This window comes from Nesoenas mayeri, assembly GCF_963082525.1.
Source record: "Nesoenas mayeri genome assembly, chromosome: 16".
Classification (NCBI taxonomy): domain Eukaryota; kingdom Metazoa; phylum Chordata; class Aves; order Columbiformes; family Columbidae; genus Nesoenas; species Nesoenas mayeri.
In genome coordinates, this window is record NC_137562.1 from 8593898 (window position 1) to 8882255 (window position 288358).

Consider the following 288358-nt stretch of genomic DNA (forward strand, 5'->3'; position numbering starts at 1 on the left):
CAGGTCTGGACGTGGCCCGTTTCCTCCCAACTTTGTGGTTACTTGTCTGAGATGCACAAAAGGAGAGTTTATTTCAAATTTATTTCATGTTATCGGAGAGGCAACAAGAGTAAATCAACAGCCACAAACACAGAGAAGTGGTTATGCTAGCAGCTGTGTTTCCAGGTTGAAGAAAAATACTTTGGGGTTCCGCCTGTATTTTAATTTACACCAGATCTGCACATCTGTGGCTGAGGCTGTATAAATCTTCTTTGCTCCTATATGAAGATTCTCAGGCTGGTTTTTATTCCCAAAGCAAAGCCTCTGTCCCACAAGCAAACTCCTTTCATAGACACAAAGTCGCTCCAGCATTGGCTCCTTCCTTGCTCAGATGTATCAGTCAGGTCAAATCCTTCTTGTGGTTACTGGGGAACATCTTTTTTGTCCAAATTTCCAAAACAAATGTGAGAAGATTGTACAGATCCCATTTCTAGTCTGCTGCTTAAAAATGTCTTGTTTTTTAGGCTGCACACAAGGCTTATAAGATTCATATGTATATATAATATTCAAACTTGTTCATCAATTTAAATCAGATTTGGCAGTGCCTACAGAACCTTTGAATATCTGGAAAATCTAAATATTTTTTTATATATTCTTAAGTATTTGCACTGTTGAAGTGAAAGTGAACATAAATGCAAGTTTAATATTTATCTTAGTTTGTTCATGGATTTTATTTTCAGGATTCTCCATTCTGTGAGGGTAAAATAAATGTAAGTTATTGGTAATAAATATTCACACTTAATTCCTCTCTCCCATCCCTTTTTATGTTCACACTAGCTGCTCTTGCTTGAGCTCTTCCTTTTTTTCCCTGTTTCCTAGCAAACTGTGGTTATAGGTGAAGTATTTTCTAGTTCAAGCCAGTTTCTAGAATTATTCAAGCGTTTAATTTAAAAAGAAGCATGTAATTATAGAAACGTACTTCAGAAAATTTTAATCTCTATACCATGAAGCTGCCTTGGGAATGGATACACCTCACCACAGGCTGAACTGGGACCCCAAAACAAAACCTGTGATCCAAGATGCTTCAGCTTCAGCTCTGTGGTTGTGTTGCTGCAGCCTCAGTGTTGCTTTTGGTCCCATTAAACACATCTACAAAAGAGCATCTCAAGGGAGTGGGTTTAGGTCTGAATAGCAGAAGTTCCTGTGTTTAATTTAAATACTTAACATTTAACATCCTCTCACCCCATACTTAGAAATTATTATAAACATAGGGATTTATATCTTCACTGGACAGAAATGGGGAGAGAAAGCAAAGGCTGCTGTTCTTATGGACCCAAATTCACGAGTGTTGGCCAAACCACATTATGTATGGTATTTTTATATATTATTAATACCATCCATGATTATTTGCCTTATTACACTGCTGGTGCTGAGCTTAATGATGGTAATGGTGGCTCTGAGCAGGAAGAGCAGGTTACCTGCAGTTTTGTTGCAAACTGAGCTGCCTGCTCACTCCTTGTCTTATTCCAAAGCAAGAGCATTTCTTTGCTTATAATCACACAAAATTGACTTCACTCATCTGTGCCAGGGTAGAAATCACACTCCAGAATGGTGGTTGCTCTTGGAGCCACAGGAAAGGTGACTTAAAATCACCGAACACCATTTAAGCCATTTAGGACCAAACATCATCACCAGGGTGTCAGCAAACCCAGGGGCTGAAGCAACGGGACCATTTCAAGGGAGGTTGTGTTTGAGGTGTTTGCTCAAAGCCAAAAACAATCAGGAGGGTTTGCTGCTATTTTATAGGTTGTCAAAAAATCACATAAACACAATCTGTAATAATCAGCTCAAGACAGGAAGATAGACTTACCTTGAGTTAGAGGAAGGGGATGGGTTTTGTCCCTCCTATTTCTCCACTTATTTTGGTTTAGGTGGTAGCATGGGAAGGTTGAAACACATTGGTGGTGTCTGGTAATTAACTCCTGGAATTAGCTGAGGGATGGCAAAAATTAGAAATACCTGATTTCTGGAGCAGGTCTGGGCAGTCAGGGAGCCAGCATGGGGCAGGACCCGGCCACTGATCCCAGATACAATGGAGACAAGCCACTCACTGAGGCTGTCTGCACCCCCTCCCCATGAACTGGTAACATTTCAACCTAATATGCCTTGTAATTAGTTTCATATAATGTATTTCAAGAACCAGAGCTAAACTTGTGACTTCCCAAAGAGAAAATCGAAGATGCTTACCAGGAGTTGCTGTCATTATCGGCACATCTTGGGGCTCTGTCTCTGTGACCAAAAAAGATAACAAGAATGGTGATGATTATTGTCGTCATGAGCAGTTCTTCTCTGGCACATTCTGATGAGGATCAATACCACTGGGACAGAAGGACAAGGTGTTGCAGCAGCTCTGGATCTGCTTCTCCCTTTTCCTCCCGATGATGTGCAATGTAGGAGAAACACTGCACATCACTGTGCATTGATTTTGTACTGTTGTTTATTTCTGCCGTCTAAAATTATAACTTGTGCAAACTAAATGGGGCAGATTTTGCCTCACTGACTCTAGTATTGCTTTTTAATTTTAATTATTGATTTTCATAGGTTCTATTTCTCCTCTGCCAGAGAGGACCATCCCTCCTTGCACTGAGGTCAAGCCGTTATCTTGTCAGTGTAGCTCCAAGAAAGGCAAAGACTGTAAGCCTCTCTCTGCACCATCCCCTTACACAACAGCTGTGTCAAGCTGATCAGTGGCTGCAGAATTGCTGAAGGATTGGCTGAAGAATCAGAGCAAATCCTGGAAATCAAATCATTTAAAGAAATCTTTTTGTTAATTGAACTCTGTTCAGCTGTCCGCCAGTTCATCTCACAGCCCCTTTTGTAGCAGTTATTATCACTTCTGTGTTTACCATGTAGTGAAATATTACTTTCTTTGATTAAATGATCATTGCTGAGCAAGAAGGACTCCATTTAATTTTTCTGACCTGTTTCTCAGCCCTGTCATCAGTCTGGCTTTGCTGCTGTTTAGCAATTCCTTGTATGAATGCACACTTCTACCCAAATCACTTTATGGACTTTTTCCTCCAGTATTCAAGGCTGGGTGGGCAGTTTTTGCTATTTTGCTGTCAAGACTTGTACTGCATTAAAAGAGAACTGATTTTGGTTTCAACATCCCTACATGGGCTTTGTGAGCAAGGAGAAAAAATGCAGCCTGTGTTCTTGCATAGAACTGGGAAAATGCTTTGTGCATACATTGATTTGGTACCTCACTGTAACAGCCACTCAGGATTTCCTTGGTTATAACTGCACCGCTCTGCTATGCTCCCCTTTAAAATATCTCCCAGTATGTATTAGATCTCCTTATTTCTGTGTGCTTGGAGAAATATAGTAATTAATTACAGTTAAAGGAGTATTTTGGGATGAAATACACTCACTAATTTCCTTTCCCCTCCTCCCCAAGTAAGCCTGTGTGTTGTCTTAAACCTGATCCATCCCTGTGACTTTTCAGTGACATGAGACTATGTGAGATGGTAGGTTGGATAAAGCTCCTCGTGAAGATTCTGAGCTAGAAACAAGCTGTTATTTCAAATGCCCTTTTGCACCAGTGAAGGACTCTTTATTTCTAAACAAGAGGTGGATCATCTTCTTTAGAAAGTACTCTGGAAGAACCTGAGAAAAAAAGCTCAAACAGTGTTTTCTTCACACCATCTGCTACAGTATTCCACAAGAAAAACCTTCCCTCCTCTCCCAGCTACAGGTGCGTGCCCTATGAGCAACAGATCAATTCTAGCAAAGATACAAAGATACCATAGGATCGCCCCTTTGCCTTGGTGTTAGGTTTTGAAAAGATATTTGCAGCTTGGACATGACAACAAGCAGCGGGGGAACTCTCTGGAAGCAGAAAGGAGCACACGCTGCAAGAGCAGACATTGTTTGCTGCAAGATGCAAAAGTAATATATTTTTTAACAATGAAACAGTTGGAAATATTTGTGCTTGGAGTCAGGACAGTTTGTTCGTGATTTATGAGAAAGTTTAGAAAGACAGTTATTGTCCAGAGAGTTCCACTTCTCGGTAACATCTTTCCACTAAATCAACCGAAGATTTGTTTCACACAAGCTGGGCTTTTTTTTTGTTTTTACATTTCCTCAACGCCTGCAGTTCCCCAGGCAGCTCAGGTCAGATTTACAAAAAACTCAGGCACCGAATGCAGCTACAATCAAGTCCCAGTATCACACTGAAAAGCACTGAATAAGCTCCCTCTCTAACAGCAGCTGAACTGAATTAACCTCCCTGACCATTTTTTGTGGCTTTTTTTTATTCTTCTTTTCATCTCCTGCCTCCTTTGCCTGTTTCCTCACAACTTAATTAAGAGCAGTCCCAGGACTGCTCTATGTTGCAGCTTGGGGCAGGGGCTCTTACCTACATGTGGAAGGAACTCAGGAGGTTCTTGCGGCCTCTTGGTCCTCCTCCTGTAATAATTTGGAGGAACCTTCTCATCACTTGCAGAGGTTGCAGACCAGCAAAGGTTGCAGACCAGCAGAGGCTGCAGACCAGCATTAGCATCCTCTCCTTGCACAGCAAGAGGGATGCTGGCATGGGCTCCAGCAAATCCAGGCTGCCAGGCTGAGAAAAATGGGAGGATGTGGGCTCTTGAAGGGAAGAATAGCAGGAACGAGCCAGATTGCAGAGTACAAATAATACATATTCACAGCAGGTCACGGTGTGCTTTGGAAGACACGAAATGCCAAATTTTCGAGTCTACTGAAGCGGCACAGAGTGACTCGAAGCCAGTGTAAGGTGTCCCAGGAAAATTTCCACTGGGAGCCTCTCAGGGGTGACCCTCCTGCCCCCTGCAGCTCTGGTCACCCTGATGGAGAGAAAGGGCCTTTCTGGGTGTAAAGGACCAAGGAGTGTCTGAACAAATGTCCTGTTGTTCAGTGACATCTGGCCAAGGAGAAAGCTTTACCAGCCCATGGTATTTCCAGCACTTAATAAAAAGACTCACACTAGGACAAAGCACAAAGCATGCCTGGTGCTCTGCGTGTTTCCTGAAGTCCAAGGCATTTAATAGAGATTTGGGGTCATTTCAAATGTGTAAGAAGGTCACTAGGAGGAGCGTTTGGCTGCCAAGGATTTTTACTGCACCACTTTTTCATTTGCATTTTAAAATTTCCAGGCACACTGGAATTTTGAAAAACAAGATAAACTATCTTGGGGGATGAGAAAATGAGGTTAATCTGTGATTCCTGAGATTTCCTGGAAAATGTTGGTGTGTTATATGAGGGGAAGGGCCGATGCTGAGCTGGGAGCTGAAACGGGAGCATCCCCAGCAGCCAGGGCTGCGCTCCGAGCGGCACCGCTGAGCGGAGCTGTTGGAAACGCCGCTGGAAGAGCAAATACGGCTCTGGAGAGCCAGGGCTGCAAAAGCAGATCAAATCCTTTAGAAACAGCGCAATTTCCCATCTGCATGTGCACTGGGGGTGTCAGCACCGTGCTTGAGGCAGCAGCAGAATCCCAGCTGCAGAAAATGCAAACTCTGCCCTCAGACTCCTCTCTTTTCTTTGTATTTGTTTCTGGAATAAAACAGAGGATTTTTGAAGGGAAACCCTGTGTGCAGTGTGAGAATGAATGCCTATGTATATTATAAGATAAAGTGCATTTATTGCCATGAGGAATGATTGAGGCTTTTCGGGGGATCTGAAACCTACCTTTATCTCTAAAGTAAATCAGTTTATATCGTCTGTGTGTGTCCAGGGACTATCAGGAACGATCAGCCAGTACATCTGTTAACTTTAAAGGAGTTTTGCTAAAGTAAAAGGCTGAATTTGAACATGCAGCACACAGAAGATGAGACCTGTAAAAGGTGTCTGTACCTCTCATTTCCCAGCTGTCTCTGCCCTGAGACTGATCTTTCTGCAGGGTACTTCTCTTATCAATATCATCGTACATATCCTGGTGTGTTCTGATTTTTTGTTTACTTTTTTTTAATCTGCTCAGGGCTGCTCTGGGTATGGTCTGTCCACTTTGCCAACCCACACACCAATGTGCTCATATTGCGGAGTCTCAGCAGGTTTCTCCTCTATGAAAATCAGAGGCAATAAATATCCCACATATCAACTGTTTTGATTTAAAATACTCTCCTGAAATCATTTCAGCCAAAGGCAGTAAATAACATGCAGCCATTGGGAATCTGTTATTGCTCATCCAAACTAGCAATACTTTATTTTGCAATATGTTGCATGTAGGACAGGATGCACTTACCCGCCTGTAAGTAATGATGCAGTCAATATTGTCACCAACAAAGCTGATATATGCTCCTTTTTCTATCACCCCTTTCTCCCTCAGTTCCCTGTTTTTCAAGCACAGCATCCTCAGAAAAGCCCTGTACACCCCAGGATTTTACCTTCCTAACCCACCTTAGATACTCCTAACTTTTAGGAAGAGCTTGTCTATAAAGAATACACCTGGAATTGATTTTAAAGGCTGGAATCAGCCCATCGTTGCCTGACTCGGGAACCTGCTCTAACAGGTACTTGGAGCTGGGTGCTCAGACCTCAATTGCAAAAACGTTGCTGCTGTCCCCTAGCACCCACCTCTGGCAGAGGATTCTCTCTGTTGCTTCCCGTGCCCTTCAGAAAAATCCCACCAGTGAAATCAGACTGTAATAGGATTAATATGAACAATTCCTAGTGGTCCCCAATTGCAACTGGAAAAGCAAAGATGAAAAACATTAGGGTCAATATAAGAGGGAGGGAGGCAACCTGCGGGCCTCGCATCTGGGCACCGCGGGACCCTCAGCTCAAAGTCCAGGCACTTTTAATACATGAGGTCTTTGGGTGACATTTTCCTGCAAGATTTTAAGTAAATGCCTTGCTGTAACATTTGAGATCAGGTGTCTCTTGGTTTCCATGATTCTTTTCCTTTTTAAGCCACAGACACACATATACAAAATATATTAAAACGAGCCCAGCTTAACTAAAAGGTCGGCTGGTTCAGAAACAAACAGTGGGGATTTAGGTTGGAAGCTTTGGCGCACAAGAAGAGAGTGGTGCATCTCCAGCTCTGCTTTTGCTGGAAGGGGAATATGGATTAAAACATTGCAGGGAGCAGAAGTGAAGGCAAGAGGAGTTACTTCAGTCATTAATTTCATTATCCCACACCAGGAAAGGAGTTTCACACATTCCCCTGGCCATGCATGAGCAATGGAGAGGGCAAAGGGGTGCTGGATAGATGTGCTACATGGTGTGGCAGGAATGGGATCAATACCTTCCTTTGGCATGGCTAAATGATGCGAGGACAGAAGGCAGAACCTGCCCGAAATAAAAAAGCTTTCTAAAAAGAGAATGGGAGAGGTTGATGCCTTTCCATCTGGAGAGAGATGAGAGTTTATTTTACTTTCTCCTTTGCAAGAAGTGAGGCACACTTCTGTATGGGGGATGTCAAGGCTGCAGCCCAGAAGATGAGTCCTTTGGTCTAACCCAGAGGAAAAGAACAAGGCAGAGATATCTATCCAGGCTTCATGTATGTCTGAGACAAACTCGCCAAGGAATTCATGGAATATATTAAATTAATTAGCTCATAGAAATATGCTGCTGAGGCCTTTAAAATGAGAGCACCCAGCCCATTCGTTGGGTGGTCAGTTCTCTTCCAACACACTTTTATGGAAGGAGAGATTTGGCTGGTACAAACTGCACCAGTTCGGTAAAAGTGTTGATTGTAAATCAACAAGCCACATTGATTCCAGGTACCTGATAATTCAGTGTGTAATTAGAATTATTTTTTAATCTCTTAATGTATCTCTTGATGTTCCCTGCCAGTAATTGGTGTGGAGGGGAAGTGGAGGAGGCAGCACATGGAACACTCTGACAGTTGCTGGGACAGAGCAGGGAGATGTGACACCCTCCTTGTTTGCAGCTGTGCTTGTGCATCACCTGCATGCAGAAACATGAGGCAACAGAATCCAAACCAGAACATTTATAGAGACAGCTATTGGTACAAATGTGCACATCCACACTGTAAAATCAGACCAGCAGATGGGTATCTTGTCTGTGGGGATAGCAATAGCTTTCCACAAGGCCAAAATGAAGTTACAGGACCAAGAAGGGACAATAACTCTCCATTATAAACAAAGATCGCAAAGGAACTCACTTGCTGCCTCTCTAGGAGATGTTTTTTAGTCCAGGATTAGGTGTTTGAACTTGGACCGTGGGGACATCAGGCACCCAGGAGAAGGTTTGCACCCCAGCTGCAGCTCTGTTTGAGATATCAGTAGGAGAGTACAACCCACCAGTTATTTCATGTTCCACTTTCCTTCTTCAAGATAATTATTCTTGATCCATCCCAAGGACCTGTTCAAAGACCAGGAACAATAGATGAGACCACCTGGGAACACCAACCCCAACAATATCTTCTCAGCTAATAGAAATTTCATAAGACACTTTCAAATGAAAGGAACATTGGTGTTAAGAGATTATTAGTCATTCTTTAAACTAGTGTGGGATGAATGCCGGAAAACATTTTTCTCCAAATTTGTGTGAATAAGTTGACTAAATAAATATAATTTTGGCTAGTCTTCCATGGTGGTCCTATTGGGTGGATTTAAGAGGAGGAACATTTGGGGAGAACATTGAGTCTTGGCAGATGGCTGTGGCAAGTTCACTGTTTGCATATAGAGATGATTTGACTGATTGCAGGATTCCACATCTTCTTGCATCACACAGGTAAGCAGTCTGCAGGACCTCCGTGAACACAGGGCCCACTGGCTGGTGGGAACCAGGTGCCCAATACCTGTTAATGAATGGGACAAATTACAGCTGTCTTTGGATAAATCAGTGATTCCTTAAATGAGATTTTCCTAAATCTCCTCTATGCATTTGTAAAGATTTTATCGTGGAGACAACTGAGTGGACCAAGAACTCGCTGGAGTTTTACAGGGTCACTGGCTGGCTCAGCACCATGGTTAAACCCCACCATGGACCACTGATCCTCAGAGAGTCCTTTCATGTAGGAGATCCCCTTGTCACCCTCAGCATCACCGTGGAACCCCACAGCCCCTGGTCCTGCAACAGGGCAGCTCAGAGAGGACCTCACATTCCCAAACATGTGGATAAAAGTCACTGATGGGGACAAAAACAAAGCAGCTCGCTGCTGTCACTGCTGTGCTGTGGTGCTGAGGGTGCCCCAGGCAGATCAGGGCAGAAGGCGGCATTTTAGGTGTTTTCCCCCTCCATCAAATGCATTTCTCTTAATAGCAGCAGGTGAGTGGGTATTTGGGGGCATATGGGTGTCCAAGGGTGATGGAACATCCTTGGTGCCTCTCCTTTCCCCAGGGGAGAGAGGAAGGTGGGAGCGGTAGTAATGCTCGGACCCCCTCACCAGCCCCCTCAGCCCTCAGCTTAGACCCGTGCCTCTGCCTGACTTTGCAAGGCTTGGAGAAGGGGAGTGGTGGCGGGGTCTCAACGCGGAGGGAGCTCAGCAGCACAGCCCGGACCGCGTTCCCTTCCACCACACACATCCCGGCTCCGGTTTAAGCACCGGAGTGGGGCTGCAAAACCTCATTTCGGCGACGGGGAGAGTAGAAAGGGGGGCCAGGGGAAGGCAGAGCCGGGGCCGGCGTGGGGTGCGAGGTCACCGGCGGTGCGGGGACTCCCAGGGTAGGTGTGCGAGGCGTGTATGTATGTGTGTGTGTATGTGTGTGTGAGTGTGAGTGTGAGTGTGTGTGTGTGCGCGCGTAGGGAGGCTCCTGCCCTGCCGGGGCACATTTGGGCTCCCCGAAGCTGCAGGGAGGAGAGAGCTGGAGCTGCGGGCTGCTCACAGCCGAGGCTGCTCCGCCGGGGAGGGGGGTGGTTCTCTGTGTGTGTGTGTGTCTCACACGCACACGCTCGGCAGCCCGGGAGCCGGAGGCGCCTCCTCCCCGCCGCATTAAAACGAGCCAAGTTTCCCCGCCGCGGGCAGTGGCACGTCGGGTCCGAGCGGTGCTGCGGCCCCGGGGATGCACCTGAACGCTACGGCCCCGGCCGTGCCGGGCGGGCCCCCCCACCTCCACCCCGCCGGCTATGCCAACGCCTCCAACCGCTCCGACCTGCTTCCCAAAGCGCCCGACGAGGAGGACCTGGACGTCAATACCGACATTTACTCCAAAGTGATGGTGACCGTCATCTACTTGGCTCTTTTCTTGGTGGGCACCGTGGGTAACTCCATCACGGCGTACACGCTGGTGCGCAAGAAGTCGCTGCAGAACCTGCAAAGCACCGTGCACTACCACCTGGCCAGCCTCGCCTTCTCCGACCTCCTCATCTTCCTCCTCTGCATGCCCATCGAGCTCTACAACTTCATCTGGGTTCATCACCCCTGGGCTTTCGGGGGGGCCGTCTGCAAGGGCTACTACTTCCTCCGGGACGCCTGCACCTACGCCACGGCGCTCAACATCGCCAGCCTCAGCGTGGAGCGCTACATGGCCATCTGCCACCCCTTCAAAGCCAAGAGCATCATGTCCCGGAGCCGCACCAAGAAGTTCATCAGCTGCATCTGGATCGCCTCCTTCCTCCTCGCCATCCCCATGATCTTCACCATGGGGGAAATCTACGGCAAGGACCAGGATCCCGACTCCCTCATCTGTACCACCATCGTGGACGCCTCCACGCTGAAGACGGTCATCCAGGTGAGGATCCCGGCGGCCGGGGCTCCCGGAGCAACCGGGAGCGGGCAGCCGCCTCCTTCCGCGGGCTCGGATTGTCAAACTTTGCGGAGACGGGCGAGCAGGAGAGGGAGGTTGCGAGGAGGGCAGCGGCTGGGGAAGGGGGCTGTTCCGGGCAGCCCCAACGCGGGGGACCGGCCCGGGGTGCGAGACTTGAGGGGGGTTCTGGGCTCCGCTTGCTGTGCCCCACCGCGCCCCCGCTCCTGCTGGGCTGAGACCCCTCACCGGAGTAAATCCTGCCCAGTCGTTAACGCAGCCCGGGGCCGGTGCGGGCCCCCCGGGACTCCCCCCCGGTGCCCGGACCCGGGGCTGTCCCGGAGCGGGATTCCCATGTGCAGCCATCTCGGGCTGGGGATACTCGGGTCCTCCCCAAATGTGACAGTTCGTGGCCAGAAAAGCCACAAATCTCCACCCTTTCTCTGCATTTTCTGTATCTCATTCCTTCTGCTGGAAAGGGGCCAGCAAGATCAAAGGAAATAAAACCATTTCTCCTCCTCTCTCAGTTACTTTGCTTGGTCCAGAGCCCATTTCCTCTGTGCAGTTCCAGATTCTTATATCGGAAAGTTTGGGGAACAAGGTGCAGTATAGGCATCCAAAAAGAAACGGCATCTTCAAAGCCAGAGGCTGGTATTTTTGCTCTTTTGGGGAAATCATAGCTGGTTTAACTAACAAACCCCTTCTGACTTCCAAAGGCTTTGCTGGTCTCCATACATTGCTTAATCTAACACACCCATGCGTGGAAAGGATTTCAGCATCAACACTTGCTGTGCTCCAGTGCTCTGAGGGTTTAAGGCATTTGTTTACTGGAGCATTAGGCTTGAAAAATGCAAGAGACATGGAAGGAGAGACAGAAAGAGCAAGACACCACCCTCCCTTTGCTGCCAGGTTCACATGCGATAGCTTCTCAGTCTTTTATTTGGAACATGAATTTCAGGTGGGTTTAATCAGCAGCCAATTACAATTTAAAGCTGCATGTGTATTAAAGCCTTTGAGATGTTCCCACAGTTAAACAGAGGGAACTTAAATGGGAGCAAATCAGAATAATTTCTCCCACTAAAAGAGGGTGAGGGTACACGCAGTTTGGTTTAAGCCCAGATACTGTAGATGTTTAGACATGTTTCTCTAAGTTTCCCCGTAGACTGCTCCAGTAAACAAAAATCCACCCCACGCAGAAGCAGTGGATTCCCTCTGTATTTTGTCTCAATGGAGAAATACAGTCCCCACCATCTCAAGAGGCTGATACTGAACTTTCCTCTTGAGATGGTGGGGGCTGTATTTCTCCTGTAGATGCTTTGTAGGCTTTTGTCAGTGGCATCCCAGCGTACTTAACCCAAATTCCATACTCTCTGAGGAGGTGTGAGCCATCCGAGTTGAGAACAATGTGGCTGAAAAACATTATTTCCAGTCATCTTCCTCTTAGGACTAAACTGATGCTCATTGTTGCCATGATAGAGCTAAAACCAGAGAATTATTTCCTAGCCATGTCTTTGGAGATTACCTTTTAAGCAATTCTCAATGTATTTTGTAGTCTTGCTATTATTCAGGCTATACCTTACCCTGATACCCAAGTAAGAAGTAGGAAGGCATGAATACACAGTATGCGAAGTTCACCTGTGGGCTTTTCCTCACGCATTTTATTTTATTTGTGAATTAATTTAAAAGTAAAAAGGGAAGAGGCAGCTGTTGGAGGAAAGAAAGAAAGAAAGAAAAATATAAAAGGCAAAACTGCAGACCCACCACTGTGCTGTTCCTTCTCAGGGGATCTGGCTACAGAAGTAGATTTGCTAGAATAGGAAGGTTGTTCCAGCTTCTCCCCGTTCCTGTGAGTGCAGGGAAGCGGCGCACGATGTGATGCTGGGCCCTGGGCTGGGGAAGGCTCAGGGTGAATAAGCAAAGCAGCTGCAAGTCGGGTTGTAAGTGCATTAGTGAACCACTGCACAGCATGTGAGCGGATGTTCTCACATGGTAAGCTGTGCAGAAGTTTAAAAAAAAGACAAATAATGGAAGATGTGTGAAAGAAAGGGCAGTGGTGATGTGGAGAGTGACACACAAAGGTCAGAAACCTGGAGCCTTGGTCCTTCACTGATTTAGAGCAGGGCTGTGCATCTCTGCATTCATTTTATGTCTTCAAATTAAGTAGAGCAATAATGCACTTGCTCAAGCTGACAAATCACTTGTAATAGATCACACAACATATTTCACTCCTCTTCCTGTTTGGCACACTGTCTAAAGCAAATTGGGATTTTTTTGGAAGCCATTAGTTCTCCAAGAGTTTTTTTTTGTTGACTGACTGAAAGCCAGTCCCAGAACAGAGCAATTGTAACCATTTATAGCCTCAGAGCCCAGTGTGAGCTGTGATTCTGCTGGGATCATGGCAAGAGAACGTTCTCCCCTGGACTCGAACAAGCTTCCCAGGATGAATATTTGAGTGTATTAATTTAATATCTCTGCGTTTGCTTTGAATATTTGTTTTAACAGGCATTTCTGAGTGAAAGCAGACTGTGTGAACAACCAGATTTCCTTATAAGAAGAAAAAGTATCTATTCAAACAGCAGTCAGCATATTCAACTCTTGCTCATGTTACTTAACTTGTACCACTTAAGCTCCACAGCAACCGTAAGAGCTAATTACTGATATTCTTCTAGTAATTACAGATTGCTCAGCACAGAGCACACTGACAAGCAGGAAGAGCAGTAAGTGAGATGTTCTGCAGGTTGTCACCACAATCCGCAATGCTGGGCACTGCCAATCTCACCTTGTGCCATTGGGATGTGAGCTCTGTGTGGCCTCTGGTACTTAGTTCTTTACAAAGTGCTGTTTCCCAGCTTGGTTTATCTCTAACCCTGCAGCTGCTAAATCAGCCTGTGAATCTGGTTTATTATGTATTCTTCATTGCTCAGCTTGCCTGTTACTTCTGTCAGTCAGGGACGTCTGGTTTGAATATTGGCATCAGCATGGGATCTGGTAACAGGAATAATTTTCATGTATAATCCATTACGGCCACATTATTTAGGTCTAGTTAACACTTTAGCTGGCAGACATCCTCTAAAACACACCACAGCCAGTTTCAGAGTTTTTTCCACATAAATTAAGCACCTCGTAAAGCCATCCCCATACAAATAAATTCGTGTTTTCATGCCACTTCAGCTGGAGGAGGTTTTAGAAGTTACTCCTTGTGGCAATAACAGATAAGAGAGTTCTGAGGCGTAATGAGATGTTTCCCTGTTCACTGGTGGGTTGGTACCTGTGGCTTTGGCTACTTCCCAGCCCTGCTGTTGACTCGGGGATCAGCTCCCCCAAAACAAGAGCTGTCTGAGTGTCCCATCCCACCACATGCAGCCCCGCATGCCATCAGCATCGTGCACTCTCAGCCCCATTTTTCAAATTGCTGCTTCCTTTATTACATTCAAGCTTTTTTTTTAAGAATTCTTTAGTGGAACTGGGGAAAGAGGGGAAATTGAAAGAAATACCGACAATGTTGGTGCACCATCATTTCCAGCACATACAGACAGGCAGCTCCTTGACCTAAAATCCCAGGATTTTAACTGAGCTTGGATTGGGAACGTGTGTAAGGGAAGACTGGGTCACGGAGGAGAGAGCAATGTGTTGTCCCACTGGCACTGCATGGTCTACATTTGAGTGGCTCTGCTGCAAAATGTCCCCTAAGTTATGGCAAGTGCCTGGGTAGAGTCTGACACACACTCTTGTTTTATTTGCACAGGCAGCTGGTATGAACCCATTTATTAAAACACATGGCAGTAGGCCCTGTGCCTCCAGAAACTGTCACAGCTCCATCAGCTCTAAGTTGTTCATTTGATAGGGCAGCTTTTAGGGAAGGACATTGGGAACTTCTCTGGACCTCTGGGTTTGGATTTTGAGCTGTTTTGTGGCAGTTCTGCTTTGCACCAGCCCACCCTGGAGTGGCTGCACCTCTCCTACCCCTCTGGATCCCTTGTTTATCATGTTTTATGAAATCTGCTCATAGTTCAGATGATTTGTTGAGTAAATAACTCTTCACATGAAAGAACTGCTTGCCCTAGGAGGTTCTCTACTTTATTTCTTCGTACACTTCTTGCAGAGCTTTCAAAAGAATGTGCCAAAGAGCCTCAGGTCTGAAGGGGATGGGAAGGAAGGACCGGGTGTTGGAACTGGAAGACATGAGATGCGGTCTGGCCTCTCGACATCCATTACCAAAAACTCTACACACTTTTCCAAGGACGTCTATTCAATTTCCATTTGTTTGAGAGTCCCACAAAGTTATTAATTCCATGCACGATGTTGCAAACAGTCCCTTACACTTTCCTCCGGTGAAGAGCACCTCAGCGGGCTGCCCCGATGGCACTCTGTCGGTGCTGTGGAAGGCAGAGCTCTGTCTGACAGCAGATCTGTGGTGCCATGTGAATAAACATGAAAAGCATCTCTCCCTAGTACATGCAAATAGCAACCCATAAAAACAAATGGCTGAATTTTCTGCAGGTTTGCTGGCAAATCATATCTAGGATTAGTCAATGGCTTCAGTTCAGGAATCCTGCATTTATCCTGATTTTGAGTAGAGGAATTGAAGTTGGTTTCTTTTCCTCAGGTCACAGCCAAATTCCTGCTATGGCTTTTAATAGCAGTACTGTTTTAAATCACTTGCTACAGCTCTGTGGTCTGATAATCTCACCCTTTGGGCCTGGCTGATAAAACTATTTTGGCTACACACACAGGATCTCTGCCCACCAGAGAAGCCCATGCCTGGGTACCACTAACCTCTCCTGCAGCACAACAAATTGCCACCTTTGTGACAGGACTGTGTCCCTTCTGGTCACGGTGCTGCCAGACCCTTGGGTAGGCAAGAAAATGAAGATATTGGTGCTTAAATGTGTCTGGATCTGTCTCCACAGCAATGCAGAGAGACCCTCACCCCAGTGAGGATGCCCTTCTGCGGTGATGTGAGCATCTCTAAAAACTGCCTTTTTTCCACATGCTACACAGGGAACGCAGGGCTTTAATTCAGCATATTCACATCAGCCCAGTTTGCCTAATCCCAGCCCGTTTACACTGTAGTCTGTCTTGCAGCTACATCTAAATTAAATAGGCTCTTGTGTTCATTGCTTTACATAACCACTTGGCCTGCTGTGTTTTGTCAGTTCTTACATAATTTCTTCCTTTTTTTTTTTTCTTTCCCCCCTCCCCAGTTGATTTTAATTCACTTGATTTCTTTTACCCTCCCCCTTCCCGAGATGTCAGCTGGAGGGGTAATAAAAGGACCAGGAAATGTGGCTGATCAATTTAGCTCTTAGATTTTCCTCTTAACAGCAGTTTGTACACGCAGAAGAGATGAAGGTAATAGTGGTTCCTCTTTCCATAGACAGAAAAAAAATAATCAGCTGTCTTTAATCTTCTTCCAGATCATTTAAAACAGCTATTTAATTGTCTTCTCCCTGCCTCCCCCTCCTTCCCCTTAAAGGCTTTTCCCATCATCTCTGTGCAGCATCTGCTTGAGACTCACAGATGGCACTTTCTCCTCCTGACGTTTGGAAACGCTTCTGTGTCCTGCCCGAGGCTCCCGGGATGGGCAGCCACCTAAAGAGTGGCAGGACATGCCTTGGAGGACAAGGGACAGAACAACTGCTCTTGTGTGAGCCCCAGCATGGAAAGGGACCTCAGCAAGACATGGCACCACACGCTGCTCCTCTACCTGGTTACTGACACCAAGCACCCACGGTGTCCCCTGCCAAGGCTGGGCTCAATAGCTCCATTCTGCAATTTTGTGTGAGGGCGTGATCACTTGAGAAGGATTTTTTTTTCATCCTTTAAATGAAACTCTCAGGGGAGAGGGCCAGGTAACTCATCGTGCTCCAATAACATCAGCCCCCACATTTTGCTTCCCGTGGATGCCTTTTTTCTATCCAATTTCAAAGCATCTTGGGTGTGGGATTAAAAAGAAAAGCTGATGATAAATCAGTTGAGCTGATGAGTTATTCAGGAAACACGTGCTTGGGGCTGGCTTAGAAAAGATGATGGTGATGGAGTACTAACCCTGTCTGGGTAGCAGAAATTTCTGAGCTACTGGTTCATTCCCAGTATTTTCCTGCATCAGTCACTAAGTTTTCCATGGATGGGAGGGAAATAGCGCTGAGACAATTTTATATCCTTATACCGAAAGCATCTGTGCCTGGAGGCCCATCCTCCTCCTCCTCCCTCCCTGGGGTACAAGGAGCCATCACCGCTGCTCCTGCCAGGCAGAGGATGCTGTGGGATGGGGCTGTATCTCCCTAGGAGCACTATTCTTGTCCTTGGCCTTTGGAGAAGTGTGTTTGGAGGAGCTGGTCACCCACAGGTGGTTTGAGCATGTGGGATTTGCTTCTTGTCTCCCATGGCTTTTTCACTTCAATAGTTCTCAATGCAGAAAGTGCACTGCTGTGCACAACTTCATGGAGGTTCTTTTTCTCTTAGAGGGAGAAAAAATAAAATGAACAAGGTCTTTTTAACTGAACTTTTTTTTTGAGAAAGTTCAATGAGGTGTCTTTGATGCTTTTAAGTTCTCAGGGACTAGAGACAATTGTCAGCTGAAGACAGAATCAGAGATGAGATTTTCCTAATGGAAATGGAAAAAAAAAAGGAAAAAATGTAAACTTTCACAAGGTCTTCAGTATCTGAGAGGGGTTGGAAAAGCATCTTCTTTATGCAAAGTGCTCATGGAAAAGCTGGGAGTACCTCTAAACTATAAAGCCACATGCAGAGCAAAAAGCATATTCAGTACAGTAAATCAGAGAGGCACTGGAGTGACAGCTGAGCCAGGGGACGTGCCCTGGTTTGGTGGCATTGCTCGCAGTCCCTCCCTGCCCACCCGCTCCCTCCGTGATTTATACCCAGCCCATGGATTTACATTTCCCCAGATGCTGAACCCTGTGCAGTAAATCTTCCTTTATAAAACTTCCCAGGTTTCTCTTTGCCAAACAAATTCCTAAATATATAAAAGGGGAACAGGCAGCCTAGACAGGACTGGATGTATTGCCTGATTTCAGCATTTTCCATTCTCTCTGAAAATGCCTTCTGGTACTTTCCTGCCAATTATTACCCCCTCTAGATAATAAAGAATAAATTTAGGGCCACTGCTTTTACAGCCAACTTGCACTCTTGAAGTAAATGATTTACTTTGCTTCAAGAGGTCTGTTCCTCCTCCAGAGGAAAAGAAGAAGTTTAGCAAACACTCCTTAGCACAGGGAGCCCCAAGAGATTCTTGGGATCCTGGGAGATGAGAACCTTCATTTCAGGGACTTGGGGTGGATCTGATTTATCCTTTCCGTGCCTTCTCGCTTGCTGAATGACGCCAGGAGAGATCACACCTCAGTGCAACACTTTGGATGTGCCAAGAAGCCCTGCACTGCCTGTGTTTGGAACTGTCATATGTTAAAATATTAGAAGTGGTCCAGGTGCTGTTTCCTTTGGGGCCAATGAAAACCTACTGTCCCTTTGCCCACCCGCTGCCTCTGCTCTGCTGCTCAAGGCTTTGCACAGTTTCTGGCAGCAGGAGGAGCAATCTCATCCCTGAACCATCTCATTTTCATCCTTTCACCTTGAATAAAGGGGTCTACTGACTTATCAGCTTCACCCAGACCTGTGGAGCAAAGATCTGCTGCGTATCAGCTGTGAAAGCTGTGCTGCAGGATGGCATTTAGCTCAGCAGGCCCCTATATTTGATCAGGACTACAAGCAGCTAATTAATACAGTCATTGCAATACTACATCCTATTAATTGTAACATAATCAAGACCAAGTGCTGAGCCAAATAAATGTGGTCTCAATACTTGGCAGGACTGTCATATTATTTTGTTCCCTTGGAGAACTTGTTTAATAAGTCCATGACCATTTGAGTATTTTCAATACCAAATTAACCAGCTTTTTCTTCCTATTCTATGATTTTTTCTAAACCATCTGATAAAAATGCAACTCACTCAGCCTCTGGGAAAGTTTAGCTGATTGCTCATATCACTCTATTGATTTCTCCTGCAAAGATCTTACATTTTATCCTCACAGGGACAATTTATACATTTTAATATACTTGTTTCATTCAAAAAAAGAAACTCACAGGATTTAATTTCCCTCCCCAAAGCCCATGTTTTGTTTTTTATCACTGTCAGTCATGGGCTTATGATATTGTCATACTTGTTTGTTCCTTAACTCCAGGTATGTGAAGTGTGATGAAGCACTGTAGGAGAGGAAATAAAGGTTCAGTCTAATAAATAGATATTAGACCTCAAGATAAAACAATAGGGTGATGTGAACTCCCCAAACTCTGAACAGACTGCAGTCACAAACCCAAGGGACAAACTCTGACAAAACAAAACTACTGTTATCCAAATAAATGGGATGTTTAAAAGGGGCCAGGGTGGTAATAATAACAAAAGACAAAGAGGCCGTAGGTCCCAGCACCCAGCTGCCCAAGCTCAGCTCCCAACCACAACCTACCCTGTCCGCCTGCTCCCCCTGCTCCTCCCAAATCCCATCAGGTCCTGTCATGGCTTCCCACGATCTTGCCCTGTTTCACCAAGATTTCAGCTGGGTACAATCCCTCAGCAACCAGCTCTTTGAATTCCCACTCTCGAGGGTGGCTCCGAGGAGTATTTCAGGTTACAAACATTGGTTGGGCTTTAGGATGGAGTAGCTGAGCTGAGTCAGACGGAGCTGCTCTGCTCTTTTATAAGAACAGGCATCTGGTTCACAAGTGATACTAATGCCAGGGGTCCTCTAGGAAAAGAGAAAGAAAATGAATCCTGGCAGGAGCTGTTTATTTCAGGAATGAGATGCCAGGTGCATTGCTCCTTGCTAGCTCTGTCTCTTCCAGCAAATGAGGTCTCCCACCCCATCACTCTCTGACTCTCCTGGATTCCTCAAAAATGTGTTAAGAGATGTGATCTGCAGGGAATTGCTGTATCGCAGGGGGACAATGCAGGTCATCAACTTTCATCAATGCTTCTTTTTTCGTCCTTCCTCTCCATTTTATTAACAGAGACATTTCAGAAAAGACTACCACATATACAGGGATGTTACAGTCAGAAATAAAGCTACGTTGTGTCTTCATTACTTTGAAACAAGTGTGTTTGAGAAAAAGAAAATTGCAGGGTGTACTCTAGAGGTTTTCTGTTATCATGTAGTGTTGTGCTCAATTCCATCCCTTAAATATTGCCCAGGCAGAAGTGGCTTTTAAAGGCTCTTAGGGGCTATTCCCCTCATTATAAGGTTACATCTCCTTGCTCTTGCACAAAACAGGTTCAAATGATGCTTCTGTTTCCTGCTTGGAAGGTTGCTGTTTTCTTCCCTGTGAAATAATGGAAAACTTCGTTAAACTCAGCAACTATTTAGGGAAAAAAAGTAATTGACTCAGTTTCAATTAAAACAAACAAAAAAAAAACCCTAAAGCAATAAAAACCCCACTGGCAGCCTATAAAAAGTAGAAGCAAAGAAAAGGGCAGAAACAGGGCAAGAAATGACAGTTTTATATACCTCCTGCTGAGTGGTAATAGAAGAGGCCCTTGTGCCTGCAAAACAAAGCTGGTTTTCTGTTAAAGCAACTATTGACTCAAACTCCACAAGTGCAGCTGTAGCTTTGCACAGAATCTGTACGCCAGCAAACAGACCGATGGCCTCGCATCTGCTCGCCCCGCTCAGCCGTGCCTCTGCCTCCCAGCCAAATTCAGCCCATGCCAGGAGAACCTTCAAATTCAGCCAAAGAAAAAAAAAAAAGGTGCTTTTTCAAGACAAGGAGCTGGTTTAGGTGATTTGCATGACTTTTCCCAGTTTGATGTGGCTGTGATGGGTGGCTTTTGCTGAGGCTGTGTCCAGCAGGGTGCAATCCCTGATTTTCCATGCGGATTTGCACTAACGCCTTTCCTGAGCCACCCTCATGACAATGGAGAGCAGCTTGTTTATAAAGCTGTGCATATCGATCCAGCTGTAGGGATTATTTTGACTTGTGGCCTGTGGGTGCTGTTGAGAAAAAACTGAAGCGCAGCTGAAAATCTTCTGGGCATTAATTTCTTTTCAGCAACGAGCCTCTTTTCTCTCTTGGATGCTGGTCCACACCCCCGTGCCTTATGCTAAAGGCAAATCTTAATAATTAGCAGATTTCCCTCTATTTCTGTCCTACAAATCTCACATACAAGCACGTTTGCAAAACCTGCTTGTGCTATGTTGATCCAGTGCACCGACCGAGCGGAGACTCCTCTCCAGACCCAGCATCCCCATAGAGCAATGCTGCTCTTCTGCCAAGAGCTGACCCGTGTCTGGGTCCTTTCAGGTCAGTGTCTCGGCAGTGAGGAAAGCACTCAGGTGGAGAATGGGTCTTTCTGCCTGGCTGCTTTCACTTATAAACAGACACTGGTCCCAAACACGGGGTTGTTGTCGCAGTGGGGAGAAGCTGGTTTTGTTCCTCGGAGCTGGGTGAGTGTTGTGTCCAGTTCTGGGCTCCTCAGTTTAAGAAGGATACAGAATTACTGGAGGGAGTTCAGCAGAGGGCTACAAAGATGCTGGGGTGTCTGGAGCATCTTTCTTATGGGAGGGAGCTGGGGCTGTTCTGCCTGGAGAAGGTGAGAGGGGATCTTCTTTATGCTTCTAAATATCTCAAGGGTGGGTGTCAAGAGGATGGACCACACACTTTTCAGTAGCACTCAGCGACAGGATGAAGGGTAACAGATGCAGACTGAAGCACAGGAGGTTCCATCTAATCACAAGAAGAAACTTCTTCACTTTGAGGGTGCCAGAGCTCTGAAACAGGCTGCCCAGAACAGGTATGGAGTCTCCTTCTCTGGAGACGTTCAAACCCACCTGGAAATGACTCTGTGCAATCTGCTCTGGTGAACCTGTTTTAGCAGGTGAGTTGGGCTGGGGGATCTCCAGAGGTCCCTTCCAACACCAACTATTCTGTGATTCCCTGAATCAACAGGAGATTCTTGAGAATTGCCCAAGAATTGGGTTGGCAATCAAAGATCTCTTCACTGGTGGTGAAGGGCTGTGCCCAGTGTCCCAGGAGGCTGATGGGGAAAAAATCCTTCATCCTTCCTGGGAATTAACCTGATGAAAATTGTTACCAGCAAACATCAAGGAAGAAGCCATGAAAAATGACTTTGCAGGCTGCGACAGTGGTTGTTTTGATAGGTTTCATACCTTGGTTCTCTATTCCATTGAAGCTTTGCTGGAGATAAGCAATCTCACAGAAAACAAGGCTTTTGTGTCCAGTCACAAAGAATGAATTGTAAAGACTGCTGAGGAAAGCAGAGTTATTATCCAGGGAGACAAGAAATTCAGCTGAACATAAGCATGGCTTTTTCATTTATAATTCTAGCTATGATTTGTCAGAAAACTGGCTCCTGCCAAGCTGATTGGGCTGGAAATGGGGCAAATCGACAACAAAATTTGCACTAGTCACCCCTAAGAAACCAGCTTGTTCCAGGACTTACTTACAAAATGCTCCCAGGTTTGCCTTCTGCTCACAACATAGCATTCAACAAAAATTTCACTTTCTTTAGGAGCATATGGTTAAGGCAGTAACATCAGGATGAGGCGAGGCTGCTGCCCTGCCAGCCTCTCCCAGATGTTGGGCAAAGTTTTGTGTTTAAATTGTTTTAAAGTGAACAAGATAAGTTTGCCTGGAGCACCAGCATCAATCCCATAGCAAAAGCAGACATTAAATAAACAGAGATTTCTCTGTTATTAGCACTGTTTAGATAACTTTGAAATGCTTATTATTCAAAAGAGATGAATTACACAACTATTTTGCCTCTTTTTGGCTCAAGAAGGAATCAGTGAATTTCATTTTTCAGAGCAGAACATTTGTGCTTTTTTACTATGATTCAGGGAACGGTTTTGTACTTTGAAACCGATGCACGGATGACTCATGGTGACACATTTTATGTTGGCAACGGGCCTGGTCTCAGAAACCTCGATGCACCGTGTGGTCTGGGCAGTGCCTCTCCAAAATTCGGGCTTGCAGCTGTGGTGACCCTGGGGGACCAGCTGCAAAGGGATTCAACCCTAGACCACACCAGAGTGTGAGTTAGCATCAGAGCTGACCAGGGCAGACTTTCATGACCTTTTCTAGTTAGAATGCATCCTCATGTTTGTGAAAAGCTTCATGGGTCACTTCCAGATTTTCCTTTCTTTTTTACTTTTCTTCCTACTTTTTTTTTTTCCACCCAGCTTCACACCTGCAATAACTTCATTGCTCAGCCTTGAGCAGTGATGAGGGTGCCCATCTGGGACTTAGGGATCCCCCTGGCTCCCATGTGATTTTCTCTTCATTAGTAGCCTGCAAACGAGACAGTGAAGGGACCACATGAAGGCAAACCCAAAAGTGAGGTGAAGCAATCCTACAGAACAACATAGCCAGGCATTTCCTGGGATGTGCATGAAGGAGCAGAGCCTGCGAGATGCACCAGCTTATTGGAACAGGCTGTCCAGGGATGGAGTCAACATCCCTGGAGGTATTTAAAAGGCATTTAGTTGAGGTTCTTAGGGACATGGTTTAGTGCTAGAGTTAGGTTGTATTTGGGCTTGATGATCCTGCGGGTTTCTTCCAACCAAAATGATTCTATGATTCTATGATCTCGGAGCTGTGGGTACCAACTGCTGCTCTCTCTCTTCTTCTCCGTTCCATGAGCTGCATCTGCAATGTGTCCCAGCTCCTCTTTGCATCCTCGTGGCTCCACTTCAGGCCGTGTTCCTGCAGATTTGCATCGCAGTTTATGTCCTGTAACACTTTGTGGGCATCCTCTGTTTTGGAGCTGTGGTTTGTTTGTTTATTTGTTTGTTTGTTTTTTAATGCAGGCCAGATAACGTGTTAGGAAGGGCGGAAGCACGGGCTGAGTCTGGTCCCCAAATCTGTCCTTGCTGCAGTGAGAGGAAAGTCACTTCGCACCCGAGTTGTCCCTGGTTTCTATCACCATAAGTGAGAAGAGACTTAGTGGTGCAAAAAATGTTTTGGAAACTGTGCTGTTTAACTCTCCCTTTAGTGTGTTATCTATCAAAGTAATTACATGTGGCTCAGGAACCTCCAACTGCTGCAAAGATATCATTCTCCTGTAGCTTTTCTATTTCCATCTGATTAAAATGTTATTGTTTCATTCACGTTAGTTTGCATTTTAAATAAGGAGATAGGGACAGAGTGGCTAATTGGTAGCTTATTCTCTTCATGGGTAAAGATAAGCATTAATCACCCTGTCATACTCGTGTTTTCTCTTTCTTTATGAATCTCAGACATCAAATTGCAAATAAAGGGGAGAAAGAGCCTGGGTCTCGATGACACTTGGTTTGCTTTCTCCATTGGGTCTCAGGGAGGGACGGTGAGATGCCCTTGCTGGCTGCTGGGACAGTCACTGGCTCCATATGAGCTGCATTTTGAGAAACAAGGGAACTTTCACCCCAAAACAAAGCTCTGCTTTGGAATTTCATGAGTTTCCATCTCCTGATGCCTTTAATTTTCACTACACATTTTTCCACTACCAGATACCTGCCTCTTCAGTATGTCAAGACAGCAGAGGGAGGAAAGAGAGACTGGGTGTGTGTACAAACACCTCTATTAGAAACATAATCTGAAATAATCCTCACCATAAACAATGCAGTGTGGCTCAGCAGCCCCTCATATGCCATGATTTGCCCCTAAAACAGCTGTCGTGCAGCAGGCACACATCCACACCGCCCCAGGAGGCTCAGCAGCCTTGGGCTCCATCATCCCTCCCCACTCTCGGGACACGAAGCACATCAGCCGTGGCAGAGATGATCAATGGAGATCACACTAAATGGGAGCAGAGACTCAACACAGCTGGGTTTTGAGGTGGGGAACTAGAATCTGATCATGTAAAGTCTCCCCTGCTCCAGGTGATTCTGTAGCCCTGAAGCACATGTAGGGTATTTTTAGCAAACCTAAGTTTACAGAAGGTCACAGAGAAGTAGAGCATCAGCATCTGGGAGACCTGTCATTCTGCTTCCAGTCTAGCAGGACTAACACATTGACTTATTTATGAGAGCAGTCAGCTCCCTTCTCTCTGTGTGTAACAATCTGCTTTACCTCTCCCAGCACAGAGAAGTAATTTTATTGTCAACAATTCCGTGTCCTTAACAAAACCTTAAAGCAAGTTAAGCAAGATTTGAGGGAAATGGAAATGTTCCCAGATATTTATTTGTTTTTCATTCATTCCAAAATATCTCAGTCTTTCACTGTCTAAACCAACAAACAACAATCCCTGCTCTCACCAAAAGGAGAGGGAGGAAATCATTTTTCAAAACATGAAGACTGCTGGATAAACCCTTGGCCCCAGAAATTCCCAGGGGCTGTGCAAGCCTTTGGGTATTAATGCCATGCTCATTTCTGTTCATTTTCTGCTGGTTTGGATCTAGCTCCATCTTCAAAGTTGGAAGAGGGAGTAGTAGCATCCCCCCGACACCATAAATTCCCAGTTAGCTTTTGTTCCATATCTTCTGAGCTGCACCAACAGCCCTTCCTTGCAGGAGTAAAAGTACCTCGGTGCACAGCAAACTCTAAGCAATTCATTAAAACTTGCAAGGCAACATCCAAATACTTTGCGGCCAGTTGGAGAAGCCTAATCTATTAGCTGGAAAATATCCATGTCAAGAATGACTAATCTCAGCACAGATGATACTTGGAAAATGAAGATATATGATGCTCTCTGCAGAAAAAGAACCATCAAAATGGCAAGAGTTGCTCAACAAGCATGAAGAGCGAGTGTGCAAGCCATGACAGCACTGTTTGGCTTATTTATGTCATTGTGTATTGATGCATTTGGGAGAGGACACAGGGAGAAGTGGCCATGGGCACATTGCAGGCTCCCACCTGCATCCTCCAATCCTGCAGGATTTTCCCTGGAGCTGTGATTGTAGCAGCTCCAAATATCTTATTCCAGGCCTAAAACAAGAGCTGGCGTGGCCAAGAATGAAAAATCTGAAGCAATAGGGAGGGGAAGCTGAAGAAGAAGCTAAGGAGAGAAGAAATGAGGGCTGCCCATGTGCTGCTATTGCAGACTGTGACCCCCAGAACTGGGTGATTGCTGCCCAGTGCTGAGCTCTATCCTGAGCTGATATGGGCACTGTATTTGTTTGATTTCATTGATCAGATTGTGATGGTACATCAAACAATGTTTGCCATGAGTATGAACAGTCAAGAGCTGGTTAATCAGGTTGCGGTAGTTAGGACTGTCAACCATCGAGATGGGCTTGGCTGAAAAGATGGAGGCTCTAAGCTAAAATGCCCTTGTGCTTCATCAATATAATAATTTTCATGAAAAAATGCCAGTTCTTATTAAATAATTGCCTGTCATAATTGTCTCTAAAGCTGCCATTACCAAGGAGTCAGCTGTCACTTGCACAGATGTGCTCCTGGAGATCCTTCTGCCTAATTCTAATGAAAAGGCCCAGCAGGGTGTTTCTACAAGATAGAGAGATAGCCCTGGGGCGCAGAGCAGGGTGATAAGTCTCTGCCCTGCCTTTCCTCAGATGTTGGTGTGGTCTCTCCAGGCTGCAGTGGCAGGAGAAGCTGATCCAATCTACTGTTCTTATTCATTCTTTAGTGCTGGTCACAGGAAAACTGGGGTTGAAGACTGTGGAGATGCATCTGCCTATGGCAAGAGCTGCATTTCTGCATCCAGCGGCTCGTGGGCTGGAGCCGCTATTTCTTCTTCATCCTTTCTTTCCCCTGGAAAAGTTCCTTCTGCACTTGGGAGAACAATGGGTTTTGTGGCTTTGTAGAGAAATAATTCATTTTCAAAGGAAAAAATACATTTGGGTCAAACAAAGAAGAATTAATTAAGAAATTTATCAGGGATGAGAGGAACAGAGCAATTAATTTGGGGTTGACCTACAGCATGTTGTTTGCAAATAAAACATCTAGTTTGAGCTGAAGTGAATCACCTTGCTTCATTTTTGGCTTATACCCCATCTTTTTCTTGTTTCTTCTTTAGCTTAGGACAATTCTGAAATAAAACAGAAGTTCAACATGGTTTTTTATTTAATATTTAGAAATGAGATGTGTTAGTGTTTCCAGAGAGATGACAAATGTTTGTTTGAAATATTGTTTTTTGTCAATACTGTTTATTGAATTTAACAGGAAACCTCAAGTAGCTCTTGATTTCCTTCCAAAAATTCATTTGTCATCAGATTCACCATTCTTTTAAGAAAATTAGCTGTATATAACTGCCGTATACTTAAGCAAGGACAGAATCCTGTTCTTCCAGGCTTGCAACTCCCCATCCTTCTGTGTCAACCTTCACCTGAGTGACTTGAACAAGGGACCACCAGAAGTAAGAGCACAACATGTCACCATCTACATTAGAGGCTTCATTCTGTAGGAGGGGACCTAAACATACACCTTTGCGGTGAGGATGCATATAGCAGCTACACAACATTGACAACACAGGTATAATAAGCTTACAACAGCCTGTAATATATCCTTAAATGGACAAAGCTTTTACATTCTCCAAACAGATCTTTCTCGTTATATCTTTTTTGTACATCTTTCACTGTCTCACTGCAATGAGTCAAAGCATGTCTGATTTGGCTTCATCAAACCCAGAGCCAGGATCCACTTCTTTTAAGCATTTTAATTAATGCATAATAAATAAGGAAACACATACATAAATTTTTCCCTACAAGTTAAACACAATCTTCTTGGCATTCTCTCTTGAGTTATTTTGTTTAAAGTATCTGTCTTCCAGTGTGTCTCTTTTTTTTTTCAGTCTGCTCATGTTCCTTCACTGCGAAAGATCAAATGTTTTTCCCTGTCTGTGCCAGGTATATACCAAGGAGATCCTGGAGGAAGAGTATTTAATAAGGTCTCTAATAGGCTCTAAATATAATAATCCAAATAGCACTCAAATGGCTGGTTCCTCTCTAAGTTTGGTTCAGGCTGTTTATTTTTGTTCTTAGGTTGTGAGACTAATTTTGTCATTAAAGATCAGATAAATCACTTTTTTTCATCTAAACGAGCTCCGCTTTATCAAGAGTTGTGCAGCAGAGCAGAACTTCTCAATGCCTTTTTGAAAACCCAATAGGTCCTGTGAAACGTTTTGACGCACTCCAATTAGGTTTGAACTCTACCTTTAGCATTAAAGCCGATCCTGGTATTGCATTCATGCATTTATTAAAAAAGCCATTTCTTCATGCAAAAGGAGAAAAGATCAGAGACGGTAGTTTCGCAATCGCCCTTCTCAGCTCTCTCCTGTAAGCTGTGAACCTGAGAAAGTGGTCAAAGTTAGCATAACCCTGTAGCTCTGCTTTCCCAAATTAAGCAGTGCAGGAAATAGAAGGTGAAATAAATAAGAACCGTAAGCAATGGAGAAGAGAGGTATTTTCAAGAACAGGCTGGGTACCCTTGGAGGGGAATTGCAGTGTGGTTGGGGTTGGGGATGGAAAGTTCCTATATGAAAAAAAGAAAAAAGATAATATCAAATAGAGCTGGACTTGATGAGAGAGAAATGAAGGTAACCATCAGCAAATCGTGTAAGATTAGGATGGTCAAGGAGGACAATGAGAGAAGGCAGGAGAAACATGTTGTGTTCTGGAGATGGCTGGATGTGGGTGACCCAGCTGCGGTGCCTTGTCTGTGGAAAGAAGCTGTGAGTCTAAAACATCTCCAAAGGAAAACGTTCACTGCAGTGATTAAGTGCTGAACAGCACATCATCCGGGCTGGCCAAGACCTGCCTCTGCTTTGGCGATTGTCCTCTATCATCCACACGTTGATTGTAAACAACAGCCCAGCAGGGAGCTGAGCCTGGAGAACGTTTAATTTCTGTCTTAAACAAAATCAAGTGGTGCCTCCCTGAGCTGGTAATTCAATACAAGCTAAATGGAGGGAATGAGTCACATTGGAGCTTCCCATTCCCACCAGCTTTACCTGCAGTGCTTTACCTTTACCAACCCCATTGAACTGCATCAGCCATGAAGGAAGGAGCATTTGCATCCTTGCTTACGGCTACTTTTGAAACCACTTAAATGATAAGAGGTAATCAGAAGGAAAATGCGCTTCTGCCCTTCTTGCTCTGCCCATGATGCCACCCTTGCTGAGTCTCACTTGCCCGAGACATTAGGACCCATTGCTTCATGGGAGACATCAGAGTGTAAAATAAGAGTTTTTCAGTGTAAAACAAGCCCTCGCTTTGGTTCTTGCACACCCTGCTTTCATATCCCTCCTCCTCTTTCAGCACTTTAGTGTCAGAGAAATAATTGAGGACATGGATTTTTAATTTCTATGACTTGGTTTCAGAGTTAGCAACATAGGGCTGTTAGAAGAGTCACTTCTCCAAGGTGCTGCAAATTCCTTTAAACAACCATGAACATCGGTAGCAGGGCAAATTATCTCCGCATTGGTGAAAAGGTATGCTTTTTCCCTGAAATCTGAATTTTGCTTTATTCATTTATAATATCCATGTACTCACTCTGCCAGACTGGCATTTCGTCTCCCCTGTGGATGTTTTTATTGCTTTTAGTCAAAGCAATATTACACAGGAGTTAGATTGCAGTATGGAAAGTCAGACTTCCCAAGGGTCACTTGAAGGCTTCATTTAAAAATAAATCTTGCTGCAAAACAGAGAAAGTCATTATGAAAATGCTTTTGAAGAAGAGATTTAGATCAGATCTAGTTATTTTCTACCTCCGTTTATTTACCTGAAAAACAGGAATAATAAAAACTTTCTTGTACCCAGGAGGGAATGGACAGTTTTGCTTAATGAATCACTTAATGTCTCTGTCTATAAAATGCTGAATAAATTCAAAGTACTTCCAGCATTTCGGCACTATGTTTGCTATTCTCTCTCCATGCAAATTCATTGCAGTACCTGAATACTGAGCTCTAATGAGAATTCTCTGCACTTAAATGGCTGAAATTAAAATATCGCAATTACCGAAGTATCTTCCATTAGATGGAATTATTTATGAGAATGTGTCACTTAAAAGTCTCTCAGTTTTTACTGAATCAGAAATCAAGACATTTCAGGCTGTTGTCATTTTTTTTTTACCAGAGTGACACAGGAGCATCTCTTCCTACATTGCAATGAGTTATTCGGGAGAACAGAATCCAAGTTTTCTTACGTTATCTTCTCTAACCGCTGTGGTTCAAGTAGAGACTCTCAAAACATTTAAGAGCTGCATCTTCACCAATTTTGATGCTTATCCTTCTCATGCCTGGTTCTTCATGGCAAGTGAATCTGGAAGGACTTCAATTTATCGTTGTGGCATTCAATTCAGTCCTAACGGTTGACCATAGAGAGCATCACTCCACCAAATAATTACATTTTTCAGTATTTTTGGCAGAAGCAGACATGAAATTGGCACTCCAGGTACTTTATACCCCTCCTCACATCTTCATAACTTGGAGGGTTCATTTTCTAAGGCCACACTCAGACCCCAACTGAAAGGTCACCCCTCTGATACTTCAGGGCTCCACTGAGAGAAGTTTCTTTTTAACTGGAAGTGGTAAACAATATTAGAAGTGTGTCTGTCATTCATCATGAGGCATGATTTTGTAGGCATAGGAAACATCTTTTATTAAAATAATGAACTGAACTGAACTGAACTGAACTGACTTGAACTGAACTGACTTGAACTGAACTGAAAAACAAACAAGCAAACACAAGAACTTGGTGGGTTCCTGGGCTAGCAGGTCCTTCTTTGGTCTCAGGCAGGAGCAGACACCTCAGTTATGGACCAGAAAATCAAATTTGAGTGTAACTTGCCTGTTAAGAGGCCAGCAAGTGGGACTCAGTTTGGTCCCTGTGATGCAAAGATGCTGACACAAGAGAAGGACCGTAACACCCCTGGGTGCCTGGCAGCTGGAGAGGTATTAATAATAATATGTCAATATATGTATCCATATATATTACAATACATGTATTAATGATATATGATATTATATTATATGATATGATACATATTAATAATACATGTCAATACACGTATTAATAATACCTATTGTCCTTGGGGTGGGGTGAGCTGGGGACATCCTGGTGTGCCCCCAAAGCAGTATATGTCATGGTCTGTGTCATGTTATCTAAAGCATTGACAGTGGCTCATCTCAGAAGGAGGTTCTTATGCTTAAAATACATTCCTTGGTTTAAGGGTCGGAGAGGGTCGCTGTGGATCTTGGGGGTTTGTCAGCCTTTTGCAAATAGAAATGTTTCTGAGAAGGGAATAGTAATATTGCTGGTTCTCAGTCTCTGCCTTATTGTTGAAGGGAGAAAAAGGACAGGAGAAATTAGTTGCAATTGAAAGGTATCAGATATTAAAAGAATGAAGAAGTCGTCAGTCACTGAAATGAGGAGAATGTTTCATTAGAAAGCTAATTTGCTCTTTATTGAGACTGATATGTGCAGGTCCCTGCCTGGCAGGATCCATCAGCTTTTGGCTGCGAGGCTCTGAGTGGAGCCAGCCCTTTCCTCTATGGATGGGCTGATCCTGCCTTTCTTCCTCCCCCACATCAACCCACCTTCTCAGGAAATCCTGGAGAAAAATAGAGTATCTTTAAAGCAATTTGAGTCAGAAATCAGCCACCAGATAGACAGCAAGGGCAGGGACTGGAGCATCTCACCTCTCCTGCTTCCCACCCGGGGTTTCTGGAGCGGTTGCCTGGGGAGGTGGTTTCACCAACCTTCCCTCATTTCACACAGTAAAGGACATGACACATGCTAAAAGAATAGCAGTGCCATCCAATAACTTCTATGTAAAAGCAGTTTTTTGCATATAGACATGAGGAAAATGATCACAGGATGATTTCACTGTCAGATTTTCTTCAACAGCAGCATCAAACAGAAATGTGATGCATTGGTTCACTGTTGGGGTAGCAAAGCCAGATGTTCCTCATGTTCCAAAGAAACGGTGCTTCATTTCTCTGTGCTTGTTCTCAAAACAGTTTTGAGTAGTGAATTAAAAATTAAAAAAAATAATAAGGGCTCTATTCTTGGCTATGAATATTTATGACAATATTGGACTTGCAAATCTAAGGTAATTTAAATGTCAAAACTGGTGTAAAGTCTCTCCTTTGGAGGATAAGTCAGAGAAAATTAATCTTGATTACAAGTCACAACATTGGGAAATTAGCATCTTAGGGCATTAGCGATAAACACTTCTGTACATACCCTTTTTATGTCATGTATTTTACAAAAATGAGAATCAGTTTTAATAAAAAAAATAGCCCCTTAATTAGCCAGTTAGGTAATTAACAGGGAAATCCTGGTTGCATTCATGACACTGTGATTATTTCATCTTGCTAAATCACCTCCTCTTTTGCCAGGACTCCATAACTGTCTCCATAACTGTTCAGAGAGGAATGTTTTCTACCTGAGACTGAGTCATGTCTGAGACGCCTGCCTTAGTGATAAAAACAGCAATTTTTGCACTGAAAGTCTTGGGCTTAAAATAAGGAACTTATTTTAGTTAACGCATAGAAAAGGCCAGTGTAAGCAAGTGCCAGAAACACCAGCTGCAACGTCTCTGTGTGCACAGGATGATGTTACCAGCAGCTACACTCAGATCCCTGAACAGGACCATGAGTTACTGAGATAAACCTGCAGGGACTGAGCTCCTGATGCTTCAATTGCAGGAGTCAGGGCACTGGAGGCTGGTTTCTGCTCCCAGCTTCTAGGTCAAGGTTTTCAGCCGTTTCCCCACAGACCCTTGCAGTTTTGAGAAAGGTGAATCTGAAAAACAACCCTACTGTTAACAGGCTGCAAATTGCTATACAGGAGTTTGAAATGCCATGGGGAAATAGAGGTTTTTCTAAACCTGCAATCAGAATCTTAATCTAAGGAATAGCAATTTATATCTTTGCAGGCAGTTGCAGCTCTGTGCAGAATCCAAGGGGTTTGTTAACCCAGCACCTCAGGCTTGCCTCATCTGTCAGATTTTAGCCAATCTCAAATGGTAGCTACATCCAGACACTTTGAGGAAAGGTCCAAAAAAAATTATAATGGGAAAGAAGCCACCTCACAGACACAACATCTTCCCCATGCCAGTCTGGATGGCTGTATTCTGCCTTAATGCAAAGTAGGTTACATAAAGACTGTATTCAGTAATGATTCCTCAGCAGCTACACTAGAAACAAATCTGACATTTGGCCTGTTATTCTCATTTGCAGCCTGATCCGATAGTATTTGGTTCCACATGTTCATTTTGCATTAAAAAAAAAATAATCAATTTTGGGAACTGCAAATACAATCGGGACTTGTCTTTGCTATGGTTTGCAGCAGAAAGCCTTGAGCTTCTTGATATATTTTGCCTTAGGATAATTTTCTGAAAGACCGTATGGATCTGGGGTTACAGTGACCTTCCAGCTGCCCAGTTGGGCTTTGGCCCTGCAGCTCACTGGGAGCTGACCTGTTCTATGGCTTTTAATTAGCCAACACTTTACGACCAGGGAAGGATGGTTCTCATTCTGTTTCCTTGTCTATGCTAGATTTAGGATTTCTCTCTCTGCTGTCACCTTTCCTTGCTCATCACTTGAGCCAACGTGTCCTCCCACACTGTCCCTACTATATGTGTATTTACCTGCTGATTCACCTTCATGGTTTTGAGAGGCAGCTGCTCAGCACCCTGGAACCAGGAGATCCTCTGAGCTCCTTGGAGATATCAGGTCTCTCTGCAGCCTTTCTGTTTGTTTCCTTTGCCTGGCAAAATGGCTCTTCTCCAAAATCGTGCCCCCTCCCACCTCCTCAGGTTGACACCTGTAATTCTACAGTGAGAGCAGCAGAGTGCATTGTATTACTGTAAAAATATTTAAAAGGCCCTTTTAAGCAGTCTGCAAGTCTGTATATGAATAATTACCCCTGTTTCTCTTAGGGAGCTCATGGTTTCCCATACAATAATGTTTTAAGACCCAAAGTGATGTCTCCACAGCAGCCCTCAGTGCCCGTTGCAGCACAGGTAGACCCATCTCAGCCAGCCTTAATGTCTCTTCTTGTGGAAGGTGACACTGGCTGTGGATGGAGATGTCCAGGATGACTGTGTCCACCTAGGAACTTCTTGCAGCGACTGCTCTTTTCCCTGAAATCCCCACCATTGCCACGCTGAGCTAACCAAGCTGTTGCTCATTGCTCAGCTCTCATGCTCCACTGTGGCTACAGCTCCTGGCTGGGTCAACTCTTCCATCCATCTTGCAAGGAGAATGACCTGTCTCAAAGCTTTAGACATGGAAATTGCTCAATCAAATGTAGGTGCACCATTGCACTCAGTTCTCAAGCATCCTTTTAAAAAAATAGCTCTGAGCATCTCCAGCTATCATGCCTTTATTTTTGTCCCTGTCTGCATTTATCTGAGCCATTTGAATTAATATTTCATCCTTATAACACAGAAAAGAAAAAAATAAAAGATACACACATCGACTGAGAATTAATGGGCTTTTTTTCCACCCTCTGGATAGATTTATTCCCTTTCCTATTCCAGCAGTTCACATCCTCAACTCTCCATCTCTCTCTTGCTGTAAATACCCTCAGCAATGGGTGGACTCAGCAAATGTGCTGAGGAACCCGTAGTGCTGTGGAAAAACCAACAGCCACACTCAGATCACACAGTCTGAAAAGAAGGTAGACTGCAATATAACAATATAATGACACATCTGGTGATTAAAGCTGCCCAACAAAGACAGACATACAAACATGCTCCCACTCACATTGGGAACATGGGAGGACCAAAGCACTCCCACTTCACACTGTATCCCTATTTTTGTCCCACTGGCATTCAGCTTACGAACTGGAGGATGAAATATAATTAATGGAAGACACATAGCTAGTGTGTGATAAAGGAAGAAAGACGAATGTTGTTTTGTGTTAGATTTATACCTTGCCCACAGTAAGAATGAAAAAACCAAAAGGATTTGGCCAGCATAAGAGAGGTGTTCCGTGAAATAAATATGCGCTTTACTCTTTCAAAAACAGAAAACTGCCTGGCTGTGACTGATATTTTCTCAGGTTCAGTAAGATCATAAAGAACCTGAGACTTCCATGAATAGTCCCGTGATGATAAATCAGTAAAACAAATCTATAAATAAAAATGTTCTTCTTGATTTGCCTTGGTCATACTGCTCAAGCGCAGCAGAAGGAGATAATTTTAGTCTTCTTCAACACACTACCCAGCCAACACTTTCTTGGTAGCTCGTCCAATCACCCTGATTAAGAGGTGCATAGTCTGGTCTCTCAGAGCAGCAGGAGAGAGATTCCAGAGAGATGAGCACACGCTCAGCGCTACTTGACCTTGCTTGTTGTCAAGAGGTCAGCTCCATTTCCGAAGCAGAACATCCTGAAGGAGAGATGGAGATCTCTCCAGCCCACTCAAAGCCTGATGAGAAGAGGGACAGGTACCACCTCCTGGAAAGGGCTGACATGGAAATAGGGACTTCAAGGGGGCCTTACAGCATTAAGTTACTCAAGAGTAAGCTAAAACCTTGCGCTGCCAAATGTCACTGCTGTACCAAGGTTTTTACGTCCATCAGATATTAGACTAGGAAAAGTGCCGGTTGCTGCCCCTGGCTGTGGGGCATTACTTTAGACTGCGATTAATCTGTGTAAACCGGAAGAAAAAAATTAAGACCTAAGATCCGCACTGTCACAGCTTAATAATGCAGCTTGAGAAGGAACTGTAGAATTTTCTCTATAAACGGAGGAATGTTCCAAACTTCAGCTTTAAAGTTCAGACCCCCAGAGAGATTGTTAGATTTTAATTGCTACCTTAATCAACATTTATTAGTGCTAACCAAAGCTCCTCATGGATGTAAAATTCAACCCATTTGTCAACTACTAATTATTTTAAGCAGTCAAGCTGTTATTTTACCATCTATGTTATTGTGACTTTTCAGCATATGTGAAATATTGCAATTAGCTTCATAAAATTTGATCCTGAAACAATTCAACAGATAAATCATTCTTTGCCATGATCTCACTTGTCTCTCTAGACATCTATAATACCCTCTTTCACCTCCACCTCACCTGGCAGAATGTGCAAAACCAGAATCAGGTCCAATGCACTTTTCAGTAGGAGAATGGTTTCTTCTTTCCATTTGTAGTGGTTTGGTTTGTGGTGGGTTTTTATTTGGTTTTTTGGTTATTTTTTTTTTAAATTAACACTTGTATGTCTTGTCATCATCCAACAGAGTGTGGGAAGAAAGCAAGCACAAGCACCACTTGATTTAACTGTTTGCTGCTCTTCACAGTTAGAAATCTTTGCTTATGGTACTCCCATGCTTATGCTTTTTGCTTTATTTTATTCCTAAAACACTGACTAGTGCTAGTCTGCTCCTGGTGACTTCGTACCCGCGTAGGCAAAGCCATTTGCTTTGATTACCAGGACTCAAATGATTCAATATTACCAGAACAAGAAAAGTTGAGGGATAATTGACTGTCACCATCGTCTGATTCTTTTCTCTTTTTTTGACATGCTCTGTGAGAGAATATCCAAGCATAATAGTCTCATTCATTACAACAACTATCCCAAGCATGAATTGAAGAAGTATGGAATAACAAGTAGATGTTAGAAAAGCAAGGATCTGGGTATGGGCTCGCAAAATCAGTTGCTACGATTTATTTGCATGGCAAATGCACCCTTGTTAAGGCTGCGGTGGCTGCCACCCCTTCCCCCCACCCAGGCTGCAAAACCCACACATCGGGAGCAGGAGCATCAGATGGTTGCAGTTGTGGCATAGAAAAGAGAACGATTTTCCTGGTTTTGACTAGGACATTGTTAGCCACCCTCAGCATAGAGAATCAACCCACAGCAGGGGAAGCACCAAGTCATGGAGGGACTGTCTTTGTGTGAATATCCACCACATGGACCCCCAAGGCTTATGCAATGCCCAATGGACAAGGAGATAGGCAAGAGGATAGGCACAAAATAACTGCAAAATCTGGATTGGGATTACTCAGATGTCAGGAGCATTAGGCACTGTATGAACATTTATTAAATTATTTAGAGGGCTGACAAGCAGCAGAACTGGAGAAAATGAAATATGTTGTGATAAGCAATGGGCAATATCCCTTTGGCAAAAAACAAGTAGGAAGTAAAATACCAGCAGATAGCGAGAACTGAAATCCAACTGCAACAGCAAATTATTTAAGCATATTTCCAACCTGTCATTTGAAGCTGAAATATTATTTCCCCTTCAGTAGAATACATCTGCTGGGGAGCGTGAGGGGGATATAGTAAAGGAGACCTGCATGTTCAAAAGAGAAAATCAAGAACATTATTCATTGAGTTTTTGTTCAACCAAAAATACTGCCCCAAATAGTGTTATGGATAACTAAATCTGAGGAACAAAGCTGAGGCCAGTAAACTGACAGCACGCAAATTGACTTTATTCTTGTTTGCAAGCAAAACTGAGTAAATTAAATTAATTTACCTTGTAGCTCAGTGTTCCCAATCTCAGGAAATTAAGGAGGAGGATTTCCTGAAGGAGGGAGAGGGGAAGATTTAAAGCTTTCAGGTTAATGATGACATGATAGATGAACATCACTGTGCTCTGTCACTTCTTCCTTCCTCCCTCACCAGACAGAGATGGGGAGGCAACTGCCATCCTGGGCCAGAACCCTTCTATTTTATCTCCCAGATATCCCACTTGAATCAATAGCAGGAGGCCCTGGATTAACTGAAGTGAGATGTATGAGTCCCCCAAACCAATCTTCATCAAGTGTAATCCTAGTGAGGATTTGTGGTCTTTTTTTTTTGTAGTTGGGACCTTTTTTAACTGTTTTGCTCTTTCATTTTCTAAATAAACATTCTTTTATCCTTCAGTTTATTGAGTGATAAAGCTGAATTACATGATGTATAACAAGACATTCTGCAACGCACAGTGGCAAACATTAAGAGTTGGTTTGCTGGCATTTAGCAAGGTAATGAAGAGCTCTGAGGTCTCCAGGGAGTTTGATACTTAGGTATTACCCTTGCGTACAATTAGGAATAATAAGCTTTATATCAAACACTTATGTATGAATCATACCTTTTTGCTATCGCTTATGATAAATCTGGAAATACTTTAGGCCACAGGATTGTAACTATGCATAGAAATGAGGTTAAATGATCTTTTCAGGTATCCAGTCAAGCTCAGGAATGCCATCATTATTCAGTGCTCTGACATCTTTGCCAACCCATCATGAGCAAGAGCCCCATTTAAGTTGTTCTGCATCAGATGTTGTTTTTTATGAAAAAATGATTTCTCCGTGGAGGGAGACTTATGAATGGGAAAGCTGGTGGAACGTTTTTTGCAATATAGATATGATGGATTTTTTTGTCAGTATGCAATTTATTTCCATCTGTTCAGTATCTGATTAACTCCTGCAGAGTATGTGATTAACTTAACTTCTTGAGATCATTAGCTGCTCTGCATTCCCATTATAGTTCATCAGTGCGGGACCACACACAGGCTTGAAAGTGTTACACATTGGTTATTCTTAATATCTTAATCCACACTGACTGGCCGTTCTCTCATGATGGCAGCGGATCTACAGAGACAAGGCACGTTACCAGGAAAACATCACTACTCTGGAGCAAACACAAGACACTAATGAAAATGGAGTTTAAGCCGATCCTCCTCATCTAGAGCTAAATTAAGTTATTTGGAAGAGTTCGTGTCTGATGTGAGCCAGTTGGAGGCAACACTGGGGTCATCCAGCCAGCCAAGGGAGGAGAGAACCACTATCCTCTGAGTGGTTCTGGCCATGACCACATTTGTGTTTCGCAGTAGGTTGCACAAACTTGCACATCTCAAAGTACCGTACAGACTGCAAACAGTGCACACTGTCACCGTAAGCCTTGTAGTAAAATGCGTTTTCTTCTAGTATAAATATCTACCGATACAAAACCCGAAACATCTTAATAGAAGCAAGCAGCCAGAGCTCATGCACAAGTCTTGCACATTTTCCTCTGACTTGTCTTTTGAGGGGTTTTCCTGTAGCAATTAAGGCCATTAAATGGATGTGTCAGTAACAGAGACTCACATGTCCTTGCTATGCAATTAATTATCAGTCTCATTAACATTAGTGGATACTGGGAAGTAGAATCATGGGGACAGGACCTGGTCCAGTCACTTGGGAGCATCCATCTGATAGTTTATCTTCAAACTTGTATGCTCTCTTTCTTCAACTAAGCAACACTACCTGGAGCTCCCTGTTCCCAGACCCCATCAAAAACAAGTAGAAAGCTGAGACTCCTGCAGGGGTCTAAAATGCACAGGTTTAGCCAATCCAGGCTCCTGTGGCTGGGGCCAGCTGAGTTATTTAATCAGAGGTGGATTGGGAAAGATATACCTGTGTTTGAGGCCTTCCTCTTTTTTTTTTTTCTCCTAAATAACACATATTTGATGTCCTGGTTATCTCTATGTTTAGATCAGGCTCACATATGCATCACTGCTCTGACTGCCAGATATTTAGCTGCTTCTGCCTCCCATCCCTTGTCCCCATGCAGCTGTGTCCTGGCTTCAAGGTTTGCATCTGTAATTCGTAGCTGATTGTAGCATTTTAACATCAGATACCTGTGCCTGTGAGCAATGTTTCACATCACCATAACCTTTATTGGAAATGCCTGGGTTTGTTATTTAACACTTTTGAAAAGGCTTTGCTGGGGCAAACTGAGGGTGCTCCTCAGTCTCTCTGGTTTGCACTTACAGCTCCCAGAGGTGAATAAGAGAGGTGTTTGGAATGAGACTACAGCAAGATGTGTAGGATCCTTACTCACCTATAGCTGGATAGAAGAGGTACAGGGATAATGGCGTGATAACAACCAGAGAATTTTGTGGCCATTTCTCAGAATGTTTTAAAGAGAAAATATTACTTGGGGTTTGATATCTTTTCTTTTGTTATTCATTAGGTTAACGATGACATGTAATGTCCCATCACCTGGACCTCCATCAGATATTTGCATCCTGCTCCTGGTTCTGAGGCAAGGGCAGCATCACTTCACCCAGCTGCTGAAGCCCCAGGAGGTGAAGGGATGCTGCAGGGATGCAGGATCCGACCATACCCACATGCAGCACCAAGTGATCCTGCCCGGGGCACCCAGTGCTACCCACCCACGTCACCAGCCCCTGGCCAAGGGTGACAGCTGTGTCACACCATGTCACACCATGTCACACTGTCACGGCTGCTTGAGATAGCAGCCAGCAGAAATACAACCTGACAGGTGAACCTGCCTGAGCTAAAACCAGTAATTTATAACGATCGAGCTCCTGCTCGAGCACCTTGTTAGAGCTCCAGATCTACACACAGGCTTCAGCACTTGGCCCTGTTCCTATTTATCCAGGATTTGTGTTCTCACACCAGGATGCACTCACCTGAGATAAGGGCTGGTGCTGTATCCTGCAGAATGGGTACCCACTAGTGCTGGACACACGCTCGAGCATTTCAGATTCTTTAGTTTATTCTTACTTCCGTACTCTTTTAAGCTTCCACCTGCAGATTTAATTTAGATATTTATTAAATGAATGATCTGAGAGAGGAAGGATTAGAAAGCTTTTCTATCAAAATCTAGTGCTAATATACTCTGAAATTAATAAAATTGCTCACGAATTTCCAGAAGAGCTGGATTCCCTTCCTAGGCTGTGATTTTTCAGCTTTCTCATTCCTCACTGTACCAGATAGTGGCTACAAAAGCAGTTGTTGTTTCCTTCCATCACTCACAAAGGCAGAGCTCTCCTGCCCTGTTGTATCTAACGAATGGCATTTAGCTGATAACCGCGAGATACTTGGCATGGAAATTCGGAAAGCTATGCAAAGATGTGGTTTAATTAGATGGTAATTTATTTACTGGGGGGAAAAAACCCTTTGGTTTTTTCATCTGATACATCCTGTGAATATCAAACACGAGTGCCATTGCCAAATGCTCCCTTTGGCATCTCAGCACCGTGTGCCTGTCCCCTTCCTGATTGGTCTCCACAGTTGGCTGTGTCCAGGAATGCTAGATTCTGTGCTCATTAAAGGCTGAAATTTTCCACTGGGTGCTTAAAAAAATGCTAATTCTGGCCACTGAGATAACTGGTAATTTTGTAAGTACATTTAGTCAAAAAAGATTTTTTGGCAGCCGAACGTTGATGTAGCAGAATGTGCTTTTCTGATTGACATATGCTAACAATACTGCCTCCACAGTCAGGGGGAGGATAATTTACTTTTCATTTCCATTGGAAATTAGGTGAACCAGAATGTGGTAGATTGTTACATCCCAGCTATGTGGTTTCATTGATTTGCTCAAAACCACAAATCAAATGATACCTCGCATCCACAGACCTCGCCATCATCACTTCCAGGAAAACAGCAAAGACAAATATCCTCCTGAGATAGTTTTCAGCTTCTTTGGGCTTTCTCAACCATTTCCCCAGATGTGCCCTCGAGGGGTGGCTGGACCAGGGGAGAGTCTCTGCAAAGAGAAATCCTCCCCAGCAGAAATCGGAAAGGCTGACAGCTGTTTCACAGCATTTCACAGCTGGCAGACAAGTGTTCTGTGGGGAAATGGAGTATGAGAGCAGTTTAGAAAGTCCAGGTGAGATTTTACCTGCTCAGCATCATCCACATTTCTCTCCATTTTAATTGTCCTTCTCACATTCCTAAAGAGAAAGGGGGTAAAATTGCTCTGAGCATCCAGCTTACTGCTGGAAGGGGCCATGTCTCGAGATGTGGTGCTGACAGAGACCGAGAAGTTGGCTCTGCCGTCACCTCATTTATTGGGCAATGGGGTAACAGCTCTGGTGTCTGCCACAAAATCACTGTCGCAACCCAGAGCTAGAATTGTCCCTAAATCTCCGTTGCCCCCCATGTCCCCTCCGAGGGTCTTGCTCCTGCTGACAGGGTATCCTGGCATGTCATGCTTCGTTTGCTTTGGGCAACTTTATTCACTTATTTAGAAAAAAAGGCTGTTTTATGGGAAAACACAAGATGCAAGTTCAAAAATCTTTTGTGATCTCAGTAAAGAAACATTTTCTTATCAAAACTCTTTCAGTGACAATATTATGAATAGTTCTAGTTCTCGGCTTTTTTATCACAAATACTTCCAATGGAGGTGTTTAACTTGCTACTGTTTCTCCAGGAAGAGCCTCTAGCCTAGTTTTTTACGATTAGCCACATAAGTGCTTCAAGATCTCGTAAAGCATCTACAAACACTCATTAACAGTCTGAACCCCTTCAAACTCGTGTGCTGATGGACCATGGGAACAGTCAGCTGCAGGTGGCTCAGGTGACTGAGTTTTGCTGGGAGGGAAAAGTGACCTTTAAGTGCCTGTAACATGTAATATTGCCCATATTTCAAATACATATAAGACAAAAGTCTGAGCTTTAGGAGGGATGGAAAAGCCTTCTTCATCTAAAGTGGCCTGTGAGTCTGTGTTCCTCCAGAAGTCAACTTGGAGCGCAAAAGAATAAACCTTTGCAAAACTCTTTTTACAGGACTCGTTTAAGCCCTCTGGGGAGTCCCTCTGTGAAGTTACATACTCATCTTCTCCATCACCTTTGCGAGTGAGCTGATGTCTGCTTTTAGTGGTAACCCAGGGAAACCACAGCAGCCAAATAATTTGAGGGACTACTTGGTAAAAGCAAATCACGTCAGCAGGAAGCTCAGCAGAGCCAGGGGAGCAGTTTTCAATTGAAAATATTTAGGAAGAGTCACAAACCCAAGCGCTCACTTCTGCTTTTGTGTCACTTCATTTTGCTCATCCCTTCCCCTGTGTCTCTCCTACACTCCTGTTTGGAAGGAAGAAGAAAACTCAGATCACATTGAATTCCCTAGTCTCACGCAAAGTCTGATTTTTGTTGAGCTGACCAAGAGAGTCTGACAGCTGTTTTTTTTCCCTTCCAGAAATGTGACTTAATTTCCATTTTTCTTCTCATGAGCTTATGAAGCCCTATTTTTTTTTTCTCTCTGTCTTCTGTGTCCTGCAAAACCCTGTATCATTTTAATGCTTCATGTTTTGGCTGGAATCAAAATTCCCTTTGGCAATAGAGGGCTTAGAGAAAGGCTGTGTCATTAGAGAGTCAGAGGGGCTGGGTGCCTTTGCAGGGCAGGTGCCCCACAGCTACTGAGATGGGGCTGGGAAGGTCGGTGTCACCACCTTGGGGACCATGCAGGTGTTGTACCCCTGAGGACTCGCTGAGTCAGAGCGAGTGTCACTGTCACGTCTTTTCATCCATTGAGTGATCAGGTAGCTCAGCTGTGTCTTCATGGGGACAGGGTCTAGGTATAGGCTTCTGCTGGAGGCTCACCCGCAGTTGAAATTCATGTCATTACCATAAGGGAAGGTCATTGTTCTGCAATAGACAAAACATAATTTGATCCTGAGGACTAATCCCATCCCACAGTTGCTGGTGTTTGAACGGCTTTTAGAACTGCACTGATTACAGGAGTGACAGCAGCATGGAAGTGGGTTAGTGTTTCATGCTCTCCTGCCAGTGGCAAACATTGTAGGATTGGATTTTCTTCCCTTTTTCTTTTTTTTTTTTTTTTCAATAAGGATTTAACACACAGCCACAGAATGTGTGATGTCAGGTTTTTTTACTCTAGAGAGCAGCCAGTGCTAAGCCTTTCCAAGCCCAGCTTTGTACTTCTGCACCATGCTCGTGTTGCACATCGCTGCCCGTATTGCTGCCCGTTACGGTGCTGAGCAGAAACCTTGGGTCTAGTGGGTTCACACTGATGCAAACACATCACTTTTCCTGGAGTGAAGAATCAAACTGAACCACATTTGGTGACAGCAGAGATATGGCCATACCGCTCTGCTTGTGCATCTGAACAACCCTGAATACAGAATTAGTTTAGATCCAGTATCATGTGAGCTGTCATTTCCATGGTGAGTCAAAATAAAGGCCAAGACTTTCAGGTCAAAAAAGAACCTGGACATGGTCTAAATCCTCTCACCCATGACCAGAGCAATCTCTAAAGGTATATAAGGACACAAAGGCGTCCACAGGTGTTCAGCTGCAGCCACTTTAGTCCCACTGCTATTCGGAGTTTCAGTGCTGTAAAAAATCCCATTAAACACTTATACAAGTCTTCCTACTCCTGAAGACCTTTGAATGTGCAGTCTTGGGGCCCTAGACCAGCTCCTCTTGCAGGAGGTGAGAAAATCTCCACTGTTTGAGGCATCAGCTCCAGCAGTGTGTAAAGTCACCTGGAAATGAAGTGTTACTGCACCAACGTGCACAGTGTGCTGGAATCTGGACTCACATAACCCAGCAAGCAGCTCACCAGAAAAAAAATGAGGGTTTGCAGGAGGGGGATTAGCTTTTCTAGTCTTTATGGTCCTTGAGAGTTTGTGTTTGCAAATAATTCTTTCCACAAATTAAAACCTTCTGCCTCTGGGGAAAGTATTGATTTTTTTTCAACTATATGAGAGTTTTTATACAAATCAAGACATGGAAAAAATCTTTAAATATAGCCTTTCTTAGAAAGCATGCAATTTCCACACTTTTAATGCAGCAATTCATAAAAGTAAAAGTCGATGCTATTCTATACAATTTCCCACACTCTTTGAAGACTTCCCAATATAGTTATGGAATGAATCAAGGCTTTAAAGAAAGCTCAGAAAAGACTTTTTGAGTTCTGCGTAATTATATTAGGTGAGACTAATTTACAGGTAGGGCAAAGGTTTTGAATGAAAGCCAATAAACTCTGAAGCTCAGGTGACAAAGCATTTCCAGAGTGAAAATGTTTCCTTTTGCTGATGTGCAAACATTTTTCAGCAGTAGGAAAGAAGGAAATTCTGCAACTAAACTGTAGAAACATGAGTGGGGAACTACAGGGCTCATTTCTTAGTCTGATCCAGTAAATATGAGCAAATCATTTCACCCCTGTGTGCACCAACGCAGCCCAGCTGCATCGTGAAGGTTAAATAAAGGAAGCATGTTCTTTACAAGCACAAATGACTCTGTCAGTGAAACTATATCATTTTGGACCAGCTGAGAACTTGGTCCCTACTACTTAATGATCCTTCTTTGTGTCTTGAAGCGACTCCAAAAGATAAAGCTCTTCTTTATATGCAGGTGGCTGTGAGATATGTTATCTTTCTTAGAAAAATGCTATGTATTTAACAAAGGAGGCCCTTAACAGTTTGCATTGATGGGGTGTATCTAAGAACGTCCTCAGTCCACAGAGGAGCTCTATTATTACTAACTAGCATAAATGAGAGACGATGTTGTCACCACGTGGGTTGGGAGAGACAAAACCCAGCTGGTACTTTTGCTAAACGTGTGGAGCTCTGAAGAAGCACAAAGCCGTATAGTGACTTGATCCATCTAAAGATAACTTTGACAACAGCAATACTACCTATCTTCACTAAAAGAAAAGTTGCAACTTTCTCAAAATTATGAACAAAGAAACTTAAGTGCTTCTGATTGCCAATGAACCTGCTCCCCATGTGCTTACGTGGTTTTTTTGTGGTTTTTTTCAATGGATCCTGTGTAGCATCCTGAGGGTGTGGTTGGATTCTTTCTCCATCTTTCCATTAATCTCTGGCATTTCTGGATCCCTCCAGAGCAAAGAAACCACACTCCTGCACTAGTAGATACTGGGTGTCTCCATCCCAGCAGACCGAGCACCCGGTTGTAGATGAGGCTTCCCTGGTTCCACAGTTTGCAGAGAGACATGGGGTTGGCTTGGGGTGCAGGGTTGGTTCTGTATTCTAGAGCGCCGAGGTGTAAGACTTGTGGCTGTCTGGGGAAGAAGTTAATGGCCTTGTAGCCCTACCACAGGGCAAAGTCCCTCTTCATTTTAGTAGTTGCTTCCACAGAGATTTGGAGCACACAGTTTAGTACTTGTTAATATTTTGAGATTTTAAAACTTGAAAGGGCTTTTAATTTGTCCCACACTCATCTCAGTGATGTTCTGAGCATCGTCCTGAGCTGGGCAGCAGAGAGGACAAGCCCCAAGGGTTTGCATGGCAAGTCACCATCCCACCACAGCAGCCTGGCCACAGACACACAGGCAAACCCTGCCCGTGCCTCGATTTCCCTGGGTGGCCGTTCCTTGAGCTCAGTTCCAGCAGGGTTTTTAGACAGCCCCTAAGGCCCTCACAAAGCCTTCCTGCATTAATTTGACACAAAGAGTGACTTCCACTTGATTCAATCACTGCTTAATTTTATCTTCCATTTAATTTTATCAAAACTGTAGTAATCAAATAATTCGTACTAAAAACATTACAACTTCCACTTGTTTATTCTGATCAATTTTAATCCTTTCAGGCACAAGGTTTATTGGATAATTTGATTATAAGATAACAAAACACTCATTAAATCTACAAGGAAAGGATGGAATACAAAAAAAAAAAAAAAAGTTAAAAATATCCTAAGGATGGCTCATGAAAAAGAAAAAATACAATAACATACTGTTATTTAGAAGTCATGCTATGCATCATGAAAGCTAAGAAGGATCCTGCTGTTCACAAGATGAAAAGACCAATGGCCTGTTTCAGTTGAGACATTTATGGCAATGAACTGCACTGAAAAGGGGAAGACAACATAATTGGATGCGAATGAATTTGCCCTCTTTGAATGTTGACCCATGTGAATGAATATATGTCAGTGGTTTTTGATTTCTCCCTCTGTGCAATAAGCCTTCAAAAGCCAGCAGAGTAAGAGAAGGGAAGAGATTTCCACTGTGGGCTGTTTCTCTGCTGCTTTGAGAAAAAAACCCACAATCTCCTGCTCCGCTGACCCTTCCCATCCCTTGACTGTGCCACATCTCTCCTCCCCACAGGTCAACACTTTCATCTCCTTCGTGTTCCCCATGGTCGTCATTTCGGTGCTCAACACCATCATCGCCAATCAGCTCATGGTCATGTTCAAGCAAGCAGCCCAGGAGAATCAGGTCTGCACCATTGGTGGGCAGCAGACGATGCTCAGCATGTCCATGGAGCCCAGCCGCGTGCAAGCCTTGAAGCACGGCGTCAGGGTCCTGCGTAAGTACTCACATCTTTTGGCATGAAACAGGCTAGAGGTGTCCAAATAAATACGATTTGAAGAGTAGTAGGTTGAAATTGGTAAATACTTTCATCCAAAACGTATCTTAAATGAAAATTAACTCTCTTTGGAAACATGAAGTGTCCCCAGATGCCTTGACATTTGCCAAAGTTGCCCAATTCTTGTCTCAAAGCCCCAGACTTCGTTAAATAAATTTCTTTGTTCTCTTGGTGTCTTTCCTTCTCCACCTATTTCTTGCTGAGTCACCAAAAGTTTTCTAGAGAATTTTACTGTCTATTTTCCGCTATTTTCTTTTTCTCCCAGAGTCACTTTTCTGAGTCCTAATCTTCCCTTAAAGGATTATAAAAACAAAACAGAACACATAAAAAATGGAAGCTAAAGAGATAGTTGTGTATTGTTTAATTAATTGTGCTCAATGGAGGAGAAGCTGATAAATGAAAATTTCAAATTTAAGGAAAAAAACATATTTCGTGCTCTGTGAAATATAAACAACATGATAGCATCAAGTTTTTCTTTTCTATTTCTGGCTGGCTCCAGTCTGAGCTTCCAAACAACCACATTTAGGGTAATCACAAAAAACATTTTTGTCTTTTCTTGTTGAGATATAGAGCTAGAGAACAGACCTGCTCACACGCAGACTCTCTGAAAAAGGCAAAGTAGCCCAGTATTTTAATGACCCAGTCACCACCAACTTAAGCCTTGCATATCTTGCTTTATTCCTTTTTCTGCAGAGCTTTGGTTCAGAAAAAGTTTAAATAAAACATCTTTCAACCAGAAATTGAGATGTGCTGCAAAATTCTAGATGGCTCACCTAAATAAGCTGAGGAGAAGACCAAAGAATCTGGTAGCTTAAACTGACAGACGATAAAGCAAAAACTCCTCAAAAATAGTACCCCAAAAAATCTAATAAAGTGTGTCAGTGCTGGTTACAAACTAGGAGAGTCCTCATGCACGTTAGATGGTGAGTGTTTGTTAGCGGAAAGCTTTCTGATCCCTGATTTCATGGCAAAGCTCCAGGCAGCTGAAGTACTTTGGCCAAGGCCACTTTTTCAACAAGTGAAGAAATCCCCAGAGAACACACCAAGAACCCCCATGAGATTTTTCCCGTGTTTTTTCACTACGGATGCACCCACTCCGCACACTGTGCCCATGCCATAGCCAAGTCACTGTACGTATCCCGGCTTCGGACACCGTGCTGGGAGATGCCTGCTGAGGAAAAAAAAACAGAAGACATTAAATTCCCCTTATCTTGTTGAGCTTTGGTTATTTACTCTCCCTGCACCCTGGTTAACCATCATCCGGAGCCTTGCTTCAGTGTTGAGCCTGCAAGGACAGGGTCACGCACGTCCCTCAGTTCCCCACTATCTCTTTCTGGTTCTGGATGCTTCTCCCTGCTGCCAATAAGTGAGAAGCTGCCTTTTCTCACTTGTACAACAGCATCGCACACCTCTCTCTGTCCTTTTAGTATTGTGTACTCCATCAACATAAAGAGAGGAGACCTAAATTTACTCCTGCTGTTCCTTGCAGATTGCTTGGCAGTGGTGGACAAGCATCTCTCACCAACAGGTGCATGTTTTCTCTGAGATAATGAAAACCAGCCCTTCTTTCTCCAAACAATAAGCATAACCTTCTTCTCCAGGCAATTTTTTGCTTTTGTTATGTGCTGCAAAAGCTGCAAAAGTTAGCAAAAGTGAGGGCTTCAGCCTGAAGCTTGAAATGATGTAAAAGCAGGTTAAACGTGGCTCCACAACCAGCACAGATATTAAGGTTCATCTCTGCTTTGCCACCCCGGCAGCAGGACTGAGCTCCTTCCCTGCTGGGAAGACAATGAGAGAGCAGCCACTTTCTCCCTTTCTGGGCTGAGGAAGATCAAATAAATAAGAAATCCACCATCAATTTGCCTGTGATTCACCACAGCACGCAGAAAGGCTTTTTTTTATCTGGCAGGTGTGAGCAAAATCCTGCTTCACTTCATTTTTCAGATGCACTTGATTACTGGTGCTGCTTGATTCACATTTACTTTTGTCACCTGTTCCCTGCAACTTTTTTTTTAATAAACCAGGCTTCTGAGATGTCTGAAAAGTAGCAAAAAATAAACAAGGATGCACGTGGTTTATCCTGGGATCCATGGCAGCCAAAACCATGTACACAACCCAGGCTAGTTAATGGAAGAGGATGAGAAAAGAAAAATGACACTTATTCTCCACAAATAAAACTGTTGGCAAAAAAATCAAGGCTTCATGGGTGTTAAAGTATTTTCCATTTCCAAAAGTGAACTTCAGCCTGAAGTACAGAGAGCTTGATTTTGTTTTAAGGGTGAAAAGTTTCAGAACTTGTAAAACTAGTGCTCAGAAAAGAAATTTGTGCAGTTTGTGGTATGCAGAGCTGTTGGATGAGATCAGAGCAGCAAACACATTTCTTCCTTTCTCCAGATCTATTGAGATTATGTATTTATTTACATTGAAATAGGAGCTAAAAGTGGTCAGGCTAATAGCTTCATTCAAAACAACCACAACATCATTTTCCTCCCCTTTGGTAGCATTTATGTGTTTTCTTGGCTCTGCCTGACTTTGGTCATGTACAAATTAATTAGGGTGATTAGGACCAAGGAATGTGTCAGCCCTGCTGCCTGGGAGCCAGCTCATTATTTCATTAAGCATCTAATTTCTGATTGTAATTCCCTCTCTGGTCTCAACATTCATCAGGTGAGAGGATCCAAATGCAGAGAGTTGGAGGTGCTGGCAGCTTCTCAGCTCTTTTGTGAGGATAATGGGGCAATGTTTGCACCAGTGCTGCCACTAAAAATACCTCCCACTGAGATATTTCAGATGCTCCTTCATCTACCCAATATTCCTGCAATTTCTCCAGTTATAAACCACCTCAATTTTTTGTTATTATTCCTTGGCTATATTGTAGTGCTTGGAAACTGAGTCTTTTGGGCACTGTGTGATGCTTCACGAAGGGTCAATATTCTCTGACTGTACAACCTGATACGCCAATCACTTGATAACATCCCAAATAAATCTTAAACACACGGGTGCACAAATGCACCCTTGAGAACAAGGAGCCTTCAGCAGGTAAAACCTCATGTATGCTGCCCAGACCATTGTGTATCCAGACATAGAGCAAGAGAAGGAAAGATTTCTGGAATGGCACAGCTGATAACAATGTTGAGACAAATTAATGGGCATGAAGGGGAGGCTTTGAGCGTCTGTGGGTGGACATTGGTTAAGCCTATTTAAGTGTGATCAGTTCCAGGTAGCATTTGCTCCCTTACAGAAGCTGCTTAGTGAACACAATTATAAAGCACTTAGAGAGGTTTAACCAATTAAAAATCTAGCCTTCAGTCTCCCACAGCTGGCTGGGTGATGCCTCTGTAAGTTGATTTTTAGGAGATGAAGTCAAACCACATTTTTTTACTGAACATCTAAGAATTTTAAAATTATTATTTCAGAGTCTCTATATTTCTTCAAGTAATACTAAAAAAATGCCAAGTATTAATGAAGAATCCATGCAGCCCACATTTCATCAACTTGTGTATGAATATTCTCTTTTCTGAACAAATGTTTTGAAGAGTTCATTCATTTCTTTTCACTGACGTTCCAAGTCTGAGCTATCCATTTGAGGAGGAGAATATTGCTATGAGATTTAATGTAACTATCCCACAAACAGGAATAACAAATAATGGCAAATACTTTGCAGCCACAATACACAGAAGAGCACCAATCTGAAAATCTGCACCTTAAGCAGTTGTATTTTGTAATTCCTGTATTCTAAGGAAATCAGATTTGTCTGATCATTAATAAAAAGTCTGAGCAACTGCAAGTGGAGTTCAGCAAAACCCCTGTGATATTAAGCGTGATTGGAAGCTGAGTTTAATGGCTGAAGTGACACACTGAAATTCAGAAGGATAAATTAGTTCTGTAATGGTTGTGTATATTTCCCAGAGATGTTTGTATGTGTAGCTTTACTCTCCAGCCTGCCAAGTAACATGAAGAGAGCAGTATGGGGTCATTTTATAAACCACGGCTGTACCTCTTGGGACACAGAAACTCTTTTTTCCCTCTCCCAAGACATGTCCCTTCGCTGGCACTGCAGCTTGGGCTGGCAAGACATTTCTGCTGGGATTCAGGATCTACAGCCTGCATCTCTGAAGACAACTTTAGAGCCCAACAAGCAGATTTTCCAGGTGTTAAATCCTGTCCATATGAGTGTTTAAAATGTTAACTGATGTGTTTTTAAACACAAAGTCTGGCCAGGGCCTTAGTCAGTGCAGAAGCATGAAGTAAATACAGCCCCAGGGTCCCTCTCGTGAGCAGAAACTGTTCAGGGAGGAATAAAGGACACATGAAACTCGAAACTGGAGAAGAAAGAAGAAAGGGGCTGCAGAGAATGCCAGTTCAGGTTAGACCTGATCTTACCAAATAGAAAGAGCCTTGAATCTGGTGAGGAGAAGACGGGAACCCTTTTCCACCCTTCAAATGGGAATTTTATTTTCCTTCTTCCTCCTTCTCCTCCAAACACCCAGACATCCCTGGGTGGAATGGCACAAATGAAGCTTAAATGGTATGAAGCAATTTCTTTCTTTTCCCCAAAACTATCTTAGAAGGAAACTGGGCAAGACTCCCTGGTTTGCACTGTCATCAGGGAAATGCTGTTTGGACCGTGTTCTTGGGACAGCTCTTAACCTTCATTTTCTGCCTTGCTCCTGTGGATGAAATGAGTGCCAGTGTATGATTTAATCACCAGCATGAGCAGGGGCAGGAATTCATATCCATTTTCAAATCTGTCAGCTGAAGCCACTGAAAATCAGGATTGGAGAATATAGTCTAGAGTACAATATGTCAGGTTTCCATGCCAAAAGGTTTTCTGTCTCGCCTCCATTAACAAAGAAGTATTTAGGGGAACATGGCTCCTTTCATGCAAGATAGTATCTTCTACCCCTTAATCCAAAAAAGAAACAATCCTTCTGCAGTAGGAAAAAAATGAAGGAAAATGATACAGAAAAATAGAACGCGGAGCTCTGGCTGCTGAGAATGGAAATTAAGGAGTCAAATCTAATGTTTACACTGCTCAGTAACATGTGCAAGAGCACAGGGGGATTGTATCCAGCAAACACTGAGCATTTTCAGTGGTGCCTAAAGGAGCTGAGGGCTCCCCAGGACCATTGCTATTCTTAGTTTCTCCTTCTTTGCTCTCCTGAGTACTACTGGTGCATACTGGTGGTCCCCCATCTCTGCTGGTTGATATCGACTTTTATGGAAATCCTTTCTTCTGCAGCCTTGTGACCCAAATACCAGCATAAGCAGTTTTAATTTTACTAGGCTCATCCCCATCCTCGCAGCTGCCACAATCCCTCGTTTGGGGGCCTGATAGTATAAATATTGCCCACAACCTGTCAGGTAGTGCATCATGTTAGAATAAACAGCTCCTCGGGGTTGAACTAGGCAGTGCCAGCTCCATCTACACTTGGCCCAGCTTTTACCATCTCTCATATCAAATGGTACAGTGACACCCGCTTCCCTTTGTGAGAGATTCTCTTTGACTAAATAAGCACATAAAACCCAAGAGCTTTGAATACATGAGGAATTTTTCTCCAGAAATCAGCATTAATGCAAATCCCTGACATGAGCCCCATAACACTGTCGTATACGTTACTAGTACCAGCTGGAGTGTGTATTTCTTGGGCAGAGCTGGAAACACCATCACCAATGAGATGAAATGCAGAAAAAGCTGCGAGATGTTATTCAGATGGGTCAGTACTGACCCAAGCAGCTCCTGCCTTTGCTTAGAAATTACATGATGCTCCCCAGCTGTATGTATTTCTGCTCCCTTTGAAATGCAGTGAAAAAGAAATAAATTGGCCAAAATCATCTGAATGAAGCTATCAAGGAAGGTTGGATCTGAGCTTCTCTGCAGGCACCAGTGGAGGTGGCTTGAAGAGGGACCAGCATCTCTTTTCTTGCTCTCCAGGAGAGAAAGGAGGAGAGAACAGAGGGACACCCTTACCTGGGGCCATCCTGGAGGGGACAGGAGAGGCAAAGCCAGGAGGAAGACAACAGCCAAGTGCTTTGGGCTGCAGCAGCTCCCTGGGTCCCAAGTGAGTTGGCAGCAGTAGCACATTCCCCATCACCGCCCCTGCCCTGAGTCACATGGAGCCTCTAATGGCCCCAGAAGAGGGATGGAGGGCTGAAAATCAAATGTGTCTCCCATGCTCAGTTAAACCAGCCACCATGCACTCACTGTGGTCTTTTTGCACATTATGTATTGCTCCATGCTCATGCTAACCCAACGTGAGCTTTTCGAGATGCTGGCCCTGGAGAAAGACCGTCTCCCATCTTCAGCCACAGGATACACACAAGGTAAAATCAAATACTCAGTTCAGTCTAATATAATTTAACTTCCAGTATTGCTTCCACATTCAGTTTAGCCTGAAAATAAAAATTGACACAGTTTAAATCTTCTTTTGCACAATGAAAAAGATGTCACTCAAAATTTATGTTTCCTTCTGCAGCACTTCCTTCCGAGATGAGCAAAACAAGGGCTCATTCTCCGCCGTTCCTCCTGCGTCTCTCCCTTTCTTCCTTGGGCTGCAGTTCAAATGGGCAGAGAATAGCACCATTATAAGACAAAATAGAAAGCCATAGGATGCAATAATTCAGGTTTTAATGTGTGTTTCCATTGGGAGTTTGATTTAGGGAGATGCAGCTCAGCAGAAGGATCATTTTCCAGTCGGCTTGCTCAGGTCCCTCCTCTGCTCCCCAGCCCTGGGCTGATCCATGGGTTTAGTACCTCATTTTCTCAAATGTGGGAAATATCAGAAGTTCATGGAGCAGGCCTGCTCCTATTAAGACCACACTGAATTAATTAGAAGTGGGGGATGTATCTGGTTTATTTTTAGTTCAAAAAATAGAGGCAGGAAATCTCCAGTCTCACAAACACCATCCTGGACGGTCACCCCCAACACACATTGGATCTAATCCTCCCTCTGCTGTGCTCAGCTCCACCAGGCTGACCTGCTCCATTTTGCACCAACAAAGAAACCCCTCTGTTAAGCCTTAAGGTGGTGGAGAACAGGTCTTAAGAGCCAATAACAATAACAAAAATAATTTTGGCAGCCACTTTGCCCATCACATGTTTTACAACTCACCTGTTTTGATAAGCATGAGCTCAGAGAGACAGAATACAGCAGCAAAAGCCACCAGGTATCTGGGAGAAAAGGGCATTTTTACCCTGTGTTAGATGAAAGTTAATACATCCCCACATTTCAAATCTGTCTCTGGGGAGGGGACCCAAGAGGGCAGGATTGTCACCCTAAATCTGCTTCATCCCTTGTATGATAAACCTGAAACATAGGGATTAAGGGTGACAAATACAGGTCAGGGTCTCCTAATCTGCGTGGCAGGGGCTGGCAGCACAGAAACGCTCAGCGTGTTATCCAGCTGGGATTTCAAAATCAGACCATAAGTGTCTCCAATGCACTTAGCTATGTGTTTAATAGAGTTTTAATTGCAGAGTGATTGCATGTGATATTATAGAATTACCAGAGATTACTTAATTGACTATTGGTTTGCTGAGGTTAAACAGGTATTTCTTTCAATACGTGTTTTCGCTGCTATAGATCCCTGCCTCTGTATTATTTGGCACAGCATTTTCTGAGCAACAGAAGTAGAGATCTTCCACCAGGAGAAAACCACTTTCATTTAACGTGTTGGTAAATTTAACAGGCAGATGTGTGAGACACTTAAAATTGGCTGTAGAAAGAATCCAGATCCTGCTGTTCTTAAAAAGCTGCATTCAGGGGTAAGCAGCTGGAAAGTGCCGGTGTTTGGAGGTTTCTGCAAAAATTATGATGTGCATAAATGAACTTGTGTTGGAAACCATTTGGAAAGCTGCTTTCACAGCCTGGAAATCCAGCTAACCCTGCACAGGCACTGGGAAAGCAGACGGACAGGAGCTGTGATGTTGGCTCCTTCCCGTTGGCCCAAGGCTGATGGATGGATAAGAAGAGGCTAGAGAGAATCGCTTCTCCTGTAGCCCCTGGAGGCATCTCCTGGGGGATCATGGGTGGAGTGCTCCATGCAGGGCAAACCAAAGGTCCATCCGACAGAGAAATCAATTTCTAGAGGTGGCCAAATGCAGGTGCCCAGAAATGTAAAAGAGCAAAGCTGGCATCCAGCACTGCCCCGGAGATCCCCAGTGGATCTCCTCGCTTCTCCTGTGCCACATGTCATTTCTAAGCTGTCCCCATCAAAGTCCCAACAAAGCTCCTCAGGGCAGGATCTGACACAGGTCAAATTCATTCACTTGATGGCATCTGAAGAGCCACAGGCCATCTAGTGATGAATTACATCTGCAATCACAATAATCATATAGCAGCCAAAGATATTCAGATTGAAATAATGAATTCACTTGGACAAGAAAATAAGAACAGACTCTCTAGCCTTTTTTCCAAAACTTGTCCCTTCAGCTGCCTAAAACTTGATCAAATAAATTATTTTTGCAACATTCCTGGAAGATGTTCTCATACATCACGCAGTCTGATGCTAAAAGAATATAACTATTTCCATTGTTAGTTATGCGTTTAAGAACAGAGATAGCATATGGAGTGGAAGTAAAGCTGTGAGTACAGAGCTGGACACCAGGAATTATTTAATTTCTGTACAAATTAGGCAGTGACTCCACTAGTGATGACACCCACAAAAATAGGGCACAGACACTTCCCTCCCCACTTTGTCACTGAAGCCTCCCCTGTGCCTCTTGGCTGAGAAACGGTGATGGGGAGATGCAACCACAGCCAGATTTGCTCCTCCTGGACTGTGTTTTTCAAGGAAAAACACATCTTCTGCAGATCTCCTCTATGAGCTATGGCATAGTCCCTGCGGGATGACAGCATCTGGGTTTGGGACATATCCACATAAATATTTTCAATCCCAAAGCAGAAGAAAAAGCAGCTTTTGCCTCCACATGCCAAATCCGCATTGCACTGGTGGTGCGTAGCTCTGTAAAAGAGCTTTGCTGCTCCCTGGCCCTTTACAGGTCACATAAAGGACAAGAGTGATGCGGCCCTTATTCTCTGTAGAGCAAATTTGGGATAAAAAATTAACATAATTATTTTATTTAGCCTTGATTTTCTTCTTGTCTTTTATTGCGTTATGTTTTAACTGAGATTTCTTTATTTCCTGCTAGGATTCTGCCAGAATCCTGTCATTTCATACAGAGGTAGAAATGCATATTACAAAAGGAAACAAATCTTTCTCTTGATTGCCTGTTATATCTAGTCCTTAATCTAAATTGACAAACATGCTCTACCAGCAGCACTTTAATCCTTCAGAGTTGTTGCATTTTATTTTCCTTTGTTTGATATCCCTCGGCAGGAATCTGGAAAGGAAAAAAATGTATTGCCTTTCTCTGCTTACCCTTGTATTAATCATTTTTATTATGGTAATATCCAGACCCAAATGTCTTGTAATCACTGTCTCAGGTATTGCATAAACGTAGAACAAAAGGATGAGTCTTGATTCCAGAAAGCAGCTCCCGAGGCTGTTTAATGATCCCCAGCACTGCAGGGACTGCGGCCAGTGGCTCCTTGTAACAAAGTAATGGGATTATAGTGTCCCTGGCTCCTTGTCTACCTGGATGAAAAACACACACTAACGGTCTCTGCAAGTACTTTGGACAAAATACCTGATGCCACAAGGGCATGAAACACAAGGATGGATGCAAATACAATTTTATTTTCGCCAGTGTCTGAACTAGGCATCAGCAGTCTTCTATCTGTATCATACCTTCTTTTGTTCGTAATGTCACTGCCCCTGTACTTACAGCTATTTTCTAATATTTCTGTTATGCTTGTTTTTGCAGACATCTGCACGCTAGTTGTCCCTCAGGGTTATTAATCCTTTGCACAACGGCAACAGAAGAACAAAGTGGGGCTTTAGGAAAACAGTTTACAGCGATAAACACCACACAGACACATTCCTTTTCCACCCCCGGTGAAGAATTGCTCACGAAAAGTAATGGGTTTTTTTCATACGTTGCAGGTGCTGTGGTGATTGCCTTCGTGGTCTGCTGGCTCCCGTATCACATACGGCGTCTCATGTTTTGCTATGTCCCCTCCAGTCACTGGACAGAGTGAGTCACAATGTGGGGGATGAGCTCCCCCTGTGCTGGCAGGGATGGTGGGGTCAGGCTGGGGCTGCCAGGAGCAGAATTGGGGATGGAAATAGGGATCTGGGAGCAAAGGCGTTCTCCACATGAGGGCCTAAAGCCTCAACCTCCTAATTATTGTTTTGTTTTTCCTTTTTGCATTCCTTACCATTATTGTCAGCCAAATTATGAGTCCCAGTTTTATCATTAAATCCCCCAGATGTGGGTGAAGGAAGTGTTGGCTTGAACCAAAATGCATCTGCATCCCCTTCCTTCTTCTGTGGCTGCGACCACAGACCTGGCCCTGTTAACAACAGTGATGTATATTCATCTGTGACGGTCCTTGATGAAATGACATTTGGACAGGGGGGTTTTATACATCTGGAGTGGATCACTGTCTCCATGATGTAGATATCGATCACTGGCTCTAAGATGGAGCAGCTCCTGTCAACGCACAATTTAGCTTCACGATGCCACATTTCCTTAGTGACAGGAGGGATTACACAAGTGGAGAGATAACTGTGCTGCTTACCCAGGCTGGGGCAGCTTATTTACTTATTTTGCAGGGATTTGATCAAAATTAAATTCTAATAGTTGCCACTGATTAGAAAATGTCCAGATTCTGAGAGAATTTAGGGATAATTGCACACCTGCATTAAACACACTTGCACAATTCACAGATGTGCAAGGGTACATGAACAGCTCTGTTTCTCAGCAAAGCAGCCATGGAACTGATGATTCATTTTAGATATGCAATTAAATGCTAATGCTGTCTGGGGGTATATACCCAGGTAGCCTGAGACTCCATGAGATGTGCTCAGTGAAAAATGTGTCTTTCGTCCCATGGTGTTATTTCCCTCATCTCTCAGGGACCAAGTCTGTTTCCTACAATGAACAGGAAAAGAAAAATAATCTACAATACCAAAAAGCAGAACAACTACGAGGCACTAAAATTTCATAAACTCCAAGAGCAAAAAATAGTAATTTAGCAGTCTACTGGATGGAATTGTACATCCATCCACAGTAAAAAAACAAACCCTCCCTTAAATCAGGAGAACAGAACTCTAGGCACACACTGGCACAAACTGTTGTTTCTTGTTTGCTTTCCTATACAAAAAGCACTTAAAGCAGCAATCAATTATGTAGTAACTGCATTTGCTTTGAGCAAGAGGGGTAGAGAAGTCTCTCTGCAGTTAGTGTGAATTTATGCATTGTGCTTGCATTAACTTTTTTTTTCCTTCTTTCAAAAGCCATGAGTGATTTTAGGCAAACATCGAATTTACAGGCATATTATGAATGGTGAAGCATCAGTACAGCAGCTTATCAAGAGCTTGCAGCAGCTTGACGTGTTCATTTATGAATGCATGTGCCTACCCTCGAAGAAGAGAAATTTTTGCTGTATTAATTCTTCACAAATACACAGAGAAACTCTGCTTGTAAGAGCTGGAAGGGCCACGCAGTGCTTGGCAGTGCGAAGGGGGTGTGGAGGTGTTCATAATGTACTCCAGCACACACCTATTTATCTTTTGTTAGACAGTACTCAGACTAACAAAAAGGTCTTTCCATGGAGATAAATGATCTTGTGGAACGTCTTCCTGAAAATGAGACCCACATTGTTTATAAACACTCTGCCAGCTCAGAGCTGTTGATCTCAGTTGTCCCAAAGAGAGAGATTTCCAAAAGAAGAGAAAATTAAAAAAAAAAAAATACTCTAAGCATTTTCAATAAATTCTATTTGAAAACTTTACATTTGATGGTCAGGATATGTTTTGAACACGTGCTATCATCAACTTTCCCCCAGAATAGAGACTGCTCTCCCAAATTACAGACAAATCCCAACCCAGGGACCGCTGAATGAGCTGGTACAGCTCTCGCTGCCAAGGGGAGGGCGACTGCATGTGTTATTGGATCTCGGCTCTTCTGCAGGCTCTGTAGACCAGAACTGCAGCCAGAAAAGTCAAGCTAATGTATATGCATGACACAGAAACAAATTTCCATCTGGCTTCTCAGTTTTCAGAATGCCATTTTCAAAGACAAAATGAAAGCATGAGGTAAATGTGATGGCATAAGGTCATAAATAAGTTTCTGCTAGTGATTGGGGTAAGATCTTTGTAAAGGCATTTGACCGACATTTGTCCAGCTCCCACTGAAAACACAGATGTTTTCGTGGTGGTTCATGCACCATTGCTAAGACCATATCCCCAACCAAGAAAGGCTAGCTCATATTTTTCTCACCCTTGTGACTTCAAATTATTTCAGTTCTCCACACACTACTTAAGATTTTTATCTTTCATCTATCCTTGCAGCTTCCTTTTCAACTTCTACCACTACTTCTACATGCTGACAAATGTCCTTTTCTACGTCAGTTCAGCAATCAACCCCATCCTCTACAACCTGGTGTCTGCAAACTTCAGACAGATTTTCCTCTCTACACTCACACTCCTGTGCCTGCCCTGGAGGAAGAAGAAGAAACGATTGGCCTTCACCAGGAAATCCAACAGCATCTCCAGCAACCACACGTTTTCCAGCCAAGTCACAAGGGAAACTACATACTGAAGCCAAAGGAGGAAGGGAAATGCATTTAATTGTGGAGTTAAAACTTGAGAGAGGCCTCTGTGACTTTCATGCATGGTCTCCAAATTCACATAACACGAGTGCATTTAGCAAAGTCATTTTTGTTGGAAAAATAGGCTTTGTGCTGCCAGTAACTTTGAGGTTATTTTAAAGCATTGGCCTTGCCTCTTGTGAGTAATGTCTACACATTTTGTAACTTCAGTCTGGCATAAATCCAGGCGCAGTGTTAACTGGGAAGCCAAAATATGCTAAACTTAGGCAAAATCATACTGCATTTCATCCTTTTCTCAGTGCAGAGATGCCATGTTCACATCCAAGGGTTTGTGATCACGTCTCTTGGCGGCACTGAGCAGAGAGTCTGATGAGGAGAAAGCAGGTTTGATCAGAAGGGATGTTTTTGGAGAATGGACGTACTCATCTATGGGATGTTCAATGAACAAGGAGTGAAAACTCAGGGAGCCAGGTGGTTATTTTAGAAATACAGCTAAATTATCATTAATATGACCTAGGTGCTCAAGAGAGCCACTCTGGCTCCTTGAAATTAAATACCAACAGATGATGCCTTACCTAGATTGGGGTGGGTATGGCCTGGAGAAATGTGGAGTCATCTTTTACTTTAGGGCGTATATAGTGCCTGGCACGGTGAACTCCCTCTCTCACTGGTATTGGTACTTAAACACCAATAAATAACTAAGTCTCTGGCAAAGAATGCAGAAACTGTGCCCAGCTGGAATGCTGAAAATGAGCAGAAATGGAAAATCTTACTGTTGCCATACAGCCAAATCCTATTTTTTCAGCAGGGAGAACAGTTGCTGACCTGCATTAAGAGGTGAGAAAACTCCAGGCTCATGAGGGTTCCAGGCTGCTGAGATAAGAGCAACCTGCCCCAATTCTGTGGGACCTCCCAATCTTTCCCATTCTTATTCCGGTTTTACTTGTTTCCTCAACATTTTCACAAGGCTGATGTCTCATATGTTATAGCAGTTGTAGGCAGCAGGGCCTCCTCTTCTACCTTTTGTTTCTTTTTGCTACTGGACCTGTTGGCACCTTGTTCTGCACACACAAATCTTCAGATAGTACAAATGAAGAACACAAGAAGTTCTGATCTGGGAGTCTTAGCTCTAAAACAACTTTCTTTTAGCAAGCCAGAAGGGAAAAAAAAAAACAAAAACAGATAACAGATCTGAAAATTCTCTTTGAAATTTCTCAGCTGGCCAAGACATGTAGCATGAGCTTTTCTCCCATACGGTTTCCCATCTAACAGCCTGGTATGTGAGGCAGCAAATTGCTCCAGAGCCTTTAGCACCAGAGATCACAGGCCTCTGGGACAAGCTGAAGGGCTGTCCCCACTGTCACATAACCAGATGGTGGCTTGCATGAACCTGGAACCAGCAAATGATCCTGCGCAACCTCTGCTGTGATTTTGCTGGTGGTGACCTTATGTCCCCTCTCACACCACACTTCACTAGGAGAGCAGGACTTGCCTCTTTATGATGAGAAACTAAAAGAGCCACTTGGCTCATTTCAGCTTTCTGGGCTTGCCCCATAACCTGTCACTTTTCAACTAATGAGAACCCTTGGTATGTGACAGAAGTCTCAATGCTGGAGATGTGGATCTGGCCCTGGTGAACCACCACATAATGATGGAGACCAGTTACTGATCCACTGTGTACCAGTGACTTCTGCTACAGACCTGGTTACCATCAGCCATTACCTCCAACCACACCTACTAAGGATGGGAGATTATTTTAATGCCTAGTACAGAACCACTCCAAAAGAAAGGGCTCAAAAATAGAAATTAGCAGGGCTTTAGTTTCTCCTGATTCAGCCAAACTGCAAGCTCTGTCCTGTCATGCCTTCTTTTATTTTCTTGCCCTGGTTGTACCAAACAGAGGGTAGAGATTATATTTAACAAAGCACTTTCATTGCTCATGAACAGTTGACTCCTCTTTGGCAGGAAAAATAGGTAATGGAAAAAAAAAAGAGAGAGAGAGAGAGACTGGTCTCTTTAGAAGGAAATCTGTGAGGAAGCAGCAAATGCTACTTGAGTGTGTGTGTTGGAAGTGGCTTGGGCAGATTGGAAAAAGAAGCTCTAGAAGACCTGTACATACTGCCCTGTGGGAAAGTCCAGGTATGATGAGCAGAGGAAGAGGAGTATTAATATCACACACTTAACATTGGCCTTCCAGGCAAGATAATTCCAGTGTTTCTGGAGTGGACTCAAATTTTTTAACTTCACTTCTAAATAGAGCCAACAGCTGGGAGGTGGTTTCTGAAACCTCCCACAGAAGCTGTAACTGTGTGTTGCTTTGACTTTCATTAGGATTTAACATCCTGCATGTCCAGTTGCTCTTGAAATGTTAAACATTATTCATATACTTGTTCAACACCAACCTGCTGAAATGTGCTTGATTATCTTAGAAAACACTGTACAAAAAATTGTTTCACATAAGATGCTTGGCTTAGATTTTCATTACTGACATACACTGGCAACTTAGAGAATATTTGATCACAGCTCAGAGAAACTGGTAGGTTTATTTTTGGTTTGACATGAAAATGGGAACAAGCTGGAGAGAAAACAAACTTATCATAACTCTTTCCACAATGTTTGCTGGGCCACTCGAGTCCTGAAGAGCTGATTGTGGGGGGGGATTTATCCAAGTGGTTTGCTGGCGTCCGCAGCTCTATTCCTGTAGTTTAACATGGGAGCAGACCTGAGTCTATGGCCTTAATCTGAGATTGCAGCTCAAAGCTACCTCTTCCACTGAACAAATCTGACTACCTTGAGCTGAGAAGTGTAGGTTACAGCTGGCTTCATCCTCTCCCCACTCCTCACCTAGTCTTGCTATATTCAACCTAGAGATTTAGTTCCCTTGAGCTCGAAGAAGTGAGGATAACTCACTGCAACAGCTCACGATTTTATAAAGGAAAGTGTGATCCTGTAGAGAAGAAAAAGGTACAAACTGCCCAGCACATAACAGAGCAATGGTTCTTTGCATGCCTTTTAACAACGGTTGAACTACTAACCCAACAAGGTTTAGCTTTAAACCTAATCGAGCATAAGTAGCTGTTGCCAGCAGGCAAAACTCATCCTCCCATGGTTTGTATTCCTGTCTTGTTGGAATTCTCAGCTGGGGCAGGGAGGCGAGTGTTGGTGCGGCACGCTCTTAATCTATGCAAATTTCCTATAAGTGTTTTGAACTATTTGTTTCGGCTAACAAAACAAAATCTGTTGAACCCACAGATGTGAAGTGCTGCCAGATGGATTCTGAGAAATTCCCATCTGAAGGGAGTTGATCAAGCAACCTCTTCAAATATTATTTTGAGGTTTTGTTTCTCTTCACAGTGTTCTTGTCAGGGCCACCCATTTGGCAGCATGTGAAATCAGATTTCAAAGTCCTAATGCTATTCGGAAATATCCCCCAGACAGAACTTTCTCACCAAAGCCCAGTACATATCAGTGTTTGAATGCTCTACTGAGCTTGTCTTTTTTTTTCGTTTTGTAAAGTGCATGAGCCCTCGCTTCAGTGACTGCGCCTGTAAAAGAGAAAACTAAATGGAAAAGTCAGTGAGGCGGGTTAGCCAAACATGTGCTGTAGTGGTAGCAGGACCTTTGCATTTATAGCATCAAACATTCAGCGAAATGCAGACCCAGGGTGCGCTGTTGCTGCAAACAGCTCATTTTGTAGTTTGAACCCATATTCTGTGTGTCTGTCATCATGACCTGCCCTGGGGAGGGACAGACATCCAGATAGCATGAGAGCGCTGGAGCTTCCCCATGCAATGCCTTGAGTGTCAGTCTGGTACCTTCCTGGTTGTGGTGTTTGGTAGCTGTTTAAACAAAGCTGTGTCTGCTAGAATGTCTGTTTCTTAACATTCCAGCTCAACAAGTTCTTCTATTCTCAGTCCAGATGCGTTTAGTAGGAAAACAGAAATTGCTACTCAAAAATTTCATGATGCTGTGTCCTGGCTTTGTGATCAAGAGTCCTTCCCTAGCCACGCCACCCGATAGTCCTGCATATATTGTATTTATGGCAAATATTTTTTCAAGTGCACCTTCTTTTTAATTTTCTTTTTCTGAAATACAAAATATTGATGTGCTTTATTTTCTGTGGCCTGTTGCTCAATGGGAAAACAAACCTGAATGTTAAAAGTGCGTTGTCTCTTTTGTAATATTTTCTGTGACAAAGGGAAGGAAGAGGGTGTAAAATCCTTTTGTGTAGCAATGGGAAACACTCTTTTGATGTAACATGCTATTATTGATACTGTATTTACTGAACAAACTGTAATGAAATGGTTGCTTCCTGTTATAGCCTTTGTACTATATGGTATTTTATTTTATTTTGTCATTTATTTATCCTAAGAAATAAATATCCGAATTTAATTCTTGGACTGGTTATGCTTCAAAAGGCAGCTGCGCCTTTATCATACAACCCGCTTCCAGGGTATCTGGCTGTGATCTAAACTGGTGCATTCTCCCTGTAGCTCCCAGTTCTGTCACGAAACAGCTCAGCTGAGCACCAGGAAAATCCACAAAATCTTCATAGTTTTTAGCCATTCAAGCCAATTGTTTTGATTTCTGGCAGAGGGAAAGTTTGCTTGGAAAGCAACAACAAAATAACATTTAAATATTTGGAATCATTCATGCCTGGAAAATTCATCTTCTAAAACCCAGTTGAAATGCAGTGCTCTCTGAAAGCATTTTGGTGCTGCTTCCAGATGAGAAGGGCAGGAGCCTCGATTGTCCCTAGACCATCAATTATTAAATAATCAAATAGTTCATTTTATGGATACTTTTATTTGGTATGCAGCCCTGCTCTGTTAAAAGGTGTGTTTTCAGTCCACTGCCTAAGGAGCCACAGTTCGTATCTTCAGCAGTGAAAACCCACATCACGTGGCAATGATGTCCTCGTTTGCTGGCTGCAGGAGATTTTTGTGCAGGGTAGGATACTCCCAGTGGAGCCTCCGTTGCTTGTGCAGAAAAATAGACCATGTTAAAGCTGGAGTGAAAAATGTTGCCCTCTGCTCATGACTTCTCTAGCGTAGGGCTGACTCCTTGAAAAAGCAAAATTCCTGGGAAACAGAGCTTCTCCATCCTTCCATGCAACCCTCTCACCCAATGTCATGTAATTGGGCAACACATCACACCCCACCAATTCAAAGGAAAAAGGCTATAAAGAGTCAATGAATTTCTTTGTTCTTTTAGAAAGGCACAAGGACTATGCCTCGAGCAATGAGGAATGCTTTCAATTTGGCCCATGGTTCTCATTTCGATTATAGAAGTAATTTCCATAGTTCACAAAAGGAAAATTTCAGGCGCCTTTTGAAACAAGTGTTACATTTAAGTAAATGGCATCGTAAAACTTAATAAACATCCACCCAGAAGTTAATTTATTTAAAATGTCTTTAAATCCTCCTCTGACTTATTGAATTTGTTTGAACCGTAGATGAGGTTGCAGTATATTCATGAGGGTATTTAAGCAATAAGGCAGCTCATCCTGGTTATTGTTACAGGTCTCTTGGGGGCTGTGAAGGATGAAGCAGAGCAAGAAGTGACTTTGGGCCATGGATAGCGAAAACCCCTCCAGAAGAACAGGAGCACAGACACAGCCCTGAGTGCTGTGGGGTGTCCAAACCAAAGTGCTGATGTTGTTTTCCAGGGGAAAAGCACACACCAGTCAGCCCAGTCTCCACCAGCTGCCAGCCCAGCCCTGGGGTCATGCAGCCAAACACCAGAGGTAAAGGACGGTGACAGAAAGTTGAGGACCCATCAGCTGAGCTCACCAGGAACCACAGCTACTAACGAGAGAGAAAAACACAATGGTGTCATTCTTGAAGACAGACTTACTGAAAGTAAAATAAGTGGGAAGAGTCAAAAAAACTGAAATGAAACTTCAGTATCTCAGAGCTGGTCAGAATATCATCCGAGGTGTGAATAGAATGGCCACACAGGTACCCACGCATAAACTCACTATAAATCTTTGGTTCTTCAGTGGGAATCTCTTCCCGTTTCTTGCAAATACTGTCTGGCTTGACTGGTTTGTATTAGCAGTGATATTATATTTAATTACTCTTGGCTGCTTCTCTATGAAATCCTGAAGAAACGGGAAGCAAAATCCTTCACCCTTTTAACACAAAAATGTAGAACCATCTTGTAAAGCAGGAACAGTCGACTCTGCTTTCACACTGCTGCTGCTCTGTGGAAGAGAGGAGATGTCTCAGCTTTGTTGCAAACTGAAGTTACACAAAGGAATAACTATGAACCTGTAGCCTGGAAGACCTGCTGCTTCATGATCTGCAAAGGTACAGAGAGAAGAAGGAACTCCTCTCTTGTGAGCAACATCATTGTCTTGGATAGACCACTTCATCCTCCCTCATCCTGATGAAACGTAGGATCAAGATGAAAGGACAGACAGACCACATTGTTCTTCAGTCGCATTAAGGGTTGAACCAGGTAGCCTGGGTTTTCTTTGTTCCTTTCTTCTGCTTCTCCTCTCTCCTGTCTTTGGAAGCTGCTCAGCAGGAAGGGCACATCCAGCACTCCTGCAACACAGCTTTCAGCCTCGGGCACCACTAAAACACATCATAATTAATCAGGCTGCCTGATTGCTCTGTATCTCATCATTACCCCTTAACTATGTAATCTCCAATGAAAACATTCACATACCATTTTTTCTTCATAAACCTCTCAGGGATGAGCAGGTATCAGCACTGCATCACACAGGTCTGTGGTTCTTCTCTCTGCCAAAGACAAACATGCAAGGGAAGAGTCCCAGAGCCAGAGCTCTGAATAACCAGAGTGTGGGTTGCACAACGCGATTCTCGCTCCTCTGAAATCACATTTTCTGTGGAATAGCCCCATTGGGCTCAGACAGAGATCAAACACTCAGCCACTTTCACCAACCTGTACCAGCATGCTGTACCCGGTCACTTGTACACTGCAGCACCCCAACATTTCATGAACATAATCAAGATGTAATAGCAGTAATTATTGAGACATAATAGCATTAGCGCACTGCTAACAACCTAGAACACTCCATACCTTCATTGCTGGAAGGATGCTCTTGTTTTATGGTATAGATTTCAGGCACAGAGAGCTTAAGGGATTCATTCAAAGACTGTAATGAAATCTTCTTGTAGACCAGAGATTCAAACCTCAGTATTGCCAGCGCAGTCAACTCTGATTCATCTTCCCCTTCATTCAGCATAACCAGGTAGTCCATGAGCTATTTTAAGCCTCCATTCCAAGACATATATTCGCAAAACATGCCAACATTCAACCATTTAAAAGCAGCTTCTCACTGGTTGTCAGCAACAGCAACAACCTTGGCACTTGGCAACTTTCAAAGTGCTCTTGACAGTGTTGTTATCCTTGGTGTTTGCTTCCACATAGAAAACATACAGTTTGCAGAAGGTGAAGTATTGTGTTCTGAATTTTAAAAATGCCCAAACAGGAACAAAATCCATTAAATAGGAATGACCTTAGAACTGCCATGGAGAACTATAATGTAATCTATAACACCTGACATTTTTAATGTTCTAGTCCTTCTGTCCACTTGAAAAGCAGCTACAACTGTCAACAACATTTTTAATACAGCTCCCACGCAGAGTATGTGTTCATACGAAGTTCCACATTACCGCAATAAATCATTTTTGCCTTCCTTCAGACAGATTGCAGTAAGATTAATTTATCTTTGCCATCCTCACAAGCATGAAATTAGATTTCTTGTGACCATCCCAGAAAAATGCCTCCTGTAGCCAATGGTGTTTCCTGACTCAGAACTTGAGACTTACCCCGCTCCTTCCTCTGGGCTTGATCTGGATTAGGACAAGCAAAAGGTACAGGGATTGTAAACCTGGTCATGACACCACAGCAAGGCAGCCAGACTGGTTAATTTTCTTGCCCAGAGAACTGAGCATCCTTCCTGGGGAGGGCTGATCTAAACTTTTGAAGTAAAAGAAAATACAAATGTGTGGAGCGTTTGTGAGCACAGAGGAAGGCCCACGTACACAACTGGTGTAAAACAGTCTGCATCTGCAAAGAAACCCAGTTTGTGTTTTTAAGTGACCCAATCTGGCTTTGTTTGTTTCACTTTTCTGAAGCTTTTTTTTAAAAATATCATTTAGCAAGGGGGAAATGGAGCAGTTCATTATGTTAGCAGCTCCACAGCCAATCTTAAATGCCAGAGGCGTTGATCAGATTAAACAGAAATCACGGTTCGTAGCTTGTGTCTGGAAGGAACAAAGACTCTGGTCCTGATTTTGATTGAGTACAGGACAATATCTCTTGCTTATTGTATATATTGCAAAGGCAAGGAGGAAAAGTGTTTATTACAGCATACCTCACTGCTTTTTAATATATTATTTATCATGTAGAGCTCACTGGACTTCACAAAACACCTTTTCAGATTTCAGTTTGTATCTTAATAAGTTTCCATGGACTTGCGGAGACACAGTACGTGCTCTCATGCTGCCAGTCTCACACCATTTAGACACCATTAAAACCAGCTCCTCACCAAAGAGCAATGTCCTTGGCTTAGTACAGTTAACTGGTAGAAATCCCTCTGATCTGTGAAACATTGTTATAATCTGATTCTTGGGGAAGAAGTGCTGTCTTCTGGGAAAACATTTCATCACTAAGCTTGAGGAAGAATAATTGTGGGTACAAGTGACAGATTTATACCCATGGTGAATAGGAAAGCCAAAGCTACCCATAGCCAAACACTAAAATAGAAATTGTGGAGAGCTATCTCTGCTCCACTCATCAGTCTGGAAGGCAAATGCAAAATTAATGAACCTCTGTACAGAGAGATAGAGGCAGAAAAGGTTTCTGCAGGGAAAAGATCTGGCTTTGTTTGGCCCCTCTTGAAATGCATGCCACCCAAAAATTACTGACTTTTCAATGCTCAACTGCAAGGAAGATTGTGTCATACCAGCTTATGATGTACGATAAAAGGTACAAAAGACTCCAAATGTCTTCAGAAAGCACAGGTGAAATAACTGCACAATAATAATTCTATTTGCTTTCTGTGTTTCTATATACATCATGTCATCAAAAGGATTTGCAGACTTTTCCCAGAGACCAGATAGCTGTGTTAGTAACATCAGCATGCAGCAAAAAACACTGGAAAAAGGAAAGGGGAAAAAAGCGACCATTCTCCTGTCAGATTTTTGCATCTTCACAAATCAGTCAAAAGCTTTTCTCTTCAACCAAAATCTCGCTTCCGCTTGTTTACGACAATTCATCCTCCTGTGCTATTCATTTTCCTTGCAGATTGCCTCCAGGGCTCAGAGTCTGCCTATTTTTTTCTATCCATCTCTCCAGGAGGCATCGTAGGGTTTGGAGATTGGTTGTCTTGATCAACATGAAAAGGCTGTTTTAAGTAAAAAGGGGCTGTGAGTCACAGCAAGACTTCGATGAGCCCAATAGACTTCCTTAGCAGTTGGCATCAGAGCGATGAAGAATTAGGAGCTATAGGACTGAAATGAAATACTGAATCAGATCATAGGATGGGAAAGACATTCTGTTGTGTCAACAACTGATAAAGCTGAGGATGTTGCATTTTTATTTGGAATTGAGCCTACTTCTTGTGAGGCACAAACTGCAATTTCTCAGGAAACTGTTTAATTGTGCACAGACAGAGAAATACAGAATAAGGCCATGATCAGAATGAACTAGAAGGGAACAAGGGCTGGTCAGAAAATGCACCCAACGCAGTGGGATGAAGGAAGGGCAAGGGTATAACCCCATTAACCTGCTCAGTAAAGCATCCCCTCACCGAGCATCAGAGTAAAGAAGAGAAGCAAAGAGTTAAGTTTGCTCATGTCTCCCAGCACATGCTTCTTTCCACAATTGCTGTCTCTTTTTTTGGCCAGAGTTCTGTATTTTTCAACTGTTCTCAACTCTCTCTTCAAGCAATTTTTCCAAAGTGCAACTGAGGACATTTTCCCTTCTGCTCAGATGAAATTCACTTCTGTGCAGTTTGGTAGCAGCTCCTTGGACCACCTGAAAGCATCTCCTTTCCTTTAGTTTCTAATCTGTATATACCCAGCTACAGGGAGAGCTGCTGAGACACTTGGAAAGTCAGTGGGGGAAGAGAGCAGAAGAGGACAAAGAGGATCTGAGCTGATGCTGTGGAGGCTGAGGAATGGGACACCCACCTGGCTTACAGGAGAGAACTGGTATAGCAAAGAAGCTAAACATTCAGATGTGGGGAGATTTGCAAGATTCTCTGCTGCCAAATACAATTACAGAACACATCAAGCCGCATCTTCACCTATACTTCCCTTCCCACGCCCATCTTTTCAATCACAGATGGTTTCACCATCATCCCTAATTTTCAAATGTTAAATTTGTAAAAAATGATCAGTCCCGGATCCTTAAAACTAGTGCATGTTTGGTTTGATTTACCTTATCTCCATTGCTAACACCCATAGCTTTCCAACCAGCTCCTTTTATTCAGGATTAACAAGGAGAAGTTTCACTCGAGCAGCTGTGGTTACACCCCATGAATGTTTAAATTCAGGGTAATTTGTGTTTCTGCTCATATCCAAGCATCTGATCTATAAAATGGCTCAAGTCAATTCTACATTTTTACTGTTTGTGAGCAGAAATATTTCTGGTTTAATGATACTGTGAACAGATTTATTCCCGGCTTTGTTTTCTTTAATAAGACTGTAACTTTAATGAGAATTAAATACTGAGACTTACAGTATACAGATTTTAGATAAATTTGTTCACTGGTCAAGGCAAAAAAAGAGAGTATATTTCAATTCAATTGAATGTTAGCTTCTATCTATTATTCTACCAGCAATAATGAATTGCAATCTGAAATACAATTCATCTCTAACCATAAATATTCATAGCTAAAGTCCTTATTTTCCCTTGAATTGTTCTGTGCTACTACAAAATCCAATGTTTCAAAAGTCAAACACTGAGACCTCATCATAACCAGATGTACCCAGAACAACTGTGATGCAGAAAAGTGGATTTCATTTCAAATAAATCAAAAACTGTGTTGGGAGCAATGCTGTATACTGAGAGTTAATGTGTGAAATTTGCATAGATACATAGAAAGCAAACCTGAGACAGGCAAAACTGATCTTGCACAGCCAGGTGAAAATACTGAGATATCACAGACAGATATTCTAGCCCCACCATGGGAATCATCAACAGCCATGTATGGATCTTGCTTGTGCAGCTCATCTGAAGGACAGCACTCCTGTAAGCACACATCAGCTTCTTTTTATGCATTATGTTGAAAGAGGAGCTCACTTTTCAGGTGAACATCTCCAACAATCTATAATCATTAACCTTATATCCCCTTGGCTGGCAGCTCACTGTCCCCATTTAAACCACACCAAGAGTTTGCAGTTTGACGTCCCCAGGATGCAGGTAGCTGGGGAGTGAGACATCTTGAACTGATGCTCCCATCCTTGGATGCAGGGACAGAGGCACAGGAGGCTGTTTGCAAAGACTGTTCATGCACACAACTGCACCGGGAGGAGGGAAGGAAGAAAGGGTGTCTTATAAACCCCATGACAAATGGGAAGACAAAGGTAATTCAATTACTCCGCACAATGATGTTACCAAAAAGGATGAAGAACTTAAGTAGATAATTGTTTATCCTTTGTTTTCATTGTTGATTCAAAACTAGCACAATTATTTGTGCAGGTGATGTCTCAGTTCTGATTCACATGGGGTAACAGTGCTTGTTGTGACTTATGAACTGTTAATTCAACATGACAGGTTTGACCTGAGAACACTAATAATGTTGTCATCTCAGTCGTCTGTTGGCACAAAGCTGAACTGATACATTCTGTTTCACCCGTTCAGACAATTTTGTGGAAGAGACCTTGCAGGTGACAACTCAGTACAAGAGGAATGCCTTTCCTTTTTCCTTCCTCCCTTTTTTTAATTATGAAAACACTTTCCCCATCACTTGAAGTTGTGGTCCTCTTTCAGTTTGATTTCATCACTGAAATCACTGCTGGGAGCAGCTTCAGTTATAACATCCGATTTCCCGTTTTCCCTTGCTGCCTCTAGCTGAAGTCATTATTGCGTCATTGGATTAAATGGATAAAAAGCAAAAAATACATACCCATGCACTGGCTATTCATTATTGTGGTAAGCACCTTGGCTGGTTCTCTTTTCTAGCTGATGACTATCCCTCACAGAGCAATGTTGTGGTACTTGGGACTTTCTGAAGATGGACAGATCATCCTGAGCATGTCACCTCACTTGTGCAGACCTGCAAAGCTGTTGGTAAAGCACTAGTGCATCTCAAAAGCTACTTGAGCCTAAAGGTCAGGGCATGGATCACAACAGATTCTTAACAGCATCCAAAGGAAATGATTCCCAAACGCATCTCAGACACCAAATATCCGCTGGGAAGCCGAGCCGTGGGATGCCTCTTCTCACAAACTCCTCCTCTCCTGCTGCCAGCGGATGCCAAAATAAACTTGCTCAGATGTCACATCAGAGCCTGGAGACAGGCCAGGGGAGAGAGGGAGGAGGTGTGGGGGTGGGTGAGGGGGAAGGACTTTTTCCCTCTTTGCAAACATCCAGTTTCATCACTGACAAGTCTGACAGGTGGAAAGCAATTAAAAAAAAAACCCTACTCACAGGCACCTAGCTTCTCTGGAGAAATTTCAGGCTTCTCTCCACTCCATTGCAGTAACTTTTTGGTGCTGACACAGGGCAAGTGAGCCAAAGCAGCTTTGCCTCCTCGGTGTCACAGTCCTCTTGTTTAAATTGGGACTGGGCTGAGGTCTTTGTCAGCTAAGCGGGTAAAGTGGCCACAGTCTCTCTGCTCGCACACATTGTGGGACCACACATCCACCACACTGCTGCCCACATGGTTTGGAACAAAGCTGCAGAGAGGCAGGTTGCAGTCGTCTGCTCTTGTTTTCCCATGAGATGCTAATGAAATGTCTCAGAAAGACATAAGCTGTTTCAGTTTGATGCTTAGCAAAGCAAGGACAAGGATTAGCCTATTAAGATGGGTCATTTGGCTTCAAAATTCAATTTTCTATAAAATACTAAAATGGATCTAAGTGAAAATATCTATGTCAGAAAGGCAGGTCCTGCTAATTCATCATCAGACAGGCTTGACACAAAAGCAGAAGATGCGTTCTAACCCCTCCCAAGGTCAAGTTTGAATTTAAACACACATGTTCCATACAATGTTATTATTCAGCTACACTTACAACAACCCCATGCAAAATAAATGTGCTTCAAATTACTGCTGCAGCGGTATGAATCACAGAGACCTTAATGTTTAAAAATTCCCTGATGAGGTCTGCTCTGCAAGATACTAAGCAAGATTAGACCTGCACCCTGAAGTCGGTAAGGGTGCAGAGCTGCCAATGCTTGCAGGATGGAGCTTTTTCTGAGACAGGAAAGCTTTTCCAGAAAAACAACTGGGAGAGATTGGGAGATTGGAAGCCTGCTCAGTTAGAAGCAATTTGGGTTTAATGTTTCACATGCAGACACCAAGAGCAAACATCAGCAAACATAGTCAACTAGCCACATGAGTGTTGAAGGGTTTATTTTCTCGGTATGTAAAATGATGGACTCAAATCTCTGCTCAGCCAGAAACTTCCTTTGATGGCAGGAGGAATCAAGTCACCATTTTAATTTCTCCTAACTTTAGGACATGAAGGATAATAGTACTTATGGGTGTGAGAGCAGCAATGACATCGTGAGTTGTTCCCCCTTGGGAAAACGTTAACATGAGCTGTGGAGTCCCTACTCATAGTAACAACAGAATGACACCGGTGGCTTTTCTTGGCCCCCAGTAGCAATCTCACCTCAGTGAAGAAGTCTCAACTCAAGAAAAGGAGGCCCTTTCTATCCATCTAATGGGCTTGTCAGGAGCTTTTCTACTTAGTGTTTGTTCAGGGATGCCCACCAGGACTTCTGAGGATGCTGCCCACTCATCCTTGCCCACATGAGAGATCTTATGCAATGAAGCCTTTCAAAAGGTTTCCCAGTTAATGACAGTCACTTCTTTCCTGAAAGGACCTGCCATGGCCTGGTGATCAAAGCCAATATCCATCATCAGGCAGAGATGCATTGTTGTTATAACCCCACCTTGCTGCAGTGCAAAGCTCATTAATATAGCTTGCATTCATCACCGGTCATTACATGTAGGGCTGACGTTTTGAAATGTTTGGCAAATCACACAGCAAGGTCCCCTAACACCAGCTTACTCATTTCCTTCCTAAAAAAAGAATCTGCCGAGTAATGACTGACAGAAGGTCTTATTTGCCAATGTCTCTTAGTCTGCACTCATGAATTTTCATCCTGATTCCTTCCTCGTAGGACTTTCAGAAAGCCAAGCTGATTTTATTGAAAGTGACAGGAGATAACAGTGCCTTATAATAACTGCTTTTTTTTGAAAACTATATAACGTAGCAACCTCAAGCTCACTGACGAGCAAAGAAATGCCTTCCTAAGTCACAGGCTATAATGTAAGCAGCTAGAGCTCTCCTTACCCTCATTATATCCCATGTAGAGAGGATGACCCAGGAGGTTAGCACTGACATCCAAAGCATCTTATGATTCAATTAGTCCCCTTACGGACAACATAGGAGGACGTAGGATAGGAGCAGAAACACTGGAGTGTGTCTCCCTTCTGAGGGACATTCTGCTAAGATGGAGTACGAATAAAATGGTTTGGTCTGGCGTGTTATTCTAATTTATTCCTGGAGATGGGCAGTCAACTACTGCATAATACCAAAAAGGGAGTCTTCTCCACATTGGCCAAGGAAAAGCCTGTCTTCATTTGGGAGACTCAAAGCAATCAGTGGCTGAAAAGTTATCCATAGCCAAAGGGAAGATTTCTGCCTACAACATCTGCCTCTCTGAGATGGGTACCAGCCACCAGGTATCAAAAGGACAGGAGATGTAGCAGTTTGGAACATGGGAAGCTTGAGATCAGAGAAACTGGTTCCACATGTGCTTGAGTTGTGTATCCAGTTACACATGTTGATCAGTTGCTTGGCTGCATGGCAGCTCCCAGGAGTGTCTGCAATTCTTGCACGAGCACAGAAAAGAATGGCTGCACATTTTGTTAGAAGAAAATCAGGCAGTTTGCTGAAGACCAGCGACAGAGCAGGAAGCAATAGTGCTCCTGAGTTCTGCTTTTTTGCACAAAACCACTGGTGCAGAGCTATCAGCGTCCTAAAAGAACACTCACATACTTCATTTCTTCCTTTCAGCCCCATCATTCTCCAGTGACTCTCAGTTTACTCCACTCATAATATTTTTCCTCCAACAATAATGAAATTTACACTGTTTTTTTATCCTTGAATTTGCTGCACATTCTGAATAGCACTCTTGGAAACTGATACAGGGGGCATGCTCCTGACATTTGAAATCAAGAAGTGATTAGGGGGACTAAAGTCAGTCCTCAGACTCTACTCCCCAGCTTAGCATAGCCAAAATGGGACAAAGGATTACATTTATGATGGTACTAAGCTCCAAAGAGACTTCCACACTTGTGCACTCTGGAACGTCCCCCACAATGTATCTGCATACAGACATGCATTTTGCAAGATCATGGTGTTACATGCATACCTTAAAAAAACATGCACAGATTCTTGCAAATGCACACAATAAATTTGCATTCTGATTTGTCACCCACACCAGAGCTTTGGTCTCTTTGCACTGTCTACTTTGCTGTTCTTTGCTTGAGATGGTGGAATTTCACCTTGATCTCAGCAAGAGCTGGTGAGCTCTGATGTTTTCTCCTCACAACAGCTCTCTGCATCAGGTCCAAAACAATAAGCCAGAGCAAAAGAGATTTAAAAAGTTCCTGAAAGTGTAGCTGATTCTAGGTGCACTCATTTAGCAAAACATTTTATGATGCAGCATCTAAAGGACATTGTGTGAAATTAATTATGCTACATTTAATTAGTTCTCTTTCTCCTTTTCAGGTTCTGCTACATGCATACTTCCTTTCTTCCTGTTCAATTATTCTACATTACTCTCTTTCAACTCCCTTTTTTCATTTAGCACTGTAGCTAATTCTGTAGCTGGTTGTTTACTTATGAAAGTGGAACTGAGGCAATTTGTACAGGAAAAAAAACAACCCTTCTGTGCTACAATATGCTTTTTTTTCTAGTGGCACTCACCAGACACAGACTCCTTCTGCTCCCCCATAGATCCCAAACAGGTAAAATTACCCCTGACTGCACTATATGAAGCAGGGCTACAGCCCAGCTTAGATCTGTGCAAATCCTACCTTCTTGGCAGCATTTTAAAATCAGGAGGAGCCAATGTGAATGGATGCCTATCAAAGTAAAAGAAGTACATCTAAGTCTGCACGTTTGGGGAGAGAATATGTCTGAACAATTTTCAGCTGAAAATTGACCAGTTTTCAGTGGAGCTATGTTAACCCAACTGTTTGGGCACTGGATCCTTGTTTGGATTAGTAGAAATTCATATTCCTGTGCCAGAGTGATTACTATTCTCAATACTCATTTTTCAGCTGTAACATGATGTCTTTCACCAGAGAGAACAATGACTTGGCATAAGCAGAAACAGAAACAGAAGAGATAGCATTAACACAAAAATGTCATATCCACAAACTGATGCAGAAACTATTGGCAGCAGAAGGACCAGAGAAGGAATAATCCAACAAGCACTCGCTGATCAAAGGGTTTGGATGAGTAAGGTGGTTGATGAGGTGATGTGTGTTATGCAGTCAAGGACAATTATACATTAACTTCTAACATCATGGGCAAATACTGGTTAGCAGTCTATTATTATACTGGTTAGTGTCTATTATTATATTCCTAGAAGCAGCCCAGCCTGCACCCATCACTGTTGGATGATGGTGACACTGAAGTTAGACAGTAAAACACTCTCTAAGGCACTGATGGCACCAAAACCTGTGCAGCTTTGGTTTGCATCCACAGTAAAACAGAGGTCTGCCCTTCTCCCAGCTCTCAGTCTTTGAAAAAACAACTTTGATGAGATCTTGCCTCTTTTTCCCTTCTCTCAATTTTGCTAGAATGTCTTTGAGATGTAGATACTGCCATAACAACCAGCTATGAGACGTTCAGTGAGCCCAGATCTAAAGCCAGGCTTCCAATGTTAGAATTCATGCAGAAGAGGAACAGGTATTTTGAATTCCTTTTCCTGGAATCTTACCTCTGATGTGCACAAATACACAAGTTTATTTGTTGTTGAAGAAGAGAAGTGAGCGAAGGTAGCAGTACATGAAATTGCATTAACGCTCTCTTTTCTTTGCCAATAAGAATTAAAGCTTCAGGGCAAAGGTCTGTTCTTCACCCGATTTTATTATGTGGCCTGGATTTAATTGTGAGCATCCTTTATCAGCTCTGTTCATTCTCTTCGTCAGACTCCAGATGCACATGTAAGAACACACATCAGTCTTCCCCTGCTATTTCAGCTGTCCTTGAAATACTGAAGTACCAGTTTTCAGGGCAACATCAGTGGCTCCTGGGATGCCAGGGGGCATCTTCAATGAAGCTGGACAAAAACATCTAGCCAGTTTAAAAAGTGCCATTAAATAAATGTTGATGTAGCTGGAAGAAGAGCATGTCCTAACATCAGGTTGTAGTACAGTGAGGATTTAAAAACACGAAGAAAGGACCTTTTACTGAAAAGCCAGCCTGAAGAAGTGATTACTTATTTTGTTTACCCAGTTTTGCCTACAGATTTGCTTTTTCTTTTCTTATTTATCACTCAGCTCCGTTACTTATTTCTTTATTCTTGCTGCTTATATACTATCCAATTCTTTGGGTTTTTTTCTCTCTCCACGCCCTTACAACCAGTTTTCTGAAGTTCCCATCACAAATGATACTGACAACGTGATTTTGTAATGCAAAATTTCATAATGATGTCCTTTTCCTGCATCATCTGAAGCATATTAATTCAGAAGTGGAAGCCTCAAAAATGGCACTTCTACCACACGTTCACACTGAAAACTGAGGTCAAATACACGAGGAGTCTGTATTTACGAATTCTGGTGAGTGTCAGCAAGCACAGCCTAAAGCTCAAATCCAGAATGTAAGGAGACCGTTTATAATACATAAATACTCTTGGTCAGTGACACTGAATGTGGCACAAATGTTACTGTAAGAGACCAGCTTGTAATTTTGGGTCAGAGCCAACTGAATTCAAAGGATGATTTCCTATCATCTCTGATAGGCTTCAGGATCAGGCCAAATTTGCCTTAAATCAGGCATCTGGCATTTAAACAAACTAAAAGGCTTCTTAAGTTGTGGGCTTCCAGTCAGGCCAGCAGCAATGCATTGTGCTCTCATGGAATATTCCTTCCTGGCTATAGTTTTGTTCCAAGGTGACAAATTGTTTTCAAACTGACTCACGTGATATAAATCTATTATAGATGCTCTGTGCATGTCTCATGATGGGTCTTCCTAATTTTTAAATCCCTTCAGGAAGCATATTTTAAATGTATGGATTTATATACAGCTAAAGAAGCTACATGTTTAAAGGGAAAGGACAAAACAAATTCACTTAAAACAAAACAAAAAAAAAAAAAGAAGCAGGAAATAACAGAAAATTATGTAACTTGTAGCATGTCAGAGTAACTATCTTGCAAAGGAAGAGCTAAAACCCTTGTTTTAATTATTGAAGTGGCCTGTCAGAGATCTTTTTGTTCAGTTGAAATCTGGTTTCTGCTCAGCCCTCGGAAAACTGACCAAGCATTTGCCTGACCTGATTGGCACAGATGAGATGTCAGCTGTGCTACAATATACATGGTCTTGGCTGACTTGATGATCAGAGACTCCTACATGGTGAGAGGATCTTGACAAGACCTTCCTGACACTGCTCTGCCAATGTCATGGTTTGGTTATTTCAGTTCTGCTACACATTGGCCATTCAAACAGTTCCTCAGCCGCTGCTGGTTTATGAGGAACAAATGGCACAAGTTTGCAACAGGAAAGACCAAAGTTTCTGCTGCCAAGAGGCTCTCAGCTTATTTGGGTATCAGTAATCTACACTTAGCATTTTTCATGCTGGGATAATCATGCAAAGAAAGAAGTGTATGCATAAAACCCCTGGCACTCAATATCTAGAGGATCTGGTTTTGGCCAAGAATATCATACAAGGAATTCCATGTGTTTAATTTTCTGGATCACTAGTATTTACTCCATTTCATGTGTATCTTTGACTTTCACAGCCTCTTCATTCTCAATGACCCAAATAGTTCTTGTCATGTCTTGTTGATAATCTGACCGTCATAAAACCTCTCTTAGTGTTATTAATCTCTCACGCAAAACCATGTGAGCAGAGCCCTCAGACTTACCAAAGCCTGTTTCAAGAGCCTCTTGAAAGCAATTCTCCAGTTGCATCTGGCCCAAAGATCAGGCTACAAATATGAGGGCAAAATGTCAACTTCATGTTCATATGCATAGAGACTTACTGCAAATTATATATACAAATGTTAGGTATGTGATTACCAACTATTACCAAATTATCAAATCAAAGGCACCTGTAACTACTTCAGCTCTAATTATATTGATTAAACAACACAGGTGCAAAGCAAAAGGAGTTAATCAATTGCTGAGCACAGTGAAAGGCTCTTCTTTCATCTCAGGAAGATCCTTAGATGTAATTATAAAGATGCAGGTTGCCTCACAGTGCTCAAACTACGTTAGGGCAATGTGCTGCCCTTTGCAATTTCTGTCATCTATCAGGTTTGTCTCCCCATGTCCTCAGCTCTCCCAGATTCGCAGTGACACCCACAGCAGGATCTGCTGAACCCTTGAGCTTTTTGCTGTTCGCTTGCTGCTTCTGATGTGAATTGGATGCGTTGGGCAATCCCAGGGGAGGGTGGAGAGCAGGGAAGCAATTAGCAATCCACTCCCTGCAAGGATGAAACCATTTAATCTTCAGCAGCTGTGTGGAGGCAGCTTAAGGGGTGATTTCTTGAATGAGGCTCCTTCTTATTACTCTCTTTTGAAGGAGGGCAAGGGTCAATTGGGATGTTTCTGGGTGTTTTGTTGTTTTTCTGGCTCTTCAGCTTCTATTTTTCAGCTATGACATACAGCAAGGGCACAAATGTATGATATGCTATAAGTAGGAAAAGAAGTCAAGCTACGTCACTCTTTGAAAGAAGTTAAATGCCTCTGAGTTGTATTTTTTCTCACCATCTTTCTTTCTTGAATCTTTTGGCTGAATGATCAGATCTCCTGGTACTGTTTCTCCTTCCTCACCCCTGGAGAGGAATTTTATTTCCAGTAGTGGGCTGTTTTCTGGGGTTTGTGTTGGCTCTACTCAGTGTTAGTGTCTGTCTCAGATGCTAAAGCAGTGCTGGTGCTTTTGGGAAGCAGAGACATGAAATGTGTACAAGCCATGGACATCCAACCTCTCTACCCTGGCACACCTGGTTAATAAGGAAAAGTGGACAAAAGTTGATGCTGTGGACAATTATCTGCTGGTAGAAGCTATTCCTTGCCCATATTATTTAGTTTACTATAGCACCTAGAAACAACAGCAAAACCAGAGTGCCTCTGGGTTTGATGTTAACTCAGTCTGTTGCCTCCATTTGGGTTTTGTTGTCCAGAAGATCTAGAGGCCCAGGAGCATCAGATCAAAAGTTTCATCCCGGGCTCATCACTGTGACAGGTGGGTGAGTTTTCTCCTTCCTGAAGATAAGTCAATTTTTTTCTTAAGCATCAGCATAACTCTTATTGAGTCTTCACACTAAATATTCTACAGTTTAGTCAGTGTTATTGTTTCTAGAAAAGGAATGATTGTCAGTGCTGCTGTGAACTGGTATTTTCTCTGGTTTTGAATTGAATGAAAAGTGTAAATTAACAGTCTGCTATAAAAAATGAAGAGATGGCAGCAGCTGTCATGAATCTGTCTGTGGAAAGAAAAGTGGAGTTTGCTGCTGATTTGCAGATGGTAGATCTGGGTCTCAGACCAGCGTACAGTGTGCTAAGTGGAGCTACACTGAGGTCTCATGAGTTAAACAGCTGTATCTGCAGTGGTGAGAAGATACAAATCCTCTGTTACAATCAGAAAATAACCAGCTAAATTATTTCCACTTTGCTGTTTCTTCTGGCTCCTGGAATGGTCTTGTTCTTAGAAGAAAGAACAGGATTAAAAATGACAGTCTGTATGGCTCTAGGAGAATGTCTGAACAATTTCCTAGATGCCATGCATCATTTTGCATTGGTTTCTCTGTCAACAGATTCAAGGCAGATGGGGGAAATTCCCCCACCATAGAGGGATGTAACAATTTCATAGCAGCAATGACCTGCAAGACAGGCAGCAGAAAGTGCTAAAACCTAGAGATCTTATACTGTGAGCACGCTGGGGAGATGCTTAACGCAGAGTCTGTCCCATACAGAGATCTGCTGTGGGGACTGTGCATAAATGAGCAATCCAGACTCTGAAATTCTAAGTTCAGTGGGATTTGTGGGGACAGAAGACAGCGGCATGGCCAAAGCACTAAAATTTTCCAGACAGTGTTGTCTCTCTGCTTAAACTTTAGGGAAAAAGGGAATATGGGCTTGAAAGTGCTATTGACAGAGCTTGGGATACAGAAGAGCCATGCGATGTGTCAGTGTTTTTTACCATGACTGCAACATAAAAAGTTCATCTTCCTTCCCTTGCCTGCAATGTGAGTTTGTTGTTTTCTCTGCTTAGGAAAAAAAAAAAAAGGTGGAAATGCTGTTCTGCTGTTGTAGCCCATCTCATAAAACATCACATCTGATGTGATAGCTGTGAGAGAAAGTGGGTCACTCCGCTACAGCAAGTGGCTTTAATTAAACTTCCTGCAGGATCCATGAAGGCACCGTGTTCACACCTCTAATTTAATCTTTTTTGGGTGGTTGCATATGGTCACAGGATCTCCCTTTCCCCCTGGCATCCTCTGTGCCCTCTCTCTACGCCATATAAACACTGTAAAGCTTCTTGAGCTCACAGGTGGGGGGTTGAATTGCTGTAACCTTGGGGATTCCCCCCGGACATCCTTCTTCCCTTGCTGCTCTCCTCCTTGATGGCCAAGAGAGGACAGGCTGGCACAGAAGCAAGCAGCATCCAGCTGGTACCTGCAAATACCAATACCAGACCTCTAAACATTTTCTTGGGAGATTTTGATGGAAAATGCAAGCTTTTAAATAGCCCTCTGCAAAAATATTTTGCAAGATAATGCATCCTGGTGTAAAAGAGTGAGTTGTACCGTGGTGCCTCCTCCATCACATTGCATTAAGTTAAGCTCAGCGGCAGCACAGTGTATTTACGCAGCATCGTGGTGTATTAACTTGAATTTGTAGGCAGTGTATGTGCATCATATGATAATGGTTTGCTGTCAGCAAAGGTTGTTGGAAAAAGGAAGACTATTAACACAGACACAATGAAAACAGAGAGAGTGGGAATAATCACATTTCCTGGTTCTTGCTAGAGGTCTAGTGGGGCTCAGGGACTGACATGCACATCCCAAATGTGGCAAGAAAGGGGCAATTAAGGGAATTCAGAATGGGGTGGAAAAAACAAGTATTGCCCCAGAAGATGTGGCTGGATGGACAACTTCTTTTTAAATTCAGAAAGATCCGACTTCTTTTCCCTGAAGCTATATGTCATCAGGTAAATAACTATTCATGGAGATGCTCTTGGGAAATAGCCTCATTTGGAAGCTCTGTCACTGAAAACAGACAAGCATTTATTTGGTTTATAGGAAGAACAAGGTGTTTCTTGGGAAAGATCTAAAGTTTCCGCTGCCTTATTTCTGTCTTCCAGGCTTCTCATCAAAGACATAAAATTTGATTTAGCACTGGATCGCTGAGTCACCTGTAGTTTAGCCATCACTGATTTAGAGCGACATCAAGCATAAATGGACGTGGAGTATAAGACAATATACATTTGGTATTTTTCTCTCAGATACAGTAATTTATAATACTGAAAACAGGGCACAGCTTATTTTAAAGTGATCTCACCCTTGGAGAAGCAGTGAAAAACTTGTTAAACGAAATCTTCTGCAGATATCTTTTCAACACATATATATTCATATATATATTCAGATGACCCTTGAGGAACGGGGAAAATAGAAGAGGTTTTTAGGATACCACCTGACAGGTGAGTCTTGCCATCAAGGTATTAGACTGTGAGTTAGAAGAATATGCTTTAATTCCTGGCTCTGCAAGAAATGCTCCCTGTGACCTTTAACATATCATTTATTCTTCTGCTGTCTCCAAAATAAATAAAATAAGAAAAAATCTTAATATATTTGCCCAACCTCCAAAGGGAACTACAGTGATAAATGCATTCATGCCCCTAAGGCACCCAAGTAATGCCATGACTATGGCCTTATTAGACCCAAGACAGATGCTTCATGCTTTGGTCCAGCGCTCACCTACAGGTCATCATAATCTATAAATGGATGTGACAGTCACACAACAAATTACAGGGCTGTGGGAGAAATGGATCTGTCCTGTGCTTCTGACCCCATCACCTGCCCTCTGCCCACAAATGCATTTATTCCATCCTTCCCCATCTTTGCAAGCTCCAACCTGCCAGTATTTGACAACTGAATCTCAGCTTTGATGAGAAATATTTAGAGATCTGCTTTGTGATAGTGGCAAGATAAGCATGATTCTAATTGAACAGTGCTCACATACCAATGTAGCAGGGTGAGAAATGTCTCTTCTCTTTAACTCTACCTAAATTATTGCTTTGCATCTAAAGAATATTCAAATTAAAACCCTACAGTCACCAACAACTAATTTCATTTCCAGTGTCATGGAATAAGTTACCATACATTATCAAAAAACAAAGGAAGAATGTAATAGTTCTAGAAAGAAACGTTGTTCAAAAGGAACTCAAGTGGATTCAAATGGAATAATACAGCACAAAAAGATCGCTGTGTCTACACTCATCACCAGCTCTTTGTAGCAAGCACAGCATCAGCTGTATTACCCTAAGGCAGTCCTGTCAGGATCAATGACATCTTTAATTAATCTAGCCAAGGCAAAAACAAAGGAAAGAAATCTCTGCATTCAATATTTTCTTTGCACTTTGTATATCACACAAAAAATGAACTTTGGGGAAGGCAGTGTCAGAAGACATTTTGGTGGCCAGACATCCATTTGCGGTCCCTGTACTTCCCTCCCAACTGCCCTGCAAGATGCGCTGACATAGGAGCCAGTTGTCTGTACCAAAGAGGTTTTGTTCATGCCCTTTCACAGATCTCAAACTTTTAGGTTCTAGTCTTTTAAGAGCCTGATAACTCACAGAGATTCTATTGGCCCTTTGGTTAGGGCTGACCTCCATCAAATTTGGGTGTTTTACCCTTCTCATGAGGATATTTGTTTTTGTGCATTCGGTAGCTGGCCTCTGCTTCAGTTTCTCTGAGGCAATCTAATGAAATATATTAATCTCTCAGTCTCTAGTTGCTAGCTTTTGTTTTTAATTTTCTCCTTTGTTTTGCACATGGAAGCTTGAGAAGTGAAGTCGCCAGGGGCCAAAATTTAATTTGCGTGAATCACGCACCTCAACAGACCTGATAAACCAGAGTATTGGGAACACTACCAGCCTAGAGACGGTGCTACAGATGGCTGTGTGACCTCAGGTAGACCAGACTGTTATTAAACTTTATCTCAGAGCAGCTAATTCTTTGGAAACTAGAAGTTTATTAAGCTCTATATTGACATTCCAATCTCCAGCAGTTGACAGAACAAGCACAAATTCATCTTCTGGCTGACTGTGCAACCCTCTGCTCCTCTCATGTTGATAGATCTCAGCTGAAGCACATTTACAGTTTTCTTGGCAGATAAGTCAAGGATTTTTGCCATCTGAGCAGTCTCAGGCCAAATTAATTCACCGCCGAATAGACACGTGCCCAGCTCAGGACACCGGGCACATTGTCCTGGTGGCAGAAAGCAAATGCTGATGGTCAAAGAGAACATCTCCAAACCCAGGTTTCCAAAATGAAAGTGTGGTTCTAGTTCTGTCCAGTTGTGGGCACTGAAAAATCCAAGGATTTTATTCAGTTTTGTTTATGTATATACAGATGTATGTAAATTTACACACAAACACACACATCCACAGGTGTTTGTGGGTGTGTTGGGGCACATCCATCCAAACAACCTCAGCAGAAAACAGAGCACAACACTAAAGTTGATTGAATGCTGTGCAGTGCGCATATTTGAAAGAAAAAATAGAGTAAAAGAAAGTATTTTCCCTCCCCAAATGCCTTTGCCTTTACTCAAGGGACTTTTTAATACCATATTAGGATTTGTTGGTGAGTTGTAACCATTTCTCCATGAAGGGTATGGATGGACTCTGTGCTCCTGTACCATGGAGCTGCATCAGTGGTGCAATCAAGACCTTGCCTACAGGCAAGAGATTACCTGGGGTACAAGGAAAATCAGAGACCATCTGAGAGGCTTAAGGAGTTTCTCTGCTTTTAAACATGATAATGTTTTGCCAGAAGCAGCACCCTGTGCTTCTTATAAAGCACAGTTCAGCAAACTGTATCTCGAAAAACCTCTTGCTGCTGCCACTTCACACCTCGTTCTCATATTGTGCAGGGTCACTGTAGGAAGCAGAGGTCCCTCAGACTCCTCGGGTCTCTGTAATTTCTCAAAAATCGGCAGAAAGGCAGATCTAATGGAGAGAGCACACACAGAAGGTCCAGACAAGGATTTTCTCATCAAGGGAACTGCCTGCTCTGTTTCTGCGACATTCACTCAAAATGTGAGTGTATTCTTCATAAATTAATGTTTAAAGGACATACAAGTCAGACATCAACCACCCCTCATCCTAATGGGAAGAAGTCCCAAAAAATCTGTGAATATTTGCTAATCACACCAGTGGAAAGGGTAGCAACTCAATTAGCAAACCCATTAATTATTAACACAGTATTTGTTTCTTCACTTTTTTGAGGAAGTGCAGCAAAACACTCAAAAATCAAATTGCGTGATAAAGGCAATCCCTGAGTGTGTATTTATTGACACCCACTTTTTAATTTGCATAGAGCTGCCACCTAGAAGAAATAAAGTCCTTGTCTGAATGTCATTTCAATAAAACCCACATGATGTGCCGAGGGATCCTCATCCTGCTGGTTCCACTTCTTAACACCTGCTGGTGGTCACAGCAGCTTCATCTGCAAGATTCTTGGCTGGCTGTTTGATCGGGTTTTTAGAACTTGTCATCCCTGTGAGATGAGGATGGTCCCATCCTGCCATCACCATCTGTCTGAAGCTCCAAGACACGGCTGGCCATTCTTCTCCTTCTCACAGCACAAATGTGTGCAAATCGGTCCATTTGCATCTTTTCTGCATTTCGCACATGAGTCCCACAGTGACAATCACTGCACGAACTGTCACTGAGGGGCGGGACCTGCCAAAAACACATTGGAAGCTAAAGGGAGATTGCAGGTAGGAAGAATCATTGTCTTAATTTTGTGAGCAGACAACTGAGGTGGGTAAACAGGGTCTACAATCTCACTCAAGTTTAAGAATTGAGCTTAATGCTAATTCATTTCTTGAATCCTATCCCAGTGTCTTACCTGAAACCCATTTTCTGAGCTGTGGCTGTGAAGGGATAACTGAATAACTACCCTTTTGTTAACTTCATTATTTTGGATCCCATTCTGCTACCTTTCCCCAGCCAGGACAACATTTAGCTCTGCAATTCATCTCACTTAAGCCCCGGAAACTCCATGGAAAGAGCAAGTCACTAATCAACTTGTGAGCAGACAGAATCTGGCCTCTAGAAGGGGCTGGAATGAAAATGGGAAAGCAGAGGATCTCCAGGGAGTTTAAAGTGTCTGTCAAACACACACCAAAGCTCCAGTTAAGTGGGCTGTGGGTAGTTTAATCGAATGGCATTATCCCAAAGTGAATTCATTTGGTAGTGTATAATGCTAATGAACCTCGGCTGCTCTTGCTGAAAATAGAGTATGAATGTGCATTATTTTGAGTGCACGCATTAGCCACTGCTAGTTCCTTAATGAGTTTTTCAAAGACTGTGTCTGAATGGAAAGGTTATGGAATAATAATTGATAATGGACTCTTATTTTATTTGGTACTACTTCCTAATTTAGGGGACATTAAAAGAATGGTAAAGAGAGATAATTTCTTTTCATCAGAGGTGTTCACATTGTGGGAAAAATGAAGGATGTATGTTTTACACAAATTATTTGAAACTCTCAGATCCAGACAAGCTCAGCTTTGACAGAACTTCCTTTTCAAGGGACAATTTGTCTGCCAAAAAAAAGAGTGTATTTTTCATGCAACTTTTGGAACCTGCCAGTTTTGCTGTAATCAACTTGACTGATGCTCCAGTTCTCTGTAAAGAGCAGATCTGCATCTCAGCTGCTTCAGATGCAAGGACAAAGGAAACAGTGACATTCCAAGAACTGAAAGCCATCAAGGCACTGGCAAATGCATTGATGTCCAAGAAAAGAAATGGATCTGAAGCTACAGGGCAGGTTTTCATGGAGAAAGAGGGCTGATTGATGGAAACACAAAAAAAGGCCAGGGTCTTAGGCAAAGACAGTGTCAGATTTCCTGTAGCAAATGGAAACAGCTCTTGAAAGAGTTTTTTCTACCAGTGAAGACCTTTGCACTTTAAAAACCAGATTATGTAGCAGCACTCACAAAAGCAGAGACAATTATCCACCTGAAACAGCAGAACACAACGTACCATGGAACATCTCCTGACAAAGGGACTGAAAGATGCACCTTTTCTTACCTGTTTTCTGATAGAAAACCCCATAACGTCCTTTATAACCAAAGCGAGGGAGAAATCACCCTTCCCCTGAGGAGGGTGAGCCGTGAATTCCCCCACCACCTTTCTCCTGCCCCTTGCTGAACACTGTGTTGCTTTAGGGTTTGCTGAGGATGGAGCAAGAAGCACTGAGCACTGAGCAAGCACTCAAGATCTACAGCCAACATTTGAGGGTGGAAACCAAGAGAAAGATCTGAATATGGGCTGTGATGAGGTGGTCTGGAGTTCAGGGCTGGGTGTGCAATGAGGTCTGTCCATGCACAGCAGGAAAGCTGGACTATCTCAGTCCTTTTCAAAATCAGTTTCACTATGAGAGTTCAGAAAGTTGATGCCCATATACTGTCCTTAATCTAGTTTGTAGTGGTGGAACAAGTCAGATTAATATTTTTGAAAATATTTTTTGATATTTAAAAACACCCCTGACAATTTCCAGGCTGTGTCTCTGTCTCATGAAAAGTTGGATAGTACTGTATTAAACAACACAACAATCATCAGCTTCCACTGATATGGTTTATGGCTTGATAATAGATGACCTAATAAAATGGTAGTAGCCACTTCTGTTTGAACCTCGTTTCTGCATCAGAGATCCCGGAGAAATCATGCTGGAAATATGTGAAATTCAGGCCCATTCCCTCTGATATGTTATAGCTGTTCCGTTCCCATCCCTTTCCTTCACTCTCATATATAACCTCTTTCACTTTCACTCCTTTTGCTATCAATTCCTTATTATGAACTTTTGACGAAGCAAACTGTGTTTGGACCAAACACATATGAAAAATGTAAATTTATATGTTTATTCCACATAATTATGCCTCAACATAATAAGGTTTGATTTCACTTGTAAGGGATCCATTTGCACACAGGCACTCTCTGTGCCTTTGCTGTTTTGCTTTGCTTTATAAAATATAAACACCACAGTCTCTATGTTGTTGTGCATTTCATTGTATCTCATTTCCACACTTCAGGCTTGCTAGCAAGTCATACTCTGTGATTTATAACAATGAAATGAGACTAATCTGTCAGCTCTGTCACTGAAAAACTGACATGTTATAATGTCTAGGGAATTGCCCCTAATCAGACAATTAGTTAAATTGCAGTGTATTTGATTATTGGTAAACTTACCAGACACTGAAGCACAGAGCAGTCAAAACCCCTTCAGAAATCATTTTTCCTTGGAAAGCTGTTTTCTTGTGTCAGGATAACATTTGCCATGTTGAAACTTCTCACCCTGGATTAGCAGAGTCTTTAATGTGCACAAGGATTACTGTATTATTTGCAAACTTATTCACCAAATGCTGATGCCACGATTAATCAGAGCGGTATTTTCCTGAAAGTCTGGGATATAAATTAAACCCTGAGGGAGACTAATATCATTCCAGGCTGTTCTGAAGATCATGGAGGGACAGTGAAGCTTAATTAGATGCTCTTTCATTTCAACCAGAAATTTAATTTATTGGAACACTAGAACCAATCTTTGACAAAGTCTTTATACTAACCGCTCTTTTGCTCCTGTGAAGGACCCCAAAGAATCTGCTTTTTCCACCAAAAACGTTTCTGATCAGGTCCTGCTCACAATCATGCTCCCCCAAACGTATTTAAAGAAGGGAGGGGATGCATGATATTGATCACAAGAGAGAAACGTCTGCAGCTGTATCTGTCAGCCAGATGCAGAGCATCCTGAGATGCTCCAGCTACTCCAGAGTTTAAAGATGAACCAGGGACACCTGAAACTGCAAAGAGGGAGAGTGAAACTACCAGATTTAAGCACGAAGATGCCTCTCGCAGCCTCACAGGCTTGCTTGCATGGTTAGAAAAGCCTTTTTATCAGCTGACAGAAAGCACCCTTAGTACTGCAGAGGGAAGCTCATGAGCCTTTCACTCCTAATTTGGGGCTTTAAGAGAAGACAGGAGAAGAAAAGTTGGAAACAGGAGATAGAACAAAAATCCTTTCTTAAATTCAAGTGATTCATAGAAAAAAATTTATCAAGGTTTTTCCTGCTGTCAAGTAAAATACTACCATATCAGACAGAAGACAGATGCTTGCTCCCCAAGTGTAAGAACTGAGAATTGAGAGACAGATTTAGTACTTGTTCATACCTGGCTTCAGAAGCTGCACTTTTTTTGACTTATTTTGCCACACAATAGAGAATTACTGACATAAAAAAAGTAGATTTGCCCCAAACCCTCTTTGAAGGTGACCACGGTGGACCATCTCTGGTACTTGATGCATGCCTGGTTCTGGGTTGCTGTCCCAGAGGCACAACAGGATTTAGCACCTAAAAGTTGAAGCCAGACACTGCAATAGAGTAAATAAGATCTTGTTATCTTCAGATCAATACTGGGTGTCTTCCTAGCCATCTATCAGACAAACAAAAATAGGTCAAAAGCCAGGTAAATAGGTGAAATTTTGCATTTGTGATGCACTTGGAAGCAAAACTATAGGATTTGATGTCCCTTCTGGCTTTAAGCTCAACAGGATTTTACTGCAGTACTATGACTACAAAGCAGTCCCTGGTCAGAGGTTTTATAGTATTTCTACCATGGTAGTGCCCAAAGGACAAGGGGAAATTGTCTTGACAGAGGATTTCAGTCCCTCAGGATACTGCCTTTTAGTCCCCTCAGCAATATTTCTTTTCTAGAAAACAAATTCCATTTTCTAACAGCTAACCTTTCTTTGGTGTGCAACACTGAGGAGGAAGGAAACATCTGGAAATTTCATTTAACAAATTTAAAAAGTAAGACTGTTTTTTTGGGGGCTGCATGTTCCTACTGGAACACCTCCAGCTCCTTACTCAAGGCTCTTTTTGTCTCCTCAGGGGAAACATTATAGCAGTACTGATGCCCTGATGGATTAGACAATTTCTTAATAATTAATGACAGTTTCTCTGTGCAGCTTGGTCAGCATCCCACTAAACAGCACAAAACAAATAACATAACAACAAAATATTTAACTGGTAGGTAACGCAACGCAAGAGCTCTGAGTTTTCTTTAATTTTGTCATGCACCTTCCAGTTCCTCGTGTGGGAAGCCCGTTTGGGATTGCATTTCTTAAAACAGGTCATTAAAGACCCTCAGGAAAGTGAACTCAAAATTTTGCTCTTGATAATATCCCCTGAAGTGCTGTATTTTATGCTCTTTGAGGGCAATATACTGTAACAACTCTGCAGAGGCTCCATCCCTGCAGTGTGGTACCCACCCAAGGGAAGAGCTGAGCATCTCCAGAGGACAAAAGTCTCACCTAAGTTACCCTATGGAAAAACCTCTCCATTTCTCTCAGCTGAGTAAACAGAGACTAAAAGTGTATCCCCAGCCTGTGAAAGGCAAAGTGCCGTCATCCTGCCCATGCTGAACTCAGGCCACAGTTCCTCATCTCCTTCAGCAGCATCAGGGACTGACAGGCAGACAAAGAGGTGTAATGTTGCCATCAGAGAAGTGCTGCCTTATTAGATTATTAAGTGCTGCTGCTCTCCTGAATGCTCCTGAGAAATTATTACGTGAAGAAATAATAAGTTATACTTTATACATACATATATACACATTTTATACTTTATATATATAAGGATAAAATATTAGGAAAAATTTTCAGAAGCATTTGGTATCAGTTCCCGTGGACTTTGGTTATACAATTTCACTCATGTATTTAATTATTTTAAAACATTATTCCATTCTTTATCATGCAGAACACTGGCCACGTGGGATAACCAAGCACAGAGAAATATGGATCTGTTACTTACTGCAAAAGAAGACCAAGTTATAGATCAAATGGAAGAAGGTTGAAATATTTCATGGCTGCTTTGCTATACCTTCACAAAAAGAAAAAAAAAAAAGGTGGAAACCAGTTATGTAGTCTCCACTATTTTCACACAGAGAAGTGCAGGCCACAAGGCAACATACACATTAAATACTATGTAATTATGGTGGGTAATTGAGTTTGGCAGGACTTGCACAAGTCTCTCCTACAGTGTTTACAGAAATGTTGAGATTTAAATATCTGACCATAGGTTATCTTATGTTCTACAGTCTTTCCTGAGTATATGCTACATAATAGAAGCAGACGAAAATTACAACTATTGAAGTCATCATATCCATTTACCTACTGAGCAGGGTAAACACATTAAAAAAATAAAAATAGTTGGATTTGGAAATATTTTTTTTCTGTTGGATCTTACAGCCTCATTCATTACTTGCAAAAATAAATCAGTATTGGGATGTTTCAGCAGAAATCAAAAGTTGTCTAAACCGGGGAACAAATTCTGTGCAGACTGAAAATGTCTTTTACCCCTGAGAGGCAGGTGGTTGAAAACCAGCAGAGATTTGAGGCAGAGCTCAAGTCAGAATGCACATAAACTTCTTATGTTGTGATCAAGTCCAGCCCCAGTTTAGAATTAAGGTCATGAAATGCTAAAATTATGTAATCAGAAATGACGGCAGCAGATAATTTATCAAGTTGTTAGGGAAAGAGGGCTGTTCCTGCTAAATTGGACATGCTTTTGTTTTAAATATTCTCCAAAGAGAACTAAGGGGTCTCTGAATGGAAGGAGAGAGCAACAACCAAAAATTGAAGCTGCTAATGGAAAATAAGAGGCTGAATCCTTAAGTATGGCTTAAAAACTGCTGTTCTGCACAAAGTAAAACACCAGCAAATGTAACTTGTCTTCTATGTGTGAGAATATTCACCCAGAGCCAGGGCAGACCCAGTGACACCCAGTGCCACGACAGCTGTAAGGACATGGGCAAAGCAACATCTGGAAATACATTCTAGTAACATTAAGGCTGCCTTTTTTGCCTCTAAAAAGATTTTCCAGTTCTCTTGTATCACAGGTGCCTACATGGCCATCTTACAAATTAGTAAATATGATCACTGATCAGAAAATAAGAACTTCAGGCTATTGTTCCAGCAAAAAGTGGTACCACCAACTTTCTGAAAGCTTAGTAGTAATTTGATTAAATTGTAAGTGGAAGTGCTACTACCAAAAATCTCCCTGCAGCTGTAGCCCCAAATAGTACTCGGTCACCTGCAGGTATTCTAATTTATCAGAGCTACAGAATTTCTCAATCAAAACCAGAATTCCTTATTCTCCAAGCAATACTCTGACTGACAATCTTCAGACACAGGAGACAGAGAAGAGGCAGATTGCTCTGTGGATGGATGAATGGAGGATGGAGGGAAGATGGATGGGTGGATGGGTGGGTGGGTGGATGGATGGATGGATGGATGGATGGATGGATGGATGGATGGATGGAGCTGAACTGTTGCACAAACCACCAAGCGTAGGTCCCATTTGTGGCTGTCTCTGTAAATAGGCTTGAGCTGGCTTTAAACCACTCCAGTACCATGGGCAGCACGGAGCTCAATGTGGGCTGGGAAACTCCCTGTGGAAATTAAGCACTCATTGCAGCTGTCAAGTAAATTATATATTGGGGCAATGCCTCCAATTACTCCTGATTCAGGTAGTTAAAAAGTAATCTGGGTAGAACTATGTGACCTGACAATTTTCATAGACTAAATACAATTGGAGGCATAATTAGGAAAAGATGCCAGCTGGTAGGTATGATTTAAACACAGGTATCCGTTCAACACATTCTGTGTAAGAAGAGGGGAGTTCATCAGTTCTTTAGCCTCCTTCACACTTGCTGTTTGCTCTTGATTACACATTCCTCTACTCCAGTTTGTCCAGTGTTTAACTTTCAAGTCTTACAATTTCTACTGTAGTTAACTAAATTAATGGGTTCTGGAGGCTGTCCTGAGCATATTCCTGCTCTGGGGATGAACCCTGGCTGGTAGATGCCATCTTGGGATAGAAGAGGAGATGAAGCACTGAAGTAAAATAACATTGCTCCAGCTTCTGCAATTTGTTGTAGCCTTCATTTAACTGCCGTGCACTGTCTTTGGGCAGTTGCCAGCACAGCATTGTCAGTAGTTTTGCCTTGATTGATGGTTCTTGTGCTCTGCCTTCTGGGGCAGGAGATTCAGGGACACATGCCCAGCACTTGCTAAAGGGGTTAATTCACATCATTTAACAGCTTTGCCCTTGGCTGACTCAGAAGTGATGCTGAGAGGTTCGTAATACAGCTCTGCTCAGCCATCCCAATCCCAAATGATGCCAGTTATGGGAAAAGGTTTGAAATTTGGGCCACGGGTTACAGCTGGGGTGACATTCCCAGGTGAGAGAGCCCTGCGGCACAACCTGGAGGAGCGGGGAGAGGTGGAAAGTTTCCATCACTGTTCACCAGGCAGAAAAATCACAGCCAGCAAGGTGCAGATGACAAAGATGTGCCGCATTTCCATGTTCAGTTCAATACCTGCTTCATAATTAAAGACTTTCAGAGCATGAAGTGTTGCACGGTGGGTTTTATAGCAGTCTATAAGGAAGCAGAAGGGCAGTGTTTGTGCTCCGAGATCAGCTGGGAAGCCTGTAGTTAGACAGAAAAGTTATTTAACTGTTTCCATCACCAAATGTCTCTGCCCTGAGGAGCTCACCTACAAAATCAAAGCACTTGCAGGACATAGCGTGGAGTAACAGCTGGGGTGAAGGAAACTGGATGCTCCCAGGATATTCATAAGGACGTTGTTCCACAAGCAATGAAGCCTAGTAGCCTGCAAACTGGTATTTTACGGCTGGATTCTCTAGTATTTATTAAGGCACATTTTTTTTTTTTGTCTGAAGTCTTCCCCAATTATTGCAATATTATTAACTACTCTTTCTTGTGTGTCTTCTCTGGTGTCTGCTCAGGGCTGTGCACCCATTTCCCTCAATGAGAACATTAACAAAGCCCCTCCTCTTCACCAGGTTTCCTGCTGCTAATAGGTTTTTCAGACATTTATTTCTTTGGGAACTCTTCCTGTCCTGTGAAATGAACCCAAAACTTACCATTTGGGACAGAAACTCAGAGTCTGTTAACATAAAAATGCCTATGGAAAGTGAGCTAAAAGGTGAAACCAGTGAACTATCTCTGATTCACTGAAAATCAGCCTTTCTTTCTTTTTTGGACACCTAAGTATTTCAAGTGGCTTGCTGTAATACCTGGCTTTATCCATCCTGTTTCTTTCAGTAGCTGAAGATTATAAATCCTTGGGATGACAGGCTGTTTTTGTAAGAAACATCTACAAATGCCTGATGGAAAGGGATTCTTCCTGAATTTTCTGGCTAACATGATAGCCATATGAAGAAGAAAAATACCTGGACATTGAACAAAAATCCATATCTTTTCAGTCACGGGAGAAGGCAAAAGATCATTCCGAGTGTAGCTGGGGCAGAATGAAATTAGTACCTAAGACCTTTTAATTTTTAAATTAATAAAACCTCTCTTTTCTATTCCCCTCCTCTTTTCAAAAATAAAATCACTTGAAGTTTTTGGAAAGTTTCACTTCTTTTGGGTTTTTGAAGTTTGTCATAGGTTGGGTTTGTTTTCCCCAGAAAAACCTGTCAGAGTGGGCAGGTAGAATAAACCCTGACAGAAGCCAAAATGGAATGGAGTTTAGGACAAGCAAAGGAAAGTATAAAGGAAAATCCATCTTGAGAACATTCGTGCTCCCGTTTTCATTGGTAACGTAACAGTTTGGGGCTCAGACATAGAATAGGCCTGCTGACTACCTGTGCTGGTATTCAATTTGCAGAAATCGTATAATAATGTGAGTTAATCTAGCCCCAGCAAAGGCAAGGTAAGTATATTCAAATCTATCTAAAAACTACTACATAATGAGATCAATATATCATTAATTCAGGGAGAAACTTAAGAACTGTTTTGATTACTGAAGAGTTGCTCTTGACACACCCCACTGAGAGCCGCATGTGATGTTAAAACAGTTGAAAATAGCTTTTTAAAGCTGCTGGAGGAATCCTTTGTGTTTTGTAACATAAAAATCACACCTTGAGTGAACTTGGGAAGTCCCTGACAAAACCACAAAACCTTATTCTCCTTTCATTTTTACCAGCAGAATTATAGTTTATACTGATAAAAGAGATGAGAACAAATAAACCCAGGTTGTGCACTAATGCTCTCGGAAGGCTCATTAAACTAATTGGGGTTTGTTCCCAGGGGCTCAAGTCCAGTCTCCCTCCTGCCTCCACACCAGCACATCCAAGGTCAGCAGAGTCGGTTTTACCCACCCCAAGACAACACTAAGATAAGTCCAAAGGAAAAATCCAGTGTAACTGAAATGAAGCACCGCAGGAGTTTTAATACTACAAGAATTGTAATGTATGCGACTCAGTGGAACCATATTTCCTCTGAAAGAGTTTCTCACAGGAAGCCAAATCACATTCCTTCATTCAACCCAGACTAGTTAAATTTGCATTTGCAAAATGAACACCAATTTCTTCATGACTGTTTGCTCCTCCAGGAGAGATTTGTTATGTTATGTCCCATTTCCATCACGTGCACAAATTCCCCAGCCAGAATTGTGGCTGTTTAGTTACCACAACCTTGTGCACACAGGTCAGTTCTGTATCTAATGAAGAAAGAGCAGATATTAATATATTATAAACATTAAGCATGCAAACCTGGGATGCAAATATGAATATTAGTCTGCAATTCATGATCTGTCTCTACCAGTAATTTTAATGCAAATAAAGAAAGGCGACCTACTTTAGCACATCAGCTCTTCCCTGATACCGAAGGTTCTTGCAAGATTCTCTTTTTGCTCCAAGTTAGAGTTTAATCTTTGTTACCCAGGTGTGACTGTGGATCTACTTAAGTGACTTCAGCAGCTATTGCATTGATCCCAATAAGAAGATTTGGACTGGACTGACTCGCCCAATATGTCATAGTGGATTTGTGACAGAGATGAAAAGAAAATCCATGAGTCCTGATGCACTCCCTGCTGTTCTCCTCCTTACACAACACTTTGTTACATAAAACTTCTTTCTGGGGAAAAAAAAAAAGGAAGGGGGGAGAGATGGAAAAAATAACATTTTTTTGGTTGTAAGCCAGTTTTCTGTATCAACATGGCAGTTGCCTGTGAAGTGAAGCAAGATTTCCTTATAGCACCATGTGACAAGGCTAATCAAAATAAACATCCAAAAAATAAAGAAATTAAGGGTGAGGTAGCAGACTGTGGGGAGAGCAGATGGTTATTTAAAATAACAGCAAATTTTGCATGCTGACTGCAACCATAGCTCTTGTCACAAAACGTAGTTGTTAATGGCAAAAGAGAAGGCAGGAACATCATCAGGGTATTTTGTGGGGTTGGTGAAAGCAGAAAGATTAAAAATATATGGGGAAGAGGTTGTTCTCAGCTCTCCACAAAACCTACCCCAAATATCACTGGCACTAGAGCAGAGGCAGGGGACACAGAAATGCAGTAGGTGAAAAGAACACCATATTGATCAAATTTGTCATACAATATAAAGGGTGTCTCACAAGCCCAGGGATCAGACACTGAGCTAAAGGAGAATCTTTTGTCTACCCAGAAAAACAAACAAAAAACCAACCAACCAACCAAACAAACAAAAACCACAACACACACACACACACACAAAACCCCACAAAACCTGTCATTTACAGTAGTTTAAAACCCAGAAAAGCAGCTCTAAGCCCTGAGGAAGGACCTGGGAAACCAAGGCTGCACCAACGGCTCCGCTCAAGCCGTGATTCAACCTCATCCCCATGCACAAATCCACAGCTTGAGTTCAAAGTCCTGGGTTTAGCCACGGGTTTTGCTCATCCTGTCATTTATCTCTGCTAACTGTGAATTCATTGCCAATCCTCTGGCAGAGAGCACCAGCAGGTTGGTTTTGTGCCACCACCCTGTGTCCAGGTTCCAGCCATCCCAAGAGGGTCAGCCAAGCAATGGTATCAACCCAATAAAAGACATATATGCTTTTAGAAGTGCACAGAAATACCTGTTTCCTTCTAAGCCACTAACTCTAAACTGCTCTTTACTGTGAATCCCCCTTTAAGACTGAATAATAAAAATAATAATCAGAAATTGCAGACAAATTGCTTCCTCTCTACAGTTAAAACTTTCAGAAATGAGCTGTCAGCACATTGAAAGAATGGAAAAAGCAGCCGGCTCTGCTCTGCACTATTAAGTGTTTTTAGCACACCAGACACTTTAGGATCTTGGCACAGTGAGTAATAAATGCAGAAGAAGCATCTTTTCTGTCTCCTGCAGAGGAGGGGGAAGTAGAGGGACATATTCTAAAGCCTCAAAAGCTGGAGATGACGATGCCGTAGAGGATGCAGCTGGAGGCTTTTTCTGAGGACAACAGGTTTCCATGGAGTTCCAACCGCACATGGGCTGCTGGTTTGTTGGTCGGAGTGGTACCCACCCCATTCTGGCTGTCTGGATGCGGGAAATCCTGCCAAGCATGTGGATGTTTTAGAGATGGAGACACAGCAACACAGCCCTTTCCCCAACACCTGCACACCGTGTCTATCAGAAAGGTGGAAATGGCCAGTTTGGATCACTCCTAAAGTCCGTTTACTCCTCTCGCCTCCTCTGACAGTGGCAGCACCCTTCCAGCTGGCTTTCTGCCCTGTCTAATATGTTTGTGAGTTCCATGACTGTCAGAAAGCTTTTCTAGGAGCTATTTCCCTCCTTCAGCAAAGCTTTCTATTGAATGGCAGCTTCAGATTTGTTGCATCAGGCTTCTCCTCACTCAGATACATCTCACTTCTAGTCTTGTACAACTTCCTAATTTAAAATACATTTACCAGTTATCTCAGCATCAGAAAGGACAAAGGCCAAGGCTTATTGCCTGCCTAGAGACAGAGAAAGTTTCACTTGTCTATCCTGATAAACTGCTGCATCTAAATAGCAAACAAAAAGCATTTTTCTAATTCATTCCTCCTTGCAAAAATCAACTGTGTGGATGCTCACAGTATTTAAGATCATGGTCTGCTCAAAGGTGTTTTCTGAAGAGAAATAGAAGTTTTGTTGAGAGTCTCAATTCCTGGTGACTGGACTTTATACAAGATCCTTCTGCAGCATTATCTACATAAATTTCAACTTTAAACTCCCTCAGAATTCATGCATCTTTGTACATCCTTTTCTTTAAACTCTCTGATATTATGCAACCACTTTATATTACCCTTCATCAGCACAGTATCTGAACAATTCCCACATAAAAACTGAGAGTGAATAAAAACTTCAGTTAATTCTCTGTATTTCTTGCAGCTTGGAGTAAAACCTTCGCTTTCATGGAGGTTTTATTTCACGTCACTCTTTCTTCTTCATTTAATATTACTTGATTAAAAGAGATTTATGGAACCGCAATGTTGCTTCCTAAGGATGATTGTATTTGCTGGGACTCAGGGCAGGATAAATCTCATTACTAGCAGACAGAACAAGGATATTCCCAGGATTACAATATGCAGGTGGGAAAAAGATGCGGTGAGACACCATCCTGCTGTTGAGGAAGCAGAGCTATAGACACATGTATAAATATCCTAATACCCAATTTCCTAGTTCCTGCCAGAGCATTTGACTAGAGCTTTTTAGTCTGTTTAATTCAGTTTTGTAAATATACCCTACCTTAGCGGCCTAATAAAACAAAAGATTACAGCTTTCTTCATTGCCGAAGGCCTTGAAATTCAGCACAGCAACTTCATTACAGAATCAACTTATCGGATTACATTAGAGTCCTTCAGATTTAGAAAATAGACACCTGGTGAGCTTCTATATTACATTTCCAAAACTTCTCGCATTTAGCAGCATTTTGAATAAGTTTTTTTGCAAATTAATTTGCAGTGTGATTAAATTCTTACTGAGTTACTCTATACAGTGATTCAAGCACTCGTGAATATGTGATTAAACATAAGATTAGACTCACTGTAGAAGCAGAACAGGAACAAAAATTGCACATCTATGCCTCTAATACCCTAGTAAACATTTGCTTTGCAAAACATCCAGACTTTAAGGTTATATTATTAAGTACTACCCTAGAAGATATAATGGTGTTTATTGTCATGTTTACAAGCATTTTTAAAATAGGAAATCTTTCCATCTAATGTTTTCCGCCTGCAGCCCCTGGCTTGCTCTGTGAAGCACCAGCCAGGTAACAGGTAACCTCCAGTTTATCTTCAAACCGTCTGGCCTAAAGGCAGCTGTGCACTTAAAATATCTACAAACCATTCTTTCACCTCTATCTACATGGCCTGGAAAAAAATAATAATTATTGAATTAAAAAAAAAAAAAAAGAAATTGCCAAGAAACCAATTCCCCTGCCCACTCTCTGGGTTTGCTTGGGTTCCTCCTGCCCAGTGCCACCTCTCCCACCCACCACAGGAACCAGCAGGACCAGAACCAGCAGGATTTTCACCAGGGAATCACCCAAATAATTCATAGGACAGAGGAGAGCTGCAATCTTTTTGCTCAGGTGGGGGGCTCTAAAGCTCGAATTCCCCCTCTCCTTTTGCTTTGCCACTTCACAGGTAACCCTCCCTGTTACCTGTGACTCTCTGGTTGATGGTTCAGCAGGTTTCATTCTGTTCCTGCTTACAGACAGATATGCAAAAATACCTAATGGCCTCTTAATCACTTAATCTGCAGACACCTTCCCCCTCAACAGTCCACAAACACCCATGGAAAGTCTTCACCTGTTTCACTAAACGGTAAACCTGGATGTGGCTCCTTCTTACGGAATTTGGCTTGTTGGGTTCATGCCCAGAGGAGCCTCCGGATGTCGCAAAGCATCACCAGCACTTCTGTCCCAGCAGCCTGAATGCAGATAACAATCAGCATTCTCGGACTAGACAATAAAAACCAGTGATGTTAACCGCTCATTAAACCTGATGAGCGGTACTTATTTTCCCAATTAAGGGAATAAAATAGTAGATTTGGATGTGATGATTGCAATTGTTGTCAGAGCCCAGGCGCCAGACAGGAGCAAAACCTCCTCGGTTTTATCTCCAGCCACATGAACTACAAATATTTTCCCTGCTCCCCTTCCTGCTGCCCCCCAGGATGACACCCCCCAGGTATCACAGATGTCACTCTTGTCACCCAGGACCAGCCAGCCAGCCACACCACAGGAAACGCAGGACTGTTGCTACACCGGGGCTTCGGGTTTGCCCAGGGACTTCATTCCAGTGCAAAATTGCTGTGGTTAAACCTGTTATTTTCACAACACAGCCACATCCAGCACTTTGGCATTTCCCCCTGTACACGAACCTGTTGTTATCTGTGTCTGTCTGATTCCCATGAATGCTGGTGTGTGATTTATTATAGGAACAGCAAATGCAAAATCACTGTCTGGGAGGGTTTTATGACCAAAACAGAAACACCACGTTCCACAGAGGAATGGATGAGAGACAAGAATGAATACAGGGCTGTGGGAATATCTGAATCCTGCCCCACTCAAATATTTAGTGTGATATTGAAAAAGGGGGTTTGTTTCTATTAGTTCATTTCTGAAAGACTGGGGCATCCTTATCTGTGGAGCCTTTAAGCTCCTCTATTTGCCTGTTGTTATGAATTTGTAAGTATTACAAATTATTCTGTAAGGAAGCAGTCACAGTAGATGGAGACTGAAGAAGTCTATAAAAGAAACAAACCTTCAGTCTGTATTGATATTATAGTTTGTGGTCCTCAGAATGGGGCAGTGGTAACCTGTGAAAAGGTTAGAGAACTAAAACAATTGGGCTAGAAAACATCATTCCTCTGCTCTGTGGTACTTCCAGGGGGTGTAATGCAGGGATCCAACCACCCAGTATCCTCAGCAGGGCTGCACTGAGCTGCTTGACCATTCTTAAAAGAAAACCACTTTTGCATTTACAAAGTCAGAGCTGTGTTTAATTATTGGTAAAGTTACAATGAATTTTGAAAGGAGGAAACTGTCAGAATGTACCAAGAAGCCAAGAAATGAGCCTGTATTAATCTTTGGCTGCCCCCACTTCTCAAGAAGACATGAATTTGTAGGTTGTGTGAGCTCTCAAGTCGGTGTCACCACCGGGTCAAGCCACAAGGATTACAGGGAGTTTTCGTTCTGTGGCTGAATGCAAAGGCACAAAAAACTAATAATGATTCTGAAGAATATTCAGGTTTCCAGTTGTTGACATCAACTGAGCTGATAAAGCAGTAAGAAGACAGCTGCTTCCATCAAACAACAGAAATTTGAGATCTGATGCTTGATCCCACTTATCTTAATTATAACATTTCGTTAACCGTCTAAAGAGAAAAACAATTTTAATCGAGTATTTCTTGGCAGAAGACTCAACTGAACAGTAAATTGAGGAAAAAATTCAGACTCACAATGCAGTAATAATCATAATGAAAAGCTTTTTCCCTCCGCTGCCCTCTCATCATAATAGGTCACAAAGTTTTAAAATTACATTATCTTCAATGGTCAGTGAATTTTTGCAATATAAATAGCAATTGTTCCAAACTGAAAATTAAAATGTAGGGTTTGGTTACAGAAGAAGTTTCTCATATTAGGGCATACCATAGATATTAATATTACATCTTGAGAGGGTTTTGATTTTGTTTATTGTCTTGTTTTCTTAGATGTTTGAGGAATATGGGAATTTAAACCTCTTGGACAAGCCCTGGCCTGTGGTGAATCCACTGAAACCTCCACCTGGGGGGTTCCCAACTCTCCTACCGCATAAGGGAGTTTTACAACCCTGTATCTGGAGCTGGACCTGGATCCGTAACTGCTCAAACCAGCAAATGTCTAAATCTGAGGGTTTGAATTAGATCTGCCTCTAACAAATAAAAAGAAGATAATTTTTTAAAAATATGACATGACTCTTCCTTTAAAAGCATCAAACAAAATGTTGGTAGATGCAAGTTCTCTGCTAAACTTACCACAGTTGTAAATATTTTCTAGTGGAGATTTAGTCATTCAAAAGAAAAACTGTGTGATTATGTTTAACATCGCCAAAAGTAGAGTGCACTTCAGGTAATAGCTTCCAGGGAGAGGAAATAAAACACTGGGAATAAAGCCATCCTTTTAATCTCGTAAATATTTATTATCATTGCATGAGCAATTCAGAATTCTGGTGTGCAATGTCAATAGGACCCATTATAGTTCACCTGAGCCCCAGATTTCCTACTGGTAAAGCAACAGGATTTTTGTATTCTTATTACTTTCTTAAAGTACATTGTATTCTATTAGATGGCAAGATGTGTATGGAACTCTCATCTGCTTCTAACAGTGAATAAATAGAGAAAAACTTCTGAAAGTCAGAAATACAATTGGAAATTCCTATCTCAGGATTGCTAATGAAGCTGGGGCCTAACTCAGTGTCTCTGATATTGCTGAAAATATAATAATAATAATAATTTTGATATCTCTGAGCAGCAAAGAGAGCTGGGAAAAGAGCTGGGAAAAGAGCTGGAATACCTGGAGTTAGTTTGGTTGTAAGTTTGTTAGTAAGTTTGGCAAATATAAATGAAAGACGTCAAGTTTTCCTGCACAGGTACACAGTCCCTAAAATACAAAGTGCACAGATACCTGATTTGAGGGACATGAGTTAAGAAATCGTCCTTCAACGATTACACCGTTAGTAGTTAATAAACGCACTGATTTTGTGTGAATGGAAGGGACAGCTCCCTCTGTCCCATCCAGCCAGATCCAGACACCTTGGCAAATCTCAAAACTACTACTCTGTGAAGGAAGATTCAAAAAAAAGAGGATTTGGAGGATTTTTATCCTCCCTGATTCTTTTCATGGTGCAGTAACACCTCTCATGTGTTAAAGGATCTCTAGCCATTGGTACGTTCTGTATCAGCATTTCCTTGGGGCAGTGGAGATCCTTTTCTAATGGGAATATAAGAAAAGTGTGAGTAATTCAGATTATCAGCAGAGATGGTTTTAAGAATGGGATAAGAGCAAGAGATACGGGATTTCTCTGACATGGACTGGAGAGTTAATCAGCAGCACCAGGATGTAGAGGTGGGATCCAAAACCAAAATGTGCTGTGTGCCCGAGCATGAGTGTCTCCCACCTCACCTTCCCGTTCAAATCTATAAAGAAATAATTAGCAAGCTTTTAAAAGTATGGCCCCACAACACAGGTGAAAAAAATCAGAGAGATATTTTCTTTGTAAGTTTCTCAGTTAAACGATCAAGTCAATCATTATGAAAGAAATTAGGCCCTTCCTGCCATTCAGAAAATTGCTTAAATCTGATACTTTACCTCTGATATTGTGTCAAGGAGCATAAAACCAGCATGAATGGCTGAGGCAATTGAGAAATCCTGAGTAGGAGGAGAAGCTCTGTCTCTTTCCAAAAAACTTACAGGCACAGCTTGCTGTGAAAAGCAGTGAAATGTGCTCACTGGCTTTGTCCTTAACGTGATCATGCAAAGTAGCTGATAGTAATTGTGCCGTCCTGCCATCATTTACAATGGCATCTGCTCTCTTTCAATTTGATGTAATTTTCATTGAATTTAGGTCTGTCAGGTTGCCCTGCCACAAGATTCATGTGAAAATGAGATCTTTATTCTAAGCGGCTGATCGGGAAGGTTGCTATCCATTACTCAAAGGCAGGAAGACTATTTCAAAAATGCAAAAAAGGAAAAAATCTCTTTAAATGTGTAAGTTTTCAGTTGCTTTCATTACAGAAATAAATAAAAAAAATAAAATTAAAAAAAAAAAAAAGAGGCTATTCTAAATAAGATGTCTATATATCACAGCTGGCCTCAGGATGCTCTAACATATGTGTTCAGATGGGAATTATGATATATACGTAAAATTGCTTACAGACCTGACACAGCAAAGAACAAATTCTGAGAGGAATCTGAGTTGGAGTTTGGGGTGAACGCTCACTTCTGCAAGCTTGAAATGCCAACTTTGGGGTAGAAGTTAGTGAGCAAAATAGATTAAAATTTAAATTTACATTTTAATTTAAAATTAAAGGTGGACAGTGATCCTAGCAAAGTAGTAGAGGTCATTGGCCAAGTCAGCCTGTATCAATCTGCTACAAATTCCTTCAACACTGGTGTTTAATTATGTCATACTCCTAGTAGGAAACAGTGCAGAAGGTGGTAATTAGAATTCTGGAGTGCAGTAGAGAACTGCTGATCCACTGGGCAGGTTTATGTAATTAAGTCTGTCATGAAGATAACATACGTAATTTGTCAAACTTCTTAAGCAATAGCTCATTAGAATCATTGATTTATAGATCAACTTACATCATCTCGGTCCAGTTTATAAAATCACCGAGTTACAGTATACAAGCAGCAATGCACTGAAATAAATGCCTGCTGAATCAGAAAACAAAAAGTGGCTTTGTGTATTGGCCCATAACAAAAAGAAGTGCATGTCTTACTTTGGCAGGATTGTTAGCTGTATCTGTTCCTTTTTACAGGAACAGATATATATTTATATTTTTACATAGGCACGTCAGTCCTGACAGTGTTGTCTACAGCCTTTCTGTAAACCTGTTTATTTATTTGAGGGTTTTTTCCCCTCCTAAGATGCCCTAGGGATGCACATGAGGATAACTGACATTTCGTTGGCCATGAAGTTGGAAACACTTCCACGCTTCAGATCTAATCCAAATACTTAAAATTACTTATAGAGTTACTCTGGCATTTTTGTGCTGTTTTAGAAGGAATAATTGGCTTTGAAATACGTGATACAAACTGCAACCAAAAAAATAAAGAGTTGGAGGCTTGAAATATCATAAATAAATGTCTCCTGTCTCTTCTTACAGGTGTCTCCTAAACAGCCAAATAGATAGAAACAAGAATACAGCCTATGTGAAACTCCACTGAAATCAACAGATTTTCCCCTTTGATTAACACTTAAGCATAAGACAAATTCATTTTGTTTTGTTTCATTTTTCAGTCTGTCTGGTTTAAAATTATTAAAGATAGTGGTGGATTCACTGAAAATGGTGAAGGATAAAACTCAGAGACATTGGGCAACATCAGTATGTTGTTCCTGACCCAGGACAGGAGCATCTGTCTGCTTGGAGATGAACTCTGTCCCATGTTAAAAGCATCTCCTACCACTAGAACCACTGCAAATATACCGATGATTTCTGAGAATCCAATTTCATCTCCATCAACTTTACACCCCCGAGGAATTTGGCTCAACAGATAAAGCTCCATCACCAGATATGTTGGTTTATCAATGATTCCCTCCTGTAATTACATTCTTTGCACATGAGGATAAACCCAAAATGATACAGTTCTGGTTTGGTTCTGTAAATCAAACGCGGGCTTGACATTTTGGAATCAAACCAGAAGTGTTTATAAAACAAAACAGGAGATGGGACAGGCCTGTTTTCCATGACTAATGAGGTAAAAAGATCCTGTTACTGGCACTTTGTGCAGTCTCTTGTTTGAGAGACACATTGAATCTAGAGAAATATTCCCCCACATCAGACAAGTCCAGGAGTTCTTTGACAAGTTACTTGGCTCAGTCCTGGGTGCTGCTATTGGCTTGTCATTATTACAAGCCAAATTTCATACTAACCTGTTGTTTCCACAGCTTTCTGTAACAGCAGCACTGCCTGGCTGCAGCTCCAGTTTGTTCCTAACACATTCTTTTTGCCAATGCAGAGGATCTGTCCTATAAATCAATCTTAAACGTCACCCAGATGATGTAGCTAAGTGGATGATGCTGAAGGGCACCCGGGAATACTTTTGGATAATCAAAGTCGATATGCAAAAAAAGGACCCTAACATAATCTCCCAAACCCCCGACTTGCACAGTTCTGCCAAGGTTTGTATGTGCTTAAAGATCTACAGGAACTTTGTGAAAATCTTCTGCTGCTCTCCACCTCAGTGAAAGGCTGAGTATGATCACCATCTTAATGTCAGCAAGTCAGGTTTAATGCTTGGCTGCTTTCCTTCAGAAGATCCTTTCTGTTTTTGCCAGCTATTTTTTTTATAATTATTTTTTAAAATAGTATTTTTGTTTTGAAAAATAAAATTTTAAAAGTGCCCCAGGGAAGAAAATGATGATCTGAACAATCCCGATTGCACCACTGAAACTCTCAAGGAAGGGAGTTCTGGCTTCGTGCTGGCCAACTGGGACAGGCTGAGGTTGGTTTAGCGGGCACTTCAGGTACTTTAAATAAAAATCACCTTCAGTGAAACATGCTACGGTCCTGGGATAGCCAGGCATTCATGAACTGATTCTTGTGCTCACTTTGAATGGGTTCATTCTAAATCCATTCATTCTTTACATTTCTCTGTCAGCCTGCGATACGATGCATTTATTAAACTGAAAAAACAGTGAGATGGCTTTTCCTTCCCCAATCCACACTCTGCACTGGGATATTCTGTAGCATAACAATAGCAGTAATGAACACCTCTGTGCTTGCTTAAAGATTATTATTTGTGCTGCTTTCGATCTATTTTTCTAAGGCTCGCCATCTGATGCCCATCTGATACGTAGCCTCTCTCTGCTGGGAGAATGAGCACAACTGATCACAAGGGAGAAGTTCAGTTCAAGAACATATGTCTCAGCAAACAGAACGTATCCTCTGCCTGACAGCTGCTCCCCTTTTCTCTGCTGCTTCATCCACTCCCTTCTTTTGAATTAAATTCTATAGTTTTACCCCATAAGAAGCCATGCAGGCCAGACCTAAAAGTGAACTCCTTGTTCAATGTTCTTGTTTAAAATAATCAAACGCACCTTTTTGCTAAGAACTTACGTAATTAGGAAGAAGCTAGAAGAGGCAAAGATGCTCTAAAGGGCTGTGTGATTAGACTCTAACTACAAATAGGTTTATAATTTTAGTTCTTCCTCCTTGACAGGTTTAATGAGGAGTAAAGCACATCTATGTCAAACTATCTTCATTGATCTGTTAAAAGATGTGCAAAATCATCAAGCTCCAACTTTTGGCCAATTCTCTGTTAGAGCAGGGCTGCCCACAGATTTCACACTGAAAGGCAGATTTGGAAAGTACAGGTAAAGCTCACAAATCAGATGAGAACTCCACTTTCCAGGAAGTCCTTGTCAGTTAGAAAGGATATTATATTTGGAAATACTAAAATATGTCAAGGCACTGAGGTTACTTATATTGTAGGAGGATTTATGGACCTGAGAGTAATTCAGTGCAGTACTATGTATGTACTTCTGCATGTACAAACTACATATGGCATAATATAGTAGCTAATTACTCAGTCTGCCAAAAATTAAACCCGGCTATGGCTAACGACACACTCAGCATCAGCCAGCAGTGACATCCAGCAGCTGTAGCAGGGATCCCTGTCCATGGGCTCCAGCAAATCGCACCATTTCTCCTTCTCAGTTTCTCTAGAATAAATCTGGTAATACTCTCTGGGGGTCTCAGGAGGTTTCATTCGCCTACATAAGAAAAAATCTGTTAGATTCTATATCAAAGAGGTACCAAAAACCCCAAGTAAAGTGACTGGTTTTAATGGAAAAGCACACAGATTATATTATTTTACGAACGTTCATGTGGCAGACCAAAAATGATCCAGGATTTGGACTGAAGTTTTTACGTTGTTAAGGGCACTAACACATGGTGTTCTGAAATAATGACAGAAATAGTTGTAGTCATATTGCTTATCCCAGAAATTAAACGTTTCTAGAGAGAAAGACAAATGCTGGGTGTATTTTTCAGTTGATCAGACTGCAATGTCTTATGAAATATCAGAATGTTCCTGGGGGACATAACCTGATACAGCAAAGGGCTGAGCACCCCTGGTTGGTATAACAGGTAAGTGGATTTCTAAGGCTGAAAGCAGCCTCAAGAGTGGGAAGGAAAAGAGAGGAACTAAATTGTGCATGTCTTACATTGCTGGTATCTGCTTAAAACCAAAAGTAAATTTCAATTTGAACAAGGGGAGGGTAAATTTTTCAGAATCTGAAAAATCTGTTCAGTGAGGGGAAAAAAATCTCTAAAATTTAAAAAGATAAAAACTTAACTCCAGCCTGAATCCAGATAGAGGATGGTGTTATTATAAGCTCTTATGTGTTTCCTAGAGGCATTGAAAGAGACAAGGAAATTTAGACACAGGGAAATGTAATTATTTGTGATTGAAACAAAATAGCAGCCAGTTCATGCATGTGCTCTTCCTGTTGAATTAACATTATTCTACTGAATTAAATTATTTTCATATGCTACTGTACTTTCAGAGGTAGCCATATGTTTTTTCACATGCTGTTTCACATGCTACTTATTTTAGTCATCAGAACTTAATGACATAAAAATTGCTATCTGAGTTGACATGGTTATTCCCTCTTGATGACAGTCTTTAAGTAGAAACATAATGTGACAGATGAGAGTGCTGAAGCTCAGTGTTTCACCCAGACTTGAAAACAATTAGAAAAAAACCTTCCTGCAAAACTTTGAAAACTATTCTATGGGTGAGCAATTTTTCTACTCTGTAATTTATTTGCTTTCTTTTCTCCCTTCATTTTTCTACACCTAGAAATGTGTATGAAAACAAGAATTTAAGTTGTTCAGGAACTCATGTACTCCTGCTGTGCAGTCATCACAGGAAATCACAACCCTCTCTTTGGTAGCAGCTCAAGATTAGGCAGCAGCATAGATCAAACAAACACTGGCAGATGAAACAAGCCAGGATCCAAACCACCGAACTTCCCAAGGCTTCATGGGTGAAGCTTTGGGTTTAGCTCATTTTGAACATTTACTTAATGTTAAATTAGTCTGGTTTGGGTATAAGCATTACATCAGACCCCAAAGAATGATATAATTCTTTAGGTGTCAAAGGTACAGAGAGTTTTCAGTTGCGGAAAATTGCATCTTAATAATTAGGGTAATTTGCAAGAAAATCATGTCTCTTTGCTTGTGGGTTTTTTCCCCCGCTGCTTTATTAGTCACTCAGAACAGTCATTCTTTACATGTGATGTCATTGTTATTTGCTGTTGAAATAATTTTAATGTCACAAAAAGGATTAAGACTTCAAGGGAGGAGTGAGAAATAGGAAAACCTGATCACCTAAGCAACAGAAGTCCTGTTTCATGCCTCTGTGCCTAATAATACCTACCAAGGCAAAAAAACCCCGTCACCGAGGGAATGATACATTCTCTTTCTTCCCAAACAAAATGCTTTTTACACCTTGAATGACGGGCAGAGCTGGTAGGCTCCAAATTTTTCAAGAATGCCAGGCATAGATATTTGTTAAGCATGTCAGGCTGATAGAAAACGATTGTGTTGTGACGAGCAGTTTGGGGGGTTTTCCAGCACGTTCTGGACCCTTCCCCAGTGTCATCTCCCACCTTGGCCGTTCCTCATGGTGAGATGGTACACATTGGGGTGGCCAAGGCTCCCCTGGCAGCCTCAGACCCCACACTGCTTCCTGAATGTCACCTTCCCAACCCTCTGGTGACCCCAAATGCACAAGAACAGGCCTATGGAGGCCATTTGGGATGGTGACGTTGCGCTGCCTTCGTGGCTGGCCCAAGAAACTCTAAAGTTTGACAGTGGTCGATGAGACACTTCTTGGAGGCATCTGGTGGCCCTGTCCCGTGTCTGAGGGGACAGGCTCCGTCAACATCGACCCACTGTTGTCTCAAAACCAGGGTTCTTTACCCAGTGCACATCCAAATGAACCAAATTTAGCGCACAGAGATGAAACACTGTTTATTACAGAGTTGCGCAAGTCTGGATGCTGGAATAAAGCCAGCATGCCAGCAAGAAAAGTAAAAGGCATTATATACAAAATTGTATCACTACTCAGAACAGTCCTAAGGAGCCAATTGGTTATGCAATTGCATATTACATTACATAATAATTTTAGCACAGAATAAGCAACATTCAGCTGAAGGACACTTTATCCAACATGTTAAAAGCAAGACTCAACTAATTGTGTGGGCTGCAAAATGTCTAAAGCTGCACGGTCAGCAGGGTCTGTAGTTCGTGATTGTTTTGCAAGTCACTCTTTTCTTTGTTGTATGAGCAGAATGAGCTAAAACTGAAAGGATTTATACATCTTTAGGTTAGAAATTGAAGACAGGATTCATTAAGTGATGACAAGAACAGACTGGACAACACCCTCAGACACATGTAAGGAGCCATGGAATGACGAATGTTGTTTTTACAACTGATCTGGCACTTGACCCCAGCAGGGGGAAAGGACTGAAATACATCAGACTATAAATCCTTAATTTAAAACAAAGTCTCTTTGAACTAATCCCTGAATGCAAACTGATACCTGTATTTACAAAAGTTAATCTAGGGGAAAGGGTAGCCAAAGAGCCAGGAATCCATATTTTAAATAGATCCATAAAGGGAAGGAGTTGTTAGAATTAGATGAATGAGACAGGTAAACTGAGGCAGGGTTGGCTGGTCTGTAAACCTTGCAATACCAACCAGTGGGGAACAAGGGAGGGAAATTGTGCCCTTGGTTTGGGGGGGATATAAGCAGGGGCTTTTTGCCCTATTCTGCGTGCCTGCCTTTAGGTAGAACACCCAGCCTTGCAAAATTGTTATTAAAATATGCTTCGCTGAGAGATCCTGCCTGGGCTTATTCTATGGGCAAGGTGACTTGTTTCCTACACACATGGCGTGAACTGCAGGGTTGCCTTGTGCAGGGACAGGAGTTGGACTCGATGATCCCCGTGGGTCCCTTTTGAAGAGAAGCTGCCAAATTAACGCACACTGTGATTAAGTTATAAAAGACGTACCCATCATTAACCAAGTGACGTAAGACAAATGCTTTCTGACCAACTGCAAAATGAGGGGATATTTTTCAAGTTTTAAATCCTTCTGCATGACAAGAGGGAGACAGAAGATTAAGTGATACATTGTTCAGAAGCAGAGTGCTTAGTTTATATTTAACTAATAATAGGTAAGTAAGGAACTAAACAATTATAACTAATACCATCAACTATTTCTAACTGTTTCTTAGTATAGATGTATGCCAAAATTTTCAAAAACTGCAATGCATATGTAATAATTATGAGAATCTAAGCAACGCAAGAGCATCCAGTGTTTGGAGCACTGATGGAGTACGATCCCAGAGCTGCCCAGCGCTGATAAAATGATGGCACTTAACAGTATAATCGACTCTGCTGTTAAGTTTATTTCTCCGCTTCCCTCCCAACTCAGGACACTCTATGATCCCATGACAACGCCAGTCCGGCCCAACCCCGAGCCAACTCGAGCGCCGCGCTCCAGGCCGCAGGGCCGCCCCGTGGCCCCGCCTCGCCCGCCACCCCGGTCCCGGCCGGCAGGAGCCGCTGCGGGCCCGCGCGGCGCGGCCATGGGCGAGGCGGAGGGCGGCTCGGCGGCCGCTGTGGAGAAGCCGCCGCTGCCCGCGGCCGGGTCGGGAGCGGCGGCTGCTGTCGCTGCCGCTGTTGCGGCCGCCGCGGCGGCAGCGGCAGGCGCCCCGGAGCCCGGCGTGCCGGCCGAGGAGGCGGTGGTGGTGTGGAGCCCCGAAGTGGAGGTGTGCCTGTTCCACGCCATGCTGGGCCACAAGCCCGTAGGTGAGAGCAGGCCGCGGGCTCGAGTAGCGGCGCTGGCCGCGGAGGAGAAGCAGGCGCTGGGCCCAGAGCGGTAGGGGTCGAACGGGGCGAGCGTGAGGGACCCTCCAGCCCGGGTCTGGCGGCCTCAGGGGCCCGCAGCTGCCCCGGCGCTGCTCCGCGTCGTGGCGGGGCCTGCGGGGAAGGTGGCGCCGCGTCCACCGGCCTCCTCGGCCGCCCCTCCGGGAACACCGGGCCAGCCCTCTGTAGGAAACGATCATCTTGCCAGTGTAACAGCCCCAGGCAGGATCTCTCAGCAAAGCATAGTTTATTAACGATTTTGCAAGATCGGCTGGCACTCGGAATAGGGCAAAAAGCCCCCGCTTGTATCCGTCCCCTGTGCCCCAGGGTTTGGTACTGCAGGGTTTACAGACCACCCAGCCCTGCCTCAGTTTACCTGTCTCATTCATCTGATTCTAACAACCCCGTCCCCTGATTGATTTATTTAAAATACGTATTCCTGACTCTTGGGTTACCCTTCCCCCTAGCTTAACTTCTTAAATGCAGTAACCAGTTTGCATTTGGGATTAGTTCGAAGAGTTTGTTTTACATTAAGGATTCATAGTCTGATGTCTCTCAGTCCTTCCCCCCACTGGGGTCAGGTGCCAGCTCCCTAGTTTTGTAAAAGCAACATTCTTCCTTCAGTGGCTCCTTACACCTCCACGCTCCCTCTTGCCATCACCTTTCTTCACTTTGCTGCCTTTTACTTTCCTTCGGTTGTTTATCACGCAGCTGCTCTATAAGTTCTGACTGCAGCCGCACGTGGAAGCATTAGCCAGGGGGGCACCCTCAGCCCCTCTCCAGAATAGCACCTGTGCTGTAGGGTGAAATTAACAGAATCATAGAAATTATCAGCTGGGTAGGGCTGCCCAGATTACCATGTGTCTCCCCCATACTGTATGATTTCCTTGTACCGATAGGACTTTTTAAGTTGTGTTGTGTATGTAAATTATTAGTAGTGTTAATTGCACTGAGTTTTTCCCCCAGGTGTGAATCGCCACTTCCACATGATTTGTATCCGGGATAAATTCAGTCAGAATATTGGACGACAGATTTCTTCCAAAGTGATTTGGGACCACCTGAGCACCATGTATGATATGCAGGCTCTTGTGAGTATAAAGGGGTTGATGCAGCCACTTTCTTATTTCTTATAGTTCAGGAGGGTTGATGGGCCCAAATCACTGAGCTTGTTACACCTTTCATGTTAGTAAGAATTGTGTGTCATTCCAGAGAGTTGATGAGGTTTTCCCTGTATGAAAGTGGATTAGATGGAGACAAGGAAACTTGCAGTGGTTTGTTGTTGTGTTATTTCTTCTATACTGTGTTCTGGCATTGTTGATTAAAGTTGCCCAAATGCTGATCCAGCAAATGTTTACATACGTACTTGAGTGTCAAATAAGGAGGTTATACTGTGTTTACGTAAGAATTTACCATGTCTGGGTTCCCAAAGTTATCTCAATTCATCATGAGTCGTGGTCTGAGATATCTCGACCTTAGTAATGAGTTTGACATCAGGAGCCTCTTACTAAGAATTATTTAGCTACTGATTGCATGTAAAACAGAACTTGAAATTGCACTTCTAAATCCAGATTAAAGTTTATACCAAAGTCATTCATAGAGATGTTTCTTTTCTTTCTAAGCACGAGTCTGAGATTCTTCCGTTCCCTAATATAGAGAAGAATTTCGCTCTTCCTGACGAAATGATTCAAGAAGTGAGAGAAGGTAAGATGTGAGAGCAGCCTCTTATTCTTGGTTGCTCTACTCTCATCTCAGAACAGGTAGTTTAATAAAATTTGGAGATGGCTGTAATATTACATCAGACCATAATTTTTGCTAACATGAATCATCTGCACACTTTAATGTGGTTCATTTTGTAGCAAGATAATTTTTTAAAGAGAGCTATGGAGCTGATGAGAACTACCAAGTTCTTCCAAATCTCACTTATGATAAGCTGATATGTAGTGTCTAATCTAATAGACATATGCAACGGTTTGACAGAAATCTCAGGTTAAGCAGTGAAATCTGGAGTTTCAGTTTAGCTACATGTACGTTACTTGATACTGTTACCCAAGATAGGAGCTTGGAAGCTCATCTGCCAAAAGAGTTCTTGGGATATTTTAAGCTACAGTGTAATGCTTCTCAATTACTAGGTACGCTAAACTTTACACTAAAAATTCAGTATAAAGTCATAATGTAGCTAAGACATTGCATTATGTTTTGCCTATGTAGCATTTCACTTCCTTCCTGTTAATAATTTCAGGAGAACTCTTTGGGATGGCACATCGTCTCATTCGGTGCTTTATGTTACACTCGTAGTATGCCTGAACTGTTAGCTGTCTTTTTCTATCGCAGTGTCATGGAACCTTTCTAAATTGCTGCCGAATGTGGCACCGAGTGCTTGTTAATGTTGTGCATGTGTGCTAAAGCTGCTAATCCAGAATAAAATACAGCCAGTTCTTTAAAACCATATAACCGTAGTTTAACAACCCTTTCTGTAGGAAAAGTCATGATGGAAGAAGAAGTGAAAGAGGAAATAAAAGAAGAGATGGAAACGCATACAGGTCCAGAAGAAGGTAAATTTGTAACTCTGTACTGTGTAATACGAGATTAAAAAAATCACTGTAACTGAGAAATTAATGTTAAAATGTAAATCCCGAATATGGTGTATGTTGTGATTTGTATTCAGACTTAGCATATGCTCATGCCAAGAGCTAGAATAATTTAAGAATGCACAAAGTAAGCACTTGCCAATATCTGATACTTCAAGAGATGTCTCCTTTGCTCCTAATTCATATATGCACAGTTGTATAGCTTTGGAGTTTTTTGGTTTTCATATGTGCTTGACAAAACCCTGGGAGTCTGAAGTAATCGAAGGATCTCTGAAAGAAAGTCGAGTCCAGTTTTGGTGAACCTAAATACTCTATGTCAGGATGTGGATAGTCATGGGGGAAAATAGAGCCTATACATCAAAAAAGATTGTAAGATTGTATGCTGAAGTGGGAGGGTGGGCAGACTGTGGGGTTTTTATTTACATTTTCTTGCTTCTTCTAAGTAGAAGGCTTAGTTTCCTAACACTTCGCTGTAGAACAAAGTCAAACGTGAACAGTAGAGATCCTGGTATTTACCTTAACAGACCAAGCCAACTGTTAACTATATAATTTCATAATATTTATATCACAGAATAAGTGGTGTTTTAACATTGAGTGTAATAAAAGATCTAAAAATGTATTTTTTAAATATGTAAAATTTCATATTATGAGTGTTCAGTTTTAAAATCAGTCTATAATACCAAATGTAATGACTGTTGCTGATAATTAATTTCATAGATTGGTCCTATGTTCTGTAAATGTTCCTATTAAGTATAATTTAATTTTACGTGCTGTTTAATTCTACTTAATGAATTTCACTTTTAGCCTGTCAAAATACATGCCTGTCTTAAAAACAAATAATAAAGCAAGATGTGCCTTTCTTACATATTTTTCCTTTAAAAGTGAAAATAATACTTAAATGGTCATTAAATATGCTGATAATTGATTGGTTTGAAAAGTTTGATGTAATATAAAGAAATTTGATATCACTTCTGTTTGTCTATGTGTATGACTCTGATCTGGCATCATTACTTTGATCCTATTTCAGTTTTTGCACCCTCTGGAAGTTTAGCAAAAACAACTGAAAAGCCAAGCAGCAAAGAAAAAGAGAAAACTTCATCAGATTCCGGGTCCAAAGAAGGATCTGATAAGAGGAAGCGCAACAGAGTCACTGAGAAGGTCCTAAACGCAAACAGTAATCCCTCCAGCCCGAGTGCTGCGAAGCGACGCAGAACGTAGAGAGAAGCGATAAACTCTGCGACGTGAGGAGCAAACAGTAAAAACAAATAGCAAGATAGTCGCTACGTAAACTTATTGAGGAAGGACAAAATATCTGAGCCAAGTATTTGAAGAATGTCCACGTTGGGTTTATACACGAAAGACTTTTTGTCCAATTCCCCGATGTGTTTTGTGGCCAGCGGTGGCGGCCGTCTCAGGGCGCTGGGGGAGAAATGCGGCAGCGTCATGAGTCTGTGCGTGTACAACAACTCCGGTGGGTGCATTTCAAACCAGTAACAGGCTCTGCGCCCGCGTAGTTCCTGGAAACAAGTGCCCAGCGAAACGCAGAGCCTCAGTTCGTTAAAAGCACCAGTTATTTCTGTAAATTTTGGGTTGTTTTTTCTGCCTTTTGGGTTTTTTTGCTATCTTGGACTATTACACAAGTGTGGGTAGTGTTTGGTTGTTTTACTTGCTGCAAACAGAATGTTTGCATCAAATGTCTGAATTTTTCGATTCAGTAAAACTAAGATTTTTTTAAATACAGATAACTTGAAGTTGAGTTGAAGTTTATTTCACTCTGTTTGCTGGAGGAACCTTCTGTCACCCTTAGTGACGTAACATTTTTCAATCTTTTTACATCAATATGCCCTAAGTGAACTGAAAATGATAATGCCCCTTGAATAATAATAAAAACCCCACTGATGTCACATGGTTTTCTGATGGGTCAGCTGAGCTGAGCATAAAACTGGAGATGTTGTTTCATCCATTTCTAATACCGTAGTACATAACAGTGGGTTTTGTACGTCTTTATTTATTTGTTTAAAGCAGTTTTAGTAGATGTTAATGGAATTTGTATTCCAAAATGTTAATTTTGTTCTACAAGTTAAGAATCTTACTGACATTGTAATGCTTATCCTTTCTATGCTAGAAAATTAAGATTTGAAGAAGTTACTGGTTTTGTGTTGGGAGAAGATGGACCATTTAACAAGTACGTGTTGAATGGTGAACAAAGTAGGCTGAAATGTTACTGAATTTGTTTCACCATATTAACTATCCGTTAATAAAAAGAAAAGTTACTTCTTGATCTGTCAGTATTGGCTTTGAGGTGAGGAACTAGGCATCTACTAGTGTTTGCTTTTATTCTAGGTACGTAGTCAAGTTCTTCTTTGTCTTACTGCTTCACCTGTTTTATACCAAAAATAAATGACTTGTTTTTATTTTACTAAATGGTATTTCTTGTGTAACTTGATTAAAATTTGGTGCAATTTATTTTGAAAGTTATTTAGGTATCTTGAGCCATTAGTGAGATTGGTCAAAAGTGTCTCCATGTTGTTGGTTGGTTGGTTGGTTTGGTTTTTGTTTTGTTTGGTTTTGCATATTTCATCTGGATCTTATGAACAACTACCCTGTTATTTCTCTTAAGTTTTGGTTGCAGCCTTTTGGAATCTCACCTGTTCACCCTCCAAGCTCTAGAAGGTCAGAACTCTGCTGGCATGGGCACTGTAACCACTTTTCCAGCATGATGCAAGTTCACTGCTTTAGGGTGTGAAATAAAGAGCAGGACACAAACAAATTCTGAGCCAGAAGGGATGAACAACTGTGAATTTCGTGCTGCACCCCGATGAGCCGTGCAAGAGCTCTGTTTTGTGGGAGAGATGCTACAGGTGCCTCAGGTCTTCTGGGTGGGTAGAAATCAAACTTTATATGGCCTTATGCGAGGAAGCTCCTGGTTTTATTTTGGATGTTGAAGAAAAATGTCTAAGTTAATTTATTTGGTATGATCAAGTGCATCGAAGCTGTAATAATTCACTTACGAGTCTATCGTTGGGTGATGAAGGATGAAGTATTGCTGTTTCTTTAAGAATTAAAATGCTGTTTACTTTGCAGTGATCTACACAGATCTTGGCCATCAAGTGCAGATATTGTAACTTTAAAGTCTCACGGCCTTGTGGCTAAATCCTTTTCACCCAAGGGATTCTAGTCTACATTTTATTTGCTATACCAATGAAATGTTTCTTTATAGCTTAAAGTGGGAATGTGTCAACATGACATGTAGTAGTACAACTTCTCAACACCATCCTCTAAGCAGGGAAAGTCCGCTTGGGATTTCATGGTCAATACAGCAACACAGATTTTTTATTTTCAGCACGTCGTTGGTTCCAAAGTTTGGAAAATGCAAATGCTTTAAATGACCCGAGCGCTGCAGCTCTTTACCTCCCCTTTCACCGAGTCCTGTATTCTTGGGAACTTTGTTCTGTTATTCATTATCCTGTAGGAGGAATATTACTTTTTCTATGGATGTTGCTGTTTTTGCCGTGTGAAGAAGTTAAATACACAAGTTTTGCTGAACGCTGAGAAGCTCCCGCTACTCTAGTAGCTTGTTTCCAGCCTGGTGGCTGTTCATAGCCTGTCCAGGACCCCTTACTGCTGCCCAGCGCCGGGCTGGATGGAAAAGCGCAGAATTACGTTGTTTCCCTTCTTTTCCGCAGGGGCAGATCCCGGGGAAACGCCGGAGCCACCGGACAATGAGGAGCGGGCGGGCGCAGGGACCGCGCGGCGACACGGGCGGCGGCCAATGGGAAGCGGGGCCGCAGGAAGGGGGCGGGGCGTTCCCCCGCGCTTCCTTTCCTTGGTTCCCCCCCCACGTGCGCGGGCATTGTGCCGGGCGGGCGGGCGGCCCCGCCGCCTCTTTCGCTTTCCCTTTGCCGTCCCCTCCCGCTCCCATGGCGGCTTGGCCCGGGTTCCGGGCGGAGGAGAGCGAGGCGGAGGACGAGGCGGGTTTCTGGAGGTACGACTCCACCTGGGAGGACGACGAGGAGGAGGAGGAGGATGATGAGGATGGCGGCGGCGGCGACGACGACGACGAAGGCGGCGAGCCGGAGGGAGCGGAGGCGGCAGCCGACTCGGAGCCGGAGGATGCGGGGGAGCAGCTGGTCCGGGGCTCCCGGCAGCAGGTGGGTGGATGCGGGGGTCCCTCGGGGCACGGAGCAGCCTCCGAGGTGGGAGGAAGCCCCTTCCCTGCCCGGCCCGAGCTCCTGGGGCTGCCTCTGGCTCCTGTTTCGGGGCCGCTACCCGCGGTTCTCCGGCGGTTCCGAATCGAGCAGCCGCAGCGGTACCGGCAGCGGCGCCGCTGCCCGCGGGGCGTCTCCGACACTTCGCTGTGTGATGGATCGATCTCTGCAGGCCGATTGTTTTGTCAGTGTATTCGACCCACTTCTCTATCTTCATTTATCATCAGGAACCGGAGTAGCTTAAAATACTTAGAGCAAGTCCAAGGGTTTTTTTTTTGTCCTGACATTATTAGCATATAATTTTATTCTCATCTTGATAGAGCAAATCAAAGAGAGGAGTCAGCCTTATGAGTGGCGAAGGCAGATGTGCGACTTTACGACCTCTTTAATTACACTGCCATGAGCTGGGTTTTCATATCTAGTTTCTTTTTTCCCCCCACCATTCCCTGTGATGTGGGTGCTTCATCCCACAAACACAAGTTCTGTGTTCTATATGACACCCACCTGTTCACCGCATTCTCATGGCCAGTGGATTTGACATTATGACATTGATGTTCCTCAGCAACATTTACTTTTATGTTTTTTCTTGGTATCTTTGCCTGGCAGCCTTTTGGTCTCTTCCATGCCACCAATAAAAAGCCATCACATAACATCTGCTCACTTTTGAAAGTGAGCTGTAACTTTTAATTTCTTTTAGATCTGTTTTCTTCTAGGGACCATATTATAAAACAGCTCTGAAAACAAAAAGGATGTGCTGATCTGTACATACCTGTGTGGGGTTCCAGTGAATGAGGCAGCGCTGCAAAATGTGAACGTTTGTTCGTGGTGCCTTAAAATAATGTTGTTTTGAAATAAAAGGGGCTTGTTAGTCTTATCTGAGGTTCTTACCTTTACCGTGCTTTTGTGTTTGATGTGGAGTGTCAATGATGTGTTGTACAGCATTGCTTTGGCAAATGCAGAACCGTTTATCAGTCTTTCCTGGGTCAGTCAAGACACTACAGTCCTTTAACATAACTCCTCCCCTTTCAGGGAAATGGAAACTAATCTTCCCTTCAGTTTCATTTCAGTGGCTCATCCATATTCTTAGAATATAAATAGGCAAGTAAAGCTTTCTAATTAATATACTTTTAAAGGAGCTTCATAACTTAATGCTTTTAAGGTTGATATTAAAATAACCTCCCTTAAAAACCCAACACATTCCGTGCAACATAGTGTTCCAAGCACTCATGACATCCCACAGAAACACATGCTCTCTACTCTGCGAACAAAATCAAGGTTTAAATACAGCAGATGGACGTGCTGATGTGCATCTCCGCATCATCCCGCAGTTCACTGCAGGAGCGGAGCCGCTGTGTGTGTCGCTCTGTGAAAGGGCATGAGTGTTTTGGGTGGAATAGTTGTAATATTTATACCTCCAGAAGGGACAGGGATTTTCTCTGAAGGGATTTGCATTGTTGAGGGCACACTGGAAATCTTCTTTTTTGTGTGGCTGGAGTGCTGGTTTTGTTCACAAGTTTTAATGCCTCTAGAACATCCAGATTATTCTTTTCACAGAATCACAGGATCGACTGGGTTGGAAAAGACCTCAGAGATCATCGAGTCCAACCCTTAACCCTTTTCAAATTTGTTTGTTCTTCAGATATATTTTTTTTCCCTTAGAGCAACTTCCAGATTGTGACAACTGTAAAATCAAGGACCGTTTTTTCACTCCAGCAAGTGGACTCTTCAAGCTTTGCCTTACAAGGGAGGATGTTGTCGACGGCCCCTGGAATATTGCTCTGCATCTTTTAAGAGGAGTTCTTCCTTCAGCGTTGTGTGTGGTCACCTTTGTCTGACAGTGCCCGAAAAAATATTAAGGAGTGCAAGAGTGAATACAAAAAGAAAGAGTAAATCTTCTGTTATCCACTTACGCCATTACAACCAGCCAATGAGTCAGTTTCCAAAACTGGTTCCTACTTCTGCTTCTGTTATGCTAATTCTCACTCTTCTCCCCTCAGCCTGGATGGTATACTTTATGTCTGAAGCTGCTAAGATTTTTATTCAATACTGAGGTTAGCGGTTTTTTAATTTTTATTTTTACTATGCACTTGCAAAAACAACCTAAAATTCTTATTTTATCTTTGCATCTCGCTTATGTCTCTGCAAATACTCCGTGTTCACGGTTTGAAATCCCTGCAGGTGTGTCTTTGCAGCTCTTGCATTTCGGTGCTTTTAGCTTCTAAGAGCAAATGTTGAAAATCTCGGGGTTTGTGCTCACTGCTGTAATATGTGGGGTTCGCGTTGTGCTGCTCAGAGCCGTGTTTTAATAACAAGCTCCCTAGTTCTGCCTTCTCCTAATTCTCCATCAACAAAAGGTTTAGGTCACTTCTCTAGGATTCTGTTGTCTTTCTCATTCCTTTATCTTGTTCACAGTCTGCCCCGTCTCTTTCAGTTGCAGCTGTTTTCCAGTTTTCAGCCAAATATTGCTCATATTACCCTCTTGCCTTTGCTCTCTGCTTTCCTAATGCATGTTCTGATGGATGCATTGCAGCTTTGCAGTGAGAAACGCACTGAGATCAGCTATCAGCCTCATGAGAAAGAAGGAGGTTTGATTTACCTGTGCAAGTTTAGTTTGTCTTTCTAACCTGGGAAGAAAGGGAAGGTTCTGTTTCTGTGTGGCTTAAATAGAAATTATAGAGACCCAGGAGCAACCTCTGCTTGGAGAGAGCGCTGGGTTTTGTTCTCTTTGCTTTGCCGTGTTGTGCTCTCCAGTGCTCTCCTCCAGAATACCTTAGTTTTTTGGATGTGGCTTCTGTCTAGAGAAGCCTTACAGCCCCTTGCACCACCTCATTGCATCTGTCTCTGTATCTACACTTACTCTTCAGCAAACCAGTTCTTTTTCAGAATTGGAGCCAGTCTTCTGTTAGCCTGTCCCACCTGACTGCCTTGAAGGATTTTATTTGAGAACCTTAAGTGTCAAGAATATCTGGAAATTGATTCTTCTGTAATTGGGAGCAAAATTTTCATTAATACCACATGTCATCTGTGGAGTTCAAAAGTTCTAGTCAAAATAATCAATGAATTTCAAAGTGTGAAATCACAGTCTCTGCTTACACCTTGAACAAAAGAATAGTATCGATCTGCTCTGGCTGAACATATTTCTTAGTCTTGTGTTTGCAGTGACTTATTGTTGTTTTTCCCCTGTGTACCACAGTTTTTTGTAGCCGTGTGCATTTCTGTGGTCTGGTAGATTCTGGGTTTGGACACCAGCACTTGTATTTCTAATCCCCCATGGGCTGTGGCTGTGGGAGGTTCTGCCACCTGGTTTGGTCCACATTGTCATGTAGAAAATGGAATTCTTTTCCAAGATATACAGGCATTATTTTAGGTCATCACAAGTTATCACATTAAAACAAACAAACAACTTGAGCTTTGTTTAATTCCTGTCACCAAAGTGTGGGGGAATCATAATGTATAAATGTGTATTTTAAACGCAATTTAAAAAATTGTGCATTGATGACCTCCCTCTGTGGATAAAGGTTTGATCTCCCAAATGCTGTGGATGCTGCATGAATTTGAAGTATTAACAATCAACAGGGCAGCTGAATGTATGACTTCACTACAGCACGGTGTTACAAAATCTAATGCAGTTCCTGCCTTAATAATTACTGAAGCGGTGATCGGTGTTCGCTGGAAGGTCGTTTTGTTTGTTTATTTTTCTCTGGGCAGATCAGGTTAGGAAGCATAAAATTAAATTTAAAAATAACTTAGGAGATTATTTGTTGCTTCTTTCTTCTACGTTTCATAAGATGCTTATATAGCATGAGTCTACACATCTGACCCATTTCACAAAGACCCTGTTCTGCTGTGAGTTGATGTTAAATGCTATAACTGCCCTGAACTTCACACCAGGTGGGACCTTTTATTCCTGAGCAGTCTGGTTCGTTTTGGTGGTTCTGCCTTGACATTTCAGGGCACTTTTAAGCACTTTCAAGGTCTGGGACAAGATGGTTCATCACTCAGCAAGATCAAACCTGTGTTGCTTGTGAAGTGTAACAAAATCTCTTATCATTCAAGTAATCTGCTGTAAAATGATATATATATATATAGATATATATATGATTCAGTTCAAATACATTTTAAATTAAGTCATACTTGCAACTTTTATTTCCATGAAGTTCAGAGGAAGAAATGGGGCTGTTCTTTGTGATTTCTCTCTAAATGCTGCATTTGGAAGGAATCTGGCAAGTCTGTGTAGTGAGGAGAACCTGACACCCAATTATCAGGTGGACGTGGCACCACAGGTTTTCCTATATAGCTATTTGAATTGCGAATAAAGTGAATTCAGCTGTAACTAGGTAAATCTGTCCCTTGGCAACTAATAAGGATCATGTGAGTCACTGCTGTGGGTATTCTCATTTGCTATATTTCTTTTTAATCCTATTAGTGAAGTTCTGTTTCAAAATGTTTCCAACTAAATGCCTTTAATTTGTAGGAGCAGAGATCAAACTCGTCACCGCTGTCTCAGAGGAGTTTTCAGGTAGGTTTGACATAAAGTTTGATTACTTGGAGAGGTGAGTGATAATGAAGATGATAATTGGAGTGGAAGTCCAGTAAAATAAGTATCTCATGTGGCTCTACGATTGTCCACTAGATCAACACGATGCTAAATTAGCAAGGCTGCTCTCAAGCATGAAGCAAAGAGGAATAAAACTTTATTTCAATAATGTCTACAGGGAATGAGAATCCTGAATTTAAGGGATATTTCTACATCTTGAATTCTGCCGTTTTAGTCTGATCTCTGTCTTGAGTAACTCAGAGACAGGGCTTAGATTGTCTTGTTTTAAAACCTCTGAGTTAAGGAAGAAAATTACATTCTACTATTCAGGATTTCCAGCTGGTTCTGACCATTTCTGTAGGAAAACCCAACCAGGATTAACGAGAGGTATAAAACACAAAGACCTTGATTAATAAGAAAGAAAAAGAAATGCTTCGGTTTGAACTTCAAGTTGTTTTCAGGAATGCAGAGAAATAACTGCAGTAACCAAGTGGCTGGTTTGGGGATGCTGGGAGTGCGGGGCTGGGGGAACGTGTGTGAGAGATGCTGAATCCCACCAATGGGTTGGTTGTTGTTTTTTTTGCAGAAGACAACTTTATTCTGGATCTCTGATGTGTCTCTTTTCTTCTAGTTCTCAGGCATGCGCAACTGGAACGCGGCAAGAGACTTGCAGAGATACAGACACCGTTACCCAGTACGGACTAAGTGATGATGCAGACGCTCTTGTGGCTCTTCCTCATCGTGTGCCGAGCTTAGGAACACTTTCTAGATTTGAGAGCACACTTTTGTCTTTACATTGACAGGCTCAGAACCTCTAAGGGATTCATTTGTGAGGGGGAAGGGATGAATCTGCATGTGGGTGCGTCATAAACAAGCTGTTACTTCCCAAAAACACGTTTCAAGGATTTGGCTTGAAATGTTTAGGAAACGTGGGGGGAGGCAAGAAGTGTTGAAGTGAATGCTGCCTTTTGAAAGATTCCTGTATATTCATTTCTTGTTCTCATCACCAGGGTTTGGTAGAATCAGAAAATGAGGAGGAGGAAGAGATGTGGAACTTGAGCTTTTATAAAAATGAGATTCATTTTCTGCCCCAGGGTGAGTACCTTGTGTGACCACTGAATTGGTAAAAGAGTAGCTTGATCCATGTGGGACAATTACTAAAAACGAACAAACAAAACCCACCACCGAAACAAACAGAACCACCAAGAATTTCCATTTAAAAATGTCCTTGCTCCTGCTGTATGTCAGTTAATTTTCTGTTTGGTGCTAGAAAACAAAGACTCTCTTCTTCTGGCCTAGCAGAATGGTTGTGTAGTTAGAGAAGTTAATGCCTGTGTGTGAACACTTGGCTCTAGGTAATTTTTATTTGGTGTCATTTCTTCTTACCTGACTTTTTTTCTTTTCAGGTTTGCGTATTGAAATTCTGCTTGAATCTTGGTGGGACAACTATGAAGTTCTGGAAGAAAACCATTCTTACATACAGTGGTAAACCGCCTGCATGAATAGAGTGGTTCTGTAGTTGTATTATTCTGGGAAGAAGTGCAGCTGTGGTAGTAGATCTCAGTCATGCTTGGTCTTACAGCACAGAATAAACTATTAGTGCAATGAGAGAGATGCAGATAAGCAAAGTATGTTGTTATGCCTGGTGTAGACAGTGCTTTTATCAGAGGGATTTATTTGCCATATAGTAAACTACTTCTGTGCCCATAAGGGTGTGAGGTCTCCAAGAGATGCCTGTGATATCACAATTTTTGGAATCATTTTTAGTTTTAACAAAACGGGTACACTGGCCTGGATGTCAGCTTTGCTCATCTGGCCTGAAAGTTTCTTTCCCTTCAGGCTTTTCCCTTTACGCGAACATGGGATGAACTGGCGTGCCAAACCGCTCACGTGTCAAGAAATCCAGGTATGTAAAGCTTTTGTGGGTTTTTTTGAGATCTGAACAATGTTAGGGTTTTCCCTAAATGCCTTATATTTGAAGTCTATTTTTTTGTTACATAGCTTCCTTGGTGCCCTGGTGTTAACAGAGCTCGCTCAGGCACTGTTAAGCATTTGTCTGTCCTGTGTCTGCCAGTAGCTACACCAGCAAATGAAATACTTAGTAATATAATTGGCCTTGTATAATTCAGGTGCCATTTAAACTGGTGCAGGTAATTAGGAAGATGCACCTTGTGCTTCTTGGTCTGTCTTGTTTTCAGGCTTTTAGAAAGTCCCAGGAAGTTATGCAAAGGTTTATACGTGCTTATCAACTCATGCTGAGATTTTATGGCATCAATCTGATCAACGAGGAGACCGGAGAGCTGAAGAGAGCAGAGAATTGGGCTGAACGATTTCAAAACCTGAACCGGTGAGTCTCTGTCTGTGCTGCTGGTCACTGACTGCAGCCAGATGCGTCTTTGAGAAGAAAAACAGTCAAAGTCAAGAAAATCCTCAGCCACTGAGGAACGGAGGGGTTTTTTGGTAAAAGAGTTAGCTAGCTAAACTATTTTTAACTTGGCGCAGCCTCTGACTGTAGGTCATCACTTTCTCTGTCGCTTTACAGTGACAAGTATAATAATTAAACCAGCCGAGACTGGTTTTCTTTTGTATGTGGTGCAGCTGTTACCAGCAGGCACTGCTCGTGTTCGTCTCCTAAAGTATGAAATACGGACCCGAAGATGTTAATATTTGCTCTAGCAGAGCTTGTGTTTAAAACCATATTTTAAGCAGGAATCACTGAAACACTTTCACAGGTAGCTGAATTGCCCCTGCAGTGTTCTGTTAAACTACAAAATAGGAGCGTTTCCATAAGCTTCCCTGATAGCCTGTTGAATCCTAGGTTGAAAAGTCCTCTGCAAATTGATGTTAGTGTTTTTATATTATTGCACTACATATCGTGGAGACAGTGATGACCCTTAATATTCTAGTACCCTGAATGGTATTAACAAGGGCTCCAAAAGGACTGGGCATAGTCACAAAAGAAAAACCAACTTGAAAACTGTCAAGTATAAAAATCAAAAAAAAGCTGTGTCTAGCTTAATCCCTCAGTCCTGAATTTCGGGCAGCATCCTTACATGCCTATATTCTTACATTTTTCTACAAGCTTACCCTGCAGGGTCAGTGTCAGGGAGGGGATATTGGGCTGCAGGAACTCGTGTGTCTGACCCAGTATGGTGGCTGGTATCTACTGGTGGGTGATGCAGAAAGCCAGAACGTTCCCAAGCACTTGAGACAGTTAATCCAAGCTGTCCAAGAAGGGTTAGGAAGGTATTACTAAGGGGAGACAGCAGCAGTAGATGCTTTAAAAGTAGCTCTGCTTATACTCCTGTCTGCATTGTCAAAGAGCCCTTAATAGATACCAGTCAATAATGCACAAAATGTTTTGCAGGTACCCTGGGGTTTTGTTGTGAATTTCAGCTTGTAAGACTCACTTAACAGCTTTGCTTATCTGTTTATTTCAGGTTTAGCCACAACAATTTGCGGATTACGCGCATCCTGAAGTGCCTGGGAGAGATGGGATATGAACACTACCAAGTGCACTTGGTAAAGTTTTTCCTAACAGAAACTCTTGTCAAGGAGACGTTACCGAACGTCAAGAGAAGTGCCTTGGATTATTTCCTGTTCACCGTCAGAAGCAAAAGGAAGAGAAGAGAACTAGTCTACTATGCTTGGCAACACTACAAACCCCGAGGCAGCTTCGTGTGGGGACCGCACGAAAAACTCTCCAAATATAGACCTCGCTCCACCAAATCACAGTTGCACCAAAAGGCAGGAGATAAACAGGAACCTTCAGCTAAAAACTGTGATGATTCTGTGGAAGAGGATAAGAACCAGCCTCTAGAAGAGGAACAGAAAGCTGGAGATGCTGCAGGCTTGCAGCCTAAAGTGAATGATGAAGATGTAAAAGAGAAGTTAAGTGAATGCGTTTCGAAGGGAGGGGATGGTGAAGAGGAGAAAGAGGCTTCATGTGCCCAGCAAGAGGAGAAGGATTTAAACAGCGCGACTGAAGAAGTGCAGGATACAGCAGAGAACGATTGCGCAAAGGAGAGCAAGAAGAGGAAACTGGATGCAACTATGGCAGATGCTATGAAGACTGGGCCATTGAAAAGCCCTACTGATATTGAAAATATTTCCCGTAATCTGGGAGAATGTGCAATTGATGCAGAAACCCCCTCCTCAGGTCCACTCTTACAAGCAGAAGAGGACCAGGAACCACTGAAAAAAGATGATGCAAGCACCAAAACCTCAGCAGTGCCGGACACCACTGATGCAGCTGTGAAACGGAGGAAAGTCGATAAAAGAACATCGAGAAGCAAAACATACAACTTGGCCATAAACCTGAACATGAGGCCCTCTGCCTCGAGTGCCGAGTTAAATCCATCTGTTGTGAATACTGAGGCTGAAAAAGAAAACGTCGGTGAGAAAAACTCAACAGTGGAAGCAACAAGTGAGAAGGGTGGTGGTGATGCAGATGGTGGGGCTGTGGGACCCCAGCTTGGTTCCAGGCTCCCTGAGACTGGCAGGACTTCTCCAGTGTGCGATGGCTTGGAATTGAGTGGAGATCAAGATGCAGCAAGGAGTGATCAGCACCCCAACAGCACGGAAAAGGGCGAGAGGGAGGGAGATGGGGCAGAACAGCATAAAAAGGCAGAAAATGCAAATGGCAAAGGGCAAGCAGAAGTAACGGGCAAGACACAAGTTCCAGAGAGTCTTGAGCAGAGTGTGGCACCCACTTGTCCTGAAGAAGACAGCGCTGAGGTGGCACCACAAAGACCTGGGAGCCCCGAGCGTGTGGCAGGACCTGATGAGGAGCAGGTGGCGGCAGAGTGAGCTCCAGCCAGAGGAGGTGACGCTGCCTGGGCTGCCCGGAGCCGCTGTAGTGGTTCAAATAGCAGAAGTATATGGAAAAATAAACTTCCTTTGGGCTGATCCAGTCTAGACCCTGACTGACTTTCACCCTTCCACGCTTTTTTAATCATCTATAGTAACTTCACTGAGATCCAGCCCTTGGTCACCCTAAAGAGGAAAATTCAATTTCGTCATCTCCATGGACAGGCTGTGTCCTGTTCAGTTTTTTAACTGATGTTCAGGGCTATCTTGGAGTAACAGGGATTTTTGCACTTTGCTTTGGTTCTGGTATGTCTCTTCTTAAAGAGAGGATGAAAACAAATCTGTTTCCTTGTGTGAACTAGTCAAATATTTATTTAATACTAATTTTTAATGTAAAGCAGCATGACCTAATTTGCCAGGCCTTTCTATTACCATGTAATGTTTCTGTGTTATTTTGAAAGGCTCTGCCTTCCCAGGAGATTTACTCCTGGCAAAGATGCTGTGTGCCTGCTTCGTAGGGCATAAATTGTGGCATTTTCCTGAGAGAGAGATGAGTATCTGCACTTCACATCATGTAAGAGCATAGCTGCCTCTCCTCCTATAAAGCAAGTAGGTTTGACTTTATACTGGGCTTAAATGCACAGTCAACTGTATCTCTGACCAGTATGAACCTTTGTGTAAAGATACTGAGTAATTTGTTCCATTTATCCCCCACAGAAGTTGCTTTGTAAACTTCTTAGAATTCAGAATATGAATTGTTTACTGGTTTCTAAGAGTAAAACCTTCAGACTTTGCAGAAAGCCTAGAGCTCTTCCTCCCCAAGGTTTTCCACCACTGTCAGACCCTTGATAGTCTTCCATGGATATTTATATTCACTACTGATTCAAAGGCCCTCCTTCCTCAACTGCCAAAACAGAGCAAGTATTTGTCATTGCACTTTTTTGGACGCTGCTGTTAATTTGCATTTGCCACAGGACTCTCTTTTCTGCAGCCCCATTGCGTGAAGTTACAGATGTCGGATTTATTTACATGTGTCAGATGCTTCCTAGTTAGGGCAGGATTGTTTTCCCATTAACGATCAGCATGTCAGGCAGTGGGGGCATGTTCGAGTGCAACATGTCTGGAAACCACTGGGCTTTGTGGGGCAGTTAATTGAAACTTTAATTGGAAGGGGTATGCTTGTCTGATTCATTTATTTACAGCCCTCAAGAATTTACTTTCAGAGCTTGCCAGCCATTTGCCTGACCTCCCCGTTAGCTATTCTGCCCGACTTACACAGTATTCAACCAAGTCTGAAGGAGCGTTAAACAATTTAGCACTTTCACTGGTAGAGATTTACAACAGAGGACCCATTTCATGAAGCGGAGGAAACTGTTTCCAACAGCCAGAAGGTCTGGATTTGCTGTTTGCTCAGATTGTTTGCTTTATTTTGGGGGTTTTTAGGTGCTGTTTGTTTTGTGTAGGAGATGGCTGGAGGCTTGGCCACCTTGACAGAGAGCAGATGCAGTAGCCTCCGCAATGTTAATGTTGTTCCTGTCTCTGCTACAGCTCTGAAACTTCGTCTTTCAAGGAATTTGATCAGTGATTTGCCTTCCCAGACTGATCCAGCATGCCACATACATGTGTGTGGGAATAAAAGTCTGCAAGCTTAACATCTGATGTTCATGGTCACACACGTGCTGGAAAAAAGGCTTTAATGTTTTTTAAATATTTTTTTTTTCTTATGAACAAATGGGGTTAAGTAGCCAATGACAAAAGGCTTAATGGCAGATATAAATACTTGAAGATGTTGAGTTGAAAATTCTTTCATAAAAGATTCATAAGAAATCATTAATCTTGGCTTTTGTACAGATTCATAGTAATTTTCTTAATGAAGTTTTCATTGTGAATATGTGCTCAGTTGGGGCATAGGTCATAAATCTTGTTATGGTGATGTGTGGTTTGTTTTTGTGTTAATGGGATTTCGCTGTGAGTCTTGGTCTGGAGTGCTCAAACCAAACCGTTCCCCACCACGATCAGGTGTAGAGTCTGAGCTGTAGGTGTTTGCAGTGAGTTCACTGGATGTTTTCCAGCACTCAGACCTGTATTGCAGAGTCACTTATTAAAGCATGACTTCAATACATACCCATTTCCACTTCTGTTTTTTTCACCTTGGAGGTCAGGATGTGACCATGTATCTTCTCCATCACCACCACCCCCCTGCAGCCATCTGCTGTTGCTTGGGCACCTCCAAGGAGCGGGTCCATGGGGCTTCCCAGCCTTCCCAAGCTGAGCTCTGCTGGGCTCACCATGAGCCAAACCTGCTGCTTGTTCCACATGGAGATGGTGACCAAGTCTTCTTCCACCGCTGTCCAATGTGGCCGCTGAATGTTTGTGGGGAGAAGACACCTCCCCACGTGCTTCTTGTTTAATGATGGCCTTTGAAATTATTCAAGATGCCCTGTCTTGGTTCCATGCCACCACCCATCAAGTGTGTTGTGATGCTCTGCAGAGCAAACAAGGACAAGGAGCAGCTCTCAGGGTTTGCTGGCAGCAGCGCAGATGCCCAACCTGTCTATGGGGGCTTGAGTCTAGAGGGCATTTTCCTTCAGGACACAAGCACAGAGGTGTATTTGTGGTAATTTCTCTAAGTCCCTTCAGCTGTGCTCCCTCTGCCTGAGGATGTGGAAGAAGAGGAGGACCAGGAGGACCTGTTGTCTTCTTCTGTGGGTGGGCTTGAAGGCGAATGCTCCCAGGGCTCTTCCATCACTGGTCACAAGCAGATTCTGCTCGCAGCAGCTCTCCAAGCACTGCATTGCCATGGGAAATATGTGGTCGAGGAATTTGGATCTGCTCTGCTGCCTCTATTTGGATCTGCTTTGCCGTCTCTCTTGCCACCCGTTGGCATCGGTGCAAGGGAGGAGGTACAAGCGCTGTGCAAAGCAGTTCATGCGCCTGCTGCTCCCCCGCTGTGGTTTTTGTGGTGTCTAATAAAACATTTAGTTTACTTTGAAGCCATCTAAATGCATACAGACACACACTCCCTTTCTGTCCCCAGCTGCCTGTTCCACAAAGTCTTGTAGGGACTTAGTGAATCTTTGAGCCCTTTATCCCTGTCAGGGTTGGTGGAATGTTGGCTGCTGGGGACCTGGGCAGCCACACACTGTGTGCTCAGATGAACCTCCCACTGTAAGGATGCCAGACTGAAACCTGGCATTTTGTGGTGGTTTTTTGTTTGTTTGTTTGGTTTTTTTAATTTTTTAAGCTTTGCTTTTTCTACTTCTGCTCTCCTCTTGCTAACCAGATGAGCTCTGTCATTTCAGTTCTGATGAACCTCTCCACTGTTCCTCACCAAGCCCTGCTTTGGAGGAAATTATCTTTAATCCATAAAGGGAAGCATGAAGCAATTTGCAGGAGCTGCCTCTTTGTTAACATATTGCTGTTTGGAATCACCTAGCTGGGAGCTGTCGTCCTGTTCCTTCCTTGCCGATATTTCAAAGGCAGTTCTTCCATATTCTTTTAGCGGCTCTGAGAATGTTTCTCCTTTTTTCTTCCTTGCATCTGTCTGTGATGATCTGTTCTCTGGTCAGCATTCATCACTTTCTCAAGAAATCAGTTGGCATTTCTTTAGATCTTCCTGAAAAATAAATTACAGATGTGAATACACCTCCAGAGCTAATAAACCATCTAGCAAAGCAGTAAGTGCGTTTCTCTGTTGTGTGCCTTGCACTCATTATAGGTATATTAATTTCTCTAGTTTCAGTTAGGTAGCCTCAGGCACTGAATAACTCTCGCTCTGTGTTGCTTTTTATCTGTCCAGCACCGAGATGGTGATGGGCTTTGAGAAATGCCCTGGGTGAGACCTAAGGAACATCTTTATATCTCCAGCTGCAGCATGTCTGCAAGTCCAGCCCAGTCTTGGGCCCTAGCCGTGTTTGCTCAAGGCTGGGACTGCCCAGCGGGGCTTAAACATGAGCCTCAGCCTAAGGGGCTGCTACTCCCACCCCCTTCCCAATCCTCCTCCCAGCTCAGCCCCTTCAGCCTGTGCTCCTGGGCTCTGCCCCTCCGGCTGGAGCTGCAGGTTTATCTGGAGACCAGGACTCTGTAAGCTGAGACTGAGGAGGAGGGATCTGCTGGACCCCGGAGCAGAAACGGTTCAGCTGCCCAGGAGGAACGAGAGGCAGAGCCTGGGCACCATGGCTGGATTCTCCGCTCTTGGGCTTCTCTTCCTGTGCCAGCTCTTGGCCACGGCATCAGCTCAGGTAAGAAGCCTCATTTATGTCTTAAACTCAAGAAAAAAAGACGTAAGTGAAAAAGATATGGCGACCTGTATATGTTATACCTGCAGGATGAAATGTGGTAATAGGCATGTTATTAGAGTCTAAACTTTGCTAAAAAATGTGTGCGTTGCTTGTGCTGTTATATGGAGAGTGTCCAGCAAACACTTAAGGGTTTGTACATGCACAGGGAGGCTTGTAGAGTGTATCCTCGTATGTAGAAACTGCTGCTTTAAACTTTCCGTAGAAGTATTGTCTTCCCATCCAGGGCTGCAGTTACCAGAGATAAAGCCTTGGGAAAGAGGAGACCTGTTGGTATAAGAGAAACAGTTTTCTTTTTCAGTGAAGTAATAAGTTGCTTATGAGACTGATCTGGGTCTTCCTCTGAATCAGAATTTTTTATTCCTTTCCTCAATTAATTTTTTAATTTTATGTTTATGAAATGGCATATTTGAGCCTTGCTCACTTTCAGACATGAAGTTACATTAATCTTACCTATACGGTCATAATATTATTTCCTGGGGAAGTAGCTCCTCAGTGAGGTTTTTCATTGTGTTAGTGAGGAATTTTTGCAGTCTGTGAGCAGAGCTGCTTCTACAATGAAATCTTTGTTTGCTGAAGCTACAGTAAGTTGCTCTCTGGAGCCCTCTCCATACAGAAGTCATTTATTGGACCTTTCTTTCCTTCCCCCACCTTAGACCTCCAAAATCCTAGGCTTTAAAATGACATCCTGCTCAGAGAGGAAATTTTCCCTTTCTTCTTCTGTCTTCAGCAGTGTCCAACTGACTCGTCCATCACCCTATTATATTTGGACTATAAATTTATTTTAATGCACTTAGCATCTATTTCCCATGGGCTTTGCATTCCTTCCTCTGCCCAAAATGAAACATGCCTATAGGCAGTGAGAAGTGTTCCCTATACAATTAGACCCACTTGCTGCCCAGTGACCAGCTCCGATTCCCAGCATGAGCCACCAGTTCAGCTGGGAGCCCTGAGGATGTGCTCGTTCAACAGGGTTTTCCAAAGAGCCTTGTGCTGGTCCTGAGCTCCTCTGAGTCCACCCAGGATGGGTGAGGGATGGAAGCTTAGTACAGATTTAGGGTTATACAGTACATCTTGGCCCTTGTTTTCTGATTTAGCCCATATGTTTCTTTGGATGAAAAAATAAACTCTTCTCTCTCTCTTTCCCCCAACGCTTTCAGAGAATAGGACCACAAGGCCCTCCTGGACCACGAGGACCGCCTGGACCATCTGGCAAGGACGGCATAGATGTGAGTGGGGATGGCTGAGGGAGGGCGAGGGTGGAGCTGGGGCAGAGCTGGCCGAGCAGAGGAGCTGCTCTGCTTCTCCAGGGCCCCAGCCCTTGGCTGATGTCCTTCAGAGATGGACCTGGAGAACCAGCCCACCCGCAGGACACTCTGCAAGAGTCAGAGCAGCGAGCGGAGGTGCTGAGTGGCTTCAGGTTCTTCGCAGCACTAATACCCTGTCTCGAGAGAGCGTTTAGGATAAAGCTGGTGTGTGACAGGGATTCATGACCCTGCCTGTAAAGCCGCATGTTTCTCTTTTGATGTCTACAGAGGAAGGACATAATCTGTAACGTTGAGTGTATGAGTGTGATGCATGCTGGAGTCATTGGATTCTGTAATTCAGGGTATCCACCTTTCTAGAGAGGCCCCAAGAAACTCAAATATACAGCACTGGACACTGCTTTTATGTTGGTTTTATTTCAACATTGTTAGTATGGCTGTCCCTAACTTAAATTGGTATGTGAGAGGTCAGAATGTGGCTTGTGTGTTGCCAGATTAGAGTCGCCTTTAGTGGCACAAAAGGCAAACGAAGTGGGCACCCTTTATTTCAGTAGGCAGTTCTTTATACGTACGCCTCCTGTAGAGGCAGAAGACTATACCACAGGATTTATGGGATTTATGTTTCCATAAAAATGTACAATTTTGCTTCTGTGCATCTGTTGGATAAGGACTGAATTGTGTCCTGTAGTTAAAAGAGCATCAGATGGACCTTCAACAAGACCACATCAAATGCAGAAGGCGGGATTCCTGCTTGGACATTCAGTTTGAGTAGCACTTGTCTCTCTAAGCTGCTTTTGGAATAGGGCAGGGGTTTTTTTTAGGCTTGTCTGAAGTAAGTTTATTGGAATTGCACCTTTAAGCAACCTTGAAAAAACCTATTCATTCCATGAAGGTCATTTTCTTTGGGATGAGAAGGTTAAAAAAAGATATACGAGTTCCCTGATATATGGTGAACAAGGAGCTTTTTTGTCTGCAGTGGTGAGCTTTCCCAGTGGCTGTGGGAGCTGAAGAGAGAACCTCATTGATTTGTCCCTCTAACGCGTCCTCTTGACTGATGGAGACTGTTTAACTGAAAATCTCTCTCTGGTTTTGCAATGTGAAAAGTTCAGAGCTGGTTTGAGCAGTTTCTCTCTGCTATTTTTCATGATAAAAATCTTAAGGGGACACCTTTGAAAAGGGTGAAGAACATACATTCACAGCAGTTTGCTGGTGGAGTCTCTGCAGCAGTACATTTGTACGGAGTGAAAAAGAAGAATTTGGGAGGGATGAAACCCTTCAAACTTCAAGTCATAACAAGCTTCTGCAGTTAGGCAGTCAGAAAGAAACAAATCCCTGTAATTGTGTCGTTCAGTTCCTGCTTTCTACAGGATGTTTTACACCTTAATTCTGGAACAGCACCAGCATCGCTTCTGATGGCTCTTGGAAACAGGAGCCTGGGGAGATGCTGGTCACGTGAACCTGCACCCTGTTATCTGCTGCTCAAAGATGCAGAAGGGTCCCCGTGGGACATGACCAAATAACATCTAATTAATATGAGCAACTTAGTTCTAATAAATCAAACAGCTGAGTTAAGTATTTAAGGTGCTAAGTCTTGCAGTCTCAGCTTGAGCCTGGAGTTTTGGCTACACAGGAACAGTCATTTGAACAGATTTGATCTACATCCCCCTATGGATATAGGTTGTCAGGTACCCTGTTCATGGGAGATGGTTCGGTGGTTCTGGGACAGGCTCCAGGACGGTTAATATTCTACAGGACACTGAATCCTTTAAGGACCTGTGCAGGAGAAGCAGCACAAAAAATTATGGCATATAAAATCCAGCACTACTCTGTATTTTCATAGCACTCCATGGAGACAATCATGTGGAGCCTGAGTGGCAGCAGCAATTCTCCCACTGCAAAGAATGAAACCATTATTTATTTTCTTCAATGATGTGACTTTTTTTTTCTTTTAAACACAATCAGAACTTTTCTGGGCTGTATCTGTGCAAGTTTCCTGAACTCTGGAAGCCACGCAGGCTGGGTCACCTTCACAGATGGCTTTGGATAAAGGCTATATGGGAAGAGTCTCTGGACAGTCTTTGAGCTGGATGTGTGCCGCCGAGGCCTTGCTGCTAGCACTGAGTGGTGCATAACATACAGCTGCATTATTCAAGATATCTCCCAACAAGCCTTGGATGAACCCCATAAGCACAATTTCTAGAAGCTGCTGCTTTCATTCCTGCCTTTCAGTGGGAACTGCAGCATTAAGTCCCTCTGAAATCTTATATAATTATAGCCTTTAACATGCTTCACGTTTCATCTCCGTAACAAGCAAAATCTCTCCCTCCCAAGAATAGAAACAGCATGTTATGATCGAAAGAATTAGCAAGAAGTCCCTGTGAATTATTTCTGGGGATGTAATTCTCCAAATTGCTAATAAGCAATTGTCACTTTTCACAGATCAAGCTTTTTTTTTTCCTTTTTCCCCAACTCTCCATCTCCTGGCTTGACTTGCTAAGAGTGAACGTCCCTCTCATGAGGCACCAGGAGAGCATTTCCTTTTGCTGACAGCCTTTACCTCTAATTCCCAGTGATCTGGCGTCAGGGGTATAAACACTGATTAGGCTTTTGATTCAGCTGGCTGAAGTTCTGGTGCTCCTGCAGAGTCCCACAGGGGTCCACAGTGGCAGGATCAGGGTTTAAGATGGTCCCAAACGGCCTTTTGCTGATGCCGTGGCTTTGCTGCGTGGTTCGTTGTGGCTTTGCTGTGTGGTTTGCCATTGCACAGGTAAGGAAAAATGCAAGGGGCTGGTGATCTTGAATGACGGAGGGAGGGAGCAAACCAGCTCTACTGCCATTTCTAGGTGCCTTTTCCAACCCTTCATTGCAAAAGAACTGCTCCTTTCATTTCCTTGGCAGGGGGACCTTCCCCACCTATGATAATGATAACTATTTATGGAAAATCTGTAGGCAAAGGAGTTGCTTTAGCAAGGCAGAGCATAAAGACATCTCTGTTCCGTGAGCCTCTGGTCTGTGCATTGCTTGGTCACCAGTGCAGTAGATAATCCTCACCTGAGCAAATCAAGGCTGGGGAGATTTGCCCAAGGCTTCACAGTTGTCGACACAGTAAATACAGAAATGTGCTATAAATGGCTTACTGCCTTATAACTCCTAATTATCAGACCTGTGGTAGGAATGGTGTTATTTCTAGCCTTATGCTTAATAACCACCTGTTTTCCTTATAGGTTTTCTTCTTCCAGGGTATCAACATGCCCCTTCCCCTTTGCTCACCCGCAACATCCGAGTCTCTCACAATATTTAGTGCACTTGTCCTAAAGCCAGAAGGGGAAGGTACCATCCAGACATCTGGATCACACAAAGTGATTTTCTGCAGGATGAGATGAGAAACCAGGCTCTTGCTATTCACAAATTATTTCCTTTTTCAGGGTCTAACAATAAAACACATTTATCTTGTTGTCTGGGGTCCATGTGAGCTCCTGAATGATGTTACAGCTGGCTGAGGTAGAAGGAATGATTCAAAGACTTAAAATAACATCTCCCAAACACCTTTAATGCTGTTCTTAGAAGTTGCTTTCCATTAGGACAGAAAAAATGAGAGCTTTTGAAATATTTTATAAAAATCGGGTTTAATCCAGATTGTGCAATTGGATTAGGTGCAAATCAGTTGGGGGCTTTGTTCATTTGCTTTTTCCTGTCAAAGTTTAGTCGTATGAAGAAAATCACTGTTGACAGTGTGTTCATTCTTCACTTTCTGATAGTCGTCAGCGCCTGGTAGTACCACAGTTTCCCACTGTGTCCTGGATACCTGGAGATTATTGTTTTATCCTCTGCTTCATCAGGAAGATGTTTGAAAGCCTGAATAGCCACTCAGCTTCCTCTCTGCCCCACTTGCAGACAAGCCCAAGCACAAATAATTTCTAAGTATATCTGGAAAAAGTTGGAGGTGCTGGGCGCTGTTCAGAAGGGCTGGTTGTCTCTGGGAGGCTGAGGATGTGGGTTTTCACCAAATAAGCTTTGTGGATGTGGCAAGGGCTATCCCTTTTGGGGGTTAGCAGGACCTAGAGCATCAGCTTCATAAGACCGAGCGTGGTAGATCTTGGAGTGGGCACCAAGGGACACGTGAGAACTGTGACAGCTGGGAACATCGTTGTTGCAAAAAGTCAACAGAAGGAGGTTCAGCACTAACACGGATGTTTTTTCTCTTTCATTTAGGGAGAGCCAGGCCCTTCTGGTTTGCCAGGCCCACCAGTAAGTATTTTCTGGTTGACATTGACTTGCTCATCATTTTGAGAGGGACACAGTGCAAAGCTAAGACTTCCCTCTTGATCTGGAGCAGGATTTCCACAGGGGGTACACAGGAGCGGAGATGCTCAGCACTGGTCCTGGAGACAAGCACATTCTCCTGCTTCATTGCTAGCAGAGGATAAGCATGAAATAAAGCTCACCCATCAGCAGTGTGACAAAATTGGCACCAAGCCACATATGTGTGGTTATTTTTGGCATTGGTCTGAGTCTGCGTCAGCTCCTCGGTCTGCCAACTGCTCAAAATTGTACCAGGTGGCACAGCAATTTGGTTTGGGCCATTTACCCCACCCCTTTCTGCCACTTTTTACCCTTCTCTACCCCTTCACTAGGAACAGCTTATGGGTAACTCTATGTGGAACTGAGCCAAAGCACTGAAATGAATTTAAGATTTGGATGTGGATTCATGGCAAGATTCATCTCTCTGTAGGAATTCATGTTGCACGGTGTAAGATTAACGCACCAACAAATGGATTTCAGTCTTGTAGCCTGTATCAACACGTGCCACGCTTCTCATGTTAAAAGAATTGCATGTTTATCTGATTTAGGGGCCAAAAGGTGCACCAGGGAAGCCTGGAGCAGCTGGTGAAGCTGGATTGCCTGGCCTTCCTGGAGTGGATGTGAGTATTTTGTCATCTCGTCTTAGATCTTTTCAATATTTCACATAGGGACGGGTGTTTTGCTGAAGTGTGTCATCAACTTGCTCTGTGTCTGCTGGAGAAGCAAAGTGGGTCCTGGCTCTGTCTTGCATATTAGGAGAAATTTTAAGAGTCGAAAGCATCTCTTGATTGAATTAAGGAATATGAGGACAGTTTTGAGACGCATGGGATGGCATGCTGGCAATGAAACATTGCAGTTTTTCAGAGTTGCACTGGGCAAGGCTGCAGAAACACAAGCATCGTTTGACATTTCTAGAGCAAACCCATTGAGCCTCAGTTCAAAAATCCAGTTGCATTTACTGGCTGAGCTCTGGTCAAGTTTTCCCCACTTAATGCCCTGGTATCTGAGTCTGGGTAAGGTTTTAACCAGCATATTTTCTTCTGCATTCAGGCAGTTTCTACAGCTACACTGCAACTCAATAAACACCAGTAACAAGACTACTTGGGGGCATTAATCCATGCTTACAATGCACAGGGAACAGTATGAATAATTTGCTTCTGCTCCTTTGTGATGCATTACAGAGAGAAAGAAAATAGTTAGGCTTTCCTGAGAGCTTGGCATGCAGGTGATTTGTGTTGGTGACAGTGACAGGGACTTCCTATAGCTCTTATTGCTGTATTTCTCTGTTTTCACACTTTTTTATTTTTTCCCAGGGTTTAACAGGAACCGATGGCCCACCTGGCCCAAATGGGCCTCCAGGAGACCGTGTGAGTACCACATTAGATCTTAAATCCCTTTAAATGAACATTGTCAGCGATTGTATTGATGATTTCTCATTCCTTTGTAAATTGGTGACATTCAAGTGTTGATTATGATGGTTTATTTATTCATAAACACTTGCAGAATACTTGGACCCTTGAAATGAAGCCCCAGATGGGTTTTCATTTGGCAGGGCGTGAGACTGGGAACAGTTTTGTGCCCCTGTTTTATGTTTGGCAGTAGTATTTGCCCATGCCTGCTTTAGCACACAAGCTCCTAGTTTGCAGGGCAATTGAGCAGATAATTTCTGGGCACAAGAATTTCCTTTTGAGCTGTTTAGCAGAAACACACAAACCCAGTTACCATCACTATGTGTTCTGATTTGACATGCTTTCCCATGTCTTGCAACTCAATCTGTCAGCATGGGGCAAACTTGGGACCTGTTGTCACTTACGGGACCTTTTCAAGGTCAGTGGTCCATCTGGAAAATTGTTTTAATTGGTCTAATAAAAGCCTGGAAAAAGGAAATAAACCTCTAAAAGCTTTAGCACTCTAGAAGGACAGCATTATTATCCCAGCTTGCTTTCTTCTCCCTGATTTGAAGAACATATTTCAGTCTCCCAGGAATCACTGAAATATGCAGGTGTGGGATTGAATTCATGTTTAACACTGTGACTTCTTCTGAATAACCATGTTTTGTCTGAGCTGGAGTGTCTGAGAACAAAGGTGTTTAGCATATGGAAGTGGGTTCATGGAACCTGGTTTTTAGTAATATGTTAGTGCTAAACGTTTCCATTCCTCTATATCCCACACGGCATCAGTCCAGCAGTGATTTATCTCTGGCCAGGGACAGGTTTATCTTAAATACTCCTGTTGCCACCAGCATACATTAGCTTTTCTCATGCTTCTGCTTACAGACTGATTAGATCAAGCCTACTTGTTTTTCCAATGAAAAAATCCTTTCTTTTTAGCCAGGGATGAGGTGGGTTCTGACCTCAGTGCTAGATACTGGAATCCTTCATTGGAAAGCTTTTAAAGGCCATTTTGAAGTTTGGTGCTTTACACTGTAAGCAATGAGGAAAACAGAATTATTAATATTTATTCATGAATGTCATGTTAATCAAGCATTTCCTGTGCTCCCTGATTGTGTATTCATAAAGTACATTACTTTAAAGTGAAAAATTATGGTGAGATTGTTTTCTAATCAAAAGAGAAAGAACATTGTTACCAGGAGAATGAGTCAGACAATGTGATTAAAATTGAGGTGTAAATCAGAGTCTTTCCTTTGAACATAACGGAGCCACATCAGCTTGCTCAGGGACTCAATGATCTTTTACTGTACCAGGAACATTCCCTGCTTCATGCTCCACCTTACACCCTCAAAGATATCAAAATTAAGGAGCGTAAAGTGCCGATACTTGGCACTTCGTGTGCTGTGCCGAGCTTCTGGCATCTTGGCCAAAGCAGAAAGTGGGTACACAATGGGGAGCAGTGGGGCAGGATGGGGCTAAGTCAGCAGGTGCTGGATCCCAGCTTGTCCCTTACAGCCATCAGTAGTTGTAAGGACTTCAGCCTAAAGATAAAAGTGACTGGAGGAAATGCAGAGTAACCCGCAGCAAGAGAAATGAATGAGCTGACATCTGCAACTGAGTTGATTTTTATTGGATTACAGTCCTTTTCTCACAAGCCTGCTCTTAATGAGGCCTCGGGTCCTCAGTATCTTTCTCTTTCAGCTTAACAAGGGAAAATATTTCTAATTTGATTTGGTACGAAGAACAGTAGGAAAGGGCTGGAGTTGTCCATGGGATCCCAATAAGCAGCAGTATTTTGGGATATTTTCCAGCTCTGCCCATCTGCCTTGTTCTCCTGATCCTAGGGGTGGATACCATTTAATCCCAGCTCAGGACATTGTTCTTGAGATGTTTCTGTGCAGGATTTTGAGAACACTTGGAAAACAGGTCTGGGCAATCTGGCTGGCAAGAGGCTGAGGAAGCCTCGTGCTGTAGTCGCTCTTCATCCCCTGTGCAAGGAGATGAGAATTTTGCTGGTGCTAGTTTAACGCAGTCCATAAATAACAATGTGGTTTGTTCTGGGCTGAAGTCTGTCACCTTCTCTCTCACTATTTTAAGTTCTGCCTTTATCAGAGAGAAATATCAGCCAAGAACAATACAAATGCAAGCAAAGAACTGTCTGTGGCACAATTTTTGTTGTTGTTGTTTATTTTTATATTTCCATTTACATTCTGTTTCAGAATTACTGCTAAATCTTTGCTTTGCTTATGAATGAACCTATGAAATAATAAAATTAACTAACTAGAACAAGCCCAAATCTTAAACAGTTTCACACAATTTAGTCATTGGATCTACATCATGAAAGTATTATGAATCAGAATATTTCAAATAGATTAAATTCAGTTTATGAACCTTTAGATATTTGTGAAGACTAATCTGAGGCAGCTGTGACTTGCAGATGTGTCCCTTTAGTCTTTTAGGCACAGCTCATGTTTTAGTCACCCAGCAAATGGTGAAGAAAGTTGCTGTGGCCAGTTCTGAACATCCATCCCTCCTGCCCTAAATTGTTCTTCAGTCAAGTAATTAGCCAGGAATGACAGTCATTATCCATCAATTTCTATCCTTATATTTGTGAATTCAGCTGACCATCTCCAACTGTTACTTTAAGACACCGCTGGAGTTTTCAAACCAACATTGGTGTCAATGACACCAGACACTGGTTTCAACCCATACAGGAGTTTCTGGTTTATCTCTGTTAATTGTCACTCTGGTTTATCCCCGTAGGGTGCGTTAGGACCTGCCGGGCCACCTGGACCAGCTGTAAGTAACTCCTGGAACTGCACAAGTAAAGATGGGGTGTAATATGCCAAAACCATCACCAAGAGATGGGAAGCCTTGTATCCCAAACAAAAGGGATCAAAGCCTGAATGAGTGAAAATACTGTTTGAAGTCTTTAAATATGTATGTGTGACCTGTGTTGGTATCACAGGCCCTGTTCTTAGTCTCTAAGGTGCTAAAAGCAAGCCAGACTAGCATATCAAATACTATCAAAATTATTAAATATTAGATAATGTCTAATAAAAAATTAAAGGGGAAAAAAAGGTAAATTAACTGGAATGTTATCTTCATAAATGTCTGTGTCCTGCTATCACATCACCTTATGTGACTTTACTTAGAGATATCTCATAGGTAATAGCAATGCGAAGGGAATACAAATTATTAGAGGCAACAAAATAATTCATTGAGACTCCAGCTCTGCTCTGATTGCAAATTACAATAATTGAGGACAGGGGAGTGCTAAGGAAACTTCAAAGGAAAAAAATATTAAGCATTCTGAGGTTTGCTTTTCTTCCTGGATGTTCAGTTTCTAAGTGATCCTTTACTGTTTTAAATGTTGTTTCCAGGGCAAAGGACTACCAGGACCTCCAGTAAGTAATGAAGCTCTTTTTCAAAATAGAGATTTACATTCTTATATTAGTTTTGTTCGATACTCTTTAATGGTTGGACTCGATGATCTTAAAGGTCTTTTCCAACCAAAATATTGCTATGGTTCTAACAGGCCATGATGACAAGAGTGTGCTCCATGGAAAGATGGAGCAAAAAGAAAGATGCGTGATGGTAAACTGACTGTCTGGGTGCAGGACTGGGCTCTTGGGGTGTCAGACAACCGAGGACAGCCAGGCGGTTTGTTTGCCCCTGGGCTTTGGCAGCTCTGCAAGGTCACCATGGGTGTAAAGCATCTTCTCTCTGTTCAACAGGGGCCTCCAGGACCCAGTGGGCTCCCAGGTGGAAATGGATTTCGGGGTCCTCCTGTGAGTTTCTACCACTGTTTGATTCTCATTTACTGAACATGCCACAAACACAGAAGAACAAGGTTCATTTCTGGTCTCTTACCCCATTCTGGATGCCTGATGCACAAGACACTATGAACTCTACAAATGCCCACAGGCTGTTTCTTGTATCAGGTTGTGTAGGGTCATCCCAGTCAACCAGTGAAATGCCAAACGTGCAGCTGTTTGCAACCACCTCTTCCTTTACCAACTATGAGTAAGGACAAAGGAGCGGCCAATGTCAAGAGAACAGAGATGAGTTACCAGCTGGAGTCTACTTCCAACATCCTCAAAAGAAGGTGCTGCACAGAATGGGTCTGGTCTGAGGAAGCCCATTCTGCAGAAGCATTCCATCATCTTTGGGTGCCCACAGCTCCCTCAGAAAGGGACAGAGCTGTTGGAAGCAGGGGTGTAGGTGGAGGGATATGTTCTGTCCCAATCCCTGTACTTTGATATGAATCTGCTCCTCTCTTTGCAGTCATAGAAGGCAAAGATGTGGTTTAGTCCCATTAAAGATATCTTACCCCACACTTAAAATTATGCAGTGGTATTTGGTAGCCACCTGTCCTCTCCCTTTTCATTTTCATTTACATTATTAAGATGGTGAATTCTTACTATTTTTCGCTCTTTTTAGGGGCCTTTTGGTCTGCCAGGATTCCCAGGGCCTCCTGGACCACCTGGACCTCCCGTAAGTTGACACTTGCAAATAGATGTGAGAAAATTCCCATGAGGAGTTCAGAATTTTCATCTTGCTGCCAGAATGTGCACATTTTATTTGCTACTATTACTTTGATTGTTCCCTTTCTGGGCTACATTTCAGCAGCCCATAAACACTGTGCCCCAAGGACAGCAGTGACTTTGCACTGGCTGCACTTCTAGTGTTTATTATCTCCTGTTAATTGCCCATGCTATGTGAGTGGAGGAACTACACTTTGTGGCATAGACAGTTCACAGGGTGGGTTTTCTGTTGTCTCGAGGTTGATATAGTTGCTTGGATTGTGAAATGTTCTTGTAGGACCAACAAGTGTCTGTTTTGGGTTTGCTGCGCCATCTCTGGAGGGACAGGGAGGTGTTCCCCAAGGAATTCCCTGGCCCAAAGGAGAATCAGGCACAGTTGCTCTTCTCACACTGCTGCTGTCATCACCTAAGGCTCAAGGATCATTCCTGAGCTCATCTGTGCATCTCCAGAAGATAATTACACCCCTGACATATCTGTTTGAAGGATACTCTTCACGATGCTTTGGGTTCAGGGGCTGCATTTTACAGTGCGGGGTTGGGTGTCTGCCTCATGCTGGTCTAACTGAGCTGGGTCTGTAAAGCGCATATTTACTCCTGCTGTTTGTCTTGATGTATTTTAAAGACCACATTTCATGAATTACAGGGTCTTCCAGGTGCGCTTCCTGATGGTGGTGGGGACCTTCAGGTAGGTTTTGCTTTATGTAGTATGAAAATATTTTCTGTTTAATCCTTGATGTCACTTTTCATTGGCATACTTGGGTCAGAGCATTTAACATGCATCATTCAGACCTGCAGACACACGTTTAAGCTGCCGTATTGCAGAACGCAGAAGTGTATGTGTATTTACAAGACCAAAATGTTCTTTGAAGGGGATAGGAATGCAAGTGCTGAGGTTTTGCCTTGATCTTTACTTTCTAGTTGGGTTTCCAAAATGCCGGTTTTGCCTACATTTTTCATTTGCAAAACAGCTTTAGCATTTGGTAAATGACAACAGCTTTTCATGCATCTGTTTCCAATCCTGTTTTGCAAAACAAAAGGTCATGAGTGTTGCACTGTTTATCTCCATGGATGGTGGCACCAGGTTCTTATGGGCATATGCTTTGTTTAAAGTTCCTTCTGAGAAAGTCCTGATTCCTTTCTTTCAAGGGAATAAAAGGAATGTTAAGTCCATGAAGGATGGAAGTGACATTTCCAGATTTCGCAGCTGTTGTTGTGACAGCATCTTTGCTTTTCTAATTGGTGTGCCCTAAAAAAGCTCAGAGTCAATTTAGACTGCCTTATGGCAAGTCATGTGGAAGTTAATAGAAAATGATACTATTTTTGCAAGTTTAATTTAAGTTACCCTGTGGAATATACTAGAAAATTACTTTTCTGCTAGAGAGGTTTGCCTGAAGTTTTATTAAAAGAAAAAAACAGACAAATGAAGGAAAAGCTGCAGAAGAAAATTGCATTCTCTGATTATGAAATTTTTAAAGGATGACACTTTCAGCCTCCATTAAATTTCTGTGCAAGTTCTGATTTGTTCACAGTCAAACTAGAGTTCCCACCAGGGGCTCTTCCAGCACTAGACATCTGCAGATACCAGCTTAATAGGTATTTGGGTTAATGTTTTATAAGTCCCCTTCCAATAAACCTTAATGTTTGTCTGTGTTTCAGATAGGTGAGTTGTCTAAAGGAAATCAGTAGGGGTCAATTAATGCATAGGATTAAATATGTTCTTAATGATTTACAAGATACTGACCCTGCTTCACTGGGGACCTGTGATTCTTTGGCATTTTGCACGGTGGACAACTCTCAGCCTTCAGAATTTCTCCCAGTCAATGCTCCAAGTGAAGCAGATCATTCATAAATCGTTATTTTGTGGGTTACTGGGGTTAGACTGGGAAGATGGTTTAGAAACCGTCTTCCCTGGCTGTGCTGTGTGTACCTGATAAACCCCAGTGTTTCTGATCCTGCAGTGCCCAGCGCTGTGCCCACCGGGTCCCCCAGGTCCCCCGGGAATGCCAGGCTTCAAGGTAAGGAAAATACCACCTGGAGGTACAAAAGTCTGTCTCCCAAATCAAATACCACTATGAACCCCTGGGATTAAACTGGTTTATATACAGTAAACATCTCCTGTAGGCTCCGCACCTCTCCAAACCAGCCATGTATTTTCCTGGGTTTATGGCGTTGAAACAGAAAACCTGTAAAGCAGCCAAATATGAGACAAGGGGAGGATGAAGGGCCTGATCCTGCCCTCTTAGCTTGCTGTTCCCCCACTCGCAGAATAGCCAAACTCAGTCCTGCAAAGTGTGTGAGCACTTTCCCTTCAGCAAGTGGCTTTGCATCCCTCAAGTAACTGCTGTTGCTTTGCTGCTCCCTTGCTTGCAGGATTGCAAACTTTGCTGGACGGAAGAAGTTACTGATTTTTGACTATGGCCATTCATTCCTACAAATGGAATTTAACCTTTTGCGTGGGACGAGCACAAAGATTAAAACACCGTGCAAACCTTGTGAGGTGAACAGGAGCGAGCAGAGACCAGCAGAGAGGGCAGCTGCAAAAATGTCACCAGTTCTTAAATTGTGCTCACAGACTCTGTAAACACAGGGGTACACATCTTACTGCAGCTAGACACAACTTACTTGATTAAATACAATTTAATTGTCATTTTATACCCGGTGTAGTACCAGGTAGCTTTCTCTTGATGTTGTTTTATCCTGGTACATAAATGTTAGGTTGCAACCCTCAGGAAACCTCACTCAGTGGTTAAACATCCCCTTCTCTATCCCTTCTATGATTCACATGAGTTTTGTGCAGTAGGTTACATTCCAGCAGTGAGCTGAAGTAATAAATTACTCAAGTTTTTTTAGCAGAAATTGGCAATTGGTGGAACATCTCCTGGGAAATGCTCTTAATTCCTTATGAACTGACCTTTTGCAGGTCTGTTTGGTCTCTGAGCTGAGTTATAAATATCATTTGAAACACATAATGTTTAGCGTAGAACTATTCAAAATTCATAGCTTATGAAATGGAAAAGCCTGTGAAAGTCTCCAATTACAATGCAAATGATGCAGGCCTTTTTGCGTGGTGAGGAATAATATCTGCCATGGCTGAAATTAGGCTGGGTCTCTCCCACAATAATAGGAAGGGAGCCAAGAAGCAAATTGAATCTGAGTTTATGTAAAAGATTTAATTGGGACATGGATTTCTTTGCAAGCTTGATGATGCAGAAATTAAAGGTGACTTCAGCAAAAAGGGGGATTAAAGTTGCGGAATGGGGCTTTCAGAAGGGTCTTGGCCCTATTTTCAGAAGTGATGGGAACTGAGTTGTGGTCCCTGATTAGTAATTGGGAGTTGCGTCTAGAGACTGTAGCCCAGTCTCACAGCGAGTCACCCTGGAACACCAAATCTGAGCATTTCCTAAAACTAGATCAATTCTGACACAATGATACCAAACCCAGGAATGGTGTACAGTGAACTAACCCCAGAAGTGACCTCTATTCATGTATCTACAGCACATGTGTAGATGATTTTCCCAGTAAGTCATTTTTTGTGTGGGTTTAGGTCTTACAGCTATCTCACAAAATTTATATTTTGAAACAAGACTGTACTGGAATGTGAATAATTTGAGTTCATCTTTCCAGGGACACACTGGTCACAAAGGAGAACCTGGCGAAATAGGAAAAGAAGGAGAGAAGGTAAACTTAGATCTAAAGGGGGTGAAGGAAGATTTTTCTCTTTAAAAGCACCGTAACAAATGATTTTTTCAAGAAGATGGGGGAAAATCGGCAATTGGCTGAACAAGGAGAAGTTCCTATGACTGAAGTGCACTGGCTGCCATTGCTCTGCGTGTATGAACGTCTGCCCATACTTCAAAAAAATTCATCTTCCCAATAATCATGTTTAGATCAGTTTGATAAGTTAAGACCTGCTGTTTGACATGCAGGGATGTCAGCTCAGAGGAAGGTCCTGCATTAATCACTTGGGTAAATTCCTCACTGTTCAAGTGTTCCTGCATGTAGAAGAAATTGCCTGTAACACAGAAGCAAATTCTGAAGTGGAAATCTGGGTGGGAGGAGAAATAAGATGGGAAGGTCATTGGCTTTGGGTTGGCAACTCATGCTGTCTCACCTCTTGTCTAATTAATTTTTGCCTCTGTTTTCCTCTCCCAGGGTAACCCTGGCCCTCCCGGCCCTCCAGGCATTCCCGGCAGCGTTGGCCTGCAGGTAACACCTGCTCTTCAGAGCGGTTCCCATCACCTTGTTACTGGGAAACTCAGTGGTGCCATCAATCACTTCAATCACAAACAGCTCTTGCCTCTGCAGAATAACAGATGTGGAAGCTGATGCTGGTAGAAAAACAAATCGTGCTGGTTTCACTGAGCTTTAATTCAGGTCCTGCTCACCTTGGATGACAGATCCAAGCAACAGCCAGTCTTGCTAGTCCTTCAGTAGAGCCATGCACACCTTTTGGATGGATTTGGGGCTGAGCTCTGGGCTGGTTTGACAGCCTGGAAGGTGTTCTGGGGAGAGCAGGCACTCCAAACACAGCTCTGCATGGGGTGTCCCCAGTGTCACCTGCTCAGAGGTCATCACTGAAGGGGAAAATGTCTTGTTTGTGCACCAGGAGGCTGAGCTTTCTGCTGCTCTTCACTGTTTCTTAATGTGCTCTGTGTTGATGAGTTGCGCTCTATGTTGATGAGTTGCTACGTCGTGCTGTTCTGCCATTTTATATTTAATAGTGATTGAGTTTTAACTGATTTGTTTTCTTAATTAGGGCCCAAGAGGACTAAGAGGTCTCCCTGGTCCAATGGGTCCAGCCGGTGACAGAGTAAGGAAAACCTTTCGATTTTTTCCCCCTCCACCACCAATTTTGTGTCATGCAAGGGCCATATGACATCTGTCCTGGCTCAAGACCACTGGGGAACTGCTGAAGATATGAGGTGCAGGCTCTTCCCTGCTCCTCCTGAGCAGAACAACCTTCCAAAGGCAGGAGAAGTCTCTGTACCTGAGGGACTGACAGGATCAGGCCCATCCTGATTTAAGCATTCAGACCAGAAGGACAAAGTTCTGCCCCTGCAGCACTGACAATGCTACAGAATCTTGCAACCCACCCCCTGAGAAACGTTTCATGACCGTTTCAATTTCTGTTCTCTTTACAAGAAAAAGCTAAAGAATCACTGGTGCACAAAGATTTTCAGGACGTGAAAAGTCTCCTCAGTGAGAACAGGGTCAATCTCCAGCTCATTGTGGCTTTGGACTTTCGCCAAGGTCCCTTGAGCATCAGCCTGGAGGCTGAATGGGCTTGAATTTGCTGAAATCTTGCATTTATTTAGGAACAAGTGTGTTATCAGGATATCAAGGCTGTGAATGATATCAGTGTATCACAGAGATAGTGGTGGGGAGATCCAGAGTAAAAACCTGCTTGTTAAGAGGGGGATCTTCTGCAAGGCTGTATTGCAAATTAGCAAGAAACATGGGGTGTCTTTCCAGGGCTTTTGTGGGTTTTTTTTTAGATTGTAGTATAAGGTAGGGATACTGTTACTTCACCCTCTGCCAACCAGAATATCACAATGGTGTATTATTCTTTGCAGGGTGACATTGGTTTCCGAGGGCCACCTGGAATCCCCGGACCTCCAGGGAAAGCCGTATGTACCTAATTCTCAGCATCTCAGTGGCTCTGCCTTCCACAGCCAAAGCCTCAGGTTTATCCCTCCTGCACTAATTTCTTTGCTGCCAGTGAACAGGAGGAGTGTGCTGACCATCTCCATCAGATCTCTTTCTCCTTTTCCCTTCAGTTAGAGCAATGCTATTTCACCTGATGCACATATCATTATGTCTTTCACTTAGTCATGTCCCATGCCAGACTGAAGTCACCCCATTTCCATTGCTCTCCATTCTTCTCTGCTTTTCCCTGAGCATCACCAGCTCCGGGCAAGCACTTGAGAGCAGCATCTGTGTTGTCCTTGGCAAGGAGAAATTGGAGGAAGAATCAGTAGGTGCTGTCCTGAGCTTCATCCTTTGAGCCTGGTCTATTCCCAAGTGCCCACGGCTCACAAGGATTTTTGCTAGAAGCAGAAATAGTCGTATATTAAAGATACAGAGCTCTGGGGTGGAACGTAGAGCGCAGAACCTGTGGGCAGACCCCTGTATCCTCCATGCTGTGCCCAAATATGAGACCTGAGCTGCATCTTTATGGTCTCTCTAAGAGCATTTTCCACTGGTCTGCCACACAGTCTCTCCTTAATATGAGATAATATGGCATCTGATTTATAGCACCTTCATCTGCCTACACCAGCCAACACACCACAGTCTCCAGTGACCCCAAAGCAGAACCACCCTCTGAGGACCCCCCTAGTCTTTGCATTTATAGAAGAAATTCATCTAAACTATAATAAAATAAAGTGCCTACTCTCCACCAAACATTTCATTAAGCCAAGCAAGATCTAGACACTAAATATAAAAGTTTTTCTGCCGCTTTGTTTCTTCTTCTTGCTTCATTAAATGAAGGGGAAGATGGTCTCTGCCCCAAGGGATTGTTGGCAACGTCCCTGCTGCAATTCATCTGTGTGTCAGGAGTTACAGAGCGTAACAGAAAGTACAGCCCAGCTCCGGGGGGAGTGTGTACACTCACGCCTCTTCCCACATCAGCAAACAGCACAAACAAGTCATTTACATCCTTGAAACATTAGTCTTTGTCACTGTGTGATGAAGATGCTTAATGGCTTTTCCTCCTCTGTCATAGGGAATCCAAGGAAACAAAGGACCTCAAGGATTCAGGGGGCCCAAAGGTGATACTGTAAGTGCAGTTAAACATGTGCCTGCTCAAATTTTGGATGTGACGCTCGAAGGGGTCTGACACATTTATTATGGCTTGTGCCTCCTTGGTTTATGTGAAAGGGATGAAAGTATTCCTCTGAAAAACAAGATGTTTAAGTCTTATTAAAGATGGCTAAGTAATAAGATGTGTAAGTGCTTCTTACAGTCCGGGGATCAGATCTTACATCTCCATCCCTTGAAACAAGAAAGAATTTTCCCAGTTGCTGCAACCAGCACTGGGCCAGTTTTCTGGTGTGTCCTAGAAGAACCACTGTACCTATGTGACCAGGACAGGAGCCAGCACAAACTGAGCAAAATGTCCCTACAGAGTCTGAGTATTATCTTTGTTGACTGATTGTTCTTAAGAGTTTTGTCCTGGATAACATGGGATTTATTGCTGATTTCTAGGGTAGACCTGGACCGAAAGGAAACCCAGGGGCTCGTGGACTCATAGGAGAGCCTGTAAGTCAATTAAGTAAGATGCAAGTCTCACTGTTTTGCTGGCAGACAATGAAATAAATCCGATAGGAGAAATCTGTCATCTTATAGTCTTTGCTATCAAACTTCTGGTCTGTGCAACCTTCAGCGTAATTCTGGCTGGACCAAGCCCTCACTGTGCTGCTGGTCCATGAAAAATCTCCCTTTTTCCCAATACAACTGGAGCTGCACCCATTGCCAAAAGGTTCTTTGTGGATGTATTTTGCAAACCACAGAGTCTCCTCATGACCTTAACCTGCATTGTGCACGCTTGCAGGGCATGCCTGGCAAGGATGGACGGGATGGAGCTCCTGGACTCGATGGTGAGAAGGTTTGTAAAGTCCTACTTAAACACTGCAGGAAACATTTCTGGTACTGTCCCTTGTGTGTTGCAAAGCTACTGATACTTGTCAAAAAAGAGCATGGCTGGAAAGCTTTTGCTTCTAGAAAGTTTTCCAGTAGCATAACTAGTGAAAAAGAGTGAATTTCCTTCTGTTAATTAATCCCAAGGAAACTCCCTAAAGAAGGAAGATGCACACATGGGCCATGCACATATGATCTGAACTCAGCTGTGTCCCTCTGCTTAGTGGTTCCCGTTGGCTGACTCTAGCCCTTCAGAGATGCCTTTTCAGAGCTGTTGACAGAGACATCTGTTTGTTTTAATTACTTGTAGACAAAGTACTGTCAGGTTTTTGAATGGCGATCCCACAGGAATGTGGGTCATGAGCTGCAGGGGGACTATGGAACCACCCAGGAGCTCTGGGCACCATGTCTACCTCCTGCAGATGCAACAGGCTCTGGGTCCTGCACATATGGGGAGGGAGAAGATTTCAAATCCCTGTTTGGGAATGTGTCCCCTGCCTGTGTCAGACCGTTTTCCAGCAGCAGAGAGTCTCTCCTAACCTGTCGATATCCGCAGGGTGATGCAGCTCGCATGGGTGCTCCCGGAGAGAAGGGACCAAACGGACTGCCCGTGAGTATGGACCTGTCACCATTGGGGGCTCCACCAGCTTGGCCTGTGCACAGAGACCCTTCCCGGGGAGAGGGGGCGTCATCTTGTGCATTGTTTCACAAGGGGCCCCATCTAAGCCAAAAGAAAATGCATTTTTCCCACCATACAAGCAAGGGAGCAGTGCAAAGACAGAGTGGAAAACATCTGGAGTAGCACCAAATACTAATACAGCATCCATACCCTGGATTTTGGCCTCTATAGCTCTGTTTAAAATTTAAATTTGAGAGGAACTTTCTCTTTCATATCCCAGTGATGTGCATCCTTTATGCAGGAGAGGTAAGAACTGGGATACAAATGACCATAATTCAACAATAGCCTGAGCTCTGTCCCTGGCTCACTGGTGTTCATTGGCAAAATGTTTCATTTCTCCAGTCTTCCAGCTATTTAAATAGAGGTAAAGTATTCCTTTGTTCCTGTTTTATGGAATATTTTGAAAACCCTTGGAGAGAGGTTTCTACTGTGCAAAATGCTGCTGATGCTCTATTTGTATATTCCTCCTCTTTGCTCTAATTGTCAAGGATTAGTGTATGTAGAGCTGCTGGTGCAGGGAACAAGGGGAAAACTGAAGCCATAATTTTCATGGTGAAACCTACAGAAATGTAAATCCTCCATTGCTTCAAGCAAACATTGCTCATTGTTTAACAAATCAGACCAAAATAAACTTATTAACTTCACTTCTTCTGACATTGTTTTATATTTTTTTCAGGGACTGCCTGGAAGAGCAGGTGTTAAAGGCTCAAAGGGTGAACGCGTAAGTGAATCTCTCTAATGACGGGTTCTGATGTGGAAGCTACTGAACTTTTCACCACAAGGCTTTTCGGCTTTTGGGGAGTGGTGCCCACACAAAGGCCCTGGGAGGTCACCAAAGTGACCATGTCAGGGCTGGGTCCCCAGGAGCAGGCGTTAGGTGTCACTATGGGGAAGGTTTTGCTCTTGCACTTGATCAGGAAAGACATAGCGAAGGGACTGGGGAGATGTCAGTGGTTTAGGAACCTCAGAAGGAAGCATTCAGCCTTTTAGCAAAGTCCCAAGAGCAGGTTTCATCTTTGTGAATGTAAAGGCTGAGCAGCTGCAAGCAGGAGCAGGATGATCTTGCCTTTCGGAGACTTTCCCCCCACCACAGAGCTTTAGATTGTGCGATAAAATAAAATCTCAGACAGACCATAGCAATCCAGCACAAAGCTGGTCTGGGAAGTGGCTTATTTTCTGTCCCTCCCATTCCTTTCTGAATTTCCCTGTCTGCACCGTTATTCTCATTAATCCTCATGCTGAGATAGTGCTGCAGGGGAAGACGTTTCTCCTTGCATAAAGGTGATGCAGAAATGAATGAAATGGGGTGTCCTGAGCGTGCCTCCAAAAAAGCATCCCTGTCTCAGTCCGAGGTGGCATCTGGTGGCCCTGCTTGGGCTGGGAGCCCTTCCTGCTCACCAGTCCCAGGACAGGACGTACAGCTCACCTCCTCTTTAAATGTCCATTCTTTGGAGTTTTCTCTTCTTGATCTTAGAACTATAAAAGTGTAAAGCTGCTTTTATGTCCTAATCCAGGTTTTAGCTCCCTGCTCTGTTTGTGTCTCTAGGTAGGACAGAAATGATTCTTTGAAGTGGTGCCCTAACTGGGTGTTTGCTTTCTCCTGCACAGGGCAGCCCTGGGGAGATGGGAGAGGCTGGTCCCTCTGGAGAGCCCGGCATCCCTGTACGTATCCCCAGCATTTATACTTATCACAAGCTCTGCTGAGGGTGTTTTAAACCAAGCCGCAGAGCTGGAGCTCACAGAGGTCAAAGCCCACCAAGGCAGGTGGTGCAACGTGTTTGGATGGGGCAGAGGGCATGGATAAACTCCTGGGATCCAGGAGTTCTGGCTCTGCACTGGGTTGGGAAGGGTGGATCAGCAGCTCCTAAATGTCACATCTGACTTTGGTGTTATTGCCAGGGCGATGTTGGGATTCCTGGTGAGAGGGGTCTGCCGGGACCCAGAGGAGCGACCGTAAGTACAACGCTGCTTGTAAATCTAATAGATGCCAAAATCAAGTTACATACATGGTGTTATTCTCTGGCTAAAATAAAACACCATGTCCTGTCTTGGTATTTTCTCAGGGTAGTTTTGGCAGCAGAGGAATTACTCCTCTGTAAGTGGGTCAGATCCTGCTCTTGCTTACAATTCCGTGCAAATGCAAAGCGATTCCTCCCGCTTCATTTGGCAAAGGGAGCTGCAGCTGCCCAAGGGGTTTGTGGAGCTGCCACAGTCAGACAGGAGCCACTGGACAGTCGGCACTTCCCTCGTTAGACAGTAATAATAAGGTTCAGCTTGTGCTGAATGTGAGTCATTAAGAAGCAAAACTCCCGTTATTTCAATGTACATTGCCACCAGCACATAAAACATGAAATCTTTCCAATTCCTGTATCACATCCCTTGAAGCAGGAGAGGTTCACAAAACCTGAAGCAACAAAACTGAACAGCCTGCACACGCCATGGTGAATGAGAGGGGCTGGAAAAGTGTTAAAAAATGCCCCAAAGTTCACAACCACACAATGGGTGCGACACCAAAACAGTTTTCAAATGGGGAATCTGTTCAGGTTTCCTTCTCCCACCCTTCCTGCGGCAGCATTCTCTTGCTAGGAACCCCTAGGAACAAACAAACAAAACCCATACACAGCTCCAGCAGTTTTCACTTTTACTCTGAACTGACAACTTTTTGAAATCTCTGGGTTAGAAACCGCTGAGGTCCCCAATGGAGCATCTTGTTCCTGCTGTCACTGCATTACCTGCGTCATCTCAGAGCCTGAGAAATAAAACGCTGCAGGAGTTGCAATGCAAACCTGCAAACAGCGGCATGGCCACCTGTTTTGACCCTGCTGAACAGCAGAGATAACAACAAATGGATCAGCGTGATAAAACCTGATTTTATTCACACTACTAAAATTGCGAGGATACCTTTTATTTTATCTCTCCCCAACTAGTGTTGCCATTATGGCTGGACTTGACATTCCAGTGGTTTCATTGCACTTTTTGTCTTCTCTTTTTTCCCCCCTCTTAATCTCATTTTGAAACCCAGAAGCCTATGGCAAGTCTAACATGATTTCTGGTATGTGCCACTTGGAAGAAATTGAACAGTATGATGATTTATTGTTTGTGAGCAGGTGCTTCCAAGGAGAGGGAAATCAGCCTTAGAAAGAAACCAAATTAATAATGTTTGCTTTTATGTCTGCAATCTTTCATCACAATAGCTGACCCCACAAAGGTATCAGTACAGCTAAAAATCAAATGCAGTCGAGCTAATTGGGTTGGTGAAGACTTCTGATGTGGGTGCAATAGCAGATGAACCTCTGTTTATTTCTAACCTGGGTCCTGAATTTCTGGTTTGTGTTATTAGAGTCCTAATTTGTATGAAGAATTGTTAGGCCTGAGCTATTCTAAATTGCAGGATTTGTCTAGTGTTAAGGCAGTTTGGCTCCAAACAATTTGACTTTATCATAACATACCAAGGGTTTCTGCCCATTCTGAGGCTGTCAGGTTTCATCAGGTCCCACCACTTCTAAAGGCACCAGCACAGCAGAGTCATTTTTGGTGCAATTTAATGTAACTTCGCTAGAGCTCTGTATTCCTAACTCTCCAAGTTCCTCAGTGAATTACAAGCAGAAAACAGAAACAGTAACCACAAAAACACCTGAGCAGTTCTGTAGCTGTTTTGAATAGGATGCTGCTTTATTTCAGCAGGTTCTTCTGGGCAGAGCCTGGTTTCTGCACCAGGTTGTGTCTGTGCTGCTCTGGAGAGCCAGGCAGGGGTACAGGCGACTGCTTTAGATTGGATATGGAGTCACACAAAGCACGAGGATTTCCTCCTCACAATGACCAGAAAAAAAATATGAGAGACAGTGGGTGTTCAGGTACAAGGGAGAATTTGTAGGGCTGACAATTAGGGAAAAAATACGGATGGCATTTGAAGGCACAGCTGCAGTGCAGACCAGCAGAGCTGGTTTCTGGGGCACATTGGACAGTCAGTGCTGATTTATCTTCTGCCTGCAGCGACTGGTTGGGAGTTTATTTGTGTCCCTTAATGCTGCACCCAGCGGAGATGCTGTGAAACGAGGCACAACTTTGCCCAAGGCATCTCTTTCAAGAAGACGCTTTACAAAATGGGATTTAGGTGCCTAAATTACTTGGAGGTGTTTTTTTTTCACCCAAGATCTTTATCGCATGTGTGATTTTTCTCCATAGAAAGTAATAGACTCCTAATGGCAACATTCGTGTTCTGTCTGGTGAGCCGGGCTCTGAAAAGCATCCTCGCTAACAGCACAAGAAATTGCCTTTTTCTGCATTGCAAGTACAAAATGTGCCAAAGCAAGTGGATGCAATTGCTATTTTTCATGTCTGAGTGCAGGCAGCATGTGTTTTACAGCAGTTTCTTGCAAAATCAATTGGATCAATTAAAAGCATAATATTGGGATAGCAAGCCCCCTTAGTGTATATTGTCTACGCTCTATCATGCTACTACTTTTCGCTGTCATTGATTTTTACTATTTATGAGTATGGTATGTCATTAAGCATTAATAGATACAAATAAGCGCTTTTTCCTAATAATAACAATATTAATAAAGCCCAGTAAACACCAAGCCCTACTTTACAGCAGCTCATCGGGTCCATCAGCAATGCCAGCGGGCGACGGCTGCTGCAGCACAGAGCTGCGTGCTTGCCCTCTGCTAGAAATGTGCTAATTTAATCATACAAGTCACTTACCTGGCCCTAAATCTTCTCCTTATCTTTCTTTTTTTAGGGACCGCTTGGTCTTCAAGGCCCGACGGGAGCCCCTGGTGTCAGAGGTTTCCAGGTCGGTATCTGATGGGGTCGTTTAATGTGTGTCATGTTCAGGCCACTGTTTTCTGCAAACCTCTGGCAGGACGAGTGATGGGAAGAAATGTCTTTCCACTTGCCAGAACCAGTTTGACACTGTTATTAACATGATGCGGTTGAAAGAGCACAAAGCCAATGAACTGCCTGCTGGAGCAAATGATATTTGGTATTGGGTTGAAAAAGAAGAGTTTGAGTTTGACCTGTGTAAAGATGCCTTAATTTCTTCTCGATCTGGACACTTCCAGCCTGGATGTCTCAGTGAACTCCTTTTCCCTCCTGCTGCATGGAGAGATGCTCATATTTCTTCCTCCCCTTACCAAGGGAGTGTTCACAACCAGTCCCCATTCGCCAGTGAAACTGGTTGAAAACCAGTGTAGGGTCCAACCTTCTGGGAGCATCACTCAGTCAGGAGTCACAGATGAGATTTTATTAATATTAAAATGTGTATATATTTTTAAATTATTATTTTAATATCAGGAAATGACCTGGGCAAGCCAAGGGCAGGTGGCTGAAATGTGGGGGACAGGAGTCAGAGGGAGCTGTACCGACCAACACAAGTGGTACCAGCAACCAGCAAGTGGTCCGTTGGTCCTGGGGGAAAAAGGAGAGAGGAGAACTGAGGAAAATGACCCTTTTGAATGTGTTATGGAGAGTGGTGGACTTTGGGAATGTCAAGATACACGAGTTTTCCTGGTGCTTTAAGTTGTAGCTCTTTTTATTCGTTGTTTTTCCTAACAGGGTCCCAAAGGTGCCAGCGGGGAGCCCGGCCTCCCTGGTCCCACTGGAATTCGCGGCGAGTTGGGTGACAGGGTAAGGAGAAAACATCTGTTCGGGAAAACATTCTTGTTCAGGAGATGTGAAATTAGAGCATAACGAGGCACCAGACACTGTGGTTGATGTTAGCCCAGCAAACTGGAGCAGGTCAGAGTCGGGTACACGGGGTATCCCTATCCAAAATCTGAGTTTGCTGCCTGCCCAGGACAGACCTGATGGCAGGTGACAGATTTGTGCATCCCAACTCTGCCATTCCAGTCCTTGTTTCAGTTCAGGAACTCCCGCTATTTTCAGACAGGATGGATTGTTTAAAAGAGATTTCAGGATCTTCTCCCAGCTGGAAGAGATGATTATGTTTGGGTTTTTTTCCTGCTCTGTTCGCTGATTTCACCAAACCCTTGCTCCCCATGAGCACAGCAGCGCTGCTTTATGCACTTTTGCCATTCAGATGCTTGATTTGGGTTTCTGGCTTTTTTAAAATCACAGTTTCCTCAGTGACTTTTCTTTCTGAACAGCAGCACACCTGGGCCCCACGCCTCAGAATATTTAAATGAATTCACTCTCCTTCTAAAGAAGCCAGCAGGGCAAAGTAAATGAGATTTATCCGGGGTTTGCTGAGAACAGTAGCCGTGTGTTCGCCGGCTCCCTCGACTCCAGCTCGAAGGTGAAGTTTCAGTGTCAGCGGCACAGGGGGTTTCACAATGGCCCTTCTGTGCCGGCTTCAGGCAGGTTTCAAAAACCCCCTTGGAGGGACTGTGAGCCTGGAATGTGGAACAGGAGGGTTATTGTGGGCTCCTGGGTTTTGCCACAGTGAAAAATGTGTGTTGGGAGGGGAAGAGGCCCCTGCACAGAGCAGCTCAGTGTCCAGAGAGGGAGGGAAAATGTCCTGCTTAAAGAAACAAAAAATTAGGTTTTATTTCTGGCTCTGAAGTTGGGTAGTTACTCTGAGATGTAATTGTTGATTGTTCCTTAACACCCCAGCTCGTTCACAGCTTTCCCCAGGAAAATGTGCTGGAGTAGCTTTGGGTAATGCTGGAGAATTTCCACCTCGTTCTGAGAATATTTTCCACCCACTCACCATGTCCCACTGGTGTCGGTGACAATGCCACTGGTGTCGGTGACAACCCCACATCCCACTGTCCGTGTCCATGGAGCAGCAAGGGCTGTACCAGCAACCAGCACTGCGGGTTCTGTGTTTATTAATGGGCGCGAGGTCAGGGCTGGGAAGACCCTAAAACCTCAGACTGTGTCTTTACACATTAAATAAACAGCCTTTGCTGCTGGGGGGTGGTGGCATCTGCTGGGGGGCACACAGGGCACAGCAGATGCCACCCTGTTTGCTGTATTGCTAGCCCAGCCTGCTCGTCCTGACATGTATAAAGAGGATCTGCAAATACATGATCAATACAATTCCAGGGGCCCAGCTCACCCATCACACTCTGCTGAAACCAACTGTGACATTTTTAATTACAAAAAAAAGTCCTGTAAGCCTGAGTTCACAGGTACTGATATGTGTTTTCACAGTCCTTGGGCTGACTGTGGCCAGGAATATAAACCGGCGTGTCACTAAGTGTATTTTCTTGCATGAAATATACGGGAAGTTTAGTGTGCTTGACCATAAGATATAAATAGCATTGAGACGATATATAATCCACCTTGTTGGAATGTGGGGTATTGCGGAGGGGAAGGACTTGGCTGTTATTGCTGACTGAGGTAGCAACAGGCAAAGATTTTTCCTAAATATTTTAAGGTCAAATTCCTGGGGATTCTGAATGCCGGCAGCAACCTGGGGCGATGTCTCTCTCAGCTCCATATCGGTGGCATCACCAGATGCTTGGTGAAAAACGTGGGTTGTATTTGATTGATGGAACGATGCAAATGTGAGGACGGCTGGTGGATTTGGAGCTGCTGGCCCTGAAGTCCTGTTACCTGTTCCTGCTGCTGGGAATTACAGTTTTGAATCAAAATCTTGTGGGCCAAGCTTTTCTTTAAGGGCCTGTTCCTCGCAGGACACAGACTTTGGTGACTGAGTTTTAATGCTGTAAAGCTTCCTGGAGCCTTGGGACTCTGTGAAGATGGAGGTATAAATCTAGATGATAACATTCAGGAAAGAATATGTTGCCTTTGCCTTTAGCAAACATAAAATGGGAGTTCTAAATAGCTGTATCCATTCTTGCATTTGAACATTCCATTGTTCGTTTTGTCAAGAATTATTTTTCTTCAGTAGAAATCCCCTCTTTTTTAACTCATTTGGTGCTTGACCAAAATGACGTCCTTATTATATGTGCTTGTTCTCCTCTACGATTCTGTTCTGATGAGCCATCTCCAGATCTAGTTATTAAAAAAGATCAGTTTGCGGATGTCAGATTGATGAATGTGCTGTAGAAATCCTCTTTGAAGGGCAAAATAGTTGGGTTTCCCATGTAGATTTTGCAGTACAGAAAAAAACCTGGAGTTCTCCTGAACTTCTCATTGGCTTTGCTAAATCCAAAGTCACAGAGTGGGGCGAAAACGTCTCCTGTCCTCTCTGTGAATACCAGGTGGGTAGAGTTCAGTTGGAAGGATTTTTCAAGCTGCCTGAATTATCACTAGGGTGATAATCAGCTCATCATCTAAACGTATTTTATTCCTGTGGTCGTGTTGTTCTGTGGTTCTCAAAGTCAGGAGCATCTAACTCCAAATCCCCAGGAAAACTGACAGTCGAATGAAGCCTTGAAAAAACATCCTGACTTTTCACCTCTGCAGTACAAAAATATTCTGGTCCATTTTATACCATCAATCCAATCTCCTCCTCGCATCTTCTCGTGTGAAAGGCAGAGATCAATCACCCACCAGTCTCAGCCCGGACCTCATCCTTTAATTTGTGAATTTGTAAGGTTGCTGTGTGGGTCATGCTTGTGAGATGACAATAACGAAAAGCAGAGGGGCAGAAGTAAAACAGAGTTCCTGCCCCTGGGATGGATGGATGAGAAAAATGAATTTTGTGGAACAGGTGTAAAAAACTCCCTAGGATTAGAAGCCCAGAATTCATTTGGGTTGTATTTAGGTAATTGAGGAGGATGGTGTGACAAAGGCCAGGGTGAGAAACCATCCCGCAACACAACCCCCTGACTGCAGAGAGTGCCCCACAACTAGAAAGGATGCTTAAAATCTCTTCTTTCTGAGAAGTATGAATGAGATTTGGCTCCCTCCTACTTGGCAGTTGGGAGACTTAATTCTCAGCCCCTTGCTGAGTGAGTGAATGTCTGACTGCACCAGGAATTCACAGGAAAACAACAGTTTGAGCTCATTTTTCTTTCTTTTCCTTATTCTCAGGGTCCTACTGGGGTTCCTGGTCCCAAAGGTAACCAGGTAAGTGACAACTACCACACTGTAGTCAGCAGAGGCATTTAAACTGTACCTTAGACGCAGCCTTTGACAGCACAAACTGCTTTTCCTCCCTCAAATGAAAATATTGTAGAGCAGGCACCAACAGAAACCTCTTCGGTACTGATTTTCCTGTGTTGGCAAAAGAAATGTAGCCATTCTAATGGAGACACGTGAAAATGCTGTGATAAAAATGCGAGACTCTTGCTGTGTATTTTGTAACCACAAGGGATGCTGCATATGAGCTCCTCGCATCATATTGCTCCAAATTAAGTTTAGAAGCACAGCTTTTCACTGAACATCATCTGACTAGGGTTTGTCCTAACCTCAAAGCCTGGCACACTAATAGACTAATTTAATCTTTTATTTTTTGCTGCTTAACTTCCATAGTTGGATTAATCTCAGTGATAAGCTTTTGAGCCAGTTTTCATCAAATATGTGACTGTGTTCTTGCAGAAAACATGTGCTTTCCCAGCAAGCGCTGCTTGTTATGTTTCCCAGTGTCTGTGTGGTCCCTGCTTTGTTGCTAAGGCAAAGTTACCAACCTAACCTGCATTTCCCTTGAAATAACTTCCTCCCTAAAGCCATAGAGTCATCGTAACAATGCTCGTTATCTGCTCTAATTGCCGTGTAATAAGGCAGCCCTGACGCAGAGCGTTTGGCGTGGGAAGCGCCACCCGTGGTGGCGGATGCAGTGATTCGTGTCACTCCCAGCGATGCTCAAATTGCTTGCGCTGCTATCGGCTTAACGGGTGTGATCCCAAAATTGATGTTCCTTGTCGTGGTTAGTAAAATTAATGTCAGCAGAGCTTTGGGCATCCTTGCATTAGGGTCCCCAGGGAGGGATGGTCCTCACCGTGGGATGCATCACTGATGTTGAAGGGTGGGATGAAGCTGTTCTGCAGGTGACTCTTCCCACTGAGGGAACCTCGAGGACACAGTCACACTGGACACTGAACATTGAACAGTCATTGCAAACTCATGTTTTATGTGAGACTTGGCACTGGGGAACCTGAAATTTAGATTCCCTGTAAGAAATTTGTAAAAAGTCCCATTCTGGACACTTCCTGTCAGAGGCTGAGTGGGGACGGGGTTCAGCTTTGAGAAGAGAGAATTGACTTTTGCTGGAGCAGCTGTATAAGCTGCAAAATGCCCCCATCTCCCTCAGGAGCTGAGCTTATTCATGTCTCAGAGTGAGCCGTATTGTCAATAATCTTTGTGTACAGCAGGTGCGGTGTTAATTCTGGTATCCCACTTTCAGGGCATTGCTGGAGCAGATGGCCTCCCAGGCGACAAAGGAGAACTGGTGGGTGTCCTAGAATTTAGTAAAACTGACTCTTCAAATAACAGGTGGATCTAGAGAACCATGAAGAACTAACATGGTCAGTCAGAACAAACCACCCAAGAGCTCCAACCCTGCTGGCTGTGAAAAGGAGAGGGCAATCCAAGCCTCTCTACCACCCAATTGACGGTGTGGATCAGCTCTCCTCTTGTCTCCAGGACCCCCCAGATGTGGCCTGTGCAGAGCTGGGGGTATCAGCACTCACCCCTCATTTTGCTCCTCAGAGCGGTCAACGTTGCTCTGTCCACAGGGGGTTTTTGGTTCATCTCAAGAATTACCCAGGTTTCCTGGAGCTGCCTCGTGGCATCAGGGACGTCTCCCTGTTGTGCCAGGGATGAGTCTGGTCTCCAGGATCCTGTTATCGTTCCTGGCCCCTTTGCCAGAAAAGCCCATCGGGTGCCATGTACATGTCTTCAGCGCTTCCCGGAGCTTGGGAGATTTGACTTTAGATGTGCATTTTCTGAATGGATCATTCTTTTTTTTAATTTCCCTTTTCTTTCTAACAGGGTCCCTTTGGTCCCCCCGGCCAAAAAGGAGAGGTAGGTGTCAGACATTGCGGGCTCATGCCCTGAAAGGTTTGGGAGTAGATGTGCTTATTGCATCTTTTAATGATGTATCTCCATAAAATCTGTTCTGGTGTTGTTGTTTCCTAGAAGCACGTTTTCTTCATGGTCACACTATAAAATCTATAACTGTGAGATTTTTTTTTTGTGGCATTCAAAACATTCAAATATGTGTGATAATTTTGCTGTAGCAAGGACTCCTGTTATGACCTATATATATAAACCCACCCATACGATGTAAGACCCATACGCGGTCAGCCCGGTCAGGGAAACCTGAAGAAAGGCTTAATTAATCCCCATGAGAAGAGAATGGACCATGTCTTCTGTTTTAAGTGATATTTTTGGTTTCTTTCTTCATTACAGCCAGGAAAAAGAGGAGAACTTGGTCCTAAAGGTGTCCAAGGACCTAACGGCACAGCTGGAGTACCAGGGATCCCAGGACTCCCAGGGCCCATGGGCCACCAGGGAGAACAAGGTGTTCCCGGTATCACAGGAAAACCTGGGCCCCCGGTAAGTGGGATCTGCTTCTGGGCCATGGTCAGGGAGTTTCTAAAGGGAATAAATGGATCGTAGATTTTGGTTGCAATCCAAAACATAAGGTCCTGCACTTCAGCAGGCAAAAGTAGGTGACCGTGCGTGCAGGCTAATGGTCTTGCATCAAGTGTTTACCAGTGCAAAAATATTAAGTTTGCAAGCTTCAGAATTAAAGTCGCCCAGAATACATGTTCTGGAGAATTAATTTTCTCTCACACTGATATAAAAATGATTATCTGCGTCCATTGGAAGAGGCTCTAAGACACTATGCTCATTACAAAAGTGAGTTAGAAGTTGGTATTTAAATATACAACTCCTGTTCAATGCTTCAAATGTTAGACCTCTTCTGTCTTGATCCAGAGCTCATGTTTCATCACTCAGGAGAGACCAAATAAACTCCAGATTAAATATCTGGCCTAACATTAAAATTAATCTCTGCCATTAGTATGATGGAGGTTCTGAATTAAAGCCATTGTCTTTTAAAGAGGGGGAAAGAAAAACCCACTCCTCTTCATGCAGGATCGTGTGCTTCTCACTGAGCTGCTGGAAATGTGTTTCATGTCCTGAAACTTCTGTATAACGACAAATTATTCTGTTAACTGCAGGGCAAAGAGGCCAGTGAACAACATATAAGAGAACTCTGTGGGGAAATGATAAATGGTGAGTATTGCTGAGAGAAAACTGAGTTTAATTACCATATTGAACTGAAGATGAGCAGATCCTGAACATAAGGTGGCCCCCAAGATGTTTTATTTTTGTCTTAATAAGAAAAAAATACATTGAGTAGTGTTTTCTCTTTGAAGTTACTGTTCTGCATTTGGTTACTTTTGCCATTTGGGATTGAAGTTAAACTCGGAAAGCTTGTTTTGAAAAAATTGTTTTCATTATTTAAGAATAATTTTCTAGAATACTTGACATCTTTTAAAGTGGTTTAGGGAACAGGAAATATCAATGGGTTAAAAACCTGCAGATTTCTGACCAAAATCTTCCCCTGTGGACATTTTAAGAAAATAAAAAGCCAGATTCAATGTTTCTGTGTGCGGGAGCGGCAGGGAGCAGGGTCTGCCCAAGCACCCAGCTCTGCTGTACTGTCACACACTGGGATTTCAGCTTCTCTCTCACGCTTGGTGGCAGACGACGAACGGCCAAGCAAAGAGTGAAAATGTCAGACAGTTTTTAATTGTTCTTTTCAGATCAAATTGCACAGTTGGCTGCTAACCTGAGAAAGCCCTTGTCTCCTGGAATGACGGGTCGCCCTGGTCCAGCGGGTCCCCCGGGTCCCCCCGGAGCTACGGGGAGCGTTGGGCACCCCGGTCCTCGCGGTCCCCCTGGGTACCGAGGGCCAACGGGAGAACTCGGTGATCCTGGTCCCCGAGGTAAGACTAAACCAACCCCCCCCTCCTTTATGCCCACTGAAATCAATTGCAAACTTGTACTAATTTCAGCAGAGGAGAAAAGATCAGGGCTTGGGCAGCCAGTGGAGTTCTAGAGGGCAGTTTGGCATCTTTAGGGATGCAGCGTAAGGAAAGACGCCAGTGGTGTCCTGAGGATTTTGAGTAAATGACTCATTGTTGAAATTGTCTGTTTGTGATTAAAGGTGACACTGGCGAAAAGGGAGATAAAGGACCTGTTGGTCAAGGTATCGATGGGCCTGACGGTGATCAAGGACTTCAAGGTAAGGCTGTGCAAATAACCTAATAAACTATGACTTAAGTAAAGGCTGAACAGGGACAGCTCTGCATATCATTGGCAGTATATTATATACAATTTGTCCCTGTAATCTTTACAGTAGGGTCCTCCAAAATTCAGTTCATGCTTCTGGATCAAACCAGAGAACTCAGGGACAATATTTCTTTGCACCAGAAACAAATATAACTTCCTAGTGTAATGATGTAGCGAGTACTGTGGTGTTCTTGCTCTGTACCTGGCTATAATCCCAGTCCCTGAAGTCATGGATCCTCTTTTGATGAAGATTCAAAGATTAATTTATGCAAATTAATGAGTATCTGTTAGAAACTCAAATAATATTCTTTTGTTCACCTATTAAAGCAGCTTTTCTAATTGCTATTATATCTGCACAGTGATTAATTTACAGGCACCAAAATCAGGCTCTGCATCTATGTAATTTCATAAAACCAGAATATTTATACCCAGTTGTCTTAGATTCTTCCATGAAATAATTGCATTAATCCATAAATGTTTTCTTTCCTGAAGCATGTAGAAAGAGGCTGTGTCTCACAAATTAGATACTGAGAGCATTTGTCCTACTCATGCAATGTAAGGAGATTAACAGTAGATGCAATTTATCACTTATACGAATAAAAGGAATCAGGCACTGTGTCTCTATCACAATTAAGAGAGGAATGCAGGTTTATACACCAGTTGATAGAGCTGTCCCTCGGGGAGACAGAAGAATAGTTTAAAGTATTTAAGAAAGCTTCAGTAGCTTGCTGTTACAGAAATTAGCATTTTGTGAATTATGTTTGGCATCTGAAGGAAAAAAGATTCAAAATATTCAGGGATGATGTAAAATAATTCTAGTTACAAATTACTTGGTGTTATTCATGGAGTCCTGCACTAACGGGGCAGTTCTGGGATGGAATCCAGTTCTACAGCGATCAGCAAAAGTCCGACCAGACGCACATGGTAACAGAAGCAAACACTGAAGTTCTGCCTTTGACTCTGCGGAGGTAATTGCAGTAAAAATGGCAAGATAGTTCACAAAATCCAAAAAACATACTTCAGATTCAGGCTAAATTTATTCAACACCTTGTACTCAATAAGGCCATAACAAGTCTGATGTAGAGACACTTTAAATATTTTAAGAACTCTAAACGTAACACACACACACACATATATATATATTTTAAAGAAAGGAAATAATTAATGTGATATTTTTCTTCTCCTTGTTTAGGACCACCCGGTGTACCTGGAATTACTAAAAACGGCCGTGATGGTGCTCAGGGTGAACCTGGTCTGCCGGGGGATCCTGGTACTCCCGGTGCTATTGGGGCTCAGGGAACTCCTGGAATATGCGACACGTCGGCTTGTATGGGAGCTGTGGGAGCATCGACCTCCAAAAAGTCATAAACCAACAGTACAAGAAGTGGAGAAGTGACTGAATATTTAAATAAATGTTGCATTGTAAGAATACAGACAGAATCCTCCTAGTGGTAAATGGACAGATGTTCCTTCTGTTCTATAAAGTGGAGACTTTGACACAGTTCTAGGAAAAAGCAAGCAGCAGATGAAAACTTTAATTAAAAGATGCTGTATGAGTATTTTTCTCCTCCCCCCAAATATTTTCCAGCATTTTTACTGGTAAACAACTTCACCTTCCCTTTCTCCCTTTGTTCATGAGACCTGCAAGAGAAAGTGTTGTTCCTTTTTTGCCATTATACCCATAACTCTAAGATCACGACATTTCACAAATTTGCACAAGACACATGTTGTTAAGGTGTTCAGGCATCCAACTGCTAATTAAATCAGTGAAAATGAGGCATTTAAATATCCCATATTCTAATATCTTAACATTCTGGCCTAAGTAAAGACCATAGCCTATGTATATGCTGTCAATTATCAGCTTTCAGATTGCACCTCAAATATTTGCCAAGATTAATAAATATTAATAGTAATCCTCTTGCAATCAAATTCTGCAAGAGGTGTAATGTATATATTTAATTTACAGGGGAGAATTTTTGTATATTTCCATATGATAATAAAGGAAATTAAGTAACAGCATTTTTACCACCTCTACTGAAGCTATTTGCACAGGAAGTGTGAATGAAACCCTAAATAAGACAAGATGCTCTTTTAAAGTCCAACCCAAAACACCTGTATGAACTGTTGTAAAAATAAAAGGAGATTTTTTTTTTGTAAACTTTTCTTTGTGATGTTCTAAGTGTCATTAAACACATCAAATTAACTCGGCTGAACTTCATTCCCCAGAACTGGTTTTACTAGGATTGTTTGGAAAGAAATTGCTGCAAAATTGCCCATACCCGTGATTTAAAACACTATTTCGAGAGACCTTTTTTGTACTTTAAAACCTGCTAGCATCATCTATATAAAAACCAAAATAAAACCACTCTCAGCTCACGCAGTATTCTATTTCTGCTCTATATGCTAAAGCTTATGAACAAAGAAGAGTCATATAAATCTTTAAATATGAAAATAGTTTATGCATTTAAATAATCTGTTTACAATATGCCACTCTTGGATTAAAGTAACAACACAAGAAACTGTTGGTCAGTTGTGACAGACATTAAAAACAGCACTGTATTTAAAATAAACGCTAACACCATTGTATTGCTCTTCGGGGCCAAGTGCATTAAAATATATACAGCAAATGAACTTCATAAGATCAGCACAGTTTCGAAACTATGCACTTAACCAATATAACATTTATTTTTTTAATGGAAAAAAAGGGCATTATAATAGGCTAACTTTAATTTCTTTTTTACATTTGAAAATTACATTTACATCTAGTCATTAAAAGAACAGGACTGACGTCCTACAATTATTCTACAACTGTATTAGATCTTTAAAAAAACAAAACAAAACCTCACACAACAACAACAAAAAAAAAAGAAAAAAAACCACAAAACCAAAATGAACATATTTGTAATAACTAAAATGGAAAAATACTTGGCTGTCATGACCTTTTCTTGCAGCTTCTGGCCTCAAAGCCCTTTTAACAGAGCACTGATTGCTATTGCTGGTAGTTAACTTTCATTTCCATTTTGAATAAAGAATATGCTTTCTTTAAAGCTCTATTTATATATTTTTACAAGTTCTATTTTTGCAATTCATATTCAGCACGTAAAATAAAATATTTAGGCCTTTGTTAATTAAGCCACACTTGTCATACGCTTCAAGGCGGGCAGTTCAGACTACTTGGTCTCCATAGCTGTGCGTGTTTTCCTGCACTGGACACGTTACAAATGAGTCTGATCTTGCTGTTTTTAGTCTCCTGCCTGTTTTACCACAGAACACAGTCTCAAATTCCTAAAAATCAAAATACAAAAAAATAAATAACAATGAGATGTATGGTTTTGTTTCACTCGTGTCTTAAAAAAATCACTAATAGACCTTGAACAGGAGATGCTGAGGAGCCACTCCAGTGTTTGACAAGCAGGTTTTCCTCTACACACTCCATCTATTCTCCAAAGACACTCAGCAGGGCCAGACCCATCCCTGAACTACTAGTTCATGAAAACTAACTAGAAGACAATGCCGTGAAATGTGGGAAACAGAGAAAATTAAGAGGGGAGGAGGGGAATGGCTGAAGAGGACTTCAATTCACATTGGTGTCCAGCCAGTATGATACTCAGGAATTGGGCTAAGCTAAAAAAACAAAACCAAAAATCTGTTTTGAAAACCCTGAGGACAGCTTATGGTTTCATACTACTGAACTGAACCAGCTAGTTAAAGAAAAACACAACAAAACAAACCCCATAACATTTTTGAAAGGAAGTTTCAATGATACAGTGGTCCTTCACAAACAGCATTAAGCAGAAGCATTCCAGGTACTTTTAGTGTAAAAGCATTTCGTATTTTCTCAAGAACAAAAAAGAAATTAGATTTAAAAACCTGTTTCAGAGAGTCACCGTGCCTTTCCTGAATGTACTTCAGAAACGCGGTTGTCCATTGTAAAGTTGTTGCTTTATCAGTGTCGACAGTACAGAACGGGACCAGGAGATTCAGCTCATCACAACAAATCCGGATTCTGCGCCTGCAGATAAATACAAAAGGTTTTGTACTGATGGGTGAGAGGGAATGAAAACAATGCAAAAAGGAAGACTCCTCACGGGCGCTACATGCCACTGACTGCAGAGACTGCTTTTTGTTTGCTACGAGCTTTATATTTGTATATCAGTCACGTTATACCCAGGCTACCTTATCTTTATAGAATTGGTTAAATGTTTTGAAATATTTTCCTTTGTTTATAGAGATAAAAAAAACCACCACAATGAAACATACGTATTTTTTTCCTCTACCACCACCAAACCCTCACCACCTGTGCTGCTTTGTCTTGTAGGTAAAACAAAATATGTCAAATTTACATTTTACTCTGGCTACTGACGGGAATATTCCGGTATGAGTATTTTAGGCTTTAAAAACTTTATCTTGCCACTTATCACAGAAGTTACCTCCTGTCCCTCTCCATGCGGTTGTGTCTTTCCCTTCGCTGGGCGATCCCGTCCTGCGTCACACTCTGCATCTGCACGCTCGCCCCGGGCTGAGCCGCCTGCCAGGTTCCCTGGGCAGACACAGAGCTCTGGCTGTCATCGCACATATTCTGAATTTCACTAAGGGGTTTGCGATCTACGTTTGTATCCGATGGGTTTATTCGGCTGCAACTTCTTCTGTTTATTGCTTGCTTGCATAAGGTGTCTTCTTGGAAAAACAAGAAGAAGAATCTATTTATAACTCTCCCACTAATCACTGAAAATATTGATAATGGAAAAACTATTTTTGGTCACTTATGTGAAATAACCTTTGAAGCTTTACTGCCAACCTACATCGACTTTTATAGTAGCACATCTCCATCTGCTTGCTCTTTCAAAATCCACCTAACCTTTCATAAGCATGTGAGGCCGTTCCTTAAATGCTCTTCAGTTTATTCTGACTGGATCTGCTATATCAACTTTGGGGTCAGAAAGTGTAGAAAGAAACCAGTTGTTTATTCTAAGCCCAAATTTTCAAAGGTACTTTGCAACCTCAGGTTTTCTCATGTCAAGCTGGAAGCGCTAAACAATTTTCCATGTACGGTTGCAATCACAGATGTTGAACTTTTTTGGAGTCCAATATTGTCTATAGTACATCTCAGACATAAAGCTCATGTCATATGATTCACTAAAATCATATTCATTCTAACAAAACCACACAAATCCAGAAAAAAAATGTAGATTTGAAGGCCAAGAGAAAGCAAAGTAAAAAGATGATGAATGGTTTACCTCCAACTTTAATCCAGACTTCCTCAGGCAGAGCTTTATTCATAGCACCTACTGTCTGTTTTGTGGATTCAATTTCCTGATAGCAGAAAGAGAATGTCTTGGGAATCCCCAGGTCCTGATGTTTGGCAGCTTCCAAAATAGTGCAAGATGTTCCAGAGGTCTGTGAAAAGCAACAAGGAAATACTTAAAAGGACTATATACATAAAAGAGAGACTATTTTGATATCTTCATGTTAATTTCCCAAGTTTTAGCCCCGTGATTCAATGTGTTGTATCACAATAAATCTCGATTACTTCTCCACACAACCCCAGGATTTTGACAGCCCGATTAATCTTTTTGCGATACCCCTGACATTTGCAACTGCCATGCTATCAAAAAGCCTTCTTCATCAAAATGAATGAGAAAAAAAGGAACCATAGAAAATGGTACTAAGTGTCTCCTCATCTCGCAGAAATGAAGCTGATGATACACTGATAAACTTGAGGAAAAAAGTATCTAATCTAATGACCTCCTCGTCATCACCTGAGTGCACATTATTATACATGCCAAATGATTCATTTGAATAAGTATTTTCGATGGTTTTGACATAAGAATAAATAATTTGCATTACAGATCATCCCGATCATCCCTATTTCAATGAAGTCACACTTCAACACAAACCTTTAGAATTATATTACACCTAGGAGGTTAACTAATAATTTGAAATTAGCGGAGTACCACTAGTGATTGATGGATAATGACGTACCTGTGTTTGTGGAGGATTAGCACCTCCAGCAGTGGAACACGTGTTCATAGTAAATAACGGGTATGTGAACTGTAAAGAAGGGGTGGCAGGTGCAGTCTTATTTTTCCCTAACGCAGGACACTTGTTCTCTTGCTGATGAACAGGAACACCGATCAGTTCTGGCGGCTGCCGAATCAATGTTACTAAACTTAAAAAAAAAAAAACAACAACAACAACAACAAAATAGACCAGACTGACTACTTGAAAACAAGTGCAGAAAAACTCAGAGCTACACATACTTTGGTAACTATCAGCAAGAAACCACTTTAATTTACTATAAACAGAAATCATTGTTATTGCCATATTGCTGACTTCAGGGACAAAAAAAAAAAATTAGCTGAGAAGGTATTTTATTCTGTGCAGAAACAATTCAACTTTATGCCTCAATGAAAAGTTTTATCAGCACACTAATATAGTTACAGGGCCAGATTGTAAAACACTATTGTTGCTCATAGTTTTTCCTATAGTCAGGCCTCCACATTTTAACACTAATCAATTGCTCTTAATATTTATGATGATCAAAAATCTACTTTGTTTTTAGCAAGTCGCATGTCAAAACTAGGCAATGTTCTTCTCTCACCTCTATTTACATCACATGTTGTTATCAAGAATTAAGTTGTAAAGTAATTGATTTTGGAACTACATGGTGACCATTTATGCAACACACAGAGGGTCTAATCAGCAGAGCTGCACCTACGTTTGACTGGCGCAGTTCAAAAAAGCCCAACCCATCAGTTTCATGTAGTAAAAAAAGTACTGTTCTTAGGTTTAGTTTAGAAAAAACGGTTTTGAACTCTATGATACATAGTTTAACAACAAAAACTAAAATTAATTGCAACACACTTGTTAAGAGTTACTCCAGATTCTTGGGGTTCTTGACATCTGGGGTTTTCTGTCTGGATGCTGTTGAATCTGTCTTCCAACCGAACTCTGACTGCAGATTTAGATCTAGGCTCTGGCGCCAGTGCCGAATTTTCAACAAGTATGTTTCCTTTATTCGTCCCACCAAAATTTTCACCATGTTTAACTTTTACTAAACTGCGTCCTGGGACTTCTACAGAACCACTGTTGGGCGTTTTATCTGTTTGGTTCAAAGGGAGGTTCGACTCGCTAAGTAACATCATTCTGAGCTCCTGAAAGTCAGCGTAGCCTAAACGTGGGTTTGAACTTAGCAAACTGCTGTCAGAGGATAATCCCGACTGACAGATAACTGGGTAAACCGCCTGGCTCCCAGAGCTGTTAGATGAACACCCCTCCTGACTGGCATTCACCGAGCTCTGGTGCAGAGAGGAGTCTGCAGAATTACCAAGGGAGGAGAAAGAATTAAGCCTAGTTTCCACTTCACCTTCACTAGCTTGTGCTTCCGTATGTGAGTAAAGTATGTGCTGCAGCTGCGTATACTCAATTTCCATCATCTCCACCAGGCTGACGTCCGTGGTGGTGAAGCTAAGATTGTGCTCACCAAAGGCAACGTCACTTGAGCCTCCAGGTCCGACAGCAACGGGAGCGGGGTCGGGAACACAAGCTGTGCTCTGAGGAATAGAAGTCTGAGGCTCCTCTGGGGCCGATCCTGACATGACTACAGTAAACCTAAGCAGTTACCAACGGCTCTTTTCAATAGTTAACCACAAAACCTGCAAGAATTAGCAGCGATACCCATTAAAAAAGGGCGGGGTGGCAAAAAAACTTGCACTTCTGCATAGCCACGAAGCAATATGGCAAGGAACAGGCTCCTGGCAGTGCAGCGCCAGCCGGTGTCACCGTGTTCCCCCCTCCAGTGTCCCCTCTAAGCCCAGGTGACCCCCCACCCCCAACACCAGCACAGCTGCTCACGAGAAACGGCTTTCACCTGCCAACACTCGGGCTGGGCCGGGCGGCTCTGGGCTCCCTGCGGCCTGAACCTCCCTCAGGGGAGTCCCCTGCGCCTGTGGGGCCCCCGGAACGCGGAGGGTTCAAGCCCCGGCCGACAGGAGCCTTGGCGAGGGGGCAGCTCGCCCCCTGCTCCGCCACGCCCGCCGGGGGAGGCGAGAAAGAGAAGGCGGGGGAGACGGAAAGGCTGAGAATGGGAGGCGGAGAACGGGAACCCCCCGCCCCCTCAGGCCGCCCCAACGCTCCGGGCACCGGCCAACGCGCCCCAACCGCCGCGCGCAACCGCCGCCCGCCCGTGCGCATGCGCTGCCCCCGCCCCGCCCCTCAGGCCGTGCCGGCCCCGCCCGTCGGCCCCGCCCTCAGGCGGAGGCTCCGCCCCCGCAGGCGCCATGGCGGGTGTGGGTCTGTGGTGGCCCCGAAGCCCCGCGGGGAAGGGCCCGGCGAAGGGTGGCCATGGACACTTGGCCTCCGCCTTCCTGGCCTGGCCTTGGGCTTTGTGTGTTGCCCAGTCCCGGCGGCGGTGGAGCGGGGTCTGTGAGGAAACGTCCAGGGGAAGCGCCGAGAGGGCAGCGGGGGGTCCCTCATGTCGCCATCTCGCACCCTCGGGCCCCGTTACGCTGGAAGTGTCGCCGGTGATTTTCCTCCAGAAACGAAAGCTTAAGTTTTATAAGCAGCATTGTGTATGCTGGACTTGATCAGACACTTTTCCCTCTTTGAATCCTGCAGAGTCTCCTTTAGAATGCATAAAATTACTATGTTCTAGATGTAATAATCTTTCTGCTTATATTTAAACCTTCTATGGGCTTTCATGTAAAAATTTAGAATTTGGAAAGTTAACTCTGTACAAACAGAGAAAAGCTGAAAATAGTTATTTCACGTTAATCAAAAGTTTGAACAAAGCCAGTGAACTATTTTTCTTGCAATGCATGATAATAACCCAATACCAATTTTAGTCTCTGTAAATTGAGTTAAATGATGTTAAATGATGTTATCTTCAGCCTGGCTTTACTGTGTGCCGCGGTGAGAACGCAGGAGCCTTGCTGCCAAATCCAAGTGCAGGCCAGTGTAAACTACAGAAAGCTGTGGTTTAAAACATCTGTCATTAGTGTCTGTCTCTGCCGTTGTTTTTTTGTCACTCCATCTGTGGGGAGATGAATTTACTGTTCTGAATCATGAAGATTCCCCAAAGTGATCTGTGGTGAAGAAGTTTCCTAGAAGATGAAAAGCCACACATCTATTTTATAAATAAAAAAGGTCAAGGAATTGATAAATGGTGTGAACAGAGTCTTTATTAAATTCAAAGCTGACCTGAATGAATTAATATTTTTTATTTTCTTTAGGTCTTTTGGTGTCAACTCTACAAATGACTAACTTACTAATTCTAATTTTTAAAAATAAGCAGAATTAGGGAATGTTTTAGAACCCAGAGGGAAATCACAGGCACAGATTTTCATATGAATTTTGGAATGTCTACAATTCATCACTTGGTAGTAATGTTTTCAGTCCTCCGTTAAATAAAGATGAAATGAAACCCATGTGCCCTCAGTCTCTTGCAGTGACTCCTGTGCCTTGTTTAGAAGTCATAATATTTGGAAAATAGGCACATGCAGATTTAAGAAAAGGACAACAGTTCTCTGTAGATGTTTATTCTAATTACAGTAACAAAAACCTGTGAAGTCCCATATTTTAAAGTACAGGATATATTTTGCCATATAAAATAAAATTTACAGAAATTTCTGTCAAGTAAACCTAAACAAACACACTTTTTTGCATACTTTTATGTATGTCTTTAAATTAGAAACATCTCATTAGGGAAAAAAAAACTTACACCACAGAAGATGTTTGCATTTAATACCAACTATCTGCATTTTAACATTTTGTCTACAGGTTCCGAACCCTGATGACCATTTCAACCAGCAAATCCTTGGTGTTTAAGGACTTCCAAGATGCACCAATATGAACTGTAAAATCTGCAGTGAGATACACAGCATACGCTACTTGTCACTTAGTCTTCAAGATGCAGATTTTATAGGAATCTAATTTCACATTTCCAAAACTATTTTATAAAAAATATCAAAATATTTACCCAACTGTTAATCTACATGGTGAAATAAATTAAGAGGGGTTTTATTTAATACTTTAGAATGACATGCTTGAAGAATAGACGAAAAGTAGCGATGAATTGTATTTCAAAGTGAAAAACTTCCCTCTTGAAACACACCGTGAAGTACCAAACTTTATGCAGTAACATCTTCAGTGGGGATTTTATATATATACTACCAGCCTAAGGAGGGTCTAACAGAAAAATAGTGACAGGGTTGTTTTTTTTTCAAGAGCAAAACACTTTCAGAATGAAAAACAAAATCCAATGGGAATATTTCTTAAGTCTATGGTAAAATTCCGCAAAACCAAAGCAAAACAAGAACACATGCTTCACTAAATCAGTTCAAAGTAACAGATTTAGTGGCCTATTAAACTAACTTATTCTTCTTTCCTTCAGTAACGAATTCATTTGTAGTCATAGCCTTTTTCAAATAAACATCTGATGGTTTAATTTAAAAGTTTTACTGGTTATCAAGGTGCTACTCAGGTACGTTCTTTAATTACAGATTTGTAAAAATGTGACATTTAAAACCCCTTGGCCTCATGAAAAAAATTGATGACTTTGTTTCTTTGCTGTACGTTTAACAGATGGATTCTGCAACACAAAATACCTGGATATAAAAAGGGAGATAGTGCACTTGAAGCTTATAAACATTCCACTTTCAAATCCTCTGTCAGTCACAAGTAATTATTGACATTGTTCTTCTGCAGCCTTTTCCTAAATACACACGACCCTTCTGCTGTAAAATAAACAAGACAGCAACAGTTCGACGCCTTTTTCAAAGCGTGTGCTGGGGATAAACGTTGACACCAAAAAATCACGTCAATGAGATGTAAAGGTATGGCTCCTAAGGTCTGGATTAAATTCTCTTATAAAATTACAATTCAAGTTACTGGAAAACATAACTTTATAATCTTAAAAAGCAATATGCTCTTCTTAGACTTTTTTCCATTTTGGTACTGTAAATGGAAATTTAAAGATGCAAGTAGAAAAAAACTCAAAATTTCAGTACAGGTAATGCTGTGAATTTGTATAAGAAAATCATTATGCACAAAATGCAGCAAGTGAAAGTCCAGTATGTCCTTGCCTTTTGTCCATTTGAGTATTTTCATTCACAGTTGTTCAAAAATTGCTAATTTGTCCGTATGTTTTGTAAGGCTAGTTGTACAACGGTGTTTTTGTAAAGGTGAAAATATACAGTATATACAGATGTTGACTCAGTCCTTGCTGTGTTGTAAAAGTCTATTATTTATGGGAAATATATGATCAGTCCTATTTCTAGGACTGATTAGTGGAAGACGAAGCCTCCATTTCTGTTGGCTTCGGAGTTTCCTTCGGTGTTTCTGGCTTTGTCTCTTTCCCAGTTTCCTTACTCTTGCTCCGATCTTTGCGATCTTTTCCTCTGTCTCTGTCCCGGTCTCGATCTCTCTCTCGATCTCTGTCCTTTTCCCTGCTGCGATCCCGGTCCCTGTCGCGGTCTCGGTCTCTGCTCCTTGATCGGTCTCTGTCACGTCTCCTGTAGGATTCTCTGTCCCTGGTTCTTGTTCTCTCTCGGTCTCTGTTTCTTTCCCATTCTTTACCCCGCTCCGAATCCTTATCTCTGTTTTGGTTTCTGTTTTTGTCCCATTCCTTGTCTCTGTGCCTCTCCCAGTCCCTGTCTCTATTCCAGTTTCTGCCACGGTCTCTTTCCCAAGGTCTGCCGTGTTCTCGCTCCCTTCGCCTTTCCTCAAAGGGTCGACCTTGTCGATTATCTGCTTGCTGAGGCTCTGGTTGATCTAAAGACTTGTCTTTATTTCCTCCTTCATATCTCTCTCTCTGTCTCCCTTCAAATGTCTGGCCTCTAAATTCAGGATTTTTCCCTTCTCGGAACTCAGGTGCTGACCATTGTCCTTCCGACTCAGATCCTTGTCCAGAAATATTAGGAAGAGATGTAGATGGTCCAGCTTCCTCCCACATCTCTTTTCTGTGGGATGGTGGATGGCTTGGAAGGTCCAGAAGTGGTCTTGGGGTTGACTTCATACCTTGTGGTGACTGACCTTGGAAATGAAATCTAGAAGGGGGAGGTTCATTCTCCTCTGGAAACATTGCAGGTGCGGCTCCTCTTGGTCCTCCAAACTGGAGTGGGGCTGGACCTCTTTGGTTGGCAAATCTGGGTGGTGGACTCCCTCTCCGTTCTTCAAATGGCTGTGGCAAAAGTCCTCTTGGACCAGGCATATGATTTGGAGCTGGACCTCTCTGCCCTTCAAATTGATTGGGGTGAGGCCCTCTTGGTCCCCCAAAGTGACTTGGGGCTGGACCTCTTGGCCCTCCAAACTGAGGGCCTCCTCTCTGTCCTTTAAATGGAGCTGGTGAGGGTCGTCTTTGACCTCCAAAAGGAAAAGGTGAAGGACCTCGGTTTCCCATAAACTGAGGTGGATCTGGTCCTTCGAACTGTCCTGGAGGCCCCATCATTTCATTATATTGGGGATCAGAGAATTCCCTTTGTTCCATGTGAGGTTCCCTATGATCTTCAAACTGAGATGGTGACATTCCTCTTGGAACACCATGATAAGAAGGGGCTGGGCCCCTATTATCACCAAAAAGAGATGGTGGTCCATGTTGTGTAGAAAATAAAGAAGGAATGGGACCCTTTTGACCTGCAAATCTTCCAGAGGCAGGTCCTCTTTGCCCGTCATTATTTGGAGAACCATGCTCTTCAGAGAACTGTGGTGCCGGTCCTCTAAAATTAGGTCCAGGAGGTCCTCCGGGTGCGTTGAGCATCATCGATGGTGGGGGCCCACCTTTCTGCCCAGACAAAGAAAAAGGAGGTCCAACTCTGTTTTCTTCAAAGTGCTGTGGAGTAGGTCCGCCCTCAGTCTGAACTAATGGAGGTTCAGTTTGTTCTACAAACTGATGAGACTGAGGATTTCTCTGTTCGTCATATTGCATGGATGAAAGACCTGGGTCAAAGTGACCAGCTACCTGTTCCTGAGAAGTAAACATTGCATTTGAAAAAGAGTCCCTTCCCATTAGTTCCTTTGACTCATTTGACCATGATACTTGATGCATATCTTGCAAAGACTGACTGTCATTTGATGTGGAGAAATTAGGCTGGAAAGATGTACTTGGAGGTGTTGGAAGCAGCACTTTACGTAAAGGTTTGGACATAGAAGGTTCTCCAGAAGCTAGTTGACTTATGTTTTCCAAATTAACTTGAGCAGTGTTTTCAAATTTGCTATTAGATGCCTCTTTTTGGGACACCATAGAAGATGTTTCACTTGAAACCCAGTTATCACCACTAAAACCAGGCTGAGCAGCAGAAATTAAAGTTTTATCTTCCATACCAAGGGAAGTCTGCAAAGCATTTGGGAAACTTGCTGGAGCCATTTCAATTGTGACTATCTCATTCTGTACCACCTGTGGCTTCATTCGAGAATCAGCATTATCATTAGTCTCTGTTGCCATCCTTCTGGCTTGTCTAGGGTCTCTGTTCTGCCTTGGGTCACAACCTTGGTTTAAAACTTGTGCTTGCTGATTTAAAGATGAAGGTAGATCTACTTTTTGCATAGCCTGCTGGTCCTGATGGAATAATTCACCTTTTATTAAAGAAGATTTTGGTGGTGGTGACATCAAAGCATCAGACACTGAAAAATGAGCCATCGAAACACCAACAGCCGCTCTTTGTTGTCTGAGGGCTTCTTCTTGTTCCTCTAGTTGTCTTTTCTGTTCTTCTATTTGTTTGTTTAATTCTTCCAACATTTTTTGCTGTTCCACCAAGGAGGAGGATGCAGATAGATCAGGCACATATGAAGCAGGTGTTTCTGAAGAACTGCTTTTAGTGTCTGAATACATTTTGTTAGGTAAATCATCAACAGTCACTTTTGCTTCTTCCAAGATAGTTTCATCTTCTGGATCGTAGGCCTCATCCTCTAGTTCTGCTGTATTAGATGGCTTTTCCACATTATATCGTTTCTCACTTTCACTAGTCTGCATTTCAAAAGCTTTCTCTGGACCATATTCTTCTTCAGGATCATAGGGTCTGTCATCCTCCTCCTCTTCTATAGCTTTGTCTTTTGACATCTGTCCAAACTGTTGCACGATGGGATCTAACAAAGGAACAGCCGACATTCCTCCGTCAGCAGCAGCTTGGCCTTCCTGATTTGAAGACTGGACAGTTTCAGAATCTTTAGCAAGAGGCTCAAAAGTTTTCTTTTTGCCAAAAAGCGTCTGCAGGATGTGCTCGAGAGGTGTGGCAGTTTTGGAGGATGAAGATGTAGCAGTAACAGTTGCAGAAGCAGCAGTTGAAACTGGTGGTGCTACCGTAGTTGTGGTTCCACTTTTAATGGAGGACAGTATTTTTAATACTGAAGGCGTAACTGCTGAGGTGTCTGGAATGGGAAGCGGAGGTGGAGGTGGAGGAGGAGATCCAGGTGGTGTCGTGCTTACAGCTGAATCTCCTGAATAAATTGAGTACTTCGGAGTTCTCTTTTCTTGCGAAGCAGCTAGTGGCCCTTTAGAGAACAGTGACATTTCGGTTTCCTCATGTGCTTGAATTCTGCTTCGCTTTTCCTCTATCTTTTCCGCTTCAATAGCAATTGCAGGACGTTTCCCTTTCTGACAGATAACCAATCCAAGAATTAAATTGGGCCGAGATGACTCAAGACCTGAAAGGAAACAGAAAGATTGTATATGTAAAAACCTAATTTTGAATTATGCTTTCAGTAGAAACTTATTATTTTATATAATAGCAGCTATAAAAGTCATAAATATAACATTTTTTCTAAATTCCATTAGATGACCTGTTGGCAATTTTCAGTAGTCCATAAGCATACACATCTGTGTTTCTTTACTTTTTATATATATTTGTATATACTAAATAATTTTTAATTCCTCCCTTAATATTTCTAATAAAAGACCTAAGAAACAAGTATCATTATGAAAAAGTGTCTCTGAAAATGTTCAAAACCAAGTAAGTTTTCACATTTTTTGTACTGTTACATCATTTTTGTTCAACCACCCCTACCTCTGCCCCTGAAAAATCATATTTACTTTTAAATAGTTTGCAAATATGTTGCATACACAGAGATATTGAAAAGTGAGAAAGCCTGAGCTAAACATTTCTGTTATAATCTGTGCTAAAATGCTACATTGGTGTTTACACCAGTCTATAAATATTTTGTCTATCTCTAAGTCAAACAAACACCAGTAATTGCTAAAATGATAACCTCAAACAAACAGTGTTTGGAAGCAGCATTCAAGCTTGTAACCCACTTCCTGCTTATTTTTTATTCCAGCTAGATATTATTTTTAAATGAAAGAAGCAGAGAAACTGATAACTAAATGTAGCAAACAAGCCAAGGGCCACTGGCTGTTTGAGTTCCCTTGTTGGGGCTGACCCGGGTGTGCAGAGCAGGGGGGACAGGATTCTGTTCAATGCTATAAGACTTTTTTATCAGTAAAAAGCAATTAGTCCTTTGTGAAACCTTCAGACTTGAATACTTGGAGAAGTCTATCTAAAAATGATGGCAAAGTTTCGGGTAAAACGGAAGAATACACAGGTCTGTGTTAACGTTACTGTATTCCTTTGGTTTACGTGCACAGTTCCCACTGGCACTTCTGGAAGATAAATGTGTCCAGAACGAAGGGCAGGGAATAAATCCTTTAACGTACAAGTGGCAAGTATAGAAAATCCGTATAGCAAGGAGCTGTTTAACTTGTGGATTTAATGACTTTCAAAGGGCCCTCATTTGAGGGCCGCTGTCTTTTCCCTCCTGTGTGCCATTAGTTATTATCCAGCCAGGAGGCAGTAACAGAGAAACACAAGATTTCACTGTTACAAAGTGTTGCCAAGTTTTTTTTTCGTATTCAGAAAAAAAAATAAGATGAGGAAAATTAACCAGCTATATTACCAGACCTAAGATTTGCTAATAATTCAGTACATACAAAAATCTGCCCTTTCAGAGGGGTGGGATGCTGAGATGTGCAATGAAATAAGGCAGGACAGGAACAAAACGAAGAATTATTTTCAGTGAATCTAAGATTACTCAGAAAGTACCACGTAAATACTTGACTTATCCAAATACTCATTTGCACCCACAGCCTAAAAGCAATACTAGCAGTTCTGTTCACAATAGTTTACTATCTTAAATGAAATTATATTACTATATAAGATCAAGGCACAATTCAAGACAAGCGGGAAAAAACACATTGACAATGTACAGTCAGAATAGGCTCAGGAGTTAGAAATGGTTCACTGTATGTGAATTTACTTTATAGTTTTTCCTTATCAGCATACGAACAACAGCTCCACATGTGGTCAGTGTAGACCAGTGCAGAGTCTCTCACAAATTGGTGCTCATCCAAAAACTCCTAATAGGCATTTGCTGTTCTTCTGTGTCTCAAATACTGAATAACTGAAATGAACAGGTTTCAAAAATCTGTCAGACAGGATATCTGATAAAAAACAACTACTGAAAAATCAGTTTTGAATCCCTGTAAGAAACAGAGATCAAGTCACTAATTAAACCAGTAACATTTTAACACACTTTCAAGACAATACATTCCAGGAGCAAGCTAAGAATGTTATAATTTGTTTAGTCGTCGTATAATAACCTCATTAAAACTTCACATTTTGATATTGTAATTCTCCACAAGTATCAGAAGTTACGTCTAACCTGGCTTCTCCATGCACTCAGTTCAAAGTGATCAAATGCTTCTTTTGAATGGAACACACAGCCAGAGCAACATGTCAAAGGTCCTTACTCAATATTTATAAATAGGCTGAGTGCCTAATTTTAGGTAATCATGAAACTGTGGGCTGCAGTCTGTGGACTGTCTTTCACAAGCAAGCATTTAAAAAGTGCTGAAAGCTGTGCTGGCCCAGTTAGCAGCTTTCAGTGCTAATTATTTATAAAGTAGTTATTATACTACTATGTATTTGAAGTCCACATGCTCGTTTTGTTGAGTTACATCCTCTAACTAAAGCCATTACAACAGGATATACTAAATGTGACTATTGAATATTTTTCTTACTCTTAAATGCATTTTTTAAATTAAATTAGTTTTACCATATTTCTGCATATAATGGCCACATCTTTCCCTCTCCTCATCAGCTGGAGAGAAGTTCCCTGTACTGGTGAAGACCTTCACCCAATTTCTGTACGTCACTGACAAACCACGGGAACAGACTAAGCATACCCATGGTGGACATTTTTAAGCTGCAGAGACCAATACAAATATTTTCTTTAAATATTAACCCCATTTATATACATGTCCTAATTAATCCTGTAAGCAACTGACAACTCTAATTTATTTAGGATATAGATCACTTCCTGCGTTGTAACACTGTGGCACATTCAGGTACCATTGCTGACTGAAGTGACTGGCACAGAAAATAAGGTTTGTAATGCCACGTTCTCCTAGTCCTGCTGCTTTTCATAACGGTACGTGCCAAGATCACAGGATTATGGAATGGTTTGGGCTGGAAGGGACCGTAAAGATCATTTAGTTCCACCCCCCTGCCAAAGGCAGGGACACTTTCCACCAGGTGCTAAAAGAGACCTAACAATACAATTAAAATTGTGTTCCATATGTTGCCATTTTTAACAGCATTCTAAACAGCAGGAGATCTCACGCCTTCAGGAAAAAAAACCCCATACTTATTCCTGTAAACTACCAAAAGAGATATTTAATTTGTGGAATCCTTTTCTGTTTTATTAACTATGTAAGATATATGTTACATTCCTAACATTGCCACTAAATCCTGTAATAAACCACTCTTTCTATTGGTAATTAAGGCTGATTATACTATTCTTTACGAAGTGTTTTAAGACCTACACATGAAAGTGCTAAATAACCCAAGTGTGTATGTGACAGACAAGTAAATTCACATACAGTAAACCATTGCAGAACAGCCTACTGGTACATCAAATCTGGTAAGAAATGTTTGAGATGAACTAAAACTAAATACGGATAACCTTCCATTTTCCTCTGCTTTTAAATCACCCATGTCAAAGTTTTTTGTAGATCTTCTAGGTACTAGCGCAGTTCAGAAGTCCTCAGTAGTGTTTCAAATCCAGTCCATCAGAAAAGAGGAGAAATCCATAACCCATACATGCCTGATGAACTGGTTGATACAGCTGGAATATCCTCTAACCAGGATTTCTGGAGTGGCAGGGGTTTAGTGTGCTTTCCCTCCCCCTCATCCAGTCATATTTATCAAATCATCTCAAGCTATCTAGAGCACAATGCTTTGAGTCCTCACTCAGCTCTACTGGAAGGTACACGATTAACTTTAAGAAGACAATGACCACTTTCCGTAAAATATTTTTATTGATTATGAAAAAGCGTTAAATTCCATCAGATGTTATTTAAAAGTATGGATTACATCTCTTTCACGCTGTGGTTTTAATACATACACAAGAACAGAACAGCTTACCTGAGTGTTTTGCCCCCCGATACTGGATGTGTTTTGAAAATATGACCCAACTTTGCACAATTATGAGGTAAAGGCTGCTCCAGGAGTTTCCAAGACACATGAGCTGATAGCAGAACTCTAAGTGGGTCTTTTATGGATCTGTTACACCATGTGTCCCTTTGCAATCTCATGCAGGAAGGGAGAGCATTTTACTTATGATGTACCATTTGCTGCTGTTCAAGTCATATGCTACTAAAATGTGAAAACCTGGCCTGTACGTTGTTACTCCTGAATATCAGCTCTGAGAACATTTTATTGCGTTTAGTCATGAATTTGTATTTGGGGTGTAGAAAAGGTCAGCTCCTTTCACGTTTGCTGTTTCATACTTACCGTTTAATATTTTGCAAACCACTGTTACGACAATTGTAACCTGCAGTTCTTCATCTTCTCAATTTTATTTGTTGTTATTTTATATAAAACCCCAGATGCTTATTTGGAAACTAAGCATATGCAGCTCCTCCATCCTCAGATGAAGATGACTTCAAATTTTTTAATAGGAGGGTGCTTTGTGGCTGAATTAATTTTCAGTTCTTCTGTCACCATGTTCAAGGCACAAACATGGAGCAAACTCAAGCATGAGTTCTGGGAATTTTATCTAAAACCAGAAGATTACAATATAACCTGCCTAGCCCACCTACTAGACCTAAGGAATGTGGATCCCATTCCTCCACAACAAACCGATTTTCAGAAGTCAGTGATTTGGGTAGAGTTTGTACCACCTAGAACAAAGTATTTTGAACACCTTGTGCACCGTGAGAGTTACCATGAGACAAAGACAACACAGCGAAACCACTGGAAGTGTTACCTTTGTCTTCACAGATTTCTTGACTCCTCTGTGGACCAAGTTTCCTGCTTGATTTATGTGATGGTGAATGGATTGTAAGGACCCAGGTTTTGTGGATTTATGGGTTGCTGAAGATGGGGTGGGGGTTTTTTTTGTGGTTTTTTTTGGTTGGTTTGTTGTTTTTTGTTTGTTTGTTTTATATATAGTGGCTGTTCCACATACTTGACTTTACAAGTAAACTCCTCCTCCTAATAGTATTTAAGCATCTCGTTGTAAAGGCTATGTAAATGTCAGACAATTTTACCTTTAGCCAAGTTAGATTTCCAATTTTTCCCTATTTACTTCCTTTAAAATTGGTTTTATACAGAAAAATTTAATAATGCTTAAACATTCCACAACTTGTCTCAGATTGACTTTTGTTTTGTGATTTTTACCTAGCATTTAACCTCCCCTGGTTTGTGCTTACCTGGGCCCTCAAAGGGCAAGAGTTTTGAAGGAATTGGGTCCTTAGAACTCAGGGGAATCAGGTAGAGATCCTTGATATGTCTGTTGTTATTAGCTACAACACCAAACCGACCACGACTGCTAAAATAGGAGTAGAGAGAGATATAGGCAACTTCTTCTTCTTCTGTTGCAGGATGGAAACGAATCAAACACAATTCCTGTAATACAAAAGCAAAGTGGAAAAATGCAACCTGTAACATACCAGCAAATAAAATGGTAAAGGGCAAATTCCAGGGGTAAAAATAAATTGGACATTTATCACTTATGTTCAGTCGTCACAAATGAATAAACAGCATGAAGATTTAACTACTATGCAGATCAAGCGATCTGCAGCTCAATGAAAATGTTTCTTCAATAAGTCAAAAATTACAAAGGAATAAGTAGTGTCGGTAGTTTTCCAGGTGTGATCTGTATCAGTAGCTGCTGTTTATTAATTTATATTATAAAAAGCTGACATTTAAATTGCTGCATTTTTCTTCTGGGTTTTGCAAAGGATTTTAAGTGAATACCTTAGAAAGTGAAGATTTGAGTTTGCCAACATAATCCCAGACTGTCTTCGGTGAGATCCTCCCACCAATATGAATTGTATCTGGTAAATCCTAAACGAGAAGTATTACATGGTAGTGTGAGAAAAATCAAAAGAGACTTAATATTTAAAAGCAGTGCAGGTTGCCCCATCCCAGCAGCCCAGTCAACAATGCAGTATTTTAGTAAATTTTCATACATTTCTAATTTTGGCCGGGCTATTTCTAAACGTCAAGGTGTTTTACTATGACATGTTACCACAAGGATACATGCAAGAGAAAAAGCACTCCCCAACAAGGACAGCAGCAAAATGTCTAATAATTCTGTGTGCTCATTATTGGCTTTGTTTTTATAGGGAAGTTGCTATTTCAAATACTGATTTGCTCCACCCTTTCAGTTTCTCGAGTCACGTGAATTCCAGTGAATTCCCTGTCACGAGGACACTGAAACCCATTTTAACAAAACACCAAAAAGCACCAACCCCACTAATGAAAGTCCTAAACCACACACTTGTGTTTGAAACTTCTAACAGTCACATAAAATTCACTTATTAAGAGAGAAAAAAAGGCTTATTAATTTTAGCATAAACCTGTATACTATCTTGTTATTTAAACGTACACCCTCCCAGAATAATATCATCCGACTGACTTGCAAATTAGGAAAAAGGATGATATTTCTAATACATAGCCAAAACAAACTTTTGCAGTAGATCACATCAGTGACCCATCTAGTGTGAGAATAGAGCAAGACATCTGCTTCAAAATACTGTCTCTAAAACTTCTCAAAAAGTGAAGCTAAAATAAAGGTACTATTCCATGTTAGATCCTGACACACATATAAATATGTTTAAAGACATGAGAATGCTTCACAATTTGTGAGGAATTTTTAGGAAGTTTTTTTTTTCTTTTCTTGAGCTACTTTTCCTATTACTCAAGAGATGCCATTGCCTGACAGTTTCAATATTAGAATATATAGTGACCCCAGCCTTTCGAGCAACAAGAACTGCAGTACAGATCGATTCTAAACACAGAAACACGTCAGTGCTGACCTCACTAAGATAATCAAAGCACCCGGACACAGGATATGCTTTAGTGACAAATTTGGCCACACTTTGCATGTTAATAAATCCTTTCCAAATGGTATTCAGACGAGAGAGGAACAGGGAAGTGTCGCTGTCTTGAGGTGAGCGTGGCTCTGCAACACTGCAAAACAAATCCAAAACAGAGAGGTTAGAGAATACAAACCAGAATGGTCCCTTCCTTTTTCTTTTCTTCCCTCCTCCTACTGATCAAGTACTTTAATTTAATCAAACAACAGAATTTTTACTAAATGCTTTGTTGATGTTTTCCATTAATTTGATATTAGCAAAAAAAACAAGGAGTCACGGAAAACAAACTTGCAGCTGCAGACAGGCAAAAAGATGCCAAAAGAGAGGACTTTTAGGAAATTAGGTTAGCACTGTAACTGTTGTGATCCCAACTCTGTAACAAACTAATCTGAATTATATATACCCCATTAATAGAGTCAACAGTATGTGCCTGAGATTCTCAAGTAATAGAATTTGCTCTGAATAAAAATGCTCCAAAAATTCTACCAACTAGAGCAGGTAAATGAGGAGATAGTTAATTAAAAATCTGAATCAGGTCACCTGAACTTTAAAGTTGAACATGCTTTTTGATTGTAGGGAGGGGAACAGGACATATTAAGATAAAACATTAAAGATTTAGCAGCTTGGCTTACTATCAAATATACGCACTTGATATTGGGTGACTGATGAACCGCTAAGTATCTTGGATCTGGTGAGGACGATGGTTTTGTTAATATTGATTTGGGGATGGTCATCACTGGTTTGGGAGTCTCCTGTTTTGTCTCCCCCATTGAAACTTTGTCGGCTGCAGGACCAGAACGTAGGGCTGGTGTCACAACCCCCAAGGAGCCGCTCATGGCTGTCCTGGGGTCTCTGCCTGAAACTGTCACAGTTGTGACAACTCCAGCAGCACAAGAAGCAGGAAAAGCAGGAGGGTCTTCAGGGACAGAAGAATCTGTGTTGTTGTGGCCCTGGGTTGTAGGAATGTAAGTTCCTTCTACGGTTGTCTGAGAAACTGTTTCTGCTGCCGGTGCAACTTCAGTTTCCATCGCGTTTTCAGGAACAGTCTCTTTGGCGGGTTCTGCTGGTGGGGATGGTGCAGAACTTTCATACTTCGGTTGAACTTCAGGCTTTGATTTCGACTCCGCCTTTTTAGCAGGAGCCGTTGACTTTATCTTCTTAGTTGGTACCTCATCTTCTGAGGCTGAAATCTGACCTATATAAAAACTTTTGATTACTATTTTATGAAATAGTTTGGAGAAACACAAATAAGGAAACAATACTCTTAACATAACCATTCTTTTACTTTGCACAAAGTCAGCACTGTAGATACCTGTACAGATTTTGCAGTTCAGGTCAAAAAGATGAGCTCGATGTTGACTTGTTGTATCCTTCAACATACTGCTAAAAACATCCAGAGCAGGAGCACTGTTTAAACTCGGTGCACTTCGGGATGACTCTTGCTGCTCCTAAAAGTGAATAAACACAAAATATTCCAGTTGATCGTTAATTTCAACCATAAAAAAATACTTCGGAAACTGTTAATTGACTTCGTTTCTTTAAAAAAAGATTAAAGGCCTTGGTGAAGGCTCATAATGTCAGAGTTCTCAAAAAGTATTTGTCCTCATTTCATTCCATGATGTTGTGGATAGCTAATGTTCAGAAATGAAAGATTTCTCTGTAAATAGACAGCAAGGGCTGAAAAATACACAGCATTTTAGAAATGCACACAAAGTATACCTATCATTTGGTTGTTGAAAGTCTACCTATCATTTGGTTGTTGCATTCCTTCAAACTAAAAGGAAAAATGCTCACAGCACACCTACTCACTAATAGTGTCCTTACAGTTCATTGAACAAGCTGCATTGCTGATCTCTCTCGACATATTCATGCTGAAGCAACAGCCAATACTTACATCGGAATCAGACACTGGCGGAGAATCTTCCATATTCACAGCTGGCACACGTTCTCGTTTTACAGCTGTTTTCTTGATTTCATGAGATTTGCTTCTTGACTCTATCACCTGAAACAAAACCATTTTGGTAAAACGTCCACATATTTATTTTATGATTTTATTCCATACTTTGTTATCATTTGGCTGGTGGTAGAGAAAAAACTATATTGAACCCAAACATTATTAGTATTTCATTAGGAAGAAAATGGTGCATTAACATAAAACGGGAGGCAAGGGCTGGAAAACTTGCTCTTAATTCGTATCTAAGGTCACAGGAAAATAAAGTTACTTACTGCCTTAGCTGGTTTCTCTTTCCATACAGACAGTTCTTTAGATAAAAGTTCCTCTGGTTTCATTCTCACTAGTTTTGACAGTGAGATTTCCTCTCGAAGGACACGATGAAAAAGTCCCTGAAAACAAACCAGACTTTGTTGCTATAGTGAAGAGAAACTGCCTGGGGAACTAACAGACTTGCAGTGTTTAACAGGCAAAACCTGTTCTAGTTTCTTAATTCCTTACTAAAAACACAGGCTACTTACAAGCAAATTTGGAAAGGTGCAGCAAGCATAAGGAGGAAATAAACACCAAGTACAAATTTTCCTCATTATCATAAAGAACTATGAATATAATTGAATAGGAATGTCAGAAGTTGAACAGCCACTCTCCTATTTCATATCTATTGTAGAATTTTTTTTAAAAAGTTTCAAGTGTTCTCTAGTGAATATTTTCATCTGTACCAGCATCTATTTTTTATTTTAAATCATAAATATGGTCATGTACATGGGCAGTACTCAACACATCCTACAGATTGTCACAAGAGGAGAAATCAATAAAGTCTGTATTTATTTTAAGAAAGCCATTCTGTTAATAAAAATTTCACACCAAATGCCCGAACTTAAACACATATGACCAACTAAAGTAGACTTAGAACTCCTCCTTGGGTAAAATTTTATTTGAAGATTTGAATGGCTTTGTAATAATATTTTATAATTCAGAAGTCTCTATCTTGAAACTCTTAATGTTGAGGTGGCAGTTTGACATATCATTAAAAAACAGCAGTATATTTCAGTATATGTTTACTGTTTAAGGAAATTCCAAACCTGATTTTTGGGGTCCTTGAGATTGAACATGATGCTACGGTATTTACTCTTGTATCTGTTGTCCGTAACATGGAATAAATTGAACATCTCCTTTTCAATATTGAGAGCTACTTTCCCTACTTCACTCTCTGTCATGACCAGATCATCGCTATCATTGACTCTGTTAAAAACAAAAAAGGGTACGTGCATTTATGTTAGGCGTGAATCTTCAGGCACATTCATCAAATGAACGTTTCAAAGGAGCCAAGCCAGGCTCCTCCTCGCTCAGGGAGGACTCAGGACTCCTTGAAAAGACATTGCAAAACCCAAGTCTATCTCAGGACCTTGAACTCTGAGCTCTGGGATCCCCCCCTGCTGTCCTTGAGCAGTCCTGGGGAAATCCAGACAGGTTTCACAGGGGTTTCTCTGCTGTAATGACACACGACAACCCACACGCTCGAGTTTTAGTCCCACATTCTCCCCTGTGAACAGCATTTCCATTTCAGAGGCGATACCAGAGTGCAGTGCTCTACAGTCAGTATTGCTGGCTGCCACTAGCTTAATATTCCTTGGGGGTTTGTTGTTTTCTGTGTTGGGAGGGGAAGGAATCTCTACTTCAGTAAGCCATTAAATTTTAAAACTCCAGAGCACCTGCATTATAAAATCTTTTATGCTGTAGTTTTATTTTTCAGCTGTATCTGCCTCAATATAAATGGAATAGTAATGTTTCTTTTATTTTAAAGGCTTTTTTACATACACTTTTTTTTAATATATAAACCTGAATACCAATTATACTTGTAATTTTGTAGTATAAATTAAATCCTTCAATATCCCTTATCAAGAAGTAAACAAAACTCTGCAAGCTAAACATTTACTTCTAGTTGTAGCTTCCTATATATATTAAGTGCTTTGAATTCCCACCTCTTCCACAAAATTTCTTTTAGGGACCGTCGAATATTTTGTCGAATCTGAGAGTTGGTTTGTGACTGGACAGGGCTGGCTGATGCTTTGGCTTGATTACTTCCGGACGTGGCAGAAACGGAAGAGGGTGAAGGCTTTTTGAGTCCTCCACCCAAACCGAAAGATGTGGCTGGTTTTTTGGAAACAGGTGCGCCGTGCGAAACAGTTGACTGTTTGGAAGGAACAGTGCCCGATGAGGGAACGCTGCCTGACGGATGGGCACTGCCTGGTGCAGTCCAAGGTTTCTTGGGAATTATAACTTTGAAACTTCCAGCAGAGGGTTTAAGCTGTTGCTTCGCTAGTGATGTGTTAGAGAAGGATGGGGACTTCTTGGAAGGAAGGTTTTTAGTGAGAGAAGGTGTCTGCTTCTCCTTAAGAGATGCAACAGCTTTCTTGGATGCCGACTCTGCTCTATCCTCTTTCCTTTTCTCTTCCCTTTGAGCTGTTAAAACAAAGAAGGAAACACAATATTAAAGGCTTAACTTTATAACTTCCTATTCATGGAGACCAGGTACCAATTTATAAAGAAAAGACTGTGAAATAACATCTCTAGAAAATAATTACCAAGTAGGCAATTTAAGCTATTTACTTTCACTTAAAAGTAATTTTAAAAACACAGCTTTTTTGAAGCAATTTGTCTTTGATCTTTCAGAGTATTTTGTCTCACATGCCGACTAAAGAGTTTAAAAAGAGTTCCACTTTGGCTCTGAAAGCTCAAAATTGTATTTACAATCTACTCAAGGAAACTGGGGGGGAAAAAAAAAAAAGGCACCACCTTCAAAGATTCCTGAGTGGGATTCCAGGGATTTCATGGTTAAGCTTCAAAAACAGCCCAAACTTCCACACATTAAAAACCAAACCAAAACCCACAAACAATACAACCCCAATTTGACATTTAAACAGAAACATTCTCATAGTATCTTAGGGAACCAGTTTATTCCGGGGCTGAGCCGATGACAGAGTCCATAATTTGAAACTGCATTAAGTTTAGGATTATTGAAGTTTAATAAACCCTTTCAACCAGATTTTTCATTTTAAAGAGCAAGCAAAGACAAACTGCATAGGAGAGAAGTTGCTTAATCTACTTAGTTGCTAGCACGAATACCATAGTGATGACATTGCCATAAACTAACAGTAGATCTTCCTATTCAGTTCCTAGCTAAATTCTAGATTTATAGAATAATTAAACATTAATATTGATGATCAGGCTATGGCCATTTAATTCCCATTCTCAAACTATTCCGTTCACAATATTCAGATTCTGCATTTAAATATTTTTCCTGATGTTAACAGAATAATTCATACATGCATACATAAGAGAATTCACGAAGTATAAATAAAGGCTCCAGTTTTCACACACGTTGAAGTTACACTTGCACAGGACTTTAACAGCAAGTATTTCTTGAGATCGGGTTGTCCACCTTCTGGCACTGACAGGAAAAATTCAACACAGCAAAAAAAAGCCAAAACCAGAACCACACACACACCTCCCAGCAAACAAAACATAATTTACAAGACATTACAGCAAACTAACGCTGGCACTTTTATCCTGACAGCTCCAACAGGGAAGTTTTCTGATGGAAACAATCTAAAGCAACTCCTGAAATGCAATTGTTCCAATGAGAAAAGCCAAGTTTTCTCCCATGCCTTTTTTTTCACAGAATCACTGACCAGTTAGCAAATTAATTTCTCATCTGATGTTTGTAGCTAGTGAAAATTGTACATGAATTAGCCCAGAAGCTCTGGTTGCAAAATGCAACTTTCCAGGGAAAGAGCCAGGAATTTAACTTTCAGTAACTTTACCACGGACCAAAAGGTCCCTCTTCACCTTCCAGCTCTGCTATAACAAGAGCTGAAATTACTAGAAAGGGTCAAAATTGCCCAATCTGTTCTGAGACAGACTTGAAGGGGATGAACCACTCCTGTGAAATCCGGTTCCAGAAATCCCACAAATCAGCACAAGCTTCCAACTGAAACATCCCTCAAAAATCAGGGAAGATTTTGAAATGTTCAAGAGAAATAACGTGATACACCCTCATTTTGGGAGGAAACGGCCTTATAACCCTTCTCCGTAACATTCAGGTACCACCAGAACATCAGCATGTGCTTGCAGCAGAAAGGCACTAACCCCAGCTTCTTTCAATGGGCTCTCACTGCTGGCAGTTTTACCACAAATACAGAAACTGGTGGTTAAGATCAACTAAGAAATGATACTGTACTTGAACTTCTGTAAGGCTCAGTATGGGGTTGTGTGCTGCTTCTGATGGAAAACACAGAGAAGTCAGAACACCCAGAAACACGTTTACCTTGATTTGTTTTTTTCCTAAACGCATTTGACAAGTAGACACCTTGAGGATTTTTTTCTAAGATTCAGCTACTTAAAGTGTAAACCAAAATCAGCTGCTGTAATACATTAAGTAATTTCAAAGAATGTGAAGATTTTTTTTGAAAGTATATTATTATTCTCACACTATTCCCACTAGTCCTGGTTACTGTGAGATCCCTCCCATGTGACCCACAGCATCTTCTCGTCCATCTGTCTGTCCATCCGCCTCCCCCCGTCCCGTCTCACTGCCCCAATTGTCGGAGGCTTTGGCAATCCCGGGAGGGAGAAGGGGGATCGGGGAATATTCCTGATGGTTTGGTCAAATTCAGCACCCAGAACATAACAGAGGTGAAAAACCAACCTCTTTTAACAGCCTTGAATTGAGAGGCGAATATCCAAAACACACACACTGATAACACTGCAGGAATTACTCTACTTCTATTCTCTTTTTCCTGGTTTATTGTGTGTTCTGCACAGAACTGTACCTTGTCAGGCAGGTGGGACAGAAGGACGTTTCTGTGACTTGTCATGCAAAGGCAGGACAGCACAGCTCGGGTTTCAAAACAACAACAGTAAAATTCAGTTCTCAGTGCTAAGACATTTAGTTCTTTTGTTTACAGCAGAAGTACAAAATGTGAAATTCTGATGTTGTATTTAACCCTCTATACGCTATCTTTTTAGTGATTAGTTCAAATTAGTTAATAAGAACTACATTGATAAAACTAAACACAGTACAACCAAGATGTTTTGTGCCAATCAGATGTTGTATGTATGAGAACTATATTCACAGCACAAACCTTTCTATCTTACAAACAGCTACATCATAGTAAGAACATGTATGTGTAAAATAAATACATGTACTAGTATGAAGATAGATTGAAGTTCCCAGGGTTGAAGGGCAGCAGAATCACTACGTGTCCAAGATGCAGAAGTATCCTTTATTCTGGCAAGTAGACATCGTGACTATTTAGAAAGGTTTCAAAAATAAGGGGTATAATACTGTTTCTTTAGCCAATAATATGCAAATATTTAATAAGCTTCATGAAAGTTTAAGTTTCAAACTAGACCACTACTTTATACCTATTAAAACTGCCTGCCTAGCAGTACTTGTTGAGAAGTTGATGGTACAGATTTTGTACATTCTAACTCAGTCACATGGAGGCTATTCAGCACATCTACCAAGTATTTTTGCAAATTTACAGAACACTATTTGAAGGACACTGTCAAATAGTGTGCACGTTTTGATAGAGAATCAGGCCTATTTAAATCTGACATACGTAACTGACCTGTGATGGCTGTAGATGAATCTAATCTAAAAAACCTCTTATCCTGACTCTGAGAGGCCAGAATTTTTGTCCTATCAAGTTTTGGGTTTTATTGGCAAGCTTTATGTGCTGCCATGTAATTCAGCGGAACCAACTCACTGTGTTGTTACATGGGTCTTGGATCCAAGGTGCCCCAGCACAAGCCAAGCATGAGGATGGAGCAGGAGCTGCCTCCTGTGGGGCAACACGAGCACCTCAAGCTTACCCTGGCTCCTGACAGGTATGAACTATGGTATGTGTACGTTGGAAAGAGGTAACAGAAATTTGTACTCTTCTCAGAGAGCTGTACACCAAGTTTAACTTCTGAATGGATATTACAGTTACTCAGTAATTGATGCGAGATGCAACGGGATAGGTATTGTCAGACCACAGGTTTCAAATTGCTTGGCCTTGCAGTCCATGAAGACACGACCCAGTCAATGGCTACTGTACCTACTGGCCACTGGGATTTCATACTGTGATGATTCCAGTCCTTTCCATCAGTAGCCCCAGTGTACCTACAATAAATGCTCTTAAACTTAAAATAAAAGGATGGAGATGACTGCTATCCAGCCTGACAGAACAACACAGAGTTTCACCACAGACTAAAGATCAGTGCCAGAATAAGGCGTTTAGTGGTGCTTCTCTTCAGCACTTCTGAACACGCAGACGTGCCTCCTTGGCTTGATGTTAGAAAAGGTATTAGAAACAAACCATTAATTCCTATTTTCCCCATTTTGTCCTGTGAACCATTTATTAGGACAGCAACAGGATTCTTATTGACTGAAGAGAGGCACAGGCTAAAAAGACTGAAAGATGCAGATGGAGCTAATGAGTTGGCTCCTCTCCAGAGAGAAACCCAGGGAATCCCCTGGCAGAAAAAATGCATTCCACGCAAGGCTTAAGGAACAGCGTTACCATGGTGTGTTCACTACAGACATCACTACCATCTCTCCCACTAGATGTCAACAGACACAGAAGCCGTCCCCGTCCCCTAAGGAAATTGCCCGTGAAGCTCAGTCAAATGTTACAACAGGCAGTTAAGAACAAAACTTCTTTAAGAGGTGGAGGACGTAACCACCACATTATCTACTGTGTTACAGAGGGGTCTGTTGAAAACCCAGTGGCTACATGTACTTCATTTTGTACATCTCAGCATCGACGTTTCAGCATCATAATGTGGTTGTTGAGGTCCAATTCAAGAACGGCTTCCACGGTGCAGCGCTGTTTAACTTTGTGTGGAGGATTTGTGGGATACATATCTATCATATTCCCTCACCTCACTGGGAGGTTGTGTTTTACACCACCAGCACCGGAATTACCCAAAGGAAACTTTGCTCTTCCTCTGACCTCCTCAGAGTATTTCTGTATTCTGCATTCAAGCCTATTCTGGTTCTTCCTCCTTTCCCCTCCACCAAATCTTTCTTTGGAATAGCTTTAAAAGCCACTTCAAAAAAGCACCACGAGCATGCCTAGTTTCTGTTTAAACTATCTCATTTGTGACAGGTTATTTTGCTGGAGACATTCTCTAGTCTTATCCAGTTTCTAAATACCAGAAAAAAATGGGCTATTACTTTTCTAAGCAAGGTTTCAAAATTATTCAAACTGCAGTTCTTCAAAGATCTGTAATTTCTTCCTGTAGCTGATGCTAAGTTTTAGTAGATGTGTAGATAACACATGCAGTTACACTTCCTGAATAGCCTGTTTCATAATGAGCCTGTAAGGCTCAGAATTTTTTCTTTTAAAGCTTTTACTACAGACCACTAGAGACTTTTGCAAAATCCATCTTGCAGCTGTGCAAGCTGAGTGTTACACAGTACTAATGATGGGAAGTCTCTCTACAGAATTAAAAATTTAGCTGTTCATACAAACAGAGCTCTCGCCTCTAGTATCTAATACTGTCTTAATATTCCCCTGCGTTCTCCTCCATCTACACTTGTCTAGTTTTTGTTCTCCCCAGGATAAAATTCCCCCAGGCAGCGTGTGAGGAGCATAGGCTGATGGCTGCACTGATTTGTCCAGCTCACACAGAACTTTCCGCAGCGGGAACAGGATGTCGGCAACTCGGCACCTTGCAAGACGCTGCCGGGCGCATCGGTGAACCTTTGCCAGCCCAGAGGCTGTTGAAGCGTGGGGGTTCTACAGGTACTTTTCATGCTCCTCTGTCACTAAAATAGAGAGCTTTAGGAAAAACAAGACAACACAACCGCAAGTAACTTTCAGAAGTATGCACAGCATACAGGGTGGTAAGGTATAGCATAATACACTAGCAGTAAGAAATTGGGTTACTAACATTCAGTGATGTTCTGTAGTAAGATTTCTGTAACATTCCACACTACGAATAATAAAACCTAAGAAGCAGAATACAGCCATCTGTGATCCACCTTCTAAAGTGGACCGTTTACTCACTTAAAAGGATTTATGTTATTTAAAAAAAAAAAAAAAAAATCAAATTAGAGGGAGGAAAATTCACACTAGTGCAGCTTTGCAGTTGTTAAAAAGGCAAAAATACCCTTCAGAAGGCATTCTCCTACAGCCTGAAAAAAGGCTGGCCAGAGCTGAGTAATTATGTATTTTGAGAAGAGCTGATCTCTAAAGACAGGCAACAGCACTGGCCTTGACAACAGCTTTAACATCTGATAGGAATGCAGGTCTGAAAAGACCAGCCAGAAGCAATAACCTACTTAGTAATTCACACAAAAAAGCCCAGCCAGCATTCAGTGCCACTCAGACCCAGCCTGTGGGACTGTCCAGCAGGGCTGTGTGGTCCTGCGGCTCCTCCCGGTTCAGCCGCAGGCAGCTGCTCTGCCCCGTGCTCTGAATGTTGTCCCAACATGCTGCAGGTCCGGGCTGACCCTTGCGGGTGAGGGCAGCACGTTTCGGCACGCACCACAGCAGAAAAGGATGTAGAAGATCAAACATCTCACCCCTATTTCCCAATAATGGTAAATTTAGGAACTGCATTCTCCCCTTTGTAAAACTGATGAAACGAAGGACGGGCAGGATTTCTCAAATTCAAAGCTGGTGTTGTTCCAACAGCTTCTCCTTGCCACTGATCCCATGTCCTAAATGGACTTGTTGGATGACCCCAAAATTCTGAACAGAGCAGAATTCTAACCAACCCATCCACCCCAATGCAGTGCCTGGTATCGAACTTGAATCCGGGATATTTCTTCTGAAGTGAAACATTTAGATGCATTATTTAACTTTGCAAAAATCGAACTAAATACAAGGGTGAGCGGGTGCTTTTGCTGTCAGTTCTAAAGCACTCTACAATGGCAAGTTACTTACCCGTTCGAAGCCTTTCTTCGAGAGCAGCCTGCGCATAGTCACCCCCTGACACCTCGGACCCGTTGCGGCCGCTCCTGCTCAGTGCCACTGAAGCACCCTCTGGTGGCACCGAGCACCCGCTGCCCCGGGTGCTCACGGTGAGCTGGTTTGTAACCGCTGCAGCTCCTCTGGCGTTCAGCTGGTGCTTCCCTGAAACCTGTTTTTGCTAAACTTTTTGTCATTTCTCTCAAAGTTAGCTGAGTGTTAGTTCTGAATAATTCCAAGTGTCGAACTGTTCTTAAATAGGTCTCTGTTAGTTTTCACAGCTAATTGCCTACGGAAGGTGTCTGCTTCTAATATCAAGATCAAATCAAACTTTTATTATCAAACACTCCTGTTTTGAAGGTGTGCCTCCTGTCCAGCTGGTTTTCTGCAAAAGCCTTTTATCAGTTCTAATCTTCACCACGAGAAGCTCCTAATTAAGCTGCCTGTGTGCCAAGCCTTTGCATTCAGGCACACAAATAAAGCAAACCCAGTTTCAAAGTTAATTAATTTAAGAAATTCTGACACAAAGACCCTTTCTGTGGTGGTGATTTGTTTGCTTTCAAGCCAAGGCTGTAGCTGTGCTCATGCAAATCTGTAGCTTTGACACTCAAAGATTTGTTTTAATCTACATTAAAGTGATTTATGGGATCTACATTAGACCACTACACCTTCACAACTACACCAACTCCCGAGTGAGAGGCACTATTTGCTGCTGCAAACAAAGGGCTCCGTATTTTCCAGACCATTTATGGATTGGTATCAGCACTCCTTGCAGGCACAGGCCATCTTCAGGTTCCGAGTTCAGTACAGATCAGACACAACAAATCCTCAGCACCAAGATCAGCAGCAAAACTTGACTCCAAAGTGCAAGAGATCACCCCAAAAAACCCCTTTTATTTGGGGACTAGCAGAGGAAGATCTTCACTGGCTATGCAGTCAAGTGAGCAAGTTCAAATAACTAAAGTAATATTAGTAAAAGAAAGCAGAACAGCAATAGAGGGTGGTGATTTTTTTTAATCAAACTTTCATCACTTTCAGTGTTGATGACAAGAGGTAGACCACCCTGATTTTCAAAGTGCATTCGGAGGTTGTACCAGGTTTCTGTCCCCCAAATATCTCCCCTTATACTGAAGCCAGGCAACTAATGTGGCAGGAGCGCTGGCTTTCTGTCCTCCAAGCACCTTGGCGGTGCTTCAAAGGCAAAACAGGACACACCAGCAACAGGGACCAACCTTCCTAACTTAAAAAGACACTGCAAAAATCTTCAGGTGGCTGCCAGGCAGATGTAACATACCTTGTAGAGCAGAGAAGGGGAGCTCCAGGAGTTCACAGCCAGATGATAAATTGCTCTCCAAGGATCCCACCGCTCCTTTTAATGGGCTGGGTCCCAGGGAATGGTGGCTTCAGCAGCCACCACTGTTCTGCCTCAGCCCACAGCACGGTTGGGAGCACAGGCAGCCCCAGCACAGGCCTTGGGGTTCAAGTTCAGCACCAGAGCTGCCTCACACCAGCCACTCCTGTACTATCATCTTTGCAAAGCCAGAAGATATCCAGCGTGAATTTCTCAGAAGTTCTGGCAGACTCATCTTAGGTATTCTGATCATTATTTGGTTTGTTAGCATCTTTTCTGAGAACTCTGCTAGTTACAAAGGGTTAAGGCCAGACATACATAAACAGCAGCCACAGGTCCCAAAAGATGGCCAGTAGCATAAAGTAAATAATTTTTATTCCTCTAGTACTACTCAATACTTATTGCCTCTTAGTATGGGTTTACATTACAGGATATAGCATTAAGATATCTGAGCTTTCAAGGAGTTAATTCAGATGCCAGAAGTAATTTAGTTACAACAGTATCAAACCTGGCACAGGCTTCTTTATCCTATGGGGAGGCACTCAGACCAAGACCAGGGCAGTAAGTTTAACTACCATTTCAGTCCTTTCAGACAAACATACTTATGACTTAAGAACAGCTCCTCAGTTTAAGTAAATATTTTTTTGTAGTTAGTAGTTGAGTATTTTTAATAGCTGAACCAAGAGCAGACTATCCACATACACTGCACTCGGCTGAACAGTCACAACTTAAGTTGGTTCAATCTTGCCTGAAGAGAAACATTGAACTGGCACCAGTCTGTGTGCAGACAAGGCCTTATTTTTTGTTTTCACAACACTACAACTTCCTACACCACTTCTACCTCCTGAGTCATAATTGCTGTCCTGAGTATAATACATTTCCCCTGCCGTCTTTACAGTGATATATTTTCTTTCTTTCCTGTCATCATACTGTTATCACAGTAAAACAAAGAAATTACACAAGAAAAAAAAAAAAGCATAAATTATGTATGCTATAATCTAAGCATTTTGGTAGGCACAGTTTCTGATGTATCCTACTATCACTGTATTCCCTTTACGTCTCCATATTTTGTTAGATATGTACAGGAACAAAGCAGCCCAAGTGTCCCTTGTACTTCTGATTTTTAACTTTGTGAATAGGTCTTGGGTGTAGGAAAATTTAGCTGCAGAAGAAATGAAGAAAACTGAAGGGGATAATAAAAGGAAATTTGTATCACCCAAGGCAGGGTGCTACAAACCTGCCCTTCCACCTCCAGGAGGTGGCAGCATTAAGCTCTCTCCATAATTCACTGCTGTAAAGCAGGAGGTACTACAAACACAGGACATCCTGTATTTAAGTCTAAGAAGGTCAGTCAGCTGAACCTCAAAGATTTGAAGCACTGATGGGTAGTTATTTGTATACTTGCAACTAGGTAGTTTAAAAATCTGGATACTGCAAACATCTACCATTTTCTCCTCCTTCTGGATTCATTTGCTATTTTAAAACTGCTCATACATTTGCTGCTGACTTCTATTTGACAATTAACAGCAAAAATACAGAAAAAAAATGTCTCAAGTTTTGCTCTATCAAGCAGAAAACCTGAGTTCAGGTACTTCAGACATACACACTGATACTGCTGAGAAACTTCTGCATCAGCAAACATCAGGTTTGAAGGGTTCCGTTACCCCTTTTTCACAGGGCAGCAGTGAACGTAGTGGGCAAACACTGTTACAAATGCAAAACATGATATTAATTAGTGTAAAACTAAGTATAGAAGTTCTCAGCAGAGTCACGCAAGGAGTGGATGCAAACTGCTTTTGTGGCTCCTTCTGGAAAAACATGTATATGCTGTTTAAAGATTGTCCTCCTTCAGTGTAACTAAAAATAATGGTTCCTGTTACTGTAAGATGTATGTTAATCTGCTACCACACTGAAACGTTTCAGTAATCGTTTTGGGTGGTGCTTCCTCACAAACACCTACATGATTTTAATAGATGATGAGTCCGTTTTGCTTTTGTTGTGAATTTTATATGTCCTTTGATATGACCTACATATTGATAATTAACGCTCACATGACAAATTCAGGATTTCTACCAAAACTTGAATTTCTGAACGTTCCTAGATCTCAACAATCCGTATACTTGTATCAATCTGGAAGCTAGGATGACTTTTGAAATTCAGTGTAAAAGCTGAGCACCACATATTTTCCTAACAAAATTAAAAGCAACATTTCTGAAAGGGAATGTGATGCAGAGCTTATCTCTTCTTACATGTGTAGCTCAAACACTGCTTGCAACTTTAAAAGCACTTGTACTTAATATTCGCTTATCAAAGCAAGTTCAAGGTATTTCCCACTCTAGTTATTAAGTGGATAAATAGGATTCTATGATTCTGTTCACTGGGAACATCAAGATGTTGGACAGTCTTAACCAGGCTCCAGATTTTGGTGTACAAAGATAATTTCAAGTACAGCCCTAACTTATCCCCAAAAAAGCTACCCAAAAAAAAATTAGGAAGCAAAGAAACACGAATGAGTGGGGTAGCAGAGAAAAAGAGATTACTGCTCTACATAACTGCGTACTACTAGCACCAAGTAGCCACCTTCTTTTTTTTTAAAATACAGAACAGTTTGGGAGGAGAAAAGGTGGCCTGGTGGAAGGGTTTAGATGCAAATATAGTACTCTATGCCCCTATCGCCCAGTACGTCTGTAAGAGTGGCTTGATCTTCTTGCTACTACTTAAAACTACTGCCATACATAACAAGAAAATCTTGTATCTGACAAGTACAGAGTAAACGCATAAAGTAAATTCATGTATAAAATATGATAAACTGACCGCTGGACAGAGTATTAGAGAGTAACTCTGTTAATCGCATTAAGTTTCCTTAATTCCTAAAGCGCCGCGTGCACTGAAGTCACAAGAAAGGCTTTGCAGAACATGGCTTGAGGCTGTGGGAGAACAGCAGGCTGTGGTTTGAAATACTGTATTCAGAAGATGCCGGCCTTGGCCTCCTCTATGAGACCTTCAGTCCAAACGTTAGACACCCAGATGTCTGAACTAGTCAAATGTCTTTCAAAATCAATGCTCAGAAATAAGCATTTCTAAACAGTGAGTCACTTTTTTCCAAGATTAGTGTCTAAACCAGATTATATGTTTTGCCCACTGACGGTGTTTGTCTTGACAGACTAGTTAGACTTAAGTAATTCTAACTTTTAGATACTTGAAGTGAAGTGAGACGCCTCACGTGAACTTCCACAACGCTGTAACTTCTATGATTTGAACGGTATATAAAGATTTGTTAAAGAAATGAAATCTTGTAGAACGCTCTTAAAGATGATGCAATAGCAGCTTCTCAGGAAGATTACAGATCAGACCCACTCAATCAAAAAGCAGGACAGGTTTTTCCACAAATACACAATTTCCCTGGCAATTCAGTAATGGCACGGTCTCCGCATATTTGTACAACTTACCTTAATAACAGCATCTGAAGTTCTTCCTTGCATTTGATACGAGGTTTCTTCATCACATGAACTAGGTGGTTTTCTATTTGTTACTAAAGTCTGGTATATACATATTTTTGAACCAATTTAACTACAGGAATCCAGTTTTCTACTGGAATTGATTAAAACTGTATAACTGCCAGTGTGGTAACACTTAAGAGCAAACCCCCCCTTAAAAAAACTTCAAACTTGCTGCCCGAAAACCTGTATTCCTGTCTCCTGGAAAAAAAAAAAACTATGGCAATAAGGACATTTTAACTGATTTGGTTATGAGACAAAGTGTCACTGAAATTTGACATGTAAAATAAGCCCTTATAGATTCCTTTATAGCTTTCTCTCCTAATTTTAGTTATGTTTAAACCCTACTGTTACTGACCAAAAAAAAATCAAAAACTAAAAAACAAACAAGCTACAATTTCTTTAAAAGAAACTTAAAAAAAATGCAAGTTCATCAAAATATGTATCTTAAGCATTCACTATAAAAAAGGCAAGGGGTCCAAGTAACAAAATATGCAACAAAAATTTACAGGGAAAAATCATGACCATTTAAATATTTGATGTCGGTAAATACAAATAATATATACTTAGTAAGTCTACTATGTGCTATAATAATGAACAGCAGTTTAAGGTAGCTGGTGTTCCCTCAGTGTTTAAAAACTAAATCTTAAAAAAATCTCATCTTAAAGATAATTTCTAAACTTACCAGCTACTTTATATATAGTGTGTTTAATAACTAAGGTTTCTTTTTCAAAGTAAAATGTAAAATTGGCTCAAGTGTGGTTAAGGAAGCTGTGGGAATGGAATTTCTGAATTGATTAATCTTCAAGTGAGTAAAAACATTAGACACCGGACCATGTCTTTGGTAAACATCAAGATTTCATCTGAAGTTCCACCTCTGCATTACAAAAACTACATCAAAAAATGTCAATAGCAGAAAGACCTGTTCAGGCCACAAAGCAGTATCACTTACCTTTGTGAGAGTTACAAGGATGCTATTAAAAACCTGCAAAAATATGCATGGCAATATCTCTGCCTACCAGCCACTTCAGATGTGTTCTTGTGTGTGTGGATAATGTGTGAAGAATGAACATATAAATAGGAAAAAAAATAAAACAGTACTGCCTCCGCACAAACTTAAAAGTAAAGAATGATCCTTAAATTATTTCATGTAAGGAAGAAAAGCAGCAGGAAGAACTTGGATATACTTGACAGTTAAAAGTTGTTTGCAGAAGTGTAAAGTATCGTTGGATACCACGTTGAAGGTTTCATTCTCGGCACTAGCACTGAAAATGCAAGACCTGAGAGACAGGTGCCAAATCTAAATTACAAAAATACAATTCAAATTAGTACAGGCAATTGCTGATTCAGGGCGCACACTGTGCAACCTTTTTGTAAAACATAACATAAACATATAAATACTTACCCTTTCTATATTAGAAACTGTTATTGTCTTTATGGGAAAAATTTAAAGCTTAACCATGTTGTTTTCATCCAGAAACCAGGTGGGCAGATTGACAGGCTCTTAATCATACAACTGTTATACAATACAAGTGGAACTTCTACAAGTGTCTCCCATTTGTGTGCATCTTTGTGTGTGAATCTTTGAAGGTGGAGAAAAGTGGTTTGGTGCCATATCAAGAAAAAAATAAATCCTAAACTCCCTAGTCTTGCAGAGCCTAGAATGGATGGGTATTCAAAAAAAATGTAAATGATTATTCAGGAATATCCCTATGCGATACATACATTTGAACAACAGTGAAGATGATATGGCAGGAGTCCTTTCAGGCTTTACAGCATTGTAATTATGATCGCTTGCCCAGGACGGTGTGGTGTGTTCCACCGGGGTCTCTCTAGCAATAGGTTGAGCATTTGCCTCAGTCTTGGCCGTTGTCAAAATAGTTTTCTTTGTATTCATGTCTCTTTTCTCAGGAAATGGTCTCTTTTGGCTTGAAAGAGGCTTAGTAGTTGCCTGTATGATTAAAAGAGGCTTAATTACTAATAATCATCTAATAGTTTGCAAACAAGCGAAGATATAGTTACATACATGTACATAAATTTCTTTTACAGTAAGCTCCTGCACATGCATTTGCAATGAGGTAATTTAACCTTCACATCTATAAAGCAAGGATAATGTACACTGTAACTTCAGGAAAAAAGAATGGTAAAGAAACCATCCCCAAACCAACACTGGGTTGGTTCAGGGATTTTTTTTTTTTGGTCTGTTTGTTTGAAAAACTGCTGGTCATTTTATAATGGTTTCAAAAGGGAAAAAAGTACTTGAATTCTTTTTGCTTCCCGAAGCACACACACAATGCAGTCATATTAGCTCACAATTCACAGCAACTCCAAATTTATGTCCAAAACCCAGTAACTGTGACTTTTAAAAGGTTATTTTGGAATGGAATTAAAATTAAAAGGTGTACTGCTTATACTTTTTCTTTAAAGCTAAATTAATTTGGATTTTTCTTTTGTAAATTGCACTACCTTCTACAAGGTCCTTTCAAGAAACTGTCTTTATCTAGAGGCAGCTATTAAGATTTTTAAAAAGTGTCAAGAAAAAATGTTGTTGTCAGAAGAATCAAACAAAGAGACCAAAAAAATAATAAAAAAAAAATAGAAAGTTCCTTTTCAAAGCAAGACTTCAGAATTTTATTTGTCTCAAAAAGGAGAACACAGAAATAAGCTACTGTGCTTCAGGACAGCTGTTCTGGATCAGAAACATTTACTTACCTGCAGCTGAGATTTTGGCATGCCAGGCTTTTCAGATTTTGGTTTGATCTTCTCTTTAGGTTTTGGTTTTGAGTCTTTGCCAGCACTTAAAAACTTCATAGTGGCTGCAGCGTGTTTGAGGATACAGTCATTGCTGCAATACACAGAATCGGGCTGAGCCAAATTAAAACAGCCGGGACCAATGCACTTGGACGCACCAGGAGCTTCAATTACCTAGAGATGGAAACAGAGTGAGTTCAAACATCAAAGAGGAAACAACAAATACAAACGCTTAAATATCATATGCACAGACCACAGCTACAACTCTTAGTGACTTAAATGATCACCAGCATGAAAACAACTTTCATTAGTGGTATAAACAGAATTTTACTCTTTTAACACACTATTTTCAGAATGGACTGTATTTTCAAGTGCTTGGTCTGCCAGCAGTCAACTAAGGGAGGCTGGTTTCCTAAATTATCAGATCACATAAGCCTACAAATGCTTCTGTCTGATCCAACATGTAAAAAAATGTCCTTGACAACGCAGAACTGGTTTTTCAAGAGCAAGGTTTCTAAAATACATTTTATGTCTCCCCAGCAGCAGTTGTCCTCACTCATGCGCACAGCAGGAGGAACTCAGCTATTGAGGTGTACAGACCATTCTTGCTCTAGAGGTTTAGCAAGTTTAATTTTAGAAGTCTCCAACTTACATAAACACAACATTCTGCTAGACAATCCTGCCATAGCCTAATGCTTCTTACACACTGACAAGTTTGCATACGCAATTTGTATTTTCCTCTACTTCACCATTACTCTCCATTTATACCAAAGTACTAAGCACTTCCTCTTCAAATGTTAAGATTAAGAAAATAGCCCATTCCTTAAAGGACATCAGGTTGAAGTCCAGAAATATCTGAAAGCTCTTTAGGCTCCAACATATCACCTCCAGGTATTATGCCTTTTAGTCTCACTCTTCTAGATTACTCCTAAAAATGTTACACAAGACACCTAACACTTGGAACTACTGTACTCTAGACAGCCTCACTCCCATGAATAACCTGCAACTTGTAATTACCAAAAGTAACTTTTTCAGGAATATTTCCAGTTTAAAAAAAAAAAAAATACTATTTGCAAGGTGTGGCTTATTTTTCCCCAGTGAGAAGTCAGTAATATAGCAATATCTGCTGCAGTCTGATAAAACCTGAGTTTTGGAATTTTCCTATAAAAATTAATCTTATGCTTTAGAATACTTTTCTATTTTGTACACACTTAAGTATAAAATACAAGAAAGTATCAATTCACATTCCCTACTAAGCATCTCAAACTTCAGATTAACTGAGCTGTCATTTCTAATTAAGGTTATTTACTCAGACGATGACAAAACTCTACAGCTATAAGTGCTTAAGGAAAGCACCAAAAAGGAGTCTGTTCCAAAGTGCTAATACACTAAACATGCTCTTCAAGGCATAGTAAGAAAAAAAATGAAAATGTTCAAGATGTTGGCATTAGTACAGCTGCTGAGGAACTACGAAGACAACCACTATACAACGAAGTTTTTAAATCTGTGTACATTGAGCTGAAGAAGCTTCTTTGCCTGTATTTTGAGTTGGACATGGAATTTGCTACTACAAAATGTAAGCGTCTTGTGTATTTTATGCCAGAATTTGTGATAATTCAAAATACACATTTTTTATGTTAAAAAAGGGCAGTACAAGGCAATTCTCTATGTACTAATAACTTTAAGAAGCATCAGGACAAATACCAGAACTTAAAAACTAATTGAAAATAGAGAGGAAGTACAGCTGGAATTAACTCCAACAGATACTTGTCAATAGTAAGTAAAAAGTTTCAATATCATTGAAAATGTTCAAAGATGTTTGAGATTATTTCAAAGCTAGTATAAACTAGTCCATAATTCTAATATATTTTTTAAAAGGACACTTATTATTTGATTTCCAAAACAGTATTTATAAAAGGCAGAATAACACAAAGCACGTAGTGTGGCATTTCCTTACACCTACGTAAAACTTTTAAGTTCCCCAGTTCAAAAACAACACTTTGTTTTAGTTCCTTTACCGATAGGACTACAGATAAACTCTTGCTAAACAGTAATAATCATCAGGGTTTTTTTAAGCTTTATAGCCATACAAGTAAGCCATTGTCTCAATGTACTCTGGGAAACAAGAAAAATAAAGAACAAAATACTTACAGGCTGAAATATCTTTAGTTTTTTCTTCCCACTTGGATTTGCAGCTTTTTCAATCCTACCCTTGATACCTTGGTCCTCGAAAGATTTTTGTTCAATTGTTCCTATGCTTGTGAATTCTGTGCCATCCACATTTCCTTGCCCCAATTTAGCTTCCTGCTGCTCTGTTTCTGAGACTGGCTCATCCTGTCCCTGCAAAATGGTGCAGTTTGGACAGATATAGTCCTCACCATTCCTTTCCAGCAATCGCCCTCGAGCCTCAGAAATACCCACGCAGTCCCCATGAAACCATTCCTCGCATCTATCACAACAAATCATAAACCTGAAAAAAAATATAAAACAAAGAACAGTAAACATGGTGAAATCAAGAGACAATGTTCAACAGGTATTCCCAGCAGCAGATCTTAGATATCCCTCTAAAGTACCAGTACTGCTCTGCCTCACGGTTCATTTCTGTTTCCATTTATCCCCTCTTTTAAATATTTGTTATAAACTCCACCCCAAACCTCAAACAAACCCAACATGTCGTTTACATATACTCAAAAATTAAGCATTAGCATTAGTGGAATTTTTCTGTGATGAAAAATTCCACCTACTTGCACTGCACTTTCAGTCAAAACCTTTGCCTACCTGTTGTTGTGAGGCTGACGACAAATACAATACAGTGCATTTGGGTCATAAATCTCAGATTCAGGTTTGCTTTTGGGCGGTTCTTCGGGTTCCTCATCCGAGACCCCTTTTATGCCAAGGGCAGTCTTCACCTCGTCCTCAACCTGAAGATCTTCAGTGTTTGCCTCTGACACAACCACTTGACTTGCAACCTCAATGTTGTCTGCAGTCTCAGGCTCTTGTTTGACAGACAACTCAGGCTCAACTTGTTTTTCAGACTGGACATCACCTGTTTCTGTAGGATCCTGTTCTGGATTTCTTTGCCCCAGGCATGTCTGTATGTCCTTCAACGTCATCTGTGCAGGTTTTTGTTCGACACGTTTGTTTCTTAGCCGATTCTGCAGTTCCTTTAGTGTTAACCCATCACTATCACTATCAGAAGTATCATCATCATCTATCTCCTCACCCTCCTCCTCCTCCTCCTCTTCTTCTTCCTCTTTTGTGCATTTGCTTTTAGAGCCTTTCTGATCCTTACTACTCCTAGTCCTAATCCTCTGAGTTGCAGGTTTTATCTCTGGAGTGCTCTCAACACTGTCTTCTGAAGCGGTTTCAGCATCTGTCGCTGTACAGGACGCTGGTTCACTGGAATCTTCCAGTGTGGCAGGAACAGTCCTCCTTCCTCTGCGTCTCACCGTTGTAAGAAATTCTTCCACTCTTTCAGTTCGCTTTGGTTGCCGTCCACTCCGCCTGAGGTTTAAGCTTTGCTGCTGTTGTGGCTGTTGGTCACTAGAGTCCATGTCAGCATCTCCTGCACCTTCTCGCTTGGCGATTGTCGTCCTTCGAAACCCCCAGGTTTTCCTGAACTCTTTACTTGTAGGCTTGACAGTTTTTTGCTCCTCCTCATTGCTTTGCTCACCTTTCTCATCCAAAACTGGTGCTAAAAACAAGGGAATAGTTATTAAACTGATGGTGAAAATTTATTCTTAAATTTTTTTTTCCCAACATAGTATTATTTTCTTTTTGATAATATATATATCTCCACCTCTTTTTATGACTCTGAAAACAGATAAAATGCTTTCTTGTGAACGTAACACTACAGCAGCAGCAATTAAATGTGACAACATAAATTAAACTGTGACAACAAAAACCAGCTGTTAAACCCTTCTGTTATTAAAAAATATATTTATATACAGATATACACACACAATGAACAAATAAGCATATTTTCTGCTCAATTTGAAAGGAAGAAACCTTACCAGGAGAACTCTTTTCCATGTTGTCAGTGTAAGATACAAAATCTAATAGCAGTGGCTTTGGAGGCACAACATATTCGATAGGAAGGTAAATACCTTCATCACACTGAAAAGCTGAAGAGAAACACAAGGTTCAAAACTCAGATTCAAAATTATTCATAGACTAAGTAATAAATATTCTGATGTAATCCCATTATGCTATTGTCACAAACACTTGAATTTCAAGCCACTAACAGTCACTGAATACCAACAAAACTGACTAAACTCCTTCAAAGACAAAGCACTAACTTAAATATATGGGTCTGGATATTATACTGACATATTTTATTAAATAGCCTTAGGATTTCTGATATTTCTCAAAAAAATCTTTCATGGTATGAACCTATTCCACTCCTTTCACAGACACATAACTGTCTGTGCAACAGAGTGAAAGACCACAGAGTAGAACAAGATGTCACCTAAACAGGCGGTACAGATGCCGTTACTAGCTGAAAGGTGAGGATGGTATTTGATAGCAATGACCTTTTCTGGTAGAAAGGACTGCTGATTACCTGCAGGACGATAAGAAGCAATGTGGAAACAGCAGCCAGTTCAAAATAATTCAAAGCTGTTTAGATAATATAAGGCTAGTTAAATAATAATGAGGTTTTGGATTTTAAACAAAATGTAAAACCAGAGAAATACCCTAGTCTTCATTCTTAACATACACTAGGTCTATGTCTTGTTTATTAAACAGATTAGCTGCTGGTTTTAAGTTGTTTCAGAAACATTTGTGGGTATTCAGGATACAAGAACACTTCCCCTTCATACTCTAACAAGGTTTACTGGACAGCAGAAATTATACAGAAAAAGAACAAAAAATCTTCTCAAATATCTCTCTAGAAAAAAAAATATTTTGTGTTGACTTAAACTTCAGAAAGGCTGCTCCTTGACAGGTTATTTACAAAAAGCTTTTCAGCCTATTTGATCTATGAGAATGCAAAAAAAAAAATCCCCTTTTTCTCAAAAGTCTTTTCCAGCACAGTAGGAGACTCTCTTATTTGAGAAGACAGAAACATCTGAAATGGCACTTTGAGTAATTCAGGAATAACCTAGTTTGAATGAGTATTAGTGTTACATCATGGTGCAATGTTTTAAATGAGCTTCATGCCATGTAAATGCTCTCGTAAACGAATGCTGAAACTACGCTTTGCAGTCACTGCAATTCCATTTCTCATGTGAAACTCTAATATGCAGTAGTAAGTATTGAACTGAGTGAACAGAAACAGTTCTTTAAAAACAAGAAAAGATCTCCCAGCTCTCCCCCTAAGAACATTTGTTGAAGTAGTTCTATGTGTATTCTTGGCTCAAGAATTGCACAGGTTAAGCCAAAAGGGACCAGTAGCAGAATTCCTAAATAGCAATACTTGCTGAAAGAATCGAAGGCATTTCTAACAGCTGCACATATTACAGCTGCAAGGTCCCAGTGAGCTTTTCCCACTCCTGCGGTGTACAATGCTGATAAATGCCTCCTTATTTCATATACTGCACCAGTTGCACTGCTGTTTTGCCTTATCAAACATGATCTCTCTATCGTGCAACTCCTCTGCTTTCCAGTATTATATTTAATGATGCTATGACAGAAACTAACTGTCAATGCTATGGAAACTTAAACATCCATGCAGATACACTAAAAAAATTAACACCTAAGTTGTAACTTGAGTCATTTCACTGAGGTATTGTAAATGTCGCTGTAAAAGCAGCAGAGTCCAGAAGATCAATTTAAATAGGAACTAATAACTTTTAACATTACAGCCAGAATAAAAAGTTAATTTTAAGCCTGTAATACACAGGTAAAAAGCTGAAATGACTTCAATCCAATATGAAATTAACTTCCCCCCTAAAAAAATCACCAACTATATATTTTTTTAAACACAACACTAAAATTATATTCACATCAGAAAAAGGCTACAATGGAAGTAAAGGAACAGTCAAAACAGTTAAAACTTACATCTTTGTTTACTTTGCAAAATGAAAAATTGTTAAAAGCTACAAGCAGAAGTAATTCAAATTCTGATACTTAAATTCCAGATAAAATGTAAAGAATTAATTTGTCTTTTCAATGTCCTCTGTATGTTTTACCTAATGGAGTATCAGGGGGTGGAATGGTTCTTCCCGGCAGACCTCTACAAAAATCAGAGATCCATGGCGGCAAAACATCAATATTCAGCATTATCTGGTCAGCACACTCTAAATCTTCTGATGCGGAAGCACCAAACCAAGTCTTTGAGCTGCCAGCAGGTACTGTCAATCCTTTTTCTGCTGGCTCCTGGGAAAAAAAAGGAAAAAAAAAAAGCAAAATAAGGCATCGATATATTTATAAACTTATCTCACTATTGTTTACATACATTTGGAACTGGTTTGCCTCTGTTACATTATAAAGCAAACTGTTATTTTGCCTTCTTGACTGTTTTCTAATTCCAAAAGACACCGAAACTGGAAAGAAAAGTTGAAGTAAAGCAATACCACCTCCACCGCTTATCAACAGCCGAGACCTTTGAAATAAACAAAAAATACGATCACACTGATCAATTCATCTAGATCCTATTGAGACTTCCAAGAGCAGTAATAAACTGTAATCAACAGGCCTATTCCGTTTACAGTATTTAAAAGCATTTTGAGAATGAAATTGAATAACCGTATTTTGTGCTATGAAAACGCAGAAATGCTTTTAAACTCCATCAGCATGGCCAAGGTTACAGCTTGGATGATTTACTGATTTGTACTACATTTCATCACATAAAACACTTGCAGCTTTGAGGATTTAAATCCAAGAGGCTACTCCGTGGTTTCGCAAGGTGGGATAATAAAAATTTATAGCAGAGCTTCAGAATTAAGGAATATTTCTTATCACTGTCCCTTTCACTAATAGGCTTTGCAATGTAGAAAATTTCAGAAGCTTTATTTGAAGGACAGCAGATTATATCAATAACACCACATTCTTCCAAGAATTAACCCTTGGAAAATATTTCAAAACCACCAGGCTTTCATTAAAGCCACCTGAAAAACTGTTTATTGCAGGGTCCCAATTCACATGCAGAATGGCAATGGAACATTAAGTGCTTGCTTCTGAGCTTGCAAGAGCTTGAAAATCAGTAGGAAATGCCTGCATTTAACCCAAAGTAGTCTACCAACGTGGAAGAACACTAGAGAAGAATTTAGGAGGAAAATGAGGACCAGATGGACAGGACAGAAAAAGTCACTTGTGAACTGGCCTATAAAATCTATCAGAGAAAAAAAAAAGACCAAAACTAGACACAGACTCTGTGTGTCAGCATTCTGCAACTAAGGATGTGGGAAAACAGCCATAGTAGTGGTAGGAAGTAATTAAAACATTAATAGTTCTTTCAAAGGAGTAAAAACTTACTGTTAACACTCCCAGTGGGGAGACATGTAAATTTAAGAACAGAATACATAATCCTTCATAGACACGCACGCCAATACACAGCTTGACTTTTCTTTTTAAAGAATACAGCATTTTTCTTCAGTTCTCTCAAGCCCCCAAATCTTAAAGCATCTTTGCTGTTTAGAAACACATTTTACTTCTTAAGCAACTATCACCTCTAGGTATTCTCCAATACCATGTCGCTGTCTCAACAATAAGGAGAGGGAAAAAGCCCACCCCAAATATGATTTTCATCAGTGCATCACTTTATTATTTCGTGACCAATAAACCTCAAAATTTGCATGACTCTGGCAAAGCAGAATTAGGAAAAAAATGAGTGTATAGCTACATCCACTCCAGTATTTCCTTGCAGAAGGTAGACCTTCTTTATTAGGGATTACATACATTATCCACATTCTTTCCCTCAGCTAACTACTCCCACTCCAAAAAGATAAGAGAAAAATAATACAATAAACTAATTTTCAAGTCCCTTGTGCTATATCTCATGCTATTTAATACCTGCTCTAATACGTATTTTGGTCCAATATCTGAATCAGTGATTATATCCGGGGAGTCAGTCACTGATGGCTGAAGACAGTCTGATTTAAAAGAACCTTCTTCCGCTCTCCTGTTCTTTAATAACCTTTCAATCACTCTGTTCAGATTCTCCAACTTATCAGACATCAGACAGTTGTTAAGTGATATGCCTAAAGGAAGAGGGAAAATCAGCTAATCACTTCTTGTTCAATTCTAATATTAAACTATGAAAACAAACTATGCCTCTAGAACATGCGAAAAGTGCATCCTATTTGAATCATTTATCCAGTAACACACTAAAGAAAGAATTATCTAAAGTATTGTCTTCCTAGAGCACAATTATGTATTTAACACAAATAATAATTGAAAATTAGGAGATTCTATGCAAGAATCATACTGGTTTTTGCATTACTACATTTCATTATTACCTGTATCATCACCTCTATTACCTACAGGAAAAAACTTTAACAGAACTGAAATTTTAAAACAATTACATATTTGAGAAGTATAAAAATTCAGTACACTTAAAACACTAAAATTGCATACCCCCGACATTTGCTATAAAATGCGTGGTTTCTTAGTATTATTATTATTTAGTACCTCCATTTTTCCCTCTTGCCATTTGGCCTATATTATTTTTCATGAAAAACAGAATAAGTTTCAAACTTATTTGTGGTGAATCTGCTCTTGCAGAACTGCATCTTAATGAAGGTTAAACTTAAATGCCTAAAAGGAGCTGAAAAATCAAAGATTATTAAAACATAAAAGCAAAAAGCTCACAATTACACTTTTTAAACCTACCAAGCCTGCTGGCACTTCTAAGCAAATGTTCTACTAACTGCCTGCAAAAATATTTACTACAACATAAGACAACTTTGGAAGTCTTCAAATATTGGTTTCTCTTCCCAATTGAATGTGATTTGTTCATTTTGTTCTTCAGTTTGCTCTTCAGTTGTAGTTGAAATGCTGACAGAAACATAAGCTGAAGCATCAAACTGTTTATCTTGTTTTAAAGGAAGTGAATGTCCATGATCAACTTAGTCTTATTCCTCCTAATACAGCAAATCAATCACATTTCTAAAACTGGCAATTTGCTGGAAACTGAAAATTATTGTACTTCCCCAAATAGACAGCTCCCACCAGGCATCATCCTGCCTTGCTGCCACATCACCTACAAAAAGTATATTATGTACCTTTCGAAAAATTGAGGCAAGAATCTCAAAATCATGTAAATAATAAACATATACACTGTTGCTTATTCAAAATGTCCTCTGCTTTTGCTTAGGTTAACAACATCTGTGATAAGTGATCTCCACTGTGAAAAGGTGTAAGCTTTTAAGGCCTACTATAAATAAAGTTAGAAACAAATCAAGAGTTTCTTAAAGGAAAAAAATCTCATCCCCCTTCCCAGATGAAGAATGCTTTGCCAATACAAACCCCAAGCTGATTTAAATGGTTACATAAAAAACACTCCAGGTCCTCATTAAACAAAGGATTCACAGTGCTTATCAGATCCACATTTATGGACTATGAAGAACAAAGTACAACCCTATGCTACTTGGGCTGCTCCTGTCCTGCTCCCTTCTCCCATGCTCAGTGACATGGTCTCTGCCACACATACAGTCAGTCACCCGACTCCTCAGTAGAGACTCAGCTTCTGAATCCAGCAGAAAATGAACCCACCAAAGAGCAATCCAAAAGGATAAAAATAACTAACATCAGAACCGGTATAAAGAGGTGCAAGAGGGATGGAGAACAAGATCCTCTCATACAGGCTGAGCTGGTGCAGTATCTTGTTGCTCTCACTGATCTAAAATTGGAACATAAAGCTGATGCACAATATCTTGAGAATGTTCAGCCAAGAAAGCATTTATTCAGGTTTTTCCTCCCCAATTAGTTTGCAGCCAAAATGCTCCTGTTCCTGCAAGTTAGACACTTGAATTCATGCTGGACCTAAACTCCAGAAGCAAATTGAAGCACAAAAATATCCTGACCTAGAAAATTCTCAAAACTGTCACAAGCTTTTAATTTCAATTTGATCAACCATTCTTAAGCAGTGACAAACCCAAAAACATGGGGCTGCCCCCTCTGTAAGGCTTCAGAAGCCATCACCCATGTTCAGCATCTCTCTGGATTCCCTAACTACTGCAAAACTTTAAGGATTTTAGTACACATAGCTTGAAGAAATTTCGAAGCAGTATCAGCAGCCAGTCTAAGAGACAGAAAAGATATTCCCAGATTCCAAAACCTGCTACTACAAAACCGCTTGTTCACAACACACAACACATTTAAGTTCATCCTCCAACGTGTCTTTATCAATCCATAAAGAGAAAGCTTTCACCTTTCTTTTCTGTAAATATATTAGTACTCTCACTTTCAAACAAAACCTCAAGAAAGGCATTACTGCTACCTACTGCCGTCTTTGTAACCCACAGGTCTCAGGCAAGAAGGAAGGGAGAGAGATTATCTCAGCCAGGAACACAGGCTGAGGGATGTTAACTGCAGGACATGCAGTTTGAAGACACTTGCATCTGCTGATGCTGACTTTACTAAGCCCTTTTTGGCATGTCTCAAATAACATTTTAATCTGATTATGACAGAGCAAAGCTTTTAAATAAAACCAACATTTCCCCCTTTTTGTGTGTGTTTACATTTTTAGACAAAGGTCAAATCAACAAGTTACCAACAAATACACATTCAGGTCAGTATCTCCACTTTTATTTTTTCTCTCATTTCCCTGAAGAGGTAATAAAACATACAGTGTGTCCACTGACTGCATAAAGATTTTGTCTTTTCTAGAACTTGTTATTTTAACTGCATTAAGAATTCTCTGCCTCAGTTAACCAGGAAGACTTCACTCTGAAAACAAAGGCTCTTGAAAGACAGCTTAGTAATAAAATCTTTACGATGAACTAAAAAAACCCCAAAAGAAATAATTTCTCCTTCATCTGAGGACCCGTGTACCAAAAACAAACAAAAAAAATCCCATCACCACCATCTATGCCAAAATTCAGGGTAAATTCTTCAGTTTCAGCTTGCTAGCTATTTTATGTAGTTTTTTAAAGAATCTATTTGAAAGATTTGTGATCTTTATCCTGTCATTAATGTTAAGATTAATTGTCAACAGCTTGACAACAAAATATGCTGCCCCTTGTTCCATGTTCTTGGACATTAGCACTCTTCCATACTCAGCCAGTTTGCTGTAATCTGCACAAATACTGGAATCTCGTTATTTAGAGATTACACAAGCACCTTGCATGAGCACTTTAGTAATGTTTTAGATACATTACGGAAATCAAATGGCCAGTGTCCAAGGACAGGACAGAACTCTCAACCACAACGGCCAATATAAGGCTCAAGACTGCAAAGAAACTCAAAGCATAAGAGTCTTATACCCTCTAGCTTTTAAAAGCAAATATAATTAATCAGTGAACAGTTTCATCTCCACATCCTGATACAAATCCAGTCTGTGCCAGAATACAAGATACTAGCTTCGGTTAGAATGACTTGTAACTGGACTTTAGTATATTTTTCTGTGAGATTCTTCAGAATTAAAAGGCTTGACATGTAAGATATTTGTTTGGAACCAAAACATCCAGGATACGTTTCTTAAACGCCAAAACTGCAAGATGTTTTGAACAGGACAGAAATCCATTCCAGAATGATGTAACAGTGAATCCAATCACAACTGACACTGCTTCCTTGTTTTATTCCCTGTGAAGGAAGCACTGGGCTTGGCCAGAGTTTAAAAATTCCTAATAAGCAAACTTTTTAATATCACATGATACAAAAAAGTTGGCTGAGAACTCATATAAGGACATCATTTCTGATGCAAATAAAAGAAACGCAAGTATAGCTTAGCTGATGCTGCTCCCACTCAGAAGACTGATCCCATTGAAAATTACTCTACATCCCTATTTGTCAAAGATGACATCAGAGGAACCTGTATTCTTTCTACTAAGCAGCAGCAAAATTAATCCCTTGCATCAACAATCATTACAAAAGCAACCCAAAGGAAGTGAGTAGGGCAAAACCTACTTTGTAGATAAATGAGCAGCTCCACTCAGACCACGGACAAAAGGTGCAATCCACTGACCCCTGACAACAGCAGGAAACAGGTTCTGCACCAGCACTGGAAAAGGCTCCATAACATAGGGTTGTGGTGCAGTTCCCTCCATCTGCTCATTCAGCAAAGATACAGGAGGAGACTACTTAGATGAGAAGCAAGGGAAAAAAATCAGGTGATGAAACTTCAATGTTCCACCGCTGCTCTGAGGAGAACCTGCTTGGTCTAAGCCTGTCTTAAGGCTGGTGCAGAGAACCCCTGACATTTGTAGGTGCACATGAGCATGCACAGACCTGACGGAACAGTCACATCTGTGCTAAAGATGCTGTGATCATACAGTGCACCAATTCCTCCCACAACTAGCACATGGTCTTTTATTTTCATATAAAATGTATCCACTGCCTACTGATTTAAGTATTTTCCTTCTGAAACAGGAAAACACCTTTCAGAAAGTTGTGAAATGGGAATGTCATAACAAGAGAGAAGTTATGAGAGTTGAAGAGTGTGAAAGGCAGCAGCTGTAAGGCTCAAGTCTGGATGTGAGGAAACATAAGAAAACTGCTGTGATCTCGAACCCCCTTCCCTGCCCGCCAAATAATTTACTATCTCACCGCGTGACTGCTATAGATAAGCTGCAGTTCAAGGTCAAAAGTCCAGATATCCCTGGTAAATACAAAGATTTTATGCCAGGAATAAGTTATATTTGAAAGACCATGTTAAAATAAAACTTGCATAAAATTGAATTATTTCACTGCTTGTATTTAGACCTAGAAGAATAAAACGAAACAGAAATAATGCTACAGAAAATGTAACACTTACCTGTAAACACTATGCTGGCTATAAACACACTAAATTAATTCCAAGACTACGAACAAACCTAGTACCTCACATACCCACAATACTAACACCTTTACAGTGCTAGGTAATGCCTTCCTATTCTGGACTCAATATATTATTCTCATTTAAAAAAAATTAACAAGTTTTGAAATGTGCACAATGCAGATTAAGTAATACACAATTCATTAATACAGTTATGTTCCTCAGAAATACCCCATCCTAATTTAAGAAATGTGTACTCTTCTCAAATAATGCAGTAGAGGCAAATATAAGCAGTGCTACATAGCCAAATTAGGGTAAAGTAACACCAAGATCTAGTTTTAAGGTAGCTTTTAGCATCTCAGTATTTCAACCCCAGATGCATAGAACACAGTATTGTCAGGGATGGTACCACTGACACCTACAACTCAATTCACATCCCAACCTTCCACTCAGAGCTGCTGGTTCTTCCCTCATCTCCCTTCACAAAGGCAGGTTCCAGTGTTTGTAAAGCCTCATTTTTCAGTAACTGGGAAGCACTGGGTAGTACGCCATCTAAGTTCCTACCAAAAGTAATGAAAGAGAACTGACTTGGCTAGCATGGGAGATCAGGCTGCTCCAGGATAGAAAGAGTTGCATGGGGAGAAGTGGGGCAGAAAAATAATTCAGAGGCTTCTGTACCTGTTGAAACCTCCTTCCTCAATCTCATTGACATTTTGTCACAGAATTTTTGAAGGTGCTCTTGGGACCTTGTGGCTTCATGATGTGGTACCACAAATAATTCAGCAGTGTCAATCACTACCACCTTTCTACTGTCAGACATGCCTGGAAAACCACAGAGACCATTTCAATGAAGTTTTGTGGTTTGCAGACTTTCTGACTTTGAATGAAGTTGCAATTTTTGCTTGGTGTTGAAAAATTATTTCAAATGTCCATGGAATGGTACAAAATATTTGTCCTATCTTGGTACAAGAGACCCCATTAAGTGCATATTTACATGATACCAAGTATTACCAAGATGCAGCGCTGATGCAAACCACCTAATAAGATTTAAAATATAAACATTAACTACTTTTTTTTAATCCCCAAAGATGCAAAAACAGGTGTTCAATTTTCTTTTAGACTTTTCTCTCATGAAAAATGACTCAGGCTCAATACATTTATAAATTCCATACAACCACTTTTTTTTCCACGTGAGAAAGGTATCAGGGCAATATCCTAAATTGACAATAAACTTCATAGAAAACCAATTTGACAGCTTACTTTTTAAAAGAATTAAGCAAATGGATTCGTTCCAAGAAGTTAAAGAAACAGCTTCCCTTAGAAACAGTAAATACATTCATTTGGTCTCTGTGCTTGTAATAATAAATTAACTTTGCCAAATTAAAATGTCTTTGGTCAGCCATTATTATAAACCCTCTCCACCGTATGTCTGAAACTAATGGATACACCATCACCCTTCCCATGATTTCTGTCAGGCTGCTCACTTACCTTGTGTGAGCCTCCTAAGGAGGCCAGTGCCTTGCACGACGGTAACCGCACGCACAGGACAGCAATCCCGTGCCTGTGCAGCAGGTGTGGGACCTCATGGAAGTGTTGAATTCGATGTGCATGCACAGAACCACATCACCACGCACACACAGCACAGACTGGTGTGCAGCAGTTAGAACAATGAGCAACTCCACAGTACAACGTAACTACTCCAAGCAAAATTGCATGAAGTTACTCCCTAGTTTATGCAACACAAAATACACACACACCGAAGTTTATTTGGATGTCTTTCAAACTAGAAAATCATCTTCCCAAACAAAACATTTTTAAAAATTTCTTGTTTCAAATTGTGTCATACAGCATCAGAACAGTCATTAAAAAATACATCAAAGGAGGGATGGACCACTCAGGAGGCAGTGCAGCAGAATGAGAACAGCAACAGGTATTACAAGTGTACTTTATTCTAGATAAGTAGCAAAGAGTGCTTTTTTGAACCAAAGTTCCCACTGCTAAATTCAGCTAAATAGTGCTTTCTCATAGAAACATTCAAGGCACTTTAGCTTCAGGCCCACCAGTAATCCGGCAACCATGAAAATTTTATTTAATAGTAGAAAAGACTGTGATTCTATCTACACTAGAGATATTCACTGTTACAACTGCAGAAGTCAGGAACATTAAGGGTACAGCCCTGAATCAGCAGAAAGCGGGCTAATGACACCTGCAGAACTGTACTTTTACCTGTACAAGTGGTGTGTTTGCAGGGTGGTACAGGTGTGCACCAGCCTGGTGCGGAGCACACGGAATAACTAACAAAGCTCTATTAACACACGAGTACAGGCCCTTCCAAGCAGGGAAGCAGTTTATCTCAGGAGGAAGTAAAGACTTTGAAGTTCACTCAAATTCCTTGAATGAAAAAAGTTACATTAGCAAACAGATTCTAAGATGTTTGTGCAGAGCTTAGAGCTTTTGCCAGCACTGCTCTGCCCGTCAGGAGCTGGGCAAAGAAGTGGAACTGATAACCGCACTGACGGAATTTTAGCAAAAATCAAACTTTAACATGAGGCACTTACGACCATGCACATCTGCCAACCTGCAGGTCTGTAATTGTGTTTGATACACAAGAATTGTATTCAGTTCAGTGTTTTCTGCATTTGAGGAAACATTAATTTTAAGGTGAAAGAAAAGTATTATATACATGACATTGGTGTTTTCTAGTCCAGAGCTTCATGAGAGCTTAGAAGACTAGGCAGGTACACTCTGTTGTGTTACTAACAGACTGACATTTGGCTTTTTTACTACTCCTATAATACCTTCTGAAGCCTTTTATTCACATTCTTCTGAGTAAGCTAATCCCATACCTGACCCAACAATGAACATTTACCTAAAGGCAACAAAATAAAATTTAATCTTTTGGTCAGGTTTATTTCTGCTTTCAGCATCTGAATAGTATAAGTAAAAATGAGAGGGCACACAGATTTTGCTCATTAAGAAAAGTTGTGAGCAGATTCACCAGTGCAGGCAGTTCTCCTTTTTTTCTCTCATTTCTCTTTTACATAGATTAAGGGAGAAAAAAGGCAGCTTTCTGTGGTCAAAAGCTTAAACTAATCATCAATAAACAATAAACCTTCTAAAGGTTCCAGTAAAAGCCAACTTTACAAGCTACAGTTTAGGAAACAGAAATATCAATTATAAACTTTTACTGTTTCTTTTTCCAACACCCTGAATAAAAACATTTTACAAATGTGTATTACTTACTTGTCTAATGTTCAATTTCTGCTACTGAACTTGACCTCTTCAAGTCACTGAAAATATTTTTTCAGCAACACAGTTCAGTTCTTAATTCTTACAGTTTACTGTGAGAACACAGATAATGCACATTTAGTCTTTGTGCCTTAGCTTCTTAACTGGCAATAAGATTTTTCCTAACTTCAAAGTCTATCAATGCTCTTGATACCACCCTACGACCCTCAAAGCATTAACTGACAGTAGACGAAAGATTCTCCTACTGAGGAGAAAAGCCTGACAGTGCACAAAAAAGCCATCTGTTCTTGCATAAACTAGATAAATCTGACTTAGTATTAAAATCCTCTCCTTAAATATCCTACCACTGTCCTACTACTTGTAGCACTACAAGAGATACCAGGCAGAAAAGTGCACTAGAGCATAAAACTAGTGCAGATAGACACGACCACTTCTGTCAACTAAAACTATCTGATCTTCCTCTTGCTGAGTTCAATCCCTTCTTCCTCCATTTTATCAGTTACGTTTTTTTTATAAACCCTCAGCTTAACTCCTATAATTCTGCCATTTCTCTCTCCACTTAGTATTTCTAGCTGAATTTTCAGGCTGTACACAGAATTAAAATTGCACAGTTTTAAGCTACAATGATAAAAACAATTACTATCTTAAAACAGAAACAACATAAGCTACTGCCAGAAAAATCTCAGTAGTGAAGCAGGATTAATTAGATCAAACACTGCCTTTTGATGAGTCCCCCACTGAAAAATATTTATTCAATTTTATTTACTATTTTGGACTCATACAATTCTATTAGCCTTGCTTTGGGGAGTTTCAAGCTTGTTTGGTTTTTAAACTCGAAACATCTTAGTTATATGAAATGCACCCTCCAAAGCACTGTGTGAATTATCTCTATTATTTTATATTTGAAAAGTTTTTAAACCTCTAAGTATTTTGTAATGCATATAAATTTGTTGCAGAACAAAAACTTCATTTACACACCCATAGAAATCAATGAAAACACCCCTTAAAAACAAAACAACAACACAGAAATTTTGAAAAAAAAAATTAAATGCTAGTCTTTAAATCAACAATTATTTGATTTGCAAATCACTGGAGTCACGTGGTCTCAAAATAGGCTGAAGGCTAACATAAGCCTTTATTCTTCCACCAAAGTCCATTAAAAAAATCCTTTATGTGCAATATGTTCCTGGAACCATCAAGGGAAAAAAAATTTAAGGCCTGACTGAACAGCTATTTTGAGTGTACTTCTATATTTATTCCTATAGAAAGTTCCAAATGTCAATGCTAACAAGCAGCTGGCATGCATAAAAGTGGAGCAGAACCCAAAATATCTATTACAATTAACACAGTATATGCTACACTTGTACTGTAACTATACAGATAATTTTTCATTGACCAGCAATTAAATTGCCTAAAAAGCTATTAAATTGTTTGTAGAAGCAGAAACACAGTTGAAGCTAAACCAATTCAAACTACCCTTTAAGAAAACTGTGTAAAACACAAACAAAAAGCAGTGAAAAAGTTCTCGTAAAATAAAGCAAAATATAGCTGAATATCAGCTGCCAAGAAATTTACTTAAACAAGGCTGTGATGATTAAGTATTCAAAACATCTATTTCTGAAAAAAAAAATAAAAATCAAAGATTATACATAAAAACTAGAGAAACTATTAATGCTATACACATTCTTTGGAGTTAAATTAAAGTAATTAGAATTTTTTGTCTCTCTTAAGTTCCTAAAAGGAAAACATGAACACAAGAAAAACAGCATGTTACACTGTTCTGAATTACTGAACATACAAACAGCAGGGAGAGTGTAACACACATTTTGTAACATGTTAAAAATATTGTAACATTCTTTCCGAGCTAAAAAGATAAAATCTTCTTAAACCACTACTAAAATATAACTATCACTTGGAGGTATAAACTGAAAATAACTGTATAAAACGAATTTGGGCCACCATCAAAAAATGGCTTTTGCAAGCCAAATAAAATAAGCAGCTCAAACTACCATCACCTCCAAGAGACAGTATTTAATAGTGCAAGACATGAGGAATAGTTATTGACAGGGAAATTACTGAATATTTAAAGCCAGACAGTAATTACTACTGTCTAAAAATGCAACCCCTCCTCTTTTCCCCTGCGAGAAACGTGATAAAGTTCAACTTTCGTTGTATAACTCACCAATATGGAAATCACCTCCCTCGCCCAGGGAAAAGTCACCTCGAAGCAGGTTAATTTTACCCCCACCCTCCGAAGCCCCCAGCCCCGGGATGAGATTTCGGGTGGGTTTTCCGGATCCCCCGCGGCGATCGGCATCGCCGACGCCGCGAACCCCGGGGCCGGTACTACGGCAACGGTGACAACGAACGAGAGCGGCGGTGAGAGGCGGCTGAAGTCGGTTGTGACGCCAGTGAGCAGCTCGCCGGCGTCCATAGCCTCACAGCACAAACCGTCCCCTCTGTGTCTCTCCTCACAAGATGGAGGAGCCCGCCTTCCCGCCCGCTCCGCCCGGGGAGGCGGCCGCTCCGCTCCGGCCCAACCGCCTTATCAGCTCATGGGGCGGCGGCTTCTGGCTCCCTCCGGGGGTGGGGGGGGCCGCATTGAGTCGCCGACCTCCTCTGGAACCGGGCCAGGCCTCCGGTGTGCCGGTACCCTGCAGCCGCACCGGCGGTCTCCTGAAAACAGGCCGCGCTACCCCCCCTCACTCCTCCTCCGCGGTCCCTCCGGCCGCCCTGACCCGCACCACCCGCCCGCCTCCATTTTCTAGTCGAGCCCGAAGGCGTCCAGGCCGCAGGAGGCGGTTGCCTCTTTTCCGCGACCTCCTCCGCTGCGGAGGCGGCCCCCTTCCCTTTCTCCTCCCGTCCCGGTGCTTCTCCGGCTGCCTCCCTCACTCACCGCGGGGAGGGGGTGAGGGCGATCTCGCCGCCGCCGCGGATCTCAGCCGAGCCGAGCCGCCATTTCCTCCTCGCAACCTCTCCCGAGCGCTGGGCGGGGACGCTCCTCCTCCGCTACCACAGACACCGAGTCAGCGACCAACGGCTGCCTAGAGCGCCCGCGCCGCTTTTGCGCACGGCACCTCGGAAGACTTCGGTTGGCGTTGGCTCCGCCTCCCGCCTCGGTGGCGCGTGCTCCCTCACCGCGGGGCGCTGCGCGGGAAAAGGCCGCTCGTGCCCCTCTGCCCGGTCTCCCCCTATTCGGTCACCCCCCGCCCGCCCCTCTCCGCTTCCCTTCAGCTCCGGGCGAGGCTCAGGCGTCCTCCACACAGCCGTAGAGGCGAGGCCGCCCGCGGAGTTCCCGTCCCGTCAGCTCCAGGCAGCCAGACACTGCTGTTCCTGAAGCCACTGGGGAGAACTCGAGGCAGGCCGCCCATGTCACCTCAAGGCTTCTGCTGCAGATGAGTTCTAGAGATCAACAACACCTGCTTTCAGCTTTCTCACCAAAAAACACGGGGTGACCTTGCCTCACAGGAACTGCAGTTTTATTCATTATTGGAGAAGTTGCAAAGCAAAACCACATCGTAGCAGCACTAAATACCTTTTTGCTTACAGTGAGACTTCTCACGCACACCAGTACAGCTTTGTCACAGGATCGACATGGCAGAGGAGCTCATCTGCTGGCCCAGCTGCTCACAGCAGCTTTGCTTCCCACCAGTGCTCGTTCTATGGTGGTTTTGTTTTTCCTATGCTACTCCATCTGCTTCAGAAAATCAAACAGCAATTGCTGCAATAACCCTTTCCCTTGGGTCCAAAGTATAGGGTGCTGTGGAAGGGAAGTATTCACTGGATCAGCTCATCCACTGCAAGGAGACTTCCCAGTAAACAAACCCTTAAAAAAGGTTGGGCTACTGAAAAATAGCTCTCCAGGATCCAAGCTGCTATAAAGAGTTACGGAGAGTTAACTCCTATTGTTCCCACTGTCAGCATTTGTGACACTAAACAGCAGAAACACCTACAAATCACAACTGCTAAGGGATCCCAAGGGACCAACAAGGCCATGCAAATACTCCTGACCTGAACATCTGAGGAGCCTTTCAGGCAGTTGGAAATGTGAGGTTTGACTCTTTGATTGACCCTGATCCTGCACATTTTTTCTTATAGGTTGATAAAATTGATTGCAGTTGGATTCCACATGAGTGCAGTATTTACTACAATTGATTAAGGAGTGAGAACATGAGGAAGCAAAAACATACTTAGCATTAATTCTATAGCATTACAAGATTCTATTGAGTAATTTTCTTTTGAAAATCTACATTCTAGGGAATACTCTATACAAGACTTCTGGTGGTAAAACCTCAGGATAATGTTGGAAGCACTACTATTAGCCTTTTTCCTGATAGCATAGTCAGCCTCTTTCTCCACCTGTAAAACTGGACAGTATTAATACTTACATCACACAGGAACACCAAGAAGTGTGCAAAAGTACAAGACACCATTATTAAAGGGAAACAGAAGTTTAATTTTTACTCTGCAGCTACAGGACTACAATAAATCAAAAGCACATGGAGGGGAAATACCTTGTGATTCAGTAGATCAAGCCTCACTGTGATTTATGTCCCGGGAAAAGCTAAAGAGATGTTGTTAATGGACAAATGTAGCATCTAGGGAGTGCTCAAACCCAGGAATTACACACCAAGGGAAAGAGAACATGCAAAACAAGGAAATGCACACCAATAGTGAACAGGAGGTGCCTGCAACAGGGGATCCCACAGTGAAACCGGTATTAAATGCCTCTTACACTCATTTAGTAAGAGGTTTACACCATCTTAACATAATACTGATTCATTCTACACATCCAGTGAACAGCAGCTAAAGAACATTAACACTCTCAACCCAGAAAAAATTCACAGTTTTTGTGTTAGAGCCCATATCAGAGTATCTATCTCTGCTGACTAAGCACCTGTGTCACCTTCACTTAAATGGAACCCTCAGCACCTCAGTTCTTTCCCCACTTCACTCCCTTCCTAATTATTTTCCTGTTAGAGCCTGATTTCCCTTAATTTGGGAAATTTACTCCTGGGCTACTTGTCTGAATCTGCATTGTCCTGGCAGCACACAGAAGGAGCTTTTTTGGTGATCCAGATAATGTGAGTTTTCTTTCAGTTTAGGTCTCCTCTCATATAACTTCACAATACCTTCTAACTGGCTTGAACTAAAAACATTGCTGGGCAATCCTAGCAGAGATTAATCACTATTAATCAGCTTCTAAAACAGCCTAATAAAGTACCTTATCTATCTCTCCTTCTTAAACACCAGAGAAGCTTATGCTAAGATATCTACAAATCCCTCAGCACTAACTCTCCTTAAAACTTTTTTCCGCTCTTTTCCAAAACCTTTTCCACTAATAAGCAGTCTGTACACTGAGACTGTCCTCTGCAGCTGACAGAGCTTTGTTTACCCCTTGGCTTTTCCTAATTATTTGTTTTAAACTTTGAGTGTCTACAAATTGTCCTTACTTATATTTGCAGTATGTCACACAAGGGTCTTTATGCGTGACCCATAAGCTATTTGTAACAGGCACTAAGGCATCATCTTTGTGTTGGAGAGATGTCTCCCCAGACCAAGGGTGTCACTTCTCTCTCACTCGCCTTTCCCTTCACCAAGGTGGTGACCTCTTCCAGTGTTTGAAGGTGCAAAACCCTTAAATACTTTATGTTCACCCCTTCTCTCAGTCCTTCCTCACTCAGTGTTCTGGGCAGCCAATTATTTCAGCAGCCAGGTTAAAGCTAGAGACAGAGTTAGCCCATGAAAAGAGTAGGGATGATTTCTCCTCCCTTCTCCATCTCAATCATTGTTTTGCCTTTTTTTTTTTTTTTTCCCTTTTTTTCAACAGATTGATAATTTAAAGTCAGAAGAGACTGATTTCTGTTGGCTGTGCTCCAGGTTTACCTTTTTTTTTTTAGTAGAAAGAGGCCTCTGCCCTCAGAGTTCAGCACATCACTCAGAAGATATGTCAGGTGTTCAATCCAGTCTATCTTCTGCATCCTTGATTCACTGAGGCTGCCAATACTTCATTTGTCATAAAGACTAGAGGAGCACAGAGAAATACTTTACTGAGAGTTTATAATATTTAAATAAATAAAGCAATCCCCTTTCTTACAAGATGACAAACTTCCAGATTATTTTCCTTCCAATTCTAGGTAAACACTCTTCCTCCCCCTGCAATATATACATTTTTTTTCAGGGATTTTTTTCGTGACGTCTCCAGGAATTAGTGATTTGGTTTGGGATTCAGTCTAATCAACTCCAAATATCAGTCATCAAAATACTTTTTTGAAATTAGGATTTATCAAACCTTAATCCATATAAAAATTCTATAAAATGCACTGAATTAGTTACTATATGTTTCTTTCAATCTCAGGTTTGTAGTCTTGCCCAAAAGTTCAACTTCCCATATTACTGCCCTCATTTCAAGATTCTTGCAGGACTACGGAATATTGAAGCCACAAGAGAGTTTCCCAAGAGCAAAGCAGTTTGTTTCCATGCATTCTATGATTTGATGCCAAATCCAGAGTCACAAAAGTATCCTGCAAGGTTTTCCTTGAGTAATGAAAGAAAGGTTTGGTTCCAACTTTGAGGAGAATGTAAGGGCTTTTAGTGCCAGGAAAAGGAAAAATTATATAGGAAGCTTTTTGCACAACTCCCTTCTTAATTTTGTGAGGTTTAACAAAGAACAGCCATGCAAGTTTCGTATTTCCAAGTCCTTGAGTATTCCAGGCTATGAAGCACAGGGAACAGAAATGTTCCTCTTCACTACAGACAGCAGCAGGTATTGTACATGGGATGATTAAACATTTATTCAGTGAGATACAAGTAAAAAAGAGGGGAATACAGAAGGTGACTAGGCAGACTTTTATCAGGAGTTAGGATAAATATGTGTCATTTATTACTCAAAATACTGCTCAATCTCCCACACATGCAGAGTTTCCATTGCACCCAGATCATTAGTAGGGGAAAAAAAAGCCCTGTACAAGATAAAGTAATGTTATAAGTTTTTGTATTTTACCACTTTGGGACAATACTACCATCAAAAAAAATACCAGTACAAGTAGCACTATTTATTATTATTTAACCAAATAGAAAGAATTGATGCATTAGAAAGTCATTTTGTTTCCAGACTTGGTAAGAAAATGCTTCAATAGTAACATTCAAAGTGTGTTTGTTGCAACTAAGGTGGTTATAAAGCCTCTCAAACAAAAGCTCAGTTTTTAAGGCCTGACATTACTAAAACCATCAAAAAGCTACAGAAAGCATATGAAAGGGGAAAAAATGAGAAGAATGCAGCTGGCCATGGTATTCTGCACAAAAACATTACAAACTTATTTTTGTTAACATTTTTGTCAGGAAAAAAAAAAAACCCTCCTAAAAAAAACCCTAAACTATTTTTCACGACAAGCAAAACCACAAGTCAGGAGCTGGTTTTACCCCATTTCTAGTTTGCTTCAGCTCAGATACAATAGAGTGGTAAATTGCTGTTGCATTTGATTGAAAAAGCAGGTGTTAGCACCACACCATGAAGTAGGCTGTGAAACAGTAGCTCACACATTCACATTTTTAGCTTACTTAGTCAATATATTATTCTACTTATTAGAAGGCGATTACACTTATTCTGTACCTGTAAACAGCAACTGTGGTATGAATTACATCCTGCTGCCTCCTCTCTGCTCCGGGTGCGTTTCCCTCTGCAAAAAAAAGCCAGGAAGTCGCCGCAAGGAGAAGCTTCTTCCTCCCCTCTTCCTCTTTATGGAAATCTCCTGAAAAACACCGCCTTTTAGGGAGGAGCTGACAAGAACCAGCCAGGCCAGCTGAGCCACAGGGAGATTTACAAACCTACTGCTTCAAAACCAGAGCTGGTATTTCCCAGTTAGTGAAATTCATTGCGATTAGTTTTTAGATTAAAGCCTGATCAACGGGAATCCTTGTCATGCCGTAGCTTTGTCACACGGCTAACAACTAATGGCATGTATTGATGTATAGATATGTAATGTTTATATTGGAGGCTTTTTGTCCACAACTCTGCAGTCTTTATAAATTTGGAGGTTAGTCTGGGAAAACAAGTTAGAATAATAAATTACTGATTGCATCGTGGCTTTTCTCCATTTCAATGTAGGGAAAATTGTAACAAAAGTGAGGTTCGGAGGCCGCACTTTATGGCACATGTACAAAAATGAGAGCGAAAAATGAGTAATTGTATCTATATCCCCTCTCTGTGTGAAATTATGTTTTTCTGAGAAATATCATTTGCAGCATTTCACACATAAAAGTACCTCTTAAGCCTGTTCTTCATTTAGATATGTAAATTGAGGTGTTGCCTTGGACTTTCTGGGAAGCGCTTTGACCCACAAACCCCACTGAATCTTGCCACAACAGGTTTATTAACTCAGCAGCCAATGTGGATTCTTGGCAGAAATCATAAATCGGAGCGCTCAGCTCCCACGGTTCACAGTCTGGCCAATCGACAGTCATGGATATTGGTGGAACTGTATATCGATACACTGGGCTGGGACCTATACCTGCCCTTCGACAAAGTTGGTGAAGGGTTTGGAGAGGAAGCTGTATGAGGAGTGGCTCGGGCGTTATTCAAGCGTCAAGGGAACACGAATCACCGAGCAGCTACTGTCACAGACAGCATGGCGGAGCCAGCACGGGCCCTGTCCCGACATCTGTGCAGCCGTGAGCAGGCAGGACAGGGGAAAGGCCTGGCCCTCGTCTCCTTCTGCTCCAGTGCGCCCATCCCCACGGGCTGGCCCTGTCCCCGCGGCTGCCCGGTGCAGCCATCCTGCGGCCCCGCTCGCCCCGCGCTACGGTGGCCCCGGCGGGATCGGGCCCAGCTCTGCACTACTGGGGCGTCGCAACCCCGCGCGGCCTCTATGGTACCACCTCCCCCCGGCCGGGGTGTACCACACGGCCACACGTACACTCTATCCCGAAGGTCGACTCTATGGTTGCATGTTCTCGCCCCTCTCCGGGCGCTGATTGGCCGAGAGGACTGTTCTCGCGAGATCCGCGCGCCTGCGGCCTGGCAGAGGCGGCGGAGGGGCCCGCGTTCGTGCGTCGGAGCCGGCACCGCGGCGCGCTGGGTAAGATGGCGCCAGCGGGCCCGCTCCTTCCCTCGGGGGACGGGGGCTGGCGAGGCCCTTCCCTTGGCCCGGCTGGTCGGCCCGCTGGCGGCCGCTCTGGGTGTCGGGGAGGCGCTGGGCCTGTGGCGAGTGAGGCCGAGGGCTTGGGTGGCTCGGGCCGCGGGGATGGCCGGGTCAGGGGCAGCGCCTCTACGGGCTGGGGGCGGGCAGGGGCCGCGGCGCTGCGAGGGGAGGTTGGGGTGTCCCGGCGGGCGGGGACCGCGCGGGGCTGGAGCCGCCGCAGCCCCGTCCCCCTGTCGCGTGGTTGGGAGCGGCGTGAACGGGGGGCCCGGGAGCAATCGGCCCCTCAGCGTCCCGGGCTGGTCCTGCTGGCCGCCCGCCGACTTCCCTGGGGCCAGCGGTAGTTGAGAGGGAGAAGAACCTGTTGGAAACTGGCCGGGGATGAGAGGGCGCGCTGCCGCTCGTGTTTGTGCGGGAGAGGCGGCGGAGCCTGTTGCTGTTGTTGTTGCCGCCTCTCCTCTCCCTTTGCTGCCCTTGTGATCGTGACTTGAAGGTAGAAATTATTAAAAGTCGGCTTGAATTTTAGCTAAGTGCTTTGCTTGCAAATCTGAAAAGAATATGTAGTTGAGAAAAATCCTAGGAGATGGCATTTTAGTGGTGTTGACTGGAGTACTTTCGGGGACAGCAAAGCTAAGTTAGTGGAAGTCTTCTAAGTTATACATTGGATGATGTGTCATGTACTGTTTTGTAGCTATACAATATATGGAACTGTCCTGTTAGGTTTTGGTGAAAACTTTAAAGCAAGTCTTGCTTGCATAGTCTTTGCTTTAAAGGTTTGTTACAATTTTTCTGGCCAGCTGTCAAACTCTTTGATTCACTTGTGCCACTTTGTGATGCCCCATGTTCTGTATAACTTGTAAACGAGATTTATTTGGAGTGGACTTAAGAGTATGTACAATAAGATGGTATTTGATTTTTTTATTCTGACCATGGATGAAAGCAGCTTTAGTGACTGGCGAGCAGATGTGAAAGAGTGCAGGAGCGAGGATGAAAAAAGAAAATGTGTTTTGAGAGGAAAAGGAGCTCTTTTGGACTATTAATTTAAAAGATCTCATAAACAATATTTTATATAAAGATGGTAGTAACACAGAGCTTATACACATTAAACTTACTTCTTTTTGAACCATGTTAAATGAGATGCTTTTATTTTCTTGTAGTAAGAGTCCAGGATGAGTTATGCAGAAAAACCTGATGAAATCACGAAAGATGAATGGATGGAGAAACTTAATAACTTGCATATCCAGAGAGCGGACATGAACCGCCTTATCATGAACTACCTTGTTACAGGTAAAAATGAGTAGTAATGCGAGGAGGCTCTTAACTGCTTGTCACTTATTTTATCAAGATAGACGGTTTGGGCTAGAATATGCTACTAGATGGAGTGAGATTTAGGGCTTTAAGGATTCAGTGATTGCTGTTGGCTTCTCTTAGCAATGTGCAACTGCTCTTATGTTCTCTTAAGTGAAAACTGAGTAAGATTCAGAGACTGACATTTATTAACCTTAACTCTCCTGCTAAAAGACACAGAAAATAAAGTATTTTCTGAAATGTTGTTAACAAACATGACACACTTCTGTATGTTGTCCTATTTTGTGCCATTAAACCAGAGATCCAGCTATATTACAGTTGTGAAGTAGCACTCTGAGAGCTGCACAGAACAACTGTCAGAAGCAAGTTTTAATTGGCTGGAAAGACAAACTCCAAAAGGGCACTGGTGTCAAAATAGTTTGAGACCAAAAATATTAACCCCTTCAGCGTAGAGCCCAACTTTGTACTTAGAACAATCAAAAACGCTGGGAAATTGCCCCAAGCAATTATGCTGCGTACCATCCTGGGAAGCTGCACCAGGGCGGAGGCGGCTGCATCCGATCTACACCCCTGTTTACATTGGTGTGTAGGTGAAGCCTCTGGGATGAAGGAAGAGCATCTTAGTGGCATAAATAGATTTTGTGTGTATGAAAGTATGACTTAGGATTTAAGTAGCAGTTGCAACTTTAAAAAAACAGTGTTGGTATGAGAAAGCAAATTTTTTGTTTGTTTGTTTCTTCTCAGTAAAACTGCTTGGTCTGTGTAAACAGATTTGGGGACTAGAGGGAGAAGCAAAACCACCCAAATTTTGAAAATGTGATTTTGAAAATCCCATTTTTTGAATAAGTACTCTGTTCTTTTTAAGTAAAAAACAAGCTTTCAAGTTAAGAGGTATTGGACTACAAGTTGTGTGCATCCTTAAAGAATGAGGGCACTCGAGTTAGGAATGAATTGAGCATGTACTGTTAGATGCCTGTTGGATAAAGTCTATTTAAACAGATAGGAATTTTTCACAAGTTTAGACTTAATCTTCAAACTCCCAAAATCCACAGGCAATACTCAAATATTTTCATTTAAGCTGATATTTTTAAAAAGTGTTTCATTGAGTATATTTTATAGTTAAAATGTTTCTATTTCAGAGGGCTTTAAAGAAGCAGCAGAGAAATTTCGAATGGAGTCTGGAATTGAACCCAGTGTTGATTTAGAGACTCTCGATGAAAGAATAAAAATTCGAGAAATGATATTGAAAGGGCAGATTCAAGAAGCTATCGCGTTAATAAACAGCCTCCATCCAGAATTGCTAGATACAAACAGATATCTTTACTTTCATTTGCAGGTAAGGACGGGTGGCAAACTTCATCTTTGTTTGAGAGGTTGCTGAGAAACTAGAAAAAATAGTGCATGTTTTAAAGAGTATGTTGGGAAATTTGTTCCTGAACTGGATGCAATTTCACGTGTTTGTTCTTGGCATCATTTTGTAGCAATAGGAAACTTTGTGGCATAATGCAAGAACCATCATATACAATTAGTAACATGAAAACTTACAGCAGCAGCCGCTGTGGCCTCGGACTTATCAACTGCCAGTTACTGCTAGTCTGAATTTTTAGTAGTTCCTTCAGTAACACATCTTTTCAAAACCTGTCACTGAAAAGCATCAGGTTACCTTTTTCAGTAATTTTGTAGATGAGTCTGTTCCTTGTCTCACACATTGAGAAGAACTGACCTCAAACTGTCAAATTATGGATTAGTGTTTGTCTCGAATTGCACACTAAATGTCTGAAGATTGCACTCTTGAAATACTGAATATTCGTTAATTGTGTAGCTAATATTGCTCTGTCTTTCACATGTAGCAGCAGCATTTGATTGAACTGATTCGGCAGCGTGAGACAGAAGCAGCTCTGGAATTTGCTCAGACCCAATTAGCAGAACAAGGCGAGGAGAGCAGGGAATGCCTGACAGAAATGGAGCGTACGCTGGCTTTGCTTGCCTTTGATAATCCCGAAGAATCACCATTTGGAGACTTGCTGAACATGATGCAGCGACAGAAGGTAGTCCTTTCTCAAAAGGAAATCGATGTCTTTTATTCATATGTGGTGAAAACGATGTCCAAATATTTTTGAAATGTTTAGAAAAAGTGCATATAGTGGTATGCAAAAGAACAGAAGTATTTCTTAAGCAAAATTTTAAAAAATGGTGCTAATATATTCAACTCCTTGACTCTCTTCCTTGTTTTCTTCAGGCTCAGAGTCTAGAGAGCTTTGTCCCGACCCACTTTTGAGGAATTAGTGCACTAGTTGTGATCTTTTTGGTGTCTGCCTGACATTTGCACTGTTAATCATAGAAAAACTATTACTGAACTCCAGTATTTCTTTTCCAGGTATGGAGTGAGGTTAATCAAGCTGTTCTAGACTATGAAAATCGTGAATCAACACCCAAGCTGGCAAAATTGCTGAAGCTACTACTGTGGGCTCAGAATGAGCTGGACCAGAAGAAAGTGAAATATCCCAAAATGACAGACCTCAGCAAGGGGACAATTGAAGAACCCAAGTAAAAAGTGTGCAGATGGACATCAAACAATCTTAGTACTGCACAGTATACGTTTATATCAGTCTGTGACTGAAATATTTTTACTACAGTACAGCACTCAATTCAGATTTTTCAATGAACATCTAATTTGAAGGGAGAAAAGTCCCTTTTAAATGCTGCAAAAACTGCATTGAAAGGCGCTGTATCTCTTTGAAAGTCTGACTTAGGCTATGCACTATAATACATTTTTAAAAACAGGACAGGATATAAAATAGCATTTTTAAAAGTACAGAACTCAAGCTTTCTAATTGGCTGCTGATGCCTAGTTTAGTGGCCGGTGAGTTAACACGGAGTTATATTGGCAACTATTCAGTTAAGTTTAACTGTCTCCTGTTTGAAATGTGTATATAGAACAGTGAATATTTTCTACCTTTAAGTTATAGCCAGATATACATTCCCCTTAAAAGTAACTGGTCAAGTTTTCCTCTATAAACTTTGCAGTAAGATCAACCGTTTTGCTTAGGAAATAGTGTACAAACTTGTAAATCATAATTTAAGGACTTTTTTTTTCCTTGTTTCTGACTTTTTGGTGCTTTATATGGTGAGAGCTATGTTCATAATGGATCAGTCACCCATCTTTTCAGGAGGAGTATTGTTGGAAATAAGTTTTGGGTTTTTTTCTTAATTTTCGCAAATGACCAAAATGGCCCCAGAGGCATTTGAGGGTTTTTGTTAACAGGGGCCTTTTCCCCCTATATTAAATTTGCAGCTGTAGACACTGCAGTGATTCCACTAAAGCTTTGAAGGCCACTGGATGTTTGTAAGCTGGGAGACGTGCTTGTGTTAGGAAATGATGTGGGGGGAGAGATGCTCGTTGAAGCCTCTGATGCCTCGTCTTGCGCAGGATTTGCCTTTATTCTTGCTAAAAAACAATTGTAGTTTTAGAGCTACTTGGGCTGTTTTCATGCCTTGAGCTGAGCAGAGCAGGGCTGTCTAAAATGAGAAATCTCCATTCTCTTGATTCTTCCTCACCTTTCTGAAGAGATGCAGTTCATCTTCACCTGTATTTGTTTACTGACTGTTCTCACTCCAGTTAGGGTTATAGTTTTAATGTCTTACATGTCAAGTCCAGACTTTCAAGTCAACAAATTGTGATCTTCTGGGTATGGGATGTTCTGGTCGACTTAATTTTTCAGCACTGTACGCTGGTATATATCCAGTGGTAGTAAAGTAAGCACTAATCTTGCCACATCAATCTCTAGATTTTTAGGTCCGTATATCAGGTTCTTAGAGATTTGCTGAACAAAGACCGATGGGTGAAATAGCTGAACATCATGAGGCACGGGCAGTTGTCACACCAGTCCCATACTGTACATAATCTAGTCTTGTATGGTAGATATTACCCTGTAGAATGAAACTTAGTTTTCACTTAATTTTACTGGAATACTTATGCATTAAACTGTATAAAGCTTCGCAGATACACCTGACTTATGGAAAATAACAAAACCTGTTACTGATTGCATTACTGTGAACACTGTTTACTCGTGTAGCTATTTTTTGTGGGGGGAAACTGTTGTTTATTAAGCAGCTATTAGCCGAGCGCCAAGGTTAAGGTAGATGATGGATATAACAAAGTGATTTGTTCCCATTTATTACTGATCGTGCTGTTCTCCACTTTGAGGCATTTGTGATACCGAGTCTTAAAGTTTATACGTGACAAACAAGCGATCAGTAGCCCCCCAGCTGCAGCTGCGGTCTGGCTTTCCTTCACCCGGGCTGGTTATTCTCACACTAAACTTTGAACAGTTGTGGGGTTTGGGTTGGTTTTTTTTCCCCTTTTTGTTTATTTTTCCCTTTTCCATTCGGTTGATGTCTAAAAACCATGTATAAACTTTTAGTTTGTGAGAAACTGTATGGTTAATGTAACTTTGTTTAATAACAAACTGAAGAAACAAAACTGGAATAGCTCAGATTTCTTCCTCTGTAACTGATCAGCTTTTCTTCTTGTTTTGACACTTGTGTTGTTAAATCTCATCTAAAGCTTCTCCTGGATGAAGTGGAAAGTGGTGCGTTTTTGTGGCATGACTCGCATTTTTCTCCATGAGAAATGCAGTATTACGGTCCTGGTTGAGAAGTTCACTGTACTTCTAGAACGCTACATTAATTTCATATAGTATTTGGGCAAAGATCGAGCATAGATTACTTGAATTTTCACTAGCTTGTGTTTTTTTTCCATTAAAAAATAAACACGTTTTTTAAGGGGTTTAATATAAAATTAGTATAGAACTATTTCACTTTGTTTTTATGAACATGCCACATTGATAAGCAGCTTTAATCTGTAAAGTTTTTGGTAACTGCAAGAAAATATTCGAAAGCTATGCATTTTAGAGAAAGCAGAAAGGTAGTGATAATGGTACTTCTAAGGATCTTTATATTAGTGTATATAAAATAGTTTGCATATACAAATATAATATATAATCTGTTTGAAATATTCTTGAATGGTAGGGGCTGTGAAGCATATTATAATTTATGGAAATATTGTACACAGTAAACAGACCTCTCAGTACACGACTGAACTTTTGTCATATGCATGCGCAATGTCTTATTTGGTGACTACTAATGAATGGGATTTTGTTAACCCATTTTTGTTAGATAACCACTTTAACAAATATTATTAAATGCCACTTTGATCAGTTTGCTTTAGTGTAAAAATACGTATTTTGTTCCACTTAATTTAGAACAAGATGAAAATAACTTTTGTAAGAAGATCTGTTCCCAACTCAATGGTGGCAAACCAATCTGTTAACTAAGCGTGGTGCACTACGCTCATTCCTCCCCCAGCCTTCCCGTTGTTGGAAGCAAATGTTATTTTTTCCATTAACGCTGTGGACATGAAGAAGTTGGGTTGTAAATATCCCCTCTGCAGAAAGGCTGTGTATCAGGTGTGTTTTGATTAGGCTACAAATCTGCTTTTCCAATACCTCTCGCCTCCCCAATAACTGTCGCCTTCACTGTTCCTGTGTTTCTTTTCTGCCTGTCAAATCTGAGCTAAACTGTGGTTGCTTCTGTTGTACAGAGGAGTCAGTTGGGAAGGGTGGGAGGTACTGGGTTTCCATGAAGATGAAGTGGTACTTCCTGAGAAATACCGAACTGTTTGATTTCATAGAGCTGGAAAAACAGAGGCTGCTGCACAGGAACCAACAGCAGAAATTGAAGTAAAGCTTTTCCTCTCAAGGCTTTTGAAGAGGCAAATGTACACAGCTTGGAACCTGGGGAAGCACCTCTCGCTCTTTAAGGTTATTTCATTGAAACACTTTCAGCTCCTTCCACCCACACTGAAAGAAAAATGGAAATGAATGTGGAGAGCAATTATGTAGCATTGGAGATGTGTGAAATTACCTGGAAGGAATTCTGTCTGCTTTCCACTCCTTGTACATATAAGAGAAGCCATGATGTTATTCTAGGATGACTTTATTGTTTTTAATTTGTAAAATTTATGCTTTGTATGCTTGAGTATAAGCTTAAAAGCATTACTTAAAAAAAAATCCTTGACTAGTAGTTGAGTGTTGCTCGACTTATTTCAAACCACTTTCTGTCCGAGTTCATTAAGAAGCTTATTAAATTGAGTTGGAGCGTGATCCCTGTGTGTCGTATCTTCACGGATAATGGGGCTTCCTGCTGCCGACAGCAGCTGAAAACATCCTCGCCGCAAAGAATAGAAATGCATGTTTTTTGCGCCCAATCTGCCTTTAGGCTACAGCAAGTTGAGATGGGTTCCAACCTGCACTGTGACTCTCTCATCCATCCAGAAGCATGTCACTGGTCAGTATCTGGTTTTGGTATAATGTTCTTAATGAAAAAGGACGAGTAGGTTTATCGCTGTTTCGTGAGCAAGTGTCCCATAGCTGACAAAACACAAAGCTTGTGAACAGCCCCCTCCAAATGATATTTGTTTCTTAATGGACATGTCCAGGTGCTAGAAATTGTTATTTCCCTCTCCCTTCTGCCTTTCACATGTTAGTTGGGGATTCCAACAGGATGCTGCTACTCACACCCACCTGGGTCAGTTTTGGCATGGGGGTTGCTGTCCACTGAACACCAACTTCTCCGATAATTTGCTTATTTTTCAGCATATTGCTGTCTGCAGTGGGTTTGCAAAGTCGCATTATTTAGCACTAGAAACCATGTGCGTTTTCTTCAGAGTGCGGACAAGTGGCACTGAAGCTGCTCTCGGTGAGCAGGAGCTTTGAAGCTGCAGTTAGGCCATCGTCTCTGGGACAAAAATTGTCCTTTGTGGAATGTGTGTGGGTATTTCTCCTTTCACACACCTTGGGCCTTGATCTGTGCTTAACTTCATCAAATCTTCAAATAATACAACCATTGTCTGGCTAAACTTCAATAGTAGTAAATGTCAGCTGAAATATTAACCCAATAATCTTTTGTTTGGTTTAATCTTTTGACAGATGAAGCTGAACACGAAAAACCAGAGAAGATCGTGTTCTTGCGTAAGATCATTTTCTTTACTCAGCCCCTGTCTTCTGAACTGATTCCATTTGCCATTTAATCAGCTTGGCGGGAGGTTGGCTTCTAGAAAATTACGCAGCAGTAAAAGGAACCACGTCTTTGTTTTTACCTTTTAAAATTATTTATCTGTATGTGATGGATGTTATGTTTAAGCACTTTTTTAAACTGCAGCTATTTTTTACAGTAAAACTAGGTGCTTACGTGAGAAGTAAATTTAGTCAAACAAGCTATTAATTGAGGAGGTGATGCTGAGCAGTGCAAGGGGAGGACCTAGAAGAGTACAACAAATACAGAAAACTTTGTGTGATGTGCCTCATTTCCAAATTGAATGATAATTTTAGCAAGTCAGTAGGAAATGTTGCAGTGTCTGTGTTGAAGGTGCTTGCATCCCACAGCAGTGAGACGTAACAGTACTAAGTCATACATGGGGATGAGTTAATGATTTATGAGTTAATAATGAGTTAATGATAATTTTCTGTAGCTGTGGTTACCTTTTCAGTTCTTTTCTGAGCATACTACACACATTTCACTTCTGTAGTTACATCAGCACTCATGAGCTTCAAACATATACACTATTTAGAAAAACAACAAATTGAACAACGGTTCTGATTTTTGGCTGCATTTTACCATGACTTGGCTCCCTCTTCTGGAAATGGGCACAGTAGCAGAGTGAATAAAATGACTTTCTTTATAGTTTCCAGTTTCCTGTCCCAATAAAGGAAAGAAAGCCTGCAACAGGATGAAGGTTGAGCCCTGTGGTTACTACACGTGGTTCCCCTCGGCTTCCACTTGCACCAAAGCTGGTTGGATTGTTTGTTTTCTCTGTTGGTAGCAGGTCTATGTGACCATGATTGTGCCACAGGCCTTTTGGGGCAGATCTCTTTCCTCTGAGGAAGAAATTCTGAAGAAAAGAATGAAGTCTGCTTTCTTGATTAAAGCTTTTGTCAGCCATGGAGACCTGGAAAATGTCCCCACAGTGTGTGAAGAACCTTTTGCTACTTCACTCTCTAAGGTTCAGCTCAATACTGTCCCTGCTCTTGATGTAAGTGGCTGCTCTTTGTGGACCTGCAAAGTGTCCAGGTTAGGAGAATGGGAGAGGTAACAAAACACCAGTCTGCCAAAGGCTGAATTGAATGAGCATTTCCAGGCTGGTGGCTGCAGGAGGAGCAGACGGGAGGTGCCTGCCCTGCACCTGCACCCTGTTCCTGTTGGTGCAGCCCAGGAACTGTGGTCCCTTTCCCAAGGACCATGTAGGACCGTGGCTCGGCTGAGTGGGAGCTCCTGCATCCTGAAGTTCTGCCATGGGCCACAAAATCACCTGAATGATGTCTTCACAAAGCTCTCTGCCTGCTCATTCATCGCCCTGAAGTGAGTCACGAGTCCTCTTGTTTTGGACTGAGATAACCATCATTTTAATTATCTATTTCCATAAAGTAGTCTGATAATCTCTCTCAGATAGAGCAAGGTAACAGCTCTATCCAACAGAGTTAAGTCAAGCTACAACTACGGATTCCTATTATTTTTTGTCCTAAAATTCTTCAGGTGGGAATATCATATTGAGCTCTAATGCTTAAAAAGCAGAGACGGAGACTTCTCCGCTGGCAAACCTATGAAAGCCAGAGGAGCACGGGCTGCCTTGCCGGCAGTGTTGCACTTTCCAAATGTCAGAGGGAGAGACCCTGCTTAGTCCTCTCTGTCAACCCCGCTCGATTTTGCCGATGGGTTTGTTAACTATTTACCAGCGGAGGAAAAAGAAGAAAAAGGGGAAAAACAATGGGAAAAAAATAGAGAAAAAAAAAAAAAGGAAAAGAAAATAGAAAAAGCACAACACCTATTCGTTGCTGTTCGATGGATAAACCGACCCCAGTTCGTTCACCCTCCGGGCGCCCGGGGTGCGATGCCGCCCCGGGCCAGCGGCAGCGGGTCCCCGCTTTGCCGGCGGCCCCGGGAAGCGGCGCGGCCGGCGGGACTTCCCGGAACGGCGGCGGGAGGCGCTGACACGTGGCCGCCGCTCGGCGGGGGGAGGGAGCCCGGCGGCCGCCGCGATGTGAAGCGGCGGAGGCGGAAGGCGCTGCCCGCATGGCCGCGGGTGCCGGCGGCAGGAATGTGCCGCTGTGCAGCGCCGAGCAGCGCGACGGCATGAGGAGGGATGGCGGCGGGGACCCGTACTGGTCCAGGTAAGGATGGAGCCGCTCCCGGGAAAAGCCGCTCCCCTCCTTGCAACGCTCGCCCGGGACCTCCTCGCATCCCCCGGCCGGTCCCTTCCCGGCCCCGGGACTCCCCGCAGCTTCGGGCAGGTTTAGCCGGAGGTTCCCTCCGCCACCTCCTGATGCAGGTTCGGGATGGAGGGGGTCAGGCAGCCTGAACCCTTCCCGGAGAGGCTGTTTCGGGAGGTGCCCAGTGCTCGCCGCTGGGATGCCGCCGGTCCCAGCCCCTCGTCTGCCCCTCCGAGGGTGCAGGAGGACGGTACAGGGGACGCGGACCCACCGGCCCGGACTGTCCCCACTGCCTCACTCCGCCAGCTCCACCAGAGACGGTTGAGGAAACAGGGAAGATGTTGAATTACTGAGAAACACCGGGGAAAAAAGTCTATTGAGCTTATTTCTGGCCTGTAGTCAGTTATTTAAACATGCCATTGAAAACACTAAGAGGTTCTTATCGAAGTGTTTGTTCCTGCAGGGATATTTGTACTGGTGATAGTAATTAATTAAGATAAAGCCTCGAATAGCAGCTGGGCAGCAGCTAAACAGCACGAACTGTTCTTCAAATGGAGGAACTGAAATAGTTAAAAACACTCTTAAGCCCAAGCTGCCCAGTTTTAACAGTAGGCGCATAAGCAAACACAGGGTGGTCTTGTGTTTGGAGCAGAGGCTACAAACCAGGGACGGAGCTGGGAGACGTGGGGCAGCGCTGCTCCTCTCTGCCACTCTGGCAAAGTCATCCAGCTCCTCGACCTCAGGATCTGCCGCTTCTCCCAGCTGGGGCAGGGTGAGATGGTGACGCAGAAGTACCGTGGAGCAGCTGGAAGTGATGGTCGGAGGCTTTTCCAAGCTGGGAGCCCCTGAACTTCACCGTGTCACCTCTGCACTTTTGAAATTGGCTTTAGTTTAACGCTGCCACAAAGAGGAACTGACGCCTGGCAGCCACAGTCGCCTGTAGCAATGAGCTGCTGGGTAAATTAAGGTTTATCATCAATTACTCCCTGCAGTGGCAACAGATGAATAGCTGGCGTTAAGCTGCTGTCCCAAGGGAGACTTGTCCTGCAGTCAGAGACCTGCAAGTCTGATCAAACCCACGCTCATCTCAAGAGTGAGGGCGTAGGTCTCAAAAGCCGACCTTTGGCACTAGGATTGCTAGAAATTTGAACGTTTTTCCTCTAGAAAAAAATGGAATACATTTGGCCAGAATGAACCCTCCAGTTTCTCAAATATCTTTTTTTTTTTTTTTTTTAAAAAAAAGAAACCATCAATAACACTTTCCAAAACAAGAAACTGTTGATGAAGACAGTCTGTTGGTCCAGACAGATGTGTTTTGAAGAGATTCTGACTATCTTAAGTGCTGTTAGTTATTGAAAGAATCTGGTTAATGCAGAGGAGCAGCCGGATAACCATATCTCCAATCAGATCGTTATCTATATTGGAGTAATTCACAGAAGCTGAGGTGAGGTCCCCATTGTTTGCTGTAGATGTGTGCACGTGGTCACAGCTCTTGTTTGGGGAGGTTTTATGGAGGTTTTATGGTCCAAAATAAACAGGGCAGTGCAGGGTGGGAATGGGAAGGGGGGAGCAGAAAAAGGGAGCGATCCACCAGATCACGCCAGCAGGTTGGTCAAGTTGTATAAAACACCTCGCTGGCTGGTTTCAAACCAATTTGGTGGATGGTTTTTAAACAGCATATGCAAATAAATAGCTCTCGCCATTTCCAGGTAATGAGTTATTGCCATGGAGGCAAGGTTTTGTTAAGTGGGGGAACTGACATGGGTTCTCCTTCCGTGCTCCAATAAAAGTCAGGCCAGGCAGCCTTCCAATATCTGTCTGCACCCTCAGTGCAAGGAGAGATAAGTGGTTATCTTGGCAGGTTTGTTCTTCTCATGCTGCTTCTTCTTTTGTCCTCCCTTTTTTCAGCTGGCTTTTCCTCCCTCTTCCGCTGTTCTTGCCCTACATTTTATCCTGCCTCTCCAGCTCCCTTTCCCAAACTTTTCTGCAGGTTTCCAATGGCTCCATTATTACACATCTCCTCTTGCTCTGCCAAGAACAACAAGATTTCTGTTTGGGGCTTGAAAATGCCCCCATGTTTATGTAGTGCCTCTGGACATTTGAATAGCACTTTTTAATGGAGATCTTAACATGCCCAAGCAGGATCCTTCAGGCAGTAGAAGTGTGTTGGCACCTCTGGTTTAACTGGAGGAGAGACCGAAGCACTGGGACATCTGTTTATCGCTAAAGGTTGCACACAGAGCCACGGGCAGGTCCAGCAGTAGGCACGGGGATCACATTTTGGACGGTACCTCCAGGAGAGAAATACAACATGGAAGAGTCAGCGTGTCCTGGGAAGCGAATGACTCCTGGAACCATTCGGCACCACCCAGCCTCTGGCTACACCCGAAGACAAGGGACTATTATAATCACAGTTTCTTCAGGGTCCAGAGATAAAAGCAGTTGTACCACTGGCCACAAGCTGGTCTCCAGTTTCCCGACCACACTGCCCGGAGCCAACGGTCACGTTGTTTTTCTGAGCTCTGTGCCCTGATCTTTTGTCAACATAACGTTGCAGCTTCAGTTGCTGCCTTTTTTTTTGGTTTGTTTGTTTTTTGTTGGATTTCTTTATTGTACAAGTTCCTCATGACCTTGCTAAGAACCTTTTTTTCACATGGAAAATGTAACCAAGGGAACCAAGAGACACATTTCATCTCTGGCTGATCCATGTATGGTCTTAGATCAGTGTGCAAAACATGTATGCACTTTATTAGTATGTTTTCCCACCATCTCCACCTGGAATTTAACAACTATTTCCAGCTCATAGGAGCGGCTGAAATCTAATTTTATCTTTGCTTTTGTCAAAAGCAAGAAATGAAGAGCGGGAATAAACCCAGAGCCACACGTGCTGAGCACCACTTTGTTGCTCTGCGGAAGGAGTTTGTTCTGACAGGAAACCAGCAGCTTTCCCAGGAAAAAAAAGGCCAGTGTCCTGTGTGCTGCTCGCGGTGGCTGTTAGCTGGTGGGCTGGAAAAAAGGGCAAAAACCCCTCCTCTAAACCCCAAAGCTGCTTTTGACAGCGACAAATCATTAGCTTGGAGCCAGTCTGCACCACGACAAAATCAACTCAAGGAGGGGGAAAAAAAGCCAACAAACCTCTCTCTTGAAAAGCATGTTAGATTTGCAAGAGAATCAGAAATTGTTGTTGAGAAAAACAAAGAGAAGTGAGAGGACTGTCAAACTGGGTTAAAAATAACTACCTGGGTATTATCTGCTGGCACGGAAGTGTCTGCATGATGTTGTGGTTACATCACGTCAGTCAGGCCGTGGTTGTGTTGGACATTACAGTAAATTAAAGCCATAGGCAGGTAAGCTGGAAAAGAGGTTTTCGAAGGGTGATGCTCCCATGGGAATGGGTCATGGGGAGCAGAATGTCCCCAGGTGTGTCCCCAGGGGGGACCACAGCACCGGATGCCTGTGCTGGAGACATTCCCCTGGGAGGTGTCCTCGTGTTTGGGCTACTGGGTGCTATTGGTTGGGAGCTGGTAGCCCTGCAGTGTGTCTGGGAGCTCAGTGCCACCATGGAGGCTCATCCCCATCCTGCTCATCCTGGGGTTCTTGCAGGGATGGGTGAGTAGCCACTGCTGGCGGCTGGGACGAGTGAGCGGTCTGGGGACACAGGAGGTGGCTCCAGGTGATGTACCCTCTGTGTACCTCTCACAGAGCTGGTTTTAGTCTCTTTTTACAGAAGAGAACTGAGACAGAGATATCCTAGGGGTGGGTGGTAATGCCCTGCCAATGATACCTGCGCCCACCTTGACTACAGCCAGTTCTGATACAGGTCAGGAGCTGCAGCTCCCGGTTCTTCTCCCACTTCCAATTACGGAAAACACCCACAAACCTTGGAGACAGCTTCTGACCAAGAGCTGTTGCTGGGACAGACACTTGGTAGTCTTGTTGTCTAACACAGCTCTCATACCACCTCAAAATACTGAACAGTCCAGACTTGTGCCTTGAGGGAGATGCTGAACTGTCATCTAATTGATAGCCTAAAATCCAGCAAGTCCATGTTAACAGTGACCTGCAGTGTCTGTAAACAGACAGACCTGCAGATGGGGGAAAGGAGGGAAGCAAGTCAAGAGAAATAAAGCTGAGTAAATATTTGTTCTGTGGCATCTACCAGAGAAATTCCTCCAGCAGGAAAACATGCTGGAGATAAAGATACCCTGTGCTGCTGGCTCTCCTGCCACGGCGGGACGGCTCGCCTTGGTTTTGCCCCTTTGAGTCTCTCAGGCGTCCTTGAAAATCAATCTTAACTGTGTGCTGTAAGCAGAGACCTGCTGGATTAGTGGGAGCCGGGTTCCAGGGGAATCACTAGATGTTTTGAAGCAAAGCTCTGACCACGGAGTGCCCAGGGCTGTGTTTGGAGGAGGAGAACCAGGGGGCATCAGACAGGTCTGCTCAAATATAGGGCTGCTGCCATGCAAATAGCTACCCAGGAAGATTCATTAGGGCTTGAGCTAATTATAGTCAGTCTGGGTGGTGATTGTAGGTTGATGAAATAGGAAGTGTTTTTGAGCTGCAAGGCTGCTTTGCTCGGTGAAGAGTGAGATGCGGGAGGGGGTGCACCTGCAGTGCCCATTGTGAGCAGAATGGCATGACGGGTCAGGAGAGCTCAGCCCGGGCAGCGAGGAGCTGCCACCATCACACAGCATGCAATTAAGTCAATTCGATGCGTTCAGACAAGCTCCGGTGATTCACCCGCCCTGTGGTTTGGAGGTGGCTGTCCCCTCCCATGGAGGTTTCTGTCCCACGTAGCTGGGGTCCGGTCAGGACGGGCACAGGGATGTGGGGATGCTCGGTGTGTTCCCATGGCTGGTGAGATGGACATGGTGACACTGTTGACACCAACAGCTGTGACTTCCTTAGGTTTAGATGTGCTTTACTCTGACTCAATCTGGTTATCTCCAGCACAGGCTATCTCTACCTCCCTCCTCAGGGAAGCCATTAGATTTAGTTTATTAGTGCTGGTAAAGCTCCGCTTCTCAGGCAGCTGGTATTACCTACAAAAACTGTTTGATTTGTCATTATTCTTTCGTTTTGAAGGAGAGTTTTAATTTTTCCCCTTTGTGCTAGTCAGGGTTTCTGCTGTAACCCTTGCTGTTGTTGTTTTGCACTGAGCAGAACAGTGAGTCATCGGCAGCCTCTGTGATAACTGTAATTAGGAGAAAATGCATTTACAAAGCTCTTCCCTCTGATGCAAGCACATCATTGTCCTTGCAGAGAAATAATTCTTGCTGTGCTTTCAGGTGGGTGTGGGCAGCTCGTGATTACATTTGACACTCGTGTTGTTTGAGTGGATTCTCCTAGCTGGATATGCTACCTACGGAGTGAGTGGTACCTGAAGCCATCTTTATACTTCCCACTTTTTATGAGCATAAGTCTCCACTAATGCTTTAAACACATGGGTGGTGAGAGCCTGGCCCAGGTTGCCCAGAGATGTGTTGGGTGCCCCATGCCTGGAGACATCCCAGGCCAGGCTGGATGGGGCTGTGAGCAACCTGAGCTGGTGAAGATGTCCCTCTTCATGGCAGGGATGGTACTGGGTGAGCTGGGAAGGTCCCTTCAACCCAAACTGTTGTGATTCTACAGAAAATGAATATAAATGTGTAGAATGGAGTAGTAATCAAAGAGAGTATTGAGACCATGTCACATACCCTGAGACTAACTTAGTACTTTTGAAAAAATAATAAAAGTCAAGTGAAAATAATTCACTAGGTTTTTGGCAAAATATCAGTGGGGATGAAGCTTGTTGGGAGAACATCTCTGCTGGGTGATCTCTTCCCACCGCTGTGTCCCAGCTGCGCTTTGCTGTTGGGCTTTTGCAGGGAGCCACATTGCACTTTGTTTCCAGCACTTGGGCAGGTTGGACTTGCTGCCTGGATAACCCAGTGCTGCTGGTCTGGCTACATCCCCCCTACCACCCCCAAGTCCCTTACGTGTCCCCAGTGCAGCGTGCTCATTGCTTTTTTGGGTTTAACCCCTTAGTACCAAACCGTGCTCCCCTGCACCTCCCCTGGACACCAGCATTGCTGTGCACAGGTTTTACTTCTCTTAGTTGCAAACACCCGTTGGAGCGAACAGACCTTGGCAATATTATGAAAAGAAGCAGAGCAAAGTCTAGTTGAGCTGCACAGGTCTTTTTCTCTCCATCTTACACCTTGCACAGCTGTGTAGGGTTTAAGGCCAAGGAAGAACTGTTGATCAAATATCCCATTAAAATGCTGCTGCACTCATCAGAATAAGCACTGGGGGAAGCGGCAGAGCTCAGCCCTGCTCCTGACAGCAAGAAGGCTTATAAAGCTCTCCCTGTGCTTCAGGGGGAAAACACAATTTAGAAGACTGTTTCGGTGGCTAAATAATAGGAAATACCTATGCGCATCACAGGCTGCTGTGTTTTACTTGGTCACTTCAATTGTTGCAGGTTCAGTACTCATATTAATCATCTCTGTGCTAATTATAGATAGCAGGAGTGATTGTGGCCCCGGACGGGCAACAGCCCATTTCTGCAGGTGCATCTGATGCTGGATCATCCTGAGGCAGCCCTCTGAGGGCTCTCCATAGCATTTTCCATCACTGGGTACCCCCCACCTCTGATGGGGGATTTTTACCCCAAATCATCTGCCTGTGTCATCGTGCTGGGGTTGATCTGACCCCAACACGCAGCGTCCAGGATCCATTGACTTTGCTGTGCTTTGCCGTAGGGAGATGAGGTTGGTGGAGCCGCTGCTGCCAGAGCTGCCCAGGGCAGCTGATTAAAAAACCAAATCACCTTTGGCTTTGCAGCAAATGAAGATATGATTGCTGCATATCTTCCTCTTGATATAAGACCAGGAGGGATTCTGAAGGTGTTTGTCTGCCAGCTCAACTGGCTGAGGCAGGTCAGCCCTTGGTTACTTATTCTTCCAGCAAAGATTCGTGAGGTTTTTTAGTTCCTGTGTTATTCTGTACATTTTTGTGTGTGCAAAGACAGTTCCAACCTTCAAAGCATCAACTGAAACACTTCCAGTTCCTCCTGCCAGAGTTTGCACCGGGTTGCTTATCTGCCTCATCAGGAAACAGCAATAAATCCACCTCCAGTGGGTACAACTGCCTGGTGTGGTTTACTTTTCATTGTTCCTTTGCCTCTCTCCGTGACGGGCCATTTGACACATTTATAAATGGTTTTGTGCTGTGGGGAATTAACCTACATTTATCATAATTCCAGTACAGAGAAATAACCGCTCATTTCAATGTAAGAAGTGACCCAGGTTATTTCCCACGCAGAAGGTGGGGATGTTTAGTCGGGTGGAAAGCACAGAGGTTAATGCCCCGGTACAGTGAATTCCCCGTCTCTGGAGCAGAGAGAGTCTGTTTGCTCAGTGCTTTGTGCTCTGGCCTCTGGGTGTAAGAATAACCAAATACAAATAATACAAATAGTGGTTGTTCTCACTGAGCTTTTAACTCCATAATTCATGGAGAAAGGGGCACCCAGACTCACACTAGGGCAGAGGAGTTCAGCTACACCTGGGGCCTGAAGTTTGCAGTGAAATGTGGGTCTCTGCTCCAGAAGCACGTCACTGACTTGGAACAGGAGAAAATTGCCTTCCCAGTTATTTCCAGCCTGTATCTTTTGCAGGAGCACTTTTCTTGGAGCTGAATATTCATGCACCAAAACATATATTCTGTTAACATATTATTACTCATATTATCTTAAACTTCTTATCAGGCCAGGCTGGATTATCTTGCTCATCTCTCTGGGCTATTCAACCCCCTCATGTCTTGTCTCTCACTAGAGAATTCCTGCATCTCCCTCCTCTTTAGGAAGGGCAACACACGCCGCTTCCCTTGGGGAATGGGTAGGAACACCAAATAACAAATGTTTGCTGCAAGAATGGTGCGTCTCATGTCTCATGCAAGTGCTTCCAACCTCATGCACTGACCTTTCCTTTGTTACTCTTATCTTTTAAGGAACAGTTTCTAAAGTTTTTGTTTGGGGAAAAAAAGCAAATAAAACAGTTTTTTCCCCTGCCTTTGCGTTGTTTTGCAGTCAACAGTGTCTGAGCAGCCCATTCTACCTTGCAGCCTATGGACAGACATTATTTTACTGCTGGGGTTGAATAATGTTTGGCATGAAAGTTAGAATCTATGATTCTGTGATGAAAGTCACCAGATGCAACGCGCCCTGTGTCAGAACAACTGTGCCACAGGGGGATTGCACTGACCTTCGTTTAATCAAGACTCATTGCAGCTTTTGAGCAAATGAGTCTGACCAGTAAGTCCTTCCTGTGCGTGGATCTACCAGGCAGACCATTCCCTCTGCCCTGTCCCCATCCTCCTCTCCATCCTTGCAGGCCCGAGTCCCGCATCTGGACGGTGATGCTGCTACTGGGGACGTGCCTGCTGTACTGCGCCCGCGTCACCGTCCCCATCTGCGCCATCGCCCTGAGCACCCACTTCGACTGGGACAAGAAGCAGTCCGGCATCGTGCTCAGCAGCTTCTTCTGGGGATACTGCTTGACACAGATTATCGGGGGACATATCAGTGATCAGTACTGGAAATTATTCTCATGTTTTGTTTTGTTTTGTTTTTTACCTCTGCTCAGGCTTTTTTTCAGGGGCTGGAGCACAAGTGTGATGGGAGCAGCTGAGGGACCTGGGGGGTTCAGCTGGAGAACGAGAGCTGAGGGGAGACCTTCTGATCTCTGAACTGCCTGAAATGAGCTTGGAACCAGGGGAAGTTGGGCTTTGCTCCCCAGGAACAAGCGTCAGGATGAGAGAAAACGGCCTCAAGTTGCGCCAGGGGAGGTTGAGGTTGGAACTTAGGAACAATTTCTTCCTGGAAAGGGCTGTTGGGCATTGGAACAGGCTGCCCAGGGCAGTGGTGGAGTCACTATCCCTGTAGGGGTTGAGCAGATGAGGAGATGAGCTTCTCAGGGACATGGGTTTATAGCAGTGTTGGGTTATGGTTGGACTCAATGATCTGGAGCGTCTTTCCAACCAAAACCATTCTATGATTCCATGAAATGACACTTCACTTGGTTTTGACCTCCAAGTTCATGTCTCAAGAGTGGCTGTGAAATTTTCACCCTGGAACAGCGATGGAATGGGAGGGTGAAGTGTGTCCATGGGGAGAAGCTTTGTGGGGCTCCGCAGGTTGCTCTGAAAGCAGCTGAGGTCTCTCCATCACTCAGGGTCTGTAGCTGTGATTCAGAAAGGGCACGTGTGGTTTTGACTGTCTGGTTAGATCTCTGGGTATTAAAATTGGCACTATGCTTATAGAGCAGCATGTGCTGGGGGCTTGCACAAGGACAGTCCCCACAATGGTCAAAGCCTCTGCGGTTCTTGCAGAGCAGCTGCCAGGACACATCTACAGTCATGTTAATGGACACTTAGACCAACATAGGTTTGGTTTTTTTTCACCTGGAAACAGTGAAGAGCACTTTTATATCAGCATATTTTTTTCTGATGGAGTTTGTTTTCAGTACTGGTTCATTAATTGGAATAAAAAAAGCAAAGCCACAAGCTTACATGTAAAGATGATGAAAGAAATAGTGGGTATGAAGCAGGCTTTATTTTAGAAATGTGATAAATGCTGATGCTCTTTGTATAGTTCATAGCTGCTGCTCACCAGTAGTGTTATTTGTCCATTAACAGACAGTTTAATCCCAGTGGTGCTGAACAGCCATTTGGAAGGGGTTATAGCTGCAATCACTAACCATGAGAAGAAAATATTTCCTTTTAGGAAGGAATACAGCTTTTTTCTATATGATCTGCAGTCATATCTTCATTTTCAGTTCAATGCCTCCAGTTTTTCCACCCTATATTTTTGTGCAATCTTTTCACATGCAAGTGCCCATCACGGTTTCTATCGTATTTGGGAAAATCTAGTGTCTTCATTTTATCATATCAATTGAAAACAAACTTTCACAGTTAGTTATAATGAAAGATATGAGTAATTATCTGCTCCAGTTCCTTTCCCCAGCCACCCTGTTCTTAGTGAGGAGGGCTTTCCTCTTTTGTGAGAAACACGTGCCTGGAAGGAGTACTTTAACCAGGCAGCGCACTATGCTATTTAATTATGTTCCTTAATAGTTTGCAAGCAAATGCCTGCAAAAATCAACAAACAAACAGACAGACAAAGCTGATGCAAAAAAGCAAATGGAAGAGAAAACACCGTCACTGGTTAAGAAAAGCAGAACGGTGACAGCAGCTTGGGCTTCTCCATCAGAGACTGGAGCGCATCAGTGCAGTCGTGTCCTGGGGTTGGTCTTCTCATCTGTGAGAGGAGAAGAACAGGTCTGATGGAACGTTTGCTCTTGAAAACAGGCTGAACTGGGAAGAACACTTGAGTTTTGGCCTGGGGGGCTGTGCCCTTTTGCCCCCTGCTTGTTTTTGATAGTGTGCTTTCTGTTCCAGAATAGGAGGTGAGAAGGTTCTCCTCCTCTCGGCGTCAGCATGGGGGTTCCTCACAGTCCTCACCCCGCTGCTCACCCACCTCACTTCTGCCCATCTCATTTTCATGACCTGCTCCAGGTTCCTCATGGGGCTGCTGCAAGGTGAGACCTGCGTCCTGGGTGTGTGTCTGTGCGTCCGTCTGCTCAGGGGCCTCCTTCCATATGAAGTAAATTCAGATGCGAGTTGTGTCTGGCAGTGCGTGGACCCCTTCTCCTCTGCCTCAAAACTGCCTTCACATCCAGAACTTCCATGGGAAAAGAAAGTGACATTTCTAGAGAAAGCGGCTGACAAATCATTCCCCTGTAGAGATCTCTGCCAGACAAGGGCTGCTGGCTCTGAAATCATCACTGCTCCTGCTTGATTTCACACATTTTAAACTCTTTCAAAGCACTCATGCAAAATTGGTCCTTGCCAAAACTTCTGGATAATTTGGGATGATTTTCCTTCTCTCTTGCTAAGGGAACCATTGGGATAAGTGCATCGACACTGATGGACTTACAGTAGCAGCAGTGATGATGAAGCAGGGGATTACGGAGAATGCACAAACAAACCTTTCATGGGGTTGAATTCACTCATTTTATTTTACATCCCTGTTACGAATTCACTGAAGGTTTTGTTGCTTTGTCTCAGTGTTTGGCTCCTGCTGGCTCTTTTAAATTTGCTTTTGATTTGCTGGTGAGGGCACAGGAGCCTGACCGCTCCTGCCTCGCTCCCTCGCTCGCAGGGGTGTATTTCCCATCCCTGGCCAGTCTCCTGTCCCAGAAGGTCCGGGAGAGCGAACGAGCCTTCACCTACAGCACCGTGGGGACCGGCTCGCAGTTTGGGTAAGTTCACAATGCTTTGAGTGGTGAGTGACGGTCTCCGGACATCACACATGATGAAATGCCATTAAACAGTTGGAGGCAAAACTTGCAGCCCAAAGTACATAGGGATTCCTGGGTCCTTGAGGACACCGGCTGTGGCTGAGGAAGCCTCAGGCAGTTGCTGTCGTGTATGTCAAAGATTTATGGTTTGTTTTTTTTTCCTTTCTTTTCAAGCCAGGCTTTGAAGAGTGTTTGCAACTTTTAATTACTACAGGAAACAGCCTGATTCAGTAGGAAGAGCAAGGGTCAGCCTGAGACTGTTCACCTGTCCTCGCTGATGAACGGAGATAATACGACTTTCCCAGCTCTGCTCATCTCCATGAGAATGTACTGTCTAAATAGAAGGGCTGCTTAAAAGCCAAATAGAAATATTACTGTGTTTAATCACTTAGTTTTCCAGCGTACTCATTTCTTTGGCTGATTTATACATTCTCTGAGATAGTTTCTGCACACCAGCAACCTCATTTTCTTTCCCCAACGAGCACGTTTCAGTGCAGGACAGGCGAGTGTGGGATCCTGTAGTGATTTCTCCTGCCCAGATGAGGATCCTGAGATGTCACACAGGGAACAGGGCAGGTTGCATAGTCACGAGGTGACCATGCAGATGGGCTCTTTAAAGTGCATTTGGTGACACCAGCACCCACCCCAGGGAGCATTTCCCACTGACATCTGCAGCCCAAACGCTCTTACCCAGACCTGTAAATCCCAGTGTGGCTTCCCTTGCAGGACGCTGGTGATCGGCGGTGCAGGGTCTCTCCTCCTGGACTGGTATGGCTGGGAGAGTGTTTTCTATTTCTCTGGTTTGCTCACTTTGCTCTGGGTTTACTGCACCTGCAAGTACCTCCTGAGTGAGAAAGGTAAGTGCCGCCACCGGTGCTCCCGAGGCTGCGCGACCCGATGGCTCCTCTCCTTTATTTTCTGTAAATCCCCCATATTTCTAAGATCATGCCTGGTTTTACATAAAACCCTTTTGTTCAGATGTATTTTATAATACATGCTGTGTCTCTATCCAAGACACTAAACCTAGAAACAAGGTTTTGAGCTCTTACATTGCTGATTTCCTATTTCAAGTCCCACGCTGGATTATGTTACTGTTGAGAGCCTGATCTGACTCCTCGGTACCCTTAAGCACCAGTGAAAACACTGAACAGAGCATGATCTTCAAAGTGGATTAAGCTAAAGCAGGGCAAGATACTTATTCCAAACTAAGAGCATCTACACATAGAGCTTTTAAAAAGCAGTTAATCCAGAATATCTCCTCCCAAATAGCTGTCTGGGAGTAATTCCACACGTGGGGAAATCATTACACCTGGTTACAGCATTATTAGTGCGAGCATGGTATAGAAGCCCAGCTCACCAGGAGCTGGTGCTGCACAAAATCTAAACCTGCTCCCTGCCCAACGGATTTTATTTAATTATAATGAGAGAAATAACAAGTGTGCGAAGATGGTTGGATGGGGAAGTGTGTGGATGCAGTGGAAAAATTTTGGTCAACATAACAAGGTGTTTTCCTGAGCATTCAGTGGTGGTATAGCCAAAAAGCAAGGGTTAGAGGATTAAAGGTAGTTGTATAGTGATCTCTCAGGGCTCCCTCCAGCTGCAAAGAAAATTACTGATCAGAGCTTTCCTTTGGATGTTTTCTTCCCTGCAGAACTCATCATCCCCATCGATTATTTAATAAGAAGCCTCTCGATAACTAAGCAGACCAAAGTTCCCTGGAAGCAGTTGTTTAGGAAGGCACCAATATGGTAGGTAGCTGTGTTCTCATTGCTGGCAAAACATCTTTTTAATTAGCCATTATTTTCTTTGGCATTCTGCATTTGGTACTGAAGCTTATCTGAGCACATTCCCAAGGGCTGTTTAAAGACAGGGAGGCTGCAGAGGCAGCGAGCCCATTCCTGCCTTGAATAACCATGGAGCATCTGCTGATAACAAATCCCTAGAAAACCCCAAACGACACCTCTTGGAACCGGGCAGCTCTTGCAGCACTCAAGGGACTGGTGGGAAATGCACTCGAACAACCGCTGCTGCAATTAACCTTGTCTGAACCTGGGACTGACGCTGGGCGCTGGAGGGTGAGGGCAGCGAGGGAAGGAGTGGTGCAAGCCAAAAGGAGCAGTTATCTGTGAAAAAAATCTCAGGAAGCAATCGTAGCACTGCGAGGGATTTATTTATAGCCCAGGAACTGAAATATTGGGTTGCTCGAGTGCACGTTTCCCACCCGGCGTGACCTGTCACTCCTGATTATTTTCTCCCCACTGTGTATTTCTAGGGCTGTCATCATCGCTCAGCTTTGCACGGCCAGCACGTTTTTCACTCTCCTTTCTTGGCTGCCGACTTTCTTTAAGGAAACTTTCCCTGAGTCAAAGGTAAGTTGGCTCTGAGGCACAGGCATTGCCGGTCTCCGTGCAAATGAGGTTGTGCTGGGTTCCTGTCCAAAGGGGTTGGTTGGGGAGTAAGGTGATGGCAAAGGAACTTGGTGAGAGCAGGAGGGGGTGCGAGGTTTCCCTGTGGGGTTGGAAGCTGTTACTCCCATGCACATGCATTTGGAGATAGAATCATAGAACAGTTTGGGTTGAAGGGACCTTCCCAACTTCCCCAGTGCCACTCCTGCTATGAGCAGGGACATCTTCACCAGCTCAGGTTGCTCAGAGCCCCATCCAGCCTGGCCTGAGATATCTCCAGGGATGGTTCATCCACCACCTCTCTGGGCAACCTGGGCCAGGCTCTCACCACCCTCTGTGTCAAAAATTTCTTCCTCATGTCCAGCCAGAGGTGCAAGCATCCTCCATCCAGGTAGGCAGAGGCTGGATTCCAGTTGCTTCCTTAGGGTTGCAGAAGTGAGGCAGAGCTGGGGCACTTTCCAGGAGGGAAGAAAGGGTTATAATTGGGTTTTAGTCTGCTTTTCTTCTCAGGGAAGAATGGTTTTCAAATGGCACAGACCTCGTGACATTATTGCAAATGACCATCAACCCATTCACTCCTGGGTTTTCACAGAGCTGTCTGTGAAAACGATAACTATCACTAAAAACTTGTACTTCAAAAATATTATGAAAGCTTCCTTCTCCTCATCACAAACAATGTCCCCATATTTCAGAAAACTAGGCAGTACTCAGCTGGGCTGAGAGCTGGTGTTCTTGTTCTCAGAAACTCAGACAATCTTTTCCACAATACCTCTGTTCTTTTTTTATGATTTCCAGAGCTTCTTACAAATGCCTTTTCATATTACATGTATAAGGCGCTTTATGGCATACTTGATATTTATATTAAAATCATCTCTTAAACCAGCAAACATATTGTTGTGACGAGATCTGTGCACCTCGAGTAATATGCTTGTGCAGCAGTAATTTACCATCTGTTAAGCATTATATTGTGGTGCCCTTATGTAAGATGCTCTATATAGCATTCCTGCATCTGATAATCGCTTCCTACATTTTAATAAATGAGGCTTGAGGATGCTTGATTTTAAAGGACGGGTGATAATCCTTAGTGTGGAAACCAATGTCACCTACCAGTTAAAGTCCCTTTCTGCAGGTGAGCTGCCTCCACCGCTGCCCCAGCCCACCTGGATGAAGGTGAAGGAGGATTTCAGCTGATGCTGCTCAGGGCGATGGGCCATAGGGATGAGACAAGAGTGATATGTTGGGGTTGACTTACTGAGCAACCTCAGATACTGGAGATATTAAACCACAAGTCCTATGGGGTAACATTTTCCGAAGTGACAAAGACACAAAGTTTCCAGGGCGATGAAAGATGCAGGTGGGTCCTGGTACAATTTCCAGGAGCAGCTGAAAGAGGATTATTTATACCCAAGATTATTCAGCCCTCCTGAGCATCCTGAAGCCGGGCGTCCTGCCTCCCGAGGAAGCGAGGGCTGTCTCCATGGATGGATGGGGAGGTTCAACCAGCTGAGGTGAAACCCAGCTCAGCCTGCACTGATTTCAGGTCCTCCAGGGACCTGGGCATCAAAACGCATCTGAGCAGCTGTAATCCAAATGATCAGTAATCGTCTGTGATTACAACTGCAGCAAGCTCTCTTAATTGAAAATAGACCAAAGTATGCTGCTAGCCATAATGTTACCTAATCCTGACATTAGAAAATCCAGCTGTGTTCCCCCAGCTTCGCAGTAATGCTGCTAATGAGGTTGTAGCTGATGTCAGAAATGTTGCTGGCAGCTTTACTGACAACCCATGGGACAGAGTAGAATCTCCAGCTTGCTTTCCAGGGCTTGGTGGCTCTCTGCCACATCACCTTGCCGAACAGTAAACTTTGCCACATTTAATCCCTCTTTCCCAGAGCAAACAGAGTTTTCTGCCTCCCCACTGGATGCAGAATCACCAGGACAGAAGGAAAAAGAACAAAGCTACTAAATGCCACAGCCCTGTGATGCTCCTGCCACCCTGGAGTGGTGCAGGGTGTAGTTGAGAGCTTGCTGAGATCCTTCAAGAAGTCCTGATCACTTCATTTTTCTTCCCTTCTACAAATATTGCAGGCTATCAAATGCAATATTTGAAAACAAACTCATCTCTGACAGCAAACCTCTCTTGATTTTTCGCTCTCTTTCAGGGTTGGGTGTTTAATGTCGTCCCCTGGCTGGTTGCAATTCCCACGAGCTTGTTCAGTGGATTTCTGTCTGATCATTTGATCAACCAGGGTAAGAGCTCTTTTGGGTTTTCCTCAGCTCTTATGTGATGTGGAAAGAAGATCTGAGTGGGAGGAGGTGGGCTTGTTGGTAGGGAAAAGACCCACCAAATAGACAAGGTGAGGTTCTGATATGAAAATGGGTTAAATAGTGTAGGATCCAAATCCATCTGTGTATTTGGGGCTCCTTCTGATCTCAGTCACAATATCCACCTGGAGATGAAGTCTGACCCTCTGAAATGCCCTTACCACGTGGTCTCTTGGCCACCTGAGCTCAGACCTGCTGAGCCGTGCTTAACTGTGACTCTCCTTTCTCTTCCAGGGTACAAAACCATCACTGTCCGTAAGTTCATGCAGGTGAGAGAGGTGAAACCACAGGAGTGACACTGGGGCTGCCTGCTGAGCTCAGCTTGCGCGGCACATGAGACCCGGGTGGAGCAGGGCTGGTGGGTTTAAGTGGAAGGAGGAAAGGTTTTGTAGCTTTGCATATAGACTAGTGCTCAGTGCGTATGGGAAATGCAATCCGGAGGGAAAAACCTGATGGAGAAACAGAGCATGGGCCAACAATAACATTGAGCACAGAGATTCGTGAGTGCTCCAGAGAGATGTACTGTCCCAGGCAAAGGCTGACCCCACGTTGTTACTACAAACGACTCCCTAGACACTAGGAAATAGCAATACATGGGTGAGCAGAAATAGAAATGCTGGGTGAGAGCACAGAGCGTCCTCTGCTCTGCAGCACCGCATCCCTCTCAACACACCTGTGGCACAGAATAGCAGGACACCAGGGAAAAAATGGCCTGAGAACCACCTGGTGGATCCAAGCTCATGCCATTGTAAAAGGGGACAGTTTGTCTGTGAAAGAAGTTGCTTTCTTCCTTCCAGAAAATGTGCTGTGATATTTAATTTTCCCCTCTTCCAGGTCATAGGCTCCGGTGTCTCAAGCATTTTTGCTTTATGCCTGGGCCAGACATCCAGTTTTTGCAAGGCGATAGTGTTTGCTTCCGCCTCTGTTGGACTTCAGACCTTTAACCACAGGTAACAAACATGATAACACCAGGAGCTGTGCCCCTTGGCTCTGACCCCACGCTCGGTATTTTGGGGTTTTGGAGGAGGCTGCCTCCATCTGACTGTCAGAGCAAGAACCGACTCTTGTCTGAGCATCGTGTGCTGGTCCCTGCGAGGCCGGTGGAACCGACTCTTGTCTGAGCATCGTGTGCTGGTCCCTGCGAGGCCGGTGGAGTTCAGTGCCCGCTGGGTTGGGACTGGTCTGGCAAACCTGTGTCATGGGGAAGGGCTGGATGTACCGAGGGCACTTTGGACCAGGCAGGGATTAGGGAGATGAAGCAGGAGGGGAATTGCATTTTGGCCTCTCTGACCGCTTTAATCTGAATCCTTTTCCTCCTGGTGCTCTACCGTGCTGCTTCACTCTCAGCCTCTTTCCTCCTTTCTCCTGACAGTGCCATTTATTGTCCAGGATCCTTTCATTTTGTTTGAAAAACTAAACTCTGTGTAAATGATGAAAAAGCAGTCGTGCTCCATTAAAACAGCCATTTCCCCCTCTCTGTTTCTCACTAGTGGCATTTCAGTGAATGTCCAGGATCTGGCCCCATCGTGTGCTGGCTTGCTGTTTGGTGAGGATTCCTGTGGGGTGTCGGTTTTGCTGCAGAGCTGGGGTGTACGGGACGGGGGGTGCACGGTTGTCTGAATTAAGGTTCGAGTTGCTTTGTGCAACATCTACTTGGTATTTGCACCCTCAGTTTCTTTCTGTGATATACCCGCCATTGCCAGGGGCTGGTAATGCACTAATGTGGCTTTGATTTGCCAAATGCTTCCCTGAACCAAAGGTTAGGGACAAGGATGAGTGTCAGTTGTCCCAGCCATTGGCAAAGTGTTTTGCTGTGCACAGCCTGGGTGTCAGGTGGGAGCCTGGATGAAAGCACTCATAGAATCACAGAGCATTTTGGATTGAAAGGACCTTCAAAGCTCACCCAGTGCCACCCCTGCCATGAGCAGGGACATGTTCACCAGCTCAGGTTGCTCAGAGCCCCGTCCAGCCTGGCCTGGGATGTCTCCAGGGATGGTTCATCCACCACCTCTCTGTCCAACCTGAGACAGGCTCTCACCACCCTCATTGTACAAAATTTCATCTTATGTCTGCGTTTTGAATATGCAATTTCTCTTTTTTCTTCGCAGGTGTTGGGAATACAGGTGGAGCCCTCCTAGGTAAGAGACCTCTCTGCAGCTCATCCTTTCCTGGGGAGTCCTCTGCTCTCCTCTCCAGGCAGGGTCTGGCCCCAGAACCTTTGCATTTCTGTTCTCTCCTGTCCCAGGTGTCATTTGCGTGTACTTGGCTGGCCACCTGATTGAGACGACTGGCTCCTGGATTTCTGTTTTCAACCTGGTGGCTGCTGTTAACAGCATTGGCCTCTGTGCATTCCTCGTGTTTGGAGCAGCCCAGAGGGTGGACACAGACTCTGAATATATGGACCTCTAGAGATGAGTCCAGCAAGCAGCCAAAACATCACATCTATATGTCATTGTCGCACAAGTGCCAAAGAACTTTATTTTTTTTTAGGTGATTAACAGGGAAAAAAAAATATACTGAGACCAAGTACATAATGGGTCTGAATGAAACCTATGGGAGAAAGAAAATCTAGGGTTCATTTTTTGCTCAGGGCACGGCTGATGGCCTCTAGAGCCATCCAGCTCAACATCTCCAGTGAAGATATGGCCCATGGGACTTGTTTACCCCAGACCATGTCTAGTGGACAAATATCTACATGGCCAAAGCAGCTTAACCCAAAGCGAGCTGCGGTTTGGATGCTCTGCACTGGAGTGGTCCCTCACCAAGGGGACCTGCTTTGCTGTATCAGGAGTGGGTCCCTCCGTTCTCCGCCATCCTGTGACAGCAGGGACGATGGCCAGCTCTCCGGCTGCCACCTGACACACGTTGTCAGAGCTCCAGGAAAGGAATAATCCAAACGAATGTACCTCTGACCTTAACCCTCCCTCATGTGCCTTCATTTTGCCATCTGCTCAGCAGGAACAAGCCAGGTGTACAAGAAAACGGGTTGTGAGATGGATTCAAGGCTTCCATTTAGGGGAAAGCTTCTGGCTGGACGTCTCCTGTAGACCCAGGGGCATGAGACTACATCAGTATTTCCTTCCCTGCATGGAAGGAAAGCTGAGCCAGGAGGTTGCAGAGCCAATGACCCGAACCAGCTGAGCCCAGCTTTGCTCAAGGGCAGAGCTTGAGGGCTCCCTCCTCTCCCAGGTCACTTATCTCCAGCTCTGAGCCGAGGTTGACCATCTCTGAGCCAAGGAAAGCTGCAGTTGCCCATGGTCAGGCTTAGCTGCGCTTGACTTCGCACTCTAGGTGCAGCCGAGGAGTCCCCCGGGATCTGGCTTGCCATGTGCTGTGAATGTGTAAGAACAACAGGTTGTATCCTGTGCGATGGATCTACACTCCCAGATGCTTTCCTCTTGATTAGACGTGTCCTCCATGTGCTTTCAAAGGGGTGTAGGAGGCTTTCCAAAGAGCCTGCAACAGGCAGGTTTTGTTTCAACATTAAGCATAAAGCAAATCTCTGCACCGGGGATCAATAGCACTGTATGTGGATCCTTGCTGTTCCCCCTGTCAGAGGGGAATACTCGGCTGTACACACCTCTGAGCCTGAATGTCTTAAGTTATTTATAAAGATTTTTAAATTTAGGTACCAAATTCTATATTTTATCTATGTGAGGCCTGATTCTGCATTCTTATTTTGAGTGGTACTCCCACCAAAACCCACAGTATTCCTAGAAGGAGAGAATATTCCAGCCTACAGTTTCTGGCTTTGTAGGATCCATTTTAAATGGGACATTTCATATTAAACCAATTCATTGCTTTTCCTTGCACCCATTGCTTGCAGCCTGAAAGGATCTCTTTGATTTCTCTCGTACTTACAAGGAAACTTCAGCTGAGACTTGGGAGCTGATTTCCCAAGGGACCTCGCTGTGCAGGAAAGCTATAGGTTCAGATGCATTTTCCTTAAGAAAAAATAAATTATCCCCTGCTTCTCATTTTGTTTTGGCCAAATTTCCTCTTGGAAGACATTTGGAGCCATGTTAAGTTTGTGAATAGCTGGGTTTATAGTGAAAATACAGACAGCCTTTTAATTGCAGAGAGCCAAATGAGTGCCACTAAACTAAGCTGAGCTTATTGGGGGTATTAAGAGATAAAGATGCAACTGCCTGATGTCTTCACAAGAGAATGGAGGATCAGTGTGGTCTGGTTGGGGGCCAGAGAGATAAGAAAGTATTTTTTTGTCCTTCTGTGCTTTTTTTCCCTAAAAGGCTGGTTACCAGCACAGGTACAACCCTGTATCTGGGGTGCTGCAGAGCCAGGACACGTGGACGCTGCTGGGAAGCACCTTAGAATCAGCGGGTAAAATGGGGAGGGCACACAGAGCAAATGGAAACCAGGCTTGCCAAAGGCCCGAGGCTGTGCAGACATGTCTGCCAGCCTTGTCTCTCCTCCAGTCCCAGCAGATTGTTTGCATGGCTTTTTCTATAGCAACACAGGAAAAAAAGAAAAAAAAGGTGGCTTTTTTATTAAAAAAAAAAAAAACACAAAAACCAAAGAACAAACCCAACATCTTCCCCAGCTGTTCAGCATTGCAGTTCAGGAGCACAAGGAGTGAATTCTGGTTGTCTTTGCTGGTTGCAGCATTTTCTGTGGATGAGTTGATCGGTTTGAATCACTCACATTTGACCCAGGCAGCTTGGGCATCCCTTGGTTCTACAAACTGGGAAATCTGGAACTGAGATTGTTAAAGGAAAGTCAACATTTCTGGCCTTCGCTGTAAATCCAGCTAACGTTTTTGTGGGTTGTCCGGATTATCTGTCCCTGTAAACGGGCTAATAAGTTGAATATTTGGAGTACAATTGAGGTTTAGGTTTTATTATATTCTTACCTCTTTGGTGAAGTATTGAAACCATTTGACATTGCTGTGCTAATATTTGTTTAAGCAACCTTGCCAAAGCTTGCCATCTGAGGGTTTTTGTTATGGAAGGACCTGAAAAAAATAAAGGTAGTGAATAATTTGCAGGCTGTCTGGTTTTCCTTTGAATGCAGAGATGCTAACTTGGTGATCAGTAAGGGACAGACGGACCTCAAGTGTGTTTAGTGTGATTAACTCCTTAGGGCTGGTGTGAGAGGACAGGGAAGCTGTGAGAATATCTAGGCTGGCAGATTTTTCCAGTATCCTCACATATACTTGGATGTTGGACCTCAGAGCACATCCAGCTACATCTTCTTCCCACTTATTTTGGAAAAATGACTGAAAAGCTGTTTTCAGTAGAGCTGTGGTCACTGCGGCATCAGGAGACATAGTCTGATAGAAATTTTTAGAGTAATAACACAAACGAAACAAGTATTTGGTGAAGTGGGATGTGCCCCTGCGGGCAGATCACCTTCCACCTGGAGACTGGACTAAATAATACATTGCCATCTTTTTTCCATCCTCACTGAGAGGTTCGAACAGATGCCAACAGAGGGAGCTGTTAGATTTGGGATGTGGCAGCTCCTGGCTGGCCGAGAGCTGCTGGGCCTGGCACAGCTGGCACAGCTGGAATGGCTGGTATGGCTTGCTTGGCTGGCAGAGGTGGCACAGCTGGAACAGCTGGCAGTGAGCAGATCCCAGCCCCATGGAGGAGCAGCCACTAAAGGAATTTTAGAGTCACACAATCAAGAAAATAAAGACTGCAGACTCCACTAATTCTCTTCTCAATGTGCTCTGGAAAAAAAAAAAAAAGGAAACTTTATGTTATGAAAGTGATGCTGAAGGTAATTCAGCAGAATGCAAGTTATTCTTAACTTTTCCTGTCCTTTTGCTCCTCTTGTAAAGGTACAGCCACCCCCTGACATACACACCTAAGCTGTTTTGACCTGAAAAGCTCTAAGAAGTCACAGACCCACCTTAAACCTTGCCCTATTCTTCTTCGTGGTATCCTGCAAGTGTGAAAATCCTGAGAGGAAAGGAGCTCTGCCATATTCCTTAAACTGGTCGGGCTGGGACTGGTACGGTGCAAAAGGGACTGGGAATTTGTGACTGGGCTTAAAGGCTGATAAATCACAGGTACATTGTGTTCCTGCCGAGAGCTGGAATTGATGGGTTGGTTTGTATTTAAGTTGTTTGGGGCACATTCAGTAGCTAGCTCTGGAGCATTGGAAAAATACTGTTTTATTGCAGTTTGCATAACACTAAATCAATAAAACCATCCGAGCAGATGGAAAGCAAAACACAGAAGAAAAAAAGCACTGTGTAGAGGAGAAAAGAAACAGCAAAGAGCATTTATCACTGATACGTTCGCCTTGAAAACACAAGCAGATGCTCTCACAGCAGAAACCTGATCTAACATCCACCTGCCAGGTCCCTGGGGCTGGGACATGCCCCAAAGTCACCACCATTCTGCAAAGGGCACCCAGTGCCGTAACAAGCAAAATATCACCATTTATTGCAGCCGTGACCTACTTCATGGCACGTAATGAGGAATTTTCCATTTCAAACTTTAATGCAATAATTAAGATGTCCATTAAGGTCTTTACAGTTTGACTGCTTGTAATTAAAAATGGGGGGGGGCAATGGCAGGGAGTTGCGGTCCAGGGCATCAAGCTCCCACCAGCAGCTTTAAATGCTCTCCCTGATTTTCCTTCTCAGCTTTGTTTCTTTCTTCAAAATAATTTTCCTGGTTTTGTTCATAACTGTCCTCAGGGCAGGTGGCCTGAAAACCACATGAAAACCAATCTTAATTCCCACAAGTACAGCGTGATTTGAAAAAGAAAAGAGCTTTTCTCCTCTACCAAAATACCTCCAAAATGCCAGTGCTCCTGCGATGCCATTTTTGGGGGTGTCTCTGAGCAGGGAGATCCTTGTGGCATCATTTTGAGCCAGGCTATCCCAGCCTGTGTAAGCCAGGACAGCCAAGCTCCATCAGCAGAAAGTCCCAGGAATAACCCGAAATCAGAATGTGAGCGCCAGCTGCAGGAATGGTCACTGGGATTTTATGCTTCAGTTGGTTTCCAGACTGGTGTAGCTCCCCGCTTACACAGTTCCCTGTGCAGGATTAAGGGTGGAGTAGGTTTTAATCCAATAATGAAAAGAGAACCTGCTATTAACCCACATCTTCCAAAGTGTCTCTGCTCCTGGGAGGCCAAAGTCCCGTTATCCAGTAATAGGATTTGGCCTCCTAAAGCAGTACTGAAATCGTTGTGAAATTTTGTTCCCAAATCACCAGATTTTTGCAAAGGATTAACAAAAATTAATGGTTTGACTGAGGAAGTGCCTGCCAGACAAGCTTCTGCTGATCCCTTGAGTCTTTCCCAAATTGCTTTCCCTTGCTCTGTCCAACTACCAATTTACTGGTGACTCGCTCCTGTTCTTCCAAACACAGCGCCAGGCACGATCTTCTGGCACTTCGGCATTAATTATTCCCTAATAAATTGCTTGTAATTTCATCTCCAAATGAAAAAAAAAAAAATAAAAATCCCACTTCCATAGGACACAATGGAAAGGTACACATGTAGCAATTATCGGTAGGATTTTACACAAAGAATTAGCAACCTGCTCGTGCATGTCCTGCATTCTCATTAAAAGCAAATGGTTTGTGGTTGACCGGGGATTTTCCTATGCAACCATTTAGGGTCGTTGCAGCTATTAAATTCCTTTCACATTGGGATTTTTCCCTGCTTTCCTACTGAGTCTTGTACAAACCCATTCATTTACAGTATCTCTCATGTACCTGCATACTTCTATGAGATTCATCCTCAGCCCTTCAGATACCCAGAGCTGGTGCAAACTTTGGCTGGTCACAGGAGCCTTTTTATGCTTTTTCTCTTATTTTGCCCCAAACAAGAAGCTACGGCTCGTGCCCATAAACCCAGTGTCACAAATCTCCCAGCTGCTGTTGCCTTCGTGTGGTTTTGCTGCTGCTACTCGCTACCTGCAGCTCCGTGTGCTGCCTCCTCCAGCATCCTCCCTCCGGCTCCTGCATCTCGCTGTCCATCACTCTCTCAGCCCCTCTCCGTGAGCACTCTGAGCTGGTTTGGGGGAGCAGATGAGGTCCCTGCACATCCCAGGCTCAGGGAAGGACATGTCCTCTTCTTCTGCACCCCTGACCCCGCTTATTTACTGGTTATTTAGCAAAATAACCTCCCTAAACAAATAGTATTATCAGCAAGAGCATAATCAGATATCAGAGAGGAGGTCTCCAGGTGAGTAGTTTATTGTGGTCTGCTTTATTTCATTTTATTTCAGCCCATCTGGGGCACAATCATGCTTTGAAAAAGGCTGGAGGCTGCAGTTCCCACTGCAGGAGCCACCTGGACTTCCATCCTCCTGATTTCATTACACAGAAGCCTCTAAGTAGGACACAAATTGCAACAAAGTGTGTGACCTGAGAAATATTTGCACAGCCCTGGGCTGTCCTTCCAGGAGAACCAGGGCTGGTGGGAGATGGGCTGTTCTGCACCTGGACAAGAAGGTTCAGATCCAGGGACCATGACAAACCTTTCCAAAAGGGTGACTGTTTTCTGGGGATTTGGTGCCTGGAGTCAGCTGAGAGCATCAGATTCAAATTTAACTTATAGCTTAGTCAAGTGATGCATTTTGGGGGGATTAAAAACGGTGGGAAAATTCTGATTCACTCCAAATATTTTTTTTTTCCTTGTTTCATGACTATCACAAACTAGATGAAAAGCTTTAGTCTTTATGTCACCAAACTCCAGATACAGCTCTTCCTCCTTTGAGCTCTATCAAATACCAACTGATCTCTCTCAGCACCCACAGGTTATTTAAATATTTTCAGAAATGCACTATATAGCTTTGAAACAAGTTAGAATAAAATTACTGACTATCCGGGAACAGAGAGGTGGACAAACTCTTCTTGGCAGGCTTTAGAAATCCTTCATAATAGCTTGGTGTTGGAAAATGGGAACTTCTTGAGACAACTAAAAGATAAACATGCCTGGAAACAGCTGTATTTTAAAGGGTTTAGGATAGAAACCATGCCTGAAAGAGCATCATTAAGATGTATTACTCACAGGTTTAAAGTATATAGATAAAGCTGTTCAGGATGGAAACCAAACCAGATTCACTGGTGTTTCAAAACCAGATGTGCTAATACACACACTAATAATCTCCCGAATTTGCCGTGGAAGTTACCCTGGCTGAGACCTGCCTGTGTGTGTTGGATATTTGTGCAGTTAAAATACACATGGAGCAGACACATGAAAATCTGGCTTGTAAATATAACTCCAAGGTGATGCAATGTGGGGTATTACTGGGGTTTTTTGCTGTTTGGATTGAGAGGGGCCGAGGCTGACAGCTCCAATAAGGCATCTGCCTCCAGGAGGGTCCCAGAGCACTGCCGACCAGGAGGGGTTTTCTTTAGCACCTGCCCTTTTCGGGCAGGTTTAATGCAGAGCTAAAACCTACAGCATGAGTAAGAAACAGCACATTTTGGCATCGCTCAGGGCTTCAGTGTTTGTAGGTAAATCTTTACCACTGGGCTGGTTACTGCTCCCCGTAAAGACACTGTTTTCTCTCTTTTCCTTAAATGCAGTGCTGATTATGCTCTTCCACTAGTGACTGTTCATCCTTTCCCTCCTCCTCCTCCTTGGAGATTTCTGGATTAAAGAATAAAGCATTGAATTGATTTCCTGAACGTGCATTAGAGAGGATTATTCCAGGAGATTCATCCGTGTTTGGTGGATTAATATTTCCAGGGAAGGGCAACTCCGATCTCAGCCAATACTTCTGTTATCATACCCTGAAACAATTTTTTCTTTTGCAGGCATGGAGGAGCATCTTTAATGGCCAGAGACAGACAGCAGAAGATCACAGCACTGGTGTTGGAGCGTCAGTATCTTTTTTAACACCGGCATTTCCCATCATAAATATACAAAGGGTGATTTGTGTGAATTCTGCCTTTTCTTTACTTTGCTAATAATAAAGAATAAAAACAGACACACGTCAGACAGAAAATTACTACCAGCACCAAGGAAGTCAGGTACAAATCCCTGTGTAGCACCACTTGCCATTACGTGCACCCCCTGAGAGAGGACACAGCATTCAAATGACATAAGGGTCTGTCCAATTAACTAATTTGGCCTCCATACCCTGCACAAAAGTAGCAGATCAAGGGCCTATTATGTTATAAGAACAATCTGTGGAGCCTTTATAGCAATGTGTGGTTCTGAATTATGCTTCAGAGGTTACAACTAAAATGGAGCTAAAGCTCCGTCCCTCCTGGTCTGTCCTGCACGTGGAGGAGACACTGTGGATAATTGAGCAGAAGCAGCAAAACCTTGTCCCAGGAGAGGTGGAGGTGAATGAGCCCCGAACCCTAATTAAGACCTCAGAGACCAGCCTTTAGATGTTCATCAGCCAGACAAAAAATGATTGATCCTCTGTTGTGCTTGGACAGATCAGCTGGGCTCCTCTTTCACTTGGCTTTATGGTGATGGCCATAAGGAAAAAGAAAAAAGGAATAAAAAAATCAGATTTTTGGCATGGGGGCAAAAGAAAGCATTCGGAAGGACTGCCTATCCCTCCCTGGGAATTTTCTTCTGCGTATTGACCACTTCATCTGCTTGTACTCTTTGCATGGTCCCAGGTTTGCAAACACTGCTGTAAGGCAGAATAGGTGTTAGAAAGCCAGATGGGGACTGGTGCCTGCAGGGGAAATTGTCCTGACTTATCATCAGCACATCTGGCAGCTGCTGCAGAGCAGGAAAAGGTCACAGCCCTCCAACCCAAGGAAGGCTCTGGGTGTTGTAGCCACAGTCTTCTGTGAGTCTGAAATACTTGGTTTTAAGACCTGGTTTGATTTGAGCTTCCAGTCTTGGTCTAGGAGCAGAGTGGGAAATTCTGAAGTGTCAAAGAAAATCATTGACATGTCCGTAAGGATGGAGAAGGAAATGGGGGATGGATCGCTCCACCCAGGGCTGATAAACCACATGGCCTCACAATTCTTTAGTTTCATTACCATTGCTAAACAACAAACATAACACATGGATTTGCATTTTCTTAGAACTACCAGGAATCATTTCTCCAGCTGATGTTCAGGATTGGGCAGTAAGGACATTTCCCTCTGTGCCACAGCACGATTTGAGACACTGAAATGCAGAAACACAACCTAACACAAAGAATAAACACAACCCACGTGATTTATTTATTAGTCCCATCACATGATGGGCTCTTAGCTAATACCTCAGCAATGCATTACCAACACACAACGTAATGAGTATTGTCTTGCTTGGCTTCAGAGAGAAACTGCAAGCTGGGACATGCATTGAAGCATTTCCTTGCAGTCCCTCTTGCTTTCCTCCTTCTTTCCACAGGAATCTCCCTCTCCCCTCCCTGTTCCCGTCGCAGAAGTATCCCACACCAGGTCACCGTCTTTTTTGCTTTCTGCAACAAATCATACAAGACCTCTGTGCACCCAAACAATACGGATAGTTGGAAAATATCTTCCTTTCTTCCCAATTTCTTGTTTTCTATAAATAATGTTTTCTCTCTAAAAGATTCCTCTCCTTCCTCAAGGTTTGCCTGAAAGAAACAGCTCTTAAAATAAACCATTTGTGGTTCAATACCCATATACTCCACAGGACTTTCTCTTGGTTTCACTTTCCGAGTGTTTTGAATGGAAAACTTCTACCAGATGGCGCCCAAGAGAGCTCATCACAGCTTTTCATGTTTTTTTTAGGCCTGATATAACTTATCGTCAACTGCAAAATAGCTTCTTTCACACTGTTCCTTATACCAGCCCTTAGCAGCAGACTCTTTGGTGACACAGCTCAGTAATTACAACCTGCACTTGGGAAGCGATTTCTTTAAGTGTGGAAGGGAAACACATTGCTCCTGAGCTCCCCAAATTCAGCCCAAGGCAGAGAAGGCACCGAGGGCCTGTCCCTGCTGCAGTTTTATGGTAGGAAAGGGAGAGAAAAGAGGAGAACGATGCAACGGTCAGACCTTGGAGGGAAAAGAGCTGCCTGTGAGAGCCTGAGCTTGTTTTAAATCTTCCCCGCATGCAGCAGCATCCTTTGCTTGATAAGCCTGGAGTGTCAGAAGGAAAGAAAAAAACCCCAATTTTTTTTTTTTTCTACTCCTTTCTAGTTATTTTTGACAAGCTGGAAGAGAACAGGGGGAGAGGGAAAGGCTGACGCATGTTTGATATACACTTTTGACGGAGCTTTTACTTTATTATGTTTAATTGAAAAGTGTTAACGTCGTCCGACATGAATATTCAGCTGATGCCTTTTGGTGCCGTTCCAGGAGTTACGATCGCCTGTGATTCCACTACGGCTTCTCAGCACGGAGCCCTGTCAAAGCCAGAGTGACAGTGGGGAAGCTATTAATTGAAATAGCTTCATTAATTAGTAATTAACAGCAGGGTAATGACTATGTCACACATCGTATTTCAATGAATGCCCTTCATGTGTTATGGGGCCTTTAATTAAAGAATATGCATTTTAATTAAAGGCAAGTTTAGCCCTTTGGCCTCTGGAATAGAAAAGATGTTTCTAACTTTCAAGACTGGGAGAGGGAAAGGTGAGTGTGGGGAGAAACAGGCTGAGGACGAGTTGTTTCAAAGTGAAAAATGCAGATTTGGGGGTTTTAGGAGCAGCTCGAGCACAGCTCCCATCCTTCACATCGGTTCCTTGGAAAGAAAGTACCCATCACTTTGTCATGGGCACAGGGGTTGGGGGTGATAATTTCAATGAGCCAAATCGGACAAATTACAGCAGGTTTTGGTCTTTGCATATTCTACTCATTAGGATTTACTCCCTGGGAGTGGAGTGGGGACGGTGTTGGTTTCTGTTGAGTTTAAGTACAGCTTTTTCTCGAGTGTACTCACATAAATGCTTGGTAAAAACAACTTAGAGATTTGAAATAAATGGACTATACAGTAAGCATCAAGGGAAAGCTGAGGAAAACAGATCCAAGGTGCCTGAGAGCTATTTACTATCTCAAGCAAAAGAACCTCAAACCCCACAAAAAAATAAAACCTCAACCCAACCCCACCAAAAACAACCACCAAAGGGGTTCATTTACATTTTGATCAAACAAAAGACATTTACGTTTAAAAAAAACCAAAAAAACTTCAAGCTCTCCCCTTTCAAAAATAAACTCTACTCCCCTGACATCCTGATCTGAAAGACTGAAGAGAAGCTTCCCAAATGTGATGGGGATTAGATGAGCGAGACATTGCATTTCAAAGAGAAAATGGCACATCAAAGGCAGCTCCAGCCTGATATTGAAGCACCCACCCAGGAGGGCGCCTGCCTGGAGGACGGGACAAGGCAGAGGAGACCTCGGAGAGAGGGTGGGAAGGGCGAGAGGCAGCCCCATGTCCTTCTGAAGGCATCTGGGGTCTGGATCAGGGTTTTGGGAAGCACATCTGCTTATGATACTGGTTGGAAAGTCACTGCTTTGTCCTGTGCTGTTGAAGTGTCGACAGTGTCATCGGAATCAACCCCAGAAATTAATTTAATAATGAACTAAAAGCATCTTCTGCCTCCCTACCTGGCCATTTTCAGAAGATGAGGCATCCTTTTTCTTGCTGTTATGTTGCCAGCCTGTCTTGGGGACATCCAAATTCCTCGGCCCCTCACATGGTGAGGATGCTCTTTCCTTCGAGCAGACCAGACATTGTCTCAATTTACAGGCTACAGAAGAAATTGTGCTAAAACTTAGCAATGAAAGCCAACAGTTTCATCAGGTGAAGATAATTTATACTTCTATTTATATTAAAATGTGACCTTCTTATTGTGCTGGAGTGCTGAACTCCACCAGTATCTCTTTAACCTCGTCACCTGTGAGTTCCTGATACCCAACAGCACTAACTGAGCCCACCCTGGGTCTTGGCCAAACCCTTCCAGAGCCCCCAATAACCCCATGGACGTGACAGCTGGAAACTGGGTCACACCAAACTGGGACTTGTGGCCGTGGTGCAAAAGGAGATGTAGAGGAAATAAGGTTTGGAGCAAAGAGGACCAGGATGGGGAGACACCGTCTGCCCAACCCCTTCTGCTGCTCTACAGAAATGGATGGAGAAAACAAGCCGGTATCGAAATTCAGAGTTAAACTTTGGAGGAGAAGATGTGGGAGGGAAAACCTGTGAATCACTCAGGGTATCCGAATATGGTAATTAATGTTAATAACATTAAATAATTTAAACAGACAAGCAATATTTTATGTTCTATTTCTTTGGCGTTTTTACTGGTGTCACGTTGGGTTTGTCCTTGTGTTCTGGATCACTAAGATCCCATTCACCGCAAGTCAAACCAAGGATGACTTTGGGGTGAGGGGTTGTTTTAAAGATTATTTTTTCTATTTCCCAAAGTAAAACTCCAGATATGAAATTCCTATTCAGGTGGGAACGTAAATTGTATAGACAAAGGATTTTCTTACTTTGCAACATCAGGTATCTTGTGCAATTGTGGGAAGATGGATCATGTTTCTGTTCACCACCAAGGCTTGCGTGTGTATATTTTGCTGTTATACTTGCTCAGACACTAAGAACAGAATATTTTAAGCATATTTTCACCTTTAGGCCCTACATCCATTCAAGACCCCTGGGTTTGGTTTCACCACCTGTGCTAAAGTTGCAACCAAGCTGGAGGGAAAAGTGCCATCGCAACGTGTGTCAAAGAAAGCCTTTGGTTTTACCACGGTTGTTTATACGACTGTTAAAATGCTGGGGGTGTACTCAGCTCTCTATAGAACACGGAGCTCAGGTTTGCCTCCTGAAGAAGGCTGCTTGAAAAAACACATATGAATTTGTAAAAGGAAAATGGCTCCCTATGTAAATAAATTTTGATGGCACATAGAACAGCAAAAGATGCTACGGCTTTTGTAAAAATAAGAATCAAGGCCAGTTATCTGATCTGTAATACTGGCTAGATCCAAGGTGGAAAACTCCAGATGAGTCTTCATTTTCTTCAGTAACTCTAAAAAGTAGTGCTGATTTAGGGCAAGTCTTGATAGACTACATCTAAATACACTGAGCATGAAATGCCTGGATTATCCCAGCCTTATCCCCTTTCTTGCTGTAGGGCAGAGAGATGCTTGGGGTGTTTTTAGACACAGCTCTTTGCCACTCTGCAGTTGGAAAAGTCACAAAAATACAGTCAATCTGTATTCAGATGTGATGCAGACTGGGGGGACAGGAGTGTGTCGGTCTCTCTGGGACACCTGGGCCACAATTTTCCTTTTTATTTGCAGACACAAGAAAGTCCAACCTGGATGTGACCCACCCTGTGCAGAGCAGAGTTTGGCCATGGTTCAGGTCTCATGACGCTCCTGAGGTTTCTCCCACTTGGGAGAAGAGTCAACCATTAGTCTGCCCATTAAGTGCAACTTGTTAAGGTAATTGCTATTGCTGCAGAAAGGCCACCAATGACTCCTGCCCCCAGCCTGGTCTGTGGCCAGTGCCCGCTCTGGAGTCAAACCATTGCCATTCTATGACTTAGCTCCACCTGGGAAGAGCATCATGGCAGAGACAGACAGACACATCCTATTTACAGGTTCAATTAAATGCAAACATCCCCAAGATGTGTGCTGAAAACCCATGTAAGCGCCTGACCTTGCTCTGCTTTCCCTCTGTTGTACAAGTCCAGGAGAGGAGCCAACTTGTCCTTTTTTCCTCTGTGTTTTTTTTTCAATACCTTGTTTGTTGTGTACCAGAAGTCACCTCATCACTTTCAAATCAAACGTCTTCTGCCTTTTTGCTCCCAGAAATTAAAATGTGGCAAGGTCTTTTCTATTTTTTTTTTGAACAGTAAGATTAAAAGTTGTTTGAAGAATAATGTTTTCCTAAGTTTTAGCTGACATTCAATTTTAATGACTTTTTAAACAAAGTAACTATTAACTGTGCATCGTTTTATAGTTTCCTGATGTCTGACAGGTGTTTTTGCCCATGTGGGAAACAGATGCTAATAACATTTTCCCTAATAGCTCATAAATAATAAGCATTTAGCATTTTCCTTTGTATACCGCTCTGTCAATAGCCAATTTACTTTTCAGAAACCACAACGTTTTCCTGTCAATCAGTTCTAGCCTCAGGCACTTTTTGGTGATTAGAAACCCCTTAGAGAGCGAGAACTCCAAATTAGTTTTAAATAAAAAATAAGAATATTCATGCTGTTGAACATCTAAAGGTAAAAAAAAAAAGAGATCTGGGTACATAAATATCACTGGTGGGGTATTAATACTTCATAGAAATAGAGTGACCAACTGTTCTCAGGAGAAATGCAGTAAAGACAAGCACATGGCACAAAGGAAGTAATATATGCAGGAGAAAAATAACTTTTTATTTAAAAAAGGAAGTAATTTAGGGGTTTGCTAAAAAGCTCTAACTTCAGGAGAGCTGTATCACCATCTTGTTCGAAAAATAAGCAGCAAATCTAACATAGCGCTTGATGCCTACCATGGTGTCTCATTCTTTCGATATGCCTTGGATCCAGTCCTGACATTTTTTCTCTTTTCAGAAGAGAAAAGGGAGGAAAGCAGAAATCTTTTCTTCCAAGGGCAGAGCAGATGCAGAGCTGGGAACTCTGCGGTGGGAGGCACCAAACCCAGAAGGTCCCTGAACGACCATGGGGACTGTGTGGCAATTGTCCTCTGCTGGTTCACCCCTGCAGGAACCCTCCCTTTTCTACAGGCACAACCATCAGAAGAAGGTCCAGGTATCTCCTGTCAGACCTTTTAGGCTCCACTGTAATATCTCTGCACCTCCCAGGTAAAACCAATTTTAATAAACTCAATTTAAATACTTCCCCCCCTGCCCCGACATGATCACAATAAACAGCACTTTGGAAGAGAGAAGAACCTCATGCTCCAGGATCCAAACCTGTTTCTGATGGTGGTGTGTTAAGATCTCACACCTGACTTGATCACATCAGCATCTGGTGGCTGTTGGACCTTCAGCAGAGTTCTGGTCACCAGCAGAGACAGGACACCAATATGGATGGAGCTGAGCTCTGACACAGTTTGGCCTTTTCTGCATAAATGAGCTGAAATTAATTGATTTCACTGTTCATTAGCCTTACATCATCACATTGCATTGTAATATGCAGCTCTTCCACCAAATTTGTTTTCTTATTCATTTTACAAGAGAAATGGACTGATGCAACGTTTGCCAGCCAGTACAAGAGGCAGCACTTTATTTTAAGACAAAGTGGCTTCATTTATTCTAACATATTGACCTAAAACTCAGTGGCATGCTGACATATCTGCATCCACCCTGAATACCATTAAACCCCAAGGGGTCTTAGTTAATCAAATGTAGACATGAATAATGCAGTGACATAAAACACAGGTATCCCGTGTACACAAGACAAAGGGGCAGACAGCGGGTTGGTTCTTCTGGTTGATTTTTCTCCTTGAATGAAGGAAGAGGAAACTTTTGCCCTCAAATGAAGTGATTCTTCAATCCTTACCATCAAACATGACAACAGTGACGTGACCCACATTACTTTCTGCCTTCATGAGCTCATTTTGTAGCAGCAGCAGTTTCACATAAATTCCTTTTGAAATGGCAGCAATGAAATAGTTAATGATGGTTTTAAATGATGATCCTCAGATTTAGCCTTAGCACTGAGGTGAGGAAGCCTGGATTTCTCTAAGCAATTCAGGCTGCCTGGTTGCCCATGCAGAAGGCAAACATGCCTGATGTTTCAATTCACTTGTGGTGACTTTCTAATAATAGGGGTGTTAATTGGGAACAGAATAGCTCTAGCAGATGAGCAACAATTAGCTGATGCTCCTGCTATTACAAAATGTATCGTGGCACATCCGTGCATAGTAGGCTGGAAATCACTTTTGCATATCCAATTTTTAAAGCTAAAGGATGACTGTTCTGAAAGCAAAAGGGCTTCTGACACCAGGCTGGGGCCTCAAAAAGTCCCAGCAAACAACCCTGGCATCATTTACTGTAGGATGCTGGTTTTTATTCAGTACTTTCTGTACAATTCCCACCTTGATGATCTCCTTGAAGAGTATTTGCCAGGATTAATTGGACCAAAGAAAAGTCGATGCTTGGTATTGCTGGGATCAGAACTCTTTCATGGTCTGGATGCTGATGGAGCACCAAAACCTGCGGGAAGTTCTGAGACTTGCTCCCCAGATGGCTTTGAGTGGGAATTGTCACTGCTGAGTAACTCAGTGCTAAGTGCAAGAGGTCTGAAAGAAACCTGAAAGGCTCAAGACACTTTTATGTGTTATTTTCCATTCTTTTACTCCTTGGGATTCTCCTCTCAACCTTCCCCACCAGTCCCAAACTGCTTTTCACTGCTGCTCAGGCTCCCAGATGGGAACGGTTGGAGTCAACCTCCTTGGCCAACCTCAACAGCCTGAAAAACAGGGAGAAGCTCTTAAAACCCACACACATCCTTACCAGACTTTCTCTTGCATGTCAGAGTGATGGAGGGGAATCAGAATAATCCAAATGAGCTATTTCAGTGTGTTTAACCCAAATTCTTCATGCCCCGGCACTAGTCAAGAATAACGCCTGGTTTTGGTCCTCTCCCTTTTTTTGCCTTCCTACACACCAAATGGTAAACTGCCCCGAACAGCTACCTCGTTAGTTTGTCCTCTCTGAGCAGTTGGGTTGAAACATATGCCATTAGACCTGACGTCCCCAGTTAAAACCCCTGTCACATCACTAAATATTTTAGCAAATAAAAATTTTTTTAAACACGCGGCCAGATGTCCACATTGACATAGTGCTTACGGCGTTTGACTGATAAAAAGCCAGGGCCCTTGGTAAGTGGGGATTTAAAAACATGTCCTGAGGCAAGTGTGTGATATTAAAAACATCCTGGGCTCTTTTGTATGGAGATTTGCATACGTTGAGGTTTTAAAGAGAGTGTCCATCTGTCACTGAGCATTCTCCCAATACAACAAAGCATCGATAAATATTTTGAACCACAGTCACTTTTCAGCAGGCACCAGCAAGGAAGCAGGATGGTTTCAGCTGGGATATCCATCGCTTTGTGCAATAAAAGGAGCTGCAGTTTCACTTGGAAGCGGTGTTTAATATTTATGAGGATGACAGCCCTGTACAATTACAAAACTACAACCTGGCCCTGGAGTGGTTCCATAAAAAGTATCAGCCAGCCAGAGCAAAAAAAATGAAACAAAAAACCCTAAAGCTTTTGTTCTGGAAAGTCTGGTTGCTGGATGCAGTGATGCACCGCGATCGTGCTTTGGTAGCGGTGGCACCAGCCTGCAATGCACATGGCAGCAGGTCTGCTCCAGCGTCTGTTGGACCATTGGGAAGACTCCTGCCAGCCTTAATGAGCTCTGGACCAGCCTGGATGTGGCTGAATTGTCACCAAAGTGGATGAAATTCATTGTTCTTAGTGTACATATTGGTAAGAAGGTTCAAAAGATCAACCAGCCGCAGTTCTGTTCAGATTCATTGCATCAGTGGTGGGTTTGGCTCCTTGGATTTGAGACAATCTGGGATGTAAAACAACATGCAGTGGCAGCAAGGATGGGGATCAGGATGCTCTGACTATAATAGATGGCCCAAAGGCTTGGGAGGCATTTCGCAGAAGGAAAAAGCAAGCAAGCAGGCATTGCTCAGTGCGTTGGGGAGCTGGCAGTCTCGTTTCAGACAGGACAGGGGGAATGACCACATTTTTAGTTAGTTTTGCTTTTTCAGGTTGACATTTTTCAAGGAGGTGACATATTCCTCTTATTCACCAACCATCTAGAAGATATGAAGTGTGTAATTGAGTCGAGACAAAGTCACAGCGCAAAATACGCTTGCAGCAACTATTTCAGTTAATTAGACAGTTTAATTACAGTTTAAGCACATGTGCATCTGACCAGATTATCTCAGTAGATTTTCAGCCTGTGCTTCTCGTATTCTTTCTTTCCTTTAATCTGAATCTGGTCCCGTACCCCTCCTGCCTGACCGCTGATCTTTCTAAAGAGCCACCCATAAAATAGATGGTTATTAATAATGCATTTCTCCGTTCCTTTTGCAAAGCTCTTTCTAACAGTGCAGTAAATATTACAGTATTTATGGTGGTCAATGCCAGGTGGCAGATGGATTTTTTCATAGGTGCAGCATGATGGTCTTACACAGTATATGGGTAGGTGACTGTAGATCCGTCTTGACTGACAAAGAGGAATCTCTCTCTACTAGCACATGTTTGGGGGTATTTCTGGAAGTCTCAAGTTTAAGTTGTGAAATGTCTGAGGAAAGCAGAGCTTCAAGAAAGCAAGAGGCAGAGAATGATCAAAACACCTCTGTTTCATTTGCAGAATACACATATTTATGGGGAAGACATTGATTTTTTCCCCCAGCAGGCAATACATGCTTACTGCTCCTTGAAGGCAGCAATACTTTATTTACAAACATATGCTGCTAAAGGAAACTCTGACTTCCCTGTTTACAGCTTCTATCCAAACATGGGACACTTGATGGGCTTTGGGACAAATCCTGGGTGTCTTGATGGTTAAACAGCTGTATCAGTTGTGTCAGTGGTTGCAGTGTTAAATGCATGATTGCTTGGGAGAACAGGAGAGCGTGACAGAGGAAAAAAGGCTCATGATCATAGTAATTTCAGGCAGAAGACAGAGAATGACGTGGATAAGAATATCAACCAAAGATATTCCAGTCCTAAGGCCAGTGTTTGGAGAAAGCGAATGCTCACCTGCCAGCGGAGCTGTGCTGAGTTACACTGGTTTTGTCTCTTGCCCAGTGGGTAAGCCATCAAAATTAAATGCCAAATCTTTTTCTTTTTATATAGCCAATTAAAGTCAACTAGACTACTGGTGTGAGTTGGACACACCAGCACTGGGGTAAAAACAGAACCACACTGCTTGCTTTCAACAATCAGAGCTGGATCACTCTGGTTTTGTTTGTTTTGGTTTGTTTGTTTTTGTTCCACCCCCCCCGTAATTCAAGCTTTGGGATGGGGTACTAGTTTAGGAGAAAATACATTTCAGAGTGAAAAAAAAAATCAGCCTTCACTATATCCATATCCCATCTCCTCAAAGCTTGCTCACTGCCAGCTCCCTAATTTATGTAAACTGGTGGCCAGAACTGAATTAACACCCACAATTAACAATCCAGGAGGGCATGGCTGTAATTCAGACAGATATGCCACTTAAAAATATTTACATAAAGCTTGCAGGTTAACCAGCTGTTTTTGGGGTGATGTCCACCAGCTCAGCTCAGCTGCCCCAATCTGCAGAGCACAACCAGGGCTTAAAATTGCAAACTGCTGCAAACACAGCTGCAGCCCTTGGGGTTAAAAAGCATCAAGACTTAAATAAGTCATCAAGAGCCTGAATGTTTTCTGACCTTTTGCTCAGAGGAGATAGAGAAGCTGCTCTGGACTCAGCCTGAGTTTGTTCAAAGCTGCTCAGAAAAGCTCAAAACTATCTTAACAAAGCTGCTCAGAAAAACTCAAAACCATCTTAACAGAACAGGACAGTTTTGTTGCTTGCTGCACTGTAAGCTTGTTGGTAAGTACCCTCCCTGCACAGAAAAATTAGGACTTTCTGATCTTAAAATCAAGGAAGGAGTATGTGACATGGGCAGCAGGTTGGGTCAGTGGTCAGAGCAGGAGGAACGGGGGCTGATTTTTGATGGCAACAGCCTCTGAGTTCACTTGGTTGCTTGTAAGGGCTAATTATCTCAAACAATTTCTTCTTGGAAAAGGCTTTAGGATTAATTTGCACTTTTAAAAGTTTGGGAACATGGACCAGACTAGGAAGCCTTCACTGTGAGCTGGCTGTGAGCATGGCTTCCAATTTATTTTAACCAGCTTATGCCAGCAATGTGTTTTTGTTTGCAGAGATCTATTGGTGTTATGGTGCAAAATTTAAACCTGTTTATACCCAGCCTAAGTTGTTCTCCAGTGCAATTCGGATGTGAAGGAAATCCTTGTGAATGGATGGTGGGTTCCATTTGTGGACCACTCCCTCTGCTGCATCCCCTTTTTTATCTTCCAAATAGAATACAAGAGAGAAACTATTTCTGGAAAGCAGCACTTCCTGTGTGTCAAGAAACTCTAATTTGGAGGCTTTATCTCTAGTTCCAGAAGCAGGTAAGGATTGCTTGAAAGGAACTGTGTAGGTGGTGTTAGGATGCTGGGGGATCTCAGATTTTCTCAGGAAGGTTTGGGAGCCCTGAACAAATATGTGTCCAAGTGATTTAAAGCTGGAAAAAGGTTTGTAACAGTCAGCTAGAAAATGGGGCCAGTTCACACAGATGGTGGAGACAATCATGCTGTTTTAAATCCACAGCAAAACCAATGACTAAAATTGGCTCAGACATAGCTCTGGTAGAATCAGTAAAAACTATTCACAGATGTCAATTTATGGAGATAAGCTTTTTCTTTTTTTCCCCTCCACTACTGCCCTGGCTACTGATAATCACAATTTTCCACATTTCCAGTTCCAGAAGTTGCCATTTAATGTAAAGGAATTTCAGCAAATGAAGTTTTGAAGATATTTATTCGATATTCACTTGCTACTCTCCTCATACACAGTATTTCTGTCTCCCTTACTGGTGGCCAACACCTCCTCTCGCACTGACACATATTCCAAAATGACTGCAAAAGCCCGTGATTTTTCTCAAATATTTCTGGGAATACCCAGAATATTCACAGCAACAGATAAGAGAGGACTGAGTAACAGATTTACTTGTTTATTAGTAAGATACAGATAAACAAAAAGTGGTTGCCCTGTTTTGTGTCTATTCTACCTGTGGCTTGCTCAAAACTTTCCAAATTTGAATATACTTTTGTTTTAAAATGTGACTTACACCAAGCTTGATTCATATGCTGGTCTTGGTGGCTGGAATATTCCAGCAATGGGTTTGCTTTGTTTCAGCACAATAGAAGCTGAAAAAAAAAATACCGCAGATGAATTTTATTATTGCAGCTTTTATATGGGACATGAAAGCGCACTAGTTTAATACAAAGTCATTACTGCAGTTAAAACCATTAAGTTAATTAATATGGACATTTATTACTGCCGATAAAAGATAATATCAGGGGATTTATAGAAACAATATATCTGTGTGTTCTTCCTCCTAAAGTCTCCACGAAGACAGGACTTTCAGTGGGGTGGAATATATTGTAATGGCACCTGTTACTGGGGCTTGCACTGAAGGTAGGTCAAAGGGAACATTTGCAGGAGAGTCATTAAATAACCCCAGCCCCGAGAGCACTAGGGCTCACAAAATTAATCCTTTATAATTATAATACATTGAAGGAAGCAGAAATTCCCTTGGTCCTGCCAAGCCTTGAGAGGCAGAGGGGGAGTTGTCAGTGTAACCTACTTCCTTTATCACTGCCAAAAGTGGGGACAGTGTCAGCTCCCATCCGTGAGCTTAAAGACAATTCTGTACTCAGCTTTCAGCTAGAGAAAAATCACCCAACCCCCAACTTTCAGCCCCTTCCACCAGCCCAGATCTTTGGAACTCAAAACCCTCAAGTTGTCCCTGACTGCTCTTGGTCATTTCCTTGTACCGATGCCGGATAACAGTTGGGAGACGTGGTAATTTAATAAAGCTTTGCAAATGCAGACAACTGCAGAATGTGATAGAGGGGTTGTATCAATCACGGTAATGACAGACATTAGCAGAATGCCAAGTGTTTTGGTCCCAACAGATCTGTCACCGGTTTGCAGGCGGCAGTTGTAAGTACAGGTCTGTGCAACGGCCGCTCTAATTTAGTGCTGTCTGCAAAGCTGTCATTTCAAGAGGAGATTTATTGGGCTGATACATGTGATTTATGTCAGACGGTTTCAGCTTTGCTAACTTGTGTGCGACAATAGTAGTTAACAAGCAATTAAAATCCTGGGTCCGTTGTGTTGGAAGTTATAGGATGGTTCCCCAGAGCCATCGTTCAGTGTTATCCTCTCTTTAAAATCCTCATTTTGGAGGCTGGGGGGAATTTCAGGGACTACCTTCACTGGCAAGGATGGCTCTTCCTCTATTTAAAGTTGTGTGAATCTGTTCTTGGAGAGGGTGTTTTTAATTCTGATTTTCTCTAGGTCCATGGTTCTGCTGTGGAAGTCTCCAGGTGATGAGAGAGAGAGATATCCACCATATATGTGTCTGCTCCTGCATGCATGTAGTGCCACAGCCGTGGTCTGCAGTCAGTGGGAAGCACCATTAGATACAATGACCCAACAAATCATCACCATATCTTGCAGCTGAGATAAGCTGGTGACCCTCTTGGTGATGCCCACACACCCAAACTGCTGCTGCTGCACCTGTCCGGGGAGCAACCAGGCAAAAACCTGGCTGTGAAAAATACACATTCTGGAGCAAAAATGAATTTGGGTCGATCATTTTGGGCAGCATCTCCTCCATCTCCACTTGCGCACCCGCTGCCATCATCCCACCGCTGTGCTCCATCCTTCCCACGCTGTGGCTGTCAGGAGCTGCAGACGCTGATGAGCGGTAACAACCCTCCCAACCCCATCGTCGGGGCGAGGAGCCGAAGTCAAACTGCTCCGACTGAAGCGCAGCCAGCCTGGCTGTGCGAGCCCCTCTGTGCGTCCGCGGGAACCCAACTCTTTTAAATCAGACAGTACTTTGGAGATAATTAGCCTCATTGCAAATACACAACGGCTCTGCCATGAATGATGCAGGCTTAATTGCTAATGATAGAGCTGGTGGTTGTTTTGGTTGTTTTGTCGTGTTTTTTTTTTTCTGTCCTTCTGTTACAACTGCGAATGATGGTAAATACACACCTTAGTGGGCCTTTCCACCCACTGAATGCTGTAGTTCTTTTTCTCCCTTTCTTTTTGTGGTCTGTGAGAGATGGTATTTGAAAGACCAGATTTTGTTTTTCTCCAATTACAAAATGAGCACAGGCGGCTACACCTTTTTCTGTGTGTACATGATGCACTTTCTAATACCTAGTACATATTTAAATCTCATTTTCCCTTTTTGTTTTATGTATAAGCTGCAATTCGTATTGGAAACAATATATTTGTGTTTCTGTACTTCTCAACCTGTTAAACTTGCAGGAAAATTTTACAGACGAGCAACTGCCTGGCATAGGAAGCAGCCCTTGGGAATTGTTGCATCCCACTGCTTAATCAACAACCTCATCTTTCATACATTCTCCAACACTTTGTACTGCAGGGACAGGGTTTATTTGCCACAGGTGAATATTTGGTGCTTAAAAACCAGCAGAACCTTTTCCCCAGCCCTTATTTCTCCTATCAGTCACTCACAGTCCATGTGCAGGTGGTCTTGACCAGAGGAAGGTGACATGGGATGGCAAATTCTCATGATGGGCTTAGTTCAGATCTTTGGCTCCAGCCCGGCTTTACCAGTATTCAGCCGGGCCTTTCTGGTATTTACAATTTTCCTGGTTGTTTTTTCCCTCTTCCCCAACCCCAGAAGCTGCATCCTTCCTTCCCTCTGCCCCCCAAGCTGGAAAACCCTTGGACATCAGCTAATGAGGCACTGGGATGGGGTTTGTGCCTTTTCCTACAAGGTGGGTAGAACAGATCAACTTCTCCTGCAAAATGTTGAATGGTTTCTTCCTTTTCAAGGTAAAAACTATTTTTTTTAATTTATTTTTTAAAAATTATTATTATTTTATATATATATATTCTTTTTACCAGGAGGCTGAATTGCCTGATCTTTTATACTCAGGACCTGGGTGTGAAGACCCAAGTAAGAATTACAGAATTGCAGCCAGTATCCCAACATGGTCTGTGGCACCGACCCGTGCAGCTTGTCTCACGCATCAGGTTGGAAAGAGAGCATATTTGTTAAAAGTAAAGCAAGCAAAAAAACCTGAAGAAACTAAACAAACCCTCTGGAAAAACTTCTGCTGAGCAAAGGTGATCTGAGCTGACATTGAGAATTGTTTGATTTACAGTAACAGGGAGATAATATTTTGCTAAGCCTCCCTGTAATACAATGTGTGTCATTTTAAATTTCCCATTACACTGAGCAATCTAATAAATAAATGCCCCGGCTGCAATAAACATGAATCATTCAGTGCAGAGAAGCTCTCAGCAGCCCTGTAACAAATATCTTCTTCCTAATGGTCTTTGGAAGTCACCGATTAATTTGACTTTGAGCTGACTGGCTTTGAAGCAGAGGAGCCTGGCTACTGCCAGGCAAGTGCCTGCAAGATGCTGGGTCAAACTCTGCAGAGATTTAGTGACAAATCAGATTTACAAATTAGGGATGTGCTGCTCTGTAAAGGATACAGCTCAAGCCTGGTGATTAGCAAGTACATGGTTGAATGGAATTGGCTACCAGGGTTTTTCAAGGGTTTTTTAATTGTTTTTTTTTTTTCAATGGTAGAAATTAAAAGCAGTTGTTTGACATGCTGCAGCAATGAAAGCCACCTTCTGAGGACAAGGAAGAGGTTCATGTTATTTGTCCCCTAATTTTTGCTGTTAATTTTTCACCGGATTATGTGCACGTGAAGGTATTTCAGTTATCTTCTGCCTTCATGCCAATATTTGTTAGAATTTGGGATGGAATTTAATATGAATAATGTCAGGAGAAACAGGTCAGAGTTTCAGATTAACACCAATAACCATAATGAGAACAGATGCTTATATCCATCTGGAATGTAGATTTAATATGTTAAATTCATAGCTCAGCCCATGAAATGCAATCATCAGATGTTTACTGGTCCCAATTTAATGAACGATTTTGGATTAAACAGGGGCCAAACAACAGGCCACCAATCTATATTAAATCTCTGCAAAATGAAAATTGCAAAGATTTACTTAGGGTCATTACACAAGAAAATTTAATCACAACCTCATCCATAATGTCACATCGTCATCAGACTGATAATTGAAATGCCATGTGAGGGATTATGAATAACCCTCTGTTTATGAAGATAGCTTTCTGATTATCTCTATGTCCTGTGAGTAACATAAAATATGATTTGTATTAATGTACACTGTCCCTGCCTAAAAGAAACCCATCGGGGATCTGCAGAAAAAGTCTGATTTTTTTTTTTTACCTTCACTATTACTGAGGGGAGATGTTGTTCAGTAACATCATTGCCACAATTTCGAAGCTGCGCGGGAAGGCGAAGCCTTATGAACAGACTCGTGCTGTGTTTCATAGCATCGCAGGGAGATGTTGCTCACAATCTCCCTGCAGCTGTGCGGGTGCTATAAAGTATTCAGCACATGATCTCAGTAAGTAAACATTGATTTGTCTAGAATCAATATTAATTTTTCAGACTGAATGTTCTCTGGGGCAAGAAACAGATCTTCCAGTATTTACTAAACACTTAGTACACTTGGGATGCTAATAAGAGCACGCTTTTGATTTTGGCACATTGCAAAATATTAAACTCTGGGATTCTGACAATTATATAATTGTGCATGGTACTGGATTATACAATAGCCAAATTTCTAATAGCATTTGGTTTGAAAAGTCCCTCTAAATATTTATAGAGTGTGTGCTGAGGGACACTCTGTTCCAGCCCTGAAGGTGAATGCTCAGTTGAGATATTCCAGAAACTACACAAATGAGCAACAGGCTCTTCTGGTGAACAGGCGTATGTGTTGCTGACACATATATATGTTCCAAATTTACACCTGCTTCTTTATTTAATTCATACCTAGATGATCCAGTCAGGAGATGATGCCCTGCTCTGCCACCCATCTCCCCACTGGCCTTGGTCATGTTGCCTCCTCCCTGCACCTCTGGGAGCAGGAGAAGACTCAGGACACTGTTGGCAGCACCAGTAAGTGCCCTGTGTGGGGGATGAGGTTTCTCATTTTCCTGTCCTGCGGACGAGATCTTGAGCGACTAAACAAAGCTTCTACCTGCCAAGACCCGGATCAAAAATGAGACCCCAGCTTTTATTATTTACATGAATAGCACAGATAAAGCTATTAGAAACAAGACATCTGGAGAGAATGGGGAGCCATATGCTGCACATCATTTACATCAGAGCATGTAGCAGCACAACCAATGCAATTAAACACAGATAAATAGGTAAGGCGCATCCCTCTGTGGACCAAGGTAAGAGAAGATGTTATTTTAGAAGAAGTCCTTGTGATATTTCTGCCTGTCCAGCTTTTCAAAAACCAAGGACCAAATCCCATGTGGGTGGAATTTTACCCAAGAGGCCATATCCTTAACTAAATCACAGGCGACAAAGTGCACTGAGTGGCTCATAATGGGGTGGACTCCTTAGACAGAAATGATAATGCTGCAATTCTAAAGCACACAGTTATTTCCACCTATGAGTGTTGACAGAGCACATGGATGGGCAACCCTATAGGCAATGACAGTGCTCTGACAACCTCACTTCAACACACACTTCTCAAAGGGGATGGCCCAAAGCTGCTGTCACAAGATAAGGTGGCCTCCAAAATGACCAGAACACCGTGGAAAGATTCCTTGAGAATATTACCCCAGCCCTTAGAAAGAGACATGTTTTCCATTAAAGCCACAAAATATTCCCTGAGCCTCCATTACAAGCTGTTTAATCCCTTATTGGCCAACAGCATTTTAATGGGGATTAGTGTGAAGGAATGGACTGGGTGATCTCCTCTGTGTCTGAGGGTTTGTGCTTGCCATGTCACCCAAATTGCTGAAAGGTGAGCAGAAAGTTTCTACTCCTGAAGATGCACAACCCTGATTCTATCCTGAGTCAGGACAGAGAAGCAGCTATGGTGTTCCAGATGGGTATCCATAGGAGGCAAGTTGGGTATGACTCAAGCTTCCATCCAGAAGCTGTTTGGCCCTTGTTGACTTCCACATTAGGTGTGATTCCATTTGAGATCTCTGACGGCTGATGGCAAATCTTGTGACACGTTTAATGGCACCCTGAAATGCCACTTCTCAGCTACTCCCTGCTGCACTACAGAACAAGACCCCTGTTTTCCCAAGGTGTCCACGACAGGGGTAATGTGGACTCTGCCCACCATCATCCCATGTTCACATGCAAGAAATGGGCAGCTGTCCCTGCCAGGGAACACTTACAGTCACTTTCCCGGGATCTGCAATGTTTAACAGGCTTAACCAGTGTTACATCTCCCAGGCACCTTCTCTCCCGTGGGCTGACCCATATAAGCATCTAAGAGCATCGTACGGCTGCCGGGCGATGGTTTGCTCTGCTGACAGATGTCCCTTTGCCATATTTAAACTCTAATCCCGCAATTACCCATTAGGGAGGTTATTATACATGTACCGACACAACAAACCTGGGTGTAGATTGACGGCTTTCGTTAGTCCCTTCCTCTTTTTCCAAACCCAGGATATATTTCCAAGTTTCTCTAGACATAAGGTGCTGGAGCGGATTCAGCTCCACGGTGATGACAGGACGTTATCTGCTCCTCTTTCATTGAACAGTTGGGCTGAGTGCTGCCTTCCTTATTACCGAGGGTAAAAAAATAACGAGTCATTATTAATGGTTGCTGGCACGTGGGCAAAGTTCAAAGGTGTTGGGTGAGGGCCAAGTTCCACACATGCCCATGGCTGCATTGGCACAGACACGTTCTCGTGTGGGTTTCCCAGTAGCTATGGGAAATAGGAATGTAAATGCAAATTCTGCTATAGGAAACATGAATGTAGATGCAAATACTGCTATGGGAACAAAGCACTCCGGTGTGTAACAGGGCTGATACAGCAGGATGCTTTAGTGAATCCCGTTCTGTAAAAGTCCTCATCTGAAGGTGACAGCAGCCACCAAATGGAGGTGTTAAAGAGAACTGACGCATCAGATAAATTCCAGCTGTCACCTCCAGTCAGTGCCTCTTCTCTTCCCCCTGTCTGGCCCTCTTCTCTTGGCTAATATCCCTAATGATTAAGATTGAAAACATTTTTTTTTATTTCATCTTTTGCTTTCAGCCTCAAAGGTTGATCTTTGTTTTCTTTCTTTCATTCTTTAAACAGTCTTATTTCTCAAAGAAGAGTCAACTGAAACCCAGGAAGTCAGCGGTTTGCTGCTTGACCTATTTTTCTCTAGAAAGATTGTAAGACACCTTTTGGATGCTGTTCTGTATCCTCCAGGTAAACACTGCTCCAGACCTTATGCTCAGTACTTTCCTTTTTTTCTTCCAATCCCTGTTTAAAGGATCGATTTAGAAGCTGTTTTCCTTGCTGCAAGAAGTTGCATAACACAGATCAGAGGATCCCAACCCAAAGTCTCTAATGTCACACTTGGATCACATCATCCTGTCTGAAACAGATTTAAATGTGGTGATCTTTGCTATATTTTCTGTGGCCCCTTGTTCAAAAAATAATTGAACTTAATAGACTCTCTCTTTTGAATTATTCCATAGGGTGATTTTCTCAAAGCTCAGCCTTAGCCAGAGGAAAGTTGAGTCTGTTTGCAAAGAAAATCATCAAAGAATTAAAGGGTGTTGCAGAAGCAGATGCTGATGGTTCAGGTTGCAAATACATTATCCACTAGGTCAGAGCTAAAGCTAGTGTTCCTTGGTGGGTAATAAAGATTGCACTGTGTCTTTTCCGAGCTGAGATGAAAATGTTTGTTTGAGATCCCTCCCAGGTACCAGTTTTTTGCATGGCAGATACTAAAAGCATCCCTGGCTCAAGAAGAGTAAGGCACTCAGCCCTGCCTGTACACAACCCAGTTACGATTCACTCAAACTGCTAAAATCGGTTCCCCTCTATGTAGAGGCAAAGTATTTAGGACCATTCGGGGACACTTAATTTCACTTCAATAAACCCAGATGCATAAAATGTACGTGTGTATACAAGATCACAGGCTTTAAATGGACAAACATTCATTGCCATGCTGACAAAATGGCCAAACAGATGTAAATGTATTTCCATCCATAGATATATTGAGAGGGATATATATCCATTACTGTACCTTAGATTGTTATTTTGTGCAGAGAAATAAAAATCTTTTAGATTAATTTCCACTCATGTCTCAGGAGCGCGGTAGGAAATTACCCAATGGTGAAGAATGTCACTTACTAAAGTCTTATTCTGTCCAAGTAAATGGTTGCTAAATTAATGTAAATATTCTACAGTATTTTGCTTTAAACAGTCCACCATCAGTTAGAAATCTCATAAAGATAAAGAAGCAATCAGAAAATAATGTAGAACTGATCCCTTGGTTTTGTTGTTGCTGGTTTTTTTTTTCTAATAGTGACTATTTTGAAAATATACTCTGCTTACTTACATGAATAACACACAGAGTTAAAAGTGGCACGTTATCTTTCCAATGACATATTTAGCCAGTTATTCAGGGTATAATGAAGCTGTGTAATGAAGTCAACGTCCTTGAAAGTTCTTCATCAATTTTTTTCTCATCTGTCAGCATATCCACTTGCCGACACAATATTAATTAAACACAACATTTCCTGGAGTGTTGAAGTGAAGTCCCATCACTGATAATGAACAGGTTTAGGAGAGTCACATCCCAACAAAATTACTTTTTAAACCAGCCTTATTAAGCAGAAAATTAGACCTAAATCACCCTACAACATCCTCATTAAAAGCCACTGATCCTTGGCTGCTTCTGTGTTCTAACATCTTTAATTAGCAAACTGCTAGTCTATCTGCCATGATAAATGCTATTAATCTTACCTTTCATTTGCTTTCTCTTACCCTATCGTTTGCCCACTTCAGGGAGACACACGCATCCACCACAATTCATTTTATTGCGTCTAATGTCCTTGTAAGGATGAAAAATGCAGCAGTCACGGGTTAAACGCGATGACTCTGCCCACCCTCACTCCATCACGGAATTTCAGGTTTTGTCGGTATCTTGGATGGCAGATTTACTGTCTTTGAGGGGAAATTAAGAGTGTTTTCCAGTGTATACACATGGAATACTGTTGTCAAGCCTTGATA

At 42.5% G+C, this 288358-nt stretch overlaps 8 protein-coding genes across 10 annotated transcripts; 6 read left to right on the top strand and 2 right to left on the bottom strand.

Annotated features, from left to right (window-relative positions):
- Window positions 1-9968: 9968 nt before the first annotated feature.
- NTSR1 (neurotensin receptor 1) lies at window positions 9969-59296 on the top strand (the record flags this gene model as incomplete). The annotated part of the gene is made up of 4 exons (XM_080354799.1): window positions 9969-10637; window positions 46368-46569; window positions 56635-56725; window positions 59047-59296. 4 exons carry the CDS (start codon window positions 9969-9971, stop codon window positions 59294-59296), a joined length of 1212 nt encoding a protein of 403 aa, XP_080210925.1.
- Window positions 59297-111145: 51849 nt separating this feature from the next.
- Window positions 111146-116449, top strand: MRGBP (MRG domain binding protein; the record flags this gene model as incomplete). 2 transcript variants are annotated; one of them, XM_080354487.1, is made up of 6 exons in its annotated part: window positions 111158-111226; window positions 111269-111380; window positions 112404-112525; window positions 113057-113138; window positions 113915-113989; window positions 115053-116449. In XM_080354487.1, 6 exons carry the CDS (start codon window positions 111158-111160, stop codon window positions 115241-115243), a joined length of 651 nt encoding a protein of 216 aa, XP_080210613.1. In that variant the 3' UTR covers window positions 115244-116449. The 2 variants fall into 2 exon arrangements, with proteins under 2 accessions (XP_080210612.1, XP_080210613.1); XM_080354486.1 differs by having other exon boundaries at window positions 111146-111380.
- A 192-nt stretch (window positions 116450-116641) lies between these two features.
- Window positions 116642-127981, top strand: OGFR (opioid growth factor receptor). The gene is made up of 9 exons (XM_080354544.1): window positions 116642-116904; window positions 117712-118176; window positions 122708-122752; window positions 123402-123464; window positions 123781-123865; window positions 124177-124255; window positions 124610-124676; window positions 124969-125117; window positions 126211-127981. The coding sequence occupies exons 1-9, from the start codon at window positions 116878-116880 to the stop codon at window positions 127577-127579; spliced, it is 2349 nt and encodes a 782-aa protein (XP_080210670.1). The 5' UTR covers window positions 116642-116877; the 3' UTR covers window positions 127580-127981.
- Window positions 127982-131754: 3773 nt separating this feature from the next.
- Window positions 131755-166186, top strand: COL9A3 (collagen type IX alpha 3 chain; the record flags this gene model as incomplete). The annotated part of the gene is made up of 32 exons (XM_080354733.1): window positions 131755-131820; window positions 133038-133106; window positions 137355-137390; window positions 137993-138064; window positions 138758-138811; window positions 141599-141634; window positions 142219-142242; window positions 142573-142626; window positions 143279-143332; window positions 144026-144067; window positions 145341-145397; window positions 147007-147060; window positions 147535-147588; window positions 148139-148192; window positions 148956-149009; window positions 150107-150160; window positions 150589-150642; window positions 150935-150988; window positions 151577-151630; window positions 152376-152420; window positions 153308-153361; window positions 153599-153652; window positions 156441-156494; window positions 157256-157327; window positions 160607-160642; window positions 161919-161963; window positions 162506-162538; window positions 162926-163072; window positions 163702-163756; window positions 164290-164472; window positions 164694-164771; window positions 166011-166186. 32 exons carry the CDS (start codon window positions 131755-131757, stop codon window positions 166184-166186), a joined length of 2028 nt encoding a protein of 675 aa, XP_080210859.1.
- A 1180-nt stretch (window positions 166187-167366) lies between these two features.
- TCFL5 (transcription factor like 5) lies at window positions 167367-172416 on the bottom strand (the record flags this gene model as incomplete). The annotated part of the gene is given in 7 exon segments (XM_080354755.1): window positions 167367-168012; window positions 168014-168103; window positions 168689-168830; window positions 169249-169495; window positions 170056-170215; window positions 170801-170987; window positions 171683-172416. Coding segments are annotated over 7 exon segments (1584 nt in total). The 3' UTR covers window positions 167367-167988.
- Window positions 172417-174970: 2554 nt separating this feature from the next.
- DIDO1 (death inducer-obliterator 1) lies at window positions 174971-226803 on the bottom strand. Of its 2 annotated transcripts, none has more exons than XM_080354480.1 (17): window positions 226696-226803; window positions 210836-211022; window positions 208718-208828; window positions 207483-208398; window positions 206856-207174; window positions 204666-204878; window positions 203679-203904; window positions 190122-190602; window positions 189222-189381; window positions 188415-188531; window positions 188083-188190; window positions 187501-187636; window positions 186837-187383; window positions 186129-186282; window positions 185065-185154; window positions 184518-184713; window positions 174971-179455 (listed from the first exon to the last, which is right to left on the bottom strand). In XM_080354480.1, the coding sequence occupies exons 2-17, from the start codon at window positions 210924-210926 to the stop codon at window positions 176091-176093; spliced, it is 7230 nt and encodes a 2409-aa protein (XP_080210606.1). In that variant the 5' UTR covers window positions 210927-211022; window positions 226696-226803; the 3' UTR covers window positions 174971-176090. The 2 variants fall into 2 exon arrangements, with proteins under 2 accessions (XP_080210606.1, XP_080210605.1); XM_080354479.1 differs by lacking the exon at window positions 226696-226803 and adding an exon at window positions 223706-223795.
- Window positions 226804-229813: 3010 nt separating this feature from the next.
- Window positions 229814-237375, top strand: GID8 (GID complex subunit 8 homolog). Its single transcript, XM_080354889.1, has 5 exons — window positions 229814-229886; window positions 231104-231233; window positions 232394-232590; window positions 233105-233302; window positions 233632-237375. The coding sequence occupies exons 2-5, from the start codon at window positions 231116-231118 to the stop codon at window positions 233803-233805; spliced, it is 687 nt and encodes a 228-aa protein (XP_080211015.1). The 5' UTR covers window positions 229814-229886; window positions 231104-231115; the 3' UTR covers window positions 233806-237375.
- Window positions 237376-239830: 2455 nt separating this feature from the next.
- SLC17A9 (solute carrier family 17 member 9) lies at window positions 239831-258998 on the top strand (the record flags this gene model as incomplete). Its single annotated transcript, XM_080354489.1, has 13 exons — window positions 239831-240481; window positions 248893-249090; window positions 250958-251097; window positions 251721-251820; window positions 252586-252716; window positions 253511-253607; window positions 254132-254228; window positions 256427-256514; window positions 256824-256858; window positions 257424-257539; window positions 258080-258135; window positions 258698-258727; window positions 258835-258998. The coding sequence occupies exons 1-13, from the start codon at window positions 240384-240386 to the stop codon at window positions 258996-258998; spliced, it is 1350 nt and encodes a 449-aa protein (XP_080210615.1). The 5' UTR covers window positions 239831-240383.
- Between the last annotated feature and the right edge of the window lie 29360 nt (window positions 258999-288358).

What these genes read in the sequence shown, in the direction of transcription:
- GID8 (XM_080354889.1), top strand. Translation starts at nt 231,116, where the DNA reads ATGAGTTATGCAGAAAAACCTGATGAAATCACGAAAGATGAATGGATG. An exon ending in CATGAACTACCTTGTTACAG is followed by an intron (nt 231,234 to 232,393) that starts GTAAAAATGAGT and finishes TTTCTATTTCAG; the next exon opens with AGGGCTTTAAAGAAGCAGCA. An exon ending in ATCTTTACTTTCATTTGCAG is followed by an intron (nt 232,591 to 233,104) that starts GTAAGGACGGGT and finishes TTTCACATGTAG; the next exon opens with CAGCAGCATTTGATTGAACT.
- OGFR (XM_080354544.1), top strand. Translation starts at nt 116,878, where the DNA reads ATGCTACAGGTGCCTCAGGTCTTCTGG. An exon ending in GATACAGACACCGTTACCCA is followed by an intron (nt 123,465 to 123,780) that starts GTACGGACTAAG and finishes TCTCATCACCAG; the next exon opens with GGTTTGGTAGAATCAGAAAA. An exon ending in CGATTTCAAAACCTGAACCG is followed by an intron (nt 125,118 to 126,210) that starts GTGAGTCTCTGT and finishes TGTTTATTTCAG; the next exon opens with GTTTAGCCACAACAATTTGC.
- DIDO1 (XM_080354480.1), bottom strand. Translation starts at nt 210,926, where the DNA reads ATGCTGAATATTGATGTTTTGCCGCCATGGATCTCTGATTTTTGTAGA. An exon ending in GAACTGCAAAATCTGTACAG is followed by an intron (nt 187,384 to 187,500) that starts GTATCTACAGTG and finishes GTTTTTATATAG; the next exon opens with GTCAGATTTCAGCCTCAGAA. An exon ending in CTTGCCCTTTGAGGGCCCAG is followed by an intron (nt 179,456 to 184,517) that starts GTAAGCACAAAC and finishes GTTTCCTTTCAG; the next exon opens with GTCTTGAGTCATCTCGGCCC.